The sequence below is a fragment of the Capricornis sumatraensis genome, chromosome 3 (genome assembly GCF_032405125.1).
Source record: "Capricornis sumatraensis isolate serow.1 chromosome 3, serow.2, whole genome shotgun sequence".
Lineage (NCBI taxonomy): Eukaryota > Metazoa > Chordata > Mammalia > Artiodactyla > Bovidae > Capricornis > Capricornis sumatraensis.
In genome coordinates this window covers 69,658,949-69,927,817 of record NC_091071.1, presented here as the reverse complement: position 1 = coordinate 69,927,817, position 268,869 = coordinate 69,658,949, and the positions used below count along the sequence as shown (strand labels likewise).

Genomic DNA, 268,869 nt, shown 5'->3' with positions numbered 1-268,869 from the left:
GGGAAGGTTTCCTGGACTTCAAGAATGAAAAATATGTGGTTTCTTATCTGGGCAGGGCCCAACATCCTCTTGATTGTCATGCTACTGATATTTTGGAGTTTGTCCACAGATGAACTCCAGTTGCTTATCCTGGAGTGGGGGCAGGGGGCATCTACCTCCTGCCTCAAAAATAGGAATCTTTCATTTGTTCTTTCAGGGGGACCACAACCTGTGCGGTGAGTGGGTGGGGCAGCTCCCAGCCTTTTGAGGCATCAGGGGACCTGGGGTAGAGGGGGTAAGCTCAAGGTCCCTGCTCGCACAGAGGGGATGCTCTTAGCTCACACCAGAGCTAACAGTACCCTCATTTTTATCCAAATTTAAAATGCCAGTGATTTTGTGAACAATGAGACAGTGTAGTCATCAGGACTCTGTTGAGATAAGAACCCAGTTAGAAGCCGCCTAGTCAATCAATGGCCATTTAACCCTGGGCTCCTGGAGGAGCTTCTGGGGCTAGAGGGGAGCCACCTGCCTGGGCAGCTGCTCTCTCTGGGTCCTGGCATCTTTCCACCCCTGCAGACTGGAGGGTGAATGCACGTGGAGGGGATGATTCCTGTGAGAAAGTGTGACATTTGAGGCAGGGAGGCCGCCTCTGGGGTGGTACCATCTGTTGTCGCACACTGGTGGCAGGGTTTAATCGCCTCTGCAACACCTAGCGCATCGCTGGCTCACAGCAGGCACCTGGCCTCTGCTGATGAGCCACCATCAAGGTGTGTCCTCATGTAGCTCGGAGTCTGGCTGTGGGACCCAGATGAGAGCGAGTCCATGCGGCGAACATTAGAGCATGACGGGCAGCAGAGGGCGCCCGCCCCAGGCCGGCACCCTCAACAGGGATGTGACGGGAGGACACGCCTTCCTGGAGGAAATACAGAATAGGGGTTACAGTGAAGACCACAGTCCTCCCCGCTTCCGGGGCCGAGAGCTGCCAGTGGGGACGAGAGGAGGGTCTGTGGAGGTGTGCTATTCTAGCGACCAAGGGTGACAGAAGGGTGAGGGTGCTCTCCACTCCCCCAACACCCAGGTCGCAGGCTCTGTGTCCTCTTATTTCCTATCTGGTGCAGAGTTCAAAACAGTGGGTTGGTTTCAATGTATGATTGGGGCTGCCCAGGTGGCTCAGTGGTAAAGAATCCGCCTGCCAATGCAGGAGCTGCAGGTTTGATTCCTGGGTCAGGAAGATCCCCCGGAGAAGGAAATGGCAACCCACTCCAGTATTCTTGCCTGAAAAATAGAGGACTTAGCCCTTTGCTCAAGAGGAAACAGTAAGTTATGGGAAGGAATTAAATCTAAAGGTCTGATGGGATTCTCACTTTCAAAAGGTGATATTCAGAGGTTTATTCTTTTGCTTCTAACAGGTTGGGAGAATTCATAAAACTTCTTAACACTGAGAAAAATAAAAACCTTGAAGTATCTGAACATGTGAGAAACTAGTAGCTCTTTGTTAGCTTAGGAGAATGGAGTGGTGTCTGGAAAGAAATGCATTAGATGAATATTGGCAAAAGTATCAATAACATAATCACGGAGGTGTTTAAGTTCATACTTGTAATAAAAATGACTCAAATTATTTGAGTACCTTTTTGGAGAATTACCAGGAAAGATTTTCGTCTTAAGTGATTTCCAGTTTTTCACAACTAAGATTTGTTTAGAAGTTTCTCTTTTGAAGAGTCAGGGAGAATGGATATCATTATATCTATCAGCTGCTTCAGATTAGAAGTCCCTAAATACCCAAGAGTATTGCCAGCTATTATTGTCTCTATTCTCAGCTTTCAGCTCAAAGTATGCTTTGGTACATTTGATAATTTGGGGGGTATGACTCTGTCACATTATTTCATCTCCAAAGTAAAGAGTTTTTAAAGTGTCCTTTCAGTTATTTTCCACTAGAGTATCATAGGCTTTGACTTTTTCACCTACCCCTCTCTATTTTTTTCGGTAGTGTTTCTCACATTGTCTTACCACAGTGGAGTCGCACTGTGTGTGAGTGGGTTTCCTCTGTTGGATTCTGGGCTCCAGAAGGACACTGTGCTTTCTTCCGTATTGTCAGACTCCAGAGTGTCTGACATACACTGTATGCTCTGTAAATTCTTATTGGATGAATTGGAAAGGTCTTTGAGGAATTTCTAGACTAGGCTAGGTAAGCACCCATTTTGCAGCATCCCTGTGTTATTTTCTAAATACTCAAAAAGCATTTGTAAAGATGGGATTCTCATGTAGCAGTTTATATCATTTAAGAGATCTGTTTTCATGGTATAAAAATTTTATGGTCTAAAGGTTTTGAAATCATACAGAGTCTGTTCTCTTATCACTGTGGAATTATGTTCTTAATCAATATAAAAAGATATTTGAAAATAACCCCCATATTTTCAAGTGCAATGTGACTTTTAGCAAGAGAGATCTTTGACTTAGCCATTGAAAGCCTCACCAATGTTAAGACTGAAAAAACAAAGGGTAATTGCAGAGAAGAAAGCATTTAAATGAGAAATTAATTTCAAACGTATTTTTTAAATGTTGCACTTTATTTTATGTTTACAGTGTCACCTGGCTTATAGTCTGTGGGAACTTGAATTTGTATTCTGCTGTTACGTAAAGACTGTATAAATCTTAATTGTGTTAAATTGGTTCATTGTGCCTTTTAGGTCCTCTGCTGTATCCACTGTATCCTCCTGCTTTTCTGTCTATCATTCTATTAATTTTTGAGTTGGATAATGAAACTCCAACTAAACTTTATCTATTAAAAAAATTGTAGTGGAACTCTGTGTAACTTTGTGTATTTTCCAAGTCTCCTGCAAATGTGTTACCATACTTCCATAATATAACAAAAAAAAGAAAAATAACTGATTTAAAATACCTTTTAAATGATATAAGCTGCAAAACCTTGTTTGACTTACTTGAATTCACTCATGACTGAAACCAACTAGATAATGTTAACTTGTCTGATTTTTCCAAGCAACATTTTTGCCTTAAAGAAAATAATATATGACACTTAGACTTTATATGAAGATGAAAATTGGGGCAAGGTAATCCGTTATGGCAGAAAGTGAAGAGGAACTAAAAAGCCTCTTGATGAAAGTAAAAGAGGAGAGTGAAAAAGTTAGCTTAAAGCTCAACATTCAGAAAACGAAGATCATGGTATCCAGTCCCATCACTCCATGGGAAATAGATGGAGAAACAGTGGAAACAGTGTCAGACTTTATTTTTGGGGGCTCCAAAATCACTGCAGATGGTGATTGCAGCCATGAGATTAAAAGACGCTTACTCCTTGGAAGAAAAGTTATGACCAACCTAGATAGCATATTCAAAAGCAGAGAGAATACTTTGCTGACTAAGGTCCATCTAGTCAAGGCTATGGTTTTTCCAGTGGTCATGTATGGACGTGAGAGTCCATGTATGGACTGTGAAGAAGGCAGAGCGCCGAAGAATTGATGCTTTTGAACTGTGGTGTTGGAGAAGATTCTTGAGAGTCCCTTGGACTGCAAGGAGATCCAACCAGTCCATTCTGAAGGAGATCGACCCTGGGTGTTCTTTGGAAGGAATGATGCTAAAACTGAAACTCCAGTACTTTGGCCACCTCATGTGAAGAGTTGACTCCTTGGAAAAGACTCTGATACTGGGAGGGATTGGGGGCAGGAGGAGAAGGGGACGACAGAGGATGAGATGGCTGGATGGCATCACTGAGTTGATGGACGTGAGTCTGAGTGAACTCCAGGAGTTGGTGATGGACAGGGAGGCCTGGTGTGCTGTGATTCATGGGGTCGCAAAGAGTTGGACACGACTGAGCAACTGAACTGAATATTTCTTAAGATTCAGTTGATATATTAGTGACAAATGTACAATGCAATGATTCCATATTTGTACATATTTCAGAGTGACCACCAGTGTCTAGCTAACATCTGACACCATAGTTGGAAATTTTTTTCTTCTGATGAGAACTTTCAAGAGGTACTCTCTTCAGTTCAGTCGCTCAGTCATGTCCGACTCTTTGCAACCCCATGAGTCACAGCACGCCAGGCCTCCCTGTCCATCATCAACTCCCAGAGTTCACTCATACTCACATCCATCGAGTCAGTGATGCCATCCAGCCATCTCATCCTCTCTAGTCCCCTTCTCTTCCTGCCCTCAATCCCTCCCAGCATCAGAGTCTTTTCCAATGAGTCAACTCTTTGCGTGAGGTGGCCAACGTACTGGAGTTTCAGCTTTAGCATCATTCCTTCCAAAGAAATCCCAGGGCGGATCTCCTTCAGAATGGACTGGTTGGATCTCCTTGCAGTCCAAGGGACTCTCAAGAATCTTCTCCAACACCACAGTCCAAAAGCATCAATTCTTCGGCGCTCTGCCTTCTTCACAGTCCAACTCTCGCATCCATACATGACTACTGGAAAAACTATAGCCTGAATTAGATGGACCTTCTTGGCAAAGTAATGTCTCTGCTTTTGAATATGCTATCTAGGTTGGTCATAACTTTTCTTCCAAGGAGTAAGCATCTTTTAATTTCATGGCTGGTACTCTCTTAGCAGCTTTCAAATATGCGATAATATCAGCTGTAATCATCATGCTGTGTGTCACCTCCCTTTATTTTTTTTTAAACTGAAACTTATACCTTTTGACCCTTGTCACACATTCATTCACTCCTTACCCAGACACCTTTGGCCACTACCAATTCTCTGTATCTATGAGCATGGTTTTTTCTTCATTGGTTTAGATTCTGCACATAAATGAAGTCATACAGTATTTGTCTTTCTCTGTCTGCCTTATTAATAGTTCACTAACCATAATTCCCTAAGGTCCATCTATTTGTTGCAGTTGGCAAGATTTTATTCGTTTTATGGCTGCATAATATCCAGTTACAGATATATTTCTCACATTTTCTTTATCCTTTCATTCAGTTGGGTTGCTTTTGTGTCTTATGTATTGTAAATAATGCTGCAATAAACATGTTGGTGCAAATACCTTTTCCAGTTAGTGTTTTCATGTCCTTTGGGTAAATATCTAGAAGCACAATTGCTGGATCATAACAGTAGAATAATTTTTAACTTCTGGAGGAACCTCCATACTGTTTTCCATAGTGGCTGCACCAGTTTGCAGTCCCACCAATGGGCATGAAGGTTTCCTCTTCTCTACATCTCGCCAACACACTTATTGTCTTTTTTAAATTGCTGCTCTAGAGGTATGAGGTGATATTGCAGTTCTGATTTCCTTTTCCCAGTGATTAGTGATGTTGAGCACCTTTTCTTGTACTTGTTGGCCATCTGAATGTCTTCCTTGGAAAAAGTCTATTCAGATCATTCGTACATTTTTTTTTTAACTGGATTTTTTTTTTTTTCTGTTGAGTTTTGAGTTCTTTGTATATTTTGGATACTAACCCCTTGTGATGTATATGACATCTGCAGATATTTTCCCCACTTGGTAGGTTGTCTTTTCGTTTTGTTCATGATTTCCTTTGCTGTGCAGGAGCCTTTTCATTGCATGTTAAGTACAAAAAAGTCCTCACCAAGACCTGTGTTGAAAAGCTTATCACCATTTACTTCTGAGAGTTTTATGATTTCAAGCATGTTCAAGGCTGTCATCCATTTTGAATTACTTTTTGTGTAAGGCCTAAGTTAGTGGTCCAGTTTCATTCTTGTGTATGTGGCTGTCTAGTTTTCCCACATCATTTATTGAAGAGGTGACACCCCACTGTATATTCTTGGCTCCTTTGTCATAAATAAATTGATCATATATGCATGGGGTTATTTATGGGCTCCCTATTCTGTTACGTTGTGTTTTATGCTAATGCCATACTGTTTTGATTAGTAGAGCTTTGATATATAGCTTAGAATCACAGAGTATGAAGACTTTAGCTTTGTACTTCTTTCTCAAGATGGCTTTGGTTCTTTGGGGCTTTTTTGATTCCATATGAATTTTAGGATTTTTTCCCTCTGTTTTTATGAAAAATACCATTGAAATTTTGATAGGGATTCACTGAATCTTTAGATTGCTTTGAATAGTATGGACACTTGAGCCTTATTCATTCTTCCAGTCCATGAAGGTGGAATATCTTTCCATTAATTTGTGCCTTCTTCAGTTTCTTTCATCATTGTCTTAAGTAGATTTTCTGTACATGTTTTTAATTTCTTTGGTTAAATTTATTCCTAGATGTTTTATTCTTTCTGATGCAGCTGTAAATGGGTTTGTTTCCTTAATTTCTCTTTCTGATAGTTTGTTGTTATTGAATAGAAACACAGTATATTTTTATGTATTGTTTTCATATCCTGCAAGTTTACTGAATTTGTAATTAGTTCTAACAATTTTGTTTTTGTGAAGTCTTTGGGGTTCTATATATCCTGTTATCTGCAAATAGTGGGAGTTTTCTTCCTTTTCAGTTTAGCTGCCTTTTATTTTTCTTGCCTAAATGCTCAGTCTAGGCCTTCCAAAATTACATTGAATAAGTGGTGAGAGTGGGCATCCTTGTCTTATGCCTGATTTTAGAGGAAAAGCTTTCAGGTTTTCACCTTGAGCATGACATTAGCCATGGACTTGTCATATATGGCCTTTATTATGCTGAAATATGTTGCCTGAAAGCCACTTTGTTGAGATTTTTTAATCAAAAGTGGAAATTGTATTTTATCAAATGTTTTTTATGTGTATTGAGATGACCATAAGGTTTCTTATATTTTGTTAGAGTCTAGTTGATTTAGAAGATTGTGTTAGCTTCGGGTGTACAGCATAGTGATTCAGTTATTCACATCCATATATCCATCTTTTTCAAATTCTTTTCCCATAGAGCTTATTACACTGTATTGAGTGGAGTTCCCTATGGTATACAATAGGTCATTGTTGCCTATCTATTTTATATATAGTAGTGTGTGTGTTAATCACAAACTCCTGATTTTTCCTACCACACCTTCCCCCATTGATAGCCATTAGTTTGTTTGTGAACTGAGTCTTGTTTCTGCTTAGTAAATAAGTTCATTCGTATGTTTTTCAGCTTTCACATGTAAGTAACAGCATATCTATCACTTGGTATGATATGTATCGTATCATTTGTTTTTCTCTAATTTACTTCACTTGGTGTGAATCTCCAGGTCCAGCCATGTTGTTCCACAGGTTGTGGCTGAGTAATAGTCCATTGTACGTGTGCACCACATCTTCTTTTTCCATTCATCAGTATTCTTGCCTGAAGAATGCCATGGACAGAGGAGCTTGGCAGGCCACAGCCCAAAGGGTCGCAGAGTCAGACACGCCTGAGCACACAACACCCACACACAACGTCTTTATCGATTCATCTGTCGATGGACATTTAGGTTACTTCCATGTCCTGGCTATTGTAAATAGTGCTACAGTGAACAGTGGAGTGCAGATGTCTTTAGAATTCTGGTTTTCGTAGAGTGTATGCCCAGCATTGGAATTTCTGGGTCATACAATAGTTCTGTTCTCGATTTTTTTTTTTAAAGGAATCACTGTACTGTTCGCCACACTGGCTCTTCCAGTTTGCATTCCCACCAACAGTGCAAGATGTTTCTCTTTTCTCCACACCCTCTCCACCATTTATTGTTTGTAGATTTTTTTTTTGATGGCATTCTGACTGTTGTGAGGTGATATCGCGTTGTAGTTTTGATTTGCATTGCTCTAATAATAAGCAATATTGAGCATCTTTTCATGTATTTACTGGCCATCTGTATGTTCTCTTTGGAGAAATGTCTGTATAGGTCTTCTGTCCATTTTTTGTTTGGATTATATGGTTTTTTTGGATACTGAGCTACATGAACTGTTTATTCCCTTGTCAGTTGCTTCATTTGCAGATACTTCCTCCTGTTCTGAGGGTTGTCTTTCACCTTGCTTATGGTTTCCTTTGCTGTGCAAAAGCTTTTACCTTTAGTTAGGTTCTATTTGTTCATGTTTGTTTTATTTTCATTATTGTAGGGGGCGGATCCGAAAAGATATTGCTGCAGTTTATGTCAAAGAATGTTCAGCCAGTGTTTTATTCCAAGAGTTATGTACTGCCTAAGCATTACATTTAGGTCTTTGATCCATTTCGAGTTTACTTTTCTGTATAGTGTTTGGTAGTGTTCTAATTTCATTCATTTACATGTATGTGTCCAGTTTTCTGAGCACCATTTATTGAAAAGACTGTCTTTTCTCCATTGTATATTCTTGCCTCCTTTGTTGAAGATGAACTGATCATAGGTGTGTAGGTTTATCTCTGGGATTACTATCTTGTCACATTGATCCATATGTCTATTTTTGTGCCAGTACCAAACTGTTTGATTATTGTAGCTTTGTAATAGAGTTTAAAGGCAGGGAGCCTGATTCCTCCAGCTCCATTTTTCTTTCTCAGGATTGCTTTGGCAGTTTGGGGTCTTTTGAGTTTCTGTTCCATTCCATTCCAAAATTTTAAAATATTCCAGTTCTTTGAAAAATGCCATTGTTAATTCAATAGAAATTGCATTGAATATGTAGGTTATCTTGAGTAGTATGAAGAAGGCAAAGGCAACCCACTCCAGTACTCGCCTGGAAAATCCCATGGGCAGAAGAGCCTGGTAGACGGCAGTCCATGGGGTCACTAGGAGTCAGACACGACTGAGTGACTTCACTTTCACTTTTCGCTTTCATGCATTGGAGAAGGAAATGGCAACCCACTCTGGTATTCTTGCCTGGAGAATCCCAGGGAAGGGGGAGCCTGGTGGGCTGCTGTCTATGGGGTCACACAGAGTCAGACATGATTCAAGCGACTTAGCAGCAGCAGCAGCTTGAGTAGTATAGTCATTTTGACAAAATTGATTTTTCTAATTCAAGAACATGATGTGTCTTTCCATCTGTTTCATCATCTTCAAATTCTTTAATCAGAATCTTACAGTTTTCAGAGTACGAGTCTTTTGCCTTGTTCAGTTCAGTCACTCAGTCATGTCTGACTCTTTGAGACCCCATGGACTGCAGCACACCAGGCCTCCCTGTCCATCACCAACTCCCAGAGTCCACCCAAACCCATGTCCATTGAGTCAGTGACGCCATACAACCATCTCATCCTCTGTCGCCCCCTTCTCCTCCTGCCCTCAATCTTTCCCAGCATCAGGGTCTTTTCCATTGAGTCAGCTCTTTGCATCAGGTGGCCAAAGTATTGGAGTTTCAGCTTCAACATCAGTCCTTCCAACAAACACTCAGGACTGATCTCCTTTAGGATGGAGTGGTTGGATCTCCTTGCAGTCCAAGGGACTCTCAAGAGTCTTCTCCAACACCACGGTTCAAAAGCATCAATTCTTCTGTGCTCAGCTTTCTTTATAGTCCAACTCTGACATCCATATATGACCACTGGAAAAACCATAGCCTTGATTAGACAGACCTTTGTTGGCAAAATAATGTCTCTGCTTTTTAATACGCTATCTAGGTTGCTCATAACTTTCCTTCCAAGGAGTAAGCATCTGTTAATTTCATGCTGCAGTCACCATCCGCAGTGATTTTTGGAGCTCCAAAAGATAAAGTGTGCCACTGTTTCCCCATCTATTTGCCACCTCTTCTTAATCTCTTCTGCTTCTGTTAGGTCCATACCATTTCTGTCCTTTATTGTCCCCATCTTTCCATGAAATGTTCTCTTGGTATCTTTAATTTTCTTGAAGAGATCTCTAGTCTTTCCCATTCTATTGTTTTCCTATATTTCTTTGCACTGATCACTGAGGCCTCCTCAGACAACCATTTTGCCTTTCTGCATTTCTTTTCCTTGGGGATGGTCTTGATCACTGCCTCCTGTACAATGTCACAAACCTCCATCCATAGTTCTTCAGGCACTCACTCAGATCTAATCCCATGAATATATTTGTCACTTCCACTGTACAGTTGTAAGGGATTTGATTTAGGTCATACCTGAATGGTCTAGTGATTTTCCCTACTTTCTTCAATTTAAGTCTGAATTTGCAATAACGAGTTCATGATCTCAGCCACAATCACCTCCCGGTCTTGTTTTTGCTGACTGTATAGAGCTTCTCCATCTTTGGCTGCAAAGAATATAATCAGTCTGATGTCGTTATTGACCCATCTGGTAATGTCCATGTGAGAGTCTTCTCTTGTGTTGTTGGAAGAGGGTGTTTGCTCTGACCAGTGCGTTCTCTTGGCAAAACTCTGTTAGCCTTTGCCCTGCTTCATTTTGTACTCCAAGGCCAAACTTGCCTGTTACTCAAAGTATCTCTTGACTTCCTACTTTTGCATTCCAGTCCCCTATGATGAAAAGGACATCTTTTTTCGGTGTTAGTTCTAGAAGGTCTTGTAAGTCTTCATAGAACCATTCAACTTCAGCTTCTTCAGCATTAGTGGTTGGGGCATAGACTTGGATTACTGTGATATTGAATGGTTTGCCTTGGAAACAGAGATCATTCTGTCGTTTTTGAGATTGCAATCAAGTACTGCATTTCGGACTCTCTTGTTGACCATGATGGCTACTCCATTTCTTCTAAGGTATTCTTGCCCGCAGTAGTAGATATAATGGTCATCTGAGTAATATTCACCCATTCCAGTCCATTTTAGTTTGATGATTCCTAAAATGTCGATGTTCACTCTTGCCATCTCCTGTTTGACCACTTCCAATTTGCCTTGATTCATGGACCTGACATTCCAGGTTCCTGTGCAACATTGTTCTTTACAGCTGGAGAACAGCTGAAAAAGATACTGCTGAAAAAGGTATTGTTGGCGTTTATGTCAAAGAGGGTTCTGCTTATGTTTTCTCTAAGTTTTTATGGTGTCCAGCATTACATTTAGGTCTTCATCCACTTCAAGTTTATTTTTGTTTGTTTTCTATTTCCTTGTTGTACATGTTAGGTGTTCAGTCTTCTGAGCACCACTTCTTGCAGAGACTGGTTTTTTTTTCCATTGTATATTGTTGCCTCCTTTGTTTAGGCTAATTTATCGCAGGGGTTTGGGTTGATCCCCGGTTTTTCTGTCCCATTTCGCCTGTGTGTCTATTTTTGTGCCAGTACTGTTCTCTTTAGATTACTGTAGCTCTGTATTTGGTTGATGCCAGGGTGCCTGATTTCTCCAGCTCCGTATTTCTTGCTCAGAATTTCTTTGGCAATTTTCAGTCTTTTGTGTTTTTATACAAATGTTGAAAATTTTGTTCCAGTTCTGTGAAAAAAGCCATTGGTAATTCAATAGGAATTGCATTGAATGTGTAGATTACCTTGATAGTATAGTCATTTTGGCGACTTTGAGTCTTCTAATCCAAGAAGATCATCTATTTGTGTCATCTTCAAATTCTTTCATTAGTGTCTTATACTTTCCAGGGGACACAGTTTTCCTACTGAGGTAGGTGTACTCCTAGGTGTTCTTTTCTTTTGATGCAATGGTGAATAAAATGAGTTTTTTCCTTACTTTCTTTTTCATCTTTTGATATTAGTCTTTTGAAGTGCAGCAGGTTTTTATGAATTAATTTTCTCTTCTACAACCTTATCAATTTATTAATGAGTTCTGGTGATGTTCTGGTAGCATCCTTAGGATTTTCTGTGTATAGTATCTGGTGAACTGCGAACAGTGACAGTTTTACTTCTTATACAATTTGGATTCCTGTATTTCTTTTAATTTGATTACTGTGATTAGGACTTCCATGATTATGTTGAATAAAAGCTGTGAGAGTAGACATTCTTGTCTTGTTCTTGATTTCAGCTTTTCACCATTGAGTATGATGTTAGCTGTGTTTTTTTCGTATATGGCCATTATAATGTTGATGAAGCTTTCCTCTTTACCCCTTTCTGGAGAGTTTCTATCATAAATGGGTGTGGAGTCTAGTGAAAAGCTCATTACGCATCTATTGAGATCATATATTTCTTGCTTGGTGCCCAGTTGCTCTTCTGTGTTGTGGTGCTTTCTGCTGTGTAACAAAGTGAACCAGCTGTATGAATTCCCTCCCTCTTGGACCTCTCTCCATCCACCCTCCAGCTCACCTACCTGGGTCACCACAGAGGACTGAGATGAGCTCACTGTGTTATAGCAGATTCCCACTAGCTCTTTGTTTTACACATGGAAGTATATGTCCATCCCAATCTTCCAGTTCATTCCACCACACCCTACCAAACCCTTGCCCCCTGTCTGCATATCCGTTCGTTGGCTAGGTTTCCGTCTCTATTCCTGCCCTGGAAATAGGTTTACCTGGGCCACTTATATCCATTAATAACCAATATTTGTTTCTCTATTTCTTGACTTCCCTCTATGTTTCAGGTCTAGGTCCATCCACATCTCTACAAATGACACAATTTTGTTTCATTTTATGGGTGAGTAATATACCATTACATATGTGTACCACATCTTCTTTATTCATTTATTTCTCGGTGAGCTTTCAGGTTTCTTCCTTGTCCTGGCAGCTGTAAATACTTCTGCAGTGAACACTGAGGGTGCATGTGTCTTTTTGAATTATGATTTTCTCAGGTTATATGACCAATAGTGGGATTACTGGTTTATATGATAATTGTATTTTCAGTTTTTAAGGGAACTTCCATATTGTTCTTCACAGTGGCTGTACCAATTTACATTCTCACCTACAATCCAAGAGGGTTCTCTTTTCTCTACACCCTCTCCTGCATCTACTATTGTGGAGTGTTTATGATGGCCATTCTAACCTGTGTGAAGTGTAGGTTTGCTTGGACTGTAGGTTTGATTTACATTTCTCTAGTATTAGTGATGTTGACCATCTTTTCAGATGTTTCTGGCTATCTGTACATTTTTTGAAAAATGTCTATGTAGATATTCTGCCAGTTTTTTTGATCGGACTGTTCAGTTTTTTTGGATACTGAGCTATATGAGCTGTTGGTATATTTTGGAGATTAATCCCTTGTTGTCACTTCATTTGGTGATACTTTTCCTATGTTGAGGGTTGTCTTTTGTCTTGTTTATGGTTCCTGGGCTATGCAGAAGCTTTAACATTTAATTAGGTCCCATTACAAAAGCTCTTAATGACTGTGTAATTGTGATGGTGTGATCACTCACCTAGGGCCAGACATCCTGGAGTGTGACATCCAGTGGGCCTTAGGAAAGATCACTAAAAACAAAGCTAGTAGAAATGATGAAATTCCAGCTGAACTGTTTCAAATCCTAAAAGATGATGCTGTGAAAGTGCTGCACTCAGTATGCCAGCAAATTTGGAAAACTCAGCAGTGGCCACAAGACTGGAAAAGGCCAGTTTTCATTCCAATCCCAAAGAAAGGGAATGCCAAAGAATGCTCATACTACTGCACAATGGCACTAATCTCACAAGCTAACAAGGTCATGCTCAAAGTTCTCCAAGCTAGGCTTCAACAGTATGTGAACCTAGAACTTCCAGATATACAAGCTGGATTTAGAAAAGGCAGGGGAACCAGCAATCAAATTGCCAACATCTGATGGGATCACAGAAAAAACAGGAGAATTCCAGAAAAATATCTGCTTCATTGACTACACTAAAGCCTTTGACTGTGTGGATCACAAAAAACTGTGGAAAATTCTTAAAGAGATGGAAATATCAGACCACCTTTCTTGCCTCCTGAGAAACCTGTATGCAGGTCAAGAAGCTACAGAACCAAGCATGGAACAACAGACTGGTTCAAAATGGGGAAAGGAATATGTCAAGGCTACATATTCTCACCCTGTTGTTTAATGTATATGCAGAGGACATCATGTGAAACGCTGGACTGGATGAAGCACAAGTTGGAATCAAGATTGCCCGGAGAAATACCAATCGCCTCAGATATGCAGACAACTCCACCCTTACGGCAGAAAACAAAGAGGAACTAAAGCACCTCTTTGAAGGTGAAAGAAGAGAGTGAAAAAACTGACTTAAAACTCAACATTCAAAAAAGATTGAAGATCATGGCATCTAGTCCCATCACTTAATGGCATATAAATTGAGAAACAGTGGAAACAGTGACAGATTTTATTTTCTTGGGCTCCAAAGTCACAGCAGATGGTGACTTAATTTCAGCCATGAAATTAAGAGACGCTTGCTCCTTAAGAAAAGGAGAGCTATGACCAACCTAGACAGCATATTAAAAAGCAGAGCATTACTTTGCCAACAAAGGTCCATCTAGTCAAAGCTATGGTTTTTCTGGTAGTCATGTATGGATGTGAGAGTTGGATCATAAAGAAGGCTGATCAGAAGAACTGATGCTTCTGAACTGTGTTATTGAAGACCCTTAAGAGTCCCTTGGACTGCAAGGAGATTAAACCAGTCAGTCCTAAAGGAAATCAACCTTGAATATTCATTGCAAGGACTGATGCTGAAGTTGAAGCTCCAATACTTTGCCCACCTGATGTAAAGAGTTGACTTATGGAAAAGACCCTGATGCTGGGAAAGATAGAAGGCAGGAGGAGAAGGGGACGACAGAGGACGAGATGATTGGGTGGCATCACCGACTCAATGAACGTGAGTTTGAGCAAACTCTGGGAGATAATGAAGGACGGAAGCCTGGCATGCTGCACTCCATGGGGGTCACAAAGATACATGATTGAGTGACAGAACAATAAGTCCCATTTGTCTATTTTTGTTTTAATTTTATTACTGTAGGAGGTAGATCAAAAAGATACTGCTGAAGTTTATATCAAAGAGTTCTGCCTGTGTTTTTGTCTGAGAGTTTTATGGTGTCTAGCAATAATTCTAGTTTTTAATCCATTCTGAGTTTACTTTTGCATATGGAGTTTGATAGTGTTCTAATTTCATTCTTTTACATGTAGCTCTCCAGTCTTCTGGGCACTACCTTTTGAAGAGAGTATCTTTTCTCCATTGCATATTCTTGCCTCCTTTGTGGTAGATTAATTGATCATAGGGGTGTGGGTTTATCTCTGGGTTTTCTATCCTGTCCCATTTGATCTATATGTCTATTTTTGTGCCTGTACCATACTGTTTGATTACTGCGGCTTTGTAGTATAGTTTGAAGCCAGGGAGCCTGATTCCTCCAGCTCCATTTTTCTTTCTCCAGATTGTTTTGGCTTTTTCTGATCTTCTGTATTTCTGTACAAATTTTAAAATGCTTTAATTCTGTAAAAAATGACATTGGCAATTCAGTAGCAATTGAACTGAACATGTTGATTGCCTTGGGTAGTAGTCATTTTGACAGTATTGAATCTTGCAATCCAAGAATATGATCTCTTTTCATACATTTGTGTTGTCTTCAGGTTCTTTCATCTGTATCCTATTGTTTTCAGAGTATAGGTTTTTTCCCTTCCTACATAGGTTTATTTGTTGGTATTTTATTCTTTTTTATGCAATGGTAAGTGAGTTGTTTCCTTAATTTCTCCATTTGATCTGTTGTTATTCATGTATAGATGTGCAACAGATTTCTGTGTATTTATTTTCTCTCCTACAACCTTATCAAATTTATTGATGACTTCTAGTGATTTTCTGGTAGCATCCTTAGGATTTTCCACATATAGCATTTTATCATCTGCAAACAGGGACTGTTTTACTTTTACAGTTTCAATTCCTTTATTTCTTTTACATTGATTACTGTGACTAGAATTTCAATACTATGTTGAATAACAATGATAACAGTTGACATTCCTGTCTTGGTTCCTGATCATATGGGAAATGCTTTCAGCTTTCACCATTGAGTTGATGTTATCTTTGGGTTTTTCATATATGGCCTTTATTATGTTGAGGAAGTTTACTCCTTCCCCCTCTCTTGAGTTTTTATCATAAATGAATGTGAAATGTAGTCAAGTATTTTTCTGTATCTGTTCCCAATGATTTTTTTTTAAGTTGGGATAAAGTTGCTTGATGATGATGTACTGGTTTCTGTTATACAACGAAATGAATCAGCTATCTGTGTATGTACATCCCCTCCCTCGTAGACCACCCTCCAGAGCCCTGCCATCCCACCGATCTAGGTCGGGACAGGCCGTTGAGCTGAGCTTCCTTTGCCATAGCAGTTGACACTGGCTGTTTATTTCACCAATGGTGCTGTATGTCAATTCCAGTTCACCCCACCCTCCTTCCCAGCCCCATGTCCAAATATCCATTGTCGAGGTCTGCATTGCTATCCCTGCCTTGGAAATAAGTTTATCAGTGCCATCTTTTTAGAATCCACACATATGTGTGAATATATATTTGTCTTTATCTTTTTGAGTTACTTTACTATGTATCCCAGACTCTAGGTCCTTCCATGTCTCTGCATATGACCTAGTTTCATTCCTCCTTGCGTGTGTGCTAAGGTGCTTCAGTCATGTCCAACTCTTTGTGACCCTGTGGACTGTAGTTCACCAGGGTCCTCTGTCCATGGGATTCTCCAGGCAAGAGTGCTGAAATGGATTGCCATGCCCTCCTCCAGGGCATCTTCCTGACCCAGGGATTGAATCCACGTCTCTTGCATCTTCTACACTGACAGATAGGTTCTTTAGCACTGGTGCTGGGTGAGTAATATATCATTTTTTATATATGTACCACATGTTTTCCATGCATTTGTCTGTCGGTGGACATTTAGGTTGCTTCCATCCTGGCTGTTGTAAATACTGCTACAGTGACCTTTGTGGGTGCTTGTGTCTTTTTGAATCATGATTTTCTCAGAGTATATATGCAGTAGTTGGATTGCTGGGTCATATGATAGTTGTATTTTCTGTTTTCCAAGGAACGTCTATACTGTTCTCCACAAGTGGCTGTCGCAATTTTTATTCCCACCCACTGTTCAAGAGGGTTCACTTTTCTCCCGCTTTTATTATTGGTGAGCTTTTTGATACTGGCCATTCTGACTATTGTAAGGTGATAATTGTAATAGATTTGATTTGCATTTATGCAATAATTAGTGATGCTGAGCATCTTTTCATGTGTTTTTTGGCCATCTGTACTTCATCTTTAGAGATATGTCTATATAGATCTTTTGCCCAATTTTTTTTGATTGCATTGTTTTTTTTGAATACTGAGCTTCATGAACTGTTTGAATATTTTGGAAACTAATCCCTTGTCAGTCATTTCAGTTGCAAATATTTTCTTCAATTCTGAGCCTTGTCTTTTTATTTTGTTTATGGTTCCATTTGCTATGCACAATGAAGTGGTTTCAAAAAGATATTGCTGCAGTTCATGGAATAATGTTCTGACTATGTTTTCCTCCAGGAGTTTTATAGTATCTAGCATTATATTTAGGTCTTTGGTCCATTTCAAGTTTACTTTTGTGTAAGGTGTTTCTTAGTTTTCTATTTTCATTGTTTTAATGCAACTGTCCAGGCTTCTGAGCACCACTTCTTGTAGAGACTATCTTTTCTACATTGTATATTCTTGCTTCCTTTGTTGTAGGTCAATTGATCATAGGGGTGTGAGTTTATCTCTGGGTTTTCTATCCTGTCCCATTTGATCTATATGTCTATTTTTGTGCTAGTTCCACACTGTTTGATTGCTGTAGCTTTGTATTAGTTTAATGCCATGGATTCCTCCAGCTCCATTTTTTTCCTCAGAAGTCCTTTGTCTATTTGGTGTCTTTTGTGTTTCCATACAATTAATAAAGTTTTTGTTTTCTGTGAAAAATGCCATTGATAATTTGATAAGAATTGCATTGAATATGTAGATTGCCTTGAGTAGTATGGTCATTTTGATAACATTGATTCTTCCAATCCATTAACTTGATCTGTCTTTCCATCTGTTTGTATCATCAAATTCTTTCATCAGTGTCTTAAGTTTTCAGAGTATAGGTCTTTTTGCCACCCTAAGTATGTAGGTTTATTCCTCAGTATTTTATTCTTTTTGCTGCAATGGTAAATGAATTATTTCCTTCATTTCTTCTTTTTGATCGTTTGTTATTAGTGTCTAGGTGTTTCATTATTAGTATATAGATGTGTAACAGGTTTCTCTGTGTTAATTTTCTCTCCTGTAACTTTACCAAATTTATGGACGACTCTAGTGGTTTTCAGGCTTCCCTGGTGGCTATCATAAAGAATCTGCCTGCAGTGCAGGAGACCCGAATTTGATCCCTAGGTTGGATAGATCCCGCAGAGATGGATTGGGAAGATACCCTGGAGAAGGGAATGGCTACCCACTGTAGTAATCTAGGCTGGAGAAGTCCATGGACAGAGGAGCCTGACAGGCTACCGTCCATGAGGTAGAAACACACCCTTCCCGTCAGTGGCTTTCTGGTATCATCTTTAGAATCTTCTAACATGCTAGTCATGTATAGTATGATATATATATAGCCATCCTATAGTCTCCTGTCATCTGCAAACAGTGACAGTTTTGCCTCTTTTCCAATTTGAATTCCTTTATTTCTTTTTCTTTGATTATTGTGGCCAGGACTTCCAAGACTATGTTGAATGAAAGTGGTAAGAGTATACATTCTTGCCTTCTTCCTTATTTGAGAGGAAGTGCTTTCAACCTCTTTGCTGTTGAATATGATATTAGCTGTGGCCTGTCATGTGTGGCCTCTGTTGCATTGAGGAAGGTTCCCTCTTTGCCTCTTTCTCTAGAGTTTTTATCATAAATGCATGTTATATCATCAGTCACTCTTTCTGTATCTAGTGAGAGGATCATATTTTAAATTGGGGTATAGTTGCTTTCCAGTGTTGTACTGATTTCTGTTGTACAACAAAATGAATCAGCCATTTGTATATATATTTTTATATCCCCTTTCTCTTGGACCTCCCTCCAGCCCACCTCCATCTCAGCTGTCTAGGCCACCCCAAAGCACTGAGCTGAGCCCTCTTTGCTACAGCAGTTCCCCACTAGCTGTTTGTTTTACACAGGCTAGTGTCTGCCAGTCCCAATCTTCAGTTCATCCCACCCCAGCTCCTTTGTGTCCACATGTCATTGTGTATGTCTGCATCTACATTCCTGCCTTGAAAATAGGTTTATCTGTACCATTTTCTAGAGTCCACATATATGCATTAATATATGATGTTTGTTTTTCTATTTCTGACTTACCTCAGAGTTTCTATGACAGACTCTGAGTCCATTTCTGTCTCTACAAATTTGTAGAGACATAAGAATAGAAGCAGCATGAAAATTTGTAGAAACATGAAAATACAGTTTCACTCCTTTTTATGGTAGAGTAAGATATCATTGTATATATATGCCTTGTATTTTTTCATTCATCTGTCAACAGACATTGAGGTTGCTTCCATGTCCTGGCTATAACAGTAACAGTGCTGCAGAGAACACTGGGGGGTGCTTCTGTCTTTTTGAATTATGATTTTCTCAGGGTATTTGTGGGAGTAGTGGGAATGCTGGGTCATATGGTAGTTCTATTTTCAGGTTTTAAAGGAACCTCCGTACTGTTTTACACAGTAGCTCTACCAAATTATATTCCATATATTTGTGCACGAGGGTTCCCTTTTCTCCACACCCTCTCCAGCATTTATTTTTTGTAGATTTTTAATGATGTCCATTCTGACTTTGAGAGTGATACTTATTGTAATTTTGATTTGCATTTGCTTAATAATTAGTGATGTTAAGCATCTTTTCATGTGCCTCTTGGCCATCTGTGTATCTTGTTTGGAGAAATGTCCAGATCTTCCACCCATTTTTTGAATAGGTTGTTTTTGTTTTATATTGAGATGCATTGAGCTGTTTGTATATTTTGGAAATTACTCTTTTATACCTTTTTTATTTGCAAATATTTTCTCCCATTCTCATGGTTATCTTTTCATGTTGTTCATGGTATCTTTTGCTCTGCAAAAGCTTTTAAATTTAATAAGATCCCATTTGTTTATTTTTTGTTTTTATTTTCATTACTCTAGTTGGTGAGTAATGAAAAATTATTGCTGCAGTTTATGTCAAAGAATATTCTGCCTATGTTTTCCTCTAAGAGTTTTCCAGTGTCTGGTCTTACACTTAGGTCTTTAATCCATTTGTTTATTCTTGTGTATGATGTTAGGTTTTGTTCTAATTTCATTTTTTTTTTACATGTAGCTGTCCAGTTTTCCTAGCTGCTGCTGCTGCTAAGTCGCTTCAGTCATGTCCAACTCTGTGGAACCCAATAGACGGCAGCCCACCAGGCTCCCCCATCCCTGGGATTCTCCAGGCAAGAACACTGGAGTGGGTTGCCATTTCCTTCTCCAGTGCATGAAAGTGAAAAGCTCAGTCATGTCCAAGTTTTCCCAGCACCGCTTATTAAATAAACCATTGTTTCTCCATTGTATATTTTTGCTTTCTTTGTCAAAGATAAGGTGACTATAGGTGTGTGGGTTTATCTCTGGGATTTATATACTGTACCAATGATGTTTTTCTGCCAATACCATACTGTCTTGATCACTGTAGCTTTGTAGTATAGTTTGAAGCCAGGGAGCCTAATTCTTCCAGCTTCATCTTTCTTCCTCAAGGTTGCTTTTGCTCTTCAGGGTTTTTGTGTTTCTATACACATTGTAAAAAAATTTTGTTCTAATTTTGTGAAGACTGCATTGATAATTTGATAGGAATTACATTGAATATGTAGATTGCTTTAGATAGTATGTAGTCATTTTCCCAATGTCGATTCTTTCAGTCTAAGAACAAGATATCTCTTCTATTTGCATCATCATTGATTTCTTTCATCAGTGTTCTATAATTTTCTGAGTACAGGTCCTTTCCCTCCTTAGATGGGTTTATTCTTATTTTATTATTTTTCATTTTTGGCTATGGCATATGGGATTGTTTCCTTAATTCTCTTTCTGATCTTTTTATTTTTAGTGTATAGGAATGCAAGAGATTTCTGTACATTAATTCTGTACCCTTCAACTTTACCAAATGCATTTATTATCTCTGGTAGTTTTCTGATGACATCTTTAAAATTTTCTATGTATAGTATCATGTCTTCTGCAAACAGTGACAGTTTCACTTCTCTATTTCCAATTTGGATTCCTTTTATTTCTTTTTCTTTGATTGCTATCGCTAGGACTTCCAAGATGATGTTGAATAAAAGTGGCAAGATTAGACATTTGTTTTGTTCCTGATCCTAGACCCCACAGAGACTGAGCCAGACCTGCCTTTGAGTGTTAGAGTATCTCCTGCGGAGGTACAGGTCAGCAGTGGCTTGCTGCTGGGTCACTGGGTGCAGCAGAGCTGCGTATGGCATAGCCCTCTTGGAGGAGGTCACCATTAACCCCACCATAGAGCCGCCAGAACTTACATAGGATTTGGGAAACAGACTCTTAGAGGGCACAAACAGAACCTTGTGCACACCAGGGCCCAGAAGAAAGGAGCAGTGACACTACAAGAGCCTGACCCAGACTTGCCCATGAGTGTCCAGGAGTCTCCAGCGGAGGCATGGGTCAGCAGTGGCCTGCTGCAGGGTCTGGGGCACTGAGTGCAGCAGTGCCTGCATGGGACCTTTTGAAAGGAGGTCACCATTCTCTTCATTGCCTCCACCATATTTTGGCCTCAGGCCAAACAACAGGGAGGGAGCACAGCCCCACCCATCAACAGAAAATTGGATTAAAGATTTACTGAGCATAGGCCCGCCCATCAGAACAAGACCCAGTTTCCCCCTCAGTCAGTCTCTCCCATCAGGAATCTTCCATAAGCCTCTTATCCTTCTCTATTAGAGGGCAGACAGAATGAAAACCACAATCACAGAAAATTAACCAATCTGGTCACATGGACCACAGCCTTGTCTAACTCAATGAAACTATGAGCCGTTCCATGTAGAGCCACCCAAGATGGATGGGTTATGGTGGAGAGTTCTGACAAAACATGGTCCACTGGAGAAGGGAATGGCAAACCACTTCAGTATTCTTGCCTTGAGAGCCCCATGAACAGTAGGAAAAGGCAAAAAGATAGGACACTAAAAGATGAATTCCCCAGGTTGGTAGGTGCCCAATATGCTGGTATGTCCTCCAATATGGAGAACAGTGGAGAAATAACTCCAGAAATAATAGAGATGGAGCCAAAGCAAAAACCACACCCAGCTGTGGATGTGATGGGTGATGGAAGTAAAGTCCGATGCTATAAAGAACAATATTGCATAGAACCTGAAATGTTAGGTCCATGAATCAAGGTAAATTACAAGCGGTCAAACAGGAGATGGCAAAAGTGAACATCGACATTTTAGGAATCAATGAACTAAAATGGCCTGGAATGGGTGAATTTAACTCAGATGACCATTGTATCTCCTACTGTGGGCAAGAATCCCTTAGAAGAAATGGAGTAGCCCTCATAGTCAACAGGAGAGTCTGAAATGCAGTACTTGATTGCAATCTCAAAAATGACAGAATGATCTCTGTTCATTGCCAAGGCAACCCATTCAATATCACAGTAATCCAAGTCTATGCCCCAACCACTAATGCTGAAGAAGCTGAAGTTGAATGGTTCTATGAAGACTTACAAGAGCTTCTAGAGCTGACACCCCAAAAAGATGTCCTTTTCATTATAGGGGACTGGAATACAAAAGTAGGAAGTCAAGAGATACCTGGAGTAATAGGCAAGTTTGGCCTTGGAGTACAAAATGAAGCAGGGCAAAGGCTAGAATGCAGATGCAAATTTGCCAGAATGCACAGCAAACACCCTCTTCCAACAACACAAGAGAAGACTCTACATGTGGACATCACCAGATGGATCAATACCAAAATCAGACTGATTGTATTATTTGCAGCCAAAGATGGAAAAGCTCTATACAGTCAGCAAAAATAAGACTGGAAGCTGACTGTGGCTCAGATCATGAACTCGTTATTGCAAATTCAGACTTAAATTGAAGAAAGTAGGGAAAACCACTAGACCATTCAGGTATGACCTAAATCAAATCCCTTACGATTGTACAGTGGAAGTGACAAATAGATTCAAGGGATTAGATCTGATAGAGTACCTGAAGAACTTACGGATGGAGGTTTGTGATATTATACAGGAGGCAGTGATCAAGACTATTCCCAAGGGAAAGAAATGCAGAAAGGCAAAATGGTTGTCTGAGGAGGCCTTTCAAATAGCTGAGAAAAGAAACGCTAAAGGCAAAGGAGAAAAGGAAAGATATACCCATTTGAATGCTGAATTTCAAAGAATAGCAAGGAGAGATTAGAAAGCCTTTCTCAGTGATCAGTGCAAAGAATTAGAGGAATACAATAGAATGGGACAGACTAGAGATCTCTTCAAGAAAATTAGAGATACCAAGGGAACATTTCATGTAAAAATGGGCACAATAAAGGACAGAAATGGTATGGACCTAACAAAAGCAGAAGATATTAAGAAGAGGTGGTAAGAATACACAAGAAGAACTATACAAAAAAGATCTTCATGACCCAGACAACCACAATGGTGTGATCACTTACCTAGATTGAAGGCAGGAGGAGAAGGCGACGACAGAGGATGAGATAGTTGGATGTCATCACTGACTCGATGGACATGAGTTTAAGCTCCAGGAGTTGTTGATGGACAGGGAAGCCTGGTGTGCTGTAGCCCATGAGGTCACACAGAGTTGAACGTGACTGAGCAACTGAACTGATCGTAGAAGACATACTTCCACTTTTCATTGTTCAGTATGATATTATCTATGGGTCTGTCATATGTGGCCTTTGTTATGTTCAGGAAGATTCTTTCTTTGCCCAGATTCTGGAGTTTTTTTAAAAATTATGTTATTCAGTTACCCAGTCGTGTCTGACTCTTTGCGACCCTGTGGACTGCACGCAGCACGCCAGGTCTCCCTGTCCCTTACCATCTCCCAGAGTTTCCCCAAGTTCATGTCCATTGCATAGATCATGCCATCCAGCCATCTCAACCTCTAATGCCCTCTTCTCCTCCGCCCTCAATCTTTCCCAGTGTCAGGCACTTTTCCAGTGAGTCACTGTTTGCATCAGGTGACCAAAATACTGGAGCTTCAGCTTCAGCATCAGTCCTTCCAATGCGTATTCATGGTTGATTTCCTTTAACATTGACTGGTTTAATCTCCTTGCTGCCCTAGGGACTCTCAGGAGTCTTCTCCAGCACCACAGTTCAAAGGCATCAAAACTTTGGCGCTCTGCTTTCTTTATGGTCCAGGTCTCACAACCACACGTGACCACTGGAAAGACCATAACCTTGACTCCGTGGACCTTTGTCGGCAGAGTGATGTCTCTCCTTTTCAACACACACTCTAGGTTTGTCATAGCTTTCCCGCCAAGAAGCAATCATCTTCTGAGTTCACGGCTGCAGTCATCATCTTCAGTGATATTAGAGCCCACGAAGGGGAGATCTGTCACCGCTTCCACCTTTTCCCCTTCTACTTGCCATGAAGTAATGGGACCAGATGCCATGATCTTATTATTTTTTTTTAATTTTTAGTTTTAAGCTGGCTTTTTCACTCTCCTTCACCCTCATCAAGAGGTTCTTTAGTTCGTCTTCGCTTTCTGCCATTAGAGTGGTATCATCCACATATCTAAGGTTGTTGATGTTTCTCCCACCTGTTTTGATTCCAGCTTGTAACTCATCTAGCCCTGCGTTTCTCATGATGTGCTTAGCATATGAAGTGAAGTGAAGTTGCTCAGTCGTGTCCGACTCTTTGTGACCCCATGGACTGCAGCCCACCAGGCTCCTTCGTCCATGGGATTTTCCAGGCAAGATTACTAGAGTGGATTGCCATTTCCTTCTCCAGGGGATCTTCCCAACCTAGGGCTCGAACCCGGGTCTCCCACATTGTAGACAGACGCTTTACCATCTGAGCCACCAGGGAAGTCCTTAGCATATAGGTTAAATAAACAGAGTGACAACAGACAGCCCTGTCGTTCTCCTTTCTCAATCCTGTACCAATGAGTTGTTCCGTGCAGGGTTCTAACTGTTGCTTCTTGACCTGCATACAGCTTTCTCAGGAGACAGGTAAGATAGTCTGGTATTCCCATCTCTTTTAAGAGCTTTCCACAGTTTGTTATGATCCATAAAGTCAAAGGCTTTAGTGTAGTTGATGAAACAGAAGTAGATGTTTTTCTGGATTTCCCCTGCTTTGTCTATGATCCAGCAAATGTTGGCAATTTGATCTCTGGCTTCTCTTCCTTTTCTAAACCCAGCTTGGATGTCTGGAAGTTCTTGGTTCGCATAATGCTGAAGCCTAGCATGCATGATTTTAAGCCTGACCTTACTAGCATGGGAGATGCCTGCAATTGTCTGACAGTTTGAACATTCTTTAGTACTCTCCTTCTTGGGAACTGGGATGAGGATTGACCTTTTCCAGTCCTGTGGCCACTGCTGAGTCTTCCATATTTGCTGACATGTTGAATACAACACTCTGATAACATCATCTTTTAGGGTTTTAAACAGCTCTACTGGAATTCCATTGCATCCACCAGCTTTGCCCCAGCAATGCTTCCTACAGCCCACTTCACACTCCAGAATGTCTGGTTGGGTGACTGACCACACCGTCATACTTCTCTGGTTAATTAAGATCTTTTTTGTACAGTTTTGTGTATTCTTTCCGTCTCTTCTGAATCTCTTTTGTTTCCACTAGGTCTCTACCATAATTTCTGTCTTTTATTGTGCTCATCTTTGGGTGAAGTGTTCCCTTGATATTTCCAGTTTTCCTGAAGAGATCTTTAGTCTTTCCGCTTCTGTCGTATTCCTCTATTTTATGCATTGTTCACTGAGGAAAGCCTTACCTGTCTCTCCTTGTTATTCTTTGGAACTCTGCGTTTAGTTGGGTGTACCTTTCCCTTTCTCCCTTCCTTTTCGCTTCTCTTCTTTCTTTAGCTATTCGTAAAGCCTACCCTCAGATAACCACTTTGCCTTCTTGCTTTTCTTTTTCTTTGGGATGGTTTTGTTTGCTGCCTTCTGTACCATATTATGTACCTCTGTCCATAGTTCTTAAAGCACACTGTTTACTAGATCTAATCCCTTGAATCTATTCATCAACTTCACTGTCTATTTATCAGTTCAGTTCAGTTGCTCAGTCGTGTCCAACTCTGCAACCCCATGGGCTGCAACCCGCCAGGCCTCCCTGTCCATCACCAACTCCTGGAGTTTACTCAAACACATGTCCATTGAGTCAATGATGCCATCCAACCATCTCATCCTCTGTCATCTCCTTCTACTCCCGCCTTCAGTCTTTCCCAGCATCTGGGTCTTTTCAAATGAGTCAGCTCTTCGCGTCAGGTGGCCAAAGTATTGGAGTTTCAGCTTCAACATCAGTCCTTCCAAAGAATATTCAGGAATGGTTTCCTTTAGGATTGACTGGGTGGATCTCTTTGCAGTCCAAGGGACTCTCAAGAGTCTTCTCCAACACCACAATTCAAAAGCATCAGTTCTTAGGCACTCAGCTTTCTTTATAGTCCAACTCTCACATCCATACATGACTACTGGAAAAACCATAGCCTTGACTAGACAGACCTTTGTTGACAAAGTAATGTCTGTGCTTTTGAGTATGCTATCTAAGTTGGTCATAGCTTTTCTTCCAAGGAGCAAGCTTCTTTTAATTCATGGCTACTGTCATATCTGCAGTGATTTTGGAGCCCCCCAAAATAAAGTCTGTCACTGTTTCCCCATCTATTTGCCATGAGATAGGACCAGATGCCATGATCTTAGTTTTCTGAATGTTAAGTTTTAAGCCAACTTTTTCACTCTCCTCTTTTACTTTCACCAAGAGGCTCTTTAGTTCTTCGCTTTCTGCCAAAAATGTAATGTCATCTGCATATCTGAGGTTATTGATATTTCTCCTGACAGTCTTGATTCCAGCTTGTGCTTCGTCCACCCTGGCATTTCGCATGATGTACTCTGCATAGAAGTTAAATAAGCAGGGTGACAATATACAGCCTTGACGTACTCCTTTTCCTATTTGGAACCAGTCTGTTTTTCCATGTCCAGTTCTGACTGTTACTTCTTGACCTGCACACAGATTTCTCAGGAGGCAGGTAAGATGATCTGATATTCCCATCTCTTTAAGAATTTTTCACAGTTTATTGTGATCCACACAGTCAAAAGATTTGGCATAGTCAATAAAGCAGAAGTAGATATTTTTCTGGAACTCTCTTGCTTTTTCTATGATCCAGCGGATGTTGGCAGTTTGATCTCTGGTTCCTCTGCCTTTTCTAAATCCAGCTTGAACATCTGGAAGTTCATGGTTCACATACAGTTGAAGTCTGGCTTGGAGAATTTTGCATTAATTTGCTAGTGTGTGAGATGAGTTCAATTGTGCGGTAGTTTGAGCATTCCTTGGCATTGCCTTTCTTTGGGATTTGAATGCAAACTGGCCTTTTCAAGTCCTGCGGCCACTGCTGAGTTATCCAAATTTGCTGGCAAATCGAGTGCAGCACTTTCACAGCATCATCTTTTAGGATTTGAAATAGCTCAACTGGAATTCGATCCCCTCCACTCACTTTGTTCATAGTGATGCTTCCTAAGGCCCACTTGACATTGGATCCCAGGATGTCTGGCTCTACATGAGTGATCACACCTTCATGATTATCTGGGTCATGAAGATCTTTTCTGTGTAGTTCTTCTGTGTATTCTTGCCACCTCTTCTTAATCTCTTCTTCTGTTACCATTTCTTTCCTTTATTGTGTCCATCTTTGCATGAAATAGGGGATTTGATTTAAGTTCTACCTGGCTGGGCTAGTGGTTTTCCCCGTTTTCTTTAGTTTAAGCCTGAATTTCGCTATGAGAAGCTGATGATCTGAGCCACAGTCAGCTCCAGTCTTGTTTTTGCTCACTGTATACAGCTTATTTAATTTGATTTCGGTATTGGTGATTAGGGGATGTCCATATGTGAAATCATCTCTTGTGTTGTTTAAAAAGGATGTTTGCTATGACCAGAGCATTTTCTTGGCAAAATTCAGTTAGCCTTTGCCTTGCTTCATTTTGTACTCCAAGGCCAAACCTGCCTGTTACTCCAGGAATCTCTTTACTTCCTACCTTTGTATTCCAATCCCCAGTGATGAATAGAACGTAAATTTTTTTTTTTGGGGGGGGGGTGTGTTCTAGGAGGTCTTCTAGGTCTTCTGATCAACGTTAGCCTCTTCAGCATTGGTGGTAGGGGCATAGACCTGAATTACTGTGATGTTGAACGACTTTTGTTGAGTCAGCCTCAAACGAACTGAGGTCATTCTGTCATTTTTGAGGTTGTACCCAAGTACTGCATTCCAGACTCTGGTTGGTTATGAGGGTTACTCCATTTATTCTATGGGATTCTTTGCCCACAGTAGTAGATATAATGGTCGTCTGAATTAGTTTGCCCATTCCTGTCCATTTAGTTCAGATTCCTGAGATGTCGACACTTATTCTTCCATCTCCTGCTTGACCACATCTGATTTCCCTTGATCATGGACCTCACCCTCCAGGTTCCTGTGCAGCACTGTTCTTTGCAGCATTGGAAATCACGTTCATCACCAGACACATCCACAACTGAGAGCTGTTTTCACTTTGGCCCAGCCACTTCATTCATTCCTGGGGCTATTAGTAGTTAGCCTCCACTCTTCCCGAGTGGAATATTGGACACCTTCCGACCTGGGGGACTCATCTCTTTCTGTCACCTGTTTTGTCTTTTTATACAGTTCATGAGATTCTCGGCAAGTATACTAGGGTGGTTTGCCATTCTCTCCTCCACTGGATTACGTTTTGTCAGGACTCTCCAGGATGACCTGTCCATTTTGGGTGGCTCTACATGGTATGGCTCATAGCTTCACTGAGTTATGCACATCACTTTGCCATGACAAGGCAGTAATCCATGAAGGGTTTTGTTTTTCTTTAAATCATAAATGGGTGTTAAATCTTGTCTAAAGCTTTTTCTGTATCTATTGAGATGATCATGCAGTTTTTATTCTTCAGTTGAATAATAAAACAAATTTTAATTTTGCTTTTCTGGGGCTGTGCAACCATACAACTTGCAGGATTTCAGTTCCCCAGCCAGGGACTGAATCTAGGCCATGGCAGTGAAAGCTCAGAATCCTGACCACTATGACACCGGGGAACTCTCCTCTTTACTTTGTTCATGTGGTATATATCACACTGACTGATTTGCTGATACTGAAAAATCCTTGCATCTCTTACTTAATAATGTTGTATGATCCTTTTAATGTATTGTGTATTCAGTTAGCTAGTATTTTGTTGAGGATTTTTGTGTCAGTGTTCATCAGTGAAATTGGCCTGTAATTTTTGTGTGTGGTATCTTTGGTTTTTATGTCAGAGTGATGGTGGCCTCATAGAATGAGTTTGGGAGTGTTCCTTCTGAAATCTCTTGGAAGTTTCAGAAGGATAGGTGTTAACTCTTCACTAAATGTTTGATAGAATTCATGTGTGAAGCCATCTGATCCTGGATTTTGTTTGTGAAAGTTTTTTTTCCATAAGTAGTTTATTGATCAATGGTTTGATATAACGTTATTTTATATCTTCAGAGTTTTGCCCAAATGGAGTCACAAGCTTACAAAGTTTTTTCTCTTAAAGAAAGTATAGTGGGCAAGTTGGGAGGGACCAACCTAGCAGTAGGGGCATTTGAGAAAAAGTTAACAAAAAAGTTTAGTATTACCATTTATTGATGATAGACACCAAGATTTACTTACATTCCATGGGGAGAAAAAAATTCCACCATAAATAATGAATCAAACTGGCAAGGCTACTGGGCTTTCCATCTGGACTGTATCAGCACCTTGCTGCACACATTTCTGGGCACAGCAACTCAACATCAAAAGCAACACAGTTGCAGAGATAAACGTGGGTCATTTTTTTAAGTCCTACATGGAGATAATCAACAGTATAAAGCACTCAAGGAAAGTCAGTCTGCAGTTATACATGTGCTACATGGAGACCGTATCCTGTAGTGTAGTGAGAGCTATGTCTAGAGTCATATGTATATACACACAATTTGTTTACTAATCTTTAAAGATCAAAGTTCATTTAATTCCTGTTGCATTAACAAAAATAAAAATAGAAAAGGAACCAAATGATCATTTTAAGTTTAAAATTCCAAAACTGCCCAATTTGTAAAACTGTGGGAGACAACATCAAAGTTGGGCTGTTTCAGCTAAACCAGAAGGCACACAGTTTGCATCACTGAAATGGTCCTGGGTTAGTCCAGGGAAATAAAAATGTGTAACCACAAACACATGGGTATGATCTTTGCTAATTAAATTACTGATTAAGTCAGTCTCAGACAAATTTCTAAACTGTGCTATGTAACTAGATACAATTGAGAAACTCAAATGAAAATTTATATAGCGTCATTTCAATCAAAAGAAAATAATGAAACTAAGAATACGTATCTCTTTTGGAAGAGAGCAGTGGTGGCTGTGGGTACCATGGGAGGTGTGCACCAGAGCACGCCAAGAAGGTCCTCTGGCCGAGGAGGAAGCATTTGATTTCTCTGGTGCTTTCAGCTCTGGGGCCACACTAAGGCCTTTCTCCAACCTGAGTGTCCAGGATTGGTCCTGAGGCGTTTGTGTGAGCCAGTTTGAGAAGGGGGCCTGCTTTCTGTTTCTTCTTTCACACGGCAAGGAAAAAAATAGTAAAAACACCCAAAACAAACAAAGAAAAACCCCACCAAAACCAAGCACTAGGGTGACCGGGGGCATGGACCTGCTGGTTTCCCAATGGATCCAGGGGTGCTTGGCAAACCCACCTGGCCTCCGGCAGCTGCTGCAGCATGGACAGAAACCACAGCCCATGTGAGCAGCTATGCCAACTCCTCCGGGTCCTGCCTTCTTCATCGTTGCTTTCTCTAGAAAGCAAATTTTCATGGCAATTTCAATATTTTCAGTATATATTTCGAGAATTTTCAACGGTCCATGGCCAAATAAGGTTTAGCACCTCCCACACACAGACACTGGCCCATATCCTGTTCTTGGCACCTCCGTATTTTGTTGGTCCACCTGACAGCAACTTTAAGATGTTCAGTGCAGCCATAAAGTGGCAGAACTCCACATTCTTTCCAATACCGTGGCTGATCGGAGGTGGCTGAGAGGAACAATTGATAAGAGATACAAATTCATTCTTATTTTTGGGGAAGTCTTTATATTCGACCTGGAATCCCTGAGCTCTTGATGGTCAGTCCAGCTGCTCAGAGGGTATCATGAGAGGTCCATGGCCTGAAGAGATGTTATTCTTTAAAACGGTCTCGGCTGTCAGCTAGGTGCTCCCATACAACAATTCACAGACTATCGTGAGAGCTCCCGTGGGCCTGGGCAGGACTCAGAGCTACCCTGGTGAAACCTCTGGTGTGATGTCCTTGACTGACTCCTACAGCCTGGGCAACCTGGGGCACCATGGGAAGAATTCCAGCAGGCAGCTGCTGATGACTGAGATAAGGCATCCTAAACTCCTTTATTCTAGTCCCATTTTCATCCCCTGAGGCAGGTTCAAAAAAGGTCACTGTTCTTCCATCCCCTGGTTTCTTTGGGGGTGTCCTCCTCTGATTTGAGGGCTGGTTTGGTGGGCTGAGCCTGCGGGACTTTGAAACCTGGGATCTCCGGCATGTTCTTGTCTGCATTGCGTTTGGCCACCTTCTTATTGGTTCCTAATCCTTCTGTGGCGTGTTTTCCCACCTTCACCTGCATCAGACTCCTGTGGCGTGGGAGGCCTCCTCAATGAGGAGCAGGTACTCTGGCTCCTCCTCGTTTTTTGCCTGCTGGGTCTGGGCCAGTCTGCTAATCAGGTTCATCCCCTGGCCGTACTCTGGATGCTTTGTAGCCTGACTATGGCTTTTGTTTTCTTTTCGATTCCTGGCTTCACTTGCTCAACTGTAGGCAGTGGCTGTAATTTCTTCAGCTCCTCAAGAACAGCTCTAGTAGTGTTTTCCTTTGAAATCCTCTTGCTCTTCCCTTCGCTTTCCCCCACCAACACCCCACCTGACACCCTGGTCACAGAGCTACTCATGTGGGGTGGGCCACTCTCCCGGGCAACCTGCTTTAGAGGGAAAGATTCAAAATTCACAGGCAAGTTCTGTTTAAGTCCAATCTCAAACATTTATTTCAGGTTTATTGAGATTTTCTTCCTCTGATTCTCTTCCATTCACCTCCAGCCTCTTGGGGTGTGGGGGTGGGGTTCATTCTGCAGGATCCTGAAAACTTTTGCAACAGTATCATGTTTTGTAGCCTGTCTCATCTTTCCCATTAAATTGTTGTCCTCCCACAGAAAGTTCAAGTTTGATATAGTACTGGAAATGGGTAAAAGTACCTGAGGGGATAAGCGCTTCCTCTCATGTCGTAACTATAGGTGGACTGCATTCAAGAGTAAGGGTTGACAGGCTTATCCATTGGCTTTTCCCCCAAGTTTCATGCACAGCACATTTAGCTCAACAGTACGGGTTATGCTTTCTTGCAGGGAACTGGATCTTTCTCTTAAATCTTATACTCAGGCTGAATCTTGTTGAAACCGCCTAACTCTTTCACAAGACACATTGGTGCTTTCTCTTTGGGGTGTGACAGGTCACTGGCACTGTCTCTTGCCAGTGGAACTGTCTGTTGTCCCGAGCTTGTCCTCTGGCTGTTGGTCCCGGGTGGCAGAGTGATGGTGAGGAGGGGAAAGAGGGAGAAGGAGGGGACGGTGAATGGGAAGCAGAGTGTCCTCAGAGGAGACCAGTGCCACCGGTGGGATCAGAGGAAAGTGCAGTCAAGCTAGATGTGGCCACTGCTGGCACAACACCAAAGCTATGAAAGTCTTAAAATCAGTTTCAATTTCTGTATTTATGATTGGTCTGTTCATATTTTCTATTTCTTCCTGGTCAGTCTTAGAAGATTGTATCATTCCAAGAATTTGTCCATTCCTTCTAGGTTGTCCATTTTATTGGCATATAGTTGCTTGTAGTAGTCTCTTATGATCCTTTGTATTTCTGTTGTGTCAGTTGTAACTTCCCCTTTTTCATTACTAATACTACTGATTTGAGCCCTCTCCCTTTTTTTTTCTTGACTCTGGCTAAAGGTTTATCGATTTTATTTTTTCTAGGAGGCAGCATTTAGTTTCATTGATCTTTTCTGTTGTTTTCTTCATCTCAGTTTGATTCATTTCTGCTCTGATCATCACGATGTCTTTCCTCCCACTAACTTCAGGGTTTGTTTGTTGTTCTCTCTCTAGGTTGCTTTAGGTGTAAGCTTAGGTTGGTTGGTTGAGGTTTTTCTTGTGTCCTGCAGTAAGGTTGCTGGCAGCGGCCTGGCCGTGCTGCCTCCTCCGAGGCCGCTCTGCCTCCCCTCCCTCCTCTGTCCTGCCCCCCCTCATTGTTTCAGTCACCCATGACCACTGGCTGGGAGATGAGTTCGGGCAGCAGCCATGTCCTTCTAACATGGCACACCCCGAAGAGAAAGCCTCAATGTCTCGTGAATGAATTACCCCATTTCAGCAAAATTCAACCTGAGCATGAGCTTATAGCAATAGAAGTTTATGGCACTCTATAAACTTCCATCTTAGAACTGCTTTTGCTGTATGCCATAGATTTTAGATTGTTATATTTTCATTTGTCTCAAGGCATTTTTTAATTCCCTCTTTGATTTCTTCAGTGTTCTATTGATTGTTCAATACCATATTGTTTGGCCTTCACATGTTTTTCTTTTTTTTTTTTTCCCTTGTAGTTGATGTCTAATCTATAGCATTGTGGTTGGAGAAGTTGCTTATTATGGTGTCAGTTTTCTTAAATTTACCCAGGTTTACTTTGTGGCCCAGCCTGTGATCTGCCCTGGAGAATGTTCCATGTGCACCTGAGAAGACTATATATTCGGCCACTTTCAGATGAAATGTTTGGTAAATATCAATTAAGTCCATGATGTTTTTTGTGTCATTTAAGGCCTGTACTTCCTTACTGGTTTCCAACTGGATGATCTGTCCATTGATGTTAATGGGTGTTATAGTCTGTCATTATTATTACGTTACTGTTGATTTCTCCTTCTATAGCTGTCAACATTTGCCTTATATATTGAAATGCTCCTATGTCGGGTGCAAATTCAATAAGAATTGTTATATCTTCTTAGATTGATCCCTTGATCATTATGTATTGTCCTTTATCTCTTTTAACCGTCTTATTTTAAACTCTATTTTGTCTGATATGAATATTCTTACTCCAGCTTTCCTTTGCTTTCCATTTGCATGGATTATCTTTTTCCATCCCTTCACTTTCAGTCTATATGTGTCTCTAGATCTGAAGTGAGTCTCTTATAGACAACATATATATGGGTCTTGTTTTTGTATCCATTCAGTCAGTCTGGGTCTTTTGATTGGAAGATTTACTCCATTTACATTTAAGGTAATTATCAACATGTATGTCCTTCAGTTCAGATCAGTCGCTCAGTCGTGTCCGACTCTTTGCAACCCCATGAATCGCAGCACACCAGGCCTCCCTGTCCATCACCAACTCCGGAGTTCACTCAAACTCATGTCCCTTGAGTCGGTGATGCCATCCAGCAATCTCATCCTCTGTCATCCCCTTTACCTCCTGCCCCCAATCCCTCCCACCATCAGTCTTTTCCAACGAGTCAACTCTTCGCATGAGGTGGCCAAAGTACTGGAGTTTCAGCTTTAGCATCATTCCCTCCAAAGAACACCCAGGGCTGATCTCCTTCAGAATGGACTGGTTGGATCTCCTTGCAGTCCAAGGGACTCTCAAGAGTCTTCTCCAACACCACAGTTCAAAAGCATCAGTTCTTTGGCACTCAGCTTTCTTCACAGTCCAACTCTCACATCCATACATGACCACCAGAAAAACCATAGCCTCGACTAGACGGACCTTTGTTGGCAAAGTAATGTCTCTGCTTTTCAGTGTTATCTAGGTTGGTCATAACTTTTCTTCCAAGGAGCAAGCGTCTTTTAATTTCATGGCTGCCGTCACCATCTGCAGTGATTTTGGAGCCCCAAAAAACAAAGTCTGACACTGTTTCCACTGTTTCCCCATCTATTTCCCATGAAGTGATGGGACCAGATGCCATGATCTTCGTTTTCTGAATGTTGAGCTTTAAGCCAACTTTCTCACTCTCCTCTTTCACTGTCATCAAGAGGCTTTTTAGTTCCTCTTCACTTTCTGCCATAAGGGTGGTGTGTCCTTATATTTTTCTTAATTGTTAGGATTTGTTTTTGTAGGTCTTTTCCCTTCCCTTCCTCTTTTGTTTTCTCCTCTTGTGGTATCATGACTATGTTTAGTGTTGTGTTTGGATTGCTTTTTCTTTTGTGTATGTGTATCTATTACAGATATTTTGTTTACATGATGTTTTAATATAGCAGTCTGTGTATATACAAGTTTGTTTTAAGTTGCCTGTCTCTTATTTCAAATGCATATCCAATATCCTGCATTTGTATTCTCCTCCCCTCACAGTTGCTGGTTTTGATACAGTATTTGTGTATGTGGATGACTTCCTAGCTTTACTGTGTGTGTTGTCTTTACTGGTGAGCTTCCCCATTAGCAATTTTCTTTGTCTCTAGTTGTGTCCTTTTCCATCAGAGAAGTTCCTTTAGCATTTGCTGTAAAGCTGGTTTGGTGGTGCTACATTCTGTTTAACGTTTACTTTTGGGTATGACTTTTCATCTCCGTGTTGCATCCGAATGAAGCCTTGCTGGGTAGCGTGTTCTTGGCTGGTTTCTTTCTTTCTTCCCTTTACCTTTATTATGCCACTGTCTTCTGGCCTGCAGCATTTCTGCTGAAAAAATGAGCTGATAGACTTAGGGGAATTCCTTTGTATGTTGTTTCTTTTCCTTTGTTGCCTTCAATATTTTATCTTTGTCTTTAGTTTTTGTTAATTTGATTGTCTTAGTGTGTTCTTCCTTGGGCTTATCCTGCATGGGACTCTGCACTTTCAGGACTTGAGTGTCCCCTTTCTCATGTTAGGCATGTTTTTGGCTGTTACCTCTTCAAATAATTTCTCAGGCCCTTTCTCTCTCTCTCTCCTCCTTCCGGGACCCCTATAATGTGAATGTTGGTGCATTTAATGTTCCAGAGGTCTCTTAGGCTGTCCTCACTTCTTTTCATTCTTTCTTGTTTATTCTGTTCCCCAGCAGTGATTTCCATCAGTTTATCTTTCAGCTCACTTATTCATTCATCTGTCTCAATTATTGTGCTATCAATTCATTCAAGTGTATTTTTCAGGTCAGTTCTTGTATGGTTTAGCTCTGTTTTTTAAGGTTCTAGCTCTTCATTAAACATTTCTTGTATCCTCTCAGTCTATGCCACCATTCTTTTTCCAAAATCTTAGATTACCTTTACTGTCATTACTCTGAATTCTTTTTCAGATAGATTGCCTGTCTCCACTTCATTTAGTTGCTGTTCTGGGATTTTATCTTGTTTCTTCATCTGACACGTATTTCTCTGCTGTCTCATTTTGTCTGATTATCTGTATTTGTCATCTTCATTCCTCAGGCTGCAGGATTGTAATTCTTCTTGGTTCTGGTGTCTCTTCCATAGTGTGAGATTGGTCTTGTGCAGACTTCCATGTGGGAGGGACTGGTGCCTGCCCACTGGTGGGTGAAGCTGAATCTTAACCCTCTGGTAGGCAGGGCCATGTCAAAGGGTGTCTTTATAGGTGGTTTTTGGTTCAGGGCAACTTCAGGCTGTGAAGAGATACATCACATCCAAGGTAAGAGAAACCAAAGTGAGATGGTAGGTGTTGCGAGAGGGCATCAGAGGGCAGACACACTGAAACCATAATCACAGAAAACTAGCCAATCTGATTAAACGGACCACAGCCTTGTCTGACTCAATGAAACTAAGCCATGCTGTGTGGGGCCACCCAAGACGGACGGGTCATGGTGGAGAGGTCTGACATAATGTGGTCCACTGGAGAAGGGAATGGCAAACCACTTCAGTATTCTTGCCTTGAGAGCCCCATGAACAGTATGAAAAGGCAAAATGATAGGATACTGAAAGAGGAACTCCCCTGGTCAGTAGGTGCCCAATATGCTACATGAGATCAGTGGAGAAATAACTCCAGAAATAATGAAGGGATGGAGCCAAAGCACAAACAATACCCAGTTGTGGATGTGACTGGTGATAGAAGCAAGGTCCAATGTTGTAAAGAGCAATATTACATAGGAACCTGGAAAGTTAGGTCCATGAATCAAGGCAAATTGCAAGTGGTCAAACAGGAGATAACAAGAGTGAACATCAACATTATAGGAATCAGTGAACTAAAATAGCCTGGAATGTGTGAATTTAACTCAGATGACCATTATATCTACTACTGTGGGCAGGAATCCCTTAGAAGAAATGGAGTAGCCATCATGGTCAAAAAATGAGTCTGAAATGCAGTACTTGGATGCAATCTCACAAATGACAGAATGATCTCTGTTCTTTTCCAAGGCAAACCTTCAGTATCACAGTGATCCAAACCTATGCCCCAACCAGTAACACTAAAGAAGCTGAAGTTGAACAGTTCTATGAAGACTTACAAGACCTTTTAGAAATAACACCGAAAAAAGATACCCTTTTCAAAAGCCCAGGTCCAGATGGCTTCACAGCTGAATTCTACCAAAAATTTAGAGAAGAGCTAACACCTATCCTACTCAAACTCTTCCAGAAAATTGCAGAGGAAGGTAAACTTCCAAACTCATTCTATGAGGCCACCATCACCCTAATCCCAAAACCTGACAAAAGTGCCACAAAAAAAGAAAACTACAGGCCAATATCACTGATGAACATAGATGCAAAAATGGGCTTTTGTTTGCTGGAAGATTTTTGATTACAGTTTCAATTTCCATGCTTGTGATGGGTCTGTTAAAATTTTCTGTTTCTTCCTGGTTCAGTTTTGGAAAGTTGTACTTTTCTAAGAATTTGTCCATTTTTTCCCACGTTGTCCATTTTATTGGCATGTAATTGCTGATAGTAGTCTCTTATCCTTTGTATTTCTGTGTTGTCTGTTGTGATCTCTCCATTTTCATTTCTAATTTTATTGATTTGATTTTTCTCCCTTTGTTTCTTGATGAGTCTGGCTAATGGTTTGTTGATTTTATTTATCCTTTCAAAGAACCAGCTTTGGGCTTTGTTGATTTTTGCTATGGTCTCTTTTGTTTCTTTTGCATTTATTTCTGCCCTAATTTTTAAGATTTCTTTCCTTCTACTAACCCTGGGGTTCTCCATTTCTTTCTTTTTAGTTGCTTTAGGTGTAGAGTTAGGTTATTTATTTGACTTTTTTCTTGTTTCTTGAGGTATGCCTGTATTGCTATGAACTTTCCCCTTAGCACTGCTTTTATAGTGTCCCGCAGGTTTTGGGTTATTGTGTTTTCATTTTCATTTGTTTCTATGCATATTTTGATTTCTTCTGTGATTTGTTGGTTATTCAGCAGCGTGTTGTTCAGCCTCCATATGTTGGATTTTTTAATAGTTTTTCTCCTGTAATTGAGATCTAATCTTAATGCATTATGGTCAGAAAAGATGCTTGGAATGATTTCAAGTTTTTTGAATTTATCAAGGCTAGATTTATGGCTCAGGATGTGATCTATCCTGGAGAAGGTTCCGTGAGAACTTGAGAAAAAGGTGAAATTCATTGTTTTGGGGTGAAATGTCCTTATGTTCAACAAAGGAGGCAAGAATATACAATGAATTAAAGAATCTCTTTAACAAGTGGTGCTGGGAAAACTGGTCAACCACTTGTAAAAGAATGAAACTAGAACACTTTCTAACACCATACACAAAAATAAACTCAAAATGGATTAAAGATCTAAACGTAAGACCAGAAACTATAAAACTCCTAGAGGAGAACACAGGCAAAACACTCTCCGATATAAGTCACAGCAGGATCCTCTATGATCCACCTCCCAGAATACTGGAAATAAAAGCAAAAATAAACAAATGGGATCTAATTAAAATTAAAAGTTCTGCAACCAAAGGAAATTATAAGCAAGGTGAAAAGACAGCCTTTGGAATGGGAGAAAATAATAGCAAATGAAGCAACTGACAAACAACTAATCTCAAAAATATACAAGCAACGCCTGCAGCTCAATTCCAGAAAAATAAATGACCCAATCCAAAAATGGGCCAAAGAACTAAATAGACATTTCTCCAAAGACATACAGATGGCTAACAAACACATGAAAAGATGCTCAACATCACTAATTATCAGAGAAATGCAAATCAAGACCACAATGAGGTACCATTTCACACCAGTCAGAATGGCTGCGATCCAAAAGTCTACAAGCAATAAATGCTGGAGAGGGTGTGGAGAAAAGGGAACCCTCTTACACTGTTGGGAATGCAAACTAGTACAGCCACTTTGGAGAACAGTGTGGAGATTCCTTAAAAAACTGGAAATTGAACTGCCTTACAACCCAGCAATCCCACTGCTGGGCATACACACCGGGGAAACCAGAATTGAAAGAGACACGTATATAGCCCAATGTTCATCGCAGCACTGTTTATAATAGCCAGGACATGGAAGCAACCTAGATGTCTGTCAGCAGACGAATGGATAAGAAAGCTGTGGTACATATACACAATGGAGTATTACTCAGCCATTAAAAAGAATACATTTGAATCAGTTCTAATGAGGTGGATGAAACTGGAGCCGATTATACAGAGTGAACTAAGCCAGAAAGAAAAACACCAATACAGTATACTAACACATATATATGGAATTTAGAAAGATGGTAATGATAACCCTGTATGCGAGACAGTAGAAGAGACACAGATGTATAGAACAGACTTTTGGACTCTGCGGGAGAGGGAGAGGGTGGGATGATGTGGGAGAATGGCATTGAAACATGTATACGATCATGTAAGAAACAAATTGCCAGTCTGGGTTTGATGCAGGATACAGGGTGCTTGGGGCTGGTGCACGTGTGCACCCATGGTGGGTTTATGTCGATGTGTGGTAGAGCCAATACAGTATTGTAAAGTAAAATTTAAAAAAAAATTAAAAATTAAAGTTAAAAAATTTACAAAGTCAAAAAAAAAAATAAAGGCAAGGGAGAAAAGGAAAGATACACCCATTTGAATGCTGAGTTCCACATAACAGTGAGGAGAGATAAGAAAGCCTTCCTCAGTGATCAATGCAAAGAAATCGAGGGAAACAACAGAATGGGAAAGACTAGAGATCTCTTCAAGAAAATTAGAGATACCAAGGGAACATTTCATGCAAAGATGGGCACAACAAAGGACAGAAATGGTATGGACCTAACAGAAGCAGAAGATATTAAGAAGAGGTAGCAAGAATACACAGAACTGTACAAAAAAAGATCTTCACCACCCAGATAATCATGATGGTGTGCTCACTCACCTAGAGCCAGACATCCTGGAATGTGAAGTCAAGTGGGCCTTAGAAAGCATCACTATGAACAAAGCTAGTGGATGTGATGGAATTCCAGTTGAGCTATTTCAAATCCTGAAGGATGATGCTGTGAAAGTGCTGCACTCAATGTGCTAGCAAATTTGGAAAACTCAGCAGTGGCCAAAGGACTGGAAAAGGTCAGTTTGCATTCCAATCCCAAAGAATGCTCAAACTACCACACAATTGCACTCATCTCACACACTAGTAAATGCTCAAAATTCTCCAAGCCAGGCTTCAGCAAACGTGAACCGTGAACTTCCAGATGTTGAAGCTGGATTTAGAAAAGGCAGAGGAACCAGAGATTAAATTGCCAATATCCGTTGGATCATCAGAAAAGCAAGAATTCCAGAAAAACATCTATTTCTGCTTTACTGACTATGCCAAATCCTTTGACTGTGTGGATCACAATAAACTGGAAAATTCTGAAAGAGATGGGAATACCAGACCACTTGACCTACCTCTTGAGAAATCTGTATGCAGGTCAGGAAGCAACAGAACTGGACACAGAACAACAGACTGGTTCCAAACAGGAAAAGGAGTACGTCAAGGCTGTATATTGTCACTCTGCTTATTTAACTTATATGCAGAGTACATCATGAGAAACGCTGGGCTGGAAGAAGCACAAGCTGGAATCAAGATTGCTGGGAGAAATATCAATAACCTCAAATAAGCAGATGACACCACCCTTATGGCACAAAGTGAAGAGGAACTAAAAGACCTCTTGATGAAAGTGAAAGAGGAGAGTGAAAAAGTTGGCTTAAAGGTCAACATTCAGAAAACAAAGATCATGGCATCCAGTCCCATCACTTCATGGGAAATAGATGGGGAAACAGTGGAAACAGTGTCAGACTTTATTTTCTGGGCTCCAAAATCACTGCAGATAGTGACTGCAGCCATGAAATTAAAAGACACTCACTCCTTGGAAGGAAAATTATGACCAACCTAGACAGCATATTCAAACACAGACATTACTTTGCCAACAAAGGCCCGTCTAGTCAAGGCTGTGGTTTTTCCAGTAGTCATGTATGGATGTGAGAGTTGGACTGTGAAGAAAGCTGAGTACAGAATTGATGCTTTTGAACTGTGGTGTTGGAGAAGACTCTTGAGAGTCCCTTGGACTGCAAGGAGATCCAACCAGTCCATCCTAAACGAGACCAGTCCTGGGTGTTCATTGGAAGGACTGATGCTGAGGCTGAAACTCCAGTACTTTGGCTACCTGATGCGAAGAGTTGACTCACTGGAAAAAACCCGGATACTGGGAGGGATTGGGGGCAGGAGGAGAAAGGGACGGCAGAGGATGATATGGCTGGATGGCATCACTGACTTGATGGACGCGAGTCTGAGTGAACTCCAGGAGTTGGTGATGGACAGGGAGGCCTGGTGTACTGCAGTTCATGGGGTCGCAAAGAATCGGACACGACTGAGCAACTGAACTGGACTGAACTTCAGGCAGCCTGTCTGCTGGTGGGTGTTTCTATTCTGTTGTTTCTATTGTGTTTCAGCCTGTGTTCAGCTGAAATAGCCTGTGTTCTGTATTTCAGCCTGAGTTCCTATTCTGTTGGTTGTTTGTCCTCAGGTGTGTCCCAACACTGGTGCCTGGAGGCTGTTGGGTGGGGCTAGGTCTTGGTTCTGAGAGCTTATGATGGATATTCCCTGAGGCAACCACCAGTCTTTGCCTCCACAGTGACCCACAGCTAACCCTCACCTGCCCAGAAGACCCTTGAAGACCCAAAGGTAAGTGGCTCCATCTCCTATCAAATGACTCCTTTGCCCTGAGACCTAGTGCTCATGAAAACTTGTGTGCACCTCCAAGAGTGGAGTCTCTGTTGCCTCTAGTCTTGTGGAGCTCCTGTACTCAAGCCTACTGGCCTTCAAAGCGAAATGCTTTGGAGGCTTCTCCTCCTCCTGATGTCAGACCGCCAGGCTGGGGAGCCTGATGTGGGAGTCAGAACTCTCATTCTTGTGGGAGATCCTCTGCAATATAATTATTTTCCAGTTTGTGGGTTGCCCACCTGGCAGATACATTATTTGGTTATATCAGAACAGTGCCCCTCCTGCCATCTTGTTGTGGCTTGTCTTTGTGTTGTAGAATAACTGTTTTTTTTTTTTTTTTTGATAGATTCAAGTCTATTTTTGTTGATTGTTCAGCAGTTAGTTGATTCTGGTGTTTTGTAAAAGGAGGTGAGCTCAAATCCTTCTACTCTACCGTCTTGTCTCCAGCTCCTGAATCACTGCACAAACATTCTGGAAATCAACAATGCTAATCTCCTAAGCCCATCTAGAAGTACCTTCAATCATAAGGTTTTTATTCATTTGGTTAATACTGTGTAGTGTACTGCATGCAGATGATTTATTCCTTGCATTCCTGAAGTAAATCCCGGTTAGTCAAGGTGTATGATCATGTAATGAGTTGTTGAATTAGGTTGGCTAATATTTTGTCGAGGATTTTCATATTTTATGTACATTAGGGATGTTTGCTTCTAATTAGTTTTTGTGTCATCATCTGGTTTTTGTCGTCCAGGTAAGGTTAGCCTTGTAAAATGAATTTGAAAATATTCTCTCCTGTTTTTTCAAAAAGAGTTTGAGAAAGATTGTTATCATTTAAATATTCAGTAGGATTCACCAGTGGAGTCATCTGTTCCCTTCGTTAGGTTTTTGATACTGATTCAGTCTTCTTACTAGTAATTGGTGTGTTCAGATTTTCTATTCATTTGATTCAATCTTGGCCAGTTTTGTTACTAGGAATTTATCCTTTTCTCTAGGTTGTCAAATTTTTTGGTGTATACTTGTTCATAGCAGTCTCTTATGATCCTTTGTGTTTCTATGGGATCAGTTTTAACACCTGTTTTTTCACTTCTGATTTTGAGTCCTCTTTTTTGTTGGTTAGTCTAGCCAAAAGTTTGTCAATTTTATCATTTTAAAGAACCAGCTCTTAAGTTTCATGTTTTTTCAAGTCTGTTTTATTTCTGATGATTTCATAATTTCCTATCTTATGCTAACTTTGGTTTGTTTTGTTCTTTTTCTTGAAGGTGTAAAGTTGTGATTTGAAATTCTGAGGTCCTTGTGGTGTGAAGTTATAAGATTTGAAATTTTTCTTGTTTATTGAGGTGTAGGCATTTATCATCATGAGCCCCTCTTAGAACAGCTTTTGATGCATCTCTAAGTTTTGCTGTGTTGCATTTTTATTTGCTCAAGGTATTTTTAAAACTTATTTAGACTCATTTTTGTTTTTCAGTAGTATCTTATTTAATCTTTACATATTTGTGGATTTTTCAGTTTTCTTCTTATAATTGATTTCTAGTTTAAAGCCATTGTGGTTGGAAAAGATGCTTGTTACAATTTCAGTCTTATATTTATTCAGTTCAGTTCAGTCACTCAGTCACATCCAACTCTTTGCGACCCCATGAATCGCAGCATTCCAGGCCTCCCTGTCCATCACCAACTCCTGGAGTTCACTCAAACTCAGTCCATCGAGTCGGTGATGCCATCCAGCCATCTCAACCTCTGTCGTCCCCTTTTCCTCCTGCCCCCAATCCCTCCCAGCACCAGGGTCTTTTCCAGCGAGTCAACTCTTCACATGAGGTGGCCAAAGTATTGGAGTTTCAGCTTTAGCATCATTCCTTCCAAAGAAATCCCAGGGCTGATCGCCTTTAGAATGGACTGGTTGGATCTCTTTGTAGTCCAAGGGACTCTCAAGTCTTCTTAACACCACAGTTCAAAAGCATCAATTCTTCAGTGCTCAGCTTTCTTCACAGTCCAACTCTCACATCCATACATGACCACTGGAAAAACCATAGCCTTGACTAGACGGGCCTTTGTTGGCAAAGTAATGTCTCTGCTTTTGAATATGCTATCTAGGTTGGTCATAACTTTTCTCCCAAGGAGTAAGCGTCTTTTAATTTCATGGCTGCAGTCACCATCTGCAGTGATTTTAGAGCCCCCAAAAATAGTCTGACACTGTTTCCACTGTTTCCCTATCTATTTCCCAAGAAGTGATGGGACCAGATGCCATGATCTTCGTTTTCTGAATGTTGAGCTTTAAGCCAACTTTTTCACTCTCCTCTTTCACTGTCATCAAGAGGCTCTTTAGTTCCTCTTCACTTTCTGCCATAAGGGTGGTGTCATCTGCTTATCTGAGGTTATTGATATTTCTCCCAGCAATCTTGATTCCAGCTTGTGCTTCTTCCAGCCCAGCGTTTCTCATGATGTACTCTGCATATAAGTTAAATAAGCAGAGTGACAATATACAGCCTTGACGTACTCCTTTTCCTATTTGGAACCAGTCTGTTGTTCCATGGCCAGTTCTTGTTTTGTGGCCTAATATGATCTATCCTGGAGAATGTTGGATGTACACCTTGAAGAATGTGTATTTTGTTGCTTTTGGATGGAATGTTCTGTATACAGTTGACCCTTGAACATGGGTTTGACTTGTGTAGGGGCACTTATACGTAGATTTTTTTCTTCCCGACAGATACAAGAAATTATATCTGTAGAGCACTGTGCACAAGATGTACTGAAGTGGGTAGCCTGTCTTTACATAGAGATAAGGTGAGTGATATTTAATGTGAAACCAATGTGCTAGTTTTCTCACTGCTTTATAACTTTGCATTCAAAGAATTATATTACTATACAGTCTACCTCTCTTGCAGAGTAGGAAATAGCAACCCATTCCAGTATTCTTCCCTAGAGACTCCTGTGGACAGAGGAGCCTGGTGGGATTCCCCCAGAGTTGGACAAAGCTGAAGTGCCTTAGCATGCATGCTTGCATTGGAGGAGGAAATGCCAACCCACTCCAGGGTTCTTGCCTGGAGAATCCCAGGGACAGAGGAGCCTGGTGGGCTGCCATCTGTGAGGTTGTACAGAGTCGGACACGACTGAAGCGACTTAGCAGCAGCAGCAGCAGCAGCGGCTACCTCTCTTGTAATTGGAGAAACTGCATAACAGCCTATCATCGTAGGTAAATTTTTAATGTGTAACACTGTTTCCAATACTATGTTATGAATATGACTACTAGTTTGTGCCAAAGAATTTTCACAATGATTCATTCATAGTGTATAGGCTGGTTAAGTCTTTCTGTGGATTACAGACTACCATAAAGCAATATTACTGCTTCATTACTGATACATGAATTATTAGACCTGTAAGTAAATGTTTTCTTCACTGTTGATATCTATTGTTGATAATACATGTAATATCTAGTTATACAAAACACAAAAGATAATATTGATCTAGGTACTGACAGATGATTTGTCTTGTAAACTTACAGTGTTGACAAATACAGTAGTAAACGTATATATTTTCTCATTTTGTTAACATTTCTATAGCTTTATTTTAGGAATACAGTATATAACATACAAAATGTCTTGATCGATTGTTTATCAGCAAGGTTTTTTTTGTCAATACAAGGCTATTAGTAGTTTTGGAGAAGTCAGAAGTTTTCTTGACTTTGACTGCATAGGGGGGCTGCTGCCCTGGCCAGTGTTTCTCAGGTCTGTTAAATTAATCTGGTCTAACATGTTATTTAAGGCTGATGTTTCCTTATTTTCTGTCTAGATGATTTACCTATTCATGAAGGTGGATATTAAAATTCCCTACTGTTATTGTATTAGTTTCTCACTTTAAGTCTGTTAATATTTGCTTTATATACTTAGGTGCTTCTATGTTGGGTATATAAATATTTACAAACATTGTATCTTATTGGGTTGATCCTTTTATTATTACATAGTAACACCCTTGTTTGTCTCTTACCACAGCCTTTGTCTTCAAAATCTATTTTGTCTGATACAAGTATAGCTACTCCAGCTTCTGTTTCCATTTGCATGTGTATCTATTTTCATCCCTTTACTTGAGATGTGTGTCCTTACATCTGAAGTCTCTTGTAAGCAGCATATATTTAGCCACTCTGCATCTTTTGATTGGTGAGCTTAGTCCATTTTCATTAAAAGTAATTGATAGGTATGTAATTATTGCTATTTTTTTTTCTATTTGGTAGTTCTTTGTGATTTTTATAGTGTTATGCTTAGATTCCTTTATCTTTTGTATATCTATTGTAGATTTTTGCTTTGTGGTTACCATTAGGAATAAAAGTGTTTTTTTTTAAACTAATAACTGCATATGAATAATACTCTTGCCTGGCAAATCCCATGGATGGAGGAGCCTGGTAGGCTGCAGTCCATGGGGTTGCTAGGAGTCGGACACAACTGAGCGATTTCACTTTCACTTTTATGCACTGGAGAAGGAAATGGCAACCCACTCCACTGTTTTTGCCTGGAGAATCCTAGCAACGGGGGAGCCTGGTGGGCTGCCATCTATGGGGTCGCACAGAGTCGGAGACAACTGAAGTGACTTAGCAGCAGCAGCATATGAATAATATTCTGTATCTTTGGGAAAAGAAGCCCACAGGGATGAAATTCTAAAATATTCCTACTGAAGTTTAAATTGTCAAAAAGTAACAGTAAAAAAAATTTTTAACATCAGTCCAGCAACCACCAATGATTTTATTTAATATTCAGGGTGGCTTGAACAGAACAGTCTTGAGATCCAAATAGTGTTTTCTAAAGTGACAAAAACAAGAGTTCTGAAAACAAATCAATTAGGCCTCCAACCCACAACAGTCATGCACCTAGGATGTGCAAGTCATTGGATGTGCAAACTTCCAAAATAGCTGCATGTGCTGAAATGAAGGGAATCATTTATGGAGCCCATCTTGTCACTGCTGACACTCAGGCCTCATAGTAAGCAGTTATGCACAGATTTATGGGTTAAAATACAGAAACAGCTCCATATTGACAAATGGCTGCCGCTTACTGAACTCCTCGTCCCAAGTGTTCTTATCCCTTCCTCAGGGTGTCCTACAATTACTCTTGATCCTCTCAGTTCTGCACTACGGCCAGCATTTGATCTGCTTGGTCAAAACTCATGCCATGTTAGTTGGAAGAACTTCCTGCAAGGTGGTACTCTTCGTATACACACTTCACAGATGTGGAAGGTAAGCCAAGAGAGGCTGTCAAGGACTTCTCTAAGGGCACTCAATTATTAAGGAACAAAGACAAATGTAAAGTCAGGTCAGACTTCAAAACCCGTGCTTTCTCTGCTTTTCACTCTTCTGAATACCTCCTTAAAAGGAGGTTATAAATTTTGTCATAAGCAGATCAAGGGTATAAAGAGATAAAATAGGATCAATATGAATGATATATATGAGCCATACTCATTCTTTAGATCAGATAGTTTTAGAATCTTAAGTTTGTCATATCCTAGCAATAAATCATTATCTCTCATATAAAAAGTATTTAAACCAAATATACCATATATTAAGAACAGGACAGTGCTGGTCATGCACACTACTCTTTAGCTTAGGTATCTGGCTATGGGAACAGCCCAAGTTTTCAGATGAAAATGGATCACATAAAGAAAAATTTACATTACAAGCAGGCTTTTAAAGAAATTAAGAGTCACTTGAAGTCAGGATTACTCACTTGTGATCATGGCACTGGAGCAGCATTCATGGGTAATTTCATTAGATTTGTAAGACTTTCTCAAGTTTTTTACTTAATAATCAGTTTTTCCAGATTTCTTCTGAGACCAGCTGGTACCACTGCAGGGAGAGGAAGCAGAATAGACCTTCTACCTTCATGAAAGTCAGCTGAGGATGAGAAAGGTGAACTGATCCCTGTAAGTTAACCTGATCAGTTATTAATAAATTTAAAATGCAATGAAAAACAAGTGTGAGAATAGGAAAAGGTTTGTGACCCACTCTCTGCCTTGCCTAGGACGAGTCTGGACAAAAAGCCCTCTCTCAAGTGACTCTCAGCCATCCAGGCACAGGTCAAGCAGCATTCCTGATCTAACAACTGAAGAATTCTTTATATTGCTCTTTCATGGTGACAGGTATATTTGCATCTGTTCATTTTTGTTATTTTGAACAATCATGATTTAACACATTGATGTGTTCTAACAAAGAACCAAGATGTTAACACAGTAAGAACCTTGCTTTAAAACTCCAGGAGCTGTGCTTTAGTTCTGATGTCATTTACTAGTTAATGTGGTCTTACCAAGTAATTTCTTTTCTCCAAATGTTTCTCCTCTGTAAAACTGGTATAACAGTACCTATTCTACCTCAGATTACTTGTACTATCAAGGAAAACCCCCTGGGATGTATGGTAGAATTTCCTCTGATGAAATACCCTAAATGGTTAGAGTGTGATCCTTTTGGTAACTACAGTCGAGACAAAGTTAATTTTTGTTGCTGGTGTTACTACACTCCACCACCTTCCCTCTTCAGGTAGTCTAATCATTTAAAACAAGTAAAAAATACTATAGAACTTGTTTCTTAAGGGAGAAATAGTATTTCTCAGGAAGCAAAGTGGACTACACATGTAGGATAAAAACAACAGAATAACCTTTGAGTCTTAAAGGAGAATGATAGCTTTATACACATGGTATTACAATGAGTTGGGTGTGGTTCTAAGTGCTTATGTGCATGAACTCATTTATTCTTTGCAACCACTTTGTGTGTTGGGTACTGTTATACTCATTTTCAGACAAGGAATTTGAAACACAGTGGCAGTAAATGGCAGTCAACATTTAAACTCAAAGAACCTGGTTCTAAACTGGGTTCTTAACCAGTATTATTGCTATTGCCTTTTAAAAACTCATATGTATGGAGGTAATATACATTTCTAGTATGTTAAATGAGTGAGAATTTCCAGGTGAAAATCTTGATCCTAATGAAAGATAACTCCTCTGAATTCTCCTCTGGCTCTATGCAGTTGTTTTGAAGTTAGTCTATACACATTTACTCAAATCTTTCCCATTCAAAAATACAAGAATTCTCAACAAGAAGAATCTTCAAAAAAGGAAGAGGGACATGAAAGCAGGGGAAGGTAAATGGAGATATGTATAATTCAAATCAATGGAAAGTTGTAGAAATTCTAAGACTTTTACAGAATTCCTGAAACCCAAGAACTAGAATTCTAATAATTTTATTTTAAAGCTAGCTGCAAAATAATTTTTAAATAAATTAAGCCTTAAGAACATTAAAGTTTAGTATATTGGGGAGGGAAATGATGAGATAACATGTCAAAATTTAAAGTGGGATTATTTTAAGACGTGCCAGTGTGATGTTAAAACGTGTGTAAGAGTAAGTCTGCCTTTTCCACATACAAATCAAACAGTAATGTAAATTAAACTCACAATCTAAAGGACTGGACAGTCTGCACTACTGCTGCAAAACATAGCTAATAACATCTGATGGTAATCAGCATTATTGTATTTAATAAGTAACAACAGCAAAACACACAATAAACTCTTTAAATTTGTTTCACTGAAATCCTACCATTTTGGTTTCATGTAATGAGGTATTTGTAGAAGTATTTGTTCACATTTTATGTACCATTTAAATTGAAAATTATTTTTTTAGAAGGGGATGGCAGCCAGTAAGTAAAAAATAGACTTAAAACTTCATTTTTGAAAAACAACCAAGTATCTACCCAACTCCAGACTTAATAAATTAGTGTGGTTTCTACACTTACTTCCTCTCAGCATGCATGCACTAAAGCTAATTCATATCAGAGAAATATTTTAAATTATATGCAAAAACTATACATTTACCTTGCAGTGCTTCTTAAAGCGAGGAGACCTTGGCGACTGTCTTAAGGTAAAGGAAATGCTTTAATTAATTTTGAGGATAGAATTTAGGAGACCAAAAAACAATTTAAGCCTCAAAAGCTAGTTAGAGTAATAGATTACCAGCGTGACTGAAATTAGTGATAAATACATGTGTCCCAGGTAAAGGTAACAGTCCTCACTTTGGCTCAGTTAGCTATCTTGTACTTGCTGGGGTAGGGACATACTATCCCAAAGCTGTGTCATTTCTTTGGAAAAACTTTAAGAGGAATAGAGGGTCTCAAAGCTGGCTTATCACTTACACACCTTGGATTCTAAACAGATGATAACCTAAGCCCAGGAAAGCAATTTTATGGCTTATTCTCCTCCTTTTCTGCATTTTGACAGTAGCAGTCACTTCCATTTATTTGAAAATAATATGATAAAGGCCAGTGATCTAAGTCTGTACCTCTTCTTCAATCTCATGTTAGATGTACACATCCACTTATATATACCTCCCTAAAATTTTAAATGAAACTGGGTATTTTAATTGGGGACTTTAAATAACAGTTACTATAATGAACATAGTATTTTAGGATTCAGAAGGATGAAAACTCAAACAACAAAACTGAAAAATTTGCAGACAGCACCTAAAGCACTCAATTAATGCTAACATTCCATTACTATGTCAGTATTTCTTATAGGATTTCTATCTTGATCTACAGAGGAACAGGTACAGCCCTTAAGCCATTCCCCCAATAGGGCTAAGTGTTACTTACCTAGCATTAGCCTTGACAATGGTTATTAGGTATACTTTAACAGCTTGAAAACCCTTCATACTTATCTTGAAGTATACTTCAAGAATTTATTCAGCTGATTCTTAAGTAAAGGAGCCCAGTCGATGTCCTAAGTCTTGAAAGCTCCCTTCAAATGTAATTTCATAGTCTTTAAATTTTAACTGTCATTGTTTATTACTGTTTTGGCTACATTCTCTACAATTTCAGCAGCATCTTAAAGAGACAATGTGTCTATGTACAATGAAAGAACAAAATGGCTTGCAATATCAGAAATTAGAGCTACCGTTTAACTGTACAATATTAAGGAGAATCTGTGTTAAACATAGCCTCCTTTTTCAGCAACATGGACAATTTACATGTAAGAATCAGCATTATGAATGTGATGATAAAGAAATTTCTTAAAGGAGTGAAATACAGCATCCTGAAAAATAACGGTTTCTACCATACAAGGCAGTTAGAAAATGTTCACATTTTAACAAATCTGTACAAACCGCAAGAAACTTGTTTAAGGGACTGTCATCCCACCTTGCTGATTAGAACCTGCTAGAAATGTAGAATTACCATGAACAATCTATAAATCTATTACATATGTGCTCCCACAGCCCTAGAAATCAAGAAACTGATTTCAAGAACTCTTTATGTCCAACATGGATCATTTTTACATGCCTTAATTGTTAACAAATGCCTGCTTTTAATAATCTTTCTATGATGTACAGTCAACTTGCACCTTTTAAGGAGGTCATTTGATTTTTTTTTAAGCAAAGAAGCAACACCATTTAGCAGCAATTAAAGCGCCTTCAAGAAGACTTAAAAAAAATACAATATCCAATTAGAAAAGCCATATTTTTAAACATTTGTACAAGAATAAGCTGCTGAAACTTGCTAGTTGAAATATGACATCTGTACAACAATTTACAATAGAGCTAGAAGGGAATTTATCATTATCCTGCATAGAACTGGCCTGCATTTGGTTATATATTGTCACTTGTTTGAATGAACAAGGCCTGGTAACAAAATAAAAATACCTGTTAACAGTTCTAACATGTTGAACACTGGAGATACCATAATTTAGTGACTTTAACTGACTGATCTCAAAATAAGCAGCGCACTTTGTCAGAGGTCTAAAGTATCTAGGAACAGCTCGCCCTTTAACATAACCAGTGAAAAGAGCAGACATGTGATTTCAAGGTACAACCTGCCAAAAGCCAGACCAGGCAAATGACAAAGTCTAACTTTGCCCAGAGATTCTCTCACATCCTGTTACTGTAAAACACAACTGTCACTGTCATTCCGTTCTTACTTTGGTTAGAGCAGATAAACTGCTGAATGCTGAATAATGTATCCAGGCACTGTATAGTTCTTGTGTTAGAAATATGTCTCATTTTCCATGTGTTTTTAAATAATGAAAAACTACCCTTCGTATTAGAACTCTCGAGTAACAACCAAACGTACTGAAGTATTATAAACGTTATTTACAGTGTTCCCCTCCCCAACAAAAACCACTTTTCTTGAACATGGTATTCCTGTTTCTGTGCAACAGGCAGTCACCCTTCACTGCTTAAGGTTACAATCAGAAGTGTACATTTATTCAGGGTCCATGATCCACTCTCATACAAACGACTCTATGAAGAACTTCAGTTCACAAATAGTTCTCAACCATATCCTGTGTAAAAAAGAAAACAACAAAAACACTCAAAAGCTCTCAAACTCAAGTGTGCATCTGGAAGCAATTCAAAGACATCATGCCGATTTTGGAGGAAAGTCAGTAAGTAATTATGCTCGAAGAAGGGGGTGTGGGGGATGCTGTCAGCCCAGCCATGTGTAAGTTGCCTGAAGAATTGGATCTTCTCATGTGTGGGAGAAGGTAGGGGTCATTTGCCAGTTGGTGCACATCAAACCTATCTTCTTTTCGGTATGCCAAACAGCGTCTTATAAAGGCCTTAAAAAAAAAAAGAGCAATTAAAATATTTTCCTTTTCTAAGTATTAATAAACTGATTAATAAACTACAGATGATGGACACATTTCAGAAAATAGATTTCATTTCACTGGGGGTTCACAGTAAAAAAAACTAGCAATAAAATTATTGCAAATGCAACTCTCAACTCGGCCTCTAATAGTTCACAGTACTAAATATTATTGATACCACTTATTGCTGGAAAGCTGTATTTCTTTTGTTTAAAAATTTTTTTATGGAGATTAAGATATACATAACATAAAAATGAGCATTTTTAACCCGAGTATACAATTCACTGACATTAAGTTTACTCACACTGCAGTACACTATCACCACTATCCATCTGCAGAACTTTTTCATCATCTAGAACTGAAATCTGTACCCATTAAGCAGTATCTCCCTATTCCTCCTTCCCCCAGCCCTTGGTAACCAGTATGCTCTTTTATGATTTAGCTATTCTAAGCACCTTATGTGTGTGGAATCATGAAACAGTCGTCCTTCTATGTCTTTCACTTAGCATGATGTTTGAGTCATCCGTGTTGCAGCGTGCGTCGCAATCTCACTCCTTTTTAAGGCTGATATTCCACTGCATGTATATGCTAGATTTTGTTTGCCCACTTATCTGTTGGTTGACTTTTGGGTTGCTTCTGCTCTTAATTATTGTGAATGCTGGTGTACAATGTCTGAGTCCTTGCTGCCGCTTTCTTTGGTCTACACCTTTAATATCATTTTATATATAAAAACCCTTGTCTACCAATAGTGACAGTTTTACTTCTTCCTTTCTGATTTATACGCCCCTTATTTCTTTTTCTTGCCTAACTGTTCTGGCTAGGACTTCCAGTACAGGCATACCTTGTTCTATTCCACTTTGCAAATACCGTGTTTTTTGTTTTTTTCAAATTGAAGGTTTGTGGCAACCCTGCATCAAACAAACCTATTGGCACCATTTTTCGCACAGCATGTGCTCACTCTGCCACATTTGGTAATCCTAGCAGGCTTTGACTTTGCATCATGATTTATTTGTGGTGGTCATCAGTGACTTGTTACTTCTGTAATTGTTTGGGGGATGCCATGAACTGCGCCCATATAAGACCGCAAGTTTAACTGCTGAAATGACAACAAAGGATTTAGAACATTAAATAAACTTAGCTTCATAAGGCAGTGGCAGGGTTTGAGAGGACTGACTCAATTTTGAAATCATTTTACTCACAGTAGAACTTCTCTCAAAAGCACGGTATGCTACAGAGAAACTGTTCATGAAAGGAAGAGTCCCATCAATGTGAAACTGCCTCAGCATCTCCACCGTGATCAGTAAGCAGCCATCAACAGCAAGGCAAGACCATCCACCAGCAAAAAGGCTGGCTGAAGGTTCAGATGATGTCTATTTAGCAGTTTTTAGCAAGCAAGTATTTTTAATTAAGGTATGTATATTATTTTTTTTAGGTATAATGCTACTGCACTAATTAATAGACAACATTATCGTGTAAACATAATTCTATGTGCACCAGAAAACCAAAAATTGTGTGTGACTTCCTTTATTGCAATATTCACCCTCTTGCAGTGGTATAGAGTCAGACCCGTGCTATCTCTGGGGTATGCCTATAAACTGTGTTGAATATGGAATACTGCATTTCTCCCTACAAAACTCCAGAGTCATCTTTTTCTGAAATTTGTCTTCTGTAAAACAGTCATTCCACTTTACTGTTAATTTAGTTTAGCCAAGAGAATGATGCATTTTTCGCTGTAATATTTTCTCCCTATTGAGCATACAGCACAAAATGAATATAACTATATAACTGGCAGACGAATCAAGAAAAAGCACTTTATCAGAACCTCCGAAGACTCTTCATGCCCGCTTTTGGTCACAGGCACTGCCTCTGCCCCAGTCTACTGGAGTAATAGCTATCTGACTTTTAAACACCACAGTTGAGTTTTGTGTCTTTTGAACTTTATGTGAATATCACAATAGATTATGGTCTCTTTAGCCTGCCTTCTTAAAAGACATCATGGACTATATTTGGGTCGTTAAAAACTATCACAACCAAAGGCCTAAGCAGCTCTTTTCCAGAGCAAATCACCAGCCCCTATTGGATAGACTTGCCTGTGGCTGCAGTCCCTTTTGCTTTACTTATTAACAAATGTCGACTCTGTTTTAACCACAAACTTATGAAATAAAAAACTACTTCACAAAATTTATTTACATAAATTTGGTACCTTTGCTTCACTGCTTACAACAGGTTTTACAGGGAACTGGACATCAGTGGCTTTTAATATCGTATTTTCTTGAAGAATGTCTTGCTGAGATTGATTATGACCAAATGGCTTTAAAAGAAATGAATAAAATGTTGAGATATTTATCTCACAAAATATTTAAACAGATATTATCACTGAATCCCTGCAGTACAAATGATTTGTGTTTTAAAAAATCTCAGTTACTTGCAGGTTGGGATGTATTCTCATAGGCTATAATTGACAGCAGGCTGAGAAAGACCATCTGATCAATCCTCCACATAGCCAAAACACTATAAATAAGCAATTAAGATGAAAACATCAAATATTTTATTCTGAGTGTTTAAAATGTGTAAGAACTTCTTCTTAGTAGAAGAAACTACAAGGTTACTGCTGGCACCTGCTAGCAGATATGGTTTTGAAAACAGCTAGGAGAAGCCAATGGCACCCCACTCCAGTACTCTTGCCTGGAAAATCCCACGGACTGAGGAGCCTGGTGGGCTGCAGTCCATGGGGTTGCTAAGAGTCGGACAGGACTGAGCGACTTCACTTTCACATGTTGGAGAAGGAAATGGCAACCCACTCCAGTGTTCTTGCCTGGAGAATCCCAGGGACAGGGGCTGCCGTCTATGGGGTCGCACAGAGTCGGACATGACTGAAGCGACTTAGCAGCAGCAGTGGTGTCCTTTAGTTTGATACAGTTCAAACTAGTTTGAAAAGTAGTGGAAACATCTGTGCACAGTCCAGAGTAACACACCTTGAGCATGACAAATTAAGTTAAATGAAACAGCTCTGGGTTTGGTCCTAACATGCAGTGAATTCCCAGACAAGTCCCTGGATCACTTTTCACAGATGAAGGGATTGAATGGGATAAGGATTAGATATCCATGGTAGTTAGTAGTTCTGACTTCAATATAAAGAGAGGTTTGAGAAACATTAGGACTAAGTTTGACAGAATTTCCCTGAGGAAGCACAGGGGGAAACATGCTCAGGCCAAATGTGTGTGTGTTTTGGGGGGTTCGGGGAGAATGGGGTAGAGGATGTGAGAAAGTGAAGAAAACAGTTTTGACTCCATTATTGCTAATGCTACAGAAACAATAGCGGTGTTAAGAAGCTGTTGTGACATTAAAGTAATTCTGATCCATGAAAATTTAGTAAGTGATGATATATTTAAGATCACCTAAAAAAATTAAAATGTGTAACTATGGTTCAGGCATCCAAAATGGAGCTGGGTAGCCAATATGGATGTGGTTTCAGACACATTCCTGCATCACAGACAACCTGAACTTTCCAAACCATATCAAACCAAAGGACACTACTAGTTGTTTTCAAAACCAATTAGCAAATGCTAGCTGCAACCTTGCAGTTTAGAAGTCACCCCCACTTTGCAACTATGTGAACAGCACCCTTACTTCTGGCCAGCTCCAATCCTAATTCTTGACAATTTATGTAACCTTGCAGTTTTTTGCTTATAAGCACCGCTCCCTCCTTTGTGTAGAGCTGCAACACAGTTCAAGTGCTTTCTTGGATTATTGCTTCACAGGCTGTTCCTAACCCCAAATAAACAGCTATTTGGGGTTTGTTGTTGTTGTTCCTGCCTCAACCAGGTATCCATTCTTGGAATTCTTGACTAAACTGACTTCAAATTAATGAAACTTCAAGAAGAGAAAATTCAGTTTCTCTCCATATAGCTGAATCTGCTATACTTTAACTTACCTTTCTACCATAAAGACATTGAAAGAAGATGACTCCAACTGACCACACGTCAACCTTGTTGGAAATCTTTGGTGGTTCCTTTCCAACTACAAAACACTCAGGAGGTAAATACCTAGTTTGGGGTGGGGGGAGGGGTGGAGACAGAAAAAAGGAAAGGATAGTAACAATTTATAACTTAAACCTGTAAATGTAAAATCTTAGAACTTTCATTTTATCCATACATTGAAGGATGTCCTAAACTTTTAAAGCTTTTGTATCATCTGACCCTAGCGCCAAAACAACTTTGTGATAAAGTATGTAAGATACAGTTAACCCTTTAACAACACAGGTTAGAACTGCATGGATCCACTGGCATGAAGATTTTTTTTTTAATAGTAAATACTACACACTACACAATCCCTGGGTGGGTGCGTTTCAAGCCTTTGGAGGAACCATGTATATGAAGGGCAACTCTCTAAGCTACTCTCAGATTTTTGACTGTGTGGAGGGCTGGTGCCCCTCATCCCTGCATTGTTTAAGGGTCAATTATAAATGTGTATCTTCTACAGAAATGACAAATTATCATTAGAAACTACAGTGTTCTGAGTATCCACTAGGACAAAAAACTATTCCTATCCCCCTCTTCACCAATGTTCAAACTCTTCCTAAAACACACATCAGCCAGTCCTTTTGTTTAAAGAACCTCAACATCACTCACTAACAAGGTAAGACCTTTTATCTCTTGCTTGTAACAAGAGATAAAAGGTGTGACATTAAAGACTGTCTTAGTCTAGCAGCCACTTAAATTTCCAAAATCTCTTCCCGACTCCCTCAAAATGGCTGCTGCTGCTAAGTCGCTTTAGTCATGTCTGACTCTGTGCGACCCCACTGACGGCAGCCCACCAGGCTCCTCCGTCCATGCGATTTTCCAGGCGAGAGTGCTGGAGTGGGTTGCCATTGCCTTCTCCACTCAAACTGGCTAGCCAAAGCCAATTCATTTGGTCCCCACACTGTGCTTCCCCACATGCTTCTGAATATGACAACCTTTTATGCTTGCTTTTACCCCAGTCTGGGCTTCCCCCGGGGCTCAGAGGTTAAAGAATCCGCCTGCAATGCAGGAGGATGGGGGGGTTCAAATCCTGGATTGGGAAGATTCTCTGGAGAAGGGCATGGCAACCCACTCCAGTACTCTTGCCTGGAGAATCCCATGGACAAAGGAGCCTGGTAGGCTACAGTCCATAGGGTCACAAGGAGTCAGGATCTGAAGCGACTTATCATACTCATTTGACACGATAACCACTCTTTCTTCAAGACCTGCCTATCACAAGCCTTCTCTGCTTCCCTCCAGGGACCTCTGTTACATTAATTCATTAATCTTTCTGCAGTTTTGAATGGTAGCAGCAGCAGAAATATATGGAACATTCAAAAATACTTACCTTTGTAATTTATAAAGTCATAATTTTAGACAAAGAAAAGGCAAAAATAAGATTGTAATATTTATTTTTACCTTTTAAATAAGTTTAAACAGCTCCACCAGGATGCAAGCATCTCCCCCTGTCTAAAATTTGGATAAACTACAAAGTCCTGAAAAGCAATACAGCTAAATGGGAATCTATGGTTTTTTGTTTTATACTCACTATGCTAAAATCATTTAAATTTCAGCAGAATGTTCACAGATGACCAATAGCTTGTATGTGATGTAATCCTTTCCTACCTTCCAAATCAAGTAAAAAGCCAAGTTTGTTCTATGAAAAGTATGCATTTTCTGTAGGTTTATGTGTGTGTGTAACTGAAACAAGAATGGCTCTTAAACACTATGCTATACTGTCCCTCAAGGTAAAAGGGTGTAAGCAAGGAGAGAAAGTATAGGAATAGATACCAAAGCTTTTCAGGAAAAATGAACAGCAGGATTTACTGAATGCTTGCATTTGAGACCTGAGAGGGAGAAAAAAAAAAACTCACTTTTCTTCTAAGTGATACTGACAGTTAGGGGATGAAAGGCAATTTGTAAAGCCACCATGACACATATTCTAAAAGTCTGTATAGGACATTGTTTACCAAATATATGCCTTAAAAAACTAATATGACTAGAAACTAACCATTTTGGGAAACACTGTTTCTATAAGAAGTGTAATTCCAGGTTCCTAACATGAATGCAGATGGTGACTGCAGCCATGAAATTAAAAGACACTCACTCCTTGGAAGGAAAGTTAGTTATGACCAACCTAGATAGCATATTGAAAAGCAGAGATATTACTTTGCCGACTAAGGTCCGTCTAGTCAAGGCTATGGTTTTTCCTGTGGTCATGTATGGATGTGAGAGTTGGACTGTGAAGAAAGCCGAGAACCGAAGAATTGATGCTTTTGAACTGTGGTGTTGGAGAAGACTCTTGAGAGTCCCTTGGACTGCAAGGAGATCCAACCAGTCCATTCTGGAGGAGATCAGCCCCGGGATTTCTTTGGAAGGAATGATGCTAAAGCTGAAACTCCAGTACTTTGGCCATCTCATGTGAAGAGCTGACTTATTGGAAAAGACTCTGATGCTGGGAGGGATTGGGGGCAGGAGAAGAAGGGCAAGACCGAGGATGAGATGGCTGGATGGCATCACTGACTCGATGGTTATGAGTCTGAGTGAACTCCGGGAGTTGGTGATGGACAGGGAGGCCTGGTGTGCTGCAATTCATGGGGTTGCAAAGAGTTGGACATGACTGAGCAACTGAACTGAACGTGGAAATGCCATGACTTTATCTTTTTCCTGCAGAGCACACTAAACATAAGGGTCCCTGATGCCCATCTGCCAGGGAAATTCCATTGCCTTGCCCTACACTAGGGAAGCCAGAGTGAGAGGGAAACGGCATGTGGGAGACCTGTAAAGGATTATCTATTACTTAGAACATGGTTTTAAGCTGTTTTCCACATAATTTAGGGTTCTACCAAGCAACCAGGATTCTAAGATTTCGTGGTGAAAAAAGGAGTCTTGTTGCTGAAAGAAAGTTTCAAGATTACTTACTGATTGAGGGTGCTGACCTTCAAGGAGTTACCAGTTTGAATAATGATTTTCTTTAAACATGTATTTTAAAAATCTATGACATACTGTATTATATTCCTAAAAAAATGCCACAAGCATGATTTTAAAGCTCTAAAATGGCATTACATGAGTACATGGATATGACTAATCCCTATTGTGAAAAGTAAATATGCATACAAACTTGTAGCATATTCCATTGCCCAGGCTAACTATGTTCTAGAGATCCTAAAGTCACATGTATGTTTGTAATCACCATTCTGTTCAGTGAGGCTGAGTACAGCTATCTCCCTTCCAATTAAGATTTCACTCCTTTTGCTAATTAATTCATTCTGAAAACTAAACTTTTTTTGAGAATTCACAATGAAGTAATTTTGGTCAACACCTAGGTAACTGTGAAGGAATGGCATTCATTTAGACTCAAGATCAAAAGACCAAGATTGTACCAGATTTTTCTTCTCATTCATGATCAACAAAACATCCATCTCAAACAAAAGTTGTGACCACAAAACCTGTACAGAGAGGGCTTACTATGTACTGCTTTTAATAGCTAAGATGTTAATATTAAGTAGTAGTATTCATAGTAAATGCTCAAAATTCTCCAAGCCAGGCTTCAGTAACATGTGAACCATGACGTTCCAGACGTTCAAACTGGTTTTAGAAAAGGCAGAGGAACCAGAGATCAAATTGCAAATTCGCTGGATCATTGAAAAAGCAAGGGAGTTCCAGAAAAATATCTATTTCTGCTTTATTGACTATGCCAAAGCCTTTGACTGTGTGGATCACAATAAACTCTGGACAATTCTGAAGAAGATGGAAATACCAGACCACCTGACCTGCCTCTTGAGAAATCTGTATGCAAGTCAAAAAGCAACAGTTAGAACTGGACATGGAACAACACACTGGTTCCAAATAGGAAAAGGAGTACGTCAAGGCTGTATATTGTCACCCTGCTTATTTAACTTATATGCAGTGTACATCATGAGAAACACTGGGCTGGAGAGAGCACACGCTGGAATCAAGATTGCTGGGAGAAATATCAATAACCTCAGATAAGCAGATGACACCACCCTTATGGCAGAAAAGTGAAGAAGAACTAAAGAGCCTCTTGATGAAAGTGAAAGAGGAGAGTGAAAAAGCTGGCCTAAAGCTCAACATTCAGAAAACTAAGATCATGGCATCCGGTCCCATCACTTCATGGCAAATAGATGCGGAAACAGTGACAGACTTTATTTCCTTGGAGTCCAACATCACTGCAGATGGTGACTGCAGCCATGAAATTAAGATGCTTGCTCCTTAGAAGAAAAGCTATGACCAACCTAGATAGCATATTAAAAAGCAGAGATGTTACTTTGCCAACAAAGGTCCATCTAGTTAAGGCTATGGTTTTTCAAGTAGTCATGTATGGATGTGAGAGTTGGACTATAAAGAAAGCTGAGCACAGAATTGATGCTTTTGAACTGTGGTGTTGGTAAAGACTCTTGAGAGTCCCCTGGACTGCAAGGAGATCCAACCAGTTCATCTTAAAGGAGATCAGTCCTGGGTGTTCATTGGGAGGACTGACATTGAAGCTGAAACTCCAATACTTTGGCCACCCGATGCAAAGAGCTGACTCATTGGAAAAGACTCTGATCCTGGGAAAGATTGAGGGCAAGAGGAGAAGGGGACGACAGAGGATGAGATGGTTGGATGGCATCACTGACTCAATGGACATGAGTTTGTGCAAACTCTGGGAGTTGGTGACGGACAGGGAGGCTTGGCGTGCTACAGTCCATGGGGTCATGAAGAGTCAGACGCGACTAAGCTACTGAACTGATTCATAATAAACATCACTCTAACATTACAGAACAAGATTCACAAAATCTCCACATTAGGAATTTCTGGCTGGTAGTCACTGATGCCAAATTTCTCTTCCTCCAGTTTCCTGATATTTACAGTTAAGACAGGAAGAGAAAAGAGGGCTGGTGCCAGTAGTCTCAACTCAGAGACTTCATATCAGTACCCTTATCACACCACAGTAATCTCAAAGGCACATGAAAATAAACTCTCTTTAAAAAGACTGGGCACTGACCTAGATAATTTTGGCATTTTTAATAATACACTTACCAGTATGTGCCTGCCCCTTGGGAAGTTAGATCCATTCCATCTACACCATAGCTGTCATCATCCATGATCTTGGACAGACCAAAATCGGTGATTTTGATTTCTCCACATGCTGTTCCATCTACCAGGAGGATGTTTCCTAAGAACAAAGTTTATTTAATGATACAAAGATGAAAAAAATGTTTACTATGAAAGCTGATTTGGGGGAAATAAATAATACATTTAATATACATATGCAAAAATTTTAATTAAAATATACATTTAAAATAGAATTTAAAAATATAGTGATACTATTTTAAAAACACTTCAGATTCTACTAGTATGCCAGTGTCTCTTAAAAACTAAATCACAAAGCATATTTTCAGATAATTATATTCTTTAAAGCTTAAAAATTTAGACAAATTTTATTACTTACCTGGCTTAAGATCATAATGTATAATAGGGGGTTTGATTTCATTGAGATATCTTAGTGCATTTACAATTTGCATTACAATAGACCTAGCTTCTTTCTCTGACATTAACTTATGTTGCTTCAGATAGAAATCCAAGTCATTGCCTTCACAGTATTCTAACACTGTACAAAACCTACAATGCAGAAGAGAAAAAAATCAGACACAAACTATTAGCCACTAATTCAGTCCCAATGGACAAATGAGTATTTGTATCATCAGTACAGAATAGGGAAAGCAAATGCCAACATGTCTTTTCTTAAAAACTAAGTCTGTTTATATTCACTTACGTATCTGTATCCAAGGAGAAATAGTCATAGAGTTTAACTATTCTGGGGTGATCCAGTTCTTTGTGTATTCTATACTCTCTGCAGGCATGTCTACAAGAAGGAGAGTGTATTAATTCTCCATGACCATTAAATGTATTTTCAAAATTGATAAAAATCAAAGAATTAATATTTACTTGTGGTAGTTTTCCTTCTTCTCATCCCTCCAGCTTTTATTAAGCTGGTGGATCTTCACAGCAGCATATCTTTGTTCATAAAGGTCAAAAGCCTAGGATTAAAGGAACAGAGAAGACTTTGAACCAAAGACCAACTGAAGAGCTCACTTTTTTTGGGGGTAATAATTTTGCAGTAATATGGAACTAGAATATACATTTTTATATTATAAAATATACTACTTTTGGTAGTCATCTCTGCTAAGATTATAGTTCAGTGGCACGTTTATTATCAGAAACAAGATACAAATTTCATGCTGTTAAATCAGAGTAAACCTTAATGTGAATTTTCATGTTCCAAGTTTTATAAACGCCAATATACTGAATTAACATAAAACAATAAAGCTTTAAAAACAAACAAACAAACATAGACCTTCTCCTCTACACTAGCAGCAGCAGCAAGCAGCCAGGAAAACAGATGACTTTAATAATTTTTTGGTGGATTGGATGAAGCAAACTTTTTCCTCTATCTTTTCCTAGACTCCATGTTTTTTCCCCACTTGTTTGAAAATTAGTTTATTAAAGTCCTAAACTTTTATTACAAAATTAAATATAACCATATATAATTACCACACCATATGAGCAATTATTCCTTAATCTCATCTCAAGATAGGCTGATAATTTGAACAAACCAGTATAAAAACCTATTTATTAATAAAGAATTATCAGTATTTTTTAAGGCTTCAGGTGACTTTTTCTTTAAAAAAAAAACAAAACACTGCATATCATGAAAGAAATTTATTATTTAGGTTCTACGGTAACTTATATGCAAAAAGTGCTCCTTTAAGAAAACACTTAAAAAGCTTACAGATTTATTAGGAAGAAGGTTCATAGCTTCCACTCCCTCTATCAATTTAACCTTAAAATAAGCAGGAGGGGTAAACTTCTTGTCACAAAATTATAAAAGCATGAGATCCAAAATCACAAAGGGTGCAGTAATTAAGAATATTCACTTTGGAGTCAGATAAACTTATTAGATGTGTTACTTTGTGCTAACAAAGTCTCAAAGTTTGGATTGAAGAGAATTAAATGGAGTGAAACATATAAAGTCTTTAGAATAATACATGATTCACAATAAATACCCAATAGACATTAGCTAAGTTAAGTTTTAAACAACAGAAAAGAAAAAAAGTTCAGGTAGGAGAAAGCAAAAAGAACATAATAAGTTTATTAAAGAACTTACAAGCAATCACAGTAAGAATAAAAAAGTAAAAAATTCTAAAGTTATCATTAGTGTATACTGATTATAATCTAAGACACATCTTTCAAAGTATACCTTCCCATAAAGCTAAGATGGTAATCATTAAGCAACTGATTCAATATCTTCCACAAAGTCTATTTTTTTATTTACAATCTGCTTTGTTTCCCAAGGGACCTGGCAACAATGAAAGGACTTTGAAGGGGTCAGAGGGAGCTGTCATTAGTATTTAAGTCAACAATAGGGATTTAAGACTTTCGGGCCTCAACAATCTGCATTTTCTAATTTCTATGTAAGATTTTCTTCAAGAGAAAAGTCTCTATTAGCCCCTATCTGTGAGACTAAAAACAGTGGAAATACTACTGTAAGATTTTCTTCAAGAGAAAAGTCTCTAATAGCCCCTATCTGTGAGACTAAACACAGTGGAAATACTACTGGGCAGTGGCAGAAGACTGTCATGAAAGCTATTAGAAGCAACAGAGGCTGGGCTACTTTTAGGATAAGCCAGTGCTAGCTACAGTGATTTTAGATCCACCGTGAGCTATTATGATCTTTTTTTTGACCTTGTGGCCTGGGTAAGACTACTCAACGCTTAAGTGCCCAGATAAACTACCATTAGAATCAAAGAAACAAGAACTGGAACAGGGCTCATAGACCACTCTTGATGGGTGATACTAATGTTTATCCAAGTTAACAAAACAAAAACTAGTTCATGGTTGAACCAAGATCAGAAATTAGTTCTCTGAATCCAAATCCCATAATTTCCCCAGAGTCAGAAGTGGATATAGGTTGTCTCTTGAACACAGAGGAGTTCTAATAACAATTTGATGAGCTTACATCTACTCAACACCAAAATTCTATGTGATTTATCTGATAGTTCATTTAATCATTACAATGATCCCATGATGTACATAACTGTTAAACAGTCCCAGATGAAGACAGGATGGTAAAGCAATAAGCCAAAGTTTAGACAGCTGGTAAACAGCAATCAGAATTAGGATTCAAACTCAGCCTGTTTGGCTTCAGAACCCGAGGTCTTAATCACTGATTATACCAATACATAATGAAGTTCAAAGTGTTACAAAGAGCTTATAAAAGGCTGATTAATAGGGAAACCTTTAATAGGAACTAAAGTTTAAGGTGAGACTGTGACCTTCATTATGCTTCCCTGGTGGGTCAGATGGTAAAGCGTCTGCTTGCAATGCGGGAGACCTGGGTTCAAGCCCTAGGTTGGGAAGATCCCCTGGAGAAGGAAATGGCAATCCACTCCAGCACTCTTGCCTGGAGAATCCTATAGGCGGAGGAGCCTGATAGGCTACAGTCCATGTGGTTGCAAAGAGTCGGACACGACTGAGCAACTTCACTTCACTTCATGACCTTCGATATGACTTCATCCTAACTAAGAGCAAATGGGAAAGCTACTGGGGCTTATAACACAGGGGAGTGAGATGATCAGGCTGCATTTTCTGACAAGGCCATTCTAGCTGCAGCATACACACAAATGGACTGGAGAAACTCAATGTCCAAGAAAAGGTGATTGGCTAGATTAGAGCAGCAATGCAAACAAGAGACAATGAGGCTTTGAGCTGAGAGAAGGGCCCTTGCTGGATTTAGGAGAGCTTAATGACAATAATAATGACATACACCAGAGACTGGTTATGCTGGAGGGAGGGCGTTAAGGGAAAGATGTAGTGAAAAATGACTTTCATTCTTCATTCACTGCAGGGTTTTCAGGGAAGGAACTGGGTAGATAAAGGGCAGTGCTGTGTATTAAAGTAGGGAGCAGTGTTTTTTCTTTTAAAGGGAGGGGAAGGTGTGGGAGGAGAGGAAGATAAGCTTCTATTTCACATGTGACTTTGCAGTACTTATGAAGCATCCACATGAGGTCATGTGAACCCCAGGTATGGGGCTCAGAAAGAAGTGTGGGTAGACAGCTATATATATACATATGTATCTATATCTGAAACCAAATAGGTGATAACTCAGGGAGGGGGAGGGGGATATATTTGAAAAGGAGATTAAGAATGATAAAGAAATTTGGGAACACAGTATTTAAACGTTGGTCAGAAAGACAATACAGAGCAAAAAAAAAAGGTATAAAGTATTAAATGTGATGAGTAAAAATTTCTGCTTTCATATATATTTGAGAAACACTGGCCTTGAAATAGGTAGAAATTAGGGTAAATCCAGGACATCTAAGGACTTGTAACACATGTTTAAGGGATACAACCTTGTCATAAAGGTACTATATTAAACTGCTACCTGCCTATCTTGATTCTAATGGCTGTTTTTATTTGTATCAGGTTGGTCAGTGGTAATCAGCTACCAAATATCAGAGGGTCTGCAAAGGCACAGGGTAGTTTTTAGACTCTCAAGATAACATAAGCCATCACAGACTTTTTTTGGAATGAGAGGACGTAATTTCCCAGTCAAAAAATCATAAAAACAATAAACATGTACTTCTTAACCACATACTCCTATATCTTTGCTATGTTAGCGTGAACAACAGAAAAAAAAAAAGTACATTACCTTATATACTTCACTAAAGCCACCTCTACCAAGCAGATGGAGCAATAAATATCTTTCATTTAACGTTGGGTGATCTTTGAACCTTAAAGGTGGGGAAAAAAACACTCATGCACATGAAAACACACACAAAAAAGGTTCTGTCCACAACACAGTTGTGCTCTTATTCTACTCCTATTTCTTTTTCCTGCTATTTTGAATTCTATTCCATGCTTCTCTCTCTACCTGCATGACTATCACCCATCTCAACGCTTTGGTGTTCACGAAGCCTAACATTCAGCTATCAAGCTGAATATTCAAGTTCAATGACCAATTATAGCACTGTGATAAAGACCTACCAACTACTGTATTATTAAGAGCTTTATAAAATCCTGTATCTATTCATCAGGAAATGCTTCCCTTATGAAAACTTACTTTTATCTGGGAGTTTTAATTAATCAAGTTTTATAGTACTGACATAGGATTAAAAATAATTATAAGCTGACTTTCATTCATGGTTAAATTTTATAGTCTTTGCCTTTTACAAATAAAATTTTAATCCCCAATCAAAAAAGAAATGCTTAAAAAAAATAAAACCCACCACAAATAAAATTATTTAATGTTTATCACACCTGCTACACACTAAGCACTCCCATGTATTATCTCGTTTGGTTCTTAACTAACCCTCTGAAGTAGGCCCTGCCACTACCTTTCTTTTACAGATGAGGGCACTACTGCACAGAAAGGTTAAGTAACTGTCCAAGGTCAACAGTTAATACATGGCAAGGTTTCACAGAAAAACATGGTTCCAAAATGTACACTCTTTGATTCTTAAGGGGGGGGGAATCAATGACAGTTTTATAGTCTCAGATACAAAATATACAATGGTATTTTATTCAGTGTCAACACAACTTTGATAATTTAAGCTTTTCTTGAGAATTAATAGAGATTTCTGTTTAGTTTTAAAGCAAAATGTAGGAAATTTCCTGGTGGTCCAGTGGTTAGGACTCAGTGTTTCCACTGCCGTGGCCCATGTTCAATCTCTAGTTGGGGAACTAGAATCCCGTAAGCCATGTAGCCAAAAAAAAAAAAAAAAAGAAAGAAAGGGAAATATAACAATTCATTTAATTTTCATCAAGTGGATTAAGTTATATCCACAAACAAGCTTGGGCATAATTTTCAGAACAGTCAACTGTAAATTAGCTTTGACTTATCTGCTTTATTAGAATTTATCTGGTACAATCAAGTATATTCCATAACTATGTTATTTCATTTACCTTATATATTAGAATGATTATGTTCATAAAGATAATCATAAACAGGCCTTCTTTTAAGCAAGATATTTCATGGCAGAAATAAGCCACTTCCAATTCTGACACTCATTTAGGTCAGGAAGATTTAAATTACATAAATCTGGAAGTATAAAAAAGACATCCTTCCTGTCCTCTATACAGACTACATCCAATTAATGCCTTGCTTTATTTCTGTCTTCCTGATAAAGCTCCCACCTGTCCATAGGCATTTTCTCTTTGAACTCCTTTAGCGTTTGAATAAATTTGGTAATTAGGGATTAAGGACAGAGACTATAATTTAAACTGCTCTTCTATCTCTTCTTTACACAATGCTGGATACATGGTTTAATGAAATCCCTTTAGCTGAAATGATTTCTTCTTCACTACTGTAACACCAACTTTGGTATTTAGTCAACAAATATTTATTCTGTGCCTACCATATGCCAGAAACGGGTCTAGATTTGGGGGATATAGCAAGAACTAAACTAAATCCCTGCTCTCATGTAGCTTACATTCCAGTGAAAGGAAACAGATAAAAGAACTGGAAAAAAAAAAAGTAATTCCAAATAGTGATAAATGCCGAGAATAAAGCAAGGTAAGGATACTGAGAGAGGTGATGGAGTAACGCCAGGACTGATATTTTAGATAGGGTGGCCTTTCTAATGACCACCTGGAGTGAAATAAGCAAGCCACTCAAGTGTCTAGAGGAAGAATATTTCAGGCAGAGGAAATGGAGAACAGAAGAGCCTTGAGATAGGAATGACATGTGATTGAGGGAGCCAGTGTATCTATGACATATAAGTGCGAGGAGGATGAGAGAGGTGGGGTGGTGAGGTAGCTGAGACCGGACCATACAAGGCCTTCTGAGTCATGGGAAGGACTTTATATCTATGATAAGTCCCTCAACAAGGAAATACTGTTTATGATCTCCAAGGGGAGAAAATCTTTTATCATGTAATACTGTGAAATATAAATAATGACTTACTGTGAATTATCTTCATTATTTATTCTTTTGAGCTCTCGAATATGAAGATTTCTGACTCTTTCCAACCGTTCAAGTTCTGCCTGGATTTCTGCCTCTTCCTGAAAATGAAAAGAGGGGACTATAACAAGCTCAATTTATTGGTGATATAAAAAAGATGTTTTTACTCATGCACCAATTTTTTTTAACAGTGATGGAAAGAATAGTGTATTATAAAGTACCACTGAGTTAAAAGATTGAAGTGCTCTTTTCAATGCCTGAAAGATAGAGAGAGAGAAGGCAAAAGCCTATTTCAAGAAACCAACCTCCACAAGAAAATCTCTGTACTAAAAGAAATCTATTTTTATAATGTCTAAACTAAAAATGACTGCAAGGTAGTCTGAAACTGACTTATAACACAAAATGAGCTGTAAGTTTTATTTCTGATATGTTCAAATTTTAATTTATGAGGGAATAATTTACTAATACAAAATAAATGAAGATATTTCACAATAGTTAAAGGAGGAAGAAAGGTAAAACACAAAACTACTGATTATTCAGAGACCTTACAACATTTGGAATACACAAACACACATGTACAATCTGACCAATCTCTTTGGATAAATTCCACTACAATTTTAAAGAGACTCTTAAAACAAAAATTATATGACTAGCTGTGATTTAGATCCTTAGTCATCAGAGCACACCTAGGCAAATCCTAAAGGAATTTACTTTAACATTCATTAATCTAAAAATTCTGATATTTTCATGTCTCAAAATATACAATTTTTAGAACATATAAAAGAAAGACACCAAAACAAACAAAACCACCCATTACACATACACCTTTGTCAATATAAATACTATTAAAAGACAAGAACATACCAAAGTTCAGTGAAAAGTTCTAGAAATGCCAATTTTATAATATTTTTGAAAAACTATTAAGTAAACACAGATTGCCTTGGCCTAAATGTGTAACCATTATAAATCTATATACAACATGGAATAGGGATCATTTCTGAATATTATTCTTAAATATTTCTGCTTTTCATTAGCACTGTCTTATAATGATTTATCTTCTAAAATTAAAAAAAAATTCTTTGTCTCAAAAAAATCAACAATTCTGAAATTTACTCTGAAAGTATATTTCATTGTAAGGCAGATAACAGAGGTATAAAGTCTATTACACCATTATCTAAGGCTTAAACTGAAAGGAATATTCTCAGTGTCATAAAGAAAAACAAATGTTCACAGATTAAAAACCTAAGTATGTTTATATTCTACTTGACCTTAAGATTATATCAATTATTTAAAAATGAAACAACCCCTACTTGTTGCAGATATTTAATGTAAATTAGGCATTAGATAATACATGCTGCTGCTGCTAAGTTGCGTCAGTCATGTCCGACTCTGTGTGACCCCACAGACGGCAGCCCACCAGGCTCCTCTGTCCCTGGGATGCTCCAGGCAAGAATACTGGAGTGGGTTGCCATTTCCTTCTCCAATGCATGCATGCATGCTAAGTTGCTTCAGTCGTGTCTGACTCTGTGCGACCCCACAAAGGGCAGCCCACCAGGCTCCCCCATCCCTGGGATGCTCCAGGCAAGAGTACTGCAGAGTGGGTTGCCATTTCCTTCTCCAACACATGCATGCATGCTAAGTCGCTTCAGTCATGTCCGACTCTGTGCAACCCTATGGACAGCAGCCCACTAGCTTCCTCTCCCCAAGGGATTCTCTAGGCAAGAATACTGGAGTGGGTTGCCATTTCTTTTTCCATAGATAATACACAGAAACCATTGAAGATGAACTTTTCTAAAATTTGGGGGAGAGTTCTCTAAAATACACTAAATTCCCTGAAATTTCCTCATTTAGTGTAGCTTCAGTCACAGTATTTCTAATTTTAATGAAAATAAGAAAAAAAAAGGTAAGATAATGTTCCAGGGGATTAAATAGTTTCATTATAAGGACAGGAAATAGATTCAAAAGCTTCACAACAATAAAGTCAAACCACAGTTCAGTTGTCTCAATTCAGTTACATAAAGCAGAATAAGAAACTGGCTATATAGGTGTGTCCATAAATATGAAAAAATTCAAATTCAATTATATCACAGAACACAGAAAGAGGTAACTTACTTTTTTCAGATTACTAACGATTGCTGCCTTAAAATTTTGTTAATTTCTTACACATGAATGAAGCTACCAAACGCTTAGTAAACTGGTATAATTTTAAATAATCTGATAAAACGGTGAAATGCTTATTAGAACTGCCAGCAAAAATACTTGTTTCAGCTTTTACTTGTAATTGTGGTATGGGGATACTTATTATTTGAAAAGTGAATTTATAGAAATTCTATTATATATAATTTTGAGACAACTAGATTGTTGACACATAATTACATTTGTTTTATAATTTTTGGTAATCTTCAGATGTTTATACAATGGCAGTAATCAATATTATGAAATAGTTACTAAAGAAAATAAAATACATGTATATGCCAGTTAAGCAAGTTTTTATTCCTCTATAAAACATGCCAAGTATGGCTTCCCTAGAGGCTTATATGGTAAAGAATCTGCCTGCAATGCAGGAGACCAGGGTTTGATCCTTGGATCAGGAAGATACTCTGGAGAAGGGAATGGCTACCCACTCCAGTGTTCCTGCCTGGAGAATCCCATGGACAGAGAAGCCTGGTGGGTTCCATGGGGTTACAGAGTCAGATAAGACTGAGTGACTACACACACACACACCCACACACACACACCCACCCAGCCACCCACACGCCCCATGAGATCTTGTAATACAAAAGGACAGACAAGCTTCATTCAGTCTGAACTGTAAAGTTTACAGGATAAAGCCCCCAAACGTCAGGAGGACTAGTTAAAACAAACAGCTGGATCCTAGCTGTTTAAGAGCAAAGGTCAAGGGAAGGAACTATAACTGATTATATGCAGATACAGGTAAATCTTCCATAGTCATCAGTAAATATATTTATATCGTCCATATTGTAATTTAGTATTTATTCCAGTATCTTGGATCTTAAAACAAAGTGACATATTTCTAGGGGAAAGATAATTCAGCAACTCTAAGTAACTTCTCTCAAATCCCACTGAGAAAAAGTATACATTCTGTTATGGATTGAAGGCTTTGTGTTCCTCCCAAATTGTGTATGTCTAAGCCCTAACCTCCCAGTGTGATGTTATTTGGAGAAGGGGACTCTGTAAGTTAAGAGTTAGCTTAGGTAATAAGAGTGGGGCCCTCTTGATGAGATTTAGTGGCTTTTTGAGCAGGAAGAAAGAGATCTCTCCTCCCAACCCCATCAGCTCTTTGTGGCAACACAGAGAAAAGTCACGTGAGGATTTGAGAAGATGACCATCTACAAACTAGGAAGAAAGCTACGGAAACTAAACCCTAGGCTCCCCTGGTAAAGAATCTGACTGCCAATGCAGGAGACACAGGTTCGACCCCTGATCCAGGAAGATCACACATGCGGCAGAGCAATTAACCCTATGCACAGCAATTATTCAGCCTGTGCTCTAAAGCCCAGGAGCCACAACTACTGGAAGCCTGCATGCCCTGCAGCCCATGAGCCACGACAAGAGAAGCCACCGCAAGGAGAAGCCCACAAAGCAACAAAGACCCAGCCCAGCCAAAAATGAATGAATGGTTGAAGAAAAAAGAAACTAAACTCCAAGGGACCTCGATCTTGGATTTCCAGCCTCTAGAACTAGGAGAAATAAGTTTCTGTTGTTTAAGCTGCCCAGTCTATGGTATTCTGTTACAACAGCCTGAGCCTGTTAGTTATTCTCTCCTTACAGAAGGGAATTCCATTATGGAATGGAATCCTCAAACACATGGCAAAGGTAGGTCAAATTACTAAAATAAAAGAGAGGTAGTCCAGAACGGAGATCATGCTTAGTAAGAACACTAAATTTCAATACTCTAGTCGGCCACTAGTTGAGCAATTTACAGCAGAAAAGGTCTAAGAAGAAACAGCATCTCTGGAAAAGAATTGGTTTCTGTAGGCAATTATGGTGTTGAAGGGACACGAATAAGAAAAGATCCTACTAGAGAGAGGGAGGTAAATTTGGTAATCACATACAATAAAAGGACATCGTTCTTTTCCGTTTAGACAAAAAGATATGGCAATAAACCTTAACAGTACATACTACAGCTATTTTAACAGTATTTTAAAATAAGATCTAATATCTGAATTACTTAAATATATATTTTTAAAAACCCAGGTTAGACAAGTATACAACAATAGATCTCAATATTGCCTCATTTAAGTAACCTGCAAAACCTAACACCTTCCAAAATTTTAATTTACATGCAAAGTAAAACCAATTTGTCCCTCAATAGGTATTTAGCATACAAATACTTTCTATTTGTACTCAGAGTCCCTTCTGGCAACTTAATATCTCCTTGGCTCAACATTCTAAGCTAAAAGTATGCTACAGCAATGTAGAATCTTCATAAAATGCCAAGTTAAACGTAAAATGCAGGTTAAAACTGCTAGGCAGACTTGGGGTATATTTTGAGCATTTCCCTTAACGGCAGTTTTTAAAAGGGCAATTATTTTCTTTTAAAGTAGGGGTGTGTAGGCATTAAACTATAAAACTTACAAGATATATAGTAACGCATTTTACATGTAAAACTAATTCATTTCCTGTAAAAGTTGAACATACTATTGAATAGTTAAAACTTCTTTAGCAAATCTTTAATATATATTAATGTTAGCCCCACAAAAACCCCTCAATTTTGAAAAGCTGCCTTTCTATAAAGTCAAGATAAGGTAGAATTTGAGAATCTGAGAATTTCTGATGTATCATTCTCAGCTTGCCTATAATCCATGTGAGTTGGGAGAAGAAAAGATTTTGTGTGGTATATTATGAAGATAGTGGAAACAGGGAAAAGCTTATCATTTACAAGAGTGTATTCAGGAGCACCATAACAACATTAGTCCTTTGAGAAAACTATTAATAGTTCAGAATGAGTTTCAACATATTTAATACCAAATTAATTTTAGTAATAATACAATCAAGTTAGTATCTCTAAGTCCTCAAATAAGTTTTAATTTCATAAAATATTTATGTTATTCTGAAAGTCTATCACTAGGAAAGTGAAAGGTGAAATTAACAAAAGGTGTTATTAAAAGCTAACAGAAAGGGCAGTGCAGAAAATAATTAAGAAAATTATTACCAATTTACTTCAAATTTATAGGTCCTCAATTTTTTCTCTATTATATTCTTTTATATATCCTAAATATGGATATAAGAGACACAAATCATTGGAAATATGAACCAACAAAAAACTACATTGAACGTATAGAGATCAATTTTGAAGCTACTGCCCGTAATCCTCTTTTTGCTCAAGTATGACTGTATAGATGAGGGAGTAGGGTAGGAGGAAGAAAGAGGACAAATACTGTGAAATTCCTGGTGGGGGATTCTTTCCTAACTATGTATATGATGTCTCCATGTCGATCCTGAGTCACTGAGCTGGATATTACTGAGGGGAACATACTGGGTATCCCTCAAGTGTGTTTAACTGGTTTAGAACTTTAATGTTAGAACTTTAACATTTTTCTCTCTCTGTTTCATTTCCTTCTTTGGTGGGTTGGGGGTAATTCGCCTCTCTTTGAAAATTAAACACATACATCAAAAACCCTAAATGGGAGTAAGTGTTAAAATGGACAATGGGATTGTCAGTTCCTCCATTCTATTTAAACAAACCAAACCCTATCTTCTCAGCAGCAAATAAATATAACAGTTCAACTGACTGGCAAATTTTAAATATCCAGTACAGTTCCTGAAAAAGAAATCACAGCTTCTGTATTAAGGGGACGAAATTTCTTGATGGTGAAACTAGCTCAGGTGCTACAGGTACAATGCCTTACTACATTTTCTTCCAGCTTTCTGCCTTTTAACCTTTTTCAGGGTTCTGGTGGATTCCATATTTTTAAAAAGTATGAAAAGGTTTAACATTCTATACAATAATGAGAAGAGCCTAATCTTCTAGACTCTATGTATATGCATATAAACAGCATGGAGTTACAGTTTTTGGCCAATGGCCAAGCAACTGCCTTCTCTTTTTTGTGAAATTATGACCTCTACACTGAATTTACAAACCTGAATAAACTCTGCCCAATGGTTAACAGGACTTCTAAGATTCTTTCCAAAATTCAATGAATGCCATTGCCTACACAACTGGATTAATATAAAAATCTACAAAAGTAAAATACATTTTATCACTAAATTTTCACTCTGGTAAGTGACCACCACCTATTACCAGGTAAAGATGTATAATTATAGATGGGGTGAGCCAGAAATATGCTTGTAGGTTCACAAGGAGAGCAGGAAGGAGAGTATACACACCAGTAGCTTTCCTATCTACAGCTAGTTCCGTGTTCTCTGGCATCGCTTTCACAGAATAGCACTCATTTTTAAACAGAAGCAGAACTAGGCACAAGATGTCAAGTTTAGAATTCCAACACTCTTGGCACTTTTCTTGCCCATACATACCAAGAAGTTGGGAACCTTGTATATTCTTTGTGGGCTTAACAGTGACTTTTTCTTGCATAATGAATGCATTTTCACTAGACTTCACTGAAAATTACTTCCTACACAAGTAGCATCTTGTGTTATGTTCTAGAGAAATGTAACATACAATGTGGTCAGCTTTGAGAGAAAATTTTCTTGAATATAGAGGTGCACATGCAGTTTTAGAGATTAAGCCCTCTAGCATTAACTATTTTCATATTTTTATTCATACCTAAAGTGACAAGAGGCGTCACATACACAAACGTATTCTTTGTGGTCATACTAAGGATTTGATAAATCAGATGACAATGGTATTCTAGAAAGAAAGACCAAAGGAGATATCAAACTTCAAGAATATTTGGGGATTAATTCACCTAAAACCAATGCCCTGTATTCTCCACTGTTCAAAAGGCTTGCAGACAATCCATTGTCTTCCATTTCAACTAGTTGCATGGTCCACTGTGAAGGAGTGAGAAAAGAGCTGTGTGCTTGTTCTTGACCTGTAAAGATTTCATCATGGAAGATTAATACTGATGCTGCTGCTGCCTGTTACTGGTTGTTTCTCTTTGCAGGTGCCAATATCGGTCAGAGAACAGGATTTCAGTGGCAGAGTTGTTGCTATACTGTTATCTCTTCAGAACGGAGGCACAAGGAGAGATGAATGCCACATCGCAAGGAGCAAAGGAGAAAGAGAGAAAGAAATGGTGTCAGGTGGCATGTTGGATGCGATTTTTGTTTTAGTAGAGATTGAGATGACCGTAATTGTTTAGCTGATTCCTTCGGTCTGCAAAGATACACTTGTGTTGGTGCTGATGGTTCTTGACTAATCCTGTTTCAATTACAAATTGGTTATGTTTTTCCTAAAAACTTCTGGTATTTAAATTCAGGGTTTATAACTCTCTCACACACACCCCCCAAAACACATACATTAAAGTCAATCCCTACTACACTATCTAATATTCCATACTGAGATGTCAAATCTTCTATATGCATTCTCTCCAACTAATCAAATATTTAAAATCCACAAGACAAAAAAATTCAAAGACTAGAATAAACACCTCCACATGCTGTTCATATCACAAACTTGAGTCAAACAGCAGTGGTATGATGTAGTTATTGGTCCTAATAACTTTCAAAATTCTTACTTTCTCTTTATTTTGGGGTATTATGACTGGTAATTTATATTTTTTAAATAATATTATGACTAGAGAGACAATCTCTTACAAGGAAGATGGTTTATCAGGGATTTTTAAAAAAGTTGTTTATGTTAGTTTAGTAATAATCCTTGGAAAGCATATCCACAGAGTTTTCTTCAATTCTAGAATTAAGATCGGAGTTGTACAAACAACAACCTAGTAGAACTCCACAAATTACAAAGATAACTGACTTTCTCATAACTAGAATTTATCAAGACCGGAATCAAAACAGGATCAACTATAAAAGCTAATTGGTACATGGCTTATTAGTTTTCTTAACGCCAGAGATGCCACATGTGGCACAGGTACATTACTGGATTTAGTTGCTCTGCCTTAAAGGACAACATTTTAAACACAGGAAATTATTCTCATTGCAACTACAAGCTTGTAAGTGATAAGGAAGTTTATGCATAATGGTTAGTAGCAAAAAGTTATTTTGTGTAAGTTTCAGGAGTAATTTGTATAAGATACATATATTTTACGATATACTTCCTTGACATTCTATTAAATCTTTAGCTGTATAAAGGTAAAATTACACTAGAGAGTATTTACACATTTTACCTCCCAAAACATGCTTTTCCTGTTGACCTTTAAAGATAAATTTATTATGAAAAACAGTGAACCAATTAATAATAAAGAAATATTCTAGCTGATAGAAAAGTCACTAACAGGCTATCCAAGGAAAGTAATATATGAAAGAAAGAGAGAAAGGAGTATGTGTGTGAAAAATTTAACTGCTATACTTTATTTGAGATGAAAATAAAACAGTCTATTTCTGGGGGAAAAAAGGAAAGCAAACGTTCCTACTACTCTAGGAAAGATGCAAAGAAGGCTACAAGGGAATCAATTCTGAATTCAGAAGGATCAACTTGCTATCCATCTACAACTAGAGAATTGTAGGAATAAAGTGTAAGGATACTTCCACTGAAGTAGCAGTGAGAAAAGGTTCAAGTTTTGGCTTTGCTAGTTACTAGCTATATTAATTTAGACAAAGCAAACAGAGAAGAGCTTGGCATTCAAATTTAACATTAATGTTCACTCTAGAATGGTTAAAAATTCAAAGTGTATAAAATGTAATATTATGCAATTCTCTTGAAATGTGGAAATATATCACCTAGTGAATGAGTGAGCAATAATTTCATCAACTGATAACTAAAACAATATTAAACAATTCTTAATGTATTAAAAAAGATGATGCTGAACATAATTTTCCTAACTTCAGAAGACAATAAACCCTTAAGTAAGTTACATTTACTATTTGGTGGCAACAGGAATGAGCGTTTATTTCAGCCATGGACTTACTGCTGAGCTCTCCTTTGCTGCTCTATCACACTAACAGACTCACTGGGTTTGGATTACTATGTTTCTAGCCCACAGAATAGTACAGAATATGAACTGAACTTTACGATCTATTCAGTGGTAAATACTTTTTCATATTTCGGTTTACCTATTCAATTATTATGATTATCTTTATAAAATACAACGTACATCATAGATTATCTCAAGAAAAAGTTAACTAGGGCTTCTAGTCTTCTATGTCCAAATGGTATAGGCTTCATCAATGATGCAAGTTTTTTCCTTTGGTGCCAACAAATTTTATAACTCCATCTAACTTTAAGAGTTTTTATTGAAGGGAGAGTGAAAGTCACCTTTGGTAATGCAGGAGGTATACTGGGCTCCATATCTAAACCCTAATCTAATGTAGGTCACATGATTAATTCCTGCACAGGTAACATGGACATCAAATATCCACAGATCAGATCCAGCCTATGGTAGAAACTATATAGTTACATGTCGGGGTATGGTTCATGTTGGCTTAAGATAGAGGTGATAACATCTTTTCTTTCAACTCAAGTTTGTTCTCTATGTGTTGAAAGTGTCCAATCTACTTGTATTTTAGAAACCAGAACGACCTATTTTTAATGACCTACTTTCCAACTGTGCTTTAGAATATGCCAAATAACTTATTTTTAACGCATGTAACAGAATGCCTATTATTCTTGAACTGTACAACTCAAAAAAGTAATACCCAGTGGAAATAAGACTACTACTATTTATTTGTACTCTAAGGTGACACTACTTACTTAATTTTGTTCTCTGTATGTACTACTAGCAACTTTCTTCATAATGCATTCATTCTTCTCAACCAAAAAAGTCAGAAGTAAATGTGAGAATTCAAAGCATGAGAGTATATTTCAGCATTAATTCATCCAATATTCCATGATGGAGATCAAAGAAAAGTAATGTTGTAAATTGGTTAAGAAGAAGATAAAGTTAGAAGTCTAAAACTGCTCAGTAAATTTGATAAAAGCTGAGACAATAAAACAGGAAAAGGATTATAGAAGGGACAATTATTAGAATGAGTAAATACAAAAATGGAAAAGTCAAACACTGGGGAAAAGGTAATACGGAAGTTAGAAGAGAAGGTGTAGTAAACTACGAAAGCGTCAACTGTTTATATACTATCTAGACATTTAAGGATATGTACCTTACTTTATAAAACAGAAATGTTTCAGAGAAATAAAATATTTTCAATGTACCAGGAAAGCTTTAAAATCAACCAACCACCCACCAATCAAAAAATAAAAACAAACCGTCCTCTGAATCCTTTTAAGTATTTTTGTGATACAAAGAGCCGATTCCTAATTTAACTGCTTTATCATTTCAGATTTTATAACAGGTTTCCATAAGACATGTAAAACTCATCATTAGAAAGAGTAATCTGAAATTTATTATTATGTGTGAAAATTATAAGCCTCCAGTTGACTATACACTTTAGTATCTCATTATCATGAAAGGCTACTCAGAAAATACTTGATAAATCTTTCTTTATATGGAACGTCAAACATAGGTCTCTATCAAAATAGCTTAGGTGGGCAGACAAATACTTGTACTAATTCTGACCTTCAAAATCCCCACTTCCCTTCTATAGTCCCGTTACAACTCCATCAGTTACAAAATGGACTGAAGTTGTCTACTTAAAGAACAGAGAAATATCAATAATTACAGCAGAACAGAAAACAGAACAAAACAGATCAGAATAAATTCATTTTAGAATTTACAATTTACTGTTCAAGTAGTTAGGCTGAAACTTTTCTGAGCAGGGGCACAGTAAAGAACACTAATACAAATTACACATATATATGTATGTCTATATATACACACATATACACATATGTGAGGTGAAAGTCGCTCGGTTGTGTCCGACTCTTTGAGACCCCATGGCTCCTCTGTCCCTGGAATTCTACAGGCAAGAATACTGGAGTGGGTTGCCATTCCCTTCTCCAATATACAAATATGTATGTATATAAAATATAATTTTTTTCTGTTCCCTGTAACTAAATGGCAGGAATCTGAAGCATGTTGATAGCATTCCAAAAATAAGCACATCTATAATGAGATGGTGGCTGCTACAAGAATGGGTTTCTCTGACCTACCTCACCCTACCCCAGGGAGATGACCTGATAGATACTATCTTCAATTAGTTCACTAACTTAGTTTTAGCTATTACTCAGCCTATTTAAACAATGTAAGTAATGTGATAAGCAGACCACAGAATTTAAAAACTGGATCAAAGAAAAAGAATTTTACAGCTGTCAGTAATTTCATTTTGAGGGGGAAAATCTATTATTTCTCTGAAATGGTTTGAATTAAAAATATGAACTAAAAAACAATGAACTGAATACAATTTCAGAGTTTACAAACAAGTACATAGCTTTACATTATAAAAACTTACTAACATATAACAATGTTTTTCTGAATTATATCACTTTATATTATTACCGATGATCACGCTCTTCTAAATTTGCCAATGTATATATTTTAACTGAAACATTTAATCAGGTATTTGGTAACTTTAAAGTTAAGTCAAAAAAACCTGTTATTAATTTACAATTGTTTCAATTTGTTATGAAATGGACACAACAACATAGAATCTTACATTTTATCTTTTTTTTTTTTAAACAGAGTATTTAACAGTAATCTTAAGAACCTGGAGTTCTGTCCAGGATCATTCCTCCACTACAAGAACATGGGTTTTTGTTTTTTAACTTTTTGACCATACGCATCATGTGGGATCTTACTCCCCAGACCAGGGATCGAATCAGCATCCCCCTGCATTGAGAAGTCCCAGGGACACGGTATTATCAGCATCTGAAATGTTTGTAAATTACCACAAGGTAAAGGAATGTTATTTTAATATATTCAACATAAAAATGCAACTTTTATGCCCCTCTTTTATTTTTTTGGTCTAAAGTTTTAAATTTGGGTCCTTTTTCTCTGTAAGATTTGCCTTCTTTAATAAGAAACGTAAAACACAACTTTCCACAACCTCTGGTAAAATAAAATGGCCAGCATATGCTTCACGTACCTTTTTGAGATGTCCTAGTCTAAGTTTGAAAATTTCTTCCTGTTCATGATATTCTGCCAAAGTCAACCTGTCAAAATGAAATTGTAATTCTAGATATTAAGATTAATACTTATTATTTCTTATCAACAACCAGCAAAATAAAATTAATCAAATAAAAATACTAAAATGTTGACAACTTTCAGCCCTGAACACATAAGCCTAAAGTGCCTGAAGGTATTCTTCAGAGTATATCTAATACAGATGGAAAAACTGACTGACTTATAAATTCAACAACTATTTAATCAGTACCATGAATTTATATCCTAAGGATGCAATGAAAAAGACAGTTTCTCAATACACTCTGGTTTGAACTTACACTTCATAGTGGGAGTATGGGGGTAAGGAAGCAGAAGAGAAACAATTTCGTCCAGAAATGAAACAATCGCAAATAACAGTAAGTGTTATAAAGAGAATTAGAAAGGCTGGTGTGATAATAACTGTCTGTCTTATACTAATTTGCACCGAGTTTTAGGGAGATAGTCTTGATCTGAATGTCAAAAGGACAACCACAAAAGGACCTAGGCGAGTATATTCTACACACAGGTTAAAGCAGGTACAAAGACACCAAGACGGAAATAGACTGATACTGAGAAGAGGAAAAAAACCACACAAGTATCAGAATATAGTCAAAGAGGCTGTCAGCAAAAGAGACAAAGCAGGGGAAAAGCATCTAAAAGCAGGATGGATTTTAGACCAAGGAATGAATTTCATTTTATTTTAAGAGTACTGGGAAATCACTGCAAAGGTAATCAGTCCAATTTGGGCACTGGTTTAAGAAAGAAAGAAAGAAATGAAGACATTTTTCTCTTCTCTGCTTCCATGGGCTAGTGAATAAGTAAGATAGGGCTGCCAAAAAACACCAAATTATTAATAAATATAAACAGATACACACGTGAGAGTACTTTATGGTTGCTGTATTATTAATTCAAATATTCTTCTGTAAATTAGAAAAAATCACTGCAGTTGACCCTTGAATAACAAGGGTTTGAACTGCACAGGTCCACGTACATGAAAATTTTTAAAATAAATACGTATTACACTACACTACATAGTCTGGAGTTGGTTGACTCTGTGGATGTGGAATTGCAGATACAGAGGCCAGCTGCGAAGTTATATGCAAATTTTCAACTGTAGGGAGGGAGAGAGCCCCAAACCCTTGTGTTGTTTAGGGTTCAACTGTAGTTCAATGTATGTAGAACTTCAGTAGGATATATACCTATTATAATATTTCATAAGAAAACATGATTCTGTATCAACAAAGTGAAAGAGGAAAACACACACACACACCCCACAACAAAACAACTTTCATTCATACCCATTACTGAAAGAACTCCTTTTATCTATCATATTTAGGCCCTTGTTTACTTATGTATTCTGGGTATATTTGGTTAAGCTCCAAACCCCAAGGACGACTTATTTATGCTTGGTTTATATCCCTCAGCAACATTCAGTATAAATGCTATTTCCCTTAAGCTAGATGGTAATTAAAATATTAATATCATAGAAAGGGCATTCAAATGAAATAATCAAAAACCTCCAAGAAATTCAGTTAGTATTCCACTAGAAATATCTTAAGAGTGAAAAACAAACATTTAAAATTAACTCTCTCTACCCAGTGTTAGGTTAACATAACCACTGGATTTTATTATACTGAATATAACAATATAGTTGCAGCAGTTGCTTAACATAAATTTAGAGAACTAAACACTGCACTGTGAATGGGAAACATTCATGCAGATGGAATGAAACAAGAAGAGGGAAACATGGTTTTCTTTTAAAAAGAGGTTTAGAAACTAAAACTGATAATATCTCAACTAGTTCAGTAAAGTGAAGCCATAGCAATTTTGGCGAATAGTTTCTGGATATGCATATACGCCATCAATGGAAATTACCTGTATAACAATATAGTAATTTACTATTCTTAAAATAAGGTTTCAGGCCCACCAGTAGACCATAGGATGGGCTCAGAACTAATTTTTTAAAATATGTAAATATTTTGTTTGTTTCTGTAACAGGAATAAAATACAATTCTATACTTTGGTTTTTATTGAGTTAAAATACAGCTAAATTTAGTATTCATAAGGTCAAATTAATATGGCTAAAATTTAGTTTCCTAAAATTTTTGACTGTCTTAAGTTGGCAGCAGTTTTCAATAGCTACTGTTCTTCTGAGTTAATAATAAATCAATGTCAATTAGTTCCATGGTGTCTTAGTCTGTTGAATACTGTATGGTTAATTGTATACATTTTATAATGTAATACATATTGGCTATTAACTAGCATTCAGTTCCAGCTGTTAATATGTTTGTGCTGTGGCTCAAATATACATCATCTACATCCTTTTAATAAAAGCAAATACACACAAATAGTCCCTTCCCTAAATTTACTTAGTATGATACCTCATTGATTTCAAAAGCTTTGACCCCAGAGCATTCTTTTATTGGTCTAATCCTAATATGAAACACATGCAATTCTCAGTAAAGATTAATGGTAACTTTCAGCAGCAACAGAACTTTGCTATTTCTTTACTGCATTTGATTACTATCACTATAAAGCTTCAAATAAACAGCAAAATATATACATACTAATCTCTCTGCTGGGTTTTGAAGCATCAATAAGCAAACGTACAGATAGTACTAAATACTAGGCTACTGACTTTCTTGGACAGTGAAAGTGAAAGATCTTTAAGTCGCTCAGTCATGTCTGACTCTTTGCGGCCCCGTGGACCGTAGCCTACCAGGCTCTTCCGTCCATGGGATTTTCCAGGCAAGAGTACTGGAGTGGGTTGCCATTTCCTTCTCCAGGAGATCTTCCCAACCCAGGGACTGAACCCAGGTCTCCCGCATTAGAGGCAGACGCTTTACCATCTGAGCCACCAGGGAAGTTCTTCGACAGTAATTCTTACCATTTTATGATCATGGTATCTAATTTCACATATACGTAACTTTGCAGTTCAAACAGCGTTTAAGAATTCCTATTCCTGTCTTACAAAATAGAATGCAAACCAACAAACAGCAAAAGACATTTCTTACATTTCTTTGCACTTCCTTATCAGAAAGCACCTGACATATTTCAGCACTTTAGAAACTGAAAAGTGAAGTCGCTCAGTTGTGTCCGACTCTTTGCGACCCCATGGGCCATTTAGCAATTTAGATGTCTGCTATTTATTTCCACTGATGGAAAATACTTATAGATAAAATTTAACTGTATTTAGATAAAGTTAACTGGGGACAATCTTACTTAAAGAAATTGGATTTTATTTTATATATGGAAAGAGGTAAGCTAGGAAAATACTAATTTTGATGACTTTTAATTGCCACATCAATTAATTTTATGATGTGCTTTTTAAGATGCTTAAAAAACATCCAACTTCTTAAGTCAATTGCTTAAATTACTTAGCAAATCTCTTGTTCACAGAGTGCAAAGAAAAGTCCAATTTCTCCCTTTATGAATCATATCTCATATTATAGATTGAATATTAATTTTATTAAACATTTTTGTACATGTATTTAGGAGATGCTAAAAATCATAAATAAAACTGATCAGTAGGTTAACACAAAATTATTCAAAAAGCCAAGAAATTTAAAACTAAAACATAAAACTTAACCACTGATAATCTTTCACAGTGAGTATGAATGAATAAAGAAAGCTGAGTGCTAAAGAATTGATGCTTTTGAACTGTGGTGTTGGAGAAGACTCATCAGAGTCCCACGCACTGCAAGGAGATCAGCCCTGAGTGTTCATTGGAAGGACTGATGTTGAAGCTGAAACTCCAATACTTTGGCCACCTCATGCAAAGAGCTGACTCATTTGAAAAGATCCTGGTGCTGGGAAGAAAGATTGAGGGCAGGAGGAGAAGGGGATAACAGAGGATGAGATGGTTGGATGGCATCACCGATTCAATGGACATGAGTTTGGGTGAACTCTGGGAGTTGGTGATGGACAGGAAGACCTGGTGTGCTGCAGTTCATGGGGTTGCAAAGAGTCGGACATGACTGAGTGACTGACCTGAACTGAATGAATGAATGAGAATTTTATTTTTAATTCAAAAATTGTTTTCCAAGAGTTTAATAGAAATGTAGAATATCTGCAGAAAACAGAGAATACACATTTCAAAGAAACTGATACCCAATTCTTTAAGGGTATTCTGTTTAAGCAGGAAACTAATCTGAAGTCTCAGAGTTAAGGAATATAAGATCTGGTAAATAAAATGTTAAAGGCACTTAAGAAAAAAAAATATCAAGCCGGTCTTTTTAGCAAACCTTTACAGAATATTGAACTAAGTCACACATTGAGGAGCAGACTTTTTTAAATGAGGGAGGAAGTAGATGAAACTACTCTGCCTTTGAAGAGCCCTAAAAAAGCACTAGAAATAGAAAAAAATGTCCTTAACATGGTAAAGGGCATTAATTAAAAAAACCATAACTAACATCACACTCAGTAGTGAAAGAGTAAAAATTTTCCCCTTAAGGCCAGGAACAACTTTCACCACTGCTGTTCAATATTGTACTGGAAGTCCTCTCAGAGGACTTAAGGAAAAAAAATACACTGAAATTGGAAAGGAAGATGTAAAACTGTTTCTAGTTACAGATGACTTAACTCCACATGTAGAAAATCTCTAAAAATGAACAAGAGCTAATAAATTCAACAAAGTTGCAGGGCATGAGATCAACACACAAAAATCAAATGTGTTTGTATACATCAGCAATTCAATTAATAACAGAACCCCAAACAATAATATACATAGGATCAAGTTACTCAGGAAGTGACCTGGTTGCTAAAAACTACAAAATATTGCTGAAGAAATGAAAGCATACTAACTAAATGAAAGAACATTAGTGCTCATGTCTTTAAGATGAGCAGACTATTGTTAACAGGGCAATTCTTCACCAAAGTAACCCACAAACCCAATATAATCCTGATCAAAATACTTATCAATGATTTTGCAGAAACAGGAAAGCTGATTCTTTATTAAAATGCAATGTGCAAGGGTCCTCAAACAAACAAAACAATCTTGAAAAAGAAAAGAAGGACTCATACTTCCTATTTAAAAAATTAATACAGTTACAGTTATCAAAAGAGTGTGGTACTGCCTTAAGGACAGACATCTACTGTATGATTCTCTTTAATGCACTATCTAGAAGAGGCAAATACATAGAGAAAGCAGATTATTTGTTACCAGGAGGATGCAGGGAGGCAGGAATGGGGAGTGATTAATTAATGGGCATTAGGTGTTCTGGATGAATAAAATGTTCCGAAACTAAACGGAGGTCTTGGTTGCACAACACTGCATAGCACTGTGAACGCACTGAATGCCCCTGAACTATATGCTTTTAAATGGCTAACTGTATGTTATGCAAATTTAACCTAATTTTTTTTTTCTTTTTAAGTACCACTGGGAAAAAGAAATGGGGGAATATGGGAAGGATGAAACCAGTTTCCTCTGAAGAGCCCAGGGTTCAATATACAAAAAACAAAAAACTGAGAACGAATGACTTACGCCAAGTGCTGGTATAGTGTGTAGAATAGCAGCCTCAAAAAGATGTCTATATCCTAATTCCTGGAGATGTGAGTATGCTAAGTTACACAGCAAAGGAGAATTAAAGTAGCAGATGGAATTAAAGCTGTTACTTAGCTTACTTTAAAATAGGGATTTATTCTGGATTACCCTTTGTGGACTCAATGTAATCACAAGAGGCCTTAAAATGCGAGGAGATGGGCAGAGATGTTGGAATCACAGTGACATGACACGACAAAGGCTTGACTTGCTACTGCTGGCTTGCAGTTGGAAGGGGATCATGAACCAAGGAATGCGGACAGGCTCTAGAAGCTGGAAAAAGCAAGGATTGTTTTCTCAAGCCACCATGAGTAATGCACCCCTGACAATACCCTGATTTTAGCCTAATGAGATCCATTTTGGATTTGTGATCTCCAAAAATATAAGATAATAAATTTGTGTTGTTTTAACTCACTGAATTTGTGGCAATTTGTTACAGCAGCAGTATGAAATTACTATATAACCTGGTACCTAGAAAGGGGATATTTCCATAACAAACACCTAAAAATATAGACGTGACTTTGGAAGTGGGCAGTGAGCTTGGAAGTGGGCAGTGAGCAAGAGGATAGAGAATTCAGAGGAGCATGATTTTAAAATAACCTTAGGCTGCCTTGAATAGACTATTAGCAGAAATATGAATACTAACAACTCAGCCAAGTGAGGATGAGAGGAATTCCACAAGGAGCACAGTGTGGAAAACCTACTGCCTTAAGAGAACACCTAACCTGTCATGAATGGATCATCTGGTAGATAGGAGAGGCGCTACTGGTGAAAACTCAGAAGGAAATGAAAAATATGTTATAGAAAACTGGAGGAAGCCTTGTTATAACGAAAGAAAGCTTAGCAAAACTGTATCCTATAGTTATACAGAAAGCCAAGCATGTAAGAAATGAACTCTGCAGATTTCCAAACAGTGTTCAAAGTCTGGACTGGCTTCTTCTCACTGTTTACACTAAAATGTGAGAAAAGAGAAATCAAAGGTAAGAAATAAGAAACGTTCAACCAAAAATTTAATGGGTTTAATCCAACCAAGATTTAACGGTTTAAGAAATTTTGATTTTATTCAGAGTGCAAAATACACCAAAATTGAGATTCATGGTCAAAGCTGCTCTTAAAAAGGAGGGTGCAGACGCACAACCTTTTGCTAATACTCCAGAGAAGCCAGAGTATTCCTCACATAAACAGTCTTTAAAAAGATGAAGTGTGTGACTCACAGATCCCTTCAGCCTTCTCAGCAGAAGTCAAAAACAGTGATAAAATTATCTAGGAAAAAAAAAACCTGGAGGATCACCTTGTCTAATGGAATGAATGCTTGTGTCACACATGAGAAACCCACAAGATTCTTGAGAACTTTATACCAACAAAAACTCTGCAAGCTTGGATTTTAAGGGACACAGCACAAAGTGAAAGGCTGTCAAATAGTCAAAACTCTACGAACAACAAACTGGTTGTAAAGCTACTCAGCAGCAAATACATGATAACCTTAACGAAAAAGAAATCTTCATGAAAAACAGGACAGAAGCTTGAAAAGTCACAGCCTACAGAAAAATTACTACCAGATCTTGAAACCTGAGTTTGCCTGGATGGATTTTGAAACTGCCGGGATCAGTGACACCTTTAATCTTTTTCTGTTTGAAAGGAAATGTCTATAACTCTTATCCTATGGCTGTCCCCATCACTGCATTCTGGAAAGAGGTAGTAACTTGTCTCTTGACATTCACAGGTTCATAGGTTAAGAGGAATTATTTTCAGAGCAGATTATACAAAAGCCTCACTCATAATTTATTTAGGTAACAAAATTTAGAAAGTCTAATTCAGTCCATTCTCAAGGAGATCAGCCCTGGGATTTCTTTGGAGGGAATGATGCTGAAGCTGAAACTCCAGTACTTTGGCCACCTCATGCGAGGAGTTGACTCTGGTCAACTCAATTGGAAAAGACTCTGATGCTGGGAGGGATTGGGGGCAAGAGGAGAAGGGGACAGAGGATGAGATGGCTGGATGGCATCACTGACTCGACGGACGTGAGTCTGAGTGAACTCCGGGAGTTGGTGATGGACAGGGAGGCCTGGTGTGCTGCGATTCATGGCGTCGCAGAGAGTCGGACACGACTGAGTGACTGAACTGAACTGAAGTTGATGAGATTTAGGTAAGGTTTTTTAATGTGGAGTTAAGGCTGTAATGAGGTTGACAAGACTTTGCAGATAGGATAAATGAATTTTGCATGTGGGAAAGAAGTGAATCTTTGGTCAGAGGGGAGGCTGTGTAGGTACAATAATGACTTTCCAAAAACGCCACATTTTAATCTTCAGCACTTATGAATGTGCTTACCAGAAAGAATAAAATGGGATTAATACTACTAATTAGCTGACCTTAAAATACGGCGATTATCTTGGATGATACAGCCGTGAGTACACAGTGTAAAGGAAAAAAACTTTTATCTGAAGGAAACTGGGAAAAGGCACATAAGAGGTAACATCTGAACCCAGCTTAACAGAAGCAGCAGAAAGAAGCCAGGAGGAAGAAACAGGGCACACAAGGACATGGTGACCCATAAACACAGCATGTAGACCTGCAAGCAAAAAGAAAAATGGATGCATACTGCAGATTAAGGAAATTGTCTTTTATTGGTTGCTTGCTAAGAGTTTAAAGACAGATCAATGCTGAATTTTACATATTATTTTTTATTTTGGAATCTATTAAGATAATCATATAATCTTTCTCTTTATGTAAAAATTACATTGATTTTTCTTATATAAATCAACCTATCATACCTAAAATAAATCCAAACTGGTCTTGATAATTTCTCGTTTTTATGTATTATATGTGGGATTGCTAATATTTTATTTACTATTTCTGCATTTACTTTTATAAATGATATTAGACTATCATTTATCATTAGGGCTTCCCTGGCAGCTCAGTGGTAACAGATCTGCCTGCCAAAGCAAGAGATGTAGGTTTGGTTCCTGGGTCTGCAAGATACGCTGGAGAAGGAAATGGCAATCCACTCCACTATTTTTGCCTGGGAAATCCCATGGACAGAGAAGCTTAGCAGGCTACAGTCCATGGGGTTGCAGAAGAGTTGGACATAACTTAGGCTTCAGCAATACGTGAACCATGAACTTCCAGACGTTCAAACTGGTTTTAGGAAAGGCTGAGGAACCATAGATCAAATTGTCAACATCTGCTGGATCATCAAAAAACCAAGAGAGTTCCAGAAAAACATCTATTTCTGCTTTACTGACTATGCCAAAGCCTTTGACTGTGTGGATCATAATAAACTGGAAAATTCTGAAAGAGATGGGAATACCAGACCTGACCTGCCTCTTGAGAAACCTGTATGCAGGTCAGGAAGCAACAGTTAGAACTGGACATGGAACAACAGACTGGTTCCAAATAGGAAAAGGAGTACGTCAAGGCTGTATACTGTCACCCTGCTAATTTAACGTATACGCAGAGTACATCAGGAGAAATGCCAGGCTGGATGAAGCACAAGCTGGAATCAAGATTGCTGGGAGAAATATCAACAACTTCAAGATACGCAGATGACACCACCCTTATGGCAGAAAGTGAAGAACTAAACAGCCTCTTGATGAAAGTGAAAGAGGAGAGTGAAAAAGTTGGCTCAAAGCTCAACATTCAGAAAACGAAGATCATGGCATCTGGTCCCATCACTTCATGGGAAATAGATGGGGAAACAGTGGAAACAGTGTCAGACTTTATTTTGGGGGGCTCCAAAATCATTGCAAATGGTGACTGTAGCCATGAAATTAAAAGACGCTTACTCCTTGGAAGGAAAGTTATGACCAACCTAGACAGCATATTAAAAAGCAGAGACATTACTTTGTCAACAAAGGTCCATCTAGTCAAGGCTATGGTTTTTCCAGTAGTCATGTATGGATGTGAGAATTGGACTATAAAGACAGCTGAGTGCCTAAGAATTGATGCTTTTGAACTGTGGTGTTGGAGAAGACTCTTGAGAGTCCCTTGGACTGCAAGGAGATCCAACCAGTCCGTCCTAAAGGAGCTCAGTCCTGGGTGTTCATTGAAAGGACTGATGCTGAAGCTGAAACTCCAATACTTTGGCCACCTGATGCGAAGAGCTGACTCATTTGAAAAGACCCTGATGCTGGGAAAGACTGAGGGCAGGAGAAGAAGGGGGTGACAGAGGATGAGATGGTTGGATGGCATCACTGACTCAGTGGACATGGGTCTGTGTAGACTCTGGCAGTTGGTGATGGGACAGGGAGGCCTGGCGTGCTGCGATTCACGGGGTCGCAAAGAGTCGGACATGACTGAGCACTGAACTGAACTGAACTAGCCACTAAACAACACCATGACAAATTAGGCTCTAACTTTCCTTTCCTGTACGGTCTTTCTTGAATTTCGACACCACAACTGCGCTGGCCTAAAATAAGTTGAAAGTATTTCTCCCTTAGCTGTTCTTCAAAAGGTTTTGAAAGACTGGCACTATTTCTTCCTTAAATGGCTAGTGGAATTCATAGATGAAATCATCTGTACCTGAGTTTTCTATGATCAAAGATTTTAATTATAGATTCAATTCCTTTAACAGTTACAGAACTATTTGATTTTGTTTGTTCTAGTGTCAATTTTGTTAACTTGTATTTTTCTAGAAATTTATCCATTTCACAAAAATTTTAAATTCAAGTCATTTATAATATTTTTTTAAGTATGTATACATTCTATAATAACATTGTTTCTTTCATTCCTGATGATGATTCTTTTCTCTCTTTCTTGTTTTCAATTTTATTAGTCCTTCCTCACCCACATAAAACCCACAGACATCCCTTTTGGATTGGCTGATGCTCTGTATTGTATGATTATTTCCTGTATCAAAATTTCTGCTCTTATTTTTCTCTTCCTCCTTTTCTTGGTTAATTCTGCTCATCTTCTGATAAAGTTTTACTTCAAAAATTTTTTGCCATGTAGCACTTTCACCATCATTCATCTAAAAATATCTTCTCATTTCCGATGAGCCTTTTGCACTACCTTTGTTTCTGATTTCTAGTTTAATTCCACTGTGATGAGAGAACGTATTTTATATTATTTCAATCCATTAAGTTTCACCTATGAGTCCTACCAAACATTTAAAGGAAGAAACAATGTCAGTCTTACATAAAACTCTTTCAATCCTTTTACCTTTGCTTAGACCTGTTCTATGACTTAACATGGTCAATTTTTACAAAAGTCCATTTTTAAAAAGAACATACATTCTGCAAATGTTAGGGGGTAACATGCTCATTAAGTCAAGCCTGTCGATCCCACTGAAATTTTCTATACTCATGCTGTGTTTCTGTTATATTGTTTTAATTACTAAGAAATGTATGTGTTGAAATCTCCCATTATAATTTGTGGATATGTCCATATATCCTTAAAGTACTGTCAATTTTTTACTTATCTTGAGGGCATGTTGTTATGCATACAAATTTAGAATTATTATATGTTCCTGGTGATTTTAAACATTTATAGTTATGAAATAATCACTATTTCTTACAATTTTTTGGTTTAAATTTTACTGTATCTGCTATAAATATGGTTTTCTTTCAATTGTCATCTATCTAGATTGTTTTTTTCCTTAATTTTTACATTTAATATTTTTTTCCTTTGGTGGCCCTTTTTTTGGGGGGGGTGTGCCTCATGGCCTGTCAGATCTTAGTTCGCTAATCACCTAACCAGGGATGAAACCTGCATCCCTGCAGTGGCAGCACAGAGTCTAAACCACTGGAAGTCCCCCTGTTTGGCTGCTTTTGAGAATTTTTTCTCTTTTCCTTGATTTTCTGAAATTTCATTATGGTGTGTTTGAGTACTTCTTTTTATTCATCCTACTTGGAATTCTCTGGCCTTCATGAATCTATAGACTGATCTTGCTCATTTATTTAAAAATATCCTCATTTACCTAATCTCCAAATATTGCTTCTGCTTCATTTAAGATAATTTCTACAGAGTCATCTGACTCGTCAATAGCAGTAATTTAAGTTAGAAGACAGTAAGATTCTATCTTTAAATAACCACCAACCTAAAACCAGTAAAAATATTTCAAGAATGAAGGCAAAAGAGTTATTTTCAGACCAACCAAAACTGAAAGACATCACTACCAACAGACCCACACTAAAAGGAAATTACTAAAGGGTATCCTTAGGCAAAAAGATCTCACTGCAGGTAAAAATCAGAGATCCAGGATCAATGGAGAGCAACACGGTGATAGATACATAGGTAAAGTTTAGATGAACACTGACTATACAAGACACTGTCTTTAGGTAACACGTGTATGTGTTTGTGTACCTATGTATGTGTATGAACATAATGTACTACTAATAGAGAAAAGGAGTCAAATAAACAAAAACTAAGTGGTCTAAGATAAGTTAAAAGGAAAAAAGGAGAGATTAGGCAGGATAAACAGAAAGCATGAAGAAAGATGAGACTTAAGCCCTAATAAATAAGTAAATACATGAAATTAAAATGGATTAGATGTACCAATGCCACATTTTTTTCAGCAAGGATTTTAAAAAATTACTTATTTGTAAAAACCCACAGGACACGTAATACCAAAAGTGAACCTCGATGCATGCTACACTTTGGGCTGTCACACAGGGTCACCCATGGTCACGGATGTGCACTGCGGTGCCGGACACTGGCGGTGGGAGAGACTGTGGGAACAACAGGTATATGGGAACCCCACAGTCTTGGCTCAATACTGTGGTCAGCGAACTGCTCTAAAATACATTTTATTACTTAAAAAGTCATTCAGTTTAATGACCAGAGGTAAGTAATCCCAAAAGTAATAACTTTATGCTATATAAAATATAAGCTTCAGTTAAAACTTAAGCTTTAAATGAGAAGAGTGACCTCTAAAACTTCATTCATATGAAATATAAGGTAAAATATTATTGTTCACTTTGCAGTTATCCTTTGTAAAAACACAAAACAAATAGATAAAATCAAAACAATTTAAAATATATTTAACATGAAGTCAAAATCTTGATTAACATGTACTGTTGTTTAGGTATTATCCATAGATAACACTAACTATGCAAACTAGTGCTGCAGTCAACAGGGTCACAAAGAGTCAGACAAGACTGCGTGACTGAACTGATGCTAACTATTTACTTTGAATAGTAAGTCTTGGCGAGTAAAATGAGAAATTACTACCTAAAAAACTTGACTAAACACCAATATTGTAAAGCAATTATCCTTCAATTAAAAATTTAAAAAAAAAAAAAAAAAAAGCCCTGACTGAATCTTGCTGGTAGTTAAAAATTAGTTAAGAACCAGGAACCATGCAAGTACTACATAAGCTTCATCTCATATTGTCTTTTCAGCATTATGACATAGGTACTTTCACAAGGAAATGGAGGCTCTAAGAAGTAAAACAGTTTACCAAAAAATAAAAAATAAAACTGGAAAAGTCAAGGTTGGATTCCACATCTGACTGAAGAGCTTAAAATCCTAACCACTACAGAGCAGTAACTTTCTTTAGCAGTACTCATTTTTTGGCTGCACCGGGTCTTTGTTGCTGTGTGCAGGCTTTCTCTAGCTGCAGTGAGCAGGGGCTACTCTTTAGCTGTGGTGGGCAGGCTTCTCACTGCGGTGGCTTCTCTGTTGCAGAGCACAGGCACTAGAGTGCACAGGCTCAGGAGCTGGGACACAGAGGCTTAGCTGCCCTGTGGCTAACTGCCCTTAGTCGAATCTTCCTCGACTAGAGGCTGAACACTGGCAGGCAGATTCTTAACCAGTGGACTACCAGGAAAGTCCTATTTTCTACTTTAATTTCTTGATAAAGAAATAATGAAAGATTCAAGATCTCATTTCTAATTACTTTACTAGATTTTCTGCAGAAATGGATATAAAAGAAGTTTTAGAAGACTGTTAATGCATGGCTGATAAAATCAAATTAATATATATGAATCAAAGTGTTTCTGTCACTTTTTTCCTTATTTAAATCTGTACTTAAGTAAGGATGCAATCCAACTGCTATGTTGTATTACTTCATCTGCCATTCTAAGAACATACAGCAGTATAACTTCAGAGTTAGTTCTAAGTCAACATATGCAGTAAACTGAGATGGAAATGAGATAATCTATGACTAATAAACTACTGTTAGAGCTAGAAGCATCCTAGAAGACAAGTCGGAAGCAAAACACCTGTGGCAAACTAGAAAAATGGTCTTTTGAGAAGGAGAAAATGAAATTCAATCAAATGCTTATGTACTATAATTTAGTATTTACTGACCATTTTCTATATGCCAGGCACTGTACTGGATACTGGGAGCAGAGAGAGAAGATGGAGAAACAAGAGCTCTAATACTGACAGGCGCAAGTACAAAAGGTACCTAACTTGAGGGGAAATGGGGAAGAAACTACGAAGAAAAGAGGTCAAAAAGGATTTACTACTGGAACTGACATATGAGGCAAGTCATAAAGGATAAATAGAAAATGGAACAGGTAAATAAAGGCAAAGAACAAGATATACAAAGGTGCAGAAACAAGTAAAGCAGAGTCCATTTAAAGAAGTGAAAGAATTTCATGCAGGATGCATAAGGAAGACGGGAGGAGAGAAATCAGAAGGCCTATAAAGGGTCTTCATGAGGGTGAATTTTATCTTGAAGGCTAGTGAAGGAGGTTAGACATGAAAAAGACATCATGTGAAAGGTAAGAAACAGTAACTGATGTTAAAAGAGAGAGAGTAAGAGTGGTAGTGAAGATGGACAAAATACAAAAACGTTATGTAAACAGACACAGAGAACAAGGGAAAGGCAAACATCTAGGACGTTTCTAGTGTCATTAACTGAGTGAATGATGATGCTGTGACTGAATACAGAGGTATGAGTATCAGGTTATCACTGAATACCTCAAGTGATAACTGAGTCCTGTCCTTCAAGGGTCAAGGAGAAGCTTTCAAGAAGAATCAATATTTAGTACGGGATTTAAAAGATGAACAGAAAGTATGACAATAGGCTGGAGTTTAAAAGTTGGTGGTAAATGGGAGGCACTGGTCAATGATAAAAGATGAGGCGAGAGAGGTCAGAAGCTGACCTGGCCTTTATTATCCAAGCTATGAAGAATTATGTTAGGTTTACATGGAAGAAAAAGAAAGGATCGTATTTTTATTTTGGAAAAAAAAAAAAAAGGACTCTGACTATAAGATGGCCTAGACCAAAGTTGAAAGATGTCAGAGTGGGTGGGGGTGGGAAGAAAGAACCCAAGTAAGAAATGGCAGTGGACACATCTGAGTGAAGACTAGAGGTCTATGGGGTGGAATTAAGCTTACACACCTTCTTCTGTATAACTGCTCACCTATCCATCCACCCTTTTAAAAGCAACAAATTTACCCATCTTTGAAAATGAAGTCATGTTATTTTTTTAAAATATCAATAGCCAAAGGATTTAACTGCAAGTCACAACAACCCCCTCCCCCTCCTTGCCCAAATCAGGAAAGACTTAAAGAAGGAAGTACATTTTGGACTTTAAAATATAAGATTATTATCACTTATTATTAACTAAAAGATAATAAAAATGGATTAAGAAAAATAAATGGAATCCTGATTTAAAACCTGTAAAAACCAAAATTCTGGTATGTGGAATTGAGAGGATGGCGGTACCATTTACCACGAGGAGGCAAGGAGTGTGTGTATGTGTGTGCATAGAGAGAAAAGAGAAAAGAGAAAAAAAGAGGGGGAAAAAAGGGGTGGGGAGGACTGAAATGGGAAAGATAATAATAAAATACTTTTTATTTTGTGTGTTTAGTAAATACAGTTTTGAATAGGCTGCCATTAGAGGCACTTGTGAGGCATTTAAGTACCAGTATCAATTAAGCAAGGATATGACATTCAAGACTGAGATACAAACATTTGCTACTCAAGAGAGAAAAGTGGGCTGGTGACAGAAGTTTGGATGTCAGCAGCATAAACAGGGCAACTGAAACCCTAGGAGTAGCTAATACTCATGGAGAATACACAGTGGTAAGATGGTAAGTGGTAAGATGGCCTAGGACAGAGCCTTAAAAATCCTATGCTTTACAAATTGATAATGTAAATGATGTCCACAGAAGAGACTTAAAAGATGTACCAGATTAAGCTAAAATGGAAATCAGAAAAAATGGTTATCAAAAACTATGGCAAGAAAGTGTCTTTTCAGAAAATAAGTGGTCAACAATATCCACTGTCGCCAAGTTAAAGACTCGTATGTCTGTGGCATTTAGCATCAAGGACATAATCTTTATTTATTTTTTTAGCTTAAAGATTTGGGTTTTTTTTATTTTATTTTTTAAAATTTTTATTTTTACTTTATTTTACTTTACAATACTGTATTGGTTTTGCCATACATTGACATGAATCCACCACAGGTGTACATGCGATCCCAAACATAATCTTTAAAAGAACAATTTCAGTCAAGCAAAGAGAGAATGGAAAGCAAGGTAGCAGAGACTATAAGCAAAGGAAAATCTTTCAGGAAACCTAGTTATAAAGATGACATATGGAGACTGGAGAGATTTCTAATTGATGGAGAGTTTTTTGTTTTGTTTCCTAAAAGCAAGGAACCAGTGGACAGCAAAAGGGTGAAGATATATGATAAAGGAGGTTTCAACAGAAGAGGTCCCTGACGTGGCAGGGGATGGGCTTCAAAGCACAGATGAAACAGGATCTTTCAACAAAGGAGAAGCATATTAAAACATAAAGCAGAGGGTGTGTGTGTGTGTATTTTCCACTCACATAAACTTATATAAGGTCTTATAAAACAGAAAAACTATATAAATTATGTTGTATCTATATACAGAAATTATAACAATGATGTTTTTTTCAGTGGTCATGTATGGATGTGAGAGTTGGACTATAAAGAAAGCTGAGCACAGAAGAATTGATGCTTTTGAACTGTGGTGTTGGAGAAGACTCTTGAGAGTCCCTTGGACTGCAAGGAGATCCAACCAGGCTATCCTAAAGGAGATCAGTCCTGGGTGTTCATTGGAAGGACTGATGTTGAAGCTGAAACTCCAATACTTTGGCCACCTGATGCGAAGAGCTGACTCATTGGAAAAGACCCTGATGCTGGGAAAGATTGAGGGCAGGAGGAGAAGGGGACGACAGAGGATGAGATGGTTGGATGGCATCACCAACTCGATGGACATGGGTTTGGGTGGACTCTGGGAGTTGGTGATGGACAGGGAGGCCTGGAGTGCTGTGGTTCATGGGGTCGCAAGGAGTTGGACACGACTGAGAGACTGAACTGAACTGTTCTCTGTGAGATAAGATCATGGTCTTTACTGTTTTATTGTTCTTTCATATTTTTCAAATTTCCTATGATAAGCATATAACTATTTTTTAAATGTCTCTAACTTCTGAATTATAAAAAGTAATTTACCATTAAAGCAGAAAACCTAGACACCAAAGCAGAAAGGGGAAAACAATATCTATAACCTCTGAATGTGCTGCTTTCATAGGTTGACAAAAATATGTCAGCTGTACTACTTAAGCTAACATTTTCTCAGAAAAAGGAACATTAAGAGTAACACTGAACTAGAATAATCAAAATTGACATGTGACTCTACTATCATTCACAGACATAGAAGAAAAAGTGAACTCCAGCTTCCTCTTAGCTACCCAAATCTCCATTTTAAAATAGGATTAGTAAATCTCCACTTAGGTAGAATTCAGATTTGGAGGCTTATTATTCATTTAGAAGTAAATTTTTACAATACTTTTCCTTCCTGACCATCATGATTTTTACTATTTAATTATTAATAACACCCACAACTAACATTCATGCTCACTGGCAACACTTTAAAAAAAGGAAATGAAAAATGCAAACTTACAGCTGTGGTAAATTTGGTCTAACGAAGGGATCATTTTCTGCTCCATTGACTGCTTTGTTTTTCCTTTGTTTTGATTCAGAATTGGTAGAGGGTGCCTGAGAATTATTAGCTGTGGGAGGTTTGCGTTTGGCTAGAAGTTTCCTTTGCCTTTCAATATCTTCCCTTTGCTGATTCACCCATTCTTGTTGCCTACATAAAAATAAATGTGGAAAAAAATTAACCTTCCTTTACTTTTCACATTTAAAACATGAAAATACATTAGTAAACATGAAAAATCACATAATATAAACATGTAACGTTATGGTCCCACTCTTGTGAACCAACACCTTCTCACTGTCCTTTTCTCACTGGAAACATACATTTTAAAATGAGGTCTTCCCTAAACCCCCTGAATGAGAAAGATGTGTTGCCACATATAACTTCACAGTACCTTGTAGCTCCCCATCTTCTCTTTTCTAACATATATATCTATGGACACTTGATCTCAATATGTCTGGTTAGACTAAATCACTCCATGAGAAGAGAGACAATTATTTTATACCCTATATGTACCCTAAGTGCCCAGCATAGTGACCGGCACATGCTAGGCATTCAATAAATATTTCTTGAATAAAATAAATCAGCTAGTAAAAAAAAGAAATAACAGAATTAAGGAGTAGGTTTTATACATTCATCTCAGCACTGTTTAAACAAGAACTTATAAAAGACAAATGTGAATTTATTAATAAAGTGTTATCTTCTAAATGTATCTCTGTTAAATTTCAGGGAAGGGTACTGAAATGAAACAAAAACTGACCTTAGAAATTTAGAAGAAAAAAGGAATTTTGACACTTTAAAGAGAGAAAATACCAAGAAAAATTTAGATGGCATTGAAAAACGGGCAACTAATTTAACTAAAAATATTACTGTTTCCAATTGAAGCTTTTAAAAACCATCCTCTCATACAACATATTAAGCCTGTTCTAATATAATTATCTTCCCTCTTAGGTCGCCTTACCACACTAGGAAAAAATTTTTTAAAAATTAAATGGTGATTGTGACAGGATGTAGAATTTTGTCTAATTCTTTTATTGCATCAATTGAGATGATTTTGGTTGTTTTCCTTCACTGTATTAGGTGACATATCACACCGATTAATTTTTGTCTGCTGACCTATTCTCAAACCAGGAATAAATCCCACTTTGTCACAGAGTATAACTCTTTTAATGTAAAAAAACAAAAAACAAGAAACACATAACCTCCATGGTGATGGTACTCAGATTTAGAACAAGTCAAATATTTCAATTCCTCACTCCTTCACCCCTATTCAGACCAGGACTAGGGAACTTCCATCTACCGACAAAGACTTGTTTTACACATGTTTCAGAGTCCCATGATCCCAGTTAGGCTGTGCAGAACATGAAAGGGAAGGAATGAAGGAGCACCCAAGTAAAAGAGCAAAATGCTGGAGAAAAGTCTCAAGAAGAGTAAGGTTAGAATATGACTTTAATCCAGTTTTCTACTGGAAGTAGGAATAATTTCAGTTTATTTAAAAAATTAATTTTAAATCTAGAGTACAATCAAGATTAATAAAAATAAGCAGCAATAATCCTACTGAAATAATGAAAGAATTACTCTAATGGACACACACACACATATATATATAGTGACTGATTATTCAGTAATGACCATACAGTTTAGAGATTATTAATTTAATATTACTAATTTTTATTTCTCTTATCTTCCAACTATTTTGGGTTATATCACAGCTTAAAAAATATACACTGATTAACTGTTTGACATTAAATACATATGTAACAACATACAGCAGGCCCTCAGTAAATGCTTATTAGTTAGAAAAAAATACAAGTAATTTCTTAAAACTGGGTTATTGCTTTATTATAAAAGGATATAGCTCAGAAACAGCTCCAGTACTCTTGCCAAAAAATCCCATGGACGGAGGAGCCCAGTAGGCTGCAGTCCATGGGGTCGCTAAGAGTCAGACACGACTGAGCGACCTCACTTTCACTTTCATGCACTGGAGAGGGAAATGGCAACACACTCCAGTATTCCTGCCTGGATAGTCCCAGGGACGGAGGAGCCTGGTGGGTTGCCGTCTATGGGGTCACACAGAGTCGGCCACAACTGAAGCGACTTAGCAGTAGCAGCAGCAACAGCCAGATGGAAGAGTTGCACAGGACGAGGTATGGGGGAAGAGACATGGAGCTTCCATGCTCTCTCTGAGCCGATAACCTTCCCAGATCTCCACACATTCACCAACCCATAAGCTCCAATTTTAACTCTTTGACAGCTTAACGGAGAAATTTTAACAACTGGCAGAGTTTGTATTTTAGTTTATATTTAACGTTATACTGTGCAACCTTCTTTTATTCATTACCAGGACAACTGTAGATCTGAGTTTAGTAGCTCAGAAACACACTAAAAATTTTTAAGTTGTATCTCAACTCTCTTACTTTCTATTTCTACTGTTAATATTTTAGTTCAAGCCTAATCACCTTTCATTTGGATCCTTCTCCATCTAAATTGTCAACAATTTATGTTCTTTTCAGTATTATTCCCACATTACTGTCAGTTATCTTTCAAAAACTCAAATTTGACCACACACACTATATAAAACTTTAACAGCTCCCTTTTATCAACAAAATTAAAATCCAAACTCCCTATCATCACAAAGACACTGTCCAATACCTAACACCCAGAAACAGTTGTGTTGAACAGAAGCTGGGTAAATCAACCAAGATAGATAGAAGACCATTCTATACTTAAGTCCTGGGGAACCAATGTTTGAAACAGTAATGTTTATGTGATACTATATGAAATAAAGCTTTGCCTACATTCTCCATTTAACTGGACTGACTCTGGGAAAGCTGATTTAAATGCTGGCACTACTCTTGCTTTGCAGGTTTTGGGGTAGGGGCAGCAATTGATCCTGGCTCCTTAACACAGAAATAGTCAACCTACCCTTTCCTACCACCAACCTGAGAAAATGGATTCCTCCATTTTAAAGTTTACCTCAGATGTGCTAAAGCCACATGTTCAGTTCAACTGACTTCTGAGTTATTATGCCTGACACTGCAGAGAAAATGTGTTTGTCTTTCCCACAAGAATAATGAGCAGACAAATGCTGAAAGAAGGACCGAGGAATGGGAGAGGGGAGGGAAAAAAAAAAATAATAACTAAGCAGAAAACCCCCAAGATATACAGATACAAATCTTGCAATTAAAGTTAAAATTTTTAACAATTTCCCTCTCAACTAACCTATAAAAGCTAGGTCAGTTTATGTTTTGGAAAGTCATATTTAAAATAATACATCATACTATACAGATGAATGCTAACTAATCAAGAAGTTCGCTAAAGCTAAAACTGTAATGCCTCTTTTATGTTCCTTTCAAATGTATTAAGTTCTATGATTTCAAAGAGTAGTGAGGAGTAGATATAGAACATAAAATTCCACATCTATAATCTTTGAAAATAACAAACACCCAAACGAATACTAAATCTTTTAAAATGTAAGAGTGACTAACTTTACAAGATTCTGAAATGCAAAACCATCTGTCCATTGTTCAGTAAATGAAGCACCATGTCTAACTGTTGTGAAATGCCCAAGGCGTAATCTGTCTTGCATACTCTTCTCTCGGCTTGACAGTTTTTCTTGTGTACTCTGAAAAAAAAGGGAAAGAAAATCATCATTCAACTTTATTAATTTAAACTTTAAAAACACAGGACTAGTGAAAGGAGAGGGAAAATTTATTGAACTTTTTTTTTTGATGTGGACTTTTTTTAAGCCTTTACTGAATTTGTTACAATACTGTTTCTGTTTTATGTTTTGGTTTTTTGACCACGAGGCATGTGGGGTATGTGAGGATCCTAGCTTCTCAACTAGGGATTGAACCCACACTCCTGCATTGGAAGGTGAAGTCTTAATCACTGGACTGCCAGGGAACTTACCTTCTCAATAAGCAGTTTCTTGCTCATTGATATGCACTTATTTAATCGCTCTTTGTATTTTTCAAGTAGCTTTTGTTGCTCATCTATCTGCCGTCTGAGATCACAATTAGCCTACAATATAAGTAGATAATGAAAAAGGTCTAGAATTGTGTATATGAGACATTTAAGAATATTTATACATTTTGAAAAATTTCATAACAAGAAGGATTAATAAGATTAAGTATTTGAATGTGATACTAAAAAAAATATTAAAATACTTACTTACCATAAGAATAACAACACTGTTACACGCTGCTTAGTTGTATAGTGAAAAGTACATGGAATATGTATTTATACTCCATAGGTTCAAATCTACACTCTAGGTTATATAATCTGGGCTAAGTTAAATAAATTATTTGAACCTTATTTCTAAAGTTGTCTTAAAGGTCTGCTCTGATATTTCTAAAACAGAGCAACATCATTCTATCTCATTTGAAATAACTGAAATACAAAGTGACTAACACTTAAAAATGAATGTGAGTTCTCCTTCATCTTTTGTAATAAAACATCTCCATTCAACATGTGGGTAACACTGCAGATGCCTATCCAATAGCTAACTGTTCTCAGCACCTTTCTCAGCCACATGAATACAAATTTTGTTAACTCTGTAGGCAGTCATATGCTCAGTCCCTCTTTCTAAGCTCAGAAGATGAGTCTCAGTAGTCTAGTACAGTCACCAGGAAGTAACCTGGAGAGCTTGTTGGAACACAGATTACGGGAATCCATTCCCAGTTTCTGAATAAGTAGCTCTGGAGTAGAGTCTGAGACTTCATTTCTAATAAGTCCGCTAGTAAGGTTGATGCTTCTGGTCTGGGGATGATTCTTTGAAAACTGTAGGTCTATGCCAATTACGGTATAAGCCAAAAGAGAGCAGTATAATAAATAAAAAATGCTGGGAGAAAAATACAGCTGCCAATCTAAAAGTATGTATCTAACAAAAAGCTGTTTTCCAAGGAAAAGGGTAAAATAAAATAGTTTCAGAAGAACATATATGAAATTTAGCATCAGATCCTTATCATTATCTTCTAGTTGAACAGAAACCCAACAAATTGTGTATGTGCGACTTGAAAATCTAAGACTAGCTAGTGTATTTCCCATCTCCTTGCAGCTAACGACGGTCAGTGAAATGTAAGCAGAAGTTGTGCAATGGAATACTCAAGAACACTATGCAGAAAACTGCTGTATTTTTTAATTTCCTTCCTCTTCTGCTTAAGAACAGAGATACCATAACTGTGACTTTGATAAATATTTTGTACCTTGATATAATCTTCAAGATGAAGGCCATGTACTAAGGGGAGGGAGCAGAAAAACTGAGGGAGACAAGATTCCATGACACCTGGGCCACCTCCTTCTGTTCTTCTCTTAAAAAATAGTATTGTATTTCATTTAAAGTACTGTTGTTTATGGAAACTTGTCCAGATGCCTATGGCCTGCATAGCTCAGTCATCTCTACTTGCTAGCAAAGCTCTGCCTGGCTGGAAATAAAGCAGGACCAATAAAATTGCATTTTCACAAAACTTACTGTCTTCCATTCAAAGGCCTATGGCCTCTTAGGCTTTGTCCAAGGTGGCAACAGCCCAACTGCACATGTGCAGACACTGCTGTCTAGATAGATGAACAGTCTCCAGGCCCTCCTCAGTCACATCTGGGATGAATGGTCAGTGTGGCACCAGGGGCCACACTGCAGGGTCCTGCTTGGCCTTCATCACTAGCTTGGGGCTCAGGGAAACACTCGGTCCCCTCAGAGGTGAGCAGTTTGCAGAGAACAGAAAAACCTATCTCAGATATATTAGTGAGGGGCACTGTGTTCCATGGGTTATCTCAGCACCATTTCCTTCTGGGCCTGCTATGGAAGGACCGGCCTCCACCCCTAACTGGTTTTAGTGTGGGGCAAGTAACTCAGTGGGCAGGAGACACTGCCCCCTCAGGCTCTGACCTGGAACACCCACCCCCACCCTCACCTTTCTGTTCTTCTCTCAAAAAGTAATACTGTTTCTTATTTAAAGGACTGTTGTTTATGTTCTCTGTTACTAACAACCAAAGACAACAGCTAAATGATAAAAAGATGCTGTAGTACCAGTGTAGGAATACACAAAGAGAACATGGTACTTAACACAGAACACTCAAATACATGTATTTGTTTATGAAAATGAGATTGTATGATGGAGCTGGCAGTAAAGAGCAGACTTAACTAAATGGTCTAGATAACTGGTTCTCTATATAGAAAGAAATTAAAATGAAACCTTATTTCACATCATATCCCAAAATGAATTCCAGTGAGATTTATAACTTGTATTGAAAAAGCAGACTATAAATTTTTTTAAAGAAGATACAGACGAACATCTTTATGGTCTTAGGGACAAAAACAATGAATTATTTTGGTATATCTTTGATAATAATTTGGTACAAACTATAAATAAAGAGATCGCTCAGTCATGTCTGACTCTTTGCAACCCCATAGACAGTAGACTGTCAGGCTCCTCTGTCCATGGGATTCTCCAGGCAAGAATACTGGAGTGGGTTGTCACGTCCTTCTCCAGAGAATCTTTGCAACACAGGGATCGAATGCAGGTCTCCTACACTGTGGGCAGATTCTTTACAATCTGAGACACCAGGGAAACCCATAAAAAAAGAGAAATGCAATCATATAAATTTTAAATTATCTAATCAAAAGATAGTGCAAAGAAATAAAAAGACAATTTACACACTGGGAGAAAAATCAATATATATGGCCAACAAAAAGACTGATACAATTTTGAAAGACAGCAACTCATTAAGAAAAATGAGCAAAAAAAATGATCATTTACTTCACAGAAGAAATACAAACGGTTAATAAATATTTTACAAGATATTCAAAAAATAAAGTGAATGCATAATAACTAATACCTTGTTATATCCATTAAACTGAACCCCCAAATTAAATATGATTCTAATAAGCTTTGGCAAGGGTAATGAGCAATAAGATTATTCCCTGCGTATAGTTAGTGGAATGTAAACTGATCCAACCACCTTGGGAAAAGTCTGCTTTTATAAACCAGAGTTTAAGCTATGTATGCCCTATACTCTAGCCATGTCTTTCTAAGCATATACCACAGAGAAATTCTCCATGTGTGCCACAGAAGACATGTACAAGAGTGTGTCTTAGCAGAACTGTTCATAATAGCAAAAAGTAGAAATAAAATGTTCAACAAGAGCAGGAAAGATAAATTACAGTATATTCATTTACGCCTTCCTATACAGCAGTGAAATGAACATGACAATCCCATGATAATGTTTAGTGAAAACAAGCAGGGCATACAGTATAATTTTGTAATTTAAAGTTCAAAAACAGTGAAATAATATGTTGTTAAGAATGTATAAGATAGATATAATATAACTATAAGAAACACAAAGGCATAAGAAAGAGATACAAAATTTACAACAGTGGTCAATTTTACCATTGTAAGAGATGTCAGGGAGTGAACAGGATGGGAACGGGAGGGGCACACTAGATGTTTCAGAGGTTTTGGTAATTATGGTATGATCACAGATGATGGTTTCACTGAGTTTCTATACCAACAGTTCTGTTAGCTAAATTACAATCATTTGGAGAAGGTTTTTATTTTTCCCCTTTAATTAATTTATTTGGTTGAGCTGGATCCTAGGTGCAGCATGTGTAATCTAGGTCCCTGACCAGGGATCAAACCTGGGCCCCCTTCATTGGGAGCATGGAGTCTTAGCCTCTGGACCATGCAGGAGCTTTTAAAACTACCAATGTCCAAGCCCTACATCACACTAATATAATCAGAATTCCTCAGGGTAGGGTATAAGCATTGTTACTTTTATAAAGTACCTCCCATATTTTCCATCCAGTGATTCAAATGAGCAGCAAGGGGTGAGAACAACTACTTCATCCCTTACTAACATATTAGGCATACTTTTTGATGTGTCTCTTTATGAAGTTTCCATTAAAAGGATATTTTGTAATAACTGTAACTGGAAAGTGACCTTTAAAATTGTATATTTTAAAAAATTAATTAAAAAATAATAAAAAGGAATTCCATAAAAAAAAAAAAAAAGGTTTATAACAAAATCAAGTAACTTTAAAACCACCATGAAATGGATATCTGTCTTAGGATAGCTGACCAAGTAAAAATAAAATTTTATAAACTTCTATTTCTCCAACTGCTTTTCAGTTCACATTTAAAGAGCTAATAAAAGTTTTTTCTTTCAATGGTTGATATTTTCAATTATGTCCTTAACACTAGAAGACTTAATCTCTCCCAATAATAGAAGTTTTTTAAAATGTTAAGTATTTTCTCAACTGTTTTACTACTGCTGAATAACTGGCAATGACGACTTCTTACTTACCCTGAGCAAGTCATCTATACGACCTTCCTTCTTTTCCAGGTCCTGGTTTTTATTACTTTCTAATGCTGCTAATTTCAGCATCGTAAGATCAGTCTAAATAAAAGAAAGCTATTTTATTATTCCATTATATATATGTTACTGCACGTAAACATAAAATCAGATTTAATTCTGATTCTAAAAATCATAGCATTGGAGTTTGTGTATGTAAAGGGTATCCCAAAAGGTCTTAGTGTAGTTTTAAGTTTTATTATCTTCCGATATGTAAGTGCTACACTTATATTTTTAAAATGTAATTTTAAAAATTAAAAAAAAATTTTTCAAAGGTTAATCATTTAAATTTTTAGAATATTGATAAGTGTGTTCTTCATTAGAATTCAGTATAATCACTGTTATATGAAAACTCTAGCTGATTTTTGAACAGGGCAAAAACATTCACAAGCTGTTCACTGACTCAAAGCAATGTACTTATAAATCCTGGTCTAAAGATTATCCAAAGAAAGAAGTTTTGATGCATTCACAAGAGTCTGGCCATGACCTGACAGGAAAAGTATAATGGCAATAAACTGCACAATTAAGGTGGCAAGCAAGAAGACCTACTTTTTTAATCCTTGGTTTTAGACACTCATTCAAAAACTGTCACATGTATATAGAGTTAAAATGAAAACTCCAATACTCAAAATTCACAAAACAAAGTAATTGCAAAAGATGTCTGATTTTCAAATAATTTTCAATTGTGTAGCATATATGATACAAAAAAATACAGACATGTAAAACAAACTGCTTTAATATCCACTTATAACAAATATAACACCTTCCAGAAGGTATCAATTATATGTACTTGGATGTTAAGTTAAAAAATAATCAGTAAACAGAACTGACATGTTATGGTTGTCTTGGTTATTTAATTTGCTTAAAATTTGTATTTAACCAGTGTAACAAAGGACAGATTGACAGTAAACTGGGTTTCAATTTCTCACTCTCTACAAATTTTTTTTTGTTGTTATTCAGTAGTTAGCTTTCTTGATATTGAATTTTACTTTATGATTATGTCTAAAACAGAAGACATCATAACTGTGTACACAAACTGGTCACTGGTTTTTTATCCCTAAGTCATACAAAGAAATCTCAATTACTATTTACCTGAGTAATTTTAAAGGATAACTGCTTTGGCTGTACAATAGGGTGGTCCCCAAAAGCTAACGCAGTAGGAGAAGGGCTATTCGGTCGAACCTTAACAAAATATTAAATTTTACATTAGCAAAAATAATACAATAGCAAGATTCTTCTTGATGTTTGCCAGAAAACAACAAAATTCCGTAAAGCAATTTTCCTTCAATTAAAAAATGAATAAATTTTTAAAAAAGAATTAAAAGTAGATTTCTGCTTAACAACAACTAAATATTCCTTAAGTGTTTATTAGGATAATAACTCAAAACATAACTGAATTTTAAAAATTTTTTATCATTGTTTATTCAATAAGGATTCATTGAGTACCTCCCTCTTACAAAGCCCAGTAAAAGAGACAACCAGCCATCTGATAGATAGACAGATAAAATAGACAGAGAGGTATGAGCCTTGGTCTCAGACACTCATCCAAAAACTGTCACATGTATAAACTTTATATATATATATATATATGCCTTGCCCTCAAGGAGTTTACAGTCTGGTTCCATAAAAGAAAATTGAATGCTTTCAACTTGTTAAATATAACAAGACCAAATACATCATTTTAAAAAAAAATTATCAAAAACAGCTTATGATGGTTCAAAAAGCAAAACTGAAAGACTTTACTATAGCAACAGAATTCTTTCAGCACTAGGGACAACAATGCATGCCCCTGTTGTTGCTGTTATGTTAGTTGCTCAGTCGTGTTTGACTCTGCATGACGCCATGGACGCTGGCTTGCCAGGTTCCTCTGTCCAGGGAATTCTCCAGGCAGGAATATTGGAGAGGGTAGCCATTCCTTCTCCAGGGGATATTCCCAACCCAGGGGTCAAAACCAGTCTCCTGCACTGCAGTGGATTTTTTACTATCTGCGTCATCAGGAAGCCCTAATGCATGCCCATGTGTAGTATGAAATCAATTTACTGATAAGTTGCATGGTTTAACTAGTCACTAGTTTTAAAATACATTCACTGAAAACAGTCGATTACATCATGTACCAATGCTATCACTACAATTCCAAGCTATTTTTGAGTTTTATACTCTACTTGGTATATGGCAATATGATGTCCTCCAAGGTACAAAATGAGTAAGACATTAAAAAGTATGTATCTACAGAAAGGACTAGAAAGCAACACTGGAAGTTACAACAGTGTAACTGAGTAAATGACAGACTCTAATTTTTAAAAATTCTTAATTCATCTTTAAATTACTGAAAGCCAACACTGCTATTCTGGTTATACAATGAACTTTCACTTTTTAATGAAAGTTAAAAAACAGTAAATAAAATCCAGTATGTAGAGCAATGCATATAAAAGAACTGGATCTTAAAAATGTCAGAAACAAACTAAAAAGTTTTAAGTGAATTTTTAGATCCAAGATCCTTTTCTTACCCCAAACTACATTATCCAAGGCTGACAGCTGCCTACTCTTTTCTCAAGGATTCCCAGAAAGGAATTATGCTACCATTTTAGTGGTTAAGAAATTTAACTGATAAGATCCCTGACCAATGATCGAACTTGGGCCCCGGCAGTTAAAAGTGCTGAGACCTAACCTCTGGACTGCCAAGGAATTCCCAGTCCTATCATTCTTTTATAGAAACATTACTTCTTGGAAATAATTAACTCAGAAAATCTTTGAGAATCTCACTTTCAGAAATAAAGTTCTAACAGCATCAAATCACTGAAAAGAATTCAACTCACCTCAACAGAATGAAAGACTTTTTTAAAAAGGTAAATGCTAATATATATATATATATATATATATATATATATTTGATCCCTGAGTTGGGAAGATTCCTTGGAGGAGGCCATGGCAACCCACTCCAGTATTGTTGCCTGGAGAATCCCCATGGACAGAGGGGCCTGGTGAGCTACAATCCATGGGGTTGCAAAGAGCCAGACACGACTGAGTGACTAAGCACATATACATAAAAGGCCTCAATAAAGACAAATTACAAAAATTCTTCATTCAGTACACATAACCTCTGAGACATAAAAACACATGGAAAAACTTACAGATGAAGAAGGAGTGGAATGTGAATGTGAATTCTGAGGCGAACGGATTGCAGGAGGTATGCCTCTTACTGGACTTGAGCCATTTCCACCTTGGTACTGAGGGTAAAAGGAAACACCACTATATATATATATATATAAAACAAAAGTTTAGAAAGATGTTGTTTTAGACATGGCATTATGAATTAATTTAAATATATTTTATTATTTTTGTGGCAGCCTCAAAGACAAATTCCCCCAGAGCAAAGAACATGTCTGATTTTTCCTTCAAATTTTAGCAGTTCCCTTATGCTTGTGAAGCCAGCAGGAGCTCTAATCCCGAGAAACTTTAATCTCTTTACAAGTAGATGTGTAGATGTTAATCAACTATCTTAAGACAGAACTGTCATTCCCAAGATCTGTTAAGTATCCAAATGTTCATAGCACTATAAAAGAACTACTGGACCAACTCCCTTCTTAACAGCACAAAGTCTAATAAAAATTGATTCTTTCTTACATGCATTACAGGAAATGACTTAACCATGTATGAAGAGAAGCCACCTAATCTGTTCCATAGCTTTCTCAAGTCTCATGTTTCTGAACCAAGAATGGAAGGCAAAAACAATTTGCTGCTAATGGCTTCATCTCTGGGTATTAGGTATGAACAGCAGAAAAGGAGACTTCCTAGTGTGTTCATTAAACAACTTCCTACACCTAAAGAACTTACTCTAAAATTTTAATCTATAGTGCCTAGCATAATGCTCAGCACATAGTAGGCATTCAAGACACTTGAGATGTGTTTATTTGAACAGACCCTACCTTTGGCAAAGATTTTTAATGATATTAACACTAAGGGACTGACAGCAACTAACGAGCTTTAGGTGTATTTTATAGTCTCCAACAGTTTTAACTTAGATTCTGTAAACTCAAAAAAGAAAAACAATGGAGGATATATATATGTGTGTGTGTGTGTGTATATGAGTGAAAGAGAGTGACTCTCTTAGTCACTCAGTCATATTCAACTCATTGCAACCCCATGGAGAAGAGCCCACCAAGCTCTTCTCTCCATGGGATTCTCCAGGCAAGAATACTGGAGTGGGTTGCTATGTCCTTCTGCGAGGGATCTTCTCAACCCAGCATTTATATATATACATATAAAAAATACAGCCCTTCTCCCAACCAGCAAATTCTACTCTCTCAAGTAAATATAAATATTTTTCAACTATTATTTTACTAATCACATTAATATTTTACAATTAATCACATTAATATAATATAATGGTAGGAAAAAGTGTTTCTGTGTAGAGGTAAAGAAACATTCCAGATTGGGTAAAAATATAAATTTACCACTGTTTACTATTTTCAGGGACTCTTTAGATTCACATCTCTATCATTTAATCTCCATCTACAGGCCTCAGCTGTTGCTTTGGTACAATAAAATCTTGACTGACAGTGCAAAGAATTCTAGAGGCTCTTCCATTTAAAATTTGCCTTTAGGTAGGATACTTTATGCGGCTTCCCAGGTGGCTCAGTAGTAAAGAATACGCCTGCCAGTGCAGGAGACTCGAGTTTAATCCCTGGGTCAGGAAGATCCCCTGGAGAAGGAGATGGCACCCCAATCCAGTATTCTTGCCTGGGAAATCCCATGGACAGAGGGCCCTGGCGAGCTACAGTCCACAGGGTCACAAAAGAGTCAGACACAGCTGCATGACCAAACAACAAGGCTACTTTAACATCTCTGGTTCTCAGGTTCTTCACCTAAAACAGGAATACTATAATACCTGCTTTGACCATCTCCTGACCTATTACAAGAAAATAAAGGAGAAAGTCCTTTGAAAATTATGATGTGCCATACCAAAGTAAAAGTAAACTTTAATGTTCCTAGAAAGACAGGACATCACATAGTACTTAAGTTCTGCTTTAATCAACTAGATCAACAAAAGCAGACTCGGTGGTTCCAACAGCCTATGGCAGAATTATATTAAGAACTGAAGATATTCCTCAATGAACTTACTTCAAAATAGTCGCTAATTTTGTGGCCACGTCCCCCAATACTTTTTCCTAAAATATAAAAGTAAAAAATTTTACAGATTTAAACTCAGTCGTGACTATCTATCACATATTATATGAGAAAGAGAATGTGCCAAACTTAATTCCCTTAATACACACAAAAATGTTAAAGAATATGATATTCTAGTTGGGTGGTGATGGGCATTAAAAGAATACTAAGATTCCTCAGAGGGTCAGATGCCAACTTCACAATTCCAAAAATCAAATGATATTCCAATAGATACATGTCAATTTTAAAAGTCTGAACTATGGGAAAATCAGAAAAATAAATCATATTAAAAGACTGCCTGCTTTTAAAACAACATTATTCATATTGCTTCACGGTTACTAACTTCATAAAAGTGTATCAGTGAAAAATATATCAATTAAAAAAGACAAGTGGTAGCTGTATAACTGACAAACCGATTTATATCTATAAATAATAAAAAAGCTCAGTCAACACAAACCACAACAAACTGACAATAACATGCTTTAATATGAACACTATTTTGTAAAATGTTTGATTTTCTAAAAAGTATTTTCAAATTAGTAGGATTTTTTTCAAAAATAAACTAGATTTTAAATATTGTGCTTACATGGCCACTTTGGTAAAGTGGTCAAAATTAATCTTTACTTAAAAGTTTTGCTCCAAAATGGACTTAAAAAAAAAAAAAGCAAATAAAATGATTTTTTTCATCAATTTTATAAATACTAAACTGAGAAGCAGCTAAGAAATACAGCATTTTGGATGGGAGTTATCCATCCTTCATTAGAATTACACTGAATACATAATTTCTTCAAGTTACAAAAGAAAAATTAATGATAGCATGGAGTCAAAAGCATTGGATAATATAAACATTTATCAATTCAATACTGACATACATTCATTCACTTATTTTATTCAACAAACATTACTATTTGCCAGGCATTACCGAGATGAACAAACAATACATTTAAAGGTTCAACAATCTCACATTCCTTCCTGGAACAAAGTAGGAGGAATTAAAAAAAAAAACTAAGAAGTAATACAACCTAGAAATTTTCAACAATAGTTTTGTATAGGTTTATTCAGAAGTCAGAGAGGACTATACCAAAGGAATTTTCCTTCTGCCTATAACAACTTCCTTGCAGATTCTGAAGTGGTGCCATCTTTTAATGAAGACAGAGATGTTTTTTGGTTGCCTACCAGAAACTGTTTCCCCAGTTCTTTTTCCCTGATTGAATCCACATTTTATTCTGTTAACATTCCCTCCCCTGCATAGACCATATAATTTCAGTTCAGTTGCTTAGTCGTATCCACTCTTTGCGACCCCATGGACTGCAGCACGCCAGGCTTCCCTGTCCATCACCAACTCCCTCAGCTTGCTCAAACTGATGTCCATTGAGTCGATGATGCCATCCAACCATCTCATCCTGTCGTCCCCTTCTCCTCCTGCCGTCAATCTTTCCCGGCATCAGGGTCTTTTCTAATGAGTCAGTTCTTCACATTAGGTGGCCATAGTATTGGAGTTTCAGCTTCAGCATCAATCCTTCCAACGAATACTCAGGAATGGCTTCCTTTAGGATGGACTGGTTGGATCTCTTTGCTGTCCAAGGGACTCTCAAGAGTCTTCTCCAATAACACAGTTGAAGAGCATCAAGTCTTTGGCGCTCAGCTTTCTTTATAGTCCAACTCTCACATCCATAGCTTTGATGAGATGGACCTCTGTCTGTAAAGTATTGTCTCTGCTTTTTAATATGCTGTCTAGGTTGATCATAGCTTTTCCTCCAGGGCTGTTTCCTATCTGGCCTCCATTCCTAGCTCCCTATCTCTCCTCCTTCTAATCAGAAAACCAGTTTTGCTCAGGTATCATGCTTTCTGCACAAGGCCTATCTTTCTAAGGGGAATGTTACCACATTCTCAATTTCAGAGACGGGCCTGATTTTAAGCGCAATAATACCTCTCATGCACATAATTCATTCTGGAATGGACACACAACCCAATTCTGACCAAGAAGATGACAGGAGAGGTTTGCTATGAACTTGAATAAGCCTACATCAAATAGAGGGAAAAAAAGAAAAGCACATAGAAAACCAGCCTCTCTCTAAAGCAAATACAAGTGTGGAGGATGAAATGAGGAGATACAATTTTAAATGGCCACAGTCCTAAAAACATAAAAGAAAAAAGCAGACAATTCCGTGGATGGCAGATCACAAAGAGAAAATGATGTGGCTTCCTAAAGACATAGGTTGGCTCAACCAACCCAGAAGTCTCATACTATATTGGGACCTGCTTTTAAGTAAGCTTTAAAATTTAATGTTAAAACTATCATAACTAATGTAACTAAATAAATCCAAGTTCACTAACCACAGATGAGGAAACTACACTAAGATCAAAAAGGACCTCAGGCCAGACTGAAATACAAAATAGCACAAACTTAAGAGAAAGGTGCTAGAGTGACTCAACTTCCCCTTTCCACAAAGACAGCTGCTGCAAATGTATTTGTTGATGCCAGTGCCACATGTAAATACTAGTAAGCCATGGGTTCATAGCTCTAGACTTTATAGCTAGAAATGGCTCCAAAACACATAATATATGCATAAAATCATCATTACATATGATTCAAGAAAAACCAAATTAAATGATAATGCTATCTTATCCATTATAAGAAGTTTTGTAGTCTAGTGAAAGTAATTTCCTTACTAGTTTATAATATAAAATGTAGAAGAAAAGATGAAGGATACGGAAAGAAAGCAAAAACAGATGAAGAAAATGTATGGAAAGAAAAAGCCGATGTTTTAAAATGAAGTACCTCAATCATTTTAATATAGTCTTTTTTTTTTTTTTTAATAAAAAGGATAAGTAAATTTAGGTATTTGTTTCAAAGCAAGATATAAAATTCTTATCCAAAAACAAGAAGTCATTTCAACACCATATTTCATATAAAGAGAGAACAGAGAAAGGTGATAAAGGTAATGCATATCAGGTTTGGACATGACACTTTCTAATTCTCAAAAAAATAAAGGAAATGTTAAAAAGAGTAACCATAAGCAAACTACCTGTGGTACAGAAAGACTCCAATTTCATAATGTTTTTTACACAAAGTATATTTAAGCTATTATTAGCGCAGATATTACATGGTGTCTATATAAATCACAAAAACAGAAAACTTTAAAACAAATTATTAATGGATTAAAAACCAGAATAATTAACTGCAAATACCTCTTTGGGTATGAAGGAAGATTTTGCTTCACTTACCCTGACTACTTTCATTCTGGTTTTCTGCTTTTCTTTTTCTTCCTCTGGATGATTCTGATTGTTTCTTCTCTGGTGTCTACAGAAAGCAAGTTAACAGACTTTTATAGTTTCAACAAACAAAATTTTATAATCACTATAAATGTCATTTTTATTTTCTAATTTAGAAATTTTGCTAAATAGCGTTCATGCAATGTGAATGTCTAATCACTTACATACAATTTCTTTAAAAGATAAACTTCCATAGCTATTGTATAAATTTTTAAAATTCAAAATGTAGAAGGCATTGTACATATTACTTGAAATTTATAGAATGCGACTTGAGGTGGATGAGAAATCAGAGAGTAATCAGCCTTAAAAGATGCCCTTCAAATTCTTAAAAAACCTCCAAACAGTAACAACAAAACACCATTTGTTTTTCCCATTAGTTTTCTACTATTAACATATATTCTATGAAAGTGTGTGTGTGTGTGTGTATATATATATAACATATATTCTATAAACTTGGGCAAGAGAAAAAGAGCAGAACATAAATCCTAACATATATAATCCCTAAATGCTTGAAATCACCTAAATACTTGAAAATTATCCAACAACAACAGCAAATTCATAGATTATACCCTAAATAGGCGTCTGCAAACTAACAGTCAGCTGGCCAAATCTGGCTAGCCACCTGTTTTTCTCAAGGCCCATAATCTAAGTATAATTCCTACATTTTTTAATGGCTGAAAAATATGAAAACAAAACAAGACTATTTTATTATATGAAAACTGTAAGAAATTCAAATTTCAGTGTTCATAAATTTGGTTTTATTGGAACACACACTCATTCATTTATGTACTGTCTATAATTCCCTTCACACCACAACAGCAGAGTTGAGTAGTTCTGTGAGAAACTGTATGGCACATAAAGCCTAAAAATATCCGGCCCTTTAAAAAAAAAAAGGTTTGCAGAGCTCTATACTACACGATGGCTTGTTCCTAAATTACAGGTTTGTTCTTTTAACTGATAGCAAGTACTTCATCAGGCTAAAACAACAATTTTAGTGGAGTCTGACAGAATGTTGTGTTTAGTGAAAAATTAAAACCAAATGTGCACAAGGCAATGGCACAGAGCCCTCAAATTCTAGAAGCCTGGCAAATATATCTGATGCCAGAACACAGAATATCTGAATGAATGAAAACATCAGGCTACTTAAAATAATTCTCTAAAGGCAAAGGAGTCCTCCAACAAGGAAGGGACTTAACCCACATTTTGGTGTCTCTCGTGGGTAGTTCTGTGATTAAATAGTACAAACGACAAAATACAATGATAGATAATACCTTGAGGTATAATACTTGAGGTTTATATAGATGCTCAATATCAACCTAACTCATATTGAACCTCTTTGGTTCCTCAAGGTATTATTATCTGGGGAATTTTAAGTTCTCTCACTGCCATTTTGCCAACAACATAACAAATTCAGAGAGGTTTAAGTGAATGCTACTGATCTCTGAACTCTTTAAACAGAGAAGTTACACCTTCTCCCCACCACCTCCTCCCACCTTCAGGCCTAGCATAGTTAATTTAATATTACCTTATAAATATATGAATACTAAGTAACTTACTCAACGTAATCAGCATTCAAGTCAGATTCAATTCTGTGTATTTCCAAGCCCTAAATATGCTTTTCCCCTCCTTATATGTGTCATGATTATATGTCCTACATCAAGAAGTAACTGAATGAATCAACTATACAAAAATACTTCAAATTGTCATTAAGTTCATAAATAAAACTTATTATGTCCAATAAACTGCCCATATGTTTTCACACAAATTAAGAGATTAAAGAGAGCCACTCTAACAATCTACTCAAGAGACAGACTGACATACAAGCAGTTTAGGATAAACAGTTCATTACTTTAGTTTCATAGTCATAATCACCAAACTCAGATTTAAATGATTTAACTAATCTTCTATTTCTATTGGAATAAAAATATCATCAGATTAAAAATTCTAAGTTAACAGTTTTATAAGGAATCCTATAATGGATTTTAAAACAAAGGAGGCACCCCAAATAATAATTTATTCATATCCTTCCCAATCTAATCTACATAAAAATATAAGGTCAAGGAAATATGGTTTTTCAGAACAGTTTCTGAAAATGCTTCTAGAACCATTAAAATGCTAGCATTCACTGGCTACCTCCAAGTGAGGATGGAATGGAAAGATACGGTATACGCAGTTATTCTTAAACTTACTTGGGATAACATTCATTAAATACTTTACTGGATATGAACTTCAAGACATTTAAGGTCCTTTTCTTCCTTTTTTTTTTTTTTTTAAGACATATAGGGTAACTGAGTAAAAACTTTTTCTCCAAGGCAAAATTTCCCTGAATTAAATTTTTTTCTGGAATAGGGAAGTGGGACAGTTTTGGGAGAAATGTCATTCTGTTTATCCGAACAAACAAACCCTCAAATGCTTAATGATTACAGTAAAGAAAAAAAAAGGCAAGAGGCTTCCCTCCTTTAAACCAGAGAAGAATCTGAGGAAGGAGAATGAAGGAAAAAAAGGATGACAGGACTAAAATTAATTTTAAGACTGTAATCGAAGACTAATGTGGGTAAGAAGCTGGAAACAGCTAGTAACTGAAAAGCAGAGCAAAGCAAAAGATGAGAAAGAGAAACCTAGATATACCTAAATTTGCTGGTAAAGTAAACACAGGCATTATAAACACACCATTTTGCCTTCCCATGAACTTTCTGCACCCACATCCTAGTATGACTACCTAGTGCTGACCTTTGACTTCATTCTCACCTCTGTCAGCCCAGTGGACCATAATTTTCTCAGAAGAAAAGTACCATGGAGCTCTGAAAACACAGAGACTAAGAATCTAACTCTTGGTCTACTATTTACCATAATTTTCAGCATGTTCCTTAACCAAGACTCAACTTTCTCATCCATTTTAAATGTGATAACAGGGGCATAAAAGGACTGTGGGGACTAAATGAGAAACATACCAGAAACATAAGTAAAATAACATCTAGAACAGTGTATAGACTGTATCGGTAAGCTATACTTATCTGAATGGCTATCCTATTATTCCAAATATCCGTGCGTTTATATATTTCAAGACTTCAATCAAGTGTCATTCATTAAATGATCACCAGCTTTTGAACTAGTAGTTTACAAATTACTTGTAGGGTTTGCAAAATAAACAATGTTTCTTCTTTAAGGTCCCCAGTCAACTATACGCCAATTAGGGCCTTCAGTCTAGGCCCTAAAGATTACATCATTAACGCTAAGATAAATGTACTTTAAACAGTTTTCTGGTTTCGAATTTAAATAATCTGAGCAACACCTATATTAAACAAAACAGAAACTCTCAATGAAGCCTAATGCTGCCAATTCTCCTAGGTCATCCTTTGTGTATGGACTTGAGATTTCGAAGCTTGAGGATTTAGGATAGGCAGAAACTCAGCAAGTATTTAACCTCTAAAATGGCTAATCACTGAAAAAAACTTCAGAATACTATCGGCGACTTCCACATTGTACTCTGGGGACACCTCAGGGGAAAGGAGGCTGTGTCTCCGAAGTTACTGAAGGAAAGGAAGGAGCAGGTGGCTGAGCTGAGGCGTGTGCGCTCAGTCACTCAGTCGTGTCCGACTCTTTGCAACCCCGTGGACTGTAGCCCACCAGGCTCCTCTGTCCATGCGATTCTCCAGGTAAGAATACTGGAGTGGGTCTCCAGTGTCTAGCCACTAGACACATCCTATGCCATACCCTATCCCTTGGAACACAGCGCACCTTAAGATCAATACTGTATACCAGATTTACTTCAAAGAAAGAGATCAATGACTTCAAAAATGTTTAAAAACCCCTAATCCTGAAAAACATCAGTTTCCTAGAAAATCTAAGGGACATCAATCAGGTCACCACTGTTAATTTTATAAGGTATAAAACTTGTACACATCGAGCATTTTATACAGACACTTTCAAACTTGTTACTGCTCTAATACTGTCATTCTTTCCTCTATTTTTTCTCAGTTACTGCACTGTAATTGAGCACAATGGGAAGGATCATTATGGAAGGCAAAATACTATGACTTGGCTTTAAAGTAAAGATGGAAAGACTACAGCAATTATAAAAAGTCAAAGAAGTCTGGCATACAGTGGAACAGTGGTTAGGAGAATATGATGAAAGGAGAAACTGGTATTCTTTAAATCCATTTAGTTTTAAAACTTCTAGTTTGTAATCATACCAAAACCTGAATGATTACTCCGGCATTTAAATGTTCCAAGATATTAGGGTGAGTTTATACAGCATTTTCTAGAGTTAGAATTAAAAAAAAAACAAAAAAACAGATAAATCTAAAGGACTCAAGGGGCAATAGTGATATATCTAGTGTTCTATTGCATCTGAAATTTAAGTCAGTGATTATTTTTATATCTAATCATGTGGCCTCTTGATTTATCTTAAAATAAAAATAAATCTGTCTTTCATCAATGCAAATAAGACTAAATATAAGAAAATAAGAACCTTAATGCTATCACAGAGTGAGGGAGAGAAAGCAACATGGATTGTCGAAAATTGATCACGACCTCCACAAGCCTCCGACTAGAGTGAAAGTCGCTCAGTCGTGTCCGACTCTTTGTGACCCCATGCACTATACAGTCCACGGAATTCTCCAGGCCAGAGTACTGGAGTGGGTAGCCTTTCCCTGCTCCAGGGGATTTTCCCAACCCAAGGATCGAACCCAGGTCTCCCAGGGTAGAGAGATATTTTAAATTACTAGAATAAATGCATGACAGAAAATTGTAACAGTTTGTGAAAAGATATTATAATGTCAATAAAAGAGGAGTGGATATTAAAATTTATTCTTCACCTCTACCTTAGGTAGAGATCATAAAATCCAACTGAATGGAACAAAAACAAAAGTCAGACAGTATCACATGTAATAAAATTACTGAGTTAACAGACACAAATATTTTTAATTTCTTTCCATTAAATGAGAAAATAAGGTAGAAAGAAAAGTTGTTCTAATATTAAGTAATATCTGTATAACAAAATATTCAACCCTCAAACTTGTCAGAATGAATTTTTTCTGACTGATTCACTTACTAAAGACTGATTTTAAAAATACAACTCATTAGCTACTTCAATGATTCATATAGTTACTGAGGTACCAAATTCAAGGTCATTATACTTTTGACAAATGGCACTTACACCTTTTTGCCCACAGCTGGTAATAACAATGTTTCATTCACATTTCCAGGCAAAATCTTTCCAATCAGTTTTGAGACAGAAGAAATCTTTGATATTTTATAGCACATATGAAAACAGCACTGAACTAAAAGGGATATCTGGAGCCTTATAACAATAATCAATGTAAAATAGATGTTCCAGTCAAGAATATCAAAAGTACAAGAAACTTATTTCTTCCAACCTTTGCTGTAAAGATTAGGTTAGAAAAATGCCCTATATGAAAAATGAAATTATGTAGTGAGAACTTCCTTGCAGCTTTGTATCTGATTTACATTTAGATAAAATCTATCACAAAATATGTATACCCTAATTCCAGGATGATTTTGAGTTAGCATGACCTGAAAAATTCTCAGTCTTTCTCTGCCCAAGAGTCAAACTTTAATACTAACAATTATTTGTAAATCTTTGCTTGACTCTTTGACACCCAAAAGATCTATGTTATATTGCAAATTCAATATAAAAAATATGAAAAGTTTATATATGCAACATTTTGGGATCTTATCATCAAATAAAAGCTGTTTCACCAAATAAAAGCTGTTTCCTTGCTGTTTAAAGGAAATCCAAACAACATATCAGCAATTCTGAGTGTAGTCTATTCTGCTGTATTGCCTTGATCATTTAATAATATGTAACGTCAAAGATGGTAGACAGCCAAAAAGAAATCAGGCAACCCCCAACTCAAATGTACGCTGCCTTCAGTTAACTTAAAGTGCGCCAGCTCACAACATTTTTAAAAGCCTGAAGGATTTTGACTCCCTCCACAAACATACAGCATCCATAACCACATCAGTACCTAAAAATATATAATATTTCATCCCATTTTCAATTTTTAAAAGCTACTTATACCTACCATCCTCACAGCTATATTAGGTTGGTACAAAAGTAATTGTGGCTTTGGACCATGAATTTTAAATCATTGTTACTAGGCTCAAACGCGTCTTTATTAATCAAAATAGGAACCATTACAGTCAACACATTTTTGCCAAAGAGAAGTTTATTTCTATAGTGTAAAAATTCAGGCCTCAGGATTTGAGGAATTTTTGGAAACCATTCTGTGTCCTGTAGAGGTGTCTGAAGAAGTGGTAGTCAGTTGGTGAGAGGTCAGGTGAGTATGGCAGATGAGGCAAAACTTCACAGACCAATTCGTTCAACTTTTGAAACGCTGGTTGTACATCATGTGGCTGGGCGTTGTCATGGAAAAGAACGGGACCCTTTCTGTTGACCTATGCTGGCGGCAGGTGTGTTCAGTTTTTGGTGCGTCTCATCGATTTGCTGAGCATACTTCTCAGATGTAATGGTCTTGCCAGGATTCAGAAAACTCTAGATCACCAAAATTCAGCAGCAGATCACCAAACAGTGACCATGACCTTTCTGGGTGCAAGTTTGGCTTTTGGAAGTGCTTTGCAGCTTCTTCTTGGTTCAACCACTGAGCTGGTCACCACTGACTGTCATATAAAATCCATTTTTTGTCACACATCACAATCCAATTGAGAAATGGTTCACTGTTGCTGCACAGAATGAGAAGATGACACTTCTAAATGATTTTTTTTTTTTTGATTTGCAGTCTGGTCATGAGGCACCCACCTATCAAGTTTTTTCACCTTTCCAATTTGCTTCAAATGCTGAATGGTCAACACTGAGTTCTTCAGCAAAACTTTCTGTAGTTTTAAGAGGACCAGCTTTGATGATCCTCTCAGTTGGTCCTTGTCACCTTCCAATGGCAGACCACTGTGCTCCTGCATCTTCAAGGCTCTCATCTCTGTGGCAAAACTTCTCGAAGCACCACCGCACTGTATGTTCGTTTTATCAGTTCCTGGGTCAAATGTGTTGATGTTGTGTGTTGTTTTTGCTGCTTTATGAACTCAAAAGAAACTGATCGAATTTGGTTTTTGTCTAACATCATTTCCATAGTCTAAAATATAAACAGCAAGTAGTAAGTCATTGGCAAAAAAAACAAAGCGAGAAATGTGCATTAAAATAATGTGTAACATAACCACATTTATTTAAGAATGCATTCCAATATCAAAAGGCAAAGATCAACAAGGCAAAACGGCAATTACTTTTGCACCAACCTAATACTTCTTACGCTATTACCTGGACCTATTTTAATTTATATTCACATTTGCTTAAAAGGAACATATTACATCTTTGATACTGGTAAAGTACAGTTTTGTTTGCCACTTTCTTATCATTTACACGGCATAACTATCTCTTGGCATTTTCTCTTCTGGCTTTCTCTTTGACTTAAGGCTTTATTTACTAAATACTATAAACCATAAAATTAGAATCAAGTTGGACTTTCTCCTCTGTTCATACGATCTGACAAGTAGTTTTCAAATCATACAATCAGGATAAAACAGCCACAGGGAGCAAATACTACAGGGGCAAAAAGCAAATTTTCAAGATACTGTTGTCTGAGAATGTTGACATTTTGAGAATGCCTGTTACAAATACTATTATTATAATACAAAATACTATTATAAATACTAAATTTAGAAAGTTAACTACCTGACTTTTTTAAAGTGATATTTCATTGTTATTATTTTCTATCTAGCAGTACTGCACTATAACCAGGAAAAAGAAAATCATTTTTTTCCTTTTAGTCTATTTTTTAAAAGAAATTGTTCTATAATTTATCTATTAGCACAATTCTCAATGTTGACTATATTTCATAATCACAAAGCTGTTATTTACAGCTCATGCTGGTGTCCCCATCACAAATTTAAACATCTCTGAAAGGACATCAAAGAAATCCATATGTTTTAAAAGCTCCAAAAGTGATGCTGATATATCATCAGGATTAGCAATAGTCACTCTAATATATAGTAATATAGCATGTATTTCCTGCACATTCCACTTTAGAGAATCTCTAAAATTAGTTGTTATTCTTTATATAATCTTCCATTAAAAATTACAGACCAAAATTATGACATACAGCAGAAACTTCATTAGGATATGAGAAGTCCAAGGGGTTGTTATGGTTACTCAGTTATTTTAGAAATGACAATTATTCTTAAAGAAAACTAGTAAAATACTATGTTCATAAAAACACATCTAATACTTTAAAAACTCTACTATAGTACAAGCATACCTCATTTTATTGAGCTCTGCTTTACTGCACACTTTGCAGATATAACATTTTTTACAAACTGAAGGTTTCTGGCAATCCTGATCTAGCAAGTCTTTTGATGCCATTTTCCCAACAGCATTTGCTTACTTTCTCTTTGTGGATCACATTTTAGTAATTTTTACAATATTTCAAACTTCATTATTATATTTGTTATGGTGATCTGTGATCCATGATCTTTGATGTTACTACTGTAACTGTGTTGGGGTGGCACAAACTGTGACCATATATGACAGTGCTCTTAATTGATAAAATATTGTGTGCCTTCTGATTGCTCCACTGACCAGCCATTCTCTCCCTCTTGCACTTCTCTATTCTCTAAGACACCACAATACTGAGATTAGGCCAACTAGTAACCCTACAATGGCCTCTGAGAGTCCAACTGAAAGGAAGAGTTCTATATCTGACTTCACGAAAAGCTAGAAAGGATACAGCCTAGTGAGGAAGGTATGCTGAAAACTGAGAGACAAGCTGAAAGCTAGGCCTCCTGCGCCAGTTAGGTTGTAAATGCAAAGAAAAAGTTCTTGAAGGAAATTAAAAGTACTACTACAGTAAACACACAAATTGTAAGAAAGCAAAACACCCTTACTGGGGATATGGAGAGCATTTGAGTGGTCTGGACAGAAGATAAAACCAATCACAACATCCCCTTAAGCCAAAGACTAATCCAGAGCAACTCTATGAAGGCTGAGAGAGGTGAGGAAGTTAGAAGTGTGAAGAGGTAGAGGTTGGTTTATGAGGTTTATGGAAAGAAGCTGTTTCCTTAACAATGAAAGTACAAGGTGAAACAGCAAGTACTGATGTAGAAGCTGCAATGAGTTATCCCACAAACCAGCTGAGATAATTACTGAAAGCGGCAACAGTAAACAACAGGTCATTGTAGACAAAACAATCTTCTATTGGAAGAAGATGCCACCTAGGACTTTCATAGCTCGAGAGAAGTCAGTGCCTGGCTTCAAAGCTTCAAAAGACAGGCTGACTGACTTGTTAGGGGCTTTTACAATTGGTGACTTGAAGTTGAAGCCAATGCTCATTTACCATTCTGAAAATCCTAGGACCCTTAAGAATTATTACTAAATCTACTCTGCCTGTATTCTGTCTGAATATTCACTGGAAGGATGATGTTGAAGCTAAAGCTCCAATTCTCTGGCCACCTGATGTGAAAAATCAACTTAATGGAAAAAATCCTGATGCTGGAAAAAACTGAGGGCAGGAGAAGAGGGTGACAGAGGATGAGATGGTTGGATGGCATCACCAACTCAATGGACATGAGTTTGAGCAAACTTGTGAAGGACAGGGAAGCCTGGCGTGCTTCAATCCATGGGGTCGCAGAGTCGGATATGACTTATCGACTGAACAACTATTACTACTACTCTGACTGTGTTCTATAAACGGACAACAAAAACTGGACGATCACACATCTGTTTACAACATGGTTTGCTAAACATTTTAAGCCCACTGTTGAGTCCCAGTGCTCAGAAAACAAAGAGATTCCTTTCAAAATATTACTGCTCACTGACAATGCACCTGGTCATCCAAGAGCTCTAATGGAGATGTTCAAGGTTAATGTTGTTTTCATTCTTGCCAACAAAACATCCATTCTATAGCCCACAGGTCAAGGAGTAATTCCAACTTACAAGTTTTATTATCTAAGAAATACATTTTGTAAGGCTGTAACAGCCACCTGTGGCCTTCCCAGATAGCGCCAGTGATAACCTGCCTGCCAACGCAGGAGACGAAAAAGATGTGGGTTCAATCCGTGGGTTGTGAAGATCCCCTGGAGAAGGAAATGGCGCTCCACTCCAGTATTCCTGCCTGGAAAATTCCATGGGCAGAAGAGCCTGGCGGGCTACAGCCCGTGGAGTTACAAAGAGTCAGACACAACTGAGCACCTGAGCACATAAAATATAGCTGCCATAAAAGTCCTTCAATGTAATTCCTTCGACAGATCTAGGCAAAGTAAACTGAAAACTTTCTGGAAAGGATTCATTATTCTAGAGCTATTAAGAACATTTAGGATTCATGGGAAAAGGTCAAAATAGTAACAGAAACGTGGAAGAGATTGGTTTCAACCCTCATGGATGACTTTGAGGGGGTCAAGGCTTCAGTGGAGGAAGTAACCACAGATGTGATGGACACAGCAAGATAACTAAAAGCAGAAGTGGAGTCTGAAGATGTGACTGAACTGCTGCAATCTCACGATAAAATTTCATGCTCAGTGGTAATGAATCCACCTGCCAATGCAGGAGATGCACACGTGGGTTTAATCCTTGAGTTGGGAAGATCTCCTGGAGTAGGAAAGATCTCCTGGAGTAGGACATGGCAACCCACTCCAGTATTCTTGCGAGGAAAATCCCATGGACAAAGGAGTCTGGTAGGCTACAGTTCATGGAGTTCTAAAGAGTTGGACAGAACTGAGTAGCAGCACTGCTACAAAGAAATCAATGGTGAAAGGAAGAGTCAATTAACGTGCAAACATCATTGTTGTTTAAGAAATGGCCAGAGCCTCTCTAACTTCCAGCAACCATCACCCTGATTGATTAGTCAGCACTCATCAGTACTGAAGCAAGACGCTCCACCAGCAAAAAGATTACGACTTGCTGAAGGCTTAAAAGATGGTGAGCATTTTTTAAGTAGTATTTTAAAAAATTAAAGCATGTACATTGCTTTTTCAGATATAATGCTGCTGCACACTTGACAGATTATGGTATAAACGTAAGTTTTATACGCACTGTGAAACCAAAAAATCATGTGACTCGCTTTATTATGATATTTGCTTTATTGTGGTGATATGGAACTAAACCTGCAGTATCTTTGAGGCATGCCTGAATAAGATACTAAAACCAAATTTCTCAGTATTGTCAACTTGTGCTGAATGCACTTAAGTGTGAAAACGTATTTGTCAGAAAAAAAAAAATTTGTGAAGTGCTGTCAGTCCAGGCATATCCTGGATTAGCAAATTTGATGAATATTATAAATCATCTTAAAACTAAATACTTCCAAAAAAGAATACCACTCTTTTTCAAAAGACTAACTAGGGTCATTAACTTATAAGCAATATACTACCTTAGTTATACAGAGAGAGCACAGAACAGTAGCTGAAAGCATCACTTTCAAATAAGACACTGGAGAATTCTGACCATTAACTTATTATATGTAGCAAATGAACCTCTCTAGGCTTCTGTTTTCACAGAAGAGATGTGAAACTTAACAGAAATGTCATCTAGCTCCACATGTAACATGCTAAACTTTATTTTCCCTCCTTCATTAATGGGGTGGTTCCCAACCAGAGGACATTTGCCTCTACCCCAAAGGCTATCTGGCAATATCCAGAGACATTTTCGGTTGCCACAACTCGGGGTGGGGGCCAGGGGATGGGCTACAGATATCTAATCTACCATGTAGAGATGCTGCTAAGTATCCTGTTACACATGTCAACTCTCTCCCCACCCCAAGAATTATCTGGCCCCAAAGTCAATAATGTTTAGAAACCTTGGTTTGATGAATACATTAGAATTATATGTTGACACAAAAACTGCTTGTGTATTATGTGACAACTAAAGGCTGTTATCAAATTTATTTATTCAACAAATATTTACTATGCCTCTATAATGCTTAAGTGCTATACCAGAGTCCACTTTAAAGTATGTTTTCATTGTTAAAGTGACCTGGCATTTTTCTCTTCAAATATTGTTTTCATTCGTCAGCTTAGAATTTTCTTGCTCTAAAAATCACCCACCCACACTAAATGTACTTTTTTTTAAAAAGGGAAACACTAAAAAAAAGGGGTGGGGGGACATTTAACAGCTGTTTGTTTGCTTTCTAAATAAATGGCCTACAGAATCAAGATTTACTGATTTATAAGAAATCAAAAATAATCTAGACAGAGTATACCAGAGTTTCTAAGAAGGGAGCCTAAGTATGCTTATTTTGGAAAGGTGATTCTGACACACACAGTCCTCCACTTTTATGGAAACGGGAACACAGAGCCAGTCAGTACTGGGCCAACATTTGACTTCCAGTGTTCTTCCTTCCCAGACACTAAGGACATACAGGCAACCAGGACAGACCACCTCCTTTGCTGTGGACTCTGTCACATAATGTATCTTAGCACTGGATGCTCCATAACTCTAACTGAATATACTTCCTGTAAGAACATGTCCTTTCGGGACTTCCACCACCCTTCACTGGAGGGTGCGTGGGTTCAATCCATGGTCAGGGAACTAAGATCGCACATGCCATGGGATGAGGTCAAAGAAGAAAAAAACGTTCTTTAGTGTTTAGTGGTAGACTATTTGAATACAGTTTTTTCTTTTTAAATAAAAGGAAATTCCAAGTAATTCCAAGCATTTCACAGAAACTATAATTTCTAAGTTTGATATTAGTCTTAATAGAGGGAAAAAAAAACACACACACATTTATTCCCCTACTGAGAAAATGTCTTTATTGGTGATACAAAATCTTACTAATCTCACCAAGTACTATAGTAAGAAGTCTGTGAAAAAATACTGCCAGCGGAAGATAGGTAAAGAAGACAGAGGAACTAAATCAAACAGAACATCACGAAAGTCATTTATCAGTCTAAAACATTTCAGAAAATAATGTAGGTTACAGGACACAAAGAATATTTCTTAACATTGATGAGGACAGTACAACGAGATATCTAACAATCTAGAAACTGAACAGATTTAAACAGAATAAAGTAACAAAGTAATTCATTTAGGGAGAAACAGGTATAAAAATCTAACTTCCACTGACATTTAACTATACACCACTAAATTAATTTTTCAAGTTTTCTTTCTTAATGGGTGCTCAAACTAGGACATTAAAGAAAAGGTCTGTCCAGGTTATAAGATGTGTGTGTGTGTATAGGGAGAGAGAGAAGTAAAACTTAAATGAATTTTAAAAATCAATCTAAAACCTGAAATTCAAGGCTAGTATTACCTCTACTTTCAAATAAAATCATAACTTCCAATCAATCTAAAGTCACTAAGTGTTCATGGAGGAAACATTTCAACTAAAGAATATGTAGAGGACAAAAGGGAAAAAGTAGAGATAAAGATAAAAAAGTAGAGATGGGGATGTACATAAAAACAAAGGTAAGACAGAAAATGCTCTCCTAATCCAGGCAATTCATGAATACCAGAGAATCAGTTTATATATTTAGTCAATCATACCATTTAACCAATTCATATATGTCTATGCATAATTCTAATACCAAAAAGGAGATTTTTAAATAAAAGAACTATTTAAGAACTATATAAACAATATGACTTGTTCTAAAGATGAAAATAATGCACCCCTAAAGCCAAGTCTAAGGTTGTTTTATTTCTGATTCCCTAGCGTTCTTAATTTCTACTTCTTCCAGAATATGAAAGTAAGAACACACATGTGGCCCTTTAAAAATTATTTTTAGAAAAGAATAAAACTAAGCATTAATGCTTCAAAGTGTCTTCAACATCATAACTTCAATTCAAATGAGGAGGGGAAAAAATTGGATTTAAATACCAAGACTATTTCTATAAATTAAATTCAAATGAGAAAGTTAATTAGATCTTCTTTCATAAAATGGCTTTCATTAATCAACATTAGTTCCTCTTTGCTTTCTGTCATAAGAGTGGTATCATCTACATATCTGAGGTTGTTGATACTTCTCTGAAGACAATCAAGGCAATGTATCTATACTATATTCCTCTTTCATTACAAGCATTAAAATTCTGAAAGTGCACCAAAGTTTAAATGTTTAGATGCAACAACTGTTCTAGCTTCTGTGTATCTGTAACTTAAAAATCCTTAATCTTAAATAAACCAAATATCCCCCCAAATGCACTTGGATCAAAAAATAAACAGTAATTCAATGCCAGTGGATACATGGTAAAAGAACTGATAATTACCCAGAAGGAAGGGGAGAAAAAAGTTTAGTTCTAGAAAAGGATAGTATGTATTTTAAACTGTTCAACTATGATTCAGATTATACAGAAGTTATATAAAAGGAGACAAAAGGATCCTGCAAGCAGAATGGCAAATGGGTGGAAAACACTGACAAAAGGAAACATGGGCTCCTTATCTAATCCTCATAAAATAATCTGTACTTTCTTCCAGAAATAATAATAATCTGCCAGGCGGTAAGCACACAGACTGTGTGTCTCTAATTCCTTCAGGTATCCTAAGACATTTAAATAAGGTGAGAGACCCCTCTCCCCTGTAAGCTCCTTCCTGTCTCTCCCATAAATTTTTTTTTATGATTCTCCTCACACCCACAATCCACTCAAGATTCTCTCCTTCAGTTGATAATCTCTCTTTCCACTCTGAAGAAAGAGAGAGGTAATTAGGTATGGAAGTTCACTGATCAGAGAAGACTGTTCCTAGTCAGTCCTGTCCACAACTAGTCCTGTCCACAACTAGCCCTGTCCACTGAGTCTGGAACTTCCTACCACCTCTGGGAAAAGTGTACTTTAGCTCCTCCTCTCTCTTCAGCACTCTGCTTGTCCCTGTCCCATCAAAGGTCTGCTATCTCTCCCTAGCACATAAGTCAAGTCTGTTGAGACTCTGGATACCACCTCCTTTCCTCGCAGTCAAGGTTCTTCCAAGAGCAGCCAATATTTGCTCACTGTCCAATTGTTCCTTAATCAACTACTATCTGGCATCTTGCTCTCATTAGGCTACTAAAACTAAGCCTAAGCACACCCTAGTACCTCTGCCTGCTTTCTTCTCATTCTTTGATCTTGTCGTCTGAGATGAGCCCACAGGCTTTCCTAAGGACTCAACTATCGTCTCTTCTTTGAGGGAAGACCTCTCTTTCCTCTTTCCCTACCTCTCCCCTGCAGGCAGATGGAATTAGAGGTTTCTTGCTCTTTCCTTCCATAGTACCTTGTGCTTACATCTGTTGTAGCACAGCCCACACTGTTTATGTAACTGTTTGTTCTACTAGACACTGATCTCATGTGAAAGCAAGAACTGTGTCCTACTCATTTTTATATTCTCTGTGCTTGGACACAGAGGTTAGAAGATAGCAGATATGTAATAAATGCTTACCGAAAATACATTTTTGGAAACTGTTGAACAGCCCCAGAGTGATGTAAAATAAAGCAAAACAAGACTGCAGCAATTTCTTTCATCCAAGACTGGACAATTTCATCAAAAGAAAACCCTTTTTGTTTTACAATTTTACATTTAGAAATAAAAGGCAAGCTCATGTATGAAGTGATTCATATATCAACTACAATGAAAATTTAAGCTGAAGTAATCAACCTAACAGTGAATATCAGATGTTTTTCACTTTTAATAGTAAAAGGATATATGAAAACAAGAGGTTCTTAGTGAATGAAAAACAGTACTGGGAAGAGGTTAGAAACCAGGGGGATATTATTAGTAGGCTAAAATCTTCACAAATACTAAAAGAAAGTAAAATGTCCAATCAATGAACCAAAAATGCAAAATATGCATAATATTTATATTATAATGTGGAAATAAACAGCAGGAAGAAAAGCTAAGAGAATGGAAATCAGGGTGAGGTAGGGGTGGGTGGTAGAGAATGCTATTAAAATAAATAATAAACCTTCTTCTGTTGTCTATAAAAACAAAAACTATTATCTTAAAAAATAAAATATGTTATGGTTCAGAGAATGGATTACCAAAAGAATAAAATGACATCAGCAGACAACGGACTACTACATAAACTTTACTATTACGTGTACTGGGGAAAATAGAAGTACTTCTATCCTGTAGCTCTCTGCTCTCAACAACTTTACTTCATGACCTATATAAGAATCTGTACTGTGATGTATATGAAGTATCACCCCAAGGGAAATCATTAATTGAGCCATCTCGTAGTGAAACAAAATCTTCCAGACAAATCACTTCTTAAAAGACAAACCCCTGCCCCCAAATTTCCTTCTTCAAATTTTAAGGAAAACATATAATCTGTAGTCATTTCCAAAATATTATGCCACTGAACCATTATTTTGTAAAAATTCCAGATGCTGAACACAAAACAGCAAAAGCAAAAAGATTTTAAAAATTTTCTACTGTGACCCCAAATGTCACAAGAAAGCCAAGTACATCCAATGGTTAACCAAATTGTATTTCAGTGCAAATACCATTAAGGTCTTAAAAAAACTTTTTTTAACATAAAAATATAGCCAAAAGTGAGCCTTAGAATTCTTTGACAAGAGGTGGTTATTTTCTTTCAAACTGATTCTTCTGGAAGAATTCAAATATTGCATCTACAACTTATATTGGGACTATGGGTACCTAAAAAGAGACAGAAATATATAACCATTACAGGTGATCTAACTTTTCCTGTTTTTCTATTTAAAAAAAGAGAAAAATCTATCAAAAACACCAGGCTTAGTGAACATAAAAGAGAAATATCTAAAATTATTTTATTATCCTTCATAACATAAAACCCCATGAAAGAGGAGGCATGTGAAATTACTACATAGACCCACACCTGTGGAAATACCAAGAAATGTTCCAAAATCCAAGAAAACATTCTTGATATGGTTTCTGAAAAAATGTACTTTGACAAGATCTACACCTACAATTTTTCAAGACTCAGTGTGTATTAATTTAGGAAAAAAAAAAAAAACACACACCTAAACTGTGATAATCTGGTGCTACAGGGGCTACTAACGCTTACCTCAAGGGAACCTACTGCAGATAAAGTCCCGTCACTTGCACAGTCCTTTCAGCTGCCTGCCAGTTGTCTCTGTGGAAGGGAAAGCCTGATGAGTGAGAGCCCTATGCCACACTCCTCTGGAGTGTCAGGGTGCCTGCACAGAACTCCACAAAACTGTCTACCTCGAGACTCCTAGATGCTTTCAATAAAACAGGGCTTAGAAAGATGCCGCTGTTAATATTCTCCTTCCACTGAACACCACACTAAATGGCTAAAGTGTGCTAATGACCTATTGGTATTATTATCATGGTGATAAATCTACACTAAACCAAGCAGAAAAAAGACTAAAATGGATCAAACAGAAATAAGTTAACACTGACAGGGGAAATATACATACACACACACACACATGTTGAAAAGTGAGTGACAGAACTCTATTATCTGAGAAAAGAAAGTATTACAGACTTTTATTTGCAAAAAGTAAAGTTGTAGCATCAACAAATGAATGCTAATACCCAAAGAACCTCCTGTCTAAATATTTTTTAAAATGCCATCAAGAACATCATGCTCAACGTGAACTATACCATGGATCCAAATATCTACTTATAAAATTCCATGTATTTTCTTAGTGGGAAGAGTAAGTGGGTGGGAAAGGAAGGAATTTTTCAGATATTTTTAAGCATGTAGACTGAAAACCAATAGCATGAAATCCCACAAGAAATTTTAAAAAGAAAACAAAAAACGTGTATCTGTATCTCAAAAAGTAAACAAACCTTTACTCAGGACCAAACTAAGAGGGAAGTATAACAAGAAATAGTAGAAAACAGTGAAAAACAACGTATTACAAAAATCACGTTCATCTCTTAGAATCATGAATGGCTAGCAACTTAAGAACATCTATTCCATTAATATAAAAGTTCATCTACATAACCAAAGAAATTATATTTTCTTTCTAATGTCAAATAGCCTTCAGTCTAATGATATGCTTCTAAAGCAGAATAAAGCGCTCCTAAAAAACAAAGATTAACATTAAGCACAAGTATTAAAGAAGGAAAAAAAATAATTTAAAAAAAGGTGATTCCAACTTTTCCTTCAATAGCAACATATTTAAAATGAAGTTACTCACCTCTGATTCTTTGTCACTCAAAGATCCCAAGCTTCCAAAACTGTGATTAGAGCTTTCATTATTTGTTGAGGCCTGTGAAAGATTTTTTTAAAGGTAAAAATTAGGAGTAATTTTAAATGGAACATATTACAAAGTAAATAATCTATCTTTATAATTAAAAATATAATTCCTTTAAATATGGAAGACAAATGAAGTAAAAATAAGAAACATTAAAAAAAATAAACACCAATGTTGTAACAACATAGCTTAGAATGTTTTATCAAATCAATAAAGTTCTGTTGTGTTTCAGGAACTGACTTCTTAGCTGATTTTTTAGATTATCAGATTCAGGACCAAAAGAAGTGAGATGTTATTAGGATAAAAAGAGCCTTAAAATTACTTCCCAATAAAAACTAATCTAATGCTTCCTTTAACTAAAAGTATTATTTGTGTTCCTTAATCCCCATCACAGCCTTATCAAATTCTATCATATCCCATCCTCACCCCTTTGCCTCTTCATGTAAAAAACTGGTCAGCCTTCAGTTTCTCTTTGTTTGAGATTAGTCTTTCAAAAGAATCTTATATTAACCTGACCATGTTAACTGCTTCACTGAAGAGTTTCTAAATTTCTTTTACAATATTTTGGACTGTGACAGTAATGAGCTATCTCTGTCAGATAACATTTTCTATGTTACTATATGTTTCTATGATGCTTATTATTTTGTGGACTTTTTGGAAATATTAGTACCTTAGATCAATGTCTTGCAGAAATGTTTAGAGCAGACTAGAGCATATATGCCAAAGAGGACATATGAATGAACTTCATGGACAGGTGGGCCAGCTGATAGCTCTATGTTTCCCTTCAATCTGTAAGAGTAACTATTAATCCTACCATTACGAAGTTGCAAATTAGCCTATAATTACACTAGACTGACAAATTTCCAATTGATGATTGATGGGACATATTGCATATATGTCCAGGGCTATGCTGTAAAGGCTATTTTTAACACACAGTACTTGAACTAAGATTCAAGCACTATTTAGAGGAATTTATAATCTAGTTAAGACAAGATTATCCAATTAGAAACAGGCAACACCATAAACAGAAATTAAAGAGTGATAAATTAGAAAGATTCAGGGACAATGGAACCAGTGGCAATGTTTCTGAGCATCCCTAAACCCCCAAACCTACGTTTACAACAAAACCGGGTGACAAGGATCTCCATAAATCTCCCTAAAATAGTATGTGGGAACAAATCACCAACAGAACCTGCACTGTATGAGAAGCGGCAGAAGGAAACAGAGTGTCTGACACATCTGAGAAGAGAGATTCCCCAGAGAGCTATAACTGGAAGGGTTTCTGCATCTACCTGCAGTCTAACGTTGCGGCAGTTAGCCTCTATGGACTCTTTAAACTGATCTGTCACTAACAGCGTCACAATCAGCATAAACTACTGAGCATGCAATCGAAATTGAGCGCATTAAGTATAATGAATATAAAGAAATGAGAATAGCAAAGCTTTAGAAATCTCAAGAAAGCAAATGCCACACTTCTGAAGAGTTCCCAAAAACAACAGCAGAGGGCGCTCTGTAAGAAATGCCACCCTAAACCAAAGCAACAGAAAATGATGTGAATCGATCCATGAAATTGCTAAGGGGGGAAAAAGGCAAAAGGCACAGAATTACATCCTGATAATAAGCACATATCAGGAAAATACGCCCACCAAATAGATGAATTTATAACCAACCATTTCAAAACGAGCTAGAAACATGACTCAAGACATGAAAGAGTAATACAAATCAGAGGTCAGAAAACTAAGAAGGTAATGGAATTCAGGGAAGTATCAGAAATTGAAAGATTTTTTTCAAAAATGAAGATTAAACCTGAATGAACCCAAGAGAAAATACATACAACGGATAATGCTTTAAGAGAACAAGAAGGCAAAAAGTAGGAACAGTTTTGGAATCAAACGAACTGAAGAGATTAAAAGGGTGAGAGAAAGCAATCACTTAATAAAGTAATAAGGATCCAACATCCTAGTAACAGAAGTCTTCAAAAAACACCACCACAAGAGAACAAATTAGTGAAAACTATAATTTGAAAAGACTTTTTTGAAAACAAAAACCAAAATCTGAAACTACTGACTGAAGGAACACCACGTACACTTAAGAATTCAGCCCAGAAGGCCAACATCTGATTTCCCAAAGGCAACACTTTACTTTTGTCGGAAGAAAACAGAGCAACATATTCCAGATATTCAAGGAAAAAACTATGAATAAAGTATCTTATGTTTGGTAAAATTGATTTCTCATCACATGGAAGACACAGATAAACTTATCAAAATGCCAAAAATCGGGGAACACTGCTCCCATGATGGCAAGCAGCAACATTCTTGCTGACACAGATTAGATGAGAAGTACATCGAATAGAGTATAAAACTTAATGGCTATATGTATAGAAAAATTTTAAAGAACTATGGCATGGAAATTCATGGAAAGCAAAAGCAAAAAATTTTTACACTATTTTCAATCATCTGTGTGGTCATTGTGATAGTACAGACACTGTTGAGACTGCTGTGTGTGAGATACAGAAAGGAGTAAATAAATACATTAATTAAATTATTCTAAAAACATGAGATTTTTACCTTTCAAAAAAAATACACACCCCACAGACCTTGCCATGAGTAATAACCCAATATCTCTTATCAGAACAACATTCACACAGATAATAAATTCCAGAAAAAAAGCATATAAAACAACTACCTAAAGGCACTTGAGCAATCAAAAACAGGCAGAGTCTGATTAGAAGACAATATTTGGAAGGAAAAAACAGAATTGAATGGGTTTCCTATTTCTACAGCTTTTGCCTGAGAGAAGGCCCCTAGATTGAGCTGCACAGAGCAGCTGAAATTTCAATCAAAAGATACAGTCTTAGAGGCTTGAGTTTGAAGCTGCCACAGTAGCTGCCAAGATACATACTGGAAAATAAAGAACCAGAAAGAGAGAGAGAACCACAAAGAACTATACCCATGTCTCTGGCTGGTCACTGACCTATGCAAGAGTGGAACAGATTCTAAGCATCCAGTAAGATCTGCCATCCTCTTCAGGGAGACACAGTTGAGATTTCAGTTCAGCCAAATTAACTGCTTGAAAATACAAATAATAACCAAAATACTAACACTCTCCATAAAAACACACTAAATCTGAGTTACTATAATGTATCATTACAGTATGTAGGATATAATACAAAATTTCTTAGCACATGAAGAAACAAGAAAATGAGACCCATACTCCAGAGAAAAGACAATCAACAGAGACCAACCACAAGGTAACCCAGATATTAAAATTAGCAGACAAAAATCTTAAAGCAGCCACCTGTAAATATGCTCAAGACAAGAAGGGAAAATAAACTTGTTACTAAATGAACAAATTGGAAATTTCAGCAGAGAAATAAAAATGTCAAAAAGAGCCAAATGGAAACACCAAACTGAAAAGTTCACTTTCTAAAATAAAAATTCACAGAGAATGGATAAAGTATTGAAGACAGATCAAAAATTAGTCCAACTAAGAAACAGAGAAAAATAATGAAAAGAATTTATCTGCTAGACACTATTAAATAGTCTAACACATGAATTTGGAGTCACAGAGGGAGAGAAAAGGACAAAAAAAAATTTTTTTTTTTTTAAAGAAATGGGCAGAAAATTCTCAACACTGGTGAAAGACATAAATTCACACATTGATGATCCCAAGCAAGATAAGCACAAAGAAAATCATACCTAGATACGTCACAGTCAAACTGCTGAAAACCAAAGTAAAGAAATCTAACCACAATGAGGTATCATCTCATACCTATTAGGGTGGCCATCATCAAAAAGACAAGAAATAACAAGTGCTGGCGAGGATGTGGAGACAAGAGAACTTGCCTACACTGCTGGTTGGAATGCACGTTGGTACAGCCACTGGGGTATCCTCAAAAAAGTACAGAACTACCATGTGCATGTGTGCACACTCAGTCGTGTCCGACTCTTTGTGACCCCATGGACTGCAGCCACCAGGCTTCCCCGTCCATGAGATTCTCCAGGGAAAAATATTCAAGTGTATTGCCATTTCCTCTGCTAGGGGATCTTCCTGACCCAGGGATAGAACCCACATCTCCTGTATTAGCATGCAGATTTTTTTTTTTACCACTGATCCACCTGGAAAGACTCCCTATCCTTGCCAAGAACTACCATATGTTTCAGGAATTCCATTTCTGCATGTTTATCTGAAGAAAATAAAAATAGTAACTCAAAATTATATCTGCACCTCAATGTTCACTGTAGCATTATTTACAATAGACAAGACATGGAAGCAACCCAAGTGTCTATCAACTGATGAATGGTTAAGGAAAATGTGGGGTGTGCGTGTGTGTATATATGTACATAAGACACTATTCAGCCATTAAGAAAAAGAGAAATCTTTCCATTTGTGGCAACACAGAACCTGAAGACACCATGCTAAGGGAAATATGTCAGAGAAAGACAAATGCCTTCTGATCTCATTTATGTGTGGAATCTTAAAAAAACAATAAAAATTTTAAAACACAAGTTCAAAGATATAGAGAAGAGATTGCTGGTTGCCAGAGACAAGTGGGGGATGGGGGAGAAATGGATAAATGGGGTCAAAAAGTACAAACTTCCAGTTATAAAATAAATAAGTCTTGGGGATATAATGTTCAGCATGGCAACAATAGTTAATAATATTATATTGGCATATTTGAAAGTTGCTGAGAAAGTAAATCTTAAAAATCCTCATCACAAGGAAAACAATTGTGACCAGACTGCGAAGAAGGCTGAGTGCCGAAGAATTGGTGCTTTTGAACTGTGGTGTTGGAGAAGACTCTTGAGAGTCCCTTGGACTGCAAGGAGATCCAACCAGTCCATTCTGAAGGAGATCAGCCCTGGGTGTTCTTTGGAAGGAATGATGCTAGAGCTGAAACTCCAGTACTTTGGCCACCTCATGAGAAGAGCTGACTCATTGGAAAAGACTCTGATGCTGGGAGGGATTGGGGGCAGGAGGAGAAGGGGACGACAGAGGATGAGATGGCTGGATGGCATCACTGACTCGATGAACGCGAGTCTGAGTGAACTACGGGGGTTGGTGATGGACAGGGAGGCCTGGCGTGCTGCGATTCATGGGGTCGCAAAGAGTTGGACACGACTGAGCGACTGAACTGAACTGAACTGAACGGTGATGTTAACTAGACTGTGGTGATCACTTTGCAATATACACAAATATGGAATCATATTGTATACATGTGATCTAATCTAAATGTAATCTTAAACATCACTTATACCTCAATAAAAAACTTACAATTAAAAAAAAATAAAATCCTGAAAGCAGCCATGGAAAGAAAACACATTACATTCATGAGAACAAAAAAGGATATGACTGACAGCTAGCTTGTCACAATAGGTATTAGAGGTCAGACTTCATCTCTGGAAATGTAAGCCAGGAGAACTCTAGACTGAGACATAAGGCACAGATGAGGAAAGAGAAGGCCTTAAGTGCATAGCTATATACTAAATGAAGACACTCAGCACCTTTCTGTGCTAACCTAGAAAGGTGGCAGCCAAAATTAAACTCTTCAGGTTGAAGATTACAGAATTTCTCTCTGGGAAACCAAACCATCATTTAAGAGACAAGACTTACAGACACCAAGAATCAAAAATCACTCAGAAGAATGACCCAGTCAAGTCATCCTACTGAAGTAAAGCCTGCCTATTCAACACTTCTAGTAAGTGTTCCAGTGCCTAACGTATAGATATGAAGAAGGCCCCACATTACCAGATATCAGAAAAATATAAACAAAACAAATTTTTTTAAACCCACAGGAAAAACACAACCCAGGAAGCAGGAAAAAAAAAAAAACTTCACACAAAAATAAAACTATCACTCATCTCACACGCTAGTAAAGTAATATTCAAAATTCTCCAAGCCAAGCTTCAGCACTACGTGAACCAGGAACCTCCAGATGTTCAAGCTGGTTTTAGAAAAGGCAGAGGAACCAGAGATCATTGCCAACATCCGCTGGATCATCGAAAAAGCAAGAGAGTTCCAGAAAAACATCTACTTCTGCTTTACTGACTATGCCAAAGCCTTTGACTGTGTGGGATCACAATAAACTGGAAAATTCTGAAAGAGATGGGAATACCAGACCACCTGACCTGCCTCTTGAGAAACCTATATGCAGGTCAGGAAGCAACAGTGAGAAGTGGACATGGAACAACAGACTGGTTCCAAATAGGAAAAGGAGTACGTCAAGGCTGCATATTGTCACCCTGCTTATTTAACTTCTATGCAGAGTACATCGTGAGAAACACTGGACTGGAAGAAACACAAGCTGGAATCAAGATTGCCGGGAGAAATATCAATAACCTCAGATATGCAGATGACACCATCCTTATGGCAGAAAGTGAAGAGGAACTAAAAAGCCTCTTGATGAAAGTGAAAGAGGAGAGTGAAAAAGTAGGCTTAAAGCTCAATATACAGAAAACGAAGATCATGGCATCTGGTCCCATCACTTCATGGCAAACAGATGGGCAAACAGTGGAAACAGTGTCAGACTTTATTTTTGGGGGCTCCAAAATCACTGCAGATGGTGACTGCAGCCATGAAATTAAAAGACACTTACTCCTTGGAAGGAAAGTTATGACCAACCTAGATAGCATATTCAAAAGCAGAAACATTACTTTGTCAACAAAGGTCCATCTAGTCAAGGCTATGGTTTTTCCTGTGGTCATGTATGGATGTGAGAGTTGGACTGTGAAGAAAGCTGAGTGCCAAAGAATTGATGCTTTTGAACTGTGGTGTTGGAGAAGACTCTTGAGAGTCCCTTGGACTGCAAGGAGATCCAACCAGTCCATTCTGAAGGAGATCAGTCCTGGGTGTTCATTGGAAGGACTGATGCTGAGGCTGAAACTCCAATACTTTGGCCACCTCATGCAAAGAGTTGACTCACTGGAAAAGACTCTGATGCTGGGAGGGATTGGGGGCAGGAGGAGAAGGGGACGACAGAGGATGAGATGGCTGGATGGCATTACCAACTCGATGGACACGAGTTTGGGTGAACTCCGGGAGTTGGTGATGGACAGGGAGGCCTGGCATGCTGCGATTCATGGGGTCGCAGAGTCGGACACGACTGAGCAACTGAACTGAACTAAACTGAACTGAACACCCTAGTAATAGCAAACTACGAAAACGAAACATTTTCAGAACAACCCGAAAGGACTCTCCCTGGCTGTCCAGCAGTTAATACGCCACACTTCCGAAACTGCATGGGGAGCAAGTTTCATCCCTGGTTGGAGTCTAAGATCCTGCATGCTGCACAGTGTGCTCAAAATCAAATAAATAAATAAATAAATTTTAAATAAAAAAAAGTAGAGAGTGAACACCTACCCACTCCCAACTCCCACCTTCCCCCAGACAAAAAAAAAGACAAAACATCACTCCTGGAAATTAAAAATTTGATAGCAGAAACACACAGAAAATAAACTGGATGAATTCAAATATAAAGCTGAAGAAATCTTCCCAGGAAGAGAAAAAAATCAAAGAAAATAGAAAACTAGAGAATCTGTCCAAGAGGTACTGTTCCAAATAAGAGTTCCAGAAAAAAGAAAGAAAACTAATGAGGTAAAATTATCAAATAAATAATTGAAAAAACTTTTAAAGAACTGGTAAACATTAGTTTCTGGATTGGAAGGACAGACTTCTGAATCAAGCACACTGGTTCAAGGAAAATCTATACCAACACACATTATAATAAATTTAAATGCCAAGGATGTGAAGCTTCTAGAGAAGAATAACAGGAACATCTACATAGATCAGGAATAAGAACAGCACTGGAGTGCTCAGGAGTTACCACTGGAAGCTAGAAGGCAATGGAACAATGCCTTCAAAACTCTGTCAAAATGATTTCCAACCTAGAATCCTACACCCAAACTAACAGCTATGTGGGAAGAGGAAAGCACGCAAGGTCTCACATATCTGACTACCCATTTACCTTTTCTTAAGAACTGACTAGAAAATCTGCACCAACAAACAAAAGAATAAACCAAGAATGAGGAAAATGGGGCATTTAAGAAACAGGAGCTCAAACAATGGACAGACAGAGAATGAATTCCCATGATGAAAAATAAGAGGGATTCCAGGATGACAGGCACCCGGAAGACACAGAGAGTAACTAACTAGCCTAGATTTCAGAGGCTTGTAAGTAAGTAAGGAAGGGTTAGCTGCTCAGACGTGCCTGATTCTTTGCGACCCCATGGACTGCAGCCCACCAGGCTCCTGTGTCCATGAGATTTTCCAGGCAAGGACACTGGAGTCGGTTGCCATTTCCTTCTCCAGGGGATGTTCCTGAGCCAGGGATTGAACCTGGGTCTCCTGCATTGTGGGCAGATTCTTTACCTACTGAGCTATGGGTCAAAGGCTATGCCAACAGAAAAATAAGATGAAAACAGGTCAAGAAACATATTTGAAAAAAGATTCATAACATCTGCTAGAGATTATATGGATGCTTACATGAATAGTAATAAACTAAAGAAGTCAGTCAACTGTAGGAAAAACAAAAAGTTGTACAAAAGTATTAACAGAAACATAATCATGGAATCTCAAAGCTGTGAATAAAATTTAGTCATAATATAAACAATGAAAATATCTAAATTAGGAAAGGGTTGTAGAAGCTTGAGGGTTGGATAATGTTAAGTGTTACACCTCATCTTTTATAAAAGGAAGTCAATAAATACCAAAAAAAACTGAAAAAAACCCACAAAGAGCTGTAATAATCTTATTTAGAAATATAAACATAAAAAGTAAAATATATCTAGTGTAATAAAAAGCTACAGGTGAGAAGTACTGCCTCTATGAAGAATGAATGTAGGGTTAAAAGAATGGGGCATGCATCATCTAATGTTCCTTACAGGCTTTTAAAGCTCTGGCCCTTGTGTGTCTTTTTCCTTCTTGAGCTGCAGGAATTCTTTACATACTCTGGGTATGAATCCTCTATGATTTTCCCTTTCACTCACATACTGGTATCATTTGAACATAGCTGCATTTATCAAATAATTTCCTTTATGACTACAGCCTTTTGTGACCCAATTATGAATCTGTCATTATTCTTGTTAAAGCTTTACTGGTTTTATTTTTCATATTCAGATCTACAAGTCACTTGGAATTGATTTTTCTATGATGGCAAGGGGTGATGATCTGAGTCATTTTCTTCCCCATGTGGATATTCCATTGATCCAGCATGATCTGTTATAAAAGGCCACACTCCCCACTGCACGGCAGTGCCACCTTTGTCAAGTCTTAAGTCAGCATGCATGAATGGCTCTGCTACTGAACCCTACTCTGTTCCACTCGTCTATTTCCTTTCCTGTGCCACCGTCACAATGCTGTAACTACATTCCTTGGTATAAACCTAAGAGAACTGAAAAACATGCCTACACGAAAACTTGTATCAGAATATTCACAGCAGCATTATTCCTGTAAAAAAATATATAAACAACCTGAATGTCCAACAACTGTGAATGGATATACAAAATGTGAAACACATCAATATAATGAAACATCCAATAATAAAAGAAATGAGTAGTAACACATACTACAATATTCATGAACCTTGAAAATATTCAACCAGGTGAAAAAACCTGCCACAAACATAAAATGCAATGTTCTGTATGATTGATTCCATTTATATGAAACATTCAGAAGGGGTAAATCCATAGAGACAGAAACTAGACTAGTGGTTGCCAGGGGACAAAGAGCAGGAGAAGAAAGCAGGAAAATGAGGAACGGCTGTAAATGTTTATAGGGTTTCCTTTGAGGGTGATAAAAATATTCTGGAATTAGACAGTGGTGATAGCTGAACAACCTTGTGATATACTAGATACCACTGAAAAATACACTTTCATAGAGTCAATTTTACAGTTTATGAATTATATTGCAGTACAAAAAGTTTCAGGTTGTTAAGGAAAAGAGTGTGGGGGTGAGAGCGTAACAAAATCTACAGATGATTCATTTATACATTTAGATAGACAGTAAGCACACATGAAAGCACAAACTCACAGACTTTTGAAGTCTTCAAAGCAGAAAAAAATTTTCAAATATTCACGAGATAGTTTTTAAAACATACAAGTAACACAAGCACATAGAAAAAATTTCATTATAGAAATGTAAATTTTCCCCTCCCTGATCAGTCCAACTATGCTGATGAGAAAAATATACCCATTTGAGTGCAGAGTTCCAAAGAATAGCAAGGGAAGATTAGGAAGCTTTCCTAAGTGATCAATGCAAAGAAATAGAGGAAAACAATAAAATGGGAAAGACTAGAGATCTCTTCAGGAAAATCAGAGATACCAAGGGAACATTTTCATGCAAAGATGGGCTCAACAAAGGGCAGAAATGGAATGGACCTAACAGAAGCAAAAGATATTAAGAAGAGGTGGCAAGAATACCAAGAATTATATAAAAAAGCGGCTTCATGACCCAGATAATCACGATAGGGAGATCATTTACCTAGAGCCAGACATCCTGGAATGCGAAGTTAAATGGGCCTTAGGAAGCATCACTACAAACAAAGCTAGTGGTGGTGATGGAATTCCAGTTGAGCTACTCCAAATCCTAAAAGATGATGCTGTTAAGTGCTGCACTCAATATGCCAGCAAATTTGGAAAACTCAGCAGTGGCCACAGGACTGGAAAAGGTCAGTTTTCATTCCAATCCCAAAGAAAGGCAATGCCAAAGAATGTTCAGACTACCACACAATTGCACTCATCTCACACACTAGTAAAGTAATGCTCAAAATTCTCCAAGCCAGGCTTCAACAGTACTAAACCATGAACTTTCAGATGCTCAAGCTGGATTTAGAAAAGGCAGAGGAACCAGAGATCAAATTGCCAGTATCCGCTGGATCATCGAAAAAGCAAGAGAGTTCCACAAAACATCTACTTCTGCTTTATTGACTATGCCAAAGCCTTTGACTGTGTGGATCACAATAAACTGTGGAAAATTCTTCAAGAGATGGGAATACCTGATCACCTGACCTGCCTCCTGAGAAATCTGTATGCAGGGCAAGAAGCAACAGTTAGAACTGGACATGGCACAATGGACTGGTTCCAAATGGGGAAAGGAGGACATCAATGCTATATATTGTCACCCCGCTTATTTACCTTATATGCAGAGTACATCATGAGAAATGCTGGGCTGGATGAAGCACAAGCCAGAATTAAGATTGAGAGGAGAAATATCAATAACCTCAAATATGCAGATGACACCACCCTTACGGCAGAAAGCGAAGAAGAACTGAAGAGCCTCTCGATGAAAAGTGAAGAGGTGAGTGAAAAAGTTGGCTTAAAACTCAACATTCAGAAAACTAAGATCATGGCAGCCGGTCCCACCACTTCATGGCAAATAGATGGGGAAACAATGAAAACAGCAACAGACTTTATTTTGGGGGCTCCAAAATGACTGTAGATGGTGACTGCAGCCATGAAATTAAAAGATGCTTACTCCTTGGAAGAAAAGCTATGGCGAACCTAGAGAGCATATTAAACAGCAGAAATATTACTTTGCCAACAAAGGTCCATCTAGTCAAGGCTATGGTTTCTCCAGTAGTCAGGTATGGATGTGAGAGTTGGACTATAAAGAAAGCTGAGCATTGAAGAATCGATGCTTCTGAAGTGTGGTACTGAAGACCCTTGAGAGTCCCTTGGACTTCAAGGAGATCCAACCAGTCCATTCTAAAGGAAATCAACCCTGAATATTCACTGGAAGGACTGATGCTGAAGCTGAAACTCCAATACTTTGGCCACCTGATGGGAAGAGCTGATCATCTGAAAAGACCCTGAGGCTGGGAGGGATTGAAGGCAGGAGGAGAAGGGGACGACAGAGGATGCGATGGTTGGATGGCATCACCGACGCGAGGGACATGAGTCTGAGTAAACTCCTGTAGCTGATGATGGGCTGGGAGGCTTGGCGTGCTGCAGTCCATGGGGTCGCAGAGTTGGACACAACTGAGCGACTAAACTGAACTGAACTGACACTTAGGCAACCACTTTTTAAAAAATTGTTTTCAATTCAAATTTTCAACAGGCAATGCAAGCTACTTCAATTCATTTCTTATCATCTTTATAAGACTTTATGTCTCCACTAACAAATTAAATATACGTTCATTGATTTCTCCCTTCTTATTCAAAACGTAATTGTCCTGCATTGCTTTCTTTTCTGTTAATACACATTGGAAAAACTCCAAATGAACATGTAGATAGCTTCATTCCCATTCTTCTTTGTTACTTCCTTTCTTTCAAACAGGTGCGGAGTATTCCACTATACAGTATAATACTATATTTCAATAATTCTTTATGGACCTTGCCATGAAAGAAGAATTTAGCTCACTGGCATCACAGCTTCTCCTGCTTCCTGATATATTTTTATTTTCAAAGTATCTTCAAAGATACTTTAAATAATAAACTTTCTTATTCTTTAAATTGTGTGTAACTCCTTACTACGTAATATAAGAAAATACATCTTTACATTGGCTCTTTATCCCACAATGATAGATACACTATAACTTTACATTAGTATAATTTATAACCTGTACCTTTACTTTCTACCTATAATCCTGCAACAGAGCCACAAACTCATGCCACAAGGATGTGGGGCAAGTAAAATAAACAGGTGAAGCAATCTTGGGATTAAGAGAAAATAAGTAGCATATGATAGAACATAAGTTCTCTCTCTTCTAGTGTTTGTTATCAACTACGAACAGTGAATTAACAAATGATAAATTCTTGATGCTACGAGAACTACAGGATTAGGCTCCTGCAAGGTTCTCATCACAATTTCACCAACCGATCAATACATAACCTTGTTTCATATAAAAGTGTGCTTCTGGTTAAAGACACTTTATTTAATATATACTGTCACATTGACCGCATGGCAAAGAACACTGTAACTCATGCCTGAATGAAGCTAATCTAACAAACATATTTTCTCCCTAAGGCACATCACAGTCTTCTTGTGCTTAGAACACTACACTTTACTACAACCCTGAGGGGCTATTTTAAACAGGAAAACTACCAGTAAAAAGCACAAAAATGTGGAGAAATATGGCATCAGGTAAACTGAGAAAAGAATAACTTGTTCATAGTATAAGAGCTTAAAATATAGGCAGACTGTCACTTTGTTTAGCCTCCAGTGACTCAAATTTTTCACCACTCTGCATATGTGCAGGCCCTTGAATGACCAGCAAAAGCAATGGAAGTTTTGGTTTTGAAGTTACAAATAAATTTTAGCAAATATGTGAATTTGGAATCTTTGAATGAAGAGTACTGATTATTGTGTGTATGATCATACTGTACAAATCCTATGGCCTTGCTCTTTTATATATTTTTGAAAAAATCCAGGAGAACTATATTAAAACCCCTCAATATATCTCTACTTTAATAAATTCAGCATGTACTTTTGGAACTGTTTGATATATAAAAGTTCTTCACTGTCATATCTTTCTTCCTGGTGGCTCAGACAGTAAAGAATCCACCTGCAATGGGAAATCAGAGACCTGGGTTTAATCCCTGGGTTAGCAAGATCCCCTGGAGGAGGGCATGGCAACCCACTCCAGTATTCTTGCCTGGAGAACCCCCATGGACAGAGGAGCCTGGCAGGCCACAGTCCATTGGGTCACAAAGAGTTGGACACGACTAAACGACTAAGCACAGCACAGCACAATCCTTAAACAGTATCTACCTCTGTTTCATTATGGCTTTTCAAGACTGTTTCATCTGATACTCACTCATACATTCAAAGGGATTCCCTGTTGGTTCAGACTGTAAAGAATCTGCCTGAAATGCAGGTGACCTGGGTCAGGACGATCCCTGAAGAAGGGAATGGCTACCCACTCCACTATTCTTGCCTGGAGAATCCCATGGACAGAGGAGCCTGATACGTTACAGCCCATGGCATCACGAAGAATTGGACACAAGTAAGCAACTAACACTTTCACACATTCAGAGATAACTATTGAGGGCCTTACTATTGTCGTAGATGCTAGGGATATAATAGAAAAAGACTTAGATTCAAGTGCTCATGAAGTTTATACTACAAGAAGGGAAACAGACAATAAACAAACATGTAAGTATTTAGTAACATGTAAGAAACCAATAACTAGTTGAGAAGAACGAAAAAGTCTCTTGATGAAAGTGAAAGAGGAGAGTGAAAAAGTTGTCTTAAAGCTCAACATTCAGAAAACAAAGATCACGGCATCTGGTCCCATCACTTCATGGGAAATAGATGGGCAAACAGTGGAAACAGTGTCAAACTTTATTTTGGGGGGGCTCCAAAATCACTGCAGATGGTGACTGCAGCCATGAAATTAAAAGACGCTTACTCCTTGGAAGGAACGTTATGACCAACCTAGATAGCATATTCAAAAGACTTTGCCAACAAAGGTCTGTCTAGTCAAGGCTATGGTTTTTCCAGTGGTCATGTATGGATGTGAGAGTTGGACTGTGAGGAAGGCTGAGCGCTGAAGAATTTGATGCTTTTGAACTGTGGTGTTGGAGAAGACTCTTGAGAGTCCCTTGGACTGCAAGGAGATCCAACCAGTCCATTCTAAAGGAGATCAGTCCTGGGTGTTCATTCGAAGGATGATGCTAATGCTGAAACTCCAATACTTTGGCCACCTCATGCGAAGAGTTGACTCACTGGAAAAGACTCTGATGCTGGGAGGGATTGGGGGCAGGAGGAGAAGGGGACGACAGAGGATGAGATGGCTGGATGGCATCACCAACTCGATGGACATGAGTTTGCGTGAACTCCGCGAGTTGGTGATGGACAGGGAGGCCTGGTGTGCTGCAAATCATGGGGTCACAGAAAGTCAGACACGACTGAGCGACTGAACTGAACTGAAGAAACCAGTACTTCTTAAAAACTAAGTGGAGGAAGGGAGAGTGGTATAGGAATATCATACACAGAGCATCACAGAATGCCTATGTAAAGAGGTGACATTTGAACAGAAACCTGAAGTTAGATAAGTACATTTGAGGCAACTGGCAAGTAAACCAGTTTGAGTGCAGTAGCGGGACCGTTAGTCAAATAGGGTAGTTAGTCTAGAGCTAGATCAGAAGATCTACTGCGAGCATTTCATTTTAACTGTGATGGTAAGTCTTCGGAAGAGTCTGAAGTTGAGGAGATACTAATCTCAAATTTGTAATTGATTCTACTGTCTTTTACTTTATGATTATCTGAAATATTTTCTTTCTGGTTAATTCCAATGTTCGTCATTTTGGGGGTATGTTTCCTGTCAACTGCCTAAAGATAGATTCTCATTTTTTATCATAATGTACACTTGGCTTCATTTCTACTACATTATATAAAAGCAGGTGACAATATTTCCTCTTTCTTCCTCGTATTTATTAGACTCAGTTTATTTTTGTTCCTCCTCCTACAGCCCATCACAGTAAAAGTTCTATGTATGGCCTGCCCTTCTGCTTATTACTTTCTTACTTTCAGCAAACATATAACCCTAAAAATCAAATCTTAATGAACCATTCTACATTCCCAGATGATTTTCTTATCTTTCTCCCTCATTCCTCTTCTCTCAGAGGAGGATCATTATCAGAAATTTGATTCTTCAAATGGTTTTATTTCCACATTACAAACTCCTGGTGTTACTCTTTTTAAAATCTGACTACTATTAACAATGCCTTTCACAGGCACGTTATCACTATCAATTCAAATATAAAAACACTGTGAGAGTCACTGCTCACCACTATCTGATATCCTGTAAGGTTTTGTTGTTTGTTACTGTCTATTTGCTAAGCTGTGTCCGACTCTTCCGATGCCCCATGGACTGTAGCCTGCCAGGCTCCTCTGTCCATGGGACAGCGCAGGTAAGAATACGGGAGTGGGTTGCCATTTTCTCCTCCAGGGGATCTTCCCTACCCAGGCATCGAACCCACATCTCCTGCAACGGCAGGTGGGTTCTTCACCACTGAGCCACCAGCGAAGCCCTCTCTAATCTTTACCTGTGCTATTAAATTTAAGTAAGCACTTTTTAAAATACAAGCTTATCCCCCAAAGAACAACAAAACCAACATTAGTGCAGCAGCAGCATCCAACATACATGCCACACTTAAATTTTCCCTGTTGTCTCAAAAATGTCCTTTAAAATTGTTTTTCTCCCCATCCAGGAAGAAATCAGGATCTAGAGTCACACACTGCATTTGGCTAATAAGTGTCTTTTGTCTCATCCGACTTAGAATGGTCCCTCTACTTCTGTTTGCTCTTCATGGCACTGGCCACCAGGATGCCCCAGGGGTATTTCCTCATGATTAAATTCAAATCAAACATTTCCGCAATGGAAACTAGAGGTGATCAGTGTTATTCCTATTGCATCATCCTCAAGATGCGCATGTCAAGCTCTCTGTGACATGACCAGTACAAAGCTTAACCTTATTTACTGTGTGGTAATCAACACATCTCTCTACTTTAAAGGCACATTTGCTCTTTTATAATTAATAACTAATCTATAGGGTGGGGAAGGGAATGGAAAACCATTCAGTATTCTTGCACTGAGAACGCCATGAACAATATAAAAAGGCAGAAAGATATTACACAGAAAGATGAGCCCCCGAGGATGGTAGGTGTCCAGTATGCTACTGGGAAAGACTAGAGAAATAGCTCCAGAAAGAATGAAGAGGCTGGGCCAAAGCAGAAAAGACGCCCAGCTGTGGATGTGACTGGGGGTAAAAGCAAAGTCTGATGCTATAATGAACAATATTGCACAGGTACCTGGAATGTTAGGTTCATGAATCAAGGTAAACTGGAAGTGGTCAAACAGGAGATGGCAAGAGTGAGCATCAACATTTTAGCAATCAGTGAACTAAAAAGGATGGAAATGGGTAAATTTTATTTAGATGATCATTATATCTACTACTGTGGGCAAGAATCCCTTAGAAGGAATGAAGTAGCCTCACAGCCAACAGAAGAGTCCAAAATGCAGTACTTAGTGCAATCTCAAAAACGACAGAATGATCTCAGTTCATTTCCAAGGCAAACCATTCAACATCACAGTAATCCAAGTCTATGCCCCAAACACTAATGCCAAAGAAGCTGAAGTTAAACGATTCTATGAAGACCTACAAGACCTTCTAGAACCAACACCCGAAAAAGATGTTCTTTTCATGATAAGGGACTGGAATGCAAAAGTAGGAAGTCAAGAGATACCTGGAGTACTGGGCAAGTTTGGCCTTGGAGTACAAAATGAAGCAGGACAAAGGCTAACAGAGTTTTGCCAAGAAAACACACTGGTCATAGCAAACAGCCTCTTCCAACAACACAAGAGACAACTCTACACATGGACATCACCAGATGGTCAATACTGAAATCAGATTGATTATATTCTTTGCAGCCAAAGGTGGAGAAGCTCTATACAGTCAGCAAAGACAAGACTTGGAGCAGACAGTGGCTCGGATCATCAGCTCCTTGTTACAAAATTCAGGCTCACATTGAAAAAAGTAGGAAAAACCACTAGGCTACTCAGGTATGACCTAAATCAAATCCTGTATGATTACAGTGGAGATGACGAATAGATTCAAGGGATTAGATCTGGTAGACAGAATATCTGAAGAACTATGGACAGAGGTTTGTAACACTGCACAGGAGGTGGTGACCAAAACCATCAAGAAAAAGAAATGCAAGAAGGCAAAGTGGTTGTCTGAGGAGGCCTTACAAATAGCTGAGAAAAAAAGAAAAAAAATAGGCAAAGGTGAAAGGGAAAGATATACCCAACTGAATGCTGAGTTCCAAAGAATAGCAAGGAGAGGTGAGAATGCCACCTTAAGTAAACAATTCAAAGAAAGAGAGAAAAACAGCAGAATGGGAAAGACTAGAGATTTCTTCAAGAAAAAGAGGTACCAAAGGAACATTTCATGCAAAGATGAGCACAATAAAGGACAGAAACAGCAAGGACCTATCAGAAGCAGAAGAGATTAAGAAGAGTTGGCAAGAATACACAGAACTATACAAAAAAGGTCTTAATGACCCAGATAACCACAATGGTGTGGTCACTTACCTATAGCCAGACATCCGACAGTGTAAAGTCAAGTGGGCCTTATGAAGCATTATTATGAACAAAGCTAGTGGAGGTAATGGAACTCCAGTTGAGCTATTTCAAATCCTGTGTACAGCTGTGAAAGTGCTGTACTCAATACACTAGCAAATTTGGAAAACTCAGCAGTGACCACAGGACTGGAAAAGGTCAGTTTTCATTCCAATCCCAAAGAAAGACAATACCAAAGAATGCTCAAATTACCATACAACTGCATTCATTCAACATGCTAGCAAGATTGTGCTCAAAATCCTTCAAGCTAGGCTTCAGCAGTACGTCAATCAAGAACTTTCAGATGTACAAGCTGGGTTTAGAAAAGGCAGAGGAACCAGAGATCAAATTGCCAACATCTGATCATAGAAAAAACAAGGGAGTTTCAGAAAAACATCTACTTCTGCTTCACTGACTACACTAAAGCATTTGACTGTGTGGATCACAACAAACTGGAAAATTCTTAAAGAGGTGGCAGTAGCTGACCATCTTACTTGCCTCCTGAGAAACCTGTATGCAGGACAAGAAGCAACAGTTAGTACAGGACATGGAACAAAGGGCTGGTTCAAAATTGAGGAAAGGAGCATGTCAAGGCTGTATATTGTCATCTGGCTTATTTCACTTCTATGTAGAGTATGTCATGTGAAATGCCGGGCTGGATGAATCAAGCTGGAATCAAGATTGCCCAAAGAAATAACAACAACCTCAGATATGCAGATGATACCACTCTAATGGCAGAAAGTGAAGAGGAAGTGAAGAGCCCCTTGATGAAGGTGAAACAGGAGAGTGAAAAGGCTGGCTTAAAATTCAACATTCAAAAAATGAAGATAATGGCATCAGGTCCCATTACTTCATGGCAAATAGATGGGAGAAAATGGAAACAGTGACAGATTTTATTCTCTTGGGCTCTAAAATCACTGCACATGGTGACTGTAATCATGAAATTAAAAGACGCTTGCTCCTGGAAAGAGAAGCAATGACAAACCTAGACAGCGTATTAAAAGGCAGAAGCAAAGGTCCATATAGTCAAAGCTATGGTTTCTCCAGTCATCATGTAACAATGTGAGAGTTGGACCATAAAGAAGGCTGAGTGCTAGAGAATTGATGTTTTTGAACTGGTGCCAGAGAAGACTCGGAGAGTCCTTTGGACTGCAAGATCAAACTAGTCAATCCTAAAGGAAATCAATCCTGCATATTCACTGGAAGGACTGATGCTGAAGCTCCAATAATCTGACCACCTGATGCGAACAGATGATTCACTGGCAAAGTCCCTCAGTCTGTGAAAGACTGAGGGCAAGAGAAAGGGGCGACAGACAGTAAGATGGTTGGACTGGATGGCATCAGTAATTCAATGAACGTGAGTTTGAGCAAACTCTGGGAAATAGCGAAGGACAGGGAAGCCTGGTATGCTGCAGTTCATGAGGTCACAGAGTTGTGACATGACTTGGCAATTGAACAACAATAGGGTGAAACTTTGAAACCTTGTAAAACACTGTTCTCTAAAACATTTTGCTAAATGGTTTTAGCATCCATTGATGATCCTTAACTTAATCAGTACTGGGAAACACTGTGTTGACTTTCTGAGTCTATATTCTTCCTACATTAGCTGACACTCTTCTAAGAGACTGCCACATAACATTAAGCATACCTAGCTTGGTTCCTAAGTACCAGTCGCCACTAAAATGAAGTAAGGTTCCTTGAAAAGGTCTGTTTACAGTTTTGGATTTTTTTTTTTAATCGAAGAAAAACTGCTTTACAGTGTAAGTTTCTACCAAACAACAACATGAATCAGCCATAGGTCTGTTCACATTTATCACAGAGACCACAGTGATACTTGAAAGAGATGATCAAGATGTGTATATACACATGAGCACAAAATTGACAAAAATGCTTATATTTCTTAAATCTAGATAAAGAGTATATAAGTATTCTTATAAAATATCTCCAATTTTTGTATAAGTATAGTATTACTTTTCAAAGTAAAAAGTTGTTTCAAAAAGGTGGGGGAGGCGGGTGGGCAGAGGCGACCATGCAGGAATGCATAAATACCAGTTAGAGAGAGAACAGAAATAAATGATTAAAGAGTTTCATCATAAAACTAAAAATAGAATATGTAACTTTTTTTTAACAAATAACCTTTAAAACATCAGGAAAAACTGCATCTGTCCAATGGAAAGCAAGGAGTGGAAGGGAATGAAAGTCAAGAAGATATCAATTAGAAGATATCAACCAACAGATGGCAGAACCAAGTCAGAAAATAAAAATAATTATAATAGGTGTAACAGACTGAATCCACCATTTGAGAAAAATGCTCATTTTCCGTCCAAAAAAGGAAACATATTGTCTAGCAGACACAATTAAAAATAAAAATAAAGGAACAGAAAAACATACCTAAGACAAATATGAACCAAAACAAAGCTGAGGATCTAAAAAAACAAATATTTTCTAAAAAATAATTATGTAGTCATGAAAAGAACCAAAAAAGATATATGCATGTAAAAAGGTAGCATCAAAATACATCAAGCCAAAATTGATAAGCTGAAATGCATACCTCAATAATCACAATTAAAGATTTTAAAATATCTCCCTCAAAAAAAGATAACTCAAGCTGACAATACAGAGAGATATCCAAGATCTGAACTAATACAATTAGAAGCTATTGATATGAAATGTTTATAAAACAGGGCACATTTCAGGACTGATGTCACACAAACTGTATTTTCAAAAAGCAATGCAAAAAATGTAATTCTATAACAAAAGAGCTCAAAATAACTAAACTTAAGAGGAGTGAATATACAAATGTTTATAGTAAGTGTATTTGTAATCCTTAAAATACTTAAAATAACCTACATGTTCTTTATCTAGTAGAAATGGATGTAAAAAAATTGTGGTTTATTTTTACACACTGCAGTATAAAAAACAGATAACCAACAAGAACCTACTCTATAGCAGAGGGAACTATACTCAGTATCTTGTAATAATCTATAATGGTATTGAATCTAAAGAAAATATAAATATGTATGCATGTATAACTGAATTTCACTTTGCTGTACATCTGAAACACAACACTGTAAATCAACTACATTTTAATAATATTTAAAAAACAAATGTATCAATATATCAATATTTTATACAATAGAACACTATTTAACAATAAAAACCAACTATTGATAATATTACAACAATGGATGAATCTCAAAAGAATGCATTTTCCTAAGATAAAAGAAGTCAGAATCTAAGGCTACATATTTACAATACTGACTCCATTTGTATGACAGGCTTGCAAAGGCAAAACTATAAAAACAGTAAATAAATCAGTGGTTACCAGAGGCAACCTAAAAGGGAGAGTACAAAAGGGCATGGGGGAATATTTTGAGAACTATTTTACATCCTAATTGTGGTGGAGGTTACACAATTTTACGCATTCACAAAACTTACAGCACAAGAAACTTTAAATCCATACGTTTTATTGTATATTAATTTTGTTGCCATATAAATAATCTAACTCATTCAACTCAACAGCTGGAAGAAGAGCCACAGAGCAAATCCAACAAGTAAATTATGATGACAGAAATCAATGGGGAAAATAAAGTGAAACAGATTAAAACCAAATTCTTTGAAACAGTTACTTAATTAGGGCTCTGGCAGGAATGAACAGAAAAGTAGAATCTGAAAGAATAAACAGAAATGAATAAGAACTGAGATTTTTTTAAAGTGTTATAACTATCCACTAATAAGTCTGAAAAGCTTAACTGAAATAGATTAATAAACTAATATTAATGAAATTTAAATGATAGTGAAAGACCTTTCTTCACAACAAACCCCAGGACAAGACAGTTTTACAGGTAAACGTCTATTCATCTTCCCATGAACATTTTCTACCACATATACAATGTTGAAAAAATTGAAAATAGCAAAAAAATAGTTCACTTTATGGGACTAGTGTGATACTGTTTTATAAAACAGACAAGGTGATGAAAATGTTCTATATCTTAAAAGGATGTGGATTACTACAAGTGTATACATTTGTCAAAACTCACTAAAATAGTACTCTTCAGGTCAGTGCATCTATTTCTGTTACAACCATAAATGTACAAATCCTAACTAAAATAGCTAGTCATGTATTAAATCTAATAAAATATTTTTAAAATGGTATATCATAACCAAGTTGGGTTTATCCCAGAAATACAAAGTTCAATGTTTTTCAAATTTTGTTATACTTACTATTTTTAAAACAAATGAACAAAAAATTCTTAAGTAACCAGGAATGGAAAAGCTCTTTTGCTCTGTGGTCATGGTTATATACACGTAACCTACAGCAAACCTACAGCAAACATTACATTTAATGGAGAAACTTTAGATGATTCCTCTTGAACAGGACAAGACATAGTACTGAAGCTCATGACCAACACACACACACACACACACACACACACACATATATGAAGTATAAGAAATAAAACTGTAATCTGGGGAAAATAACTATTTCTCTTGGACAAATGTAAATAATCAACAAAGTAGTACAACCAATAAGAGAGACCAAAGTAAGACTACTAAATACAACACCAGTCTATCATGTTTGGGAACACATGTAAGAATTAAAGATTTTAAAATTAAAAATAAATAAATAAATAAATAAATACACCACCAGTCAGTCTATAAAAATAAAAAACCTCCTAGGTCACCAAGAGCCAACTAGAAAATATAATAAAAAATACTTCAGCCACAAAAACTTTCAAGGATCCAGAAATAAGCCCGAAAAATTCATTAAAACAGCCAAAAATTCTGTAGAACTCTACAGAGAGAACTGAACAAATGGAGAGACATTTCATGTACTTAGATGGGACAACCTAATCTTATAAACATTTCAATACTCCCCAAATCAATCTGCATTTAGGACAAAAATTCCATTATATCTTTAAAGGAAAAAGATACAAATGAGTTATTAAAGAAGAAGAATCCCCAAGTGCTAACAACTAAAGACATGCTCAAATTTTACACGAGGGAATAAAGATCCATAAATAATTGAGTCAATCTAACAAAAGAAGATTAAAGGAGAGACTTGCTTTACCGCAGAAACAAGATGTACCAAAACACAACCATATTCTTTATGTGATACTGACAGAAGAACACAGAAAGACCACCAGAACGTAAGGCAAATTTCAGACAGCTCAGAACATACACATGGCAAATCAACATATAATACAGGCGCATCACACATCAGTAGGAAAATATGGATGATTTAAGAAGTGGAGAAAACTGGTTTACTACGTGGAGAAAAATAAAACCTGATCTTTATCAATATTATATAAAAGATAAGGCCTCAACAGGCTAAAGAATAAATATAAAACTATAAAACAGAAGGAAGTGTATTTTTGCCTCACGGGTGGGGAAGAAGAATTTGACTTTTAGAATACCATCAGAGTCCACTGGACCCAACTTTAGCTTTCTGGCTTCTTATTCAAGTCCGTTTGTAATAATTAATATTTCAGGACTTTTATTCTTTGACACCATCCACAGAATAAAAATAGGAACTTATTTTTAATAGAATATAACACATTCTAGCCTGCAATTAATTACCAGATGTCCACCGGCTTTCATAAATCCAAAATACATTATGGGATCTTACTGATCTTATTTTTCCTATATTTTGTTATTATATCATAAAAGGAAGTCATTACTTATTGTTCATCAATTATTCAAGTATGCTGAAACAAAGAGAAGCCTCTAAAATGGAAGAATGATGATATGATAGGCAGAATATTGGCTCCCCGGTGATGTCCATGCCCTAAACACCAGAATGTTACTGTATATGGCAAAAGGGACTCTGCAGATGTAAGTATGAGAATTTTGAAATGGGGAAATTATACCAGATTATCCAGATTGGGGTGGGCCCAATCTAATCATATTAGCAGTTAAAAGTGAAGAGCCCTTCTAGGCTACGGTCCATTACATATGATTGTCAAAGAAGAGTAAGAGAGATGAAACACTGCTGGCTCTGAACATGCAGGAAGGACACCACCAGCCAAGGAATGCAGGCAGCCTCTCACAGCTGGAAAAGGCATGGCAAATCGATCCTCCTTCAAGCCCCCAGAACACAGACAGCTTGATTTTAGCCCAGTGAGACTTGTCTCAGACTTCGAATGCTATAGAATTATAAGATAATAAATGCGTAAGTCTTGAGCAACTTCATGATAATTTACTATAGTAGAAATAGAAAGACAATACAGATTTAATGCCTAAAAGGATGATGCAATAGTGAAATAAGTTATAAAAATAAATTTATAAATAAATTATAAAGTTATTTTCTTTACCTCAAAGTACTGCCTCTTTCAAAAACATATAAAGACTAAGAAACTATCTTTGGAGTCTGATTTTAGCTTTTATCAACTCCAGCTAATAAAAAATTTTCATTTTCTACTTAAGACAATCAGAGAAGAAAATGACAGATGATAATTTAAGTTTATTACACAAATCAGAAAATAAATATAAAGAGGTAACAGCACCTAAAATTGATGATGGTGACAATAAACATATTAATAAAATCTGAGTCTTCAAATGACAATATCATAGATGAATTTTCTCAAATTCAAGAATCAATGAAAAGGACAACACATTTCTAAGGGGAGGAAAAAGGGAAACACAGTATTCTCATCCATTAATTCATTCAGCTGAAGGACTTCATCATACAACATTCTACAACAAGAACCTGGGCTATTTTTAAGCTCAAAGGATGCATAACAATATCCTTCAACTTTTATGATGCTTGTGCACCAAGATTTACTTGATACAAAGAGATTTTTAAGTATGTTTAAATTCATATTAAAATTTCTAATAAAGTTGCTATTATATTTTCTTATTGCTGAAAATTAGTAAAATAACAAAATATAAACATAGCAAAAAGGTCTATTTGAGCTAGATGGTTAATGCTGACAACTGTTTTTCTTAGTAAAACCAAAATTTGGTATACTAAGCTATATACCATAAACCAAAAAAAAATTAGTTAGTTTGAATATAACAACATTAAAGAGTTCTATACCATATTTATGGTGGATATGATGGATACCATAAAAAAAGTCAACAGACATGACAAAATGAGAGAAGTTATCAAAGCCTTTGACTGTGTGGATAACAATAAACTGTGGAAAATTCAGAAAGAGATGGGAATACCAGACCACCTGACCTGCCTCTTGAGAAATCTGTATGCAGGTCAGGAAACAACAGTTAGAACTGGACATGGAACAACAGACTGGTTCCAAATAGGAAAAGGAGTACGTCAAGGCTGTGTATTGTCACCTTGCTTACTTAACTTCTATGCAGAGTACATCATGAGAAACGCTGGACTGGAAGAAACACAAGCTGGAATCAAGATTGCTGGGAGAAATATCAATAACCTCAGATATGCAGATGACACCACCCTTATGGCAGAAAGTGAAGCCTCTTGATGAAAGTGGAAGAGGAGAGCGAAAAAGTTGGCTTAAAGCTCAACGTTCAGAAAACGAAGATCATGGCATCTGGTCCCATCACTTCATGGGAAATAGATGGGGAAACAGTGTCAGACTTTGTTTTTTTGGGCTCCAAAACACTGCAGATGGTGACTGCAGCCATGAAATTAAAAGACACTTACTCCTTGGAAGAAAAGTTATGACCAACCTAGATAGTATATTCTAAAGCAGAGACATTACTTTGCGAATAAGGTCCGTCTAGTCAAGGCTATGGTTTTTCCTGTGGTCATGTATGGATGTGAAACTTGGACTGTTAAGAAGGCTGAGCGCTGAAGAATTGATGCTTTTGAACTGTGGTGTTGGAGAAGACTCTTGAGAGTCCCTTGGACTGCAAGGAGATCCAACCAGTCCATTCTGAAGGAGATCAACCCTGGGATTTCTTTGGAAGGAATGATGCTAAAGCTGAAACTCCAGTACTTTGACCACCTCATGGGAAGAGTTGACTCATTGGAAAAGACTCTGATGCTGGGAGGGATTGGGGGCAGGAGGAGAAGGGGACGACCAAGGGTGAGATGGCTGGATGGCATTATGGATTCGATGGACCTGAGTCTGAATGAATTCCGGGAGATGGTGATGGACAGGGAGGCCTGGCGTGCTGCGATTCATGGGGTTGCAAAGAGTCGGACACAACTGAGCGACTCAACTGAACTGAACTGAACTGAACTGATGTAATCAACATGGACTATGCAGAATATACAAGGGACATATGAGAAAGAGTGTCTCTGATGCTAAACAATACAGGAGACGAAAGAGACATGGGTTTGATCCCTGGGTGGAGAAAAACCCCTGGCAACCTACTCCAGTATCCTTGCCCAGAAAACTCCGTGGACAGAGAAGTCTTGTGGGTTACATGGAGTAGAAAAGAGTCAGACATGATAAAGTGACTTAGCACAGCCCAGCAACCCAACAAGACACACAGCACAACAGCACAGCAAAATATACCTTCTGGGCTATCAAGCATGAGGAATCTGGATGATGCCAAGGGTTTCTTGGATACAAAGATACAGAAATACTCATGCACTCTGCTGAATGCAAATTAGTTTCACACAACCATTATAAATAGCACACACTATTTAGTCAATTTAAATCTATACATGTCCTGCTGCTGCTGCTGCTAAGTCGCTTCAGTTGTGTCCGACTCTGCGATCCCATAGACGGCAGCCCACCAGGCTTCCCCGTCCCTGGGATTCTCCAGGCAAGAACACTGGAGTGGGTTGCCACTTCCTTCTCCAATGCGTGAAAGTGAAAAGTGAAAGTGAAGTCGCTCAGTCGTGTCCAACCCTCAGTGACCCCACAGACTGCAGCCTTCCAGGCTCCTCTGTCCATGCGATTTTCCAGGCAAGAGTACTGGAGTGGGGTGCCATTCCTATGCTCTATTAATTCTGCTGTTAGGAATATATCTTAAAAAAATGTTTACAAAGTCACAAAAGAGAACAGTTACAAGAAATTCACCACAATGTGAGGTAGCAGGGAGTTGGAGATAACCTGATATCTATCACTAGAAGCCATAACAGATACACTATTCATTTTATACAGCAGGTAGCAGCAGTGGATTACTGTACAGATAGGAACATATATAACAGGAACATGAGTTACAGGGGCAAAGAAGAAACAAAAAGGATAAGGAAAGGTGAAAATTATGTAATGGGAGGAAGACAGTGCCTCTACCTAATTCATTTTCACTCTTGAAACCTATTATGCTAAATTACAACATAAATACTCAAAATATAGTATCAGTTCAGTCGCTCAGTCGTATCTGACTCTTTGCAACCCCATGGACTGCAGCACACCAGGCTCCCCTGTCCACCACCAACTCCCTCAGCTTGCTCAAACTCATGTCCATCCAATCGGTGATGGCATCCAAACATCTTATCCTCTGTCATCCTCTTCTCCTCCTGTCTTCAATCTTTCCCAGCATCAGGGTCTTTTCCAATGAGTCAGTTCTTTCCATCAGGTGGCCAAAGTATTGGAGTTTCAGTTTCAGCATCAGTCCTTCCATTGAATCCTCAGGACTGATTTCCTTTAGGATTGACTGGTTTGATTTCCTTGCAGTCCAAAGGACTCTCAAGAGTCTTTTCAAACACCACATTTCAAAAGCATAAATTCTTCAGCGCTAAGCTTTCTTTATAGTCCAACTCTCACATCCATACATGACTACTGGAAAAACCATAGCTTTGACTAGATGGACATTTGTTGGCAATGTCTCTGCTTTTTAATATGCCATCTAGGTTGCTCATAGCTTTTCTTCCAAAGAGCAAGCATCTTTTAATTTCATAGCTACTGTCACCATCTGCAGTGATTTTGTAGCCCCAAAAAATAAAGTCTGTACTGTTTCCACTGTTTCCCCATGTATTTGCCATGAAGTGATGGGATCAGATTCCATGATCTTAGTTTTCTGAATGTTGAGTTTTAAGCCAACTTTTTCACTCTCCTCTTACTTTCATCAAGAGTCTCTTTGGTTCTTTGCTTTCTGCCATAAATGTAATGTTATTTGCATATCTGAGGTTATTGATATTTCTCCCAACAATCTTGACTCCAGCTTGTGCTTCATCCAGCCTGGCATTTCTCATGATGTACTCTGCATATAAGGTAAACAAGCAGGGTGACAATATACAGCCTTGATGTACTCCTTTCCCCATTTGGAACCAGTCCATTGCTCCATGTCCAGTTCTAACTGTTGCTTCTGTCCAGTTCTAACTGTATACAGAAACCTGCATACAGACTTCTCAGGAGGAAGGTAAGGCGGTCTGACATTCCCATTTCTTTAAGAATTTTCCGCAGTTTGTTGTGATCCACACAAAGGCTTTGACATAGTCAATAAAGCAGAAGTAGGTATTTTTCTGGAACTCTCTTGCTTTTTTGATGATCCAACGGATGTTGGCAATTTAATCTCTGGTTCCTCTGCCTTTTCTAAATCCAGCTTGGACATCTGCAAGTTCACAGTTCACATACTGTCAAAGCCTGGCTTGCAGAATTTTGAGCATTTCTTTGCTAGCATGTGCAATGAGTGCAACTGTGTGGTAGTTTGAGCATTCTTTGGCATTGCATTTCTTTGGGACTGGAATGAAAACTGACCTTTTCCAGTCCTGTGATCACTGCTGAGTTTCCCAAATTTGCTGGCATATTGAGTACAACACTTTCACAGCATCATCTTTTAGGATCTGAAATAGCTCAAATGGAACTCCATCACCTCCACTAGCTTTGTTTGTAGTGATGCTTCTAAGGCCTACTTGACTTCGCATTCCATGATGTCTGGCTCTAGGTGAGTGATCACACCATCATGATTATCTGGGTCATGAAGATCTCTTTTGTATAGTTCTGTGTATTCTTGCCACCTCTTCTTAATATCTTCTGCTTCTGTTAGGTCCATACCATTTCTGTCCTTTATTGAGCCCATCATTGCATGAAATGTTCCCTTGGTGTCTCTAACTTTCTTGAAGAGATCTCTAGTCTTTCCCATTCTGTTGTTTCCCTCGATTTCTTTGCATTGATCACTGAGGAAGGCTTTCTTATCTCTCCTTGTTATTCTTTGGAACTCTGCATTCAGATGGGTATATCTTTCCTTTTCACTTTCACTTTCTTTTCTTTTTTTCAGCTATTTGTAAGGCCTCCTCAGACAACCATTTTGCCTTTTTGCAAAATCATATGCAAAATATAGTATGCTATACTAGAAATCAGGTATAAAAACACTGGATGTTTTCCTATACATTATAAAAATAATATTAAGTACTAACTTGCTGTTAAATATAAATCCTTTACAAAATATGCATATTTTAATATAAAGAAAAAATGTCAAATAGAGATTACAATTTTACTCACTTTAGCTCCAACACTGCAACTGCCCGTGCTCCCCGTGCTCCCACTTGCAACTCCTGTAAATCTAGCTTCCAATAATTCTTGCCTTCTTGGATCCAGACTATGAAGCTCATCCATTGCACCTATTAAGACCAAAAAAGAAAAAAAAAAGAAAACAAAAAAAAGCACACTTACATATGTATTTATATACTTATATCTAAAATATATTTATGTAATTAGCTATGACAAACCTAAACAGCATATTAAAAAGCAGAGCCATCACTTTTCCAACAAAGGTCCATATAGTCAAAGCTATAGTTTTCCAGTAGTCATGTATGGATGTAAGATTTGGATCATAAAGAAGGCTGAGTGCTGAAGAATTGATGCTTCTGAACTGTGGTACTGGAGAAGATTCTTGAGAGTCCCTTGGACAACAAGGAGATCAAACAGAAATCATCCCTGTATATTCAGTGGAAGGACAGATACTGAGCTGAAGCCCCAGTACTTTAGCCACCTGATATGAAGAGCCAACTCTTGGAAAAGACCCTGATGCTGGGCAGGAAGAGAAGGGGCAACAGAGGATGAGATGGTTGGATGGCATCATGAACTCAATGGACATGAATCTGAGAAAACTCCGAGGGATAGTGAAGGATAGGGAAGCCTGGTGTGCTGCAGCCCATCTGGTCGCAAAGAGTCAGACATAACTGAACAACAATTAGTTGAAATGTAAATATAAACTTAACGAATTCCAAAAGCAGATGAATGTAAGGACTTTAAAGGTTTTTATAATGTCCACAATTATTTATCAAAATAACCTATGGTGGATTTCCAACAATTTTGACTGCAATTCACAGTAACAAATATATTTTCACCCAAATCAATACACACATGCATACATTTTATATCAAAAGTTTCACAACTGTTTATTACTATATGCTGCAAGCTTCAATATTTTCAAGTCTATTCTAATCCATTAAAAAGAAAAAAATGCTGTTTGTAAGGTATTAAACTAATTTGATGAGCCATTAGTGGATCCAAGTCCACAGTTTGAAAACATCACTTCTCATAATGTAATCTCCCTACTCTAAGCTTATACAGAATTTTGCACTAAGTGGTATTACTACTTAAATACTTTGCTTATATATAACTCATGACTTGGTTGTTTTGTTGTTATTTAGTTGCTAGGTCATGGTCCGACTCTTTTTGCAACCCCATGGACTGTAGCCCGCCAGGCTCTCTGTCCATGGGATTTCCCAAGCAAGAATATTGAAGTAGGTTGCCATATCCTTCTCCAGGAGACCTTTCCAATCCAGGGATCAAATCCATGTCTCCTGCTTGGCAGGCGGATTCTTTTTCATTAAGCCACCTGGGAAGCACTCAATTTATGACTAACTGTATTTAAAACGGGGAAGACTCTTATTACCGTCGCGTCCAAAGATTTTTTTGTACAGTGTTTTCAGTTTCTAGCAGGCAGACACAAAACACACACAAATATCAAGCAGATCACTGAGGTAACACCTATTATTAAATAACAACTCTAAGAATTAAAGAGGGGAAAATGAACTCCCTCATGTAATTTCAACTAAGGAGACTAAAGCACCACAAATTCTAGTTAAAGTTAAATTAAACTCTTAAAAATCCTCTCCTCCATATCTGCTAATTCTCTACTGATAAAACTTTAGGAGTGACCTAAGTGAGTCAAAGGGAGCTGGAGGATATTATCAGAATCCAGAACCACATGTGGAACATTTTCAAACTCCCTTACACCCCTTTCACACACCCTGATGTTTTCCTCCTAAAAGTTAAGAGCTATTCCTATAGTCCTTAACTCTCTGAAGTTCCCTCATTACCTTCCACTTTCATTCAGATGGAGGGCTGGAGGGATAATGGCCACCATTCCATGTTTATTAGCATTTCTGTGCCTGTATGTGTCTTCTCTGTCCATTCTTCATTCTTCCATCTTAGACAAAAAGGTAGCTAAGTCCAAAAGCCTAAAGCCTTCATTTCTTGTTTTTGATCCTATTCCTTAATATTCAAGAAATCTTGCATCTGCACAGATCCCTGTTCTCTTGTGCGTCTCTCCCCTCCCTGCCTCCTTCTGTCTCACATATGCCTTTAAAATAAAAAACAAACTGAAGCTTGAATTTCATGCAATTAATATCAGAAAATTTAATTATTTCCTTACACTGGTGATTTATAACTCTAACTAGTTTTAGGTCCCGAGAATCTGGTTTCTATCATAAGTATACTCCTGACAATGTACTTTCAAGTATCATCAGTACTTCCTTTTTCCCGATCCTGCTACTACATCAGAAATAGTCACTGTCAGGGCCTTCCGTGGTCATCCAGTGGGTAAGAATCCACCTTGCACTGCGATATACCAGTTCAATCCCTGGTCCAGGAAGATCCCACATGCCACAGAGCAACTAAGCCCGTGAGCCACAACCAGTCAGTCAGCATTCTACAGCCTACAAGCTGCAAGTATTGAGCAACGTGCTGCAACTATCGAAGTCCGCATGCCTAGAGCCTGTGCTCCACAAGAGCAATCACTGCAACCAGAAGCCTGCCCCCCAAAACAAAGAGCAGCCCCTGCTGCCCCAACCAGAGAAGGCGTGGACGCAGCAATGAAGACACGCCGCAACCAAAACAAAATAAATCTTAAAAAACCCACTGTCAGTTGGTTGACAGACAAGAAAAACATTTTAAATCTTTGATTTTGATCCATGTTCTTCATAATGATTTGAGGAGCAGAAATGTTTAATTTTGAAGGGAAAATATCTAATTTTTCTATTTATGGTTATTACCTTTCTATTACCAAGAAAACTTTGCATGTCCCAAAGTGAAAAAACATAATCTTTTTAAGTTTTACGTTTTTCTGCTTAGGTCTATGATTTATCCTAAATTAATATTTGTGTATGGTTCACTTCAGTTCAGTTCAGTCGCTCAGTCGTGTCTGACTCTTTGCAACCCCATGAATCGCAGCACGCCAAGCCTCCCTGTTCATCACCATCTTCCGGAGTTCACTCAGACTCACGTCCATCGAGTCAGTGATGCCATCCAGCCATCTCATCCTCTGTTGTCCCCTTCTTCTCCTCCCCCCAATCCCTCCCAGCATCAGAGTCTTTTCCAATGAGTCAACTCTTCGCACGAGGTGGCCAAAGTACTGGAGTTTCAGCTTTAGCATCATTCCTTCCAAAGAAATCCCAGGGTTGATCTCCTTCAGAATGGACTGGTTGGATCTCCTTGCAGTCCAAGGGACTCAAGAGTCTTCTCCAACACCACAGTTCAAAAGCATCAATTGGTAGGGGTCAGAATTTTTTCCCATATGCTTTTCCTGTTTTATTAATCACCATTTGTCAAAAAACAGAAGCATCAAAATTCTGCATTCCCCAATAGTTTTGGTGGGTTTCTCAGGAGCAATATATATATATAGTATTAATATAAAGACAAACATGTAAACCAATGGAATAAAACAGAGAGCCCAGAAATAAGAGTGCAAAGACCACTCCATGGGGGAAAAAACAATCTTTTCAACAAACAGCCCTGGAAAGACTGGATATCTACATGCAAAAATGTTAAGTTGAACACTTTCCTAACATCAAATACAAAAATTAACTCAAAATGGATCAAATACTTAAATATAAAGACCTGAAACTGTAAAACTCACAGAAGAAAACAAGGGAAAATCTTCATGACACTGGATCTGGCAATGACTTCTTCGATATAAAAACAAAAGCTCAGCAACAAAAGAAAATACATGTAGCTGGACTTTATCAAAATTAACTTCCCTGGTGGTCCAGTGGCTAATGTTCTAAGCTCCCAATGCAGGGGACCGGGGTTCAATCCTTGGTCAGGGAACGAGATCCCACATCTGAACTAAGAGCTGGCACAGCCAAATAAATAAGAAAAAATAAATATTAAAAGCATTTTTTAAAAAACTAAATCACTTCTGTGCATCAAAGTGAAATGTTGCGGATACGAGCCGTGTGCTACAAAGGCTTCAAGACCTTTGGAGGAGAGGATTTCGATCCGGTGCTAGAGAGGAGGCTTAACACTCAGAGCTCTTTGTGTAACAATTTTATTAAAGGTAAAGTAGAGAAAGCTTCTGACAGACATCAGAAGGGGGCAGAAAGAACACCCCATTGTAGTTTTTAGCAAGGCATATGTCTGTTAGCAAGCTGCTCATCAGATAAGAGAGAAACCTCAAGGCTCAGGGAGTTTCACCAGGCCCCAGTCCCACAATACGCATTTTTAAGATAGAATACCACAAGGTGTGTCACTCTCCGCCCTCCCCACCCTGCCCTCCCAAAAAGACCTGAATACTGGCTTGTTGAACCATGTTTGAGAAAAGAAAAAAAAAAAGTTAGTCTTAGGCTGAACCAATTTGAAGAAAGGCAGACTGCAAAGCAAATACATAGTTTCATTAACATAGCTTAAGGAAAACATTTACGTAAGAAAAACCCATTGGTTAGCTCAAGGTTTGAGAAAAATTAAGTTGAGGCAGAACCAGGTATCCTCAACAGAGAAGGGAAAAGGCCTGCCACTTGCAGTGTATTTCCTCTTGCCACTTGGGAACTTCTTGTCTTACTACCTCTTAACCCTCTTAAAAGGATACTATCAAGAAAGTAAATGTGAGAAAACATCTGCAAGTCCTATGTCTCATAATGGATTGCTGTCTAGAGATTGCAATATGAGAGGCCTGGGTTTAATCCCTGGGTTGGGAAGATCCCCTGGAGAAGGGAAAGGTTACCCACTCCAGTATTCTGGCCTGGAGAATTCTACAGACTCTAGTCCATGGGTCGTGAAGAGCTTTTTTGTACAGTTCTTCTGTGTATTCTTTCCACCTCTTAATATCTTCTGCTTCCGTTAGGTCCCTACCATTTCTGTCCTTTATTGAGCCCATCTTTGCATGAAATGTTCCCTTGGTATGTCTAATTTTCTTGAAGAGATCTCTAGTCTTTCCCATTCTATTGTTTTCCTCTATTTCTTTGCATTGATCCCTGAGGAAGGCTTTCTTCTCTCTTCTTGCTATTCTTCGGAACTCTGAATTGAAATGGGTATATCTGTCCTTTTCTCCTTTGCTTTTCGCCTCTCTTCTTTTCACAGCTATTTGTAAGGCCTCCTCAGACAGCTATTTTCCTTTTTTGCATTTCTTTTTCTTGGGGATGGTCTTGATTCCTGTCTCCTGTACAATGTCACGAACCTCCGTCCATAGTTCATCAGGCACTCTATCAGATCTAGTCCCTTAAATCTATTTCTCACTTCCACTGTAAAAAATCAAAGGGATAAATCATAAATCAAAAGGATCTGATTTATGTCATACCTGAATGGTCTAGTGGTTTTCTCCACTTTCTTCAATTTCAGTCTGAATTTGGCAATAAGGAGCTCATAATCTGCGTCTGGTCTTGTTTTTGCTGACTGTATAGAGCTTCTCAATCTTTGGCTGCAAAGAATATAATCAATCTGATTTCGGTGTTGACCATCTGGTGATGTCCATGTGTAGAGTCTTCTCTTGTGTTGTTGGAAGAGGGTGTTTGCTATAACCAGTGCATTTTCTTGGCAAAACTCTATTACTCTTTGCTCTGCTTCATTCCGCATTCCAAGGCCAAATTTGCCTGTTACTCCAGGTGTTTCTTGACTTCCTACTTTTGCATTCCAGTCCCCTATAATGAAAAGGACATCTTTTTTGGGTGTTAGTTCTAAAAGGTCTTGCAGGTCTTCATAAAACCGTTCAACTTCAGCTTCCTCAGCGTTACTGGTTGGGGCACAGACTTGGATAACTGTGATATTGAGTGGTTTGCTTGGAAACGAACAGAGATCATTCTGTCATTTTTGAGACTGCATCCAAATACTGCATTTCAGACTCTTCTGTTGACTATGATGGCCACTCCATAATAGTCATGATGGTGTGATCACTCACCTAGATAGAGCCAGACATCCTGGAATGTGAAGTCAAGTGGGCCTCAGAAAGCATCACTATGAACAAAGCTAGTGGAGGTGATGGAATTCCAGTTGAGCTATTTCAAATCCTAAAAGATGAGGCTGTGATGATGTTGCACTCAATATGCCAGCAAATTTGGAAAACTCAGCAGTGGCCACAGGACTGGAAAAGGTCAGTTTTCATTCCAATCCCAAAGAAAGGCAATGCCAAAGAATGCACAAACTACCGCATACTTGCAGTCATCTCACATGCTAGTAAAATAATCCTTAAAACTCTCCAAGCCAGGCTTCAGCAAAACATGAACCATGAAATTCCAGATGTTCAAGCTGGTTTTAGAAAAGGCAGAAGAACAAGAGATCAAATTGCCAACATCTGCTGGATCATCGAAAAATCAAGAGAGTTCCAGAAAAACATCTATTTGTGCTTTATTGACTAGGCCAAAGCCTTTGATTGTGTGGGACACAATAAACTGTGGAAAATTCTGAAAGAGACAGCAATACCAGACCACTTGACCTGCCTCTTGAGAGATCTGTATGCAGGTCAGGAAGCAACAGTTACAACTGGACATGGAACAACAGACTGGTTCCAAATAGAAAAAGGAGTACGTCAAGGCTGTATATTGTCACCCTGCTTATTAAATTATATGCAGAGTACATCATGAGAAATGCTGGGCTGGAGGAAGCACAAGCTGGAATCAAGATTGCCAGAAAAAATATCAATAACCTCAGATATGGAGATGACACCACCCTTATGGCAGAAAGTGAAAAAGTACTGAACAGCTTCTTGATGAAAGTGAAAGAGGAGAGTGAAAAACTTGGCTTAAAGCTCAACATTCAGAAAACTAAGATCATGGCATCCAGTCTCATCACTTCATGGCAAATAGATGGGGAAACAGCGGCTGACTTTATTTTTCTGGGCTCCAAAATCACTGCAGATGGTGACTACAGCCATGAAATTAAAAGACGCTTACTTCTTGGAAGGAAAGTTATGACCAACCTAGATAGCATATTCAAAAGCAGAGACATTACTTTGCCAACAAAGGTCCATCTAGTCAAGGCTATGGTTTTTCCAGTGGTCATGTATGGATGTGAGAGTTGGACTGTGAAGAAAGCTGAGCGCCAAAGAATTGATGCTTTCAAATTGTGGTGCTGGAGAAGACCCTTGAGAGTCCCTTTGACTGCAAGGAGATCCAACCAGTCCATCCTAAAGGAAATCAGTCCTGGGTGTTCATTGGTAGGACTGATGTTGAAGCAGACACTCCAATACTTTGGCCACCTGATGCAAAGAGCTGACTCATTTGAAAAGACCCTGATGCTGGGAAAGATTGAGGGCAGGAGAAGGTGATGAGAGGATGAGATGGATGGCATCACTGACTCAACAGACATGGGTTTCAGTGATCTCTGGAAGTTGGTGATGGACAGGGAAGTCTGGCGTGCTGCGTTCATGGAGTCGCAAGGAGTCAGACACGACTGAGCGACTGAACTGAACTGAATAGTCCATCAGGTCACAAACAGTCAGACATGGCTGAACAACTTTCCGTTTCACTTTTCATCCAGAATATAGAAAGACATCCTACAATTCAACAGCAAAAACAATCCAATTTAAAAATGGACAAAGAACTTGAACAGACACTTCTCCAAAGAAGACATACATCTGCCCAACAGATTAAACAAATGGACATCAAAATCACAATGAGATACCATTTCACACCCATTAGGATGGCTACCGTCAAAAAAAAACAACAGAAAACAACAAGTGTTAGCAAGGATGTGGATAAGTCTGAACTCTAGCGTGTTGCTGAGGGTAATGTAAACTGGGGCAGTCACTATGGAAAATGGTATAGCAGTTCCTCAGAAAATTAAAAACATAATTATTCCATGATCCAGAAAGTTTCACCTCTTAAGTGTGTGGAGGTAGGTGTGAATGAGCTTCACTCCCAAAGGAAGTAAAAGCAAAGACTCAAATAGATATTTGTACATCCATATTAATAGCATTATTATTAACAGCCAAAAGGAAAGAGCACTCATAGTGTCCATCAATGAATGAATGAATGCATTAATAAAAAGTGGTATATACATAAAGTGAAATATTATTTGGTATTAAAAATGAAGGAAATCTCCTTTCTATATCTGAAGGAAATTTAGGCTACAACATAAATAAGCTCCGAAGACATTATGCTAAGTGAAATATGTGAGACATAGAAAGACAAATACTGTATGATTTTGTTTACACAAGATTCCTAGTCAATTCATAGAGACAGAAAGTAGAATGGTGGATGCCAAGGGATAAGGGGCATGGGGGAATACGGAAGTAGTGTTTAATGGGTTAAAGGTTTGCTTGGAGAAGATAAAGCTCTGGAGATGGTAGTCACTGAACTATATATCTTAAAATGGTTAAAATGGTCAATCTTATTTATGTATATTTTACAATTCTTAAAAATAATTTTAAAACAGAAAAAATAAATTGGACTTGTCAAAAATTTGAACTGGCTAGCTTAAATGAATTATAAAAAGGGCAGGCAAGAGATTGAAGGAAAATGTTTATAAAATATGTATGTGCTATACATACTATGGGCTTCCCTGTGGCTCAAATGGTAAAGAACCTCCCTGCAATACAGGAGACCTGGGTTCGATCCCTGGGTTGGAAAGATCCCCTGCAGAAGGGAATGGCTACCCACTCCAGTAGTCTTACCTGGAGAATACCATGGACAGAGGAGCCTGGCGGACCACAGTCCATAGGTTGGCAAAGAGTCAGACACGACTGAGCAACTAACATTTTCACTTCACTCATACTATGTCCACTCTTTGGCTTGGACACTGGTTGCTGGCTCAATGGAATTTACAGGGAAGAGGACATCAGTCCCTACTATCGCACCAGCCACCAATATGGTACTTTGCTTCCCACTGTTTCTGTTTCTTAAGATGTATAGCTTCTTCTCTCCTTCACGAGGTGCTGCTGCTGCTGCTAAGTTGCGTCAGTCGTGTCTGACTCTGTGCGACCCCATATATGGCAGCCCACAAGGCTCCACCGTCCCTGGGATTCTCCAGGCAAGAACACTGCAGTGGATTGCCATTTCCTTCTCCAATGCATGAAAGTGAAAAGTGAAAGTGAAGTTGCCCAGTTGTGTCTGACTCTTAGCGACCCCATGGACCGCAGCCCACCAGTCCCCTCCATCCATGGGATTTTCCAAGCAAGAGTACTGGAGTGGGGTGCCATCGCCTTCTCCATCATGAGGTGCTAGAGGAAGCTATACAATCAACAGAAAACAAAACAATTAGTTTCTAATTGAAAACCCTTACTGGGCTTCCCTGATTAAAGAATCCACCTGCCATGCGGGAGACCTGGGCTCAATCCCTGGGTTGGGAAGATCCCCTGAAAGAGGGCATGGCAACACACTCCAGTATTCTTGCCTGGAGAATCCCCATGGACAAAGGAGCCTGGCGGGCTACAGTCCATGGGGTTGCAAAGAGTTGGACAAGGCTGAGTGAATAAACACACAGAAAACCCTTACTCGAGTTCCCAACCTCACTGCAGTCCTTAATACGTTCTAACAAGTTTCTGTGACATTTTAAAGAGTCAGTATGTCCGAAAGCCCCTGGTATAACTCCTGGCACATAACATATCCTTAACAAACATTAGAATACCTGTCTAAAAATCTAACAAACTTGACTACTAGAGCTTTCCTTCTCAAAATGTAGTCCATTGATACCAACACCTGTCATCACCTCAGATGCATAAGAAACGCAAAACCTTGGGTTCCACCCCAGACCTACCAAATCAGAATCCGTATTTTAACAAGATCCTCAAAAAATTATGTACATCCAAGTTTGAGAAGCACTGCTATAGAACAGGGGATACCACAACTGTTATAAAGAACTTGATCACAAGGTATCTTGGTCCTTGCAGGCCACTGGGTAAAATTATGAAGAGATTTATGTAACAAGAGAGAAAAGCCTCCTATATATTTTCTAATGATAAAATGTAGGGTATAATGATATCTGTATACAGTATTTTATAATAGATCATCTGTTAATGGAATGGACTTGGAGGCGGGGAGGGGCGAAGGAACATTCCACCTAATTCAAGTTTCCCATCATCAAAATAGAAGTACTCCTCTGATAATGATAATCAGATTTTATGGATTTATCTTTGAAAAAAAAAATCTTTTCTGAAAAATAAGTACTGCCGTATGCTGATATTAACCCGGAAGGACATGATTTTAATTGAGCATATTCATTATTTCAAAGGCAGTTAGAGAAGTCTATTAGATTATTCTTGTGATATTTGCCTTTTGGTATGTCATTACAGTGCAGATTAATCACTTCCAATTGAAGGTTAGATGGAAGTTCCTCAGGTGCACAATTAAATTGATTCTGAATTATGGAAACATTCTTTGCACTTGCATCAGTGTCTGAAAAAATGCTGCTGGAACTGTAGTTTGAGGTTGGAAAATATATTCAAGCAAATTCATGTGGGAATGAAGATCTCATTTTGACAGGATGAGAACTGTATAAAGCATCTTGATGTTACTTGTAATTCAAACATCAGTTACCACTCAAAGACTTCACTGCAGCTAAATTCACAAATGAATGCTCTTATGCCTTGTAATTTTACATTAAATTCATTTTAAAATATTTTCAACTCCATAGAAAAAGTTAGTTTCCAAAACCAATCAGTATTTGATAATAGTGATTGAGGGCTGTCCTCTTTGTTCAGAAAAATCTCAAACTCAGTCCTAAAATCAAAGAACTGCAATAAAATGTTACCACTGCTAAGCCAGTCAGGATATTCAGCGTCTAACAAAAATGTGCACAGCTGGTGCAAGTTAAGTCCATGAGAACAAATCGAGTTCACTGTTGACAATACTGATTCTGTAACACGTAATAAATTCACATATTTTCAGCAAAGTACCTGCTGATGAATTGTACAATGAATAACAGTAGGCTCTGAACACCTCACATTTCTACAAGCTTTGTAAATGTGTCTAACTAAAGCCTTTTTCTCTTCCACATGTATTTTTACCATTATCAGTTGTAGCACATCTTACCAGATTCCACTTCAGATTGTACTTAGTGTTTTCTCAACTTTGAAAATATTTTTACCTGAAGTTGTTCTACACAGATTATTCACAGAAACTAATTTTTCTGCCACTTCAAACTTGGTATTGATGCCTCAAATCAACAACTGAATAACATCAATACAATCTGTGGATTCATCAAGAGACAGGAAAACCACTCTAAATCTTTCTCCTTGTTTTTAAACTGACTATTGATATTGCTTCAAATGTCCTCAACTTTTAAATCAACTGTTCTTGCCAAAAAGCTAATAGTCTAAAACAGATTTATTTTCTCTGGACACATTGCTTTGACTGCTGCAATCAAACACAATTTAATTAACTCACCATCAGTAAACAGCTTTCTTTGCTTGGCTAACGAATGAGTTGCTCAGAAACTTATTTTGGTGGCAGCCTCATTTTCAACTTTTTATGAAGTGACACTGTAATGAAATGTTCCATTTTAAATGGACTGTTACTTTAAAAATTTGAAAGCTAAGAATACTGTGATGTATGCTTAGTCTAATAATGTCAATATATATTTTATTTTTCTACCATAGCTACAGTGTCACTGCAAAAGAGAAGAACAATTTTTTGCTATCTCAATAATAAAATAATACATGCTCCACCGTGCCTTAAAAAGCACACCACTCAGAGTTCATTGTTCTGTATTTTTCTTGTTCTTACATGATGTATATGCATATATAAATATTGAAAATTTTATTAAAAAAAACTAAATATTACAGACTGGAAATACACATGGCACTCAAAATACTGTAACTGCAGCACTGAAATTTGTAGTGAACCAAAGCAGTAGGAAGTAAAGAGAATGCCATACAGGATCTCTGTCACAACTACTCAGCTTTGCCATTATAAAGCAAAAGCAGTTGTTGTTTCAATAAAACTTTATTCATAGGTACTAAACTTTGAATTTCACATGTCACAAAATGTCTTTTGATTATTTTTTTAATCAAGAGTCAGGTCATTTGCTGACTCCTGTTATAGATGCTGCTGCTGCTAAGTCACTTCAGTTGTATCCAACTCTGTGTGACCCCACAGACGGCAGCCCACCAGGCTCCGCCGTCCCTGGGATTCTCCAGGCAAGAACACTGGAGTGGGTTGCCATTTCCTTCTCCAATGCATGAAAGTGAAAAGTGAAAGCGAAGTCGCTGAGTCGTGTCCGATTCTTAGCGACCACCATGGACTGCAGCCTACCAGTCTCCTCTGTCCATGGGATTTTCCAGGCAAGAGTACTGGAGTGGGGTGCCATTCATTGCCTTCTCCGCCTGTTAAAGCTAACACATTTCAAAAGTTTTAATCATTTATGACATCAAACTGTCATTTCTGATACATCCAAAATTTGGATTCTTATTTATAAGAAGTGAGATTTTTCTTAAGAATAGGTAATTTTACCATGATCCATTAAATTGTTCAATATACAATAAATGTTTATATTTTTGAAAAAGAAAAAATTACAGAAGACACTATAAAGACCATACCATCCATAAAAGAAAACCCCATCCCAAAATACAACCACCTATCTCCTAGCTATGCTACTATGCTTACTGAACTGCTCCCCACAATCTATCATAAACCCAAAACTTCACATAAAGCATATAACAAGAGATGTCACTACTCAAATTAGAGCTCAACCACATCCTATTTTATGAAGAACAACTCTCCATAAATAAAACCACAATCTGACCCACTAGAGTCTGTCATGGTCCCATCTAGTACGTTTTCTCTCTCTATCCCTCTCTTTCATACATACATTCCCAAACTCACTCAATAAAATGTTAATTATAAAAATATGGTCTCCCAAGGTGGTCATTCTGAAACAGGATACCTATATTTGGACATATTAGCAGTTCTGGTTGGTCAACATTACTTTATTTAGCACCTATTTTTAGACAAGGAATCAATTTTTCATTATGCCATTTTTTAATTATCTGAACTCTTCATCTTCCTTAGCAGATGGTCCAAAAAAAAAAATCTAGAAAGCATGTTTTCAAAAGGTTAAAACCAGAACACCAGTTAACAAAAAGTAAAAGAAATGAGTTTGTTCAATAAGACACTTTTAATATTAGAGTCAACTGCTACTCAGCTATTACTTCACATTTTTTTTAATTCAAAACTTCCTTTACTCTGAAAATATTTTAATTTATTCTAGATTTTGTTACTTTTCACATTACATATGATAAACTGATTTATACAGAATAGTAAAGTCTTTCTTGAATTAATACTTTTCACATTATGCCTAATAAGGCAGAGAACTGTAGATTAAAAATAGAAATATAATAAAGTTAGAAAATTTTTCAACAAGATAAAATATTCCATTTAAATCATTCCTTTTCATTCGTTTTTAAAATGCATTTGAAAGTACAGGAAACAAAAAGAATTCAACAAGTTTACACTGTTGAACATTCTAGAATTACTTTTGACTCATCTTTAAACATCCACTCTAAATAAATAAATAAACATCCACTCTAGCATGGTTAATAAACAGAACATACCTATTTTCATATACAGTATTTTGTATCATGTATTTAATGGATATACTTACTATTTTTGTATCTATGTGAATACACTGCATTCTATCATTTATTCCACTGTCTGGATCCTCTATTTAAAATCAAATATTCTAATTTTTTGGCAGTTAAATAAACATGTTAAGTGAGCTATCACAAGAGTAGCCCAATTTATTTCCTAATAAACTTTCTCTCCCAGGAATCCAAATATCACCTACATTTTTATAATGATTTAAAATATTAATATTTGGACATTTAATCCATTTAAAATTTAACTGTATATATCTAGAATTTTTTTCAACAGCTAATAAATATAATTTCTCACAAATTCAACATTTCCTCACTGATTTGAAATACCTCTTTAGTCATGTATCACGTTCCAATATTAACATGGATGTATTTCTGTACTTAATTCAATTCTGTTTCACTAAACTATTTCTGAATCATATATATCTCCATCCTATCTCTCTACACAAATATTTGTGTATTGTATATATGCACATAAATATTTCACCTACAATGACTGAAAGAAGTAAGCATGCAAAGCCAAATTCCTCAATCTATTCTATTGATATACATTCAGTAACATAACCCTGTGATAAAGAGAAAACAGATCTCATCTAGAATCACTCCAAGTCAGATTAAAATGCCTTAAAGATAAGGGGTGAGATATTAAACACTTTAATTTATAACCTTTCCAGCAAAGGATTCAGACAACCCAAGACCAACTTTTAATATAATACATGTACTGTGCCCCAGAAGTAAGGCATAGAGTTTTTGTTTCAGCTTCTATATGGTCATGACCTTGGAGCATAAGAATAATTTTATTTCAATTTTATTCTTATAAATTAAAAAAAGTCTGAGTTAATTTTTCTTTCATCAAAAATAAAACATACACAGAGACAGATAAGCTGTACACACACACAGGAAGCCAAGTTCCTTTCTCTCTCCATGTTTTAGCTTCTTTATGTATAAAATGGTGATAATATAAGTATATACCTTGTAGTTGCTAAAGTAAAACAAGTTAGTATGAAGAGTTCTGAACTATACCTGACCCTAAGTAGTCAATAATGTAAACATCTATGTATGCTAAAACACAAGTGCTCAGCAAACACCGCCATGTATAATGTATATAAGCTCTCTTCTAGCTTTCCCCCGTAAGTTGGAAGTTCCTGGTAGGTAGAATGGCATATACTTCAATGCCTAATTTCTTCCATGTATTAATAACATAACTAACTCCTGTCCCTCTAGCTTAAAATAATTTACTTTAAAAATCAATCTCTGAATAGCACTGAAACATATATATTATCACATGTGAAACAGATCGCCAGTCCAGGTTCAATGCATGAGACAGGGTGCTCAGGGCTGGTGCACTGGGATGACACTGAGGGATGATGGGATGAGGAGGGAGGGTCAGGATGGGGAACACATGTACACCCATGGCTGATTCATGTGAATGTATGGTAAAAACCACCACAATACTGTAAAGTAATCAGCCTCCAATTAAAATAAATTTTAAAAAATACATGCTAAAAAAAAAAAATCAATCTCTGCTTCCATTTATACACACACACATATATATAATCTTAATACTAGTCTATTTTGCTATTTTACCATATACTTCTTTAAAAGATAAGGAGATTGAGACAATAAGAGGTTAATGCCTTTTGTTACATCCACTCAACTAAGCATCCGTGTTCCAAAGAGAACAATCCAAAAGGAGGGGGTAAGGGTATGAGTGAGAAAGAGTGCATGCAGAGACAGCACGTGACTGCATATGTAAGAAGGAATATTCTCTAAAATTACATCAGTCTACCATAATAATACAATGCATGTATATATTTTAATAAAATTTGAATTTCTTTACAAACTTAACTTCAACTTTTATGCTAAAATTGATGAGTATTGAAGCTGCCTAATGGGTACATTAAGGTTCACTGCAACATTCACTCTACTTCAATAAATTAGATTTTTCTCATAATGAAAAGGTAACTTTTATATTTTCCCACATGTTTCTAAAGACATTTGGGTTTTAAGGGCATCTGCAAATTTAAGAATCAGAAAGTTATCTGGGGCTTCCCTGGGGGTTCAGTGGTCAGGAGTCCACCTGCCAATGCAGGGGAGGCAGGTTCGAATCCCGGTCTGGGAAGATCCCACATGCCCCCAGGGCAACCAAGCCTGTGTGCCACAGCTACTGAGGCCCTTGAGCCCCAGAGCCTGTACTCCGTGGGAGAAGCCAGGGCAATGAGAGGCCCAGGCACCAAAACTAAGGAGTATCCCCTGCTGTCTGCAACGAGAGAAAGCCTACACACAGCAACAAGACGGAGCACAGCCAAAAATAAATAGTTAAAACAAAAAAGAAAGAAAGTTACTTGGCACCCACTACTACTGTCAAGACCCTACACTACTTGCTGTTATTTTATATTTTCCTGTTCTTTCTTACTCTCTCTCCCTTTTTCCCTTTTTTCTTTCATTGTTTCCTTCTTAAATAGATGATGCTCTAAGTTCAAGCAAAACCTGGGGGTCTAGGACATTACACACTAGGGAGCACAGCGCTTACCGTCTTCCTAAACCGCAGCGTTCTGTGCAAGGAGTTGAGCTCACTTGTTCAGTCACGTTCGGTTCTTTGTGACCCCCATGGACTGCAGCCTGCCAGGCTCCTGTGCCCGTGATATTCTCCAGGCATGAGGACTGGAGTAGGTTTTTCCTATTCCAGGGGATCTTCCTGACCCAGCGATCAAACCCATGTCTCTTGTGCCTCCTGCACCTCAGGCAGATTCTTTCACCACTGTACCACCTGGGAAGCCCAAGACACTACACTGCTTACTGCTTTCTACCCTATGTTCTTCCAATCATACAAAAACAATCTGCCACATTATTATGTTTTCATGAACATTATTTCCATGGCTACCTAACATTCCATTAAAAGGATGTACATTAATGTTTAATCATCCTATTATTGATGACTCAAATGGTTTCTAATATTTTGTTATTAAAAATAGTGCTACAACAAACACCATCCTACCTAAAATGTTTGTTTGAACATAGGGTTATTTCCTTAAAACAATGACTCTTAAAGCGTGATAGGAAAGACAATTGTAAAGATTTATTCTCTTTCTCCAGACTCACCCCAGCTATCTCCATCCACAGTCTAACTATGCAGAAGAAGGTTAACACAGTGGACCTGAAGGTGCTATCCCAGCAAAGAAATTCTCACCTTTCTTTAACTAATAAGGGTGGCTCACAGTGCTGAAATTATACAATGTACTATAGCTAGGAAGAAGATGCTCCAGTAAAAACTTTTGAGTGCAGAGTAGTCTCCAGCAGACTTCCCTGGACAGACACTCTGCACACAGGTTGCTCAAATTTCACTGCTGGGGGAAGTGTGTTCACTCCCTGAACCCTCACCTGTGAGGGAGAGAACACAGGGAATCTCAACAAGCTCTACCTACTCTTTCCCCCTTATGATCAGCTGTTCATCTTTACTAAGTCACCATAATATATCTCAACTATGAATACAACTATAGTGTAAGCCCACTAGTCTTCCTATCAAAACTGACACAGTATCTGAAGCCCAAAGACAACTCCAAGGCAGGCTGAAAGAACACCTGTTCACTAGTGAGGCCCCAGGTTCACAGCTCTAGGCAAGAACTGGCAATTATCCTACTTTTTGAGGTTACAGAGAACCCTCAAAGTAAGGTAACGTTACATATCTCCTCCCATGCCAAGACACATTAAATGCTTCTTAGTTCTGAAACTCCTTGGCAGACAAGTCATTATGAGTCTGCAGCTGTATCAAAGAGCAGGTTATTATCCTCCTCTCACAAGCATATAGCTCCAGAAGAAGAGCAACTGGGAAGGGGGCAGCTGAACAAATTTGTTCTCTGAAATATCCAGATCTATTAAAGAATGACCAACACATGAAGACTCTCAGTAAGTATTTGCTGAATGAATAAATGAATATTCTCAGTTACGCTATTACAAAATCCTCAAATTCAAGAAACCTAGTCAACAAAACATAACTAAATTCGTATCTCAGTTCCACCACCTGCTAATTCTCAACTTATTCCCTCATTCATAAAATAAAATAGCCATCTAACTTGCACTTTCAAGATGAATGTAATACTATGTACGGATAAGCTCCCTATAGTATAGAACAGACAAATGACGTGACAGATTATATTTAGAAAAGCAAGGAACTATAATTTCCTAGAGATAGGTGGGTTGTTATTATTGTTCAGCCGTGTCTACTCTTTGCAACCCCATGGACTGCAGCACGCCAGGCTTTCCTATCCTTCAACAATTCCTAGAGCTTGCTCAAACTCATGTCCATTGAGTCAGCGATGCCACCAACCATCTCATCCTCTGTCCTCCCCTCCTGCCTTCAATCTTTCCCAGCATCAGGGTCATTTCTAATGAGTCAGCTCTTGGCATCAAGGAGCCAAAGTATTGAGCTTCAGCTTCAGCATCATTCCTTCAAATGAATATTCAGGACCAATTTCCTTTAGGATTGACTGGTTTGATCTCCGTGCTGTCCAAAGGACTTTCAAGAGTCCTCTCCAACACCACAGTTCAAAAGCATCAATTCTTAGGCCCTCACCCTTCTTTATGGTCCAATTCCTGTATCTACGAAGGACTACTAGAAAAACTATAGCTTTGACTAGACAGACCTTTGTCTATAAAGTAATGTCTCTGCATTTTAATATGCTGTCTACGTTGGTCACAACTTTTCTTCCAGGAGCAAGCGTCTTTTAATTTCATGGCTGCAGTCACCAAATGCAGTGATTTTTGGACCATAAGAAAATAGTCTGTCACTGTTTCCACTGTTTCACATCTGTTTGCCATGAAGTGATGAGACCGGATGCTATGGTTGTCATTTTTTGAATTTTGAGTTTTAAGCCAGCTTTTCCACCCTCCTCTTTCACGTTCATCACAAAGTTCTTTAGTTCCTCTTCACTTTCTGCCATGAGGGTGGTGTCACCTGCCTATCTGAGGTTATTGATATTTCTCCTGGCAATCTTGTTTCCAGCTTGTGTTTCATCCAGCCCGGCATTTTACATGATACACTCTGCATATAAGTTAAGCAAGCACAGTGACAATATACAGTCTTGACGTACTCCTTACCCTGTTTGGAACCAGTCTGTTGTTCCATGTCCAGTTCTAACATTGCTTCCTGACCTGCATGCAGATTTCTCAAGAGGGAGATCAGGTGGTCTGGTATTCCTATCTCTTGAAGGATTTTCCACAGTTTATTGTGATCCACACAGTCCAAGGCTTTGGCATAGTCAATAAAGCAGAAATAGATGTTTTTCTGGAACCCTCTTGTATTTTCAATGATCCAGCGGATGTTGGCAATTTGATCTCTGGCTCCTCTGCCTTTTCTACATCCAGCTTGAACATCTGGAAGTTCATGGTTCATGTATTGTTGAAGCCTGCCTTGAAGAATTTTGAGCATTACTATACTACTAGTGTGTGAGATGAGTCCAAGTGTGTGGTAGTTGGAGCATTCTTTGGCATTGCCTTTCTTTAGGATTGAAATGAAAACTGACCTCTTCCAGTCCTGTGGCCACTGCTGAGTTTTCCAAATTTGCTGGCATATTGAGTGCAGCATCATCAAAGCATCATCTTTTAGGATTTGAAATAGCTCAACTGGAACTCCATCACCTCCACTGGCTTTGTTCATAGGCCTTTGTTCATAAGGCCCATTTAACTTCACATTCCAGGATGTCTGGCTCTAGGTGAGTGATCACACCATCGTGATTATCCGGGTCATGAGGATCTTTTTTGTACAGTTCTTCTGTGTATTCTTGCCACCACTTCTTAATATCTTCTGCTCTCTAGGTCCATACCATTTCCATCCTTTATTGAGCCCATCTTTGCATAAAAGCAACTTAGCAGAAGCAGCAGCAGTTGCATGAAATGTTCCCTTGGTGTCTCTAACTTTCTTGAAGAGATCTCTAGTCTTTCCCATTCTATTGTTTTCCTCTATTTCTTTGCACTGATCACTGAGCAAGGCTTTCTAATCTCTTCTTGCTATCCTTTGGCACTCAGCATTCAAATGGGTAGATCTTTCCTTTTCTCCTTTGCTTTTTGCATCTCTTCTTTTCACAGCTATTTGTAAGGCCTCTTCAGAGAGCCATTTTGCTTTTCTGCATTTCTTTTTCTTGGGAATGGTCTTGCTCCCCTCTCCCATACAATGTTATGAACCTCTGTCCATAGTTCATTAGGCACTCTATGAGATCTAGTCCCTTAAATCTATTTGTCACTTCCACTGTATAATTGTTAGGGATTTGATTTAGGTCATACCTGAATGGTCTAGCAGTTTTCCCTACTTTCTTCAATTTAAGTCAGAATTTGGCAATAAGAAGTTCATGATCTGAGCCACAGTCAGCTCTCAGTCTTGTTTTTGCTGACTGTATAGAGCTTCTCCATCTTTGGCTGCAAAGAATATATAATCAGTCTGATTTCAGTGTTGATCATCTGGTGATGTCCACGTGTAGAGTCTTCTCCTGTGTTGTTGGAGAGGGTGTTTGCTATGACCACTGTGTTCTCTTGGCAAAACTCTATTAGCCTTTGTCCTGCTCATTCTGTACTCCAAAGCCAAATTTGCCTGTTACTCCAGGTGTTTCTTGACTTCCTACTTTTGCATTCCAGTCCCCTATAATAAAAAGGACATCCTTTATGATTCTTAGTTCTAGAAGGTCTTGTAGGTCTTCATAGAACCGTTCAACTTCAGCTTCTTCAGCATTTTTGGTCAGGGCACAGACTTGGATTACTGTGATATTGAATGGTTTGCCCTGGTAACGAATAGAGATCACTCTGTCGTTTTTGAGATGGCATCCAAGTACTGTATTGTGGAGTCTTCTGTTGACTATGATGGCTGCACCGTTTCTTCTAAGGGATTCTTGCCCACAATAGTAGATATAATGGCCATCCGAGTTACATTCACCCAGTCCAGGTGATTTTAGTTCGATGATTCCTAAAATGTCGATGTTCACTCTTGTCATCTCATGTTTAACCACTTCCAATTTGCCTTGATTCATGGACCTGACATTCCAGGTTCCTATGCAATACTGCTCTTTACAGGATCAGACCTTGCTTCTATCACCATTTACATCCACAGCTGGGTATTGTTATTTGCTTTGGCTTTGTCTCTTCTTTCTGGAGTCATTTCTCCACTGATCTCCAGTAGCGTACTGGGCACCTGCCGACCTGGGGAGTTCATCTTTCAGTGTCCTATCTTTTTGTCTTTTCATACTGTTCATGGGGTTCTCAAGGCAAGAATACTGCAGTGGTTTGCCATTCCCTTCTCCAGTGGACCACGTTTTGTCAGACCTCTCCACCATGACCCGTCAGTCTTCGTGGCCCTACATGGCATGGCTCATAGTTTCACTGAGTTAGTCAAGGCTGTGGTCCACGTGATCAGACTGATTAGTTTTCTGTGATTGTGTTTTTCATTCTGTCTGCCCTCTGATGGAGAAGGATAAGAGGCTTATGGAAGCTTCCTGATGGGACAGACTGACAGGGGAGATACTGGGTCTTCTTCTGATGGGTGGGGCCGTGCTCTGTAAATCTTTAATCCAATTTTCTGCTGATGGTCAGGGCTGTGTTCCCTCCCTGTTGTTTGACTTAAGGCCAAACTATGGTGGAGGTAATGAAGACAATGGTGACGTCCTTCAAAAGGCCCCATGTATGCACTGCTGCACTCAGTGCCCCCAAACCTGCACCAGGCCACTGCCGACCTATGCCTCCACCAGAGACTACTGGACGCTCAAGGGCAAGTCTGGGTCGATCTCTTGTGGGGTCATTGCTCCTTTCTCCTGGATCCTGGTGCACACAGGTTTTGTTTGTGCCCTCCAAGAGTCTGTTTCTCCAGTCCTGTGTAAGTTCTGGTAGCTCTATAGTGGGGTTAATGACAACCTCCTCCACGAGGGCTTATGCCATACCCAGGTCTACTGCACCCAGAGCCCTGCCCCTGCAGCAGTTGACTGCTGACCTGTACCTCTGCAGGAGACATTCAAACACAGTTCTGGCTCAGACTCTATGGGGTCTCTGGGTCCTGGTGTGCACAAGGCTTGAATTCAGGCAGGTACGGTGTTTGATACTAAATGCAATTTCACCCTTGCTATGGTCTTGCTGGGGCTTCTTCTTTGTCCTTGGATGTGAGGTATCTTTTTTGGTGGGATCCAACATCCTCCTGTTGACGGTTGTTTGGCAGCAAGTTGTAATTTTGGAGTTCTTGCAGAAGATAAGTGCACATCCTTCTACTCTGCCATCTTGGAGTCAAAGTTATTTTTACCTTGTACAAATTTAGAAAGGTATCCTTAAATAATAGTTAAAATATGCAATGAAACTGCTCAGAACTTAAAAAATGAAAAGTTTGCATCAACTTTATCACTTTCTTGCTATAAGCAAGTTCAGTGGAGTATGGGTGGAGGTTGTCATTAATCATGTTAATTATAATGATAACTACAATGCTTCAAACATCAAATTTTTGAGTTTTCTATACACCCAAGTATCTATGTTTTAGTTGATAGCTCATTTATAGAAAATTTAAGACAACATCATTTGGGAATTCCCTGGTGGTGTGGTGGTGAGGACTCAATGCCCAAGTTCAATCCCTGGTCAGGGAACTATGATATTGCAAGCCACAGGACATAGACAAAAAAAGTTGTTAAAACTTAAAATACTTAAGAAGCTTCCCTAGTGGCTAAGATGGTAAAGAATCTGCCTGCAATACAGGAGACCTGGGTTCAATCCCTGTGTTGGGAAGATCCTCTCAAGAAAGGAATAACTACCCTCTCTAGTATTCTTGCCTGGAGAATTTCATGGACAGAAGAGGCTGGCAGGCTACACCCCACAGGATTGCAAAGAGTCAGACATGACTGAATGGACTTAAAACAATATACTTAACGTATTTATTTTGGATTTAGAAAATAAAGAGTAAGTAACTACTAAAAATTGATTCCAGCAAGGAGACCATCATACTATGGCATACTGATCTAAAAAAATCTCTATTTCAAATCTTCAAATTCCAGACATCAGTGTTTTGGGAACAAACTGAAAGATTTTACACCCACTTAGAAATCCTGATCATTGTTTCCCTCTGCTGTTGCCTAATGTAAAAAACTAAATGAGGCGATGCACATAAATGCAAGTAATTTTTACTTACGAACTACACAATCCTTGTAGTCAGTAAGTACCATAGTAAAAGCAAACTTTTGCAGTGATAAGCTAAAATAAAGGGTACACAGTATCAAAGATATGACCTCAGCTAATTAACTTTGCTCTCTCCTAAAAAGACACACTGATCTAAATTTTATGACCAAACAATTCAAAATGTCATTCTCTACAGTAAATTTTAAGAAACTTGAGCAATTCTTAAAACATATTACAAAGAGAAAATGTGATAAAAACATTGACAAACTGCTTATATTCTTGGTAATTAAACATATACAAGTAAAATAACCTGGAGTTCCACTTAACAAATCTAATACTTGTATATAATAAAACTAGAGCAGTGATGGTACAGTAAACTGGTTCATATGTGTTGTTGATGGTACTGTAAACATGTACAACTCTTATAATAGGTAACATCCAGAAAGAAATTCATATTTTTTTTTTACAAAATAGCTTGAACTGAAATAAGTACAATGTATCAGGCCTGAAAAGCATCTTAAGTATTGTATTTAACAGCTCTAGAAGTCTATTTCTGAGGCCAAAACAGTTCTTTACAATAAGCTGTTGCTCATAGCTTATAATATAATAATCTAAAAGTAAAGTAACAAAACAAAGGCACGTGTCACATTTTTTACCTACAGTGGGGAGAACTTTGAGAAAACGGCCAACCTTAAAGGAACAGCAAGTACATCCATCAACAAAATGAGCCAAGACTTGTTTGAGATGGTAGAGTAGTAAAAGGACATGCACGTATCTTCCCCAGGCAGAGCACCAGAATCGCAGCTGGCTGGTGAGCAACCATCAACATGAAGACACTGAAACCCATCAGAAGAAGATACCCCACATCCAGGGAAAATGAAGAAGCCACAATGAAACAGTAGGAGGGGCACAATTATGATAAAATCAAATCCTATACCCACTGGGTGTACAACTCACAAAGTGGAGAACACCACCAAAGAAGTTCTCACACTGGTGTCATTCTAGGTGCCATATCAGGCTCCCCAGCCTGGAAATCTGGCAAAGGGACTGAGAATCCCCAAGGATTCTGACTTTGAAGGCCAACAGATTTGACTACACAGCTTCCATAGAACTGGAGGAAACAGAGACCCTTGGAGGGCACAAATAAAATCCTGTGTGCACCAGGACCCAGCGAAAAGGAGCAGTGACCCCACAGGAGACTAAGCCTGACCTACCTGTAAATGTGTGAGGGTCTCCTGAAGTCATGGGTCAGCACTGGCCTACCAAGAGGACGGGGTAGAGGCAGCAACAGTCCTGGGAGATGTGTCTTGGCATAAGTCCTTTTGGAGATCAGCGATAGCCCTACTTTAGCAGTCTATAGACTCCAGGACTGGGTCTCAAGGCAAACAACTAACAGGGAGGGAGCATAGCCCCACCCATTAGCAGAAAATTGGATTAAAGTTTTAGAGAGCTCTAGCTTCCCTGGTGGCTCAGAGGTTAAAGTGTCTGCCTGGAATGCAGGAGACCCAGGTTCGATCCCTGTGTCGGGAAGATCCTCTCGAGAAGGAAATGGCAACCCACTCCAGTACTCTTGCCTGGAGAGTCCCATGGAGGGAGGAGCTTGGTAGGCTACAGCCCATGGGGTCACAAAGAGTTGGACACGACTGAGTGACTTCCCTCACTTCACCCTGTCCACCAGAACAAGACACAATTTCCCCCACAGCCAATCCCTCTCATAGGAAGCCTGCACAAGCCTCTTATCCTCATCCACCAGAGAGCAGACAGAAGAAATAAGAAATACAATACCATCAGCCTCCAGAACTAATACCACAATCACAGAAGGCTACTCAAAATGAAAAGAAAGGATTATGTTTCAAATGAAGGGACAAGATAAATTTCCAGAAAAACAACTAAATCAAATGAAGATAGGCAATCTCCCCAAAAAAGAATTCAGAACAGTGAACATGAGTCAGGATCTTGGAAAAATAATGGAGAAAAAGATTCAGAAGATGCAAGAAATGTTTTTCTATTTTATTGACTATTCCGAAGACTTATTATTAGACTGTGTGGATCACAACAAACTGTGGAAAATTCTGAAAGAGATGGGAATATCAGACCACCTGGCCTGCCTCTTAAGAAATCTGTATGCAGGTCAGGAAGCAACAGTTAGAACTCGACATGGAATAACAGACTGGTTCCAAATAGGGAAAGGAGTACATCAAGGCTGTATATTATCACCATGCTTGCTTAACTTATATGCAGAGTACATCATGTAAAATGCCAGGCTGGATGAAACACAAGCTGGAATCAAGATTGCTGGGAGAAATATCAATAACCTCAGATACGCAAATAACACCACCTTTACGGCAGAAAATGAAGAACTAAAGAGCCTCTTGATGAAAGTCAAAGAGGAGAGTGAAAAACTTGGCTTAAAACCCAACATTCAGAAAACTAAGATCATGGCATCCGGTCCCATCACTTCATGGCAAATAGATGGGGAACAATGGCTGACTTTATTTTTTGGGCTCCAAAATCACTGCAGATGGTGACTGCAGCCATAAAATTAAAAGACGCTTGCTCCTTGAAAGAAAAGTTATGACCAACCTAGACAGCATATTAAAAAGCGGAGACATCACTTTGCCAACAAAGGTCCATCTAATCAAAGCTATGGTTTTTCTATTAGTCATGTATGGACGTGAGAGTTGGACTGTAAAGAAAGCTGAGCGCCAAAGAATTGATGCTTTTGGACCGTGCAGTTGGAGAAGACTCTTGAGAGTCCCTTGGACTGCAAGAAGATCCAACCACTCTATCCTAAAGGAGATCAGTTCTGGGTGTTCATTGGAAGGACTGATGCTGAAGCTGAAACTCCAATACTTACTTTGGCCACCTGATGCGAAGAGCTGACTCACTGGAAAAGACCCTGACGCTGGGAAAGACTGAAGGCAGGAGAAGGGGATGACAGAGGATGAGATGGTTGGATGGCATCAACAACTCAATGGACATGAGTTTGAGTAAACTCCGGGAGTTGGTGATGGACAGGGAGGCCTGGCATGCTGCAGTCCATGGGGTCGCAAAGAGTCAGATACAACTGAGCAACTGAACTTACCTGAACTGAAAAGAACTAAACAAACATAAATGAACAATAGACTAGAATCAACAGCACAATATCTGAGGCAGAAGAGCTGATAAGTGACTTGGAAGATAGAATGCAAGAAATCAATGCTGCAAAACAGAACAGAGATAAAAACAATGAGAATAAATTAAGATAGCCTAACAGACCTCTGGGACAACATTAGATGCACCAATATTCACTTTAGAGAGGTATCCAAAGGAGGAGGCAGAAAGGATCTCAGAAAATATTTGAAGAGAAAATAGCTGAAAACTTCCCCAACATTGGAAAGGAAATAGTCAACCAAGTCCCAGAAGCACAGAGCATCCCCAGCAGGATAAATCCAAGGAGGAACACACTGAGACACTTGGTAATCAAACTGACAGAAATTTAAAACAAAGATAAATTATTAAAAGCACCCAGAAAAACAGACAACGAACATACAAGTGAAAAACCCATAAGATTATTGGCAGGTTTCTAAACAGAAACTCTAACAAGCCAGAAGGGAATGGCATGATATATTCCAAGTGATTAAAGGGAAGAACCTACAACCAAGAATACTCTACCCAGCAAGACTCTCATCCAGATTTGATGGAGCAATCAAAACCTTTGAGACAAGCAAAAGCTAAGAGAATTCAGCACCACTAAACCAGTCATACAACAAATGATAAAGGAACTTCTCTAGGCAGGGAACACAAGAAAACAATAAGATCTATAAAAAATAAACCCAAAACAATTCACTGAGGAGGGTGACTGCAGCCATGAAATTAAAAGACGCTTGCTCCTTGGAAGAAAAGCTATCACCAACCTAGACAGCATGTTAAAAAGCAGAGACATTAATTTACCAACAAAGGTCTGTCTAGTCAAAGCTATGGCTTTGCCAGTAGTCATTTACGGATGTGAGAGTGGGACCGTAAAGAAAGCTGAGCGCCAAAGAGTTGATGCTTTTGAACTGTGGTGCTGGAGAAGACTCTTGAATCCCTTGGCCTGCAAGGAGATCCAACCAGTCAATCCTGAAGAAAATCAGTCCTGAATATTCATTGGAAGGACTGATGCTGAGGCTGAAACACCAATACTCTGGCCACCTGATGTGAAGAACTGACTCATTGGAAAAGACCCTGATGCTGGGAGAGATTGAGGGCAGGAGGAGAAGGGGACGACAGAGGATGAGACGGTTGGATGGCATCACCGACATGATGGATCGGAGTTTGAGTAGGCTCCAGGAGTTGGTGATGGCCAGGAAAGGCTGGCATGCTGCATTTCATGGAGTCACAAAGAGTTGGACACAACTGAGCGACTAAGTGACTGAAAACAATTAACAAAACAGTAATAGGATCACACATATTAATAATTACCTTAAAAGTAAATGGATTAAATGCACCAGCCAAAAGACATAGACTGGCTGGTTAGATACAGAAACAAGACAATATATATGTTGTCGTGGGCTTTTCTGCTGGCTCAGCCCGTAAAGAATCTGCCTCAACACAGGAGATCTGGGTTCAATCCCTGGGTTGGGGAGATCCCCTGAAGTAAAAAATGGCAACCGATTCCAGTATTCTGCCTGGAGAATCCCATGGTCAGAGGAGCCTGGCAGGCTACAGTCCATGCGGCCACAGAGAGTCAGATATGACTGAGCGATGTAGCACAGCACACATGTACATGTTGTCTACAGGATACGCACCTCATACCTATGGACACTTACAGACTGAAAGTAAGGGGATGGGAGAAAGTATTTCTCACAAATGAAAATCGTAAGAAAACTGGAATAGCAATACTCATATCAGAAAAAAATAGACTTTAAAACAAGACTGTTATTAAGATTCAAAGGACACTACATAATGATCAAGGGTTCAATCCAAGAAGATATAACAATTATATATGCACCCAACATAGGAGCACCTCAACATGTAAGCAAATACTAACGAACATAAAGGGAGAAGTTGACAGTCACACAATAATAGACAGTCACACAATAATTAAAACACTTTCATACCCCACTTTCATCAATGGACAAACCATCCAGACAGAAAACCAGTAAGGAAACGTAGGCCTTAAATAACATTTTAGACATAATTGATACTTATAGAGCATTCCATCCAAAAGCAGTTGACTACACATTTTCCTCAAGCACACACAGAACATTCTCCAGGACTCACCACAAGCTGGGCGTCAAAAGCAAGCCTGGTAAATTTAAGAACACAGATATCATATCAAGCATTTTTTTCTGATCACAACAGTATGGGTATACAGTTAAACTAGAATAAAAAAACTCTAAAACACAAACATGTGGCAGCTAAACAACATGTTACTAAGCAATCATTGGATCACTGAAGAAAAAAAAAAAATACCTAGAGACAAATGAAAGCACAACAGTCCAAAACTTATGGGATGTAGCAAAGGCACTTCTAAGACGAAAGTTTACATCAATACAATCTTAACTCAAGATATAACAAAAATCTCATATAAACAACCTAACCTTACACCTAAAACAACTAGAGAAAGAACAAACAAAACCTGAAGTTAGTAGAAAAAAGGAAATCATAAACATCAGAGCAGACATAAATGAAATAGAGACAAAGAAAATAATCACCAAGATCCATGAAACTAAAAGGTTCTTTGAAAAGATAAACAAGGTTGATAAACCTGTAGACTTATCAAGAAAAACAGAGAACTAAAATCAGTAAAATTAGAAATGAAAAAGGAGAAGTTACAAACAACTCCACAGAAATACCAAGAACCATCGAGACCACTATGAACAACTGTATGCCAATAAAATGGACAACCTGGAAAAAATAGACAAATTCTTAGAAAGATACAGTCTCACTACACTGAACCAGGAAGAAATAGAAAATGTGAACAGACCAATCACAAGCATGAAATTGAAACCATGATTAAAAACTTCCCAACAAATAGAAGTCCAGGACCTGATGGCTTCACAGGTGAATTTTATTAAACATTTAGAAAAGAGTTAACCCTTATCCTTCTGAAACTGTTCCAAGAAGTCACAGAGGAAGGAAAACTTCCCAACTTATTTTATGAGGCCACCATTATGCTGATACCAAAATCAGACAAAGATACCACAAAAAAATTACAGCCCCTATCACTGATGAACATAGATGCAAAAATCATCAACAAAATACTAGCAGTCCATATCCAACAATATGTTAAAAAGATCACACACTGATTACGTGGGATTAATCTCAGGGAAGCAAGGATTTTTCGACATCCGCAAATTAATATGATACATTGTACCAACAAACTGAAGAATGAAAATCATATGATCATCTCAATAGATGCAGAAAAGACTTTGGACAAAATTCAGCACCCATTTATGATAAAAACTCTCCAGAAAGTGGGCAAAGAGGGTACATACCTCAACATAAGAAAAGTCATATATGACAAACCTACAGCTAGCATCATACTCAATGGAGAAAAGCTGAAAGCAAGCCTTTTAAGATCAGCAAGACAGGGGTATCTACTCTCACCACTTTTATTCAGCATAGTTTTGAAAGTCCTAGTTACAGCAATCAGACATGAAAAAGAAGTAAATGGAATCCAAACTGGAAAGAAGTTGTTAAACTGTCACTGTTTGCAGATGACACAATACTATACATGGAAGATCCTCAAAACGCTATCAGGAAACTGCTAGAACTCATCAATGAATTTGGTAAAGTTGCAAGTTACAAAATTAATACACATTAGTCTGTTGCATTCCTATACACTATCAATGAAAGATCAGAAAGAGAAATTCAAGAAACAATTCCATTTACCACTGCATCAAAAACAATAAAATACACAGGAATAAACCTATCTAAGGAGACAAAAGACCTATACTCTGGAAACTATAATATGCTAATAAAAGTAATCAAAGAAGGCATAAACAGATGGAAAGATATACCATATTCATGGATTGGAAGACTCAATAGTGTCAAAATGACTATACTACCCAAGGAAATCTACAGATTCTACGCAGTCCCTATCAAATTGCCAATGGCATTTTTCACAGAATTAGGACCAAAAAACTCAAAACGTGAATGGGGACACAAAAGACCCCAAATAGCCAAAGCAGTCATGAAAAAGAAAAACGGAGCTGGAGGAATCAGGCTCCCTGACTTCAGACTACTACAATGCTCAGCCATCAAAACAGAATGGTACTGGCACAAAAATAGAAATATACATCAATAGAACACGACAGAAAACTCAGAAATAAGCCCATGTACCAACAGTCAGTTAATCTATGACAAAGAAGGTAAGACTACATAATGACTGAAAGACAGTCTCTTCAACAAATGGTGCTGGGAAAACTGGACAGCCACATGTACAAAAAAAGAAGTTAGATCATTCCTTAACTCCATACACAAAAATAAGCTGAAAATGGACTAAAGACCTAAATGTTACACCAGACACTATAAAACTCTTAGAAGAAAACATAGGCAAAACACTCTCCGACATACTCCACAGCAACATCTCTTTTAATCAATCTCTCAGAATAGTGGAAATAAAAGCAAAAATAAACAAATGGGACCTACCTGACCTCAAACAATAAGCAAAAGGGAAAAGACCCACAGATTGGGAGAAAATATCTGGAAATGATATGACTGATAGGCATTAGTCTTCAAAATTTACAAACAGCTTATGACACTTAATGTCATCAAAACAAATAATTCACTCAAAAAATGGGCAGAAGACCTGAATAAACATTTCTCTAAAGAGGACATACAGATGGCCAATAAGCACAAGGTGTTCAATATCACTAGTTATTAGAGAAATGCAACTCAAAACTACGATTAGCTACCATCTCACACTGGTCACAATGGCTAACATCAAAAACTCCACAAGCAGAAGACAGAGAGGTGTGGAGACGAGAGGACGCTGCTGTGCTGCCGGTGGGAGTGGAACCGGCACAGCCACTATGGAGAGCAGTATGGAGGCTCCTTAGGAACTAAAACCAGAGCTACCAGCAGCCCCAGTCTTGGGCACATATCCAGAGAAAACACGGCCTGAAAAGACACATGCACCTCAGTGTGCGTCGCAACACTGTTTATAACAGCCCAAATATGGAAACAACCTAAATGTCCATCCACGGAAGAGTGGAAAAGGAAGACATAGCACGTGTGTGTACATATGTATGTGCACACACATACACACGATATATGATGGAATATTACCCAGCCATTAAAAAGGATGAAATAAGGCTATTTGCAGCAACATGGATGGACCTAGGCAGTGTCATACCGAGTGAAAATAAACCAGACAGAGATGGAGAAATATCATATGACATCCCTTATATGTGGAATCTAAAAAAGAAACGGTACAAATGAATGAACTTACAAAACAGAGACTCAAAGGCTTAGAAAATGAACTCATTATTGCCAGAGGGAAGGGATAGTTAAGGACTTTGGGAAGGTCATATACACACTGCTATATTTAAAATGGATAACCAACAAAAACCTACTGTATAGCACACACAACTCTGCTCAATGTTATGTGCCAGCCTGGATGGGAGGGGGGTTTGGGGGAGAATGGATACATGTATATGTATGTCTGAGTCCCTTCACTGTTCACCTGAAACTATCACAGCATTGTTAATCAGCTATACACCAATATAAAATGTCTTGGGTGTTAAAAATAAACAAATGAAAATTAAAGAAAACAAAAATGACCTTAGTTACTGAATTATGAAAGGTGCAATCATTAACTACGGCTTCTTAAAACCAGATTCCTAAACCAGACACAACTCCATTTTATCAAACATAATTCATTAGAAAACAGTCTTTTCCAGGATCAAAAAGCTATATTTGAGTAATAGGATTATATGCCCCATGTTACTTTTGAATTTTATCAACATATTATTCCTTGCTAATAATAGGAAAAAAGTAGTACCAGACATCATTTACTCAACTGTACATTCATTATCACTCTTTGATGTTTAACAAATTAAGTCAGTAACTATAATGTCTGAAAATTTTCCAAAGGCCAAGAAGGTGAGAGAGTTAATTCTTAGGTGGGTTGATAAGGAGTCCTGGGCCCTCAAGGAGGAGGAAGGGTCTGGGACTCCCAAGGAAGAGAAAGGGACAAATATTTTTTTCTACACTGCTTTGTGTTAGTTACAAAAAAGGTATTTTCTTAAACTGAGTTGTTATGACAACAATCTTTAAGACTAATTTTTAAGCCCAGTGCTAATACACAACAAAACAACTCATCTTGTGCAAGGGTGTATTTTACTGTAAGCTCTGTACTCATGATTATATAACGATGTATCTTGCACTGCAGAAGGACTTGTCTCTCCTTAACTAGAACCTTCTGACTAATCTTGTTAAGATGTATGTTGTGGGAGTGGGTCTGGTAAAAGTAAGGCCTTGATAAGACAGCAGATGGGGCACTCTCCTTCACCCTTCTGATGTCTACGTCAGAAGCTTTCTCTGTCCCTTCTCCACTTTAATAAAACTCTGACACACAAAAGCTCTGAGAGATCAAGCCTGGTTGCAGAGCTAAATCTTCTTTTTCGGAGATCATGAATAAGACATCGTTCACCATAAGCTATCAAAGGCTCAGGCTGTTTCTGGGATTAAACATTGGGCATTAAATTATCCTAGTCAGAAACATTACTAACATAAGTCATGAATTCTTACGAATGACAAACATGATTTGTTAGACTTTAATGTTAAACTCACTCTAATCAGCTTTATAATAATTATTTTATGAAAGGAGAAAGGAGCTTATTTAAAAATACTGTAATTCACTAAAAACATTATTTAAACCCAAACGTTAACTTACACTGGTATAATAGTGGCCCCAAAAAAGCTTTAAAGATTACAATGATCTTGAATGCATTAAAAGCAAAAACATTTCTCCTTCTACTTAAACCTACAACTCCAGATGACTGTTTCGCAAGCTAAACTCTGTACATAACCAACAGGCAATTTAAACAACAGAAAGGAAACAAGGGAGAGAGGAAAGGAGTGAAGAGAGTAAAGAAGATGTAGATTTACCCCAAATTCCCAAACCAAATAAAGTACTAAAAATAAATGCAAGCAAAAGCTTTCTGGAATACTATTCAGCTGTAAAAAAGAATGAAATCATGCCATTTGCAGCAACATGGATGGACCTAGAGACTGTCATACTGAGTGAAATCAATCTGACAGAGAAAAACAAGTATCCTGATATTGCTTCCATGTGGAACCTTAAAAAAGAAAAAGAAAAAGATACAAATAAACCTATTTGCAAAACAGAAACAGTCACAGATGTACAAAACAAATTTATGGCTACAAAGGGGGAAAAGCGCAGTAAGAAGGATACATTGGGAGATTGGTCTGACATATACACACCACTATACACAAAAAAATTAAAGTGAAAGTGAAGTGGCTCAGTCACGTCTGACTCTGCAACCCCACGGACTATAGCCTGCTAGGCTCCTTCGTCCATGGGATTCTCCACGCAATAATGAAGTGGGCTGCCATTCCTTCTCCAGGGGATCTTCCCAACACAGGGATCGAAGCCAGGTGCCCACACTGCAGGCAGACTCCTCACCTTCTAAGCCGCCATAAAGCAGACAGCTAATAAGAACCTACCATACAGCACGGGGAGCTCCACTCAAAACTCTGCGATGACCAGCCCAGGGCTGAAATCTGGGAGAGTGGATATGACTAGTCCACTTCGTCTTACAGCAACAACTAACACAGCACTGTAAATCAACTATACTGTAATAAACATCAACCTTAAAAAATTAGAGAAAAAAAGAACTTTCCATTTCTAGTAATGATGATTAGGTACATCACACCAATCTTCTGACTGAGGAAACCTGAAAAACTGGACTAAATTTTAAAAAGAAAAGTCTGCTTATAGACATAAGGCAGACAATACTTGTTTTTCTCTGTCAGATTATTTCACTCAGTGTGACAGTCTTTAGGTCCATCCACGTTGCTGCAAATGGCATGATTTCATTCTTTTTTATGGCTGAATAGTATTCCAGAAAGCTTTAGCTTGCATTTATTTTTTTAGTTCTTTATTTGGTTTGGGAATTTGGGGTAAATTTGAATCTTCTTTACTCTCTTCACTCCTTTCCTCTCTCCCTTGTTTTCTTTCTGTTGTTTAAATCGCCTGTTGATAGTTATGTACAGAGTTCAGCTTCAGTCCAAAATTCAGGAAACAACATTCCAGAGAGGTGAGCGTGGTATATAGGCTTTCCTGCCTCTGGAGGCATTTGTGGATTCCAAACTTAGTGACTTAGATGCTGAGAATCTAAACAAAACTTTGCCAGCATCATTGAGCTTGTTGTTGTTTAGTCGCTAAGTCGTGTCCAACTCTTTGTGACTCATGGACTGCAGCCTTGCCATGCTCCTCTGTCCCTGGGATTTCCCAAGCAAGAACAGTGGAGTGGGTTGCTATTTCTTCTCCAGGGAATTTTTCTGACCCAGGGATCAAACTCACATCTTCTGCACAGGCAGGCAGATTCTTTACTACTGAGCCATCAGGGAAGTCTTATCACTGAGCTAGCCAGAGAAAAAATGAAATCCAGAGCCACCTCCAAACTTTGAACTGGTATCCCAATCTCAGAGCAAGAATGACTGGGATTAAATGAAGTTCAGCTTTTAATCTTAATCCTTAAAAGCAGTTCAAGAAACCTGAGATTTATAATGCCCCTATATTTCTGCCAAAATTAAATGACTTATAAATCCTCTGTCACAGAAGATTGCTATCATTCAATTAAAAGGCCCCCAAAATATTTCTATAGTTGCCAATTTAAAAAGAAAAAAGAGAAACCCAAAAAAATAACACATAACTGAAAAGGAAATGAAGCATGACCCAAAGGGATCTAGATAATTAAGTTATCAGACACAGACTTTTAAATAACTGTGCTGAAGAGTAAGACTGAGAACTTTGGCAGAGAGCCTGAAACTACAAAGAAAACCAAACTGACTTCTAGAACTAACAAGGAAAAGAACCTAAACCAACTCAGTTGATGAGCTTGATGCATATTAGATATAGCTTTAGAGAGAATTAATGAACTAGGAAATAGCTCAGAAATACAATTTTAAAAAAACACACACAGGAATATGATGATGAAAATACAGAAAAGGGCTTAAGAAACATAGGACACAAGATAAGAAGGTCTAATACATGTAAACTGGAGTCCCAAAAGAAGAGAACACAACTGGACAGGACACTATTTGAAGTGATATGGAATGAGAATTTTACAATACTTTGTGAAAGCCCCTCAAGAGTGCTGTCCAAGAAAACTTTCAGCAATGATGGAAATGCCATCCACCTGCCAATAAGGCAGCCAAGAACTACATGTGGCTACTGAGAACCTGAAATGTGAATAAATGGATCTTTAACTAATAGTTAATGTTTAACTACTGATAGTTAGTTCAACTAATGATAATTAAATAAATAACCACACACAGCTAGTGGCACTGGATAGTGCAGTCCCAAGTCACAGACCTAAGAAGTCATACAAACACCAAGTAGAACAAGAGAAGTGTACCTGGATATATCGCAGTAAAACTGCTTGAAAACCAAAAATAAACTCCCCCAAAACCTGAAAGGCAAAGAGACTACAAGCAGGATTCCATCAAAGCAGCAACGACAGGGCTGACAGTTGATCTCTGAACACAAACAACGGAAACCAGGTCTCAATGGTGTAACACTCAATGTGCTAAAGGAAAATACTGGATTAGCCAAAAGGCCCCTTTAGGTTTTTAAGTAAAAATAAAAGACATATTTTTCACTTTCACCAAGAACTTTATTAAACAACATATTTAACAACATTCACTGTTTTGTTCTGCTACCTTCTGCCATTTTTGAGGCAACTTAATAATCCATCTTCCCAAAGCTTTTTCTCTTTTTGAGCAAAGAACGGTTTCAGGTGCCTTTTACAATCTTCCATTAAGAAAATTTTGTAAAGACCAAAATAAATGAACATCCGAAGGTGCAATATCTGGTAAATATGGTGGATCAATCAGAACTTCTCAGTCAGCCTGTAGCAGATTTTGTCTGGTCATCATCTTGCCTTATTCTGATAGAAGATTATGCATTTTCTGTTGACTAATTCCGGACACTTTTTGTTGAGTGCTGCTTTCAGTTTGCCTAACTGGGAGCAGTACTTGTTGGAATTATACATTTGGTTTCCCTGAAGGAGCTCATAACAGAGTCCTCCCTTCCAATCCTACCATATACACACCACCACCTTCAAGACCAGCCTTCACTGTGGTTGGTGGCGATTCATTTTGCTTGCCCCACAATCTCTTCCATTCCACATTATTCCATAGTGTATCAGCATCTGTCACAATTTGTTTTAAAAACAGAACATTTTCATTATGTTTAAATTGAGAATCACAAGCACAAATATGGTCAAGGAGGTTCCCGTTCCTCCACCCCCTTAACTTATGTGGAACCCAAACATCACAGTGATTAACATAACCAAGCTGGTGCAAATGATTTTCAATGGTTGGTTGATTTGAATGTTTTGAGTCTGTTGGCTATTCCAGCATGGTTTAACATTGACTGTTCTCAATTAATGTCCCAATTTGATCACTATCAACTTCAACTGGTCTACTCAATGGAGGAGCATCAGCAAGCAAGAAATCTCTAACACAAAAGTTTGCACACCACTTTTGATGTGCTTGATCAGTCACAGCACCTTCTCCATACACTACACAAATCTTTTTTTCAGTGTTGCATTTTTACCTTTCTTCAAATATAAAGCACAACATGCCAAAAATGTTGCCTTTCCTCCATCTTCAATACTAAAAAGGCTACACAAAAATTCACCAATTTTGATAAGGCTTTTTTAAAAAATGAGCGCTGATATGACAGTTGTTACAACACAATCTAACAAAATTGCTACTAGAACCATCATACAGCAAACCATCGTACAGCAAACATCCAACAAACTTTTTGGCCAAACCATTTAACTCCCTACCTAGATTCCCCATGTCCAGCCAAAAAAACAACAAACAAAAACACTTTCAAGAATACACATGGAAAAAAGACATTATCAGACAAGCAATCCCAAACAATTCCTCACCAGACAGACTCCAAAATTATAAGAGTATTCTTTAGGAAAATAGAAAATCAACTCAACTAAAAAAAAAGTAATCACATAGAAAATAGAAACTCAACATAACTATATAAAACACCGATGTCTTTTGGGTGCTCAAAAGCACGCATGGAACTAACTACAGAGCAGTGAACAGCACAGAATCCAAGAGGGAAGGGCGCAGTTAATACCTTCTGAGGTTGCTGTGCTGAGGAAGAAGAAAATGTACTGAGACATGCTATACTTTAACAAATCAGGAAAGCATTTTCAATTTCTAGGACAACCACTTAAATACATAAAACCACCAAGAATCAACCAACCAATAAACAAACACAGAAAAGCAGATTGGGATATTATTAAGCTAATTGTGGAAGATAACTTTGCCCTTCCAGTGCATGGAGCATCGATCTGATCCTTGGTCAGGGAAGTAATATCTCACAGTGACATGGCCAAAATATTCATCATCATCATCCAAAGGTAGAAAAGGAGAATGAAAGAAAGTTCAAAGAAACAGTATAACTAGAAATCACGTATTAGAAATATCTATTTAAACTCAAATATATCAGTAAGTATAATGAATGTAAACTTACTAAGTGTTCCAATTAAAACATAAACATGGTCAAACCCATTTTTTACAAAGAACTTATGCTACTTACAAAAGGCTTACAATTTCTATAACCAAAAGTTGCAAATAATAGGATAGAAAAAGGTATACCATGCCAACATTTAAGACCTGAAGCTAACATTATCTGTCAACACTAGTCTGTTGTTTAGTCGCTAAGCCATGTACGACTTTTTTGTGACCCCATGGACGTACACAGCAGGTTCCTCTAGCCATGGGATTTCCTAGGCAAGAATACTGGACTGGGTTCCCACTTCCTTCTCCAGTGGATCTTACCCACCCAGGGATCAAACCCATGTCTCCTGCATTGGCAAGTGGATTTGTTACCACTGACCCACCAGGGAAACCACTTAATAAAGTACTCTATTAGGAAATATCCATTATTACTGTTATCAGACATTTAGTGTTAGTTAATAAAAGGTTTGTTTTAGCAGGCAGAAACAAAAATGCTTAATTTCTAAGCACCTATATAACATATTTGAAATAGATAAAGCAAAAATGACAAAAACTATACAGAGAAACAACAAATCTACAATTGTTTTTTGGACATTTTAACAAACTTTTCTCTGAATAAGAGCAAAGTTAAAAAGTAATGACAACCGTTTTAAAAGGAAACAAACTGGATATAACTGATATACATATTACATGACATCTAATAACCACAGCCAAAAAAAAAAAAACTTAGCCCTATATAAGGAATATTTACCAAGACAGACTATATGCCTGCCATAAAGTAAGTCTCAAATTTTGAAGAACTGAAATCTTATAGATTTACTTCTTACTATGGTGGAGTTAAGATAGAAATTAGTAAGAAAAAACATTTAGAAATACCTCATGTTTAAACATTAAGCAAGATACTTCTGAATAAACCATAGCCCAGTGAACGAAACTAAAAGACGGTTCCATGAAAAGGCATAAACTGGTAAGATGGGTCAAGAAGAGAGACAAGACACAGACAGTGACCATCTAGAATGAAAAAGAGGACATCACAGTAGACTCTAGACAAAGAAAGATCACGAGAGTATTATTTACAATTTTATGCAGACACATTTGAAATTTTACATAAAATGAAGGGATTCTTAGAAGACACAATTTACCAAAACTGATATGAAAATTAAAATTCTAAAGAGCATTATGACATTACAGAAACTGAAGCCATCTACTTAAAATTTCACAGAGAAAATTCCAAGCCTAGAAAGCTTCAGTGAATTCTACCAAGTATTTGAATGATGCTCTAACACCCTTCTTACATAAATTACTTGAGAAAATGGTAAAAGAAAAGGTACTTCCCAACTCATTTTTATGAAGTCAATGTTACCTTGATATAAAACCTAACATTTTCAGAAATGAAGATTAAGCCTGAATGAATCCAAGAAAAAAGATAATGCTTTAAGGAAATAAGAAAAAGGAGGAACAGTTCTGAAATCAAAAGAAATGAAGAGATTAAAAGGATTAAGACAAAGCAACTACTTAATGAGGTAACAGGGATCCAACATTCAGAAAACAAAAGTCCTTAAAGAGCACTACCATACCAGAATAAACAGTAAAAACCACAATTCAAGAAAGCTTTCTTGAAAATTAAAAAAAAATAAAATAAAACTGCTTACTGAAAGAGTACCATGTATACTTAAGAATTCAGCCCAGAAGGCCAACATCTAATTTTCAAAGGCAGTAGTTTATGCCACAAGAAAACAGAGCAACATATTCCAGATAATCATGATAGGAAAATATAAGGTGTCTTATATAGTCAGTAAAATTTATTTTCAGCACATGAAAGACACAAACTGTTATCAAAATGCCCCAAATTAGGAAATATAGCTCCCATGAGCTGTTCCAAAATCTAGAGAACATATTTGGAAGAAGTAATAGACCTATCTCATTCATGAACATAGGTGAAAAATACTAAACAAAGATCAGTAAATTAATCTGAAGAAAAATAAGAGCTCAAAATTAAATCGGGTTTAGTCCAGGAAAACAGGGTTGGTTTAACACTTCAAAAGCAATAAAATAATATCCATCACATTAAAAAAAAAAACCTGGAAAAAATTTAGATTGTCCAAAAAGATGCAGAAAAAGCATCTGATAAAATTTAATATCCATTTGTGATTTAAACAAACAACAACAAAAAACTAGTAACTAGTAATAGGAATTTCCTTGATCTGAAAAAGGGCAGATGCATAATAAATTGTGAAACACTGAAAAATTCTCCCCCTACTTCTAAAATTAGTAACAATAAAAGTATTCCCATGATAACCAATCTATTCAACACCTTACTAGAAATCATATGACTAGAAGTCAGTCACCACAAGGCTGGAAAAAACAAATACATATAAGGATTGGAAAAGATGAAATGAAATTATCATTCATAGGCCGTATGTTTATAGAGAACAAATCTAGCTAAATTATCAGAATTATAACCAAAGTTACCGATTATCAAGTCAAATGCAAAAATTTACTGAATTTCCACATATCATCAATAAACAAAAAATAATAAAACTAAAATAGGTATCTTATTTACAATAACATCAAAAAGTAAAAATACCTAGAAATGCAACAGTAATTATGCAAGTTTATTACAGAGAAAACTATAAAACATTATTAAAATGATGGCAGGAATACACTATAGGCATAAATTATTTTGTTCAGTCACTAACCTGTGTCCCGCTGTTTGAAACCCCATGGACTGCAGCACACTAGGCTTCCCTGTCCTTCACTATCTCCTGGAGTTTGCTCAAACTCATGTCTAACCATCTCATCCTCTGCCATCCACTTCTCTTGTCTGCATTTTTTCCAGCATCAAGGTCTTTCCCATGAGTCAACTCTTCACACAAGGTGCCCAAAGTACAGGAGCTTTAGCATCAGTCCTTCCAATGAATACTCAGGACTGATTTCCTTTAGGATTGACTGGTTTGATCTCCATGCTGTCCAAATGACTCTCAAGAGTCTTCTCCAGCACAATTCTAAAGCATCAATTCTTTGGCACTCAGTATTCTTTATGGTCCAACGCTCGTATCTGTATAGGACTACTAGAAAAACCCTAGCTTTGACTATACGAACTTCGGTTGGCAAATTGATGTCTCTGCTTTTTAATACACTGTCTAGGTTTGTCATAGCTTTTCACCAAGGAATAAGTGTCATTTTAATTTCATGGCTGCAGTACATCTGCAGTGATTTTGGCACCCAAGAAAATAAAACTTGACACTGTTTCTACATTTTCCCCCATCTATTTGCCATGAATGATGGGACTGGATGCCATGATCTTAGTTTTTTGAACAGAGTTTTAAACTAGCTTTTTTACTCTCCTCTTTCACCTTCAATCAAGAGGCTCTTTAATTCCTCTTCACTTTCTGCTATTAGAGTGGTATCATCTGCATATCTGAGATTGCTGATATTTCTTACAACAATCTTGATTCCAGCTTGTGATTCATCCAGCCTGACATTTCACATGATGTACTCTGCATAGAAGTTATGAATCTCCACATATCATCAATAAACAAAAAATAATAAAACTAAAACAGGTATCTTATTTACAATAACATTAAAAAGTAAAAATACCTAGAAGTTATGCAGAGTACATACAGTGACAATACACAGTCTAAGATGTACTCCTTTTCCAATTTTGAACCCGTCCACTGTTCCAACCCCAGTTCTAACTGTTGCTTCTTGCCCTGCATACAAGTTTCTCAGGAGTAGGTAAGGTGGTCTGATATTCCCGTCTCTTCAAGAATCTTCCAGTTTGTTGAGATCAACACAGTCAAAGACTTTAGTGTAGTCAATGAAGCAGAAGTAGATGTTTTCCTGGAATTCCCTTGCTTTCTCTATGATCCAATAGATGTTGGCAATTTGATCTCTGGTTCCTCTGCCTTTGCTAAATCCAGCATGTACATCCAGAAGTTCTTGGTTCACATATTGCTGAAGCCGAGCTTGAAGGATTCTGAGTGTTACCTTGCGAGCATGTGAAATGAGCACAATTGTATAGTACTCTGAACATTCTCTGGCACTGCCTTTTGTAACACTCATTATTGTAAAGATATAATCAATATATTCAGTGTTATCTCAATGAAAGTCCCAACAGATGGGTGTTTGATTTTTTAACTTAGCCAAAAACAGCCAAAGCAATTTTGAAGAAAATCTAAAATAAAGCGTCCACTGCTGTCCTAACAAGTTAACTATACACTTATCAGCTTAAAGTACCCATTTATTATCTCCAAGTTCTATGGGTCAGATATCTTGGCACATCACAGCTCAGCTGGTTCTCTCCTTCGAGTTTCACAAGAATGAATCAAGGTATCGGCCAAGCTGTGTCCCTGTCCAGACACTCTAGGAGAGAATATATTTCCAGGTTTGTTTAGAATGGTCCAGGTTGACATCAATCAGTGCCAAGCAGTTACAGGACAGAGGCCCCCATTTCCCTGCTACCCCTCAAGCGGGGTTTGGTCTCAGTTTCTGGAGACTGCCTACACTCCCCCTGACTCATGTCACCCCCTTTCAAAGGCAGTTACAGCAGTTTAAGTCCTATTCATTGCTTCTGAGTAAATCCCTCTGATCTCTCCTTCTGCCCCTTCTCTTTTGCTTCCCTCTTCTGCCTTCTTTTATTCTCTTCTATTTTTAAGGGCTTGTCTGATTACAACAGGACCCACCCAAATAATCCAAAATAATCTATTTTAAGGTCTGTTGATTAGTAACTTTAATTACACTTGCAAAATCCTTTCACAGCACTTCCTAGATTAGTAGTTCACTTAATAATTGAGACAGAAATGTCAGGAAAATATCTTTAAAATTTCACCTATCAAAAAGCAGGAAAGGTATTTTATTGAATATCAACCTAATTATAAAACTATAAAACTATAACACACACACAAAGACAAACATAATATAGAATATAAAGCCTAGACACAGACCTGTTTCTGGGCATACACACTTGACTTACAAAAAAAGGAAAACAGTGTGAAAGAACAATTCTTTTCAGTAAATTGTGCTCGGATATCAGGACAGTCACAGGGAAATGAAAACTATTCCAATCCAACACCACACAGAAAAAAATCAACTTCCGAAGGATTACAGACCTAAATATGAAAAGCATAACAAAAAAGCTTCTGAAAGATAACATGGGAGAGTGAGACTTCAAGAATAGTGGCATGATGAGCTAGGTGGACCATTTCTCCTGTAAAACATTACTTTGGCAACAAAAGTCCGTCTAGTCAAAGCTATGGTTTTTCCAGTAGTCATGTATGGATGTGAAAGTTGGACTTTAAAGAAAGCTGAGTGCTGAAGAATTGATGCTTTTGAACTGTGGTGTTGGAGAAGACTTTTGAGAGTCCCTTGGACTTCAAGGAGATCCAACCAGTCCATCCTAAAGGAAATCAGTCCTGACTATTCATTGGAAGGACTGATGCTGAAGCTGAAACTCCAATACTTAGGCCACCTGATGTGAAAAACTGACTCACTGGAAAAGACCTTGATGCTGAGAAAGACTGAAGGTGGGAGAAGGAAATAACAGAGGATAAGATGGTTGGAAAGCATCACTGACTGGATGCACGTGAATTTGAACAAGTTCTGGGAGTTGTTGATGGACAGGGAAGCCTGGCGTGCTGCAGTCCGTGGGGTCGCAAAGAGTCAGACATAACTGAATGACTGAACTGACTGAACTGAACTGGTAGAAAGAAAATTTTTAAAGTCAACCACTTAATGTCTCTGAAAATTGTCTCAAGGGCATATAACAACAAAACAAAAAACCAAACATTTATTCAAGAAAACATTAAACAGAGGTGAGAACAGAAAGTATCCATGACATATGAGCCATAAACCACTTACAGTTACACCCCACAACTCAGGATAACTCAGATGTTCTACACCAAACAGGTGCTGCAGGAGCTCCCACATTCCAGCCTAGGAATGAATTTCACCCTTGAAGGGAACGCTGCTGGCATCTCCCACCTGCCCCACTCCCCCACCTCCATGCTGCAGAAACTCTATGCCAGGCGGGCCGCATGAGAAGAGTAAAAGAGTCCCTTCACCCAACCAGCCCCCATGTATAAGGCAGAAAAGCTCTTTTCCTGGTGTAGTAAGCCAAAAGTATTAGATCCCAATTACTCACTCCTAAGACAGAGGTTCTTTACCAGAAGGGGCAAGTTAAAAGTACATGCTCTACTCTGAGAGCAGGGTGTTCCTTCAAAGTGAAGTCATCTCTTTGCCTCTGACCCTAATTTCACTAAGGCAAGGTGGAGGGTCCTCCCAGGGGAAAAGGTAGACAGTTAAGAATAGAAAGCTCTGTCCTCCACCTAATGGAATTACTTTACTTGGAATAGATCGTGGGGAAATTCATTTTAAAGGGCAATGTCCAAAACTATGGAGATCTTGGGAGTGAATAAAAGAAAGCTGGTAGTTCCATGACAGTAGTAGTAACATGAAAAGCTGCAAACCAGCTAAAAGTTTAACGGAGGGAACTAGACAAAGAAAAAGGCAGGAAGATTCCTCAGGGTAATAAGCACAAGTCTCAAAGGCTGGCAACTTAGCAAACTCGTTAGCTTCTACAGAGATCTGACTTAACTGCAATCAGACTATGAAGCAATTTATGCCCTGGGATATTGGTGAAAACAATAGAGCAATCAGTTAGCAGTTAGTGGAGGCTGACAGCTAGGTGTGACAGCTATAGAGGCAGACCAACCAAAAGCTTATGCGGAGATCAGGGAAAGAGGCAAGGAGAACAAGGTGGAAACCAGTCATCTCCGGTAGACTGCACATGTCTTTGAGAGGGTCCAGATGTTGGATTCATCAGACAATGAGTTCAAAGCAGCTATTATAAATATATTCAAAGAACTAAAGAAAATCATGTTTAAATAATTAAAGGAAGGTATTACTATAAGGAGTCGTCAAATATCAATGAAAAATAAGGAATTATAAAAAATAATCAAATGAGAAAACATGTATGCTAATAAAGAGAACATAACGGCATATTTCTTCTCTTAACTTATTTTAAAAGCAACTACATGCAAAGATGGGCTCGATAAAGGACAGAAATGGTAGGGACCTAACAAAAGCAGATGATATTAAGAGGTGGCAAGAATACACAGAAGAACTGTACAAAAAAGATCTTCATGACCAAGATAATCACCATGGTGTGATCACTCATCTAGAGCCAGACATCTTGGAATGTGAAGTCAAGTGGGCCTTAGAAAGCATCACTACGAACAAAGCTAGTGGAGGTGATGGAATTCCAGTTGAGCTATTTCAAATCCTGAAAGATGATGCTGTGAAAGTGCTGACTCAATATGCCAGCAAATTTGGAAAACTCAGCAGTGGCCACAGGACTGGAAAAGGTCAGTTTTCATTCCAGTCCCAAAGAAATGCAATGCTAAACAATGTTCAAACTACTGCACAATTGCACTCATCTCACACACTAGCAAAGTAATGCTCAAAATTCTCCAAGCCAGGCTTCAACAATACATGAACCATGAACTTCCAGATGTTCAAGCTGGATTTAGAAAAGGCAGAGGAGCCAGAGATCAAATTGCCAACATCTGCTGGATCATCGAAAATGCAAGAGGGTTCCAGAAAAACATCTATTTCTGCTTTATTGACTATGCCAAAGCCTTGGACTGTGTGGATCACAATAAACTGTGGAAAATTCTGAAAGAGATGGGAATATCAGACCACCTGACCTGCCTCTTGAGAAATCTCTATGCAGGTCCAGAAGCAACAGTTAGAACTGGACATGGAACAACAGACTGGTTCCAAATAGGAAAAGGAGTACGTCAAGGCTGTATATTGTCACCCTGCTTATTTAACTTATATGTAGAGTACATCATGTGAAATGCCTGGCTGGATGAAGCACAAGCTGGAATCAAGATTGCTGAAGAAATATCAATAACTTCAGATATGCAGATGGCACCACCCTTATGGCAGAAAGTGAAGAACTAAAGAGCCTCTTGATGAAAGTGAAAGAGGAGAGAGAAAAATTTGGCTTAAAATTCAACATTCAGAAAACAAAGATCACGGCATCCACTTCCATCACTTCATGGCAGATAGATTGGAAAACAATGGCTGACTTTATTTTGGGGGGCTCCAAAATCACCGCAGATGGTGACTGCAGCCATGAAATTAAAAGACACTTGATTCTTGGAAGAAAAGTTATGACCAACCTAGACAGCATATTAAAAATCAGAGACATTACTTTGCAACAAAGGTTCGTTTAGTCAAGGCTATGGTTTTTCGAGTAGTCATGTATGACTGTGAGAGTTGCACTGTAAAGAAAGCTGAGCGCCGAAGAACTGATGCTCTTGAACTGTGGTGCTGGAGAAGACTCTTGAGAGTCCCTTGGACTGCAAGGAGATACAACCACTCCATCCTAAAGGAAATCAGTCCTGAATATTCATTGGAAAGACTGATGCTGAAGTTGAAACTCCAATACTTTGGCCACTTGATGCGAAGAGCTGACTCATTGGAAAAGACCCTGATGCTGGGAAAGATGGAAGGCAGGAGGAGAAGGGGACGACCGAGGATGAGATGGCTGGATGGCATCGCCAACTCAATGGGCATGAGTTTGAGTGAACTCCTGGAGTTGGTAATGGACAGGGAGGCCTGGCGTGCTGCAGTCCATGGGGTCACAAAGATTCAGACACAACTAACCAACTGAACTGAACTGAACACACAGCAACATGTATAACCAAAACAGAGGAGAATGGAGTGGAGCTATAAGTTTCTATATAATGTTGGAATTAAGTTAATGTAAACCTGAAGTCAATTCTGATAAGACTATAATGTAAACCTTAAAATCATTAAGAGAATTAAAAAAGAAGCTAAAAATCATGAAAGGAATTAAAATATTACCTTAGGAAATACTCAATGCAAAGAAAACAGTAATGCAGGTACAGAAGGACAGAGACATGAGACAGACAGAAAACAAAATGCAAAATGGCAGACATAAATCCAACCACACCCAGAAAGCATTTACTGTGAATGCATTAAGCAATACAACCAAGAGGCAGGGATTGTAGGAGTCAATCAAAAAAGAGCAAGATCAAATTAAATGCTGTCTACAGAAGACACACTTTAGATCCAAAGATACAAATAGGATAAAAATAAGTGGATGGAAAAAGACACTGTGCAAAGAACCACCACTAAAAAACTGAAGCAGACACACTAATATCAGACAGCTTCTAAAATGGTTTTAGAAATGAAGAGGTACGTCTTATAACAATAAAAGGGTCAGTTCATCAGTAAGATAAAAAAATTACAGACATGGGTTTCCCTGGTGGTTCAGTGGTTAGGAATCCACCTTGCAATGCAGGGGACACCACTTTGGTCCCTGCTCTGGGACGATTCCACATGCCACAGGGCAGCTAAGCCAGCCCATGCCCCAGCTGCTGAGCCTGTGCTCAGGAACCCGAGAGCCACGACTACTGAGGCCCACATACCCGGAGCCTGTGCTCCGCAACACAGGAGGCCACTGCAGAAGCAGCTCGCGCACTGCGACCAGAGTGGGCCCGGCTCTCTGCAGCTGGAGAGCCCAGGCACAGCAACGGAGGCCCAGTGCAACCAGAACCAGATCGGTAGACTTGCGTAAAAATCAAAAGATAAAGAAACTGTCAGTCGGAGAATATATTATAAGATCTTCAAACAGTCTATTAGAAACAAAATCCTTTTATTTGTACTATAAAGAAAATGTAATTTTGCTGTTAACTGTACTTTTTTATTGAAACTTTTATAACTTTGCTTTTAAAATTTCTTATGAAACCATTTGCAAATTACATACTTAATTTAATAAAACACTTTAACCACTAAAAAAAAATAATAATAAAGAAGTGAATGGCTTGTCCACAGACATTTTAAAAGAATTGTAAACATATGTATGTACCTAATAACAGGGCTTCGAAATACATGAAACAAAACTGATAGAAACAAAGGGAGAAAACACTATTCAACATTAGTTGGAATATTTCAACACTCCATCTTTAATAACGGGCAGAACTAAGCAGAAGAATAACAAAGAAACATAAAACAAGCACACTATACCAACTAGACTTAACAGACATCTAGAGAATACTGCATTCAACAACAGAATACATGTTCTGCTAAAATACACATGAAACACTGCTAAGACAGATCATAGGCTAGGCCATAAAACAAGCATCAACAAATTTAAAAGGATTGCAAGCACACAACGTATGTTCTCTAACCAAAATGAAACTAAATTAGAAATCAATTACAGAAGGAAGTTTAGGAAATTCACAAATGTAGGAAATTAACATACTCCTAAATCAATAATAGACCAAAAGAACAAATCAAAAGGAAAATGAGAAAACACTTGAGATGAGTAAAATCAAAAACACAACATATCAAAACTTAACGGGATCAATCAACTGCGTGCTTGCAGGGAAATTTACACTTGTAAATGTCCATATTAAGATAAGAAAGAGAAACCATTTTGTATGAATTTGAGATACTTCTTGAATACCATAAAGGGGGGCAGGATGCCACAGAAACCTCTGAGGGAGGTAATAAAAAAAAAAAAAGAGTACTTATCCAAAATACAAAAAGAATTCCTTCAATTAATTTTAGTTTTTGTGAAGAGAACACAAAGAAAAACTGATCAAAAGATGTAAATAAGCAGTTCACAAGAGATATCCAAAAGTCAATAAACTTATGAAAAAATGGTAAACCTTTTAACTCACGGGGAAAATGAAAATGAAAACCAAAAATACCACCTCACATCAGAACACCAAAAATAAATGACAATCCAACTGTCAGTGAGAATACAGAACAATGGGAACTCTCATACACTGTTCATGGGAATGTGAGTTGTTATAACCACTTTGGGAAACTGGCAGTATCTACTAATACTATATTGGGCCTATAATCCAGCAAATTTGCTATTAGGTCTAAACTCAATAGAAATTAACAGTATATGAACAGACAGGTACAAATATGTTCACAAAGCATTATTAATAATCAAGAAGTAGAAACAATCCACATCTATCAACAGATTGTATAAATCAACTGTGGTAACTGAATACAAAGTAATATTAAACAGAGCAATGAAAGTGAACTACAGTTAAGGAATTAACATGGGTGAAACTCAAAAACAGGTGAAGCAAAAGCAGCTACTAACAAAATACGTACTGTGTGAGTCCATTTATATTAAGTTCAGAAACAAGCATAATTAAGTCAGAATAGTGCTTGGCGGGCTACAGCCCATGGGGTCGCAAAGAGTCAGACAGGACTAAGGGACTAAGCACAGCACAGCGCTAGCTCTGGAGGGAAGGGGGAAGGCAGCAAACGGCTGGAGAGAGCTCTGAAACGCCGCCAGTGTTGTTCTTGACCGAGTGCTAGTTACACACATCATGGTTTACAGCAGCTCACTGAGCATCAGTTTGTCTGTGTTTTCTGTATTAATATTATGCTTAAATAATGAAAACTAAAGCACCACATAACATCAAAAAATAAAATCAATTGAATCATAGTAAAATTAGAGTGCTTGAACCTTAGACAGTATTAATTTTTTGAAGACTGAGCTTTTGATATAAATATTAAGTTCAATCTCACAAGCAATGAAGACTTATCAACTGAAACAAGATGATACCATTTGAAAACAGTTAAAGCGGAGGAAACCTAGCTAATTCCCTTCTCTAGGGAATACTCTGTTCACACCTACCGACAGAAATACAATTACCTTCCTTCTCACTTTTCCTTTTTCAGAAACCTTCCTTTATAGTCCTAGAAAGGGTTGCTCTATGATCCACAGAACAGTGCAACCATGGTTCCTGAATTCCCATCTAACTAGGTTCTAAGAGATACTCGGCCCTATATCCTTCTAATAATAAATTTGTGTTGCTACAGTTCGTTTCTAGGAACCAAATGACCAATGGATATAACACCATGATATAGGATATGTTACAACCATGTTGTATAATAGTTCTGTTTACATCGGAAGTTGAAAATTGGCAACTTCAGACTGTTTTATCTGATCCACGAAGTGCTGTTTTTTTTTAAAGTATAAATTACATGTTATGAATTACAATCTTCCTCACTAGACTTTAGCCAAACTCCTAGGAGGCAAGTACTGGGTTGCCATTCCCTTCTCCAGGAGATCTTCCCAATCCAGGGATTGAACCTGGGTCTCCCACATTGCAGGCAAATTCTTAACCATCTGAGCTACCAGGGAAGCCCCATTATACAAGAGTTCTGTTTATATCAGAAGTTGAAAATTGGCAACTCATGAACTGTTTCATCTGACCCACAAAGTGGTTTCTGTTTTAAGTATAAAGTACATGTTATGAATTACAGTCCTCCTCACTAGACTTTGGCCACGCTTCTAGGAGGAGAGGACTATTATCTTATATATCTTTGTTTTTCCCAGTGCTGGGCTCTAGGTCCAAAAATACATGCAGAATGATTAAACAAACTATGCCAACAGGTATCTATAAAATTCTAGAACTCTGACAACTGATTAATTCCTGAGAAACTAAACAACAAACTTTAAAATCCTAGTAATCCAATAGGAAAAACAATAATGACAATACACATTAAATGATATTTTTAAAAATCATGCGCTTTTGTCCAGTAAAACAAATCTTTAAAATGTAAAATAAAGAAATCAAAGGAAGAAAATTTTTATGTAAAATAAATGTCACAATATTATATAGTGAAAAGAAATGAGATTAACAATTATAATTATCACTTAAAATCTGCCTCTGTCATACACAACCCTGCCAGAATTCTTCAACAAGCCATGGAGACAATCCATGTCAAGTGTGCTCTGCCCAAAAGATCTCAATGCAGATAGTTCCTGTTCCCTATTCCTGACATTTTCAAAAAGGAGAAAAATTTTTAATTCTAAATTATCCTTGTATCTTTAACATTTACCGACTGGTTCAGTTCAGTTCAGTTGCTCAGCTGTGTCCAACTCTTTGCGACCCCATGAATCACAGCACGCCAGGCCTCCCTGTCCATCACCAACTCCCGGAGTTCACCCAAACTCACGTCCATCGAGTCAGTGATGCCATCCAGCCATCTCATCCTCTGTCGTCCCCTTCTCCTCCTGCCCCCAATCCCTCCCAGCATCAGAGTCTTTCCCAATGAGTCAACTCTTCGCATGAGGTGGCCAAAGTATTGGAGTTTCAGCTTTAGCATCATTCCTTCCAAAGAACACCCAGGACTGATCTCCTTGCAGTCCAAGGGACTCTCAAGAGTCTTCTCCAACACCACACTTCAAAAGCATCAATTCTTCGGCACTCAGCTTTCTTCACAGTCCAACTTTCACATCCATACATGACCAGTGGAAAAACCATAGCCTTGACTAGATGGACCTTTGTTGGCAAAATAATGTCTCTGCTTTTGATTATGCTATCTAGGTTGGTCATAACTTTCCTTCCATGCCACAAATTTCACATTTAATTCTCACAACCTTATCAAACAGTTACTACTTCTTATTCCATCCTACAATCAAGAAAATCTAGGAATTTCCCGGCAGTCCAGTATTTAGAACTCACTTCCACTGCATGGGGCATGGAGTGGATCCTGGCTGGAGGAACCAGGATCCTGAAAGCCTCAGCAACCTCATGGACTGCAGCATGCCAGGCTTCCCTGTCCTTCACTATCTCCTGGACCTTGTTCAAATTCACATCCACTGAGTCAGTGATGCTATTTTACCATCTCATCCTCTGCTACCTCCTTCTCCTTTTGCCTTCGATCTTTCCCAGCTCAAGGTCTTTTCCAATCAATCAGCTCTTCATATCAGGTGGCTAAAGTACTGGAGGTTCACCATCAGTCCTTCCAATGAATATTCAGGGTTGACTTCCTTTAGGATTGACTGGTTTGTTCTCTTTGCAGTCCAAGGGACTCTCAAGAGTTTTCTACAACAACACAATTCTAAAGAATCAGTTCTTCAGCGCTCAGCCTTCTTTATGGTCTAATTCTCACATCTGGACATGACTACTGGAAAAACCATAGCGTTGACTATGTGGACCTTTACTGGCAAAGTGATGTCTCTGCTCTTTAATATGCTGTCTAGGTTGGTCATAGCTTTCCTTTCAAGGAGTAACCGTCTTTCAATTTTAAAGATTTTTAAATAGTGAGAATGAAAAAAAAATAATAAAGCATTTGATAAATTGGATTAGACATATGTTCAGTGTGAGGATCTCAATCCTTTTGTTAACTAAAAAGCGTGTGTTAGTCAGTCGCTCAGTCGTGTCTGACTCTTTGCGACCACGTGGACTGTGGCTCACCAGGCTCCTCTGTCCATGGGATTCTCCAGGCAAGAGTACTGGAGTGGGTTGCCATTTCCTTCTCCAGGGGATCTTCCTGACCCAGCGATCAAACCTGGGTCTCCTGTATTGGAGGCAGACTCTTTACTCTCTGAGCCATCAGGGAAACTTTTGTTAACTGAAAGGCATTGTGTTAACAATATTTAAGCCTAGCAATCCCCAGGATGAGCTGAACCTTCCCTGGTTCAAAAAGACATGCCTAACTCATACATCACTGCTATACAAGCTGAATACAATTCTTTAAATAATAATTGGGTAATAGGTATCAAAAGCCCTGAACTGTTTCACACTTTTTGCCTTGATATTCCATGACTGAGAATCATCTTAGGGGTTGGGAGAAACTTTTACTCAGAGAGAGTCACTATATTAATATCTATTATAGCCAAAAAGAAAAGTTAAAGAAAAAGGAAAGAAATAACTTAAACAACTAAGTACAGTAGTTAAGATGTTTTTGTTCACCATGATCCACTATTCAGGAAAACTATCACTCACCTAATCGGTGATCTTCAGGGATCTGTTAATCACGGCTTTCTGTGGATTCCCCAAGTCATCAGTACAGCCATAGTGGCCACTTTGCTGTACTTCATCTCCCAGCTACCAATGACTGGTTAAGGAATTGACAATCACAATACATCGGCATCAACCCAGAACTGGTATGCGGACATCAGGAAAAAGTTTGTCTTTCAAGTGTAGTTGCTAAGCCAAAAAGCATGTGACTGTGGCTCCAGAAACAAGGGGCTAGAAAAACCCAGATATGGAGTCAAAGAGGCTCAGTGACATCATTTGAGACTTTGGATCTAAGCTGCTTCCAAAGCTATTCCATCCTTCTCCACATTTACTATTCTCAATTATGTGAACCAGTAAATTCTTTAACCTACCAAAGCTTCTGGTAAGTTTTTATCACAGGTAAGCAAAAGAATCATGATTAGCACACTACCAAAAGAAGAATGGTTAAATAAAATACACTGAGTACATCTATCCGGTATCTTTGTGGATAAAATTCAATGGAATAACGCTGACAGAATAGCATAAACTGTTAAGAGATGCACTCAGGAGCCCAGTCTGAATCTCGACTCTACTACATATTCTCATGTGTCCCTGGTTAAATCAGTTAACCTCTCTGTGCTTCCACTTCCTCATCTGTAAAACAGGGACTCAATAATACCTACCGCATGATCATTAGAAGTAAATGAGTTACAATTTACAAAGTTCCTAAAACAAGTCCTACCATTAAGTATATGTTTCTTTTAAACAAATGAGTTTATATACATACATATATATATGTGGGCTTCCCTGGTGGCTCAGATGGTAAAGAATCTGTATACATTGCAGGAGACCTGGGTTCAGTCCCTGGGTAGGGAAGATCCCCTGGAGAAGGGAATGGCTACCCAGTCCAGTATTCCTGCCTGGAGAATTCCACAGACAGAGGAGCCATGTGATCATAAAGAGCCAGACACGACTGAGTGACTAACACTTTCACTTTCATATATATATAAATAATAATATATACACAAAGTAATTTCACTGATTTTTTTTAATCTGTGCACAGAAAAAGGAAAAACTGTTTTTTAAAAAAGCAAAAATACCCTACTTGTCAAAAAAGAAGAAAAAAAACAAAGAAACATGCCTCAGGTCTTATGAAAGACAGGATGACTCTGACTGGCTTCATACAAATCCCCTGACATTCTCCAGAGGCACCATAGCTGTATTTACCATCAGACAGGAAGCACATACATAGTGTCAAGGGCAGGGTTAACGCAATGTATGCCATTTAACTATAACAGCAAGTACCAGGTTAAAGCTTAATTTAAACCTAGAAGAATGTCATTTCACCAACTAAACTAGTTTCCAAGGAAAGATACAAACTTATGAGCACAACCAACTCTTAATGCGTACGTGTGCGTGCTCAGCTGTGTCCAATTCTTTGGGACCCTATGGACTGTAGCCCACCTGGCTCCTCTGTCCATGGGCTTTTCCAGGCAGGAATACTGAGGTGAGTTGCTGTGCCCTCCTTGAGGGGATCTTCCTAACCCAGGGATTGAACCCAAGTCTCCTGCACTGCAGCAGACTCTTTACTGACTGAGCCATCTGGGAAGCCCCATGTCATCCCCTAAAACTGCTCATATTTGGCTTTATACTGCATCTGTAGAATACAAGCATTTTAACTTAAATAGAGGTATATAACCTGTCGTCTTGAAATTCACAAATTTCAAACCTAATAATGAAGCCACATTGAGAAGATTTGTTTCACAACCCACCACTTGTTTCAGCTCTGCATCTTTCTACATCATGCTTTGAATTCCTATTAAACCATTCAAATTCTGTCGCTCGTTAGATATACTAAGTAATACATGTTATCAAGAGATCTGTTTTGTATGCAATAAAGTAATTAAAGCTTTAAGTGTTTTTTTAAAACACTTCCTGTAAGATGAACCAGGCTGAGAGTCAGGCCTTCTTTCCATTCCATAATGAACACTAAATCATCTGCCACTAAAGCATCTCAATTTTGTTGAGCGCCTCATGCACCAGGTTAAAATCCTTCACAATAAGTGGACTTTGAAAATTCTCCATTCAAATTCTAATGTTTATTTGTTACAACTGTGGTGAGCTTATGAGGCCAAAATATTAAGATAAATGGCATTCCAATTTAATTATTAAACATGAAAATAAGATTTTTCATTAGTATACTTCTAATACTTTTCATAAAATTTAAGATTTGCACAAACTGATTTTGAATTTTTCATTTTTTAAATCCTATCTCCATACACATACAAAATTCATGCCAAAAAAAAAAAAAGTTTATCAGTAAACTGAATGAGCCAAAATGACTGATTAGTAAATTAAAATTTGTTACGGAAAAACTAAGAAATTACTCAAAATGAAATTTCTTTATCTTGGGCAATATATCCCAGTGGTTAAAATGCAGACGATTAAAATCTCAGCTCTAACATTTACTACTGGTGTCATACTGGTCAAGTTTCTTTACTTCTCTGGGCTTTGGTTCCTCATAGGCAAAATGAAAATAACTGTATATACCTCAAATAGTTAATGAGAATTAAATGAATTTACATGTACAAACAATAAACTTTAGCTACTATTGTTACCATTATCACTCTCTAAAATATAACTTGCCTATAAATTACAAAAATGAGTGTCTTCCTGGGTCTGAAATATGTATATATTAAGTATAAAATCATTCAGTTTTAAAAAATAAAAAAACTTTAACAGTCCTTTGACAAAACTTTCTGTTAGATGCCAACTCTATAGAGGACATCCTACTATGCACTGAGAACATGGAAATGAACAAAATAGAGTCTCTGAATTCAAGACCTTTCTGTAGAGTAGGCAAAAAAAAAAAAAGTCTATAATAAAAGGTATAATCACAGAGGTGCTATGAAACAGACAAGAATTGTCTGTAGGACACAACAGAACACTATGCCTTCCCAAGTGGTGCTAGTGGTAAAGAACCCGCTTGCCAACACAGGAGACGTGAGAGACGCAGGTTCGATCCCTAGGTGGGCAAGATCCCTTGGAGGGAATGCTCAGTTCAGTCGCTCAGTCGTGTCCGACTCTTTGCAACCCCATGAATCGCAGCACGCCAGGCCTCCCTGTCCATCACCATCTCCCGGAGTTCACTCAGACTCACGCCCGTCAAGTCAGTGATGCCATCCAGCCATCTCATCCTCTGCTGTCCCCTTCTCCTCCTGCCCCCAATCCCTCCCAGCATCAGAGTCTTTTCCAATGAGTCAACTCTTCGCATGAGGTGGCCAAAGTACTGGAGTTTCAGCTTTAGCATCATTCCTTCCGAAGAAATCCCAGGGCTGATCTCCTTCAGAATGGACTGGCTGGATCTCCTTGCAGTCCAAAGGACTCTCAAGACTCTTCTCCAATGCCACAGTTCAAAAGCACCAATTCTTCAGCACTCAGCTTTCTTCACAGTCCAACTCTCACATCCATACATGACCACTGGGAAAACCATAGCCTTGACTAGACGGGAGGGAATGCTAACCCACTCCAATATTCTTGCCTGGAGAATCCCATGGACAGAGAAGCCTTGTCGGCTAGTGTCCACAGGCTTGCAGAGAGTCATACAAGACTGAAGCGACTTAGCACACATGCACAAATAGACACTAAGGAACAGAGACATCTAACTAGGGGGAGCAGGGGAAACACCCTAGAAAGAATTTCTGAGGAACAATCACCTAGCTCCGTCACTTCAGGACACCATATTGCTATTTACATAATTTACACAATTTACACAGCTTTTAACATATTCATAATAGTGTTTTAGAATGCAGATCAATAAAAAGACAAGATCACCTAGCACACTACTACTTAACTATGCTCATAAACAAACTTTACAATCTTTTGGTAATAATGAAGATGACTATCTTAACAAATTAGAACATAACCTTGAAAAAGTCACACTGCTTCCTCAAAAAAAAATTTTACCAATAAATAAAAGCTACAAACTTTCCTCCACTAAATTATAATTAAACTGATGTCAAAGAATATTTTTCAGCTGTTAAAGACCTCTGAAGGATTTCAATTCAACCCCCTCATTTTACCGATTTAGAGGAGCCACAAAGTATAATGGGAAAGCAGTAAGGTGAAAATCAGAAAACTGCATCTTGGTCCCAACTCTCCGAGAGTAAAAGTCTGGGCAAAGTTTCCTCACCGGTAAAATAAGAAGTTTGAATCCAACTGTTTCCAGGGTCCTTTTCAGCTCTATAATTCTCATGTTATGAAACTGAAGCAGATAAGCAACTTGCCCAAACATCACCTAGCTAGTTAAGGGCAAAGTAGGGACACTTGTTTTCCAATTATCAATGCACTTTCTCTTTTGCAGCATACTGCTTCTCCTACTTCATAACACTGTTCCTCTAAATTATTCTAAGATATGTGGAAATTATTAAAGAGAACGAAGGAGTTTACAAAACTAAATGACTTATTCCTATAGTTCTTTTGTAGAAAATGAGTTTTAAATCTAAATGAAACAAATACATGAAGTCTCAAGCTCTGTCACTTACTTCACTGAAGCTGACCTCAGGAAAGTTAAAGGAGTTTATCCTTAAACTTCTGAGTACCTAAAATCTAACCTTTCAATACATTTCATAGAAGAGACTATGTTCCATACTAAATTAAAATATGAATTGTTATAGATAATCATAACTATTACATGCATACTTCTCTGAATAAGATGAGAATTAAAATTATTTCTATGTTCTGGCTATAATATGCACTTTTTATTAAAGACAGATCAATTTAAACACTTACTTTTCCTTTAGGTATCCTTTTTTCAGACTCTCTAGCTTTTAAACCATTAGATTAAGCACATTACTTCTGAAATCACATAAACAATTAAAAATAAAAGACTATACAGAATGCTGATAGTTCCTCTTTTAAAACTGAAAATCAGCCCCCAGTAGTACAACTCTACTAAACTATATCATAAGCAGCATCTGATTCCCTAAAATGTCTTCAAAGCTTATTATATTCTGCAGGGAATTTATCAAGATTTCAGGAAGATTGACAGTGTTGATTCCAGAAAATACAGGAAAATCTACAGAAGAAAAGCACAATAAAAATGCAAAACAGCAATAAAGTCAACAGCAGTTTCATACTACTGAAATTTGAGGATTTTCAAAAACATTTATGGATATATAAGTAGTTTAACTACATTTACAAATTTTCAAAGAATCACAGAATGTTTGCATTTTTTAATTGGATGGGACCTTAAGTCACTTAATCCAATAGCACGCAAAGTAAGAATCTATTGGATTTATCTCCACCCCACCCCAAAAGCCCATGTACATGGGCGTGCTCAGTCATGCCCAGCTCCTCTTTGTAACCCTACACACTGTAGCCTGCCAGGATCCTCTGTCCATGGGATTCTCCAGGCAAGAATACTGGAGTCGGTTGCCATTTCCTTCTCCAGGGGATCTTCAGGGATCGAACCCACATCTCTTATGTCTTCTGCACCAGCAGTGTAGTTTGCTTTAAATTCTCATAAATATTTCAAGAGACAGGTCTTTCCATTGCTGGTCAAGTCTAGTTGTTACACAGTTCTTACATTCTTATCAAAACAATACAGAATTCATTCTATGCCTTTGCAATTTTCACCTGCTAGTTTATCTTCTGTAACAGCATAATAAATACATTCTCTTCTATTTGTTTTTGAAATATCTGAAAACAGCTATACTCTTCCCCACCCTTCAACTAGTCTCCTGCTGAGTCTAAATGTATGGTCCACAGATTTCTTGTGCGCCTTGAAGACACTTCTGGGATAAAATGTACTTCCACATTGCAAGTAACCTTTAAAAACAACAGCCAACTGTTGAATTTTGGTGTAATATCAAAGAATAACTTCCCCAAAGGCTAGTAAAATAGTTCTTTTCTAAGTACATATCTATGTGAAATTGGGTTCTCAACACATGCCTCAATCAAAATATATCTCAACAGACGGAAAGAAGAAAATCCAGCTACCTTGTAGTATGCCAGAAATTAAAGTGGTTTGTAAAAATATAAAACAATTCCACTAGTCTCACTGAAGTTTTTGTTTTAGAATATTTATTCATCATCTTAAAATTCATTAACATGTAATCAAATTGTTATTTTTATATAAATAAATGTTTCTGAAGTTATTTTATTACAAATATAGTAAATACCAAGACATAACCCACATAAACAAAATCTCTTAGAGACCTGAATAATTAAGGGAGTAAAGGGGGTCCTGAGACCAAAAAGGTTAAAACATAACCTATTTCTCAGGGGCAGATTTCCAGGCTTCCATCTTGAATTTCCCTTTCTCTAATACATAAAAATGCCTCTGTAAGGGAGGCGCCTACCACATATCTATGCATTCATGAGCTAGAATCCTTAAACATACAACTCGCTCTTGCTGCAGCAGGTGACTTCAGAAGTCTTGCTGCAGCAGGTGACTTCAAAAAATTAAAGCGCCATCTGATATATAACTTTTAACATCTTCCTACAGGTATTAACTCCTCTGTCTAAAGATGCAGTCTGTAAATACAGAAACAGAGAGCAAGTTTATGACTATGATATTATCTTTTTGGCCAAACTATTTTTGCTATTTATATAAAAGTAAAAAGCAAATTATTTATATCCGGAAAAATGGAATAAAAAAGACACGTCTTTTGTATAACCATTTATTTGACTCACAGCAGTAACCCATTCAAAAGTACCTATGTACTGATATGGAAAAAAAAAATCTATTCATCTAGCCAACACATACCTAGGCCTCAGCAAACAAAACTGACCTTATCTGAAAATTTCTTAACTTCTCACATCCTTATTCACAGAATTATTAGAAGATAAAGTGGGATAGAGAATTTAGCCACAGGTTTAAAAGATCCACTGTGAAACCTAGAGCTACACTGCTGAGCATCTCTCAGAGAATTTTAAGACTGATAAAGGAAAAGCTTTGGAACTCCAAGGAAAGAAATTATTAATAGTCTGCGTGTGTTAGTCACTCAGTCGTGTCCAACTCTTCACGACCCTATGGACTGTAGCCCACCAGGCTCTTTGGTCCATAGAATTCTCCAGGCAAGAATACTGGAGTGGGTTGCCATTTCCTTCTCCAATTAATAGTCTACACTCTACCATACAAATTCCTGAATTCCAATAAATTCCTAAATCTTATGATTTAGGCTTATGGATAAGATACTTATATCTTTAAAAATAGCCCATTTTCAAAGTTAAGTTTGCTTAAAAGGAGTTCATCACATATATAACTTTATATGTGTACATATACATGTGTATCTCTTTTAAGTTTAAAATTTTATATTCTCTATTACATTAAATTGGCTCAATTTTTCAAGAAACAAAGTTTGTTCTCTCCTTGATACATACACTCAAGTTCCATTAATAGTAATGCTTTTCACTAGCTATCAGTCACCAGCAATTAAAGCTATCAAATTTGGATTTCCCTGGTGGCTCAGTGGTAAGGAATCCTCCTGTCAATGCAGGGGACATGGGTTCAATCCCTGGTCCAGGAAGATCCCACATCCTGCGAGGCAGCTAAACCTAAGCACCAGGACTACTGACCCCATGCTCTGTAACAAGAGAAGCCACAGCAGTGAGAAGCCTGTGGACCCTAACCAAGAGTAGCACCAGCTCATCGAAACCAGAAAAAAGCCCGCACAGCAACAAAGACCCCGCACAGCCAAAAATAATTTTTTTTAAAAAAAGCTCTCAATTTACATCAATTTATACAACAGACTAATGTTACCTGGAAAAGATGCTAAGCACTTATTAAAAATAAAAACTGGGATCCCACTCAATAGACAATCGTAACACCTTGATTCCTAGGGCTTCATATATGCAATTAGTGCTCGCATTGGTGAAATCTGAAACAACAGCTTCAAGATGAATACATAACCCTACAGAGCATTAAAAGTTTTTAACTTATTTCCTGGTTGTTAAAAAAAAAAAAGCAATATACCACTGTCACCGTACAGGTACTTGGGTGTGAAGTATAACTTACACAACAGCATGTCTTGTTATTTCATAAATTGAGACTAATATTTGGGTTACATAAAAATCCAAACTGCTGGAAAAAAATTCGCCTTATTTGGAAGTTCAAGCTAAATTATTCCAATCTTTTAAAATTTTAAAACATCAGGAAAAGTGCAGAATAGTGTAAAAGTTTTTTAATGAGTTGAAGTAGCCTCTAAAGTTCACAATCTAGATTCTACAGACCCAAAATTACTAACACTGATTACAGATGTTAACAGAGGAACAATTCAACACTACGTCCTCGTGAACAAGTGCAGTGCTTGGCTCACAAAAAATGTCTCAATAAATATTTAAGAAACGAATAATTTTTTAAAAAGGTATAGCCTTTAAAAAAGTCTTTCCCAAGACATCATTGACTATCACTCATTATACTATCATTCCTAACAGTACCATTTAGCATCCTAATGAAAGTACAGACAAAAGTAAAAGCATGCTAAAAGCACCAACTGCTGTTCACAAAACAGATTTTAAGACATTCATTTACAGATTTTCAAGTGAAGAAAGAAAAATCACCAGGTGTACTAAATTTGGGTTAGTCAATAAATAAACTTTTATCTCCTAATAATCAGTACTCAGGGTTGGGGGTGAGATGGAAAGAGGAAATGTCTATCAAAGTATTCAGAACGCTTAATGGATGCCGTAAATCAAATTTTCCCATGAATTTTCCAGAGCAAATTCATGCCAATCTTTGAGCCTATTGTCACTTTCACACATGCTCACAGAAACAAAATGACAAAGAAAGCTATGCCTGAACCACTGGATTCAGGGCACAAACCACCTGACTAACAAATGTCAAGGCTCTGAGTCGTACATACTGATAGATATTTTCAAAATAAATTAATCCCACCGACTTCTACATAAATCAAAGCTCTTGGTATCTTTAAAGGATTCTCTAGACTACTGGACTTTCCGACGTTTTTTCGAAAATGTGGCTACAATCTTCCTGTGTGACACAACTGCCCGTGAACAACCCATTTACCAATTGCTCATGAATACCGCTAAACGTTTTCCAGACAAAAGAACGTTAAACGCGATTCTACACACATTTATTCTTCCCCCATACATATGTGTTCTCCTAAATTTAATTTTACGTCGTATACTTAAAGTTAAATACAGCAAGTTAAAATTTTAGTCAAAACCACTCCGGTGTCTCACTAGCTGTGTAACTGCTACATCTGGTGGCAGCACACTTGCATGCAGGAAGCCAGAAAACTTAGAAAACAATTGTAACCGATCTGGTGAGTGTGTGCAGTAACCTTTACGCAGCGATTTCCCACAAAACCCACGACCCTGTCGGAGAAGAATAGTAGCCTACTTGCAACAGAGAGGTAACACAAATATGCAGGAGGTGATGGCGAAGCAAAGTTGCAACCATCTGGGTGGTTTTAAAAGCCTGCCCACGAATCGGTCTCTAGTTTAAACTGCTCGGGGTGGGGGTGGCGGGGCAGGCCAGGGATCAAAGTCGGCTTTGATAATTTCAGCGGCTCTACCCAAAAGGCAGAGATCTTGCCAGCGAGGGGCATCCTCCAGGTCCCGGGCAACAGAGCTCGCAGAGCGGGGACCGCCTCTAGGGGAGGAGTGCGCGAGGGAAGGGGAGGGGGCTCGAGGATGAATGCTTCACCGAGAGGGAAAACCCACCAGAGACCGGAGGCCGGGAGGTTAAGAGTACTGAGAGTACTAGCAAATGGAGCAGAAAGGGGCTCGCGTCCGGGGTCAGGCTTCCCACCCTAGCAGGACTGGCTCTTAGGAACCCCAAGCGAGTCTGTGCGCCGCGCCGCGCCCCGTCCCCTCCAGCGCGCACCCCTCCGTCCCTCTTCTCCGCCACCCGCGAACCACCACCCACAGCCGGAGCACTACCTCCCCGGGGCCGGGCGGCCTCGCGTCCACCTCGTCCCCCTCCCCCACCCCGGGGTCGCGGGAAGGAGACCCGGGGGCGCGCGGGCAGCGGCGCGGGGAAGGGAGGCCCGCGAGCGGGCGCGGGCGCGACGGCACTTACCTTCCCTGGGCCTCCCGGATGGCGGCGTGTGATTCAGCAGGGACCTGGCCGCCGCCGCCGAGCCCGGGGTTGGAGACGTGGAGAGCTGGGACCAAGATGGCGGCCCCTCCAAACTTCCACTGCTACTTTGGACACTCATCAAGCTACTTTCTGGGAACCCGACTCCCCCCCTGCGACGGCAGCGGCGGCAACGGCACCGGCACCCGCCTCCGTCATGGCGGGGGCCGCGCTGAGGGCGAGCAGGAGAGCGAGGGGCAGGGAGGGGAGAGTCAAGGGGATGGGGGAGGAAACCAAGAAGGGGGGAGGTGGGGAGGGTAGAGGTGAGGGGAGGAGAGGGGACGGGGAGGAGGAAAAGCGGGAGAAGTCAGGGAGCCGCGGGCGCGCCGGGGAAGAGGCGGAGGGAAGGAGCGCCGCGGCGGAGGCGTCGAGGGGGCGCCCGCTGGGGCCGGGGTCGGAGCGCGGGCGGAGCGCGGGCTGCGCCAGCCGAGAAGACTTCCGCGGGCGGAACCTGCCGGCACCTCTGCAGTGCGTCGGCCCCCGGCGTCGCCCGGGTGGCGGCGGCGACGGCGGGCGGTGGGTGGCGGCTGAGGCGGCGGGGTAACCTCTGCATCAGTTACGGGCGGCGGCGGCGTCACGCGCCGCCTGTGCAAACACTATCGCGAGGCTCCTGCGCCTCCGGTAGCGGCGGCGGCGGCGGCGGCCGCGGGACCAGGCTTGGGGGAGGGACCTGCCAGGGGTTGGGGGCGGGGGGGACTGGGGAGGGAACGAGTGCGCGAGGGAGGAGACGCGGGCGCTGGGCGCCCCGAGCGCACCCGCGGATCGCTGCTCGGCGCGGGAGCCCGGGGCCGGCAGACTGGTGTGCGCCGGGGGCGGCCTCCTGGAGCCGGCCGGAGGGAGGCGCGCCCCGCACGCGCCCCCGCCGCGCTGCACTGGCTCCCGCGCCCGCTCCGCTGCCACCTGACTCCCCCTCTCTCCCGCGGAAGCGCGCCTGCCTCCCGACCCCACACCCAGCCTGGGGAGGAATGCTTCTGCTCTCTCTGGGCTGTCGTTTCTCAGGAGTTCGATGTGATCATTTCTCAAAATGGAACTGCAAAGTTGAGAGTTGCTTTTTTTCCCTCTCTGTACTGTGTGAAGAAAAAAAAAAAAAAAAACTGTGCGCCTCCCCGTCTACAGAACGGGAGTGGTTATCGAATAAAAGAACTAACAAAATAAGTTGGGTGGAAATAGAACTTTACAAATGTTTTCCAACAAGAAAGACAATCTTTACTGGTGTGTGCACTGTATGTGTGGTCTGGCAGTTCTTTGTTTTAAAACGGTTAGGTGGAAAGTCTGAACAGAAAAATTTGATCACCGAGTTCACATTCTTAGGGTATGAAGAGGGTATGGTTTCTAGAAAGTTCCAGTGACTGCCACTGCTGAGTCGTGACTGCAAAATCTTGAAGCGAACTACAGCATCTGTTAAAATTTATAGTTACAATGTAACTTTCTACGCACCCATACAGGGACAGACACATCAGGGATTGGGCATCTTGTACATAAAAGAGCTTTCTAATAGTTCAGGAAAAATACAACGAAGTTATTGCTCTCTTTAAAAAACCAAATTGAATAGAACACTAAAAAGATTATGATATAGAGTAACTGTACAGGCATGAGGAAATGGCATTACCAGGGGAACAAAAATGTCACTTCTATTTTTTATTTTTATGACTCTGCGCTTCTCGTAGTAATGTTTTGTTCAGATAAACTATCATTAAAATAGAACCTTGGCTGTCAGTTATCTCCAGAAGTAATTTTAGTTTCCTTGTGCTTCAGATTCTTCAGTGAGTTTTTAGTTAGGTTCTGCTTTTCAAACCTGAGGTAATCTCAAACAACTTCAGTGAGGTATAATTAACATGCAATAAACTGCACATAAAGTGTGCAATTTGATGTTTTCATGTGTATACAACCCTGAAACCATTTCTACAATCAAGATAGTGAATATATCCATCTGCCTCCAAAATTTCCTCTACCCCTTTCTGGTTCCTCTTTCCCTACACCCGCATCCCCAAGTAACCACAGAACTGCTTTCTGTCACTTAGTTTACATTTCCCAGAACTTTAGATAAAAGGAATTGTACAATTTGAACTGTTTTGTCTGACTTCTTTTACTCAACGTAATTATTTTGAGATTGATCTGCATTGTTGGATTTATCAAGTTCATTTCTTTTTCTGAGTATTCCATTGTGTGAATATACCACACTTTGTTTATTCATTCACCTGCTGATGAAATTTAGATTGTTCCCACTGTTTTACTATTATGAATAATGCTAGTATGAACATTTGTGTACAAGTCTTTGTGTAGACATATGCTTTCCTTTCTCTTGGATACATACCTAGAACCTTACATTAGATTTTTATACCAAAGTGCATACACCCTAAGGCAAAACAAGAGTTCCTGTAAGGTAGGTAATAGGTAGCTGTGTGCTCTCAGTATTTTAAAAGAGAAAGCTTAGTCAGCTAATTGTGGTGAAAAGGACAGAAAAGAAGTCAAGAGACCTGGATACTAGTCTCAGCAGGTAACAATCCTTCTTGATTTGATTTCCTCATCTGTGAAAAAGAGGTTAGAGTCACTCAGTGATCTCTAAAGCTCCTACCAATTTCAAGATTTTACCCAGAGCTCAGTGCCTCTGGAGAGTAGTAAACAAAACCCAACCAAAGAGATTTGATAGCAGGTTATCTGCCTCCCAATCCTCCCAAGAGCCTCAGGATACCTGTACACCAACACCAGTTACATTTTATGCAGACTGACTCCTTTTATTTTAAATGGTAACTAGAGGATCATAACAAATCCAAATACATAACACAATTACTTTGTTTTTGTTATGAGTGCTGCCTTGGAAAGAATTAAATGACTGACTCCTACTTTCTTGCAGCTTATGATAAAGATAGTCAACATGACTGACTTGCAGAGAGGTTACTGCCAGCAACAAGGAACTAGGTAAATAAACCGTGGCTTAGCCTGAAAATTGAATGTTATACCATCACTTAAAATCATGTCTTTGAAAAATACTTAAAAGGATGATAGAAAATTCCCTAGTATATTGTAAGTGAAAACACGGGTATGATCCCAATTCGTTTGTAAGTATGCAAAGCAAATGACTGCAAGGATGCACCCCCAAAAATGTATAGCTAGCCTTGAGTTGTAAGATTGCATAATTATTCCTTTCTGCTTTTCCAAATTTTATACAATGAATCTCGTATTAAATAATTTAAGCATAAAAAGGATATGAACACAAGTTGTACAAAAACATAATTTTATTGAATTATTGTAAAAACTTTTAAATAGTAGAGGGTCCCACATACCTTGTACACTGGCAAGGACACGGGCATTTGAATAATGTTTTATAGAGATAGATGGAATGGTTAGAGTGATAGCTTGCCCAATAGGACAAGATATAGGAAAGTCAGGAGAGTCTAGGTTCGGCCACTCTGGGAGAGGAGAAATATCAAGAAAAGCAAGGAAATATCACTGGAAGGGGTACAGCAAGATGGAAGCACAGGAATGAACTAAGCAAGTAAAAGGAGACTGCAGTAAGACTGCCTACAAAGAACTGGGCAGAGTGTTCTTTCTGAGAATTGAGAGCGCCATGAAGACAGAGACTAAAGCCCATTATACAATGCCTGACAGAACCAAGGGCTCTGTCAATGTTTGCAGAATGGATGATGAGGAATGGAGCAGTTCAGAAGTCTTCAAGGGTCTTCTGATATAAGAGCACATACAAAAAGGGAGATCTTAGCCCTGATCTATAGGCTAGTCATAATTTACAACTATGTTTATGAGACTCTTCTATTTATATAACAGAGTAAAAAAATTTTTTGCAAAGCATCCAATATTATATATATAATAAATGCTTTCTAATACCTCTTAGCATTTGATTCCTTCTAAATTTGAGGAAATAATTAATCCCTAAATCCCTTTCCCCCAAACCAATCAGAAAAGAGCCCAGAAATTGGATGAAAGTTCCTTTCTAAGTACTCTCCCAGACAGTGGCCTGCTGGAGCCAGTTCATACAGCCCAGAGAGCAGATTGTAGAAGTCTTTCCCTCAACTCAGAGTTCAATGCCCCTACACTGGTAGCTTGAAACTCGCCATGAGAAGAGTATTTACAACTCCAAAGTCAGCAAAATCTGCATATCAAGGCTTCTTTGCCAACACACGACTGCTCCCACAGTACATAGATCATTGCCTTATTATCTTCCATTTCCCCACCCTGGCTAAAATCCTAGTGAGGGCAAGGACCTTGTCTGTCATGTTTACAGTTACACTCCCAACATCTAGCACCTGTTTGGCATACAGCTGGTGCTGATACGTATTTGTTGAGCTGATCAATTACCCATATAGGTGATTAGCAAGCACCTGAGCCCCCTGGGCTAATCTGCTGGTAAACAACTGTGTTGGCCTCGCTAGGTGAGGAAGAAAAGGCCAAATATTCCCCCACCCCCTCACTCTTACACTTCATTGGCCAATGACTGTGATTTGGTAAAGTTCACTGACCTTGTTAGGGTTACCGGATGAATTATAAATTTTGCATGGGCCATACTTACACTAAAAAGATTTTTGTTGTTTATATAAAATTCAAATGTAACTGAGAATCCTGTATTTTCATTTGCTACAGCTGGCAACCCTGGCCCTTTTCAACTAAGCCAAAAAAAGTTGATGAAGTATTACCTAGTAAAATTGAAGATGCTACGACCCAGTAATTGCATTCCAAAAACTGAATCTTGAAGTAGTTTATGTGCACCAGGAGAAAGAACAAGCATGTCCATAACACTACTGTCAACAGCAGCCAAACACTGGAAACCACCCAAATGTTTGTTAACAAGAAAATAGATTAATAAGTAGAGTTGTGTATATTCACACAATAGGATACTATGCAACAATTAAAATTCTCACAGGCATGATGCTGATTTACATGACCAAATTAAAGAAAGATGAAGTCAATTTGATTCATTTATAAAACATTCAAACCTAAAAAACATAGTGTTCAGGAATATATCAGTATGTGTGGCAAAACTAGCAAGAAAAAAGAAAAAGGAATGAGAAGCCAAAATCAGAGTCACTAGTTCCATCCAGGAAAAGGCAGGATGTGACCGTGGAGGACTCATAGGGACTTGAAAAGCATCAGTAAAAGCACTACTGTTAAGTTGGGTGGGAGTGTAGACGTATGATTTTCTTACTCTTTTTCTTTAGGCTATTTATATATATCAGGATCTGCTCTCATATGTATGAAATATTCCATTGCAAATGTTTAGGAAATGGAGCGTGCTGGGCCTTTTCATTAGAATGAACTGAAACACTCAGCCTGTCTCCTCTTGCCTGGACTCACCGCCAGATTTGACTTCCTTCTTTGTCTGAACGTATGCACACAGACGAAAGTTCTCAAGATACCCGCCCTACCTTCATGGCTTGCCACCTTAGTAGTATCCTTTCTGGTAGAGGCTTAGATAAATGACTCCATTGCATTGGATTATGAGGAACTCTATTTTCACTGAGTTTGTTCTACCTGTCCTGCACGACTCACAAAGCCGCTGCTTGAAGATGATGGTTTTCAAATCCTTGTAGCGATAGCTTCAGGGTTTTGTGGGTAATAGGCTAGGTTACTCTTCCTCTGCTCTCTTTAGCTGTGAAAGTGGTTTCCTTCAGGTTTATCAACTCACTGGGGGAGGCTAGTCTTGATCCATACATCACCGAAACTGGAATTACTAGATTCTCAAAACTGATTCATTTAGCCTGAGGTTAAAAAATTACAATCAGCTTCAAACAATATTACCTCCCCCAAAGTGCACTAGAGGCAATCTTCCAAGGGCATGAGTATTATGAAATGTTTACAAAAACAAAGTACAACAAGCAAACAGTGCTCATAGCAGATTTTAAATCAACAGTGTATCTCTTAATAAAGCAGTCTACTGAGAAGTGATTAAGAAAACATGTAAAACCAATTGTAATCTAGTGTTCCACTTCACTCAGATCCTAAGTCTTACTAACTGAACTGAAATATAAATTCATCACTATAGAGGGAAGAACAAAGACTTCCAAAACCTTATTTACCCTGGACTTGGTTTCTGCAGTAGGAATTTGTTTTTTGGTTGCACCACATGGCATATGGGATCCTAGTTCCCCCACCAGGGATTGAACTTGCATCCCCTGCATTGGAAGCAGGGAATCTAAACCACTGAACCACCAGAGAAGTCCTGCAAATTATTTTATAGGCAAAGAAATTGATGTTGCTTTTCATAAACATCAATATCAAATATGCTTGATTTTTGGCAATATCTTTCCAACTGTATGGTTTCAAGACTTTCAAAATCACTTAATGCAAACAAAAATCACTTAATGCTTTCCTAGCAAATAAAAAATACAAATCTTCCTTAGGTGCATGACAAAAATAATGTGAGATGTATATAACCTCATACATATTTAGAGACTTTGAAACAATATAAAAACATCAAATATTGATGACAATTTCTCCCCCTCCCCTCCCAAAGTCAAAAAGTCACCATGAAAATAAGTCATCATGAAGCAAGAAGAGGAGTTTCTAAGATGAAAGTAATATTCTGTTCCTTAATCCAGGTGCTGGTTAGAAGCAAGTGTCTCGTTTGTGAAAATTACACTGCACACTTATGATAAAAAATTAGAAAAAAATTTTAGCAAAAACAACCTAGCATTTGTGATTTAAGTATTCACACACACACGAACACATTCTAATGGGATTTGTTGTTTAATGAGAAAATAAAAGGGAGTATTTTTTTTTAATGTAACATATTGCTAATGTGAGGGGAAATGAAGAAAATAGTATCTTAAAATCAACAAATACACAATGAAATTTCCAAAACTGCCACTGTGAAAAAGTCCTCAGGTAAATATTTATCTACTTAACTATTGCTCACTTTGAGCACTTAATAAAGTTATTTGGGAATGGTTTATAATCTGTATATCCGTTGGTTTTGAAAACAGTTACCAACTGCTAAGCATTGGTTTCAGGAATTATTTGTTGAACACCTATCTAGGATAAAGCAATTTGCCAGGTGCTATGAAAGCACAGAGGTGAGTCACACATGTAATGTGGAGGTAATGATCAAAGAGTAGTCTGGCAAATTACTACTATCCAAGGTAGAAAATGATGCATTTTCTAGAAAAATGGGAGAATTTGGAGGCAGGAGAGATCACATTTGAGGTGTCTAAATGAGGAGCAATTTTAGCTGGGCCTTGAAGTGCATCAAAGTGATCTAAATTATTTCCTTTTCAAGATTCAAAACTTATCCATCAGAGTCTGGATCTATTCCATACACCAACTTAAGACTCTATTCTATTTTTTATTGTACCTTCAATTTAGGATAGTCTTGAGCACCTAGTTACATCTTTGCTTATTTGCCCTGTTTTCCCTGTTTAGAGGCCTCGACACATTTTTCCAAGCCCTCCTAGAAGTGCATCTTTCAACTTACCATAGGCTTGGGCTTCCCTGGTGGTTCAGCTGGTAAAGAATCTGCCTGCAGTACAGGAGACCTGGGTTTGATGCCTGGGTTGGGACAATCCCCTGGAGAAGGAAACACCCACCCTCTCCAGTGTTCTGGCTTGGAGAATTCCATGGACTGTATAGTTCATGGGGCCGCAAAGAGTCAGATACAGCTGAGCGACTTTCACTTTCACTTCCTTCATTTTCCCCTTGCTCTGTGGATTGGGATGGGTTGGAAAGGACACAGCTAGTGTCAAAAAGTAATTTTGGGAATTTCCTGGTGTGCCAGTGGCTGGGAATCTGCCTGCCAATACAAGGGACACGGATCAGTCCCTGGTCTGGGAAGATCCCACCTGCTGTGGGGCAACTTGGCTTGTGTGCCACAACCAGTGAGCTCAAGTGCTTAGGGCCCATGCTCCAAAACAAGAGAAGCCACTGCAATGAGAAACCATACAACACAGCTAGAGAGGAGCCCCCGCTGACCGCAACTAGAGAAAGCCCATGTGCAGTAATGGAGATCCAGAACAGCCAAAAATATATAATTTTTTTAACTTAAAAAAAATTATAATTTTCCTCAGTGGAAATAAGTCACCTGCTATGCAATATGCAGAAATGAAACCAAATTAAGTTACATAAAGCATTGACTTAATTGGTAATCAACAAAAAAAACACATTCTTCCATGTATTTGATGCAATTTGATGAATCATAAAATGAGTCACTGAATCATAAAAAGAACTCATGATTTGGAAGATAGGGGTTGGAAAGAATTGGTGGAGATGCCCAAAACAGACTTTAGCTATAGTATAAGTTAATATAAACACCAATAATGAGAAATGAATTGATGCTAAGTCTGAAATGCTAAAAGAACTATAGCAACAATATAGCTATATTGAGATTTCATTTATAATGATGCAATTTCTTTGGGGAAGCAATTTAGCAATATGAACCAAAAATCCTTTAAAAACTATATTCATTTTGGGACTTCCCTGATGGTCCAATGGTTAAGACTCCCTGCTCCCAAGACCCAGGACATGGGTTCAACCCCTGGTAGGGGAGTTAAGATTCTGCATGCTGTACAGCATAATCAAAAAAAGGGTAGTCCTTTGACCCACTAATTTTATTCTGGAAATCTGTCCTAATGAAATCATCCTAAATTAGACAAAAAATGTGCTTTTCCCTCTTTTGCACAAAGATAATTCTATTCAACATTATTTATGATAATTAGAAGTTGAAAATAATCTAAATGTACAATAATGATATGGTAATAACTTACAGCTCATCTAATATGATAAGGTCTTTAAAATGATTGTGAAGACTTTATATAACCAAAAACAACTAGTTGCTAATAATTGCAGTGAACAAAGCAGCATATAAAATCATATATACAATATAATCTCAATCATATAAAATGTATGTAGTAAAAAGTTTGAAGGGAAATATACTAAAATATTAACAGCAGTTGTCTTTGTGTGGTGATGGCAGATTTTGCTGCTGCCCTTTGTACTTTAGGGTATTGTCCTAATGTTTTACAGGAAGAGCAATTAGTTTATGAGGGAAAAAAACTATTTTTTCAAATGACTGAGTTTACTACCCCAGATTAGATAGTTAACACAAACAAAAGATAAGATTAACAGGGGATAGGGAAATAAAAAATGTTTGATGCCTCCTTTTCCATAGTTTCTAAAGGTTTTTATTTGACTTATTACTTTTACAATTAAACAAACACAGATTTTTAAAAGTATTTGTGGAAAGCTCTCAGGAACCCACTAGCAAAATCAGAGGAATGTCTACTTTCAAAAAATCACAGTGAAGAATAAGAGCAAACAACACCAAATCTTCAGTGCAAATGACAAAACTGAAAAGAGGCAGCACACACATATGATGAAAACAAAGGCACAGAAACATGGCAATCCTGAGACAAAGCGCGATCAGTCCACTTATTAAATTTAGATTCCCTATTAATAGAAAAACCCTCTCAGATTGTGTTGAAAATCAGAATCTTTGCTGCTTATAAAAAGTACATCTAAATAAAATAACATAAAAAGACTAGAGAAAAGGATGAGTGAAATGTGGTAAGCAAGCTTGTAATAAATTAGAGAAGCATTACTAAGTTAAAAGAGAATTCAAAGCAAGAAATCTTAAAGGTTATTTCAATTTAATATACAACATTAGATACCCCAAATAAATAGTGTTAATAGACACAAACCATTTGCACAGTGGAAAATATGACTAGTTAGTCAAGGGAATGTGGTGGGATCACCATCTCTCTGGTACCTGTCTTTCCTCTCCACCCTGGGCACACGGGAAACCTATACTTCCCAGGCTCCCTTCAGTGAGGTGAGGCCATGTTAACAGATGCAGACAGCACAACGTAAGCCAAAATTGGGTGTCTCCCAACCAGGCCAAGAACGTAAGAGTCAACGTGCCACTGCTCTCTTCTCTTCTAACAGAGACTGTAGAGACCACATACTACTGCGAAGTCCCGAGATGGAAGTGACCTGGATCTCAGTCATTGCCGGGAGACTGGCTGCCTTATAAAACGGCCCACTGGCAACTGGGCTTTGCATGAGGAAAACTAAAGCCATGTTATTTTAAGCCTCTAAAATTTGGTGCTTCATTTCCTACTGCAGCAGAATCTGTCCTGTCTTAATTAATACAATAGAGAAATGGCAAATTGCCCAAATAATCAATAAATGAGTTAAACAATGAGGCCTCGCTTTCCATGTGTTAAACTGAAGAGAAAAAAAAACCCTTAAATATTAATATTCAGTGCAGTTGGGGAAAGGGTAATCTTTGCAATAAATTAGACTGTGTCAAATAGATATCCATATAGAAAAATATCCATTTTGACCCCTACCTTACACAAAATACAAAAATACATTTCAAATGGGTTGCAGATCTAAATATGAAAATAAAAGATAAAGCATTTAAAAGAAAACATAGAGAAATATCTGCCTGACTTACAGGTGGGCAAAGATTTCTTAAACAGAACATAAAATGTGCTAACCATATGGAAGAATAGACAGGTTGAACTATATTAAGATTGAAAACTTCTAATAATGGGAAGACCTTCTTTGACTAGTGAAAGCAAACATGGAGTGGGAAAATACTTGCAAGACATACACCTGATAAAGGACTCATATTCAGAATATGTAAAATGGCAACATAACAACAATAATAACCTCTTATAAATCAATAAGGAGAAGAGAATACAACAGAAAAGTTGACAGCTTGAACAGCGACTTCACAAAACAGCATATCCAAATGGCTAAAAAATTTATGAAAAGATGGTTAACACTTTTGGTTAACAAGGAAATGCAAATTGAAGCCAAATAAGACACCATTTATGAGAAGACTAAAATGAAAGAGACAAAATGTTAGACAGCATGTAGAGCACCAGGAACTCTCATATCCTGGAGGAAGTAAAAAGTGGTACCCTGAGAAAACAGGGCAGTAAATACCAAAGCTGAAAACAAATACGTCTGATCCATCATTCATTCCTAAGTCATTCCCAATAGAAATGCACACGTATATTCATCAAGGGACATAACAGGAATGTTCATAAACCAGCGCTGTTTATAATAGCCCCAAACCAGAGACTACCCTAATGCTTACCAGAACAAATACATTGTAGAACATCCACACGGTAGAATACCATACAGAAATGAGAACGAACCACAGATAAACCCAGTGGCATGATGAACTGTACAAACATAATGCTGCACAAAAGAAAATAGACACAAAAGATTACACACTATGTGATTCTATTTATCGAAAGTTCAAAAACAGCTCAGACTATCATGCTGCTGCTAAGTTGCTTCAGTAGTGTCCAACTTTGTGCGACCCCATTGACGGCAGCCCACCAGGCTCCCCGCCCCTGGGATTCTCCAGGCAAGAACACCTGGAGAATCCCAGGGGCGGGGGAGCTATAATGTCAAAAATCAAGACAGTGGTTGCACCTTTGAGGGATATATGAGAGAGAATTCTGAGATGCTGACAATGCTCTGTTTCTTGATTTATGTTCAGATTATATAGTATGTTCACTCTGAAAATTCATCAGACTATACAATTAGATATGTATACTTTGCTGTATGTTTATCTTACTGCAATAAGATGTTTAATGTATATAATAAAAATATCAGTTCAGTTCAGTTGCTCAGTCATGTCAAACTCTCTGCAGTCCCATGGACTGCAGCACGCCAGGCTTCCCTGTCCATCACCAACTTTCGGAGCTTGCTCCAAACTCATGTCCACAGAGTCAGTGACACCATCCAACCATCTCATCCTCTGTCATCCCCTTCTCCTCCTGCCTTCAATCTTTCCCAGCTTCAGGGTCTTTTCCAATGAGTCAGTTCTTGCATGAGGTGGTCGACGTATTGGAGTTTCAGCTTCAACATTAGTCTTTCCAATGAATATTCAGGACTGATTTCCTTTAGGATGGACTGGTTGGATCTCCTTGCAGTCCAAGGGACTCTCAAGAGTCTTCTCCAACACCACAGTTCAAAAGCATCAATTCTTCAGCACTCAGCTTTCTTTATAGTCTAACTCACACATCCATACATGACTACTGGAAAAACCATAGCTTTGAAGAGATGGACATTTGTTGGCAAAGTAATGTCTCTGCTTTTTAATATGCTGCCTAGGTTGGTCATAGCTTTTCTTCCAAGGAGCAAGTGTCTTTTAATTTCATGGCTACTGTCACCATCTTCAGTGATTTTGGAGCCCAAGAAAGTAAAGTCTGTGATTGTTTCCATTGTTCCCCATCTATTTGCCATGAAGTGATGGGACCGGATTTCATGATCTTGATTTTTTGAATGTTGAGTTTTAAGCCAGCTTTTAAACTGTCCTCTTTCACTTTCATCAAGAGGCTCTTTAGTTCTTTGCTTTCTGCCATTAAGAGTGGTGTCATCTGCATATCTGAGGTTATTGATATTTCTCCCAGCAATCTTGATTCCAGCTTGTGTTTCTTCCAGCCCGGCATCTCACATGATGTACTCTGCATATAAGTTAAATAAGCAGGGTGACAATATACAGCCTTGACATACTCCTTTCCCAATTTGGAGCCAGTCTATTGTTCTATATCCAGTTCTGACAGTTGCTTCTTGACCTGCACAGAGACTTTTCAGGAGGCAGGTAAGATGGTCTGGAATTCCCATCTCTTTAAGAATTTTCCACAGTTTATTGTGGAAAATAAACTTATTGTGGAAATAAACTTATTATCCACACAGTCAAAGGCTGTGGCATAGTCAAAGGCTTTGGCACAGTCAATAAAGCAGAAGTAGATGTTTTTCTGGAACTCTCTTGCTTTTTCAGTGATCCAATGGATGTTGGCAATTTGATCCTTGGTTCCTTGCCTTTTCTAAATCCAGCTTGAACATCTGGAAGTTCATGGTTCATGTATTGTTGAAGCCTGTCTTGAAGAATTTTGAGCATTACTTTGCTAGTGTGTGAGATGAGTGCAATTGTGTGGGTAGTTTGAGCATTCTTTGGCATTACCTTTCTTTGGGATTGGAATGAAAACTGACCTTTTCCAGTCTTGTGGCCACTGCTGAGTTTTCCATATTTGCTGGCATATTGAGTGCAGCACTTTCACAGCATCATCTTTTAGGATTTGAAATAGCTCAACTGGAATTCCATCGCCTCCACTAGCTTTGTTTGTAGTGTGTCCCTAAGGCCCACTTGACTTCAGAATCCAGGGTGTCTGTACACATTCCACAAATCCCATATTCCGCGTGTGTGCTCAGTGGTGTCCTACTCTGCAACCCATGGACTGTAACCTGCCAGGCTCCGTTTTCCATGGAGTTTCCCAGGCAAGAATACTGGAGTGGGTTGCCATTTGCCACAGATTGAACCCAAGTCTCCTGTGTCTCTTGCACTGATGAGTGATTCTTTACCACTGTGTCACCTGGGAAGCCCCATTCGATAAATACATAATACCAAATTATAGCAAGTACCTAATTAAATTTGTATCTTCATACATTGTTGGTATTAAGGAGAAACTGTACAACCATTTCGGAAAATAATTTGGATGTATATGTGCAATAAACATTAAATATAGAACAACATACATATATTCTCATTTCTGAGAATCTTGCCTAAGGAAAAAATCCAAAACATGGGAGAAAAACTATGAACAGAAATTTTTATCACAGAGATAAGCTCAACTCTAACTATAGCATATCCTCTTGGTATATTTTTATTCAGCCACAGTTTTGACTGTTTGGAAAACTCTAGTGCAACATAAGAAAAACTTTTGTTATAATGCAAGGTGAAAAAGGAAATTGCATAATCTAATTATTATAATTAAATGAGGATATAATTTAAAATAAAATGACTAGAAAGGAAAACACACAAATGGCACGTATACAACATCCTTTCTCAGTCTCAATCACTCCACAAATCACAAAGTAATGATGTCTCTTAAATCAGTATCTCTAGCACACACATCTCTTTTGAGCTCCAGGATATTCAAACTCATCATTCTTCCCTTAGATGTTCCACAGGTCCCTCAATTTTAGTCCTATATTTTTTTGCCTTGGTTGAAACTCAGCTGAGAGTAAGAACAGGGATAATTATCGAAACCAGAGATCTGAGAGTCTTTCTTCTTTTCCTTCACTCCACATTCCTGATGCTCCCATCCCTTCAGTTCAGTTCAGTTCAGTCGCTCAGTCGTGTCTGACTCTTTGCGACCCCATGAATCACAGCACACCAGGCCTCCCTGTTCATCACCAACTCTCGGAGTTCACTCAGACTCACATCCATCGAGTCAGTGATGCCATCCAGCCATCTCATCTTCTGTCGTCCCCTTCTCCTCCTGCCCCCAATCCCTCCCAGCATCAGAGTCTTTTCCAATGAGTCAACTCTTTGCATGAGGTGGCCAAAGTACTGGAGTTTCAGCTTTACCATCATTCCTTTCAAAGAAATCCCAGAGTTGATCTCCTTCAGAATGGACTGGTTGGATCTCCTTGCAGTCCAAGGGCCTCTCAAGAGTCTTCTCCAACACCACAGTTCAAAAGCATCAAATTCTTCGGCACTCAGCTTTCTTCACAGTCCAACTTTCACATCCATACATGACCACAGGAAAAACCATAGCCTTGACTAGACAGACCTAAGTCGGCAAAGTAATGTCTCTGCTTTTGAATATACTGTCTAGGTTAGTCATAACTTTTCTTCCACGGAGTAAGCGTCTTTTAATTTCATGGCTGCAATCACCATCTGCAGTGATTTTGGAGCCCCCCAAAATAAAGTCTGACACTGTTTCCACTGTTTCCCCATCTATTTCCCATGAAGTGATGGGACCAGATGCCATGATCTTCGTTACCATTCCCTAAGTCTACTCAATCTCCTAAAGAGTCCTTTCAATTCATCCCTATCCGTCCATCCATCCTTCTGCTATTGTCTTAATTAATATTTCCCACCTAAATTATTGCAAGACCTCTCCAACTAGTCTTCTTGCTTTCAGCCTCTTTCAGTTGAGCTGCTGTGGTCATAGCTGTAATATCAAATCTGAGTGTGTTTTCCACTTTAAAATTCTTCCGTGGCTACTCATAAGTGACTGAATAGAGTTCAAACTCTCTAGCACAGCCTGTGTGATTCTTTTTTATCTTGTTATCACCTGCCTGTCTTTCCAGTTTTAAGTCTGGTTACTCCCTGACGGGCAACCCACACTCCAACAACACCGAAGTTATTACAGTGGCCAAACAGGTTGTACACTCTGTCTCACTTGGTTTCTTCCAGCTCAGAATTCTCTTCTTTCTTCCACCTTTTCCTGACCTTATTTACCTGGCCCACTATTCAAGACTCAGTTCAAGATTTTTCTTGACTGGGAAAATTTCAGGGATCATATTTTTATATGGTTGTAATCACGGGGTACACTCAATTTTCCATCTTGTTTCTATCACTAACATTAAAGCATGAGCAATTTTCTAGTTTGTCAAGGTGCTGTTCATAATCATCATTCAACATGCAATAAGTTCTCTGTCTTCTTTGCTCCCACCATCTGCTCTATATAGCTTTTATTACATCACTTATCACTTTGTTTTGTAGCCATTTTTCATGTGTTCACCTCCCCCACGAGGCCCTGAATTCCTTAAGGGCAGAGATTTTCATGGATTTTTGTAGATTTCTGCATCCCCAGCATAGAGTGTGCTGCAGAGTAAGAATTCACTAAATAAAACTGAATGCATGCTAAATAATGTTTAGCACAAGAGAATGTGGTAATATATTTTTGCCTTTTCTCAGTTGACCGAATTTTCCGTGGCTACTTATTTATTTATATTTGCCATCTTTAAAAAAAGAAGGGATTCAGCATATAATTTTCAGTAGTATTATATTACCTTCACCACTCTAAATTATTTTTTATTTATCAAATATACTACAACTCCTAGTTTTGTTTTGTGTGTATACAATGAAGAGAGGTTTCCTTGGTGGCTCAGACAGTAAAGAATCTGCCTGCGATGGAGGAGACCTGGGTTCAATCCCTGGGTTGGGAAGATCCCCTGAAGAAGGGAATGGCTACCCACTCCAGTATTCTTGCCTGGAGAATCCCATGGGCAGAGGAACCTGGTGGTCTCTGGTCCATGGGTCACAAAAAGCCGGACACGACTGAGCGACTAAAACACACACACACACACACATACAATGAAGAAAGACTGGAGGAGCGGTTGTTATGGCTTGCTTTATTTGTAACACACTTCTTTGTACCTAATTAATAGTTAATACTCAGTCCTTACCTTTTAAATCCTTCTAGTAGTATTTGACTCATCTGATTACTCCATCCTCCTCGAACCCCTGTATTTCTTCGACCTCTGGGACATTCTCCCGGTTTCCCTCCTAAGTTGACAACTTCTTTTGATCAGTCCTGTTGTTGGACCCTCTGCTTTCTCTTCTGGTCCACTAAATGCTGGGGCCCACCAAGGCTTCAATCCATGAGTCCCCTCTTTTCTCTCTTATAATCAACTACCTGAGTCCCTTTGGCCCTGGTTCTCAAGCTTGGCTACATATTAGAATCATCGGAGACACTTCTAAAAAGAAACACCAAATCCCTTTTCTACCATAACCTCTGGGGGCAGAGCTATGATTTTATAGGTTTTAAAGCACCCCAAGTGATTCTAATGTGGGACCAGTGTTAAAGATCACATTGAATGGATTTAAATAACATGTACATAGACTAGTTCAAAATATGTGTCTCCAGCTCTGACCTCTCTTTGAGACCTGACCTCAAATATCCAGTTAGTCCTCAACAGCTCCTCTTGTGCTATCTAATAACTACCGTGTCCAAAACTAATGCTTGACTTTTGCCCTCAAACCTGCTCTTTCCCTAGTCTTCCCATCTCTGCAAATGGTCCCATCATTTAGTAGTTGCTGCCACCAAAATCCTGGGAATCACCTTTTAATCCACATCCCTCTCACTTCTCACTTTCACATAATTCAGTCCTGATCTGCTGCTGCTGCTGCTAAGTCGCTTCAGTCATGTCCAACTCTGTGCGACCCCATAGACGGCAGCCCACCAGGCTCTGCTGTCCCTGGGATTCTCCAGGCAAGAACGCTGGGGTGGGTTGCCATTTCCTTCTCCAATGCATGAAAGTGAAAAGTGAAAGTGAAGTCACTCAGTTGTGTCCAATTCTTCGCGACCCCATAGACTGCAGCCTACCGGGCTCTTCCGTCCATGGGATTTTCCAGGCAAGAGTACTGGAGTGGGTTGCCATTGCCTTATCTACTGTGCACTAAATATATTTTCCAAATTTTACCATTTCCCCTCTCCTCCAAGTCTACTGCCCTAGCCTAGGCCAGCATCATCTCTCATAGAGCTAAAGCAATACCTGTAATTAGGTAGGCTTCCTGCTTCCACTCCTGCATTCCTATCCTCCATTTTTTCCCCCTGTGATGGGAACTTTAAGGATCTACTATTAGCAACTTTTATATATATTCATGGTATGTGTTAGTCGCTCAGTCATATCTGACTCTATGCGACCCCATGGACTGTAGCCTGCAGGCTCCTCTGTCCATGGAATTCTCCAAGCAAGAACACTGGAGTGGGTTTCCATTCTCTTTCCCAGGTACATATATGCCAGACAGCAGTGTTAACTAAAGTCATCATGTTGTACATTATATCATCAATACTTATTTATCTTATAATTTGAAGTTTGTACCTTTTAACCCCCTTATTCCAATTCTTCCATCCCCCACCAATAGTCAATGTATTTCAGACTGAATGAAATATGGTTGTAAGTAGTCAGTAAATAGAGCTTCCCAGGTGGCACTAGTGGTAAAGAACCTGCCTATCAATGCAGGAGACACAGTAGGTCAGGAAGATCTGCTAGAGGAGGGCATGGCAACCCACTGCAGTATTCTTGCCTGGAGAATCCCATGGACAGAGAGGCCTGGTGGGCTACAGTCCATAGGATCACAAAGAGTTGGACATGACTGAAATGACTTAGCATGCATGCACTCTATGAATAACATAATGAGTTGGGGGAACTGAATAAACATATAAGTAATTAGAATAAATGTTATAGATCTGGGTCAAAAGAATTATATCCTGGTTAACATATATCATCATGGAAGGTGACTGCAGCCATGAAATTGAAAGACACTTGCTCCACCAAAGGAAAGCTATGACAAACCTAGACAATAGCAGACTAAAAAACCAGAGACACCACTTTGCCAACAAAGGTCCATAAAGTCAAAGCTATGGTTTTTCCGGGAGTCAGGTATGGATGTGCGAGTTGGACCATAAAAAAGGCTGAGTGCCAAAGAGTTGATGCTTTTGAACTGTGGTGTTGGAAAAGACTCTTGAGAGTCCCTTGGACTGCAAGGAGATCAAACCAGTCAATCCTAAAGGTAATCAACCCTGAATAGTCATTGGTAGGACTTATGCTGAAGCCAAAGCTCCAATACTTTGGCCACCTGAGGCGAAGAGCTGCCTCAATGGAAAAGACCCTGATGCTGGGAAAGATTGAAGGCAAAAGAAGAGGGTGGCAGAGGATGAGATAGTTAGATAACATCACCAACTCAATGAACATGAATTTGACTCCAGGAGATAGTGAAGGACAGGGGAGCCTGGCATGCTGCAGTCCATGCAGTTACAAAGTTTTGGACACAACTTAGCAACTGAACAATGAAAACAATAATGTATATAGAGAGGAAATGAACCAAAGAAATAGGAAATTTTCATCGTCAGAGGGACGGAAAACCCTGGGTTGCACCTCAAACACTGCTGTAGGAGTCCTTGGCATGCAGAACTGTCAGTGTCTCGAGGGCAGAGGCAGGGTCACTGGAAAGAGAACTCAAACTTGAAACAGAACAGCTCAAAGAAAAAGAAGCATCAGAGATATTGGACGGAAGTTTGTTCAGAAACTGTCTCTTCTCAACTACCAAAGTGATGCAAGTATAAATTTTTTTTTGGTTCAAAATCATTGCTGAATAAGGCCCCCAAAGGATATGGACACATCCTCTAGCAAGGGTTTAGTGAATTTTTTAAAACAAATATGTTTTTATATTAACAGCATCAATGTTTTATTAGCTAGCATTTTTAAATGCTTATCATATGCCAAATACCACTTGGAGTGTTTATATGCATTATCTAATTTGATTCTAACAATAAACTCTATGAGGCAGGTATTACTATTATCCTTATTTTGCAAATGAGAAAGCTGAGGCTTAGAGAGATTAGGGAGCTTGTCCAAAGTAATGCAGGTATTAAGGGAAGAAACCAGACTTGAAACCCAGAGAGGCTTGAGGCCAAAGTCTATGCTCTAGACTGCTCTGGATAGCGCCTTTTATATATTTCCATCCCCAAAGACTATGCTTTTAAATTTCTGAATGTCGTGAAGCCTTTCAATTACAGACTGGAGCTGAAAGGAAGTGTGCTTTTTAGCTTTTTACCCTTTCCTTCTTCCTTACCTTCTTGCTTGAAGAAGAAATATAAGATAAACAGGCTTGGATGTAGGCATATTTTGTGACAATAGGGGTAACAAAATCTACAGAATAGTTAAAACCACAGTAGAAAGATAACTCCAAGTTTGAGGATCAAAGCAACCGGACATAGTTAAGCAAAGTGTTAGCCGAAATCGATCAAGAATCAATCAGCTAATAAGGAAAACTACAGAGAAGCTTAAGATCTTACTTCCCAAATAGATTCAAACAATGCTGCTATAATGTATATCGCTTTTATTCTCTTTGTTAAACATTTACACGCTTATTAAACTGAAGAAATATAAGTGTGAGTTAGGCTTTGTACCACTTTTCTAGTTTGGGGTATCAATTTAACATTATCAAAGTAGTCTTAATTTTCAAGTATTATAGCTTTTTACATTGACGACTATTAAATTTTATATATACTTTTATTGCATTGGACAGTTCAGAGTATTTTCAGTGCTATAATTTTGAATGACTCTTTCCATGGTTCTGAGGTAGCTTGCACCTGCTCTAGCTACAGCTTTTTATAGCCTCAACTAATGATGGATTTGAAGACTATTCTAATATTTATTGTTACACCAGAATAGGTCCTATATTCCATATAAGAAGGTATAGAATAGCAATTACCAACTGTAAAGGGAAATTGGCAATGTTACTGTGATGACAAGCACAGTTGTAGTGGTGACCGATTTATTCATTTTCTTAATAACCTTCATAGTTGTAATGAGTCATCCCTGTCTCTTCTAAATTATAGGGCACCCTTTTATTCCCAAATCAAATGAATATACATGATGACATTTTTTTCTTTCTTGTTCTCATTTGAAAGACCTAATTTTTCATAATCTGCCATTAAGAGCATCAGACAGATGTGACTTGGAATCCTGGCTAGAAGGAATAAAAGGTTAGAGAAGGCGAGAGTTTCTCTGCTGCCCCCAACTTGTCCTCTAGACGTCTTTCAGAGGCTTTGAAATGTGGTCAGGCTCTTTGTTGCTGTGAGACTGACATTTAAGCAGGTAGTCCATTCCATTCCTTTTATGAAAAAGGAAGAAGGAAGAAAGATGAGAGAAGGAAATCATTTTTGGTTTGACAATCAAGCAGACAGTATTTGCTCTCTATATCAATTTCATTATTTACTAATAAGGAATTTTTAAAGGAGCCATTAAAGAAAAGTCATCTGAGGGCATACAGAAAATGGAATCCTCCTACACTGTTGGTGAGAATGTAAATTGGTACAGCCACTATGGAGAACAGTATGGAAGTTCCTTAAGAAACTAAAAATAGAACTAATATGTGATCCAGCAATCCCACTCTTGGGCACATATCCAAAGAAAAACATGGCTTGAAAGATACATGCTCCGCAATGTTCATTGCAGCACTGTTTACGATACCCAGGACATGGAAACAACCTAACTGTCCATCGATGACAGATGAATGGATAAAGATGTGGTGTGTGCCTGCGTTCTCAGTCGTATCTGACTCTTTGCGACCTCATGGACTGTAGCCCACCAGGCTCCTCTGTCCATGGAATTTTCCAGGCAAGAATACTGGAGTGCATTGCCATGCCCTCCTCCAGGGGATCTTCCCGAGCCAGGGATCGAACCCACATCACCTGCGTCTCCTGCATTGCAGGCAGGTTCTTTATCCACTGAGCCACTAGGGAAACCACAAAGACGTGGTACACATATACAATAGAATATTACTCAGCCATTAAAAGAATTAAAAAATGCCATTTGAAGCAACATGGATGGACCTAGAGATTATCATACTAAGTGAAGTGAGTCAGACCAAGACAAATATCATATGATACCCCTTATATGTAGAAAGTTAAAGGAATGATACAGATAAACTTATTTACAAAACAGAAACAGACTCACAGACTTAGAGAAAGATCTTATGGGTGTGGGGAGGGAGGTAGATGAGGGAGGGATAGATTGAGAGTTTGGGACTGACACATACACACTGCTGCTGCTGCTGCTGCTAAGTCACTTCAGTCGTGTCCGACTCTGTGCGACCCCATAGATGGCAGCCCACCAGGCTCCCCTGTCCCTGGGATTCTCCAGGCAAGAACACTGGAGTGGGTTGCCATTTCCTTCTCCAATGCATGAAAGTGAAAAGTGAAAGTGAAGTCGCTCAGTCGTGTCTGACCCTTAGCATGGACTGCAGCCTACCAGGCTCCTCTATATTTAAAACAGATAACCAATAAGGACCTACTGTATAGCACAGGTATCTCTGCTTAACACTCTGTAATAACCTAAATGGAAAGATAATTTGAAAAAGGAATAGATAGATGTATAACTGAATCACTTGTTGTACACCTGAAACTAACACATTGTTAATTAACCAATATAAAATAAAAATTGAAAGAAAGGAAGAAAAAGAAAGATGAGTCATCTGAGAAGGCAGAGGAACACATCTGCCCTCCAGGTCCTAACGTGTTAGTAGGTGGTGTTTGTCATATGAACTCTAGCTGAGCTGATGAGAAAGCAAGCCTTAGCATACTTCTAGTTTTATCCATACTGTATTCTTTCTCCTGGAGTGTGGATAATTGAAATCACAGGTTAGCAACATAGTAGTGCTGCAAACTAAGGAGACCAGTTGTTTTCTCCTACCATTCCTAGAAACAGAGGAGGAACTGTCTGAGCAGAGAAGACTGCAACATGTTTTAACTTGTTGCTTCAGCAGTACAGAAGGCTTTTCTACACTGGCTTAAAAATGAATGATTATTATAGAGACAAAGATTCAGTTCAGTTGCTCAGTCGTGTCTGACTCTTTGCAACCCCATCGCAGCACGCCAGGCCTCCCTGTTCGTCACCAACTCCCGGAGTTCACTCAGACTCACGGCCATCAAGTCAGTGATGCCATCCAGCCATCTCACCCTCGGTCGTCCCCTTCTCCTCCTGCCCAACCCCTCCCAGCATCAGAGTCTTTTCTAATGAGTCAGCTCTTCTCATGAGGTGGCCAAAGTATTGGAGTTTCAGCATTAGCATCATTCCTTCCAATGAACACCCAGGGCTGAACTCCTTCAGAATGGACTGGTTGGATCTCCTTGCAGTCCAAGGGACTCTCAAGAGTCTTCTTCAACACCACAGTTCAAAAGCATCAATTCTTCGGCGCTCAGCCTTCTTCACAGTCCAACTCTCACATCCATACATGACCACTGGGAAAATCATAGCCTTGACTAGACAGACCTTAGTCGGCAAAGTAATGTCTCTGCTTTTGAATATGCTATCTAGGTTAGTCACAACTTTCCTTCCAAGGAGTAAGCGTCTTTTAATTTCATGGCTGCAGTCACCATCTGCAGTGATTTTGGAGCCCCCCAAAATAAAGTCTGACACTGTTTCCACTGTTTCCCCATCTATTTCCCATGGAGTGATGGGACCGGATGTCATGATCTTCGTTTTCTGAATGTTGAGCTTTAAGCCAACTTTTTCACTCTCCGCTTTCACTTTCATCAAGAGGCTTTTTAGTTCCTCTTCACTTTCTGCCATAAGGGTGGTGTCATCTACATATCTGAGGTTATTGATATTTTTCCTGGCAATCTTGATTCCAGCTTGTGTTTCTTCCAGTCCAGCATTTCTCATGATGTACTCTGCATATAAGTTAAATAAGCAGGGTGACAATATACAGCCTTGACGTACTCCTTTTTCTATTTGAAACCAGTCTGTTGTTCCATGTCCAGTTCTAACTGTTGCTTCCTGACCTGCATACAGATTTAGAAACCAAATTTTCAGACACGTAAATTCTGCAAATGAGTCACTCTACACGTTAAAAGTACAAGGCATGAAAATAACAAGAGGAAGTATTTTTGACTATAACATAAAGTTCAAAGTGAGAGAAGACGCCACTCGTAAGATATGAAACTAGGCCTAATGAAAATGTTTCAAAGTTCATAGATGATTAACGCTGATATTGATGATTGAGAAGTTGTATTTGGATAAAGGAACTTATTAATTCTGTAAGAAACCTTGAACACAAGAAAGTTTCTGTTTGGATTATGAACAAGAACAATTAAGGTCTTCCATTTGTTCTCATCTTTCAACAGAATCTGGAAGAATTAATGTCTCATTAAGGCAAATAGTAGCTGAAACAAAATATGGTGTTTCTTTTAAGAAATGGAAAGAAAATATCAAAGTGTAAAGCTCTAACATCACCAAGACCTCCAAACTGTCATACTCACAAGTGAAGGCAATGTTGATTTTTTTTTTTTACTCCCATAAGTATGGATCATTCCATGTGCTTGTGCAGTGAGATGTAAAGACTCTAAAGCATTACTGAACGTATGAGAAATCCAAAATAAAAAGCCATGCCAACACTTTAAACCCAAGTGCTCGAATGTTTTATCTTGTCTCCAGAGCTGCCCTTCAACATGTTAACATCACCAAGGTTCTGTGCTCAATCTTCCTAATCTGTCAGTTCCTTCCAGCTTCACTTTCTGCCTTATCCAGTTAGACCCCACAGTCCTCTTCAACCCCACTCTTACCAAGGCCATTAATTTCCTTACTCCTTTAAACTTCATTCAGTGAACTCAACTCTGCATCAATCCAACCTCTGGCTTCTCCCCCTTATACCTGAACATCTGGAAAAATAAGAATCATCGAACTATCAAAAATTAATACTGGAGATCATTTTGTAATATATGGAAATATCAAATTGCTATGTTGTATACCTGGAAGTAACCTGGTGTTGTAGGTCATTTATACTTCAATTACTAGAAAAAAAAATGTTAGTAATGGCTATCTCTGAGAATATAGGGATGTAGAGAAATTTCACTCTCTGTGCTAATACACGTAGAAGGAATGACGGAATTAGAAAATCACTTCTTGGCAATCCACGTAGTAACTATTCAGACAAAGGGGACATCAATGGATGCTAATGCTAAAGTGTGAAAGAGGCATAAGGAACAGAGTTTTATACAGTCGCGAAGTATTTCCTTCAAATACCCGTTAATAAGGTAAAGGAGTAATTTTTCAGTTGAGAAACCTGTCAGAAACCATCTTAAGCAACTAATCAAACTAATGCTGACATCACAGGCTACACATTGGGATTCAATAAGAAGAATCCAGTTTCAGTTCTATGATGTTCCTCGATGGTCTTGGTCTAATCATAAGGAAACTTCAAGTAAACAGAAACTGAGAGGCATTCTACAAAACTACTGGCCTATAGTCTTCAAAAATGTCAAGGTCATGGAAGTCAAGGAAAGACTGAAGAACTGTTTCAGGGTGAAAAAGACTACAGAAATATGACAACTGCCTGGAGCACATAAAAAAAATCTGCTCCTGCAGCATCACCCAGCTGTGAATTCTGACATCATCTACCCGGAGACAGCATCAGATCCCACAGGTGAAGGGCTCAGTCCAGCAAGACTGCCTCCCCTACTTCAAGTACCAATCACAAACCCAGGCTGTTATTTGTACTTCTGACCAACTGGCTATCAATCAGAAGTTTACACAACCTTCTCCTCGGGTTCAACTAACTTGCGAGAGTAGTTCGCAGAACTCAGAGAAAGATTTGCTTATGTACACTAGCTTATTATAAAAGGATATATATAATGCAGTAGCAGCCAGGTGGAAAAGATGTCGAGGATAAGTAAGGGACATGGTAAGGAGTGAAGAGTTCTTCATGCTCTCTAGGTATGCCATTCTTCCCACATCTCCATGTGTACGTCGGCTGAACTCTGTCCTTTTGAGTTTTCTAGCAGTGGAAATGATTAATTCAGTCATTGGTAATTCATTCAATCTCCAGTCTCTCTCCCTCATGGAAGTCAGGGGGTAGGTCTGAAATTTCCAACCTTCGTTCCCCTGCAACCATCCCCCTTCCGTCTAGGCTTTCCAACTCACTTCATTAGCATAATCTCGAATATAATCGAAAGGCGATTCTTATATATCAAGATATCTTTGCGGCTTAGAAAATTCCAAGGGTTTTAGGACCTTTGTGCCAAACAATGGGATGAAGACCAAATATATCTTTCTTATAAATTACAATATCACAAACACATGAAACTGGACTAAACCCTTTTGCTATTAAAAATATCATTGGAACAATTGCCAAACTTATATGGGGCTTCTGGACTAAGGATGTATGGGAGTTTGCACATTCTTGCAATTAACTGTAGGTCTGAAATTATTTCAAATTAAGTTGTTTCAAAATAAAAAACAAAAAACAAATCTGCCTTTTCATTTTTTAAATCATGAATCATTGGATGTGCTGTGTACGCTCAGTCTCCCAGCCGTATCTGACCCCATGATACATACACACACAAAAAATAAGTATAATTTAAAAGTAAGTTATAACATTTAAAAATAAAAATGAACACCTATGAATTTAACACTCAATTTGAGAAATTAGATATTAATCAATAATGTTAAAGTTTCCAGTGAGCTCCTCTCCACCTTAACCCCACCCCCACCCCAAAAATAATATCCTGAATATATTTTATCATTCCCTTGCTATTCTTTGAAGATTTACCACATATATAGAAATTCCTAAATAATATTTTCTAATAACTAAAGACATTTAGCTTCCCACCTCCTTCGTTTGTTGGTTACTTTGATTTTTCCTTTAAATCATCTTTTTTATCCTTTGCCCATTTTTCTATCTGATTGAGTTTTTTCCTTATTGGTTTGTAAATACTCTTCATATACTATGGATATTTTCTTTGTCTGTTATACACCTGGCCAAATTTTTTCCTAATTTGATGCTTTCCTTTTAACTGTCATTTTTTTGTGTGTTGCTTTTCACTTTATACACTTTTTGAGTATTTATTGTGCCAAGTATGTTGATAGCTTTATTTACAACAACCTCTGAATTTCTTATCCTGTCCAGGAAGGTCTTCCTTATTTAAAGATACCCTCCTGTGGTTTCTTCTATTACTTTGGTAGTTTTGTTTATTTTTGTGTATATATCTTTAATCCATAAGTAATTTATTTTTTGTTTATGGTGTGAAGTAGAGATCTCAATTGGCATTTTTCACCTGTGATAGGAAGAATAATAGCCCATAAGATGTCTATACCCTAAACTCTAGAACCTGTAAATGTCACCTGACATAGCAAAAGAGATTTTGCAGATGTGATTAAGGTTATGGATTGAAATGAGGAGATTATCCTGGATTCATTGTATGAGTCCTTAAAACTGGAAAACCTTTCCTGGCTGAGGTCAGAGAGAAATTTGACTATATAGAGAGGAATGGTTAGAGAAATGCATTGTTGCTGGCTTTGGAGATGGAAGGGAGGCCCAGAACCTAGGAATGAGGGTGGCTTCTAGAAATGGAAAAGGCAAGGAAATAAATTCTCACCTATAGTCTCCAGGAAGGAATCCAGTCTTGCCGACACCTTGGTTTTAGTCTAGTGAGCCCCATGTCAGCCTTCTGACCTACAGAACTGTAAGATAATGAATTTGTAGTGTTTAAGCCACCAGATTTTTGGTAATTTGTTAATTGTAAAACCAATATACACCTCTAGCCAATACTTTTTAAAGTATTTCATCCTGTTCCTACTAAATTAAAATGCCACCTCTACAGAATCCCCATGCGCATGCTGGCTTCCGAACTCTGTTGTGACCCATCGACAACGGATCTCCAATCTATAACCTTATTGTTTAATTTCTGTTCCTTTATAATTTTTTAAAAAAAGTCTGAAATCCTTCCTCTCCTTTAAATCCCCACTCGTACCTCTCTATTTAGTATCTCTTCATTTCTCTCCTCTTTCCTGGCATCTTAACCACTCTCTATCTTGGGTTTCTTTTTCCTCCAGTTCATTTTCCAATCTATTGCTAGAATGATTTGAAATGCAAATATCATCAGACTTTTTCCCTTTAAGTCCTTCATGGCCATCGGTCTCCCTTAATTCAAAGTCCAAGTTCCTATGCGTGGCACATAGAAGTGTTAGGACAAATGATGTTGCCTATCTCACCAGTGTCATCTCCTGCTCCTTCCTAACAGACACCAGAGAACTGGAGGCTTGTAGACTGCAAACTTTCAATCCTTCATAGTTTGTCTGTGTTGCTGCTTCTGCCTACATACAGTACCCTTCATTCCTCCTGCAAGCCATGAACACTGTACACTCAAAACTCAGATAAAACATCAGCTTCCCTCAGCTAACTTTTCACATTCCTCAGCGTGAGACTGAGCTAGTGCCCTGCATTCCTATAGCTGCATAATTATATCCTTTCTAGCATGCACTTCTATGTTCCTATTGCAATCATTGTTTCACTTGCCTCCCTCCCTCACTAGATAGTGAATTCCTTAAAAGCAGGAATTGCTTTTCACTTCTGTATCCACAGTACTTAAAATAGATTGCTAACAACCTTGTAATCATAAGAAGAATATGAAAAACAATGAAATAAGTGGTACCTGCTATTATAACTTGGACTAAGTTCTTTTCCTAATTCAATAACTATGAAATGTCAGCTCATAATTTTGTGTTTTGTGAAACTGCTTTTAACTAAAAATAATATTGTCCAGCTTGTTCACTCATCTTATTCACATGGCTTGGTTACAAGTGATTTTGGGGTGTTTCCAAAGAGAGAAAGTTTCCTACGTTGAACAAATTCAAAAGAAAGTGACTCAGGCTCTAAAAGTAATTCAGAAGAGAATTTCTAAAATATTTTGAGTAAGAATGGCATTGTTGGATTGTTTTGATAGGAATAACCCTTAGATGCCTATGAGAACCACCAGATTCAGTTAGGTGCCCCTCCTCTGTGCTCCCATAAATATGAACACAGTGAGCCTAGCACATAGCCTGTGGAAGTGATGTACCGTCTCCTTTGGTATCCCTTGGTATTGGTTGCAAGAGACCTGTGGTTACCAAAATCTGCAGGTGCTCAAGTCCCATATAAAATTGTATAGCACAGTTGGCCCAGTTGGCCCTTGGTGTCCCGGGTTCCTCCATTCATGGGATTCTCTTGCCTGGAAAATCCCATGGACGGAGGAGCCTGGTAGGCTGCAGTCCATGGGGTCTCTAAGAGTCGGACACGACTGAGCGACTTCACTTTCAATTTTCACTTTCACGCATTGGAGAAGGAAATGGCAACCCACTCCAGTATTCTTGCCTGGAGAATCCCAGGGACGGGGGAGCCTGGTGGGCTGCCGTCTATGTGGTCGCACAGAGTTGGACATGACTGAAGCGACTTAGCAGCAGTAGCAGCAGCAGTCCCCGGTTCCATATCCGGGGATTTCACTTTGAATCTTTTCCCGACTACCAGTGGTTTTCAATCAGGAAAATAATACAAGGAAGCTCCCCTTCCTTGTAGGAGTGTTTGGGGAAATGTTTGATTATCCTAGTGATCCGGGTTGGTGGGGTGGTGGCGATGTCCCTGTCATTTCTGTTATGCACCGAGCCTGTATCTCCGAACCGACCGAGAGAGCAAGTCCACCACAGTAATGCAAAGGCAAGAAGGGAGTTTATTTCTAGCACGCTAGGGCCCAAGTCTCTTCCAGCACAGTGGAATCCGACAAGATCCCCGAACAAAGGAGTATGGCGGCTTATATACAGGCAGTTCTTTGTCTCAGTTTACAGGAGTAGCTGGCGTTACATGATTGGCCAGGCAGGATGAGCGCATGTCCTGTCTCTTTTTGGTAAACATGACTCAGGTCCTAGAGCCCGTCGTTTGGTCCCTAACAATTTCATGGCCGGGAGCCACAGATGCTAAACATCCTACACTGTGCAAGACAGTCCTACACAACAAAGAATTATCCTGCCCGTGTTCACTAAACTTACTGTGGAAATCCTTTCATGGTGTATATAAGTCAAATCATTATGCTCTACACCTAAAACTTATACAGTGCTGTATGTCAATTAAATCTCAATAACACTGGTAAGAAAAAAAATATCCTACCAAAACTGCCCACAGAGACTCCATGAAGAAGCTGACTTTTCTTTTTTTTACTTTTTGACTTCCCATTGACTTGGAAAGCCTAGCAATAAACGTCACTCTGAACTGAAACCACGAAGGGATAGGGGCAGGAATACTTAGTTATAATTTGTAGGTTATGTGGCCTTAAATAATCAGTCCATTACTCTGTAATCACCTTTCATAGTTACTTCTATATTTCTCTCATATAACTGATGAAAAGTAAATGATTAGAGAATAAAGTCCTTAAATTCAATTATTTCTTTTTCTGTTTTTGGTTGGTTCAGTTAAGGTTAATTCTAATCAAAACAGCAGGAAAAAAAATTAAAGTTCATCTTCGATACTTTCTTCCAACAATCTGCTCATCTCTTGCAGTCTCTGTCATATTTTGGCATCCACCTCAAAGAACCTCCCCAATTTGGCACCATTCTAGGAAATAGACATCTTGGCCTGGATAACGTATTTCTGATCATGTATTCCTGATAATGCCATTCCTTCAGGGTTCAAGGTCCTCTATTTGAGCTGATAATTCAGATAGCAGATAATAGAGTTTCTACATTATATGTAAACTCCGTTTCAATTTTAACATTCTGTGATTCAATACAATTGAGAGTCTACCATATTTTCACAAGTCCTTTTCAAAGTTACTCATGACAAGAGTTATCAGAGTTAACAGTTTTTATAAGAACTGTGCCAGTGCCATGAGTTGAAGTGTAAGAAGGGGGCACAAGACCATTTCAGCCAAATGGGACATATTTGTTGAACTGTTGGATTTGGGGTTCCTCTAATTATGATTTTTAGGTAATCACCACCATTCCCTAGGTTCATTCCTAGTTTTAAAACAACATTGTTTATTGCTTGCTTGTGCTAAAATGTCAACTTCATGGGAGCAAGAACCTTGTCAGCTTTATTTATACTGCATCCCCAGCACCTAAAACCATATCTATTCTATATAGGTACTCATTAAATATTTGTTGAATGAAAAAGTAATTTACTGTAAGTAGCGATTTAATAATTTACCAGTATTCTACAATGGATATTCTACAACAAGAGGAAACTTCCACTAAGAGGATATTATATAACATATTGTGAACTCTGTATTGAATTGCAAAGTCACAGGGTGAGAAGCAGGAACCATCCATATGCATAACATGAAATATAAAAATGGATATCACTAAATTATAAAGAGCACTTAAGCATGGTGCAAAGGTCAAGTGAAACTCATTTATCCCTGTGTCTGATTTAGGTGAAGAATATCTGGTAGGCTTGCAGCAAAAATACAATTAATTTTAATGTATTATTCTGACAAGTCTTAAGTCTGTTAACTTAAGCAATAATTCTGGACACACTTAAAATATTATTTTTCAAGATCATAATATGCACATGAAAGCCAAAGAAAAATACCTCATAGAAGTAATGTTTAATACTTTACTGAGAATATACAAAGAATTAGAACAAACGCATTTACCTCACTTATGTTTAGTGGGAACAAGCTATTATTTCCGTTTTACAGAAAGACAAAATAAAGGTAAATGAAATACAAGTCAATCATGAAAATCATCTTAAATCAATACCACATACTAAGTTAAATTTCCATGTAACCAGATAACATTGAGGGAATTTAAATAAAATTGAAAAATCAACTCAAACATTGATGGTATAACTTTAAAACTTCAAATGTTTCCTGACTTTAAATGTCAATGAAAAAATAAATAAATGAAATGTCAACAAGAAGCATGAGAAAGACTTGTGAAAACATGCAGTTTTCATTGCATAGGGAACCAATTTTTGAAATGTTCAAAGTCCCACAGAGATTTGCAAAAGAAATTCTGTCTCCTGGATCCTTAATTCAAATCAACATAAAGGGAAGCATTTTAATTCAAGATGGCACTCTACAGCAAATAACAGAAAACATGATCAAAATTTTTTTTTTTACCAGTGAGTTTGAAGGTAGTGACTTGAAGCTCGCCACCTTCTATCTTTCTGCACCTCCATCTTAGCATATAGTTTTTGCCCTCATGTTTTTATTTTGTGGTCACAAAATGGCTGCTTGACATCCAGCATTGCACCTGAGTTCCAAGCAGGAAGAAAATAACAGGGCAAAAGGCATATGCCAGCAAAAACTTGGAAAGAGATTTATCAGAAGCCTCAATTCAGTGACTTTTCACTAAGTTCTCATTGACTAGAATTTGTCTCAGATTGCCACCCCAAGCTGCAAGGAAAGCTGTGAGATGTACTGTTTAGCTGGCATATTGCCACACTCTTCATTTCTATAGGATTTAGATTTATGCATAGTAAACTATTCCAAGTTAAAGTATTGACTATCTAACTGGAGGGTCTTGGGTAAGAAAGGGTGTGAAACTCAGAGGCAAATTTACCCTGATGCTAGGAGCTTCAACTTCAGCTTCCTGCACTTATATGGACCCCTCTAAGACCCTGGAAGAACTTTTGGAACTAATGTTCATGAGGTCATACATTTTTGTAGAATTGCACAATGAAGTTTGCAATTAATACTACTATTCTTTTCTGCTCTGACTTTCCCACTCTTAGGACACAAGGTGAGCTTTGTTGGAGTGGCCATGGATATTTGGAGGATCGAGCTAAGAGGAGGCTAAATTGAGGATACAATCAGTTTGGATTTAGTGAGTTATTTTAAGGGGGTTCGCGGGTGATTTTGTGTATAGTGGAGTTACCACCAGCCATCAAAACGTAAGAATCGTTTTCAGGAATATGCCTACTGCCCACTGTATTAATTCATCTGGCTCAACATAAAGGTCATTATTAATTTACTACAACAGGATGCTAGTGCCAAACTGTTCAACGAGTGTCTTCAACTCAAAGATTACTTAGATTAGTCACTAACAGAAAACTTGAAATGCTCTAAAGTCCAAACTTTGCAAATAATTCCTAAAATGCTACACGCTATTTCCAATGAGTTATAATGCTGAAAGAAACTTTTCTAATTGACCAGTAATGAAAAAAATTTCAAACTTGCTAGAGGAAAGCTTGGATTAGCTTTTTGTTTTTATTAAGGTTCAGGGAGGCAAGGACTGTTATTTATTTTTTTGGCTGCCTGCAGCGTGTGGGATCTTAATTCCCTGACCAGGGATCAGACTCATGCCCCCTGCATAGAAAGCACAGAATCTTAACCACTAGACAACCAGGGAATTCCTCTGGATTAGCTTTTTATTCTATACAAAACGTTATTTCAGAATCTGAAATCTTCATATGAAGAGGCAAACAACAAGAATACAGCAAAAAATATTTTTTAAAAAGAGACGTGTGTCAGGCAGTTAATAAAATTTGCGTTGTTTTTCTGGGTCTTGTAACATTCACAGTACTTGACAGTTTTAAAATTTTAATTTGTTATAATTCCTTTCCTCATTTTAAATAGTCACTTTTGCTTCTAATTTTATATTCTTTCTCTTATCAAGTTCCCCAATCTCCAAACTGGGTAATTTTCAAGCTCCATCAAACCTAGTTCTGCCCTTGGGACCCTCATGAATCCTCTAACAAGAAGCACTCCCTAAGGCCTTCCAAATTTACCTCCATGTCCATTGCAGGAAGAAATTGTAAGGATAGTGCCGTTCTCCTGAGTCAGAACTGAAGCTGGCCAGAGATGCCTACTTGAAGTGTTTCCTTTCTCCTGAGCTACACCCTGAGTTCACTTAGCCTGCTTAGATGAAGGTCATCATCAGCCATCTCACAGCAGCCAAGAGAGGGCCACAGAAGAAGCAAAAGGGAAATAAGTTTTAAATTCTCTTACTCCTCTCACTGAAAACTAAACCACAGAAATAGACCCAGGGACATAGAAAACAAACATGGTAACCAAGGGGGGAAGGCAGTAGGAAGGATAAATTAGGAGCTTGGGATGAACATATACACACTACTATATATAAAATAATCAACAAGGATCTACTATATAGCACAAGGAACTCTGTTTACTACTTTGTAGTAACCTACAAGGGGAAAGAATCTGAAAAGGAAAATATATATAACTGAGGGGCTTCCTGGGTAGCATAGCGATCAAGAATCCACCTATCAATGCAGGAGACGCGAGAGATGAGGGTTCGATCCCTGGGTCAGAATCTCCTGGAGTAGGAAATGGCAACCCACTCCAGTATTCTTGCCTGGAAAATTCCATGGACAGAGGAGCCTGGCTGGCTACAGTCCATGGGGTCGCAGAGAGTAACACATGATTGAGCATGCATGCAATGGTGCAATTACATAATGGAATCATTTTGCTGTACACCTGGAACTAACATAACACTGAAAATCAGCTATACTTCAATTAAAAAAGAAAAGAAAAAGAAAAAAAAGAAGAATAAGCTGGGGGAATCCTGCATGCTAGAATCTTCCCCAAACATTCCCAATGCACACTGGCATCTTCAAAATTTCAGAACGGAAGTCAGTTGAGTTCAGTTCCACATTTTCTGATCTCCTTTGTCCATAGAATCCTTTATAATCCAGAATATATTTTTAGAATTTTTGCTCTAAATACACATACAAACAGTATTACTATTATTATTATTAATTAGTTTCATAACACAAGTATTACTATTATTACTATTATTATTAGTTTCATAACACAAGTGGCAAGCCTCCAAAAGACATCTGGATTTTGAACAGCTTCTTAACAAAAGAAACCAATCTGTAACATTGAACTTTAAGGGGTTATGGCCACAATGCTAGAGAAATTTAAGACAATATCAGGAAACATGTTTTAAATTCAACATCTTTATGGCTATTGTCCTAGCCATTCATAGGCTGGTTTTGAACCTGTTCACAAAACAAAGAATTTATGATGCAGGATGTTATTTGGTACTTGATTATGTTTCTATGCTATTATACTCAGATTTAGAATTAGTTGACTAATGGATCAATAAGACTTTAACACATGATCTTATTAGTTTTTAGTTACAAAATCTATAGGATGATTAAGATGTAAAGCCTGCTAATTTTCCTTGCTTAATAATAAACCCAATTTAAATCATTATGAGAAATTTTGTTTAAAGTTGCTCTTTAACACATTCTGCTCAGGTATAAACTTGTACAGTATTGGTAACCACACATTTGGCAAAAGAAGGAAATCTGTGAGCTCAACCATATGCTAAGATAAATCAAGTACATGGAGCTAGTAGCCATGCTTAGAAATTAATACAGGCAGTGACAAAAGGCCTAATTTAGGTGGAATGGACTCACTACCACTAGGACTTCATAATCCTAACCAAAACCCTTATGTCTTCAATAACATAAAATACATCTCCATGGTGACTTTAAAATTTTTGTTTATTATTTATTTATTGTTTTATTTTTTTTAATTATTTAAAATATAAATTTATTTATTTTAATTGGAGGCTAATTACTTTACAATATTGTATTGTTTTAAAAATGCAGTTGCCCTGGTTGTGGCATGTCTGGATCTTTTTTCCCTCTTGTGCTAAAAGCAAATGGTTTGCATGCCAGTTTGTGGTGGACATAGTTGGGGATCTCCACTGATGAAACGTATTTCTTTAGTTTCTGTTCATTCTAGTCTGCAAACACAATGCTCAGGAAATGTAGGAAAATGAGCCTCTTCTACTAGGGCTGCCATATATGATTGTGCAAGTTGTGAACTGTACAACCCGCACAACTATACACAGAAACTCTGTGCTGCAGTCTTCAATAGGGCCCTGTGCTCCAGTCTTTCATACTTGCAAAAATAAGCTGACTGCAAGAGTGGGATGTAAAGGAATCTTATGAAATCCTGTGCTTTTTTTTCCCCACACATGAGGCAAAGTTTACCATTCATTATGTAATTTTAGGTTCCAGTCTTTATTATGGAATAAATAACATTTAGGGGGTTGAGGAAAAAAAAAAAGTACCGTGAAATAAAATTTGAATAAAATTTTGAAGTGAAAGTCATTGTATTCATTTTCTATTAAGGGGGAAAAATCAGGGAGGATTGAAGTACAAGGCTCTTGGCAACCACTATCTGAATCATCATTCTACTCATCCTTGCTCCTTTTCTAACACACCCTTTTCCTCAATCAGTTCAAAATGCAGAACGTCTGCGGCTGGCAAGTGGAGTCAGCAGCAAAATTTCTGAGATGCATTTTTATATATTTGCTGTCAGTAGACATGGAACTAGTGAAATTCTTCCAGCCATTACAGACATGAAATACCCTTCACAACCCCAAAAACCCTTTTTCCAACAAGATAATCTCAGACATTAAGAAGAGAGCAGTACCTGAGCTAGCTCTATAGTTAAATACATATCATTTTCCAGAGGACAATAATTAAATATGCCTTCATGTTTTGCTCCCAAAGTTACATGTATAGTCCCTGAGTAATGCACTTTTTTTGTGTGATCTGTCTTCCTAGATTTCTTTTTGGTTGAACATATAGAGAAACAACAAACAGTGATTGATCTTGTAAGATCCTCTGTTGAGAACTAAATTGGCTCAAAGGCATTGTAGCTGCTCTAAGTGAGATGTGGTGGGACTGTTCTGCTTTATTTAAATGTAATGTGGACAGGTATCCTGCTTATTGGAAAACATCAAATCCAGGAAGATTTGTTTGATGGTCTCAAAAATTGACATGTATATGCCAGTATTATACATATAACCATATATATATGACAGCTAAGTAACTGTCAATTTATATATGTGTATATATGTACAGAGGACTTCCATGTATATGTACATGTATATGAATATGTATATATTATCTCCTCAGATGCATGGACAGAGTTTGTAGAGAAGTAAGGTGGGGGGAATGGATTTCATCTCTGCATAGGGAGCTAAGGCATCCCTTTAATAAGTTTTAAAAGACTAAGCAGCTAGCAACTGAAATACAGAAAAGGTGTGCGAGGATGGAGGTCATTATCAGTTTGGTTTTAACCAAGATTTCACAAAGAGTTGGAAAAAAAAGTTTAAGACTGGAATTACAGTACAGGGGTGGGGGGGGACTCTGCCTGATCGAACTTAAGCATTAGTGAAAAAAACCCAAATTACGTGTATGTGAATATGGCTCTAAAATTTCACTTGGTGAGACTATTTAATATTTTGCTCTGTTAAGACTTAGTCTCATAATATCTTTCAAAGCAGTGGGCATATGGCTAGAATCTGCATCTCAAGTAAATCCTAATTTGGGTCTTTAGTTGGACTAGAAAAAACTAACTGTTCCTTTCTTCCTGGAAGCAGGAGATCCTACTTGCAGGAAAAGTATCTGTAGAAAAAAATCTGACTCAGAGTAGCAAACCTGAACTTTTACAAAGTGATACCATAACAGTGTTATAAAGTTTTTGATTTTATGGTTTAATGGGAGGAAGGAAAAGAGAAGATATATGTTAAGTGTCTAGATTTTTAGCAAAGTACTCATACTTTAAATCTTCTCAGACTTAACTGGTAATCTCGAAATATGAGAAGATTTCTTAGTTAAAAGTGACAGAGAAAAAGCATTAATGGAAAGGAAACTGGTTAAACATTTTCCCTTAAACAGCATCTTTAAAAAAACAAAAAACTTTGTGATAACAATCCAGAACTACAGGCACAAATATTCAACATTCAATAGGGTTTAATGTGGTATTTAGAAGTTTTATCAATGTACTACCTGCATCAGAATCACTGGGAGGATTTATTAAAATACAAATTCCTGGGGCCAACCCAAACTTAAAACTGGGGAAATGAGAACTCCAGAATCTACACTTCAACTAATACTCTCAGACAGGTCTTCTAAGAACACTAAGCTATGAGAGCCGCAGCACCTAAGTATCTTCTGAGTAGAATAAACACGATGTATCCATTTTTTGTGTCCTCAGTACCTAGCATCCTGTCTGGCAGAGGGCAGATGTTCAATAAATGTTTACTTAAGCAACTTATAAAGAGGAGATGGTTTTTCTCCTCTTAATCATAGCTTACATGCCTGCATGCTAAGTCACTTCAGTTGTGTCTGACTCTTTCGAGGCTATGGGCTATAGCCCACTAGGCTCCTCTGTCCATGGGATTCTCCAGGGAAGAATACTGGAGTAGGTTGCCATTGCCTCCTCCAGGGGAAATCTTCCTGATCCAGGGACTGAACCTGCAGCTCTTATTTCTCTTGCATTGCCAAGTGGGTTCTTTACCACAAGCGCCACTTATGAAGCCCTAATTGTAGCTTAAATCCAGGCATTTACCCAACAAAAGTATTCATCTATGTCCTACAATTACAAGTAGAGAAGAAAAGAGTGAAATGCAAAGGACATGGGCTGGCCAACTGGAAGAAGATTATAAATGTATTTGATGTGCATATTTAATGTGTGATATAAATGTACAAGCTCAATTAATGTGCTATAAAGGTGTCAGCTCAATTAATTAAAGCATGAAACTTTTCTGCTCAGAGGCACCATTTAAGAAACAGCAATGGATCAACATAGTCCCAGCATTTCAATTGCAAAAAAATACATAAAATATTTGCATCTTATGATGAGTAGGATAATTTTCAATATAAAAATCAGCACATTTAAGACAGCAATGCAAAGGTCCTAAAATGAATGTGCCAAAGTAGCGGATTGGAGTGGGTTTGGATAGGATATATAAAAGGGCCATTAAAACTATTCAATTAGCAGGTTGTGAGACAGCTGGTCTGGATAGAGTTGGTGGTTGGGTTGGCGGTGATGAGAATGGAAAGTTAGACCAGTATCCAAAGATGTACGAGAAGTAGGTCTGATTGACTGAATAATGGAAATGAGAAATGATTGCACATGGTCTCTAAAATCCTGCATGATCAGAAAAATCCGACCCTAGTAAATTTGTCTTCCAATCTACAAAAGAAAATGTTTGTCTATTTTAGTTCTTTTCTGATAACAACTTAAACTCTTTACTATTCATTTACCTATCAATTTTAAAGTGAATTTACAGTATATTTCTTAGGTTAAGGAATTGAAGTGACAGATTAAAATGAACAAAGCATGCTCTCATAGTGCCAGCATCTACCTTTTTTTGTAATTATATATTACAAATTATTTAAAAATAAGAATCGAGTCCTGTCCATTCAATACGTTTCTAATGAAAGGGTCATATACCTAAAAATGTTTAAAACAACATAAATTTTCTTTCTTTTTTTGTAAGGGTGTCTATAACTAAGATGTTTGCCGCTTGGAACTATTTCTCTTAAAAGTAGTGTTATGTTAGTTACGTGCATCTGTACCTTTTAGATTAGTTTTCTAGGCTAGCCCACAAAATCATGCCAGGGTCACTCGGAACTCAAAAGTCCCCCGGGGTAGGGTCTTTCTGAGCCTTGGGACGTGAAACCCAAAGTCACTCTGAAGCTGGAAGGATCCCTCGGACCGTGGTCTTCCTGTAGATACGTGTTAGGGGCGGTGCGCCCAATCTACCAGAGCGGTAGATCCAGAGGTACTCTTTGTTGTGGGAAAAGTTTTTGATCTGGGGAAAAGTTATCTTGCAAATTCAGAATCGCGAAGTTTCAGAGCCTAATCTCTTGAAAAGGTTCTGCTGCTGCTGCTAAGTCGCTTCAGTCGTGTCCGACTCTATGCGACCCCATAGACGGCAGCCCCCCACGCTCCTCGGTCCATCGGATTTTCCAGGCAAGAATACTGGAATGGGGTACCCCTGCCTTCTCCGCATGGAATATGAGTGTTGGTGTTTTCACGTCTTCATCATACAGAATATCTGAACAAAAATACCTGAGGTTTTGTTGATGTTTCAAACAAAGCAAGTCTAAGATGGAGGGTGGGGGTGGGGGGAAGCTGTCACACAATGGGTTGTGTAAAATTTACTAAAAGAGCTATTTGATATATTGTTAATATTGTTAACCTTTCAATTAATTCCACTAAAACTTAGAGAAATAAACCTAGTGCTTTTTCCATTATAAAAGTAATTTTAGGAGACATGGTTACTCTCATATGCTACTGTTCAAAGTGTAAATTTTAAAAACAACTGTGGTAAGATAGACTTAACATAAAATATACTATCTTAACTATTTTTAAGTGTAAGTTTTAATAATGTTAAGTACATTTACACTGTTGCATAACCAACCTCAAGAACAATTTATCTTGCAAAAATAAAACTCTATACCAATCAAGGGGCTTCCTGGGTAGCTCAAATGGTAAAGAATCTGCCTGCAACGCAGGAGACCTGGTTTCGATCCCTGGGTCAGGAAGATCCCCTGGAGAAGGGCATGGCAACCCACTCCAGTATTCTTGCCTGGAGAATCCCATGGACAGAGGAGCCTGGTGGGCTACAGTCCATGGGGTCACAAAGAGTTGGACACGACTGAGCAACTAAACAAACACTCATTCCCATCAAACAACCCTTCATTCCCCCCAGCCCCAGCCCCTGGCATCCACCATCTACTGTCTGGCTCTATGAATTCGATTAATTTAGGTAACTCACATAGGACTTTCCAGGTGGCGCCAGTTGTAAAGAATTTGCCTGCCAACGCAGGAGAAACAAGACACACAGTTTCAATCCCTGGATTGGGAAGATCCTCTGAAGTAGGAAATGGCAACCTGTTCCAGTATTCTTGCATGGAAAATTCTGTAGACAGAGGAGCCTGGCCATGGAGTCTCAGAGAGTTTATTCTACCGTCTAGCTCTATGAATTTGACTAATTTAAATAACTCATATAAGTGGATTCACACAGTACTTATCCTTTTGAGACTAGCTTATTTCACTTAGCATAATGTCCTTAAGATTCACTGTTGTGACGTATCAGTATTTCCTTATTTTAGAGTCTGAATAATATACCATTTTATGTATATACCACATTTTGTTTATCCATTCATCTGTCATTGGATACTGGGGTTGCCTCCTCCTTTTGCCTGTTGTGAAGGATGCTGCTATGAGCATGAGTGTGAAGAGGGAAAGTTCATACAAAATTTCTTAGAGGAAATTTAGTCATGTCAATAGAATTATTACAAACTCGCGACATGAGCTAAATAAGGATTATAAAAGAGGATGATAAAATTATGGTGAAGTGAGGCGGTTAAACTTTTAAGTTTGTTGTATAGAAAACAAATTAAAAATTTGTATATTAGGGCAGAATTTTGAAGGATTTAGAGTTAGATTGGAATAATACTGTTAAGGTGGGTAAATCCATATAAACTCAAGATTTTCTAGAGAAATATCTTTTCCAGCTCTGCACTAAGGTGGCCTAGCAGTATTATCATCTTGGCTACACCAGGACAACATGAAATGATACAATTTGTAACTTGAGCATGTGCCCAGATTTTAGTGTTTAATTTTAGTACCCATTCAGTTCAGTTCAGTTCAGTTGCTCAGACGTGTCTGACTCTTTGCGACCCTATGAATTGCAGCACGCCAGGCCTCCCTGTCCATCACCAACTCCCAGAGTTTACCCAAACCCACGTCCATTGAGTTGGTGATGCCATCCAACCATCTTATACTCTGTCGTCCCCTTCTCCTCCTGCCCTCAATCTTTCCCAGCATCAGGGTCTTTTCAAATGAGTCAGCTCTTTGCATCAGGTGGCCAAAGTTCTGGAGTTTTAGCTTCAACATCAGTCCTTCCAATGAACACCCAGGACTGATCTCCTTCAAAATGGAGTGGTTGGATCTCCTTGCAGTCCAAGGGACTCTCAAGAGTCTTCTCCAACACCACAGTTCAAAAGCAACAATTCTTCGGCACTCAGCTTTCTTCACAGTCCAACTCTCACATCCATACATGACCATTGGAAAAACCATAGCCTTGACTAGATGGACCTTTGTTGGCAAAGTAATGTCTCTGCTTTTCAATATGCTATCTAGGTTGGTCATAACGTTCCTTCCAAGGAGTAAGTGTCTTTTAATTTCATAGCTGCAGTCACCATCTGCAGTGATTTTGGAGTCCCCCAAAATAAAGTTTGACACTGTTTCCACTGTTTCCCCATCTATTTCCCATGGAGTGATGGGACCAGATGCCATGATTTTCATTTTCTGAATGTTGAGCTTTAAGCCAACTTTTTCACTCTCCTCTTTCACTTTCATCAAGAGGCTTTTTAGTTCCTCTTCACTTTCTGCCATAGGGGTAGTGTCACCCATTACAAGTAGCTAATTCTATGTCCTACAACAGGGAGGAAACCTAACATAGGCTTAATATATCTTAATGTTTTCAGAAAGGAAGGATGTTTTTAAATCATCACTGCAATGTTGGAAGTACAATGGAGCCAACTTACAGTTAGTCTTGGTTAACTTATTTCAATTTGAACTTTAAAAATGAAAAAGAGATAATTGTGGCTAACTGAAAAGAGTTGGATCTATGAAAATCCATGAGTCTGTAATGGTACTCGAAAAAGAAAAATCTATATTGTATAAAAGGAAATTGTGACCTAAATATTGCAAATTAAATGGAATATGCTTAATTTATAAAATGTATTTAAATATAATTAGTTGAATGTATATAAATGTATCTAAATATAGTTTAATAAGTAGGAATATGTTGACATCTGTGGATGTCCTTTTTTATGTTAAACATCACAATTAATAAATTATATATACATATTTGTGACTCTAAAATACCTTGGTTCTTTTTGGATTTTAATGTGTTTGAAATTGTGCTTCTACAGTGGATGGCCTTTTCAGTTGCTGTTGGTGAAGAGCTGTATGTTCATACTTGGTCAGAGCTGTTTATAACATTTTCACTTCAATTGAGTAATGTGCGTTGCTGGTATTTTACAGGTTGAATTTAACCACCATTTGAAATGCCTTTAAAAAAGTTTCTATTGTAATTTTGGCACTGAAATGAGGTATTGTGTACACAGAGAGACAGTGAAACAGAGCAGTGGAATGTGCCTTTGATGTTAGTGAGGGCTTCATATTTGGAGGAATGTCAACATATTTTTCATATTTTCTTTCAATGCAACAACCAAATACTTTATGGAAACTGAGAAAGAGAGATACCCACAAGCAGATCAAGTTATCTTATACTGACTGAGGGATCAAACCCCTGTATCTCTTATGTCTCCTGCAATGGCAGATGGGTTCTTTATCACTAGCGCTCCCTGGGACGCCCAAGATACATACAAAAAGATTCTTAGATTCTTATTACTCAACAAGAAATACAACTGAGGGCAGGAAAACTTGCCAAATCACTTGTAATAGTTTTGGAGCAATAAGAGGACAGTTGAACTGATTCCTAAGTCAGGCAAGGATTTAGGATTTTTTAAGGCATGTGTCATAGCTTAATTAGTTTTTTTCCCTCTTATATAAAGGAAAGTATACAAAGGTATATAAAATAATGGAGCAGCTGACTGTAGCATCTTATGCTTAATAAAACATGGTATGCATTTTTTCTCTATCTGATTAAGAAGGGAAAGAAAACATCATAGAACTATGAGAATGGGGAAAAAGGAGTAACTCTACAAGGATAAGAAGAATGAGAAAAGACAGTCCAAGAGAGGGTTGAAAGATGGTGGATTAGCCACATATTCCAAAGAGGCAAGGGGCAGTACAATCTCTATTTCTGTCTCCATAGAAATGAACCTTTAAAGGACTTATTACTTCAAGGATCTAATAAGGCTTATCTAGTTCCCCAATAGTGCTAAAGACCAGAACTCAATACTTAATAGGGGACATGATACTTGTTTATATGATGCTGATCAAGCTAACCAAAAAACATAGTTGACACTTGAATGACATGAGTTTGACCTCATGGGTCCACTTATACACAGATGTTTTTTCAATAGTAAATACTACAGGACCACACCATCCACAATTAATTGAATCTAAAGATGTGGAATCAAAGATTCAAAGAAACCTCAGATACAGAGGACCATCTGTAAGTTTTACACAGATTTTCAAATACACTGAGGGTCAGTGCCTCTAATCCCACATTATTCAAGGGTCAATTGTACACCATTTCAGGAAAAGAAATCATCTTGCAGGAAGCTAAAATCCATGTGAAAGTGTAGACGTGAAAATTCCCCTTGATATGAGTAAAACCTACTACACAAAGGTACTTACCTTGCCCAAGAAGACATACAGATGACAAGTAATCATATGAAAAGATGCTCAAGATCCATGTCATTAGGGAAGTGCATATTAAAACATCAATGAGATATGCCATATAACTGTTAGAATGGCTAAAAATCCAAAACACTGATAACTCCAAATTCTGGCAAAGATGCAGAACAGGAATTCTCATTCACTGGTAGTGGGAACACAAGTGGTACAGTCACTTTGGAAGAAAATTGTAGGTTTCTTACAAATTAAACATGTTCCTATCATATGATCGAGCAATTATGCTCCTTGGTATTTATCCAAATGAATTGAAAATGTGTGTCCATACAAAAGTCTGAACAGGCGTTATAGGAGCTTTATTTATAATTGCCAAAATTTGGAAGCAACAAAAATGTCCTTCAGTAGGTGAATGGATAAATAAACTGTGGTACATCTAGACAGTGGAATATTAATCAGTGTTAAAAAGAAATGAGCTATCAAGCTATAAAGGAAGGAACCTTAAATGCATATTATTAAGTGAAAGAAGCCAGTCTGAAAATGCTCTGTCTTTATGATTTCTACTACACGACTTTCTGGAAAAGGTAAAACTATGGAGACAAAAAAAGAATCAGTAGTTGCCAGAGGTTAGGTGAGGGGGAGAGGGAGAAATGAATAAGCAGATCACAGATGATTTGGGGGGAAGTAAAACTACTCTGTACAGTATAATGGTGGATATGTGTCATTATAAATTTGTCCAAACCCACAGAATGTCTAACACCGTCTAACACCAAGGGTAAACCCTAAAGTAAACTACAGACTTTTGGATGATAAAGATGTATCAATGTAGATTCAACAGTTGTATCAAATTTACCACTCTGGGTGGGGGGAATGTTGATAGTGCAGGAGGGTGTGTTGGTGGGGGGGGACAGGGAATATATGGAAATTATTTGTACTTTCAGTTTTGCTGTGCACTTAAAACTGCTCTAAAAAAAGAAATTCTAATGAGACTTCCCTGATGGTCCAGTGGCTAAGACTCTGTGCTCTCAATACAGGAGGCCTGGATTTGATCCCTCAAGGGATTAGATTCCACAAGCTGTAACTATGAGTCTGCATCCTGCAACTAAAGACCCTAATGCTACAATGAAGATCAAAGGTCCCAAGTGCCACAACAAAGACCTGGTGCAGCCAAATAAGTAGCTAAAAATATTTTAAATAAATAAATAAAAGGCAATCTATTTTTAAAAGAGTGGGAAGGTATTCTGATGACATGATTTAGGTTTGAATCATCTCGGAAGATATAAGTTAACTAAACTGAC

The 268,869-nt window shown here is 38.1% G+C and overlaps 1 protein-coding gene, 1 non-coding gene and 1 pseudogene across 2 annotated transcripts; 1 reads left to right on the top strand and 2 right to left on the bottom strand.

Annotated features, from left to right (window-relative positions):
• Nucleotides 1-30,582: 30,582 nt before the first annotated feature.
• Nucleotides 30,583-36,071, bottom strand: LOC138076270 (double-stranded RNA-binding protein Staufen homolog 1-like; annotated as a pseudogene).
• A 12,951-nt stretch (nucleotides 36,072-49,022) lies between these two features.
• Nucleotides 49,023-224,523, bottom strand: TLK1 (tousled like kinase 1). The gene is made up of 21 exons (XM_068969199.1): nucleotides 224,385-224,523; nucleotides 162,179-162,297; nucleotides 132,740-132,811; nucleotides 114,622-114,697; nucleotides 111,349-111,395; nucleotides 109,359-109,454; nucleotides 107,320-107,409; nucleotides 106,180-106,272; nucleotides 101,791-101,901; nucleotides 101,367-101,503; nucleotides 97,843-98,031; nucleotides 80,425-80,491; nucleotides 68,347-68,444; nucleotides 66,094-66,175; nucleotides 62,331-62,422; nucleotides 62,158-62,247; nucleotides 61,834-62,003; nucleotides 61,422-61,557; nucleotides 56,312-56,423; nucleotides 54,581-54,688; nucleotides 49,023-52,350 (listed from the first exon to the last, which is right to left on the bottom strand). Exons 1-21 carry the CDS (start codon nucleotides 224,521-224,523, stop codon nucleotides 52,174-52,176), a joined length of 2,301 nt encoding a protein of 766 aa, XP_068825300.1. The 3' UTR covers nucleotides 49,023-52,173.
• Nucleotides 186,294-186,366, top strand: TRNAS-GGA (transfer RNA serine (anticodon GGA)). The gene has a single exon. It is a non-coding gene; the product is annotated as a tRNA-Ser (tRNA).
• Nucleotides 224,524-268,869: the final 44,346 nt, after the last annotated feature.

What these genes read in the sequence shown, in the direction of transcription:
- TLK1 (XM_068969199.1), bottom strand. Translation starts at nt 224,523, where the DNA reads ATGAGTGTCCAAAGTAGCAGTGGAAGTTTGGAGGGGCCGCCATCTTGG. An exon ending in GACTAGGACATCTCAAAAAG is followed by an intron (nt 68,445 to 80,424) that starts GTACGTGAAGCA and finishes TTTCATTTTCAG; the next exon opens with GAAGAGGCAGAAATCCAGGC. An exon ending in TTGTAAGCAGTGAAGCAAAG is followed by an intron (nt 52,351 to 54,580) that starts GTACCAAATTTA and finishes TTTTTTTTTAAG; the next exon opens with GCCTTTATAAGACGCTGTTT.